This window comes from Coregonus clupeaformis, unplaced genomic scaffold (assembly GCF_020615455.1).
Source record: "Coregonus clupeaformis isolate EN_2021a unplaced genomic scaffold, ASM2061545v1 scaf0543, whole genome shotgun sequence".
Taxonomy (NCBI): domain Eukaryota; kingdom Metazoa; phylum Chordata; class Actinopteri; order Salmoniformes; family Salmonidae; genus Coregonus; species Coregonus clupeaformis.
In genome coordinates this window covers 1,640-289,997 of record NW_025533998.1, presented here as the reverse complement: position 1 = coordinate 289,997, position 288,358 = coordinate 1,640, and the positions used below count along the sequence as shown (strand labels likewise).

General features: G+C 43.6%; 2 protein-coding genes and 1 non-coding gene across 8 annotated transcripts in view; 2 read left to right on the top strand and 1 right to left on the bottom strand.

Moving 5' to 3' along the window:
* Positions 1 to 277, bottom strand: part of LOC123485033 (soluble guanylate cyclase 88E-like) — a 7,809-nt gene extending 7,532 nt beyond the window's left edge. For both annotated transcript variants that reach the window (XM_045215874.1, XM_045215876.1), the window contains exon 1: positions 194 to 277. The gene's annotated coding sequence lies outside the window, so the exon portion shown is untranslated. The remainder of the gene's footprint in view (positions 1 to 193) is intronic.
* Positions 278 to 120,246: 119,969 nt separating this feature from the next.
* trnaa-cgc lies at positions 120,247 to 120,322 on the top strand. The gene has a single exon. It is a non-coding gene; the product is annotated as a tRNA-Ala (tRNA).
* Positions 120,323 to 122,872: 2,550 nt separating this feature from the next.
* LOC121543135 (semaphorin-6D) lies at positions 122,873 to 259,785 on the top strand. Of its 5 annotated transcripts, none has more exons than XM_045215880.1 (21): positions 122,873 to 123,071; positions 141,697 to 141,801; positions 184,873 to 185,081; positions 212,178 to 212,386; positions 214,211 to 214,325; positions 214,685 to 214,742; positions 218,627 to 218,683; positions 219,094 to 219,195; positions 221,687 to 221,777; positions 222,042 to 222,164; positions 222,461 to 222,549; positions 225,983 to 226,200; positions 226,539 to 226,670; positions 226,867 to 227,022; positions 227,880 to 228,053; positions 228,398 to 228,535; positions 230,529 to 230,606; positions 233,381 to 233,439; positions 233,836 to 233,886; positions 236,504 to 236,584; positions 255,956 to 259,785. In XM_045215880.1, the coding sequence occupies exons 4-21, from the start codon at positions 212,239 to 212,241 to the stop codon at positions 257,320 to 257,322; spliced, it is 3,237 nt and encodes a 1,078-aa protein (XP_045071815.1). In that variant the 5' UTR covers positions 122,873 to 123,071; positions 141,697 to 141,801; positions 184,873 to 185,081; positions 212,178 to 212,238; the 3' UTR covers positions 257,323 to 259,785. The 5 variants fall into 5 exon arrangements, with proteins under 5 accessions (XP_045071815.1, XP_045071812.1, XP_045071816.1 ...); XM_045215877.1 differs by having other exon boundaries at positions 236,504 to 236,668; XM_045215878.1 differs by lacking the exon at positions 122,873 to 123,071 and adding an exon at positions 123,158 to 123,233 and having other exon boundaries at positions 236,504 to 236,668.
* Positions 259,786 to 288,358: the final 28,573 nt, after the last annotated feature.

The following is a 288,358-nucleotide window of genomic DNA, read 5'->3' as shown; positions in this document are numbered from 1 at the left end:
TTAAAGACTAATCTTTAAATAAGACACTACACTGCACAGTATTGCCTCTAGTCTATGGCACCTCAGACCTAGAATTGTCCAGAATCTAGGTTTCACAGCATTTAGCCTGCTAACACAAATGTTTCCCCATAGTATAGCAAAGGTTTTCCAAATGAAAAAGCAGAAGAAGAGGGTGAAAATATGGGTCCATTACCTGCAGTCCCTCAGTGGTGGTATGTAATTCGCTGGTCCAACTGCGGGAGCGAATGCCAAAATGCTGCTCCCTGCTCTGACTGGCCAAACAGCTGCTCATGACACTGACCCTCTTCAGACACTTCTCTGTCAGATCAATGGGTGGCAGGGCCTAAAATAAGAGCGCCAAGGCATGTTTCTGGCAGGTACCAAAGAAAAGGGAATAGTGGTGACTTTATAACTCGCTGAAGACATAACAGGTAATGTGTGTGTGTACTGTGCTGTAAATCTGGGTTTGGATCTTGGTTATGAATGCCAAAAGGAAATGTGTGTGAGCTTATTGAGGGGAATCTCTCAAGAGGGCATGTCCCCCCTGTGATATAAGTCTAAATGTTTTTATAAATCAATATACTGTCTAGTTGTACATATAGGGCTGTGGACTAGGTCCATTGTCACAAATATATATGTTTTTTTAATCAGTAGGCTCTATTACATACCACTGAGGGACTGTTTATCCCATATGTAACTCTTTGTTGTTGTTGTTTTTATCACACTGCTTTGCTTTATCTTGGCCATGTCGCAGTTGTAAATGAGAACTTGTTCTCAACTGGCTTACCTGGTTAAATAAAGGTGAAATAAAATAAAAATAAATAAAATAGGCCAAAGTCATGGATTCAATTGATTTTTGGGGGGTTTGATTTGTTCATCAAAATCAACTTGCAGGCAGGACAAATGGAAGATATTTAAATATATAAATATATATCTACCAGGTTTTAGAAGTTCAAGTGTAACCTGTAGTCGTTTTTTAATCCAAAATAATGAAATGACAGAATCCCCTGGAAAATGTATTTTGGTTAATGAGATCTCTCATGTTGCAAGTAGATTGAGAAAGCCCTGTGAGTGTGAACATTGTCTTGATGATGATAGTATGCTTGCCTTTAATACGTTTCTATAGCCCTCAGGTAATCAGTGGAATGGTATCAAATGCATCAATCACATGGTTTCCAGGTGTTTGATGCCATTCCATTTGCGCCGTTCCGGACATTATTATGAGCCGTTCTCCCCTCAGCAGCCTCCTGTGATAGGCATAAAATACGTGGGTCTGTAACACAACAACACACAGACAGAATAGGCTGGACCGACAACTGAGTGAATTTTCATGCGCTCATCTACTTTTCTCTAAATATTCGCTAGGGGGCACTGTTACAACGCTCTCCCTTCAAATGAGAACATCAATGAACATCACCAGAGAGAGAAACTACACTACCGCAACTGATGGGCATTCCGAGTATTGTCGGTGAGCCGGCTCATTTGGCTCCGTTCACGTAAAAGAGTCGGCTCATTTGGTTCCCAAATGGCTCTTTGTTCAAAATGCTTAAAAATCGACCTATAACCATGAAACAAATAGCAAATATCCAATATAAAGAACAAAAGGTAGGCTACCATTATGTCAGATCGTGAAATGCGCGTTCAAATACATTTTTACCTGGCCAAATTATTATATGGCTTGCAAAAAAAATGAAGCATGGACAAGATTGACACGCTCTCCCACTATTTGTTTCTGCAGTGTGGAGTCACACTCTTTAGAGAATAACTTACAGTATCTGCAGAAAAACGTTGTTTTGCGCTCAAAAAGCAGTGCAGTATGCAAATCAGGGAGCCAAATGATTTTCCATAGTAGCTGCACCTAAGTACTTCACATCCTTCATCCTCCTGTCTATGATAATCTTAGGCCAACTTGTTTGATCACAGAAGTTCTGTCTGCTCTGCCAACCATTCTCATCATAACCTACAGCTCTTCTAGGCCTACCTGTTATTACAAAGAGGAAACTCAAAGACAAACGCATTTTAATTAGGGATCTTAAGTATTATTCACGCACTGTAACCAAATGTAGGCTAACAAATTGTTTACTGAATCAATGAGGGAAATTAGCCCTTATAATGCCAGCCAGGTCCTCCGGTACATGGTGATACTTCTTCAACAAGATTACTTCACTTATTCCAACCACAAATGGCCCCTCCTCTCCCACTCTCTACAACAATATGACAGGTGTGTGTTGAACCAGAGGTAGTTACTTTATTTTGTGTGATAATAAGCATCCTCTACCACATTTCCTGCCAGAGCTTGATTTCCCCCCTTTCTTTCTCTCTCTCTCTCTCTCTCTCTCTCTCTCTCGCTGCCTCTCCCTTTCTTCCAGGTGTTACTGTCTTATTTAATGGCCTCTGTGCAACTGTGCAGGAGCGACCCAGGAGGTCTGTTGCTGTCTCTAAGCTGGGAAATGGAGGAATATAACAATGTGCTGTTGGCGCCAAGAAGGATCTCTCCACACAGATGCCTAAGGCAATTATTTTAAAGGGGAAATGACTCATGTGATTTTGCTTTGATTTCAGCTATATTACATCAGGTAGTACTTGTGTATAGGGACTATAGTTTCTGAAAAGCAGCCCAGTCCATTGAAATTATATCTGAAATGGTAGTGTGCAACACCACACGCTGATCCTGTCATCTGCACTCAATGCTTGTTATCGTAGAAGGAGTTATCAGCCTCAGCCAACTTAACTGGAGGATGATTTGATCGCGAGGGTGCCAGGTGGAGACCATGCATAGTGAATACCTGATTCAGCACACCCAACTTGGCTGCATAAATGGTCTGCTCCATTGAAATAGTGACCATATATCAACATTTGATGCCACTATTGTAATTTGCATGCAGATAAAAACACATAGGCTAAAGGTGGGGGTCTTATTAAAACATTTCCACTGTGTTAAACTTGAACTTATCAGATGCCACATCACGACAGTAACAGTACAGCCTTACACTCCGTTTCCATACTGCCACTGCCACTGGCCCCTGATGAAATTGTAAATCCTGTAGTATAACTGGGCTGTGACTGCACAATAGCTGTATGGATGATTCACAGTATGGGGCAAATGGAAATCTCAGCTACAGTGCTGTATGTGCTGTAACTATTGTGCCCTGTAGTTGAAAACTTAATAAGAGTCTATCCGGCTCCCATCTCTCAATCTCCTCCGTCATCACTTTCTCAGCACAACAATGTGCCATATTTCTCTCCCTCAATCCCATGATACCAGCCTCTTATTGGTTTGACTGTATACACAGCGGCAGCGGTAGCAGCTACTCTAGCTGAATGTTAACAACAATGGGGATGGGGCGACTTGTGTGGCTTTATCTTCCTTGGGCCTCCCACTATCTCTCCCTCTCACTCTATCACTCTCTCCCCTTCTCTCCACCCTCCTTCTTTAAGTTCTGAGTTTTCTCTCTCTCTCTTCTTTCTTACATCTGTCTGTCCCTCTTTCTCTCTTCTCTCGCCTTGTCCCTACTTTCTACACTATTTTTTCACTCACTCATCTGTCCCAGCCTCCATACATTCATTCATTCTCTCTCTCTCTCTCTCTCTCTCTCTCTCTCTCTCTCTCTCTCTCTCTCTCTCTCTCTCTCTCTCTCTCTCTCTCTCTCTCTCTCTCTCTCTCTCTCTCTCTCTCTCTCTCTCTCTCTCTCTCTCTCTCTCTCTCTCTCTCTCTCTCTCTATTTCTTCTCCCCCATCCCTGCAGTGATGCTGTACTCTAGCTAGCTGTATTATTGATGGTTGCATTAATACCTAATACCCTTATCTTCCCTCCCTCTCTGCATTAGCTTATTGAATCTTCCTGCACAGTTTAGAAAGCATGGTGTGGGGCGGTCCGTTATTCCTTTGCATTGATTTCTATGTGAGTCGGTGTGGTGAGAAGCTAATAGTCCCTGACAAATCACAGCTCCCATTTCCGCGCTCTCTACTAGGACTTTTCAACAGCTGCCAATGGAACCACAGTCCTCTTGGAGGTGCAGAAATGGTGTCAAAGCCTAACAAAGGCAGAGGTAAAACGAAGGAAAAAACAGACTGCTGAGAAAAAGAAAGAAAGATCCTGGAGTCTGCATATAAATATTCCATTAACTTTACCCGTCTCTATAACAGTGTGTTTATGCGTTCAGTGCCCTGAATTTGAAATGAAATTATTGCAAGGGGGAGAAAAAAAGTAGCTGTTTCCTTCTTCCAATTTTTCCCTCTTCCTTTTTTTGCCCTTCTCCTTATCAAGGGTGACACTAATCCAATTTCGGCTTGGCTTGTGACAGCTCTAGCATGGTTTTGTATACTGATTCCCCCTCCCTGTTCATTCTGTTCATTCACACACACACACACACACACACACACACACACACACACACACACACACACACACACACACACACACACACACACACACACACACACACACACAGCATTGTTAGCATTACGAGTTCCCCATCACCCTATCTGAATGACTGAATGAATGAATGACATTTTATTTTCGTGTCAAATCGCCAGTTGGCAAACCATCCCTTATGGGATTAATTGACACATAAACATTACAATAATTCTCAGTGATAATTCTTCCGGTGTTCTCTGCAGTGTGCACCGCATACATGTACAGATAAATAAATACAGAAAAATGAAACGGAAATCATTTGAACCCAGTCTGGCACAAAGAGAAGATTCAAGTAATCAATATTATTTCATAAAAAGACTTGAAGATAGGTGACTTTCAAAGTGCATTTTCAAAAGACAATATCATTTCTTGCACAAGTAGTAATCTTTTTGCCAGTCTTACTTCAGCAAATGCTGAACTGGGCAGTTCTTGTGCTATTACAGCTAGTACTTTTAATGATTCATCCATAATACAAAGACTGGAAAAACAGTCCAAACAGTGCAAAGCGGATAATGCCCCTTCCTCACTCTCACCACTTTCCACAGCAGTGAACCATAATCTCCCATTCGTATTCCTTTACATCCGATGGGAATCATTTCCCCATGTTCCAATCCCTTCCCTGTCGGGTAACGCCTGTGGGTTAGCGTCAGAGAGTGGAAGCAGCTAAATAGAGACAAGGTCAGCTAGTCTTTGTTAGGATACTCCAGAGAATAGGGTGCACAGAGAGGACACATTAGAATGATGGCAGACACAGATCACTGGGAAACAAAAGGGAACACATAATCCCCATTGTATGGGAGATAATTGCATCAGAAAGCAGTAATCTGAGAAGAGGTAGTGGCGAAGAGACAGGCAGGGTGTGTTTGTGAGTTTGTGAGGTGTTTGATCAGCTCGGTCTTTCTCACTTGAGAGGCTTATCTCTGTGTGAAGGCATGCAAAGGAATGGTGTCGCTGTGTGTGTGTGTATGTTTGATTGAGGATGTGAGGTAAAAGCCCACTACTGCTGAATCCGCTTTATCAGCATTGAGTGTGTGCAAAAGAGAATGCGTCTGCTGCATGTCTGTCGCTTTGCTTGCAGCATGTGTGCCTGTGACTGTGTGTGTCTGTCATAAATCATTCACACAATAACACCATTACCATGTCTTTAAGATAAAGTGTGAAATGTGATGTATGCACTGTGTGTGGTTGTTTTCAGTCTCTCTCATAGTGACTCACTCGTATGAAACCACCTTCTTGCTCCTACTCATATTCAACACTCCTTCCCTTAGAAAACCAAAAACAATCCCTGAATTCATTGTTCATTACATTTACATTACATTTTCGTCATTTAGCAGACGCTCTTATCCAGAGTGACTTACAAATTGGTGCATTCACCTTATGATAGCCAGTGGGACAACCACTTTACAATTTTTTAAATAATTTTTTTTGGGGTGGGGTAAGGGGGGTAGAAGGTCATTTTTCATTAAATCCAAAGACACCAAAAGAAGCTATTATGTCATTACCATTTTAACATTTGATCTAATATAGATAGTGGATTGTAAAACCAAGCATAATGTTTTTTTCTCAATGATCGACAGTAGTATTGAACTTTGGCCCCAGTTAATCACTGCAACTCTTCTGCTCCCTCTCAGCTGTCAGCCTCAGCCCAGCAGCACTTCTGTCTGTGGTGAGTTAATGATGCCCCTCTGCTGGAGACTATTGCACCATTATGTCCTTCTGAAGGGTCTGGATGAGCCCAATGTCCCTCTAATCCCATTTAAAGTCCTTCCTCTCGATTGGCGCCTCAGCTAAGCACTGGACAGACCTTCAAAATGTTTATACTGTCTTGGCTCTGGCAGCCATTTTGAATGCAAGGAATTAATTTAGAAGTATTTATAAAATGTTCTGTTCTGTTTTCTATGAGCTTGCAGGAGACTCGTGGAGGGTTTATTGTAATGCCTCCTTATGGTCATGGCTGTAAATATCAATAGCCTTTATGTCTGTCACAATATAAGTAGTAGTTTGAATCAGAGGAACAATAATGTATTCTGGATCACCTCTTTTTAGATTATGTTGTCTGGCTGTGTGTGTGTGTGTGTGTGTGTGTGTGTGTGTGTGTGTGTGTGTGTGTGTGTGTGTGTGTGTGTGTGTGTGTGTGTGTGTGTGTGTGTGTGTGTGAGTGTGTGTGCCTCTGCTTGCATGTGTGTGTGTGTTTTAATTGTGGATCTCTAGACATGTCTCAATGTGGCTAAGCTTTGGCTGCTTTAATTAATTATGGGGACTTTGCAGGATCTCCACACAATATGGGTACACAGTGGTGTGCAGACAGTGAGCCCCAGTAATGAGTTGTGTTGCGGTAGGAACAACACAGATCCAGGGGAGGATGAGGTGGCTCTGTGTGTAGAACAGGATCACACACTGGCTTCAGAACATTTACAGGAGAATCTAGAACAGTCACACTGATACCATCCTATTCTCTGTTGCTTTTCTATTCTGGTAGATATGTTGTGCTATAAAATAGGCCTACATATCTGTGGTTGTTATAAAGATTTAGCATGGCCCAGTTAAGGATAGCTGTCAATTGACTGGGAACACTGGTTATCTCTTCATTCTGGATTGGATTTGGTTGTCTATTTCTAAATTCAGCCTTTTTCCTTAAAATAAAATAAACAGTCATTAACTTTCTGCTTCAACATCTTGCCGATACCGACAACTACTCAAAACTAAAGAGATCAATAGAAAAGCTCAGTAAGTTGAATATCACTTACTTCAAAATTAACATTGTTTATTTTTCGCCATTTTCGTAATGTAATCAAAACCTATTCTTGAGTTTGCTGTAATCCTTGGTTCTGGGCTTCAGGCTGCATCCAGGCTTCTCTCCTCCATCATCCTCTAGGCAGCCATGTTATTTGTCTGTTACACAATCACCATCATTATTCCTGAGAAGAACACTAAGCTTAAAACCAATTACATAATCACATAGAGATTGCAGTCTGACAACTATATTTGGGAAGTGATTGTTAGCCAGAGAAGGTGGGAAGTCAATCGATTCATTCAAGTGTGCTTTAGTTTAGTGAGAGCTGTGCTGCCACAGGAACCGGCCTGTCAGTTAGTCAGTAAAACCTCTCATTTGTTTAGTGAAAGACGCTCTCTTCTCTTCCCAGCGACCACCCAGCCCAGAGTAAATCTGTCAACCACAGAATGAGATTACCATAAAACCCTAACCCTCCCTCCCCATGCACGTCCGAAACCAACACCCCAGCAGGGGAGGGCGGGGAGGCGGAAACTGCATTTCCACAGCTATTGTCTTCCTGAATGCTGGGTGGTGAGATAAACCAACTCTGGCGGGGTGTGCTTTCCTCCATGCCACCCGTGCCAGATGCTGCAGCATGCCAAGGCAGCCACGTGTCACCCTGCCAGTGCCAGCTTGAAACAACCATCTGTGTGTGGACTCAGCAGTCTCTTTTCCAGTCCATTTACATTCATATCTAACCCTATTCCACCCTCAGGGAGAGAGTCAATGTGTTTAGGGTCCAAGAGCCCGCCTAAGGAATGCTGTAAAGGAGATTGCTGCTCAGCATTTTGTAATTCCCACTCTTCTCCACCCATCGTTCTGTATTCTGTTAACATTGCTTAAGCATCTCATCAGCCTGGGAGGAAATTGGCAGAAAGGAGGTGGGCAAATCTCCCTGGCTGCATTGTCATCGCCACACACAGACAGCAGAAAGGAAAGAGTTGGGAGTGAACACTGTTCAGGATGCTCAGCAGAACGTCTAGGGCTTTACCTGTTATCAGTGTGCTATCAGAATCACCTGAAGCCAAGGCAGGCTACAGTTCTCCACCGCCAAGCTAGATTACATTTCTGAAAGCACTATAAATGGACCTATTGCATTCCGACCATAGAGAAAATGTATCTGTATAACAGCAGACTTTTCTTATTTTCTCTCGCTCTCTCTCTTTCTCTAGAGAGTGAGGTACATTTGAACAAGCCTGGTGACAATAGAAGATAAAAAAATAGAATGACCTTGGGTCAGAAGACTGTCTCTGAGATAGATGGCTGCAGCGGTAAAGGATAGTCTAGACTGGGGATTCTTCAAGACTTGGACAGCCTGGAAGTAAACCCCAATACTCATAAATGGTAGGCCTACATAACAGACAGTCCATTGTCTTTCATTTCAAATGAAGGTCAAATGAAGCATCTATGAAGAGTTTATGAATGGTTTATGTAGCCTTCATAAAATATACTATATGTTTAAAATGTGACAGAAATAGGCAGTCCACTCCGTTTAAAAGTTTGCAGGTGATATGTCTATATTGGTCATTGTCTTTTTAGTGTATCTATGTTTAGGCCCATTCATTCTAGCTAATGCAATACTTGCATTCATTCCAATGCATCAGGAATACAGTCCAATACACATAATGCAAACCTATGCACCACAATGCAATCCAATTATTTTGCTCTCTCCCTCTTTCTTAAAGCAATTAACTTCACTTAAAATGTTTTTTATTAACAATCACATAGCTAGTGTGCCCTGGAGGCCTCTGTTTAATATTTCATCCACAGCTGTGAAAGTCATTAGATGAGATTTCTCTCATATTATTTCAAGCTTTTATCTGACCCTGAATGGAATAACGTATCGAAAATGAATATTTATGGTGACATTTCTATGACACACTGATATTATAGATACATGTAATGTTATTTCCCCTCGACACTCACATGAAAACTGACAGGTGAAATGATGAACTAAGATGGTTTGATATATCAACGGTGCAGATATTTGAATAACCCAGGAGTAATACACTGTGATTGATATATAATGCAATAGCAATACGGTATTGTGAATAAATCCTTTATTTCATTCTCCTTCTTATTCCTTTGTCTTGTTTTCCCACTTTGGAAACAGAGGCTGTTGCCTGTTACATGGTAAAAGTGATCCTAAATTAAATCACAGAGACTTTAGACAGTAACCTTGTGTAATGTTCCAACATCTCTCTCTCTCTCTCTCTCTCTCTCTCTCTCTCTCTCTCTCTCTCTCTCTCTCTCTCTCTCTCTCTCTCTCTCTCTCTCTCTCTCTCTCTCTCTCTCTCTCTCTCTCACATTTCTCACGTTTCTCACGTTTCTCACCATTTAGAGTTGTAGTGTCGATTCCCATATGAACAGAACGAGGCCCTTTTTCCCATGGTGCAGTTTAAACTTAACTCAGAAATCAATAAATCGATACACTCCGATGAGGCTGCTCGCAGAAACACTCCCCAAATTGATATCCAATGTAGGCTAAATGAACAGGCATTAACCCTACCTTTCTCTCTCTCTCTCGCTCTCCTGAGATTCATCTCTTATACTAAGAACCAGACTTCAGTGAATGCATCTGCGTGGGCATCCTCCAGTTTTTTTTATTCTTGTTTGTTTGGGTTCATATAGACTTTCAGTTCAAATTATTTCACGATATTGCCGCTCTTTGTCCTGGAGATATTTTCAGCCCAGATATACCATCGAACTCATCTGGTGCATATTTGAAGCAAGTGAACCGCTTTATATAACCAGTGAGCTTTGGGGTATTGCTCTGCAATTCTGATGCTTATCTAGATTAGGTTTTAGGCCCAGTCTCATTCTGCATTAAATAGATGGATTGTATGCATTATTCACAGTCTGATATCTATTGTCACCTTACTTATGGAGTTCTCCTCCCTGAAAATACATGCATACTTTATTGTTTTGATCAATGGCAATACAGGCTTTATACAAATAAGCTAAGAAGAAAGTGTACAATACTTCCTCACTGACCTTTGTCAGTTTTGGAAAAATACTCTTTCATTTGCCTCCAGTTTTCACATTGAAAGGATATCAGCTGCAGAAAGATACCATCAAAGCTCTCTCTTACCACCATGGAGCACAGTACCACAGTATAGAAAAGGGAAGTTGCTGCTGACAACAGCAAAGACAGATTCCCTCTTTGAGGTATGCATGTCCAGTGGCCTTGTAGCCTGACCTAGGAGGCTCCATAAAGGGAGAGGAAACAGTATCTAGCTGGCCTGACCACCATCTATTGTTAACCACAAGATCAAGGCTGCAGGAGGGTAGGGGTCTGTGGGGCTTTGCAGAGCCTTAGGGGGATGCATAGTTCACTGAACTGTGTTGGAGGTATACCATATAGTGTGAAGGAAGGAATAATTGTACGTTCGCATACTACAAGGTTGTGTGACTCACATGATCTTTGGAATGTATGGTAGTTTGTTGTTACTTTCTACTTTGTGACCTCTTAGCTAGGTCAAAAGAGCAGCAGACTGAGGCAATTCTTTAAGCCGTGGAGGTGTGTTGGCTGCAACAATATACCTTTATTCGCTGTGTCTTAAGCTAAGAGGAAGATAACATTCTCTTATTTTGTGCATTGATTAGTTTTCTCTGTAAAAGAGGACCTGCACATTTAAGCAGGATAATTTGTGCTTCACAATATTTGGTATTCAGATTTTAGTCAAGTCCTTACACCCACCCTAAGAAGCCGGGGCTCTGTGCTACGGAGAAGGCCGGGGCCTTGAACTGTATAGGATTAAGTTGTTACATAAATACAACAACAAAGAAAGACACCCGCTCTGCTCCTGAGGGTAAAGCATTGGCGGAGAGAGCACTACAAACTAACCTATTTAAAAAGCCACAGGCAACGGCTTGAGGTTTGGCTTATTTGCATTCCATTTTGAATACCAGATTTGTGGTCTAATCCACACGTGTGGCACGGAAACAGCAGGTCATTGTATGGAAATGATTCCAGGGATGAGACTTAGCAGTAAGAGGATAGAGCAGTAGCAACCAAAATGTTTAGGTTGAAAATGAATAATGATCACTTTCTCCATCAGTTCATTATGTAAACGTTTGGCAATACGTAATGTGGCAGCATTTTACATGCAAATGAACATCTGGCCAACATCTGTCATTACCTTTGTCTTAAACAGCCTGTCGTCTGTGACTCACAGATTCATTCACATTTTGATATTTGTCTTCATCATTGTTTATATCACCCTTCCAACAGGCAAATATTTCCGTTTTGGGAGGGGTTTGAGCAATGCACCTTTTTAGAATATTAGCCTGAGGAAGACTGCCAAATCCTTATAGAGGACACTGGCCTCGTGTTTATAAACATGTTTAATAGCAAAATATTTGTTTTGGCTGCTAAGAAAGCCAGTCATTATAATATCCTGGACCTAGCCATACAGGTATTGAGGCAACGCCAAAGATGGCCTGCTTGACTATAACCTTTAAGCTCCCCTTGATGTCGTCACTGGATCGATAAAGTAATGGCAACACTAGAAACACAAGGGCAAAGAGTCATCGACTACCTGACTGTGACCTTTCGAAGAAATCCTGAAGAATGTCTGGGTTTGAAAAGACGGCATATTCACTTCTATACAATGGTATACTTTAGCTTTCACCTGTTTCCTACACTAGACAGAGGTAACACTAGAAGAAGTTTGGCTTGAAGTACATGGCCTCTTATGACAGTTCCTTTTCTAAACGGTCTTGTTTATCTGCAGGGGGTCTTGCTGGGTAGTCTGGTGTTATTAATATTGGATGGAGCATGATGGCGGTAACCTTTAAGACATCCCACAGCTATAATACTCCTTGGTGACCTTTCTACAGACACCTGGACACACTCACTGCTTCAGTGGCTTATCTGTCCTCCTGCTCAACAAAGTAGTAGCCTATAGAAACTTATTCATAAGAATGAAAGACATATGCAGTCATTCACTCCATCAATCGAACCTTCTTCAAAAAGCATCTCACCAGTTGATGACTCTTTGAATTGGACTGTCCAGATCCCATCCCATGTTTCTGCTTCTTTCTCATTCAGCAGCCATTCCCACTATCCAAGAAAGCCAGTTTATGTTGTGATTGTGCTGATATTTCTCATTTCTCAATACATTACGAACAAAAACATGATTTCTAATTGGCTTTGTCCTTCGCCAAACCCATGAATTTCCTCCATCTATGCAGTATTGGGAGAAAAACAAGAATACAGGCCCCGGACAGCCATGGAGGAGGGTGGTTAATGATTTTATATCACCATTTGCCCCTGCTGCCGATATACTGGGGATTGGCGGGATTGTTTGTTGGGGTGTTAGAGAACGGATGTGTTTGTGGTCACTGGCCACTCAGCCATCGATCTTGGGCATCAGATAAGGAAGCCCAATGACAGGCTTTTAACCTCAAACTGTTGGAGAATGAATTCCTTTCATCTCATCCCATTCCCTCCGCTGCTCTGCTCCCTCCCAGGCAGCCTAACCAACCCCTGCAAGGACGAGGGAGGTTAGATACCGCTAGATGCACATTCATCCTTCCTACCCTGTGCCCCTTCCCATGATTTGTAACAGCGAGAGGTGTGTGGTAGCTTAAGTTGTTGCTGATACCCATCATGCTGTTTCATATTTTCCCTGTTGTGATGATAAACTATATCTCTATAGTCGGGTAATGCATTCGAGGTGGGGGGAGTGCTCCAATGTGTACTATTAGGGTCAAACGGTATTGGAGAGTATGCTTGTGGATACTGATGTATTTTTGTTGTTAGACTGAATTGTTAAGGAAATCCTTTAAATAAAGGTTTCTTTGGAACATTTAAATGAAAATTGAGTTATTTTAAATGATATATCCTCCAATGGGACTAACAACTGAATTGCAGCTTGATTGGCTACATCAAGGGATCTCCATGTCTATTCTGACAGCACCACTGCCGCTGTCTATTCTGCTCCCAGAATGCTCTTGGGTCACTACAGCTATAATGGCTTTGCAAGACTTCCAAGACCGATAACTAACCCCCACAGTATACAAAGACTGGTCAAATTGATGTCGCCCAGGAATATGGATTTTGATTTGCATTCAACTTTTAAACGTTGTTGTATGTGAAAGGAAATGCTTCCAAAACTGCAAAATGTATAGATTAAGTAATTGTACCATTATCTCTGCAAGGTTTAATGAGTAGGATTGGAAAATGCTTTCCAACCTTTGAAGAAATGATTGAATTATGAGTACAAACTGTGCATCAATGAAGTCTGTGGAATTTTATTTTCTGTTGTGCATGCACACTGTGACAAATAATGCATTGTATTTATCATATTTTCCTGCACTGCATGGAATTATGTTGTTCTTTGTATTTTTCAGTAAGACGTATGAAAGCGTGAGGAACCAATCAGAACATTCAAATGAGAAGGTTTACTGTTCATGGTTAATGGCTTAAAACAGCTTACAAAAAGGCTGTTTTTAGCCTGGTTCTCTATGCTCTTAGTCAGATGCGAAGTCTTGACAGCCACACTGCAATTATCTACACTAAAGCATTAATGTAGCTACATTCTCCATAATCATCTTGGTTCAAATGATATTTTTTGCCCTGAATAAACCAGCCTTTGCAAAACATATACAGTATAGACAGTATGGTGTAAACAGTTGTAAACCACATAGTTAGGATATAGAAGCAACAGTCTTTTCATCTGATGGAGGCTGGGTAGACAGCCAAACATGATATTTAATTCAACCAAGCATCATGTTGTTATTTTCATTATGAGTTGGTATTGCTCTGCCTTGCCTTCAGACCTGATTCAAGGCAGCAAGTTTACAGCGTTACTTATTATTTTCTGGACAGTAAGGCTGGGATAGCATGGCTGTTTGAGTTGTATCCATTTTGACCTGCTCTGACATCTAGCTGCACCAGTGTGATGTGTGCCCACCCACACAGCAAATTGTCCAGTGTTGATTTTTTGTAACATTTCTAGTCTTGATTCAGGAGTTAAATTTGCTCTGTAAGTGGTGTACAGAGCAAATTGTCGTCTTGAGTGGCGCAGTGGTCTAAGGCACTGCATCGCAGTGCTAACTGTGCCACTAGAGATCCTGGTTCGAATCCAGGCTCTGTCGCAGCCGTACTAACTGTAAGTCGCTCTGGATAAGAGCGTCTGCTAAATGACTAAAATGTAAAATGTGTAAAAGAGTGTTGGTGTTAATAACCAGAGTTATTGTTTTACACTGTGGAGAGTGAAACAGTCCCATCAAAACCACACCCACTCATATTTCCCAGCACACTCTACTGCAGGTAGATTTTTTTAGGATTGTTTTAAATATCTGTGTTTTTGCATGTACATTGATTGGTTGATTAATCTTATGCTACATGAAGATAAATAACACCCTTTACTGAAATGGTTGTTACAGTTTAAATGGTTTAGGTAATCTTTGTTATCAAGTTTCCTAACCCTGGATGTCATTCTGAATGCGGTGAATAAAAATTCAAACTGTTGGATGGCCTAACTCTGGCTGGATTCCAATAGGAATTACACATCACTTTGCAAGCCATCATAATGTGACTTGCAGGCCTGATGTGGCCTGTAAACCAGGAGTTTCCTAACACCATTGTGTTAGGATACACTAGGCCATCAAAGTAAGGCCTCATGATATACACTGAGTGTACAAAACATTAGGAACACCTGCTCTTTCCTTGACATAGACTAACCATGTGAATCCAGGTGAATGCTATGATCCCTTATTGATGTGGGGAGGAGACAGGTCAAATAAGGATTTTTATGCCTTGAGACAATTGAGACATGGATTGTGTATGTGTGCCATTCAGATGGTGAATTGGCAAGACAAAATATTTACATTTAACATTTACATATTTAAGTGCCTTTGAATGTGGTATGGTAGTAGGTGCCAGGCAGGTGCACCAGTTTGATTGTGTCAAGAACTGCAACGCTGCAGGGTTTTTCACGCTCAACAGTTTCCTGTGTGGATCAAGAATAGTCCACCACCCAAAGGACATCCAGCCAACTTGACACAACTGTGGGAAGCATTGGAGTCAACAAGGCCAGCATCCGTGTGCAACGCTTTCGGCACCTTGTAGAGTCCATGCCCCGACGAATTGAGGCTGTTCTGAGGACAAAAGGGGGTGCAACTCATGTTCCTAATGTTTTGTACACTCAGTGTCTGTAATGTATTGTCATTAGTGATGGGTCATTCTCGAACAAAGGGCTCTTTTTGAATGGATCTTTTTGGTGAACTTTGGGAACTGAATCGCAAGAGCCGTTAATTTGGCTCCCTGATTTGCATACTGCTACTACTGCTTTTTGAGCAGATAAATTACAAAATAATTCTGTAACGAGGGTGAATCTTCACTGCAGAAACAATGAATAGTGGGGAGAGTGCGTCAATCTGGTCCACGCAGATATTTTCAGTGCGTTAAAAAAACATTATTTATTTTGCAGGCCATCTAATAATTGGCCAGGTAAAAATGTATTTGAACGTGCTTTTCACGATCTGACATAATGGTAGCCTTTCTTTAGGGCTTTACATTGGAGATTTGCAATTTTGTCATGGTTCTAGGTAGATTTTTAAGCATTTTGAACGAAGAGTCCTTTGGGAGCCGGCTCTTTTACGTGAACGGAGCCAAGTGATCCAGCTCACTGAAAAGACTTGAAATGCCCATCACATTTGAATGATAACATTCGCCTAGCAACTCATTTGGTGAAAGCCACAGGCCTTTAAAAGGAAATAATTCAACAACCATGTCACTGTTACTAACAAATACAGTCATAGGTGGTAACTTTACAATTCACTCAAAGAAAAGGCACCATGGGAAATATGCAAATTAGGCTACACCATATAGTTTTAAAGGTAGACTCAGCGATATGACATAGATGCAGAAAGTAAACAGTATACTGAGTCAATTTCTGCAACAACTAAGATCGTTGAAGCACAAGGCTCAACTTCTCCGCTGTTTTGATGCCCTGGCGAAGTCTTGCATCTTGCTCATCTCAATATCTGCGGTGTTGCTCATGGCAATGTCATTTCGTTGAGTCTACCTTTAAAACAACACCCAAAACACCCTTACTGTAACAGTGTTATTGTTTAACGCTAATATGAGTTAACTCTATTAACACTAGTGTTGAATAGAAATAACACTGTGAGCGTTAATTACCCCATAGTGTTATATTTGTGTAACACTGGCAAGTGTAATTCAGTGGTCATTTTTTACACTACGGAGTGTTACATTAATACTCAAAATGTAACACTATAATCAGAGTACTTTTTACACTCTGTAGAGTGGGACCATATGTACTCTGAGATAGTGTTAAACATTCTTTAAGAGTTGATTTAGAACTGCGAAATGTACTGTGCACCTAGCCATGACGGTATGGGTGTTGGAGCCTAATGCAGTTTGACCCATGGCTAATGATACCCTGACTCTTGTTGTGTGTAGTTCGGTCTGGTAGCGCCGTGGCTGGATGACTGGGTGTTTAATTGAGAGTGACAGGACAACACCTGTAGATGGCTAGGGTATTTATGGGCCCAGGGTTTAATAGTGGATGAAATTAAATGAAACCTCCATCCCACTGTCATTAACCTGGCTGCTACAGGTTACATTGGGAGGTTGCAGAGTGTGAATGTCTGATTTAAATAATGCTATTTTTGCCACACCGTCTGGAAATATGATTTGGTTTGCTTAATTTTGTGTTTTTGTTTTCCCTGTGACAAGTGGTCAGTCAGTCATGGCTGCAGCTGGTCTGTCTAACCCCAGGGAGCAGAGAATCTGGAACAAAATGTTCCCTTCCTCACCCCATCAGCTAGCTGACAAAATAAACCAAACAGCATGTTATCTTCAAACATCATCATATCTCTTCATTATAAAAGCATATTTATGCTTTGTTTGAATCTTAAGTGCATGATAGCATCCAAAGCACAAGCTGTCACGATCGTCTGAAGAAGCGGACCAATACGCAGCGCGTGGAGTGAACATGATGACTTTATTATTTAAAGCAACCACGAAAAAACAACAAACAAATGACGATAGTGAAGTCCTCTGTAACACTGACAGAAACATGGAACAAAAACCCACCATACCCACGAGAAAACACACAGTATAAATATGGCTCCCAATCAGAGATAACGAGCCGACAGCTGACACTCGTTACCTCCGATTGGGAGTCATTGACCAAACATAGAAAAAACAACCTAGACTAACCAACATAGAAATACACCCAAGTGAAATGAACAACCCTGGCTCAAAATCAAAGTCCATAGAGCCAGAGTGTCACAGTACCCCCCCCTAAAGGTGCGAACTCCGGGCGCACCAGCAAACAGTCTAGGGGAGGGTCTGGGTGGGCGTCTGTCTATGGTGGCGGCTCAGGCACTGGTCGTGGTCCCCACCCCACCATAGTCACTACCTGCTTACGTAGCCTCCTCCAAATGACCACCCTCCAATATAACCCCACTGGATTAAGGGGCAGCACCGGACTAAGAGGCAGCACCGGACTAAGGGGCAACACCGGACTAAGGGACAGCACCAGGAGAAGGGGCAGCACCAGGATAAGGGGCAGCACCAGACTAAGGGGCAGCACCGGACTAAGGGGCAGCACCGGGATAAGGGGCAGCACCGGGATAAGGGGCAGCACCGGGATAAGGGGCAGCACCGGACTAAGGGGCAGCACCGGGCTAAGGGACAGTACCTGACTAAGGGGCAGCACCGGACTGAGGGGCAGCTCCGGACTGAATGGCGGATCCGGGCTGGACGGCTCTGACGGATCCTGGCTGGACGGCTCTGGCGGATCCTTGCTGGACGGCTCTGGCGGATCCTGGCTGGACGGCTCTGGCGGATCCTGGCTGGACGGCTCATGGCTGGCTGACGGATCTGGCTGCTCATGGCTGGCTAACGGATCTGGCTGCTCATGGCTGGCTGACGGATCTGGCTGATCCTGTCTGGCGGAAGGCTCTGGCTGATCCCGTCTGGCGGAAGGCTCTGGCTGATCCTGTCTGGCGGAAGGCTCTGGCTGATCCTGTCTGGCGGAAGGCTCTGGCTGATCCTGTCTGGCGGAAGGCTCTGGCTGATCCTGTCTGGCGGAAGGCTCTAGCGGCTCCTGTCTGGCGGAAGGCTCTAGCGGCTCCGGTCTGGCGGACGGCTCTGAAGGCTCATGGCAGACGGGCGGCTTTGCAGGTTCAGTACAGACGGGCGGCTTTAGCGCCGTTGGGCAGACGGGCAGTTCAAGCGCCGTTGGGCAGACGGGCAGTTCAGGCGCCGTTGGGCAGACGGGCAGTCCAGGCGCCGTTGGGCAGACGCACACCACTGGCCTTAACTGGGGATCAGGAACGGGCCGGACCGGACTGGTAACACACATCAGTCTCTCACGCCGTGCCACAACAACTTCCCTCCCTCTACTCGCCAATGGCTCCCGTAATCCGATCGCCTTCTCTCCACATCTCCCTGTGGCAGCCTCCTGCTGCCCAGCCGCCCAAGCCATGTGCCCCCCCCAAAAAACTTTTTGGGGTTGCCTCTCGTCCTTCCAACGATGATGGCCCTGCTGACGCCGTTGCTCCTCTCTCGCCAGGGCCTTGATCTTCCCCCAAGGTCCCTTGCCCCCGAGCATGTCCTCCCAGGACCACGATTTGCCCACCTGGGCCATCGCCAGCCTCTCGATCTCCTTACCAGGCGCTTCCTCCCATGTCCAGCTGTCTTGCTCCTGGACACGCTGCTTGGTCCTTTTATGGTGGGTTTTTCTGTCACGATCGTCTGAAGAAGCGGACCAATACGCAGCGCGTGGAGTGAACATGATGACTTTATTATTTAAAGCAACCACGAAAAAACAACAAACAAATGACGATAGTGAAGTCCTCTGTAACACTGACAGAAACATGGAACAAAAACCCACCATACCCACGAGAAAACATACAGTATAAATATGGCTCCCAATCAGAGATAACGAGCCGACAGCTGACACTCGTTACCTCCGATTGGGAGTCATTGACCAAACATAGAAAAAACAACCTAGACTAACCAACATAGAAATACACCCAAGTGAAATGAACAACCCTGGCTCAAAATCAAAGTCCATAGAGCCAGAGTGTCACAACAAGCCCTCAAAAGAGAATTATGTCGAAGAAATGTATCAAGATTTCGGAATTAGATTTTGAGGCAAAGTATATTTATTTTTCTTTTGAAATGTGTAAAGATTTTATGATAGGGGATGCCCCCTGTACAATTGCAGTTTTAATTTGTATGGGAAGTGTGGTGATTTAGCACAGGGTAGTTGAGGGAAAGGGGGCCATGGAGTTGAGAACAAAAGCGGATGAAGACAGAGTGGACAGAGAGAGGAGAGGTTGATGAAAGACCAAATCTGTATGAGGAAATGAAGTAGCTAGCTAGACACGCAAAATTATGGGCAGGAAAGAACGTTTCTTCAGTCAGATAAGAGGAATGAAACGATAGAGGGCTGAAATACATTTGTCGTTAGAGGATGATGTTAGCACATCTAACCCTCTCTATTTCTGGAGTCCTGCCTCATCTCTCCGGAGCTCGAACTAGTGCCACTTCCATAAAGAATTCAATTTCTTCCCCTTTATTGTGCCTGGCCAGGCTTCTCAAGGAGCTGAAGGGGGGAAGGAGAGGAAAGGGGGGAAGGAGAGGAAAAAGGCCCATCCTTTTTCTTAGCCTCATTAAGAGCGAGCAAAGATCCTCTTTCTTGGACCTCCTGCCTGCCTTTGTCTATGAAATATGTCTCCTTACCGAGCAGCGGGCACACAGGGCAGTGATGGAACTCCTGCCATGTGCTGTGTGATCTTCACCAGAGATATTGATGCTCAACAAAAGGTGCTATAGCAAGAGCAGTGAGGTGGGAAAATGACATATTATTTTCTTGCTCGCGGGTATATTATATGACTTCTTGATATTTATAGTGGAAGCCATCTTGGTTGGGTCTGAACTAAATATTTAAAGTGTCATTGTGCTGATGTGCATCTAAAGCTTACATCAGGAAGTATCTTTAGGACACGATGCTTACTGCTTTGAATTCATCCCAACGTTTGTCTTTTTTCTTTTGTGGTATAAAAAGTGTTGATGGTTATGAAATTAATCTCATGAGACATTTCATTGAATCGTTACCATTCAGCTTGTGGACATGTGATTAACTCGATGCACCACAACTGATATGCCCCAAGGCAGAGAGTTAGTTATAATTTGCCCGCAAGGACAGAAGCGTAACATGAACTGTCGAAGTCAATGTTATAGATTAGTCTATGGAGATAATTGAATTTAGCATTGCAGACAGGGTGTGTGTCTGTGTGTATGCTTGTGCGTGTGTGTGTGGTGTGTGTGTGCATGCGTGTTTTACGTGCATGCAAGTGTGTGTGAGTGTATCATTCTTCATTGAAGACCATGGTGTGTATATAGTGCCCTTCCATCCTTTCAAGAAAGCAGAATAACTAAGAGTGACATTCAATTACTCTATGCACATTTTTGTGTTTTTTTAGTTGGGTTTCACTATTCATTTAGTTAATTAACTGTTTGGACGCGAGCTATCATAAGCAGATTGCAATTCTATTTAATAATGGGCATAATGGAGTATATTATTAGTAATAAAGTTAATGGAATAAGTGAAGCGAGACTCCTCATCAAAATGTGATGGATGATAGATTAAGGAGAAAATACAACAATGAGAGACATGAGCTCAACAAAATGGCAGCTGTAAATTATTGTTTAAAGGTTTCTTTATGATGGACCTTTTCATTGTTGATCTTAATTCATTATCGACCTTGTGTCATCCGCCTGTCATTGGCTGAGCCTCTTGCCCTTGCTGTTATTGCAAATGGCACCTTGTTCCCAATTAAAATGCAATTAAGGATTTAATTAACGCTGGCTAGACATTAACGAGAACAAAATAACTCACCGGCAATTAAGGTAATTGAAAATATTTTGGTCGGACTGTAGAGTACATGTCATTGGCAATCGTTATGGTAGGACTTCAGGACCTTAAGTTCAGGGCTGTGATAGTACTCTTCTTACAGCAACAACACAAGCTCCAGTATCTCTCTGATTAGAGTGTGCTGTTGAGTCATTCTGGAGTGTATCACAAGTTGCAATGCCATCGTGATCGGAAGAATGCTGAGTAGCCTACCGGCAGTACACTCTGTCCCCCGCTGGCTCCGTTTCTCTGTCTTACACCTTCACAAGGTTGTAAAACTCATCTCCTGTTCCACTAATTGGATTAAAAAATACCATACAGAAGGAATGACAGGGCTTGTGACCGCTGTTGCTAAATTGATCAGATAGACAAACGTTCCTTGATGCCAAGGTCCTGCATAGCCGTGTATACCACACAGCCATGTCAACCTGGTAGCATTGTTACAAAACCAGAGTGAGTTAGAAGTGACACCTGGGTCCAGTTTTTCAAAAATGATCTATCTGTATTTCGTCTATCGGATAGGATTAAATACATAGAAATATAATGAATAGAACGGGAGTCCCCATTCAAGTCAATGATTTGTTTGTTCTATCATTCTATTTGTATGCATTTAATCCTATCCGATAACTTTTGAAAAACTGACCCTGAGCTCCAAGCCTAAGGTTACAGCCCTTTATTAAATTGGTGTGTTATTAGGACCAAGATGGAGTAAAAATATGCTCTTCTGCAAGGTGGACATTTTAACTTATTCATGTTGATATTCACGTCCTCCTGAGTGGTGCAGTGGTATAAGGCACTGCATCACAGTGCTAGCTGTGCCACTAGAGATCCTGGTTCGAATCAAGGCTCTGTCGTAGCCGGCCGTGACCGGGAGACCCATGGGGCGGCGCACAATTGGCCCAGGGTAAGGGAGGGAATGGCCGGCAGGGATGTAGCTCAGTTGGTAGAGCATGGCATTTGCAACGCCAGGGTTGTGGGTTCAATTCCAGTATGAAAAAAATTATAATAACAACAACATGTAAGTCGCTCTGGATAAGAGCGTCTGCTAAATGACTAAAATGTAAATTACTGTTTTATATCTTTACTGTTTTATATAATTATCTTAGTCCTCTTAGTATGAATAGATTGTTTTTAAATCCTTAAAGATAGAAAGTAGTGTTAGGTTCAAGCTCTTTGTGTATTTGAAGAGTGTAATTATATAGTGGACTGCAGTGGACTGTAGGAATGTGTACTTCCAATAACTCAAGGCCTCCTGACTAGGGCTGTGGCAGCCAGTTATTGTCATGCAAAAGTATGTCTAACGGTAATTGGCCATTAATTAACACTTAGCATCGCCAGGCCTCCACACATTCACATTAAAAAAGTCCAATAAATCAATGAAATATACACCATCACAATAAATCCATTATTTATTTTAGGCAGGTCTAAAGAAACATTATGATATGAAGAAAATGTATTTCAGAAGAACAGAATATGAGTTGGCCTACTGTATGTTATCTGGCTATGCGCCCATGCCATAGGCTGTAGGCATCTTCATTTAGCAGACAAGATATGCTTATAAGTCCCGTGCCCTTATTTTATATTATACTGTATGATTTTATGTTAAGAAAAATATAATTGAACTTAAAAGGAAGGATATTTTTTGCTACTCCGGTTATTTCACTCCACACATTAACCACTGTTTGAGGAGCATGCAGCCTCTCGCTGCACAACATGTGATATTCCGCCCAAACTCTGTGTGCCATGGGCTCTCCAACCCTGTTCCTGCAGCTACCCAGTGCTTAATTTGGGAAACCAAGTTAAATCTGTTTGGGAACATCAATAGTAACATGTTTTCACAACAAAACGTATTTCAATAAACTGTTGACAGCCCCTCTCTCTATGTGCTCGAGAAAGGAATGAAGGAGAGTGGGGAGGAGATGGAAATGCATGGAGGTGAGATATTCTGTAGCTAATGTAATGTGTCAGCCTATTAGTTATGAAAATATAAAACAATTCCCTATTACTAGGCTATTCAAAATCAAATACAAATTCACTATAATTGTAGGCTAACTCTGAATTTGTTTAATTTTGGAGTATAGGCTAGACCAATTATGTACCAAAGACATCTTAATAAAAAACATTTAAACAATTGGCATGTATAATATGCGGTAGGCTATATATTGTATAATGGAACAATCATTATTTGAAATCAATTTTTTGGGGGGGCTTGGGCTAATATATAGGCCTATGAGTATGCATAAGTTTTAATATATATATGGGTGTTTTGAATTAATCATCACCTTAGAAAGCGCTGTCCATTTCGTTGTGTTAGGCTTTGAAACAACATCTACAGCGACCATGTCTTCCACTCAGTTTCAACCTGTTGTTGAACTTCTTTCTTCAAATAGGGCGGCAGGTAGCTTAGTGGTTAAGAGCGTTGTGCCAGTAACCGAAAGGTCGCTGGTTCTAATCCCTGAGCCGACTGAAAAATCTGTCAATGTGCCCTTGAGCAAGGCACTTAACCCTAATTGCTCCTGTAAGTCACTCTGGATAAGAGCATCTGCTAAATGACTACAAAAAAAATATATAGATCAATCACAGTGAGGTGAGTTTTAAAAGCGCAATACTGTTTTGATGATAAGTGCTGGATGTAATTTTCGATTTCATTTGCATTGATGTCAGAGTGGTTAGAGGGACAATAGAGCCCTGAGTACCAGGCCATTGGCGACCTGATGATCATTAGCAAGTTGGGTACTACCAAAGCATGAGAGGAGATTACCTTGACTCAACGGTCACATGGAATTTTACAGCGGTCATGACTCATGACTGCCGGTGTGGCGGTAATTAGGTCACCACAACAGCCCTACTCCTGACTGATGAGAAGTCCTGTGATATGCATGGAGGAGCACGGAGATATCCTGGGTGATGGAAAAGTACTGAAGTACATCTTTGTGGAAGGGAGGGGGCGAGAGCTAAGGGTATAAGAGGACACTGCACTATATTGAATGGATATATTCAGCTGGACATCTTCGCTGAGTAAACATTTTAAACTTCACTCGGAGTTTGGCCTCTTTTGTATGATAAATATGTTTATTGTATATTGAGATATTGGTCTTCTTATCAATGTAGTACATGGGCTTATTAAGTGTAGATACTGTTTTACTGAGTGCTGTTTGGTTTGATGTGAACAACACAATAGCCACTTTGCAATTGTCTGTGGGCTGTGCCTCTACATTTGAGAGATGATCTAAAAAGAAAAGTCCTCCCTGACTTTGAACCACCTGGCTCCCAGCACATGGAGAACTGCATTAGAGCCAGAGAGGGAGGCTTCTTTTGTTAAAGATTCCCATTAAACGACAGGAGAAGGTGACTTTCCCTTTCAGCCTGGTGACACATGCAGACACACGAAGAGCCTCCCCTGTCAGGTCAGGAGAGACGGGGGGTGGGGGGCGGAGGTGGAGGTGGTTAGTTGGATAGAAAAGGAGATATTGATTGACTGAACCAGTACCGCACCGCCTTCTCTCCTCCCTCCCGTGGTCAATCACCTCCATTCCTTCTCCTCCACATTCCTTTCTTCTGCCCAGCGGTGATCCCCCCCTCCACGTCTCTCCACGGAGCTGCTGCCCTCATTTAACTTCATTACTGCCGGCTGACAGCCAGCAAGGGAACAAACAACGCCCCCGACCCCGTACCATCTCCTGCACATCCCTCCTCCCCTCCCCTCCATCCATCCGTCCTTACCTTCAGCCCTGCCTTTCCCTCTGATTCTAGTTATTCTGTCACTGTCTCTCGTTTCCCTGCTCACCCCCCTCCCACCGTCAGAGCTCAATCCTATTGATAACAGTCTGAAAGACCACAGCGGGCCGAGGCCTGGCATCAATCCCCCCCACGCACCCCCAAACGCCCCGTTCCCTTCTCATCAAGGTCACCTCTCCACCACCGACAGACAGCTCCTCCCTCCCACTGGCACAGGAGAGACACAAAACGTTGGGATGTGACAGGGTTTCTTCAAACTGTTCCTTGTCCCTTTTCTTCTCAGACGTTTGTTTGTCTGACCCAGAGGGTGGTTCTGGATGTACGGTTCACAGGATAAGGTGCAGGCATGTATGCTTCCTAGTCCTTGAACAACCAAAATGTCACAATCCATTCTAGTATAATAAAGGCTTGGCGCCGACGAGGATGGCGGCCTCGCGACTAGCTCTTAGGAAACGTTGCAGTATTTTGTTTTTTATGTATTATTTTTTACATTATTAGCTCAGAAGGTGTTTTGTATCATTACATACTGCCGGGAAAAACTATTGGATATTGGAGCGGCGGTAACTCACCAGCATTACTACCAGGAATACGACTTTCCCGAAGCAGATCCTTTGTTTGCTCCCCAGGGCAATTGAACTGATTCCAGCGGCTGACCCAAAACATCGCCGGCGGAGGAGAGGCACTCGGAGCGGCCTGCTGGTTCGACTTAGGAGGCGCGCACACCACCCACCGCTTCCAAGTATACTACTCGCTAATGTTCAGTCTCTGGTTAACAAGCTCGACGAGCTCCGGGCAAGGATTTCTTTCCAGAGAGACATCAAGGCCTGTAACATACATTGTTTCACGGAAACATGGCTCTCTGGGGATATTCTGTCGAAATCGGTCCAGCCAGATGGGTTCTCAGTTCATCGCGCAGACAGGAATAAATATCTCTCAGGGAAGCAGAAGGGCGGAGGTGTGTGTTTCATGATTAACGACTGATGGTGTAATTGTAGTAACATACAGGAACTCAAGTCCTTCTGTTCACCCGACCTAGAATACCTCACAATCAAATACCGACCGTATTATCTCCCAAGATAATTTTCTTCGATAATTTTCTTCTATAGTCATGGCCGTGTATATCCCTCCTCAAGCCGATACCACGACGGCCCTCAAAGAACATCACTGGACTTTATGCATACTGGAAACCACATATCCTGAGGCTGCATTTATTGTAGCAGGGGATTTTAACAAAGCAAATTTGAGGACTAGGCTGCCGAAGTTCTATCAACATATCGACTGTTGTACTCGCGCTGCTAAAATCCTCGACCATTGCTATTCGAACTTCCGGTATGGTTATAAGGCCTTCCCCTCCTTTTGGCAAATCTGACCACGAATCCATTTTGCTCCTCCCTTCCTATAGGCAGAAACTCAAACAGGAAGTACCCGTGCTAAGGACTATTCAACGCTGGTCTGACCAATCAGAATCCACACTTCAAGATTGTTTTGATCACTCGGACTGGGATATGTTCCGGGTAGCTTGCAAAGATAATTTAGACGAATACACTGAAACGGTGACTGAGTTTATCAGGAAGTGTATTGGTGATGTTGTGCCAACTGTGACTATTAAAACCTACCCTAACCAGAAACCGTGGATAGATGGCAGCATTCGCGCAAAACTGAAAGCGCGAACCACCGCATTTAACCATGGCAAGGTGACTGGGAATATGGCAGAATACAAATAGTGTAGCTACTCACTCCACAAGTTGCAATTAAATGGCTCAGACACGAGACGTATGTGGCAGGGTCTACAAAGGTAACTGAACTAAATGACTATCGCCCGTAGCACTCACCTCTGTCATCATGAAGTGCTTTGAGAGATTAGTCAAGGATCATATCACATCTACCTTACCTGTCACCCTAGACCCACTTCAATTTGCTTACTGCCCCAATAGATCCACAGACGATGCAATCGCCATCACACTGCACACTGCCCTATTCCATCTGGACAAGAGGAATACCTATGTAAGAATGCTGTTCATTGACTATAGCTCAGCATTCAACACCATAGTACCCTCCAAGCTCATCATTAAGCTCGAGTTCCTGGGTCTGAACCCCGCCCTGTGCAACTGGGTCCTGGACTTCCTGACGGGCCGCCCCCAGGTGGTGAAGGTAGGAGACAACATCTCCACTTTGCTGATCCTCAACACTGGGGCCCCACAAGGGTACGTGCTCAGCCCCCTCCTGTAATCCCTGTTCACCCATGACTGCGTGGCCAAGCACGCCTCCAACTCAATCATCAGGTTTGCAGACGACACAACAGTAGTAGGCTTGATTACCAACAATGACGAGACCGCCTACAGGGAGGAGGTGAGGGCTCTGGGAGTGTGGTGCCAGGAAAATAACCTCTCACTCAATGTCAACAAAACAAAGGAGATAATCGTGGACTTCAGGAAACAGCAGAGGGTGCACCCCCCTATCCACATCGACGGGACCGCAGTGGAGAAGGTGGAAAGCTTAAAGTTCCTTGTCGTACACATCACTGACAAACTGAAATGGCGCTTGTAACACCAGGGTAGTGGGTTCGATCCCCGGGATCACCCATACGTAAAAATGTATGCGCACATGACTGTAAGTCGCTTTGGATAAAAGCGTCTGCTAAATGGCATTTTTTATTTATTTTTTAAGTGAGGGTTTGATATTATCCCTGTCCCCATGAACTTTGACAGTGTCCGTAGTTGTTATTGTTGTTTTCTTATTGCCGTCTTGCAGCTCTCTTGTGTCAGCACTATCGACATAGTTAGAAGCAAACCACTCCGTCTGGCGCCTTAGCTTTAAATGGAATGCTAACACAGCACATTGCAAACGTGCAATTGCCGTCTACTCCACATCTGTGCACGGCACTCCACACAACGGCCTCTCTGAAGTAACTGGCTGCCAAGAGAATATAGTCCATTAGTGAGAAATCAGCACACATACTGTAACAGTAGTACAAACACTTGTTTTTGAATACTGAAATTGAGCTAAATCCCAAATTCAAGGTAATGGTTATAAATGGTATTGCTAAAATGTATTCTACTAACAGCAGGTGATTGACTGCATATGACCGGTGCTAATGGGATGAAATTATACAGGAATGGGTGACAGTGACTGAGATGGAAATTAAATATTTTTGGGAATGACCTCAATATGTAGTTGAGGGATGTCATTACTCTTTTTTTCTCTCTCACCCCCCCTTCTCCTTTTCTCTCTATCTCCCTCTCTCATTGGATGACTCATCAGCATGTGGAAGTTACAGTTTTCACAACAGCACCTTTGTTGAGACGGGTGTATGGTGTAGAGCAGGGATGTCAAACATATGGTGGTCCTCTGTAGCTCAGCTGGTAGAGCACGGCGCTTGTAACGCCAGGGTAGTGGGTTCGATCCCCGGGGACCATCCATACACAAAAATGTATGCACGCATGACTGTAAGTCGCTTTGGATAAAAGCGTCTGCTAAATGGCATATTATTATTATATTATATGCAAGGGGGTCCAATCACTCCCGGGGGTGATTTGAGTAAAAAAAGATATATACAAATGTTTTTTGGGGTGAAACTAACTCAATATACTTTAAAATGACTAAAACAAAATTGAAACTGTGTAAAAATGATAATGGACCTACATTCATAATGTTTCTTGACTGTCTCCAGCTCGCTAATAATCACTGAAATGAAAGCTAAAGAGTCAGAGAGCATCGGAAATTCCAAAAACAATGTATAGATTACCATTTTTAGCTAATTTTAACAGCGAGGAAATATAACCAATTTTCTGTGCGGCCCTCCGGACCTCATTGAAGCCAGAATGCAGCCCCCAGGGCAAAATGAGTTTGACACCCCTGTTGTAGAGTCATTGGCCCATAATATACATTACCATATTGATGTAAATATATACCTGTACCTAAGGCAAACTCACCTTTGTAAAGATACCATAATAGATTCCTCTGGTCCTGGAATTTCCACTTACAAACCAAATTCACCCCAAACTCTCTTCGAAGCTTCATCAGTCACTTGATTATGATGCCGTATCTTGTTTTCCCTGAGGTGGATAAAGCATTTTAGGATAAACAAACCAAACCGTAGAAATGTCAGAGGACTATGTGGACTCCCTTTGAACTATGCTCATGCCAGAGGGAGTGGCGTGCTGGCATTAGGCCTAAGCAGCGTTTCATATAGCATTATACAGATGTAGGATCTTCATTTCATCACCCTGTTGCAGGAGAACTTTCCTGCAATGCAGGACATTTTTAACTTGTGTATTTGTGGTTTCCAAAGGCTTCTGAAGTTTGTAATTTCCACAAAAAAATCTCAGACTTGATCTTCCTTAATCCACATAATAATGCACATTTCCTGTTGCAAACTGGCTCAAATTAAGATCCTACATCAACAGTGTTCCTAAATGCCACCCTCAAAGGTGGGCTCCCAAGCATGTCATATTTATATTGTCCTTATACACACAACCTGGCTCGAAGTAGAGTAACAGAAAACACAAGAAAGACCTAGCCCAATGACATCATTTCATATTTTTTTCATATATGTTATTAGCTCGTGATTTTAAATATGTGAGACACAGGCCTATGTCGTAGACTAGGTTGTTGTAAGCCGCTTTGACTTCAGTCTAAGTAGGCCTCTTATGATAGCACTGTATTTTGACTGTGTGGTGCAGGAAAATATAAGGAAATTACTTTTTTCCCTATAACTCTTTCACTCTTTTCATATAGGCACAGATTACGAATGTATTTGTATTTTTCATCCTTTAAGATATATTATCAGCAATTGAGTGAGGGTGTGTGACGGGGGGTAGCTAAGTAGAACACAATTATTCTAGGGGGTTTTGAGTTGATGTTTAAGTAGGACATTTCACTTGTCTGAGCATTATGGAAATTCAATCAAATGAAATTAAATGGTTGACAGATTTTCATATGCCAAATGCCTAAGCATATAACCTTAGCAAAGTCCCCGGTTTACCCGTCAGAAAATACATGGCCTAGATCTGCTTTCTCTCATTTAAGAGAGATTGTTCACAGCATTGTCTATCTCTGTGATTGTATAAGCATATAACATTTTAATTGGAATTACTTGCCTGAAAATACTAAGCCTAAGCCTACTCATTATTTACAAACATTTAAAGTTTCCACAAAGAGAGTTGTCATATCCCTGCATCGGTCTATCCAAGCACACAAATTAAACTAAATTTAAATTATTGTACCGAACAGATCTGAATTCTAAATGAAGATGCATACATGGCCGGTCAAACTGAACGCTGTTTAGACTAAATCATTATTTAATTTCAAATATGCAACTGTTTTACTTTTGCTGTCCATTCCTTCTAAACAGCAGTGAACTTCTGAATTAGCACCAGAGTGTTTATCAGACTATATATTGCTGCTCTTGATGTGGGTCCATTTCCCGCTACCATCTAAAGTAAGACACAGCTAGGGGTCGAACTGGATTCATCTGAGGTCATACGGCCTCCATCCCAGAGAGGCTCAGTCGCGCTGAGCAAAAAGCTGCCCTGTGGTTTTTATTAGAGACGGCTCTACCTACTCAACCCATTCTAAGAGGGGTATAATTAGACCGGTGGTGTGGAGAAACAAACCACGGCTCCCTGAAAAACCACCGTCCTCCAGCAGCAACAATGAATATCATCAGAGAGAAGAGAAGGAGAAAAACAGAGAGAGAGAAAAAAAACAGAGAAAGCGACTGAATACACTTCCCATGTGAGGGACCTGGAGCTAGAGCCTCAGTTGAACTGGAAATAGGCAAAGAAAGTAAATAATTTCTTTCAACTTTTCTTAACGTAAAAACATTTGTGGGTTTTAAGCTACAGGAAGGTTACTCAGTGCTTTATCATGCTGGGCTCTTTCACAGTGGTAGAAAAAGACACCAGGCTATCATCACAATACCCAGTGCTTTGTCAATACTTTAGTTTATGGGGTTGATATGCTGGTTTTGGCACACCAAGGGCATACTGTACAGCCCAAATAGATGTCAAGGTTTTCCCCACATCAGTTTGGTGACCCCGACGTGATAACAAAATCATCATTAGCCCTATAAGGGTCATCATTATAAATTAGATAAGTGGGACCTCTAATCCTTATCAGGACAATCAAAGCTAATATGAATCCACAATTTTGTCACGTCTCCTCCCGTTGCTCCCCTCCGGCGCTCTGATTCGCCGGTCTACTGAGCCACCGGTCTGAGCGCACCACCTCGGCAACACCGGAATGGAAACCCAACGCACCCTAATCACCTCCAGCGCACCTGCACCACATCTCATCACCATCCCTATATATTCCAGCGCACCATCCCTACTGTTCAGTGTTGTGTTGTGTGTTTGTTAGTGTCTTGTTGTGTACTCGCTCTTTGTTGTTCTCTTGCTCAGTGTTAAGTAAACCATTACATTGTTGATTCCTGCGTCTGCGTCCTGCCTCTTCGTATCCTCAGTACTCATCACAAATTTAGAGCTGGACCAATATGTTTATAGCATATGGAGTCTTGTTGTTTGTCTTCTCCATTAGTTAATTAATAGAAAAATAGCTTTGAGTGAGGGTACAAAATTGTGTGAAGTGGCTTCTGAAAACAGCGCTGGCGGCCATATTGAAATCACCTACCTCTCATTTTGTTTTTATCAGTCAGAGATTGCACTGCGGGGGGATCGATGTCGGAGGTGGGCTGCAGGGAAATAGATTAAACCAGAGAGTGACTTGCATCTAATTGAAGGCTCTGTGATGGCAAACACACTGCAAATAAACGTTGCCTCATATCTAGGGAAATCATGTCCTTCGTATCGCTCTACTATACCTGAGGTTTACTACACAGAACCATACTCCCCCAGAAGCCTCTAGTCCTCACCACCCCCTGATTCTCCTCTCTACATATTCATCATATTTACACTTGTGTTGTCAGGGTCCCTAGGGGTTCTGCTTGTGTGCTCATGTTGAGGCTGCAGTGACTTTCATATAATAGCTCAGGAGCTTCAGTCTTTAAGGCCTGCAGTGTCGGCTGGTTTTCAGTTGATATTGTTGACTGATTTAAGGATTTTGTGGGTTTTGGATAGTCTCTGGCATTGGCTAGACTATTGATAACATCAATTTATGAATAAGTACTCTTGGCAATACTGTTCTCTGTATGACCATCTGTTACAAGTGTGTTTCTTACAAGTACCACCACTATCAGTAAACTATAGTTTCCAAAGCAAATCCATTATGTATGGCTTTTGTTTACTTGTTTGAAAAATAACCTCTATAGATAGTCCTCTTACAAAGCTACCACACTTTGGTTGTGTTCTATGATAAAGTATTCCATTCTTGAACGCTACCCAGCTTCTAAATGGCCAGCCTGGTCGAGTGCATCATGGCTGTGTCAAGGAACAAACAAATAAGATGAAGTGCTCTCTCAAAGTCAGGGGAAAGGACGCCACACTGGCTCCCAACAAACAATGATAGATGAGCAATACATGATGGTGTGGGGGGAGCGGGGGGAGTATTCAATTAGTACAAGGAGAAATGGCACTTTACCGCAGGGAGAGAGAACCTGGCAGCCACTAAGAGACGGCAAATTGAAAAGGCATTCATCTCAGGTCCCTGACATGCTCATACCCTTGTCCAAATTGGTCAAACATGTATAGTTTTCCATAATTGTTCACATTCTGGCATCCCATATTTCACCCCTTGTAAATGAATGAGAAAAAATACATTAGGTTGTTTGTGGAATGCTAAAGAAGTGGGTCAGGTGCCTAACATATTATTTTGTGCATTATTCCTCATGTCAAAAACGTATTTCTTCACCACCTAACAACTTGCTGACTTCTGGCCAGGATTTGTGGCAGGTCTGAGGTCTGTTCCATTGTGAAGAGTTACACCTCCAGAAGCACTTGGAGCACGACTCATGCATATTTATACACTGATTACGAGCTCTGATTTATCGGCGACAAAAGAGAATGATGGGCCTTTAGGAGCAGAGTCACACTAGATGTATGGCTCCCTTGAAATGTAGTGCAGACCTGAAATATACTGTATAATGGGCCATCCATTTGGATATATAAGGACCACATTATGCATTCCATACTGTGCCTGATCATGTGAAAGCACTTGTGTATTTTTTATATTTGTCGATCTCGATACATTTGAAATACAACGTCTGTAGTTCATACTTATCCATACCTATCCATGGTTGCACTGTAGTGTTGTTGTTGTTCATATGATACCTGTCCCATTAAGGCTTACATTTGATCAGACCAATCAAGAGTATACTGTAGTAGCTTAGACCACCACTGAAGTAGTGAAAAAATGTTGGTCCTGCAAGACTGCAGTGAATCCACAAACTGTCTTTTAAGATGTTTCATCAAAAAGCACTCTTGCTAGTGTCCACACCGGCCACCATTTTGTGCTCCATTCTTGTCAGTATTCCTGCCAAGTCTCTTGAGTGGCAGGTGAGATTAAGCACCTTTTGAACTCCACCTCGTTATTGGAGGAGCGGTCTAAATTGAAACAGTGTTATTTCATACGGTCTTGCCGAGTCAGGGGAAAGTCGGAGCATGGGGCTGGTTCTGGACTGAATTAATAAAGAGCTTTTCAGAGGCAGGAAGTGATGAGACTGATCTCAAATGCGTTATTCACCAATAATGAGAACTGTAAAGGAAGAGAGAGAAAAAAAGTGATTAAATGTGCTTTGACCAGAGCTGTGATTTTCATTTAATCTTTGATAAAAAATTATGACCCAGAGATGTATTTTGCTTTGGAATTGGACAGAATAAGCATAAAATGTGCAGACTCTAATTTTAAAACACTTTTCAGTTCATTCATAGACCTTGTCAAAGGAGAAAGCCCCAGTATGGTCACTATCAAACTGGGTTAGTCTCATGTGTCTACCAGTCAGTAGCTGTGCGTGGGTAAAATCACTGGGGAAACCAATACAGAAAAAAAAGCCATATTACAACTTATGTGTTGTGATAATTGTGTTGTTTACACTATAACCTGTTTGTTAATATGCCTTGACACCGTAATATATAGGCCTAAGGCCGAGACAATAAGAAGACACAGTGGCAGAATACATTTGACCACACATTTGTTTCATTACAAAACCGTAGAGCAACATCTGTCCGGTGAAGTCCACAAAACATATTGCATGTAACAAACAGTTACATGACCTACAGCATGGTCAAGCAAGGTAATGTTTCCGATATTTCCGGACTACTAAACAACTATTGATTTAGAACCACAGAATTACCGGAAGTTGCAAAGAAAACAGGAGCTGCCTCCACTCTTCCAGCACCATTTCAACTTCAACATTTCAACATCATCTAATCACCTATGCTTAGTCTAATACAGTGACAACTAAAACATACCAACAACTATTTAGTCCAATCAACGTAAGCTAAATATGATGTGGCTGTCCATGGTGCTGATTTATGTGTGTGTGTGTGCATGCATCTGTGCAAGTAGAAAAAACATGTTGACTCACCATACTCGTGGAGAAACGTCAATGCCGTCCTCCTCATTCATGTTGCCTAAACGGTCTATGACTGTCACACAGTACACATTTTTTTGTTTTTGTTGTCCTAGGCTAAAATACTTGCTTGCTGGCCTAACTTCCTTTCATGGGCAACGATGCGCCAGTCCAGCTAGTTAACATTAGCCTACTACATGTTGAACCACATGTTGAACTTCCATCCTCTTAGGCCAGGGGCACAATGTATGAATTTATGGTTGGATCAGAATCACCGTTATAATCATTGGCCAGTACAGAGAATTAAGTAAAACCACAAGTCCAAATCCATGGCTAATTTACTGTAGGAAAGGGCAGATTTTAGCTAGCTAGCTAGCCGCTGGAGGACAACAACACAACTAAATGCACCAATTCAAGTTTTTTTTCTGTCAATAATGACGTTTGGCTTGAGATGTGATTGGTCTGAAGCCAAATCCAAACTGGCTTCCCTTGACACATTTTTTGGGTGAGCCAGGATCATTCACAGTTGAGCTCACTCAGTTTAGCTCAACACTGATTGGCTTTTATTTTTAATTTTTTTATTATCAAGGGAGGCCAAATGCTCTGTGGCTTCCCTTGCATTCAGTGCTACAGGCCGCAACAATGTCATATTCTTTCTGACCAGACAGCATCAGATAGATATGCTACACATACTGAGACAGAGGGGTGCTGTTTCGTCCGCTCAGATGCTTTCTCCGGTGAGATACATTCAGCCTCTTGCGAATTGAAGGAAATGTATGTTTTTTTGTCAATTTTTGTCAATTCTTAGGAGAGCCTGTCTTCCCTTGGCATCCATGAATAAACGCTACTGCTACCGGTTCACTTGATATCAAAACTATTGTGAAATGTTGATTAGTCTGCTCCTTTTATTAAACTACAAGGCCAAATTTCAACCCAGTTTGATGAAATAACACTCCTTAATTATCACAATAACTCATTACAACTTTACTGTCCATACAGTAGATGTCTTGTATCTGTGTTTCATCTGTCCATTTACCCAATTTACAATATCATTGTCACGCTCGTTGAAGGACGGGTCAGACCAAGGCGCAGCGTGAAATGCATACATGTTTATTTAAACAACAAAACAACGTAACGTGAAGTCCTCAGGCTGAACACAATACAAGCCTCTACACGGAATAAGATCCCACAACTAATGATTGCCAATAGGCTGCCTAAGTATGATCCCCAATCAGAGACAACGAGCGACAGCTGTCTCTGATTGGGAATCACACCCGGCCAAACATAGAAATACAACACCTAGAACGTAAACATAGAAATAACAACCTAGAACTCCACACCCTGACTCAACATACTAGAGTCCCATAAGTCAGGGCGTGACATTCATTGGGCAACTTTCTTTCTCATTCTTGAGATTATAGTTGGGCTTAGGAGAGTAGAAATCGCACAAGCACAATATTGACATATGTGTCTGTCAGAGTGTGTTAAGCTGATTCTCAGGGAACGCAGATGTTATTAGAAATAGATGTCACAGCATTCCTGGATAAATTGGTTAAGGCTGCAACAATCTGCTGACTTCCATCCATCACTGGCCTATGGAGATGGGCTATGGATGGATGGGCTCTATGTGGCAGTGTGCTCCAGTTCATTCCTCCATACGTATGGATAAATAGATGCACAGAGGGATGTAAGCCTGGTGTGAGGCGACGGGGACTGATAGTGAGGGAGCCTTGGTGAGAAATGATACTAATGCTAATGAATTCAAACTAGCGGCTCTCAGTAGGTTTCAAAGCATTTCATATTGTATGGCTGTCACTAACCCATCAGAGTAAGAGTTATAATGATTACCTTCCTTCTTTTTGCTTCCCTCTAAGTTGGACCTCATTTGATGATGTGGTCAAAGGCTCAGAAAAGCATTAAATTACTGTATACTTTTGAGTAAGTAAATAGAAACATTTTCATCGCAATAGAGCAGCAACAGGAATGTTGTTTCCTCAATTCCCAGCCTCCTCTCTGAGTCCATAAAGATCTGTTGCTCCCCGAAGTCCAATTGACCTTAGTGACAGAAGACAAATAACATGGTGAACTTGGCTTGTTTGGAACAAACTGCAGAGCAGCACAGCATACACTGAAAGGGATGATTGGTTCATCGATGGATGGTGAAGACAGCCTTGTTCTAACCTAGCATTATTCTCCTGCATCCTCCTCTGAAACATCAACATCATCTGATGAATCAGTGAACTTCCCACCCAGGAACGTCCTTGAAAAGTTATATTATTTCTACTTCAAAGAACATGCACTACTTCAATACCAATTTCCAGGTATAGTCTTTGAACTCACCTGTGTCCAAAAAGACACAACACGTGTTCTTTAGTTATAAACACATGGGCAAGGAATAACATTATTCCACTGTTACCCAGAATTATGTCTATCTTAGGAGGGTGAACATAGTGAATGAGTGCAGCAGCCTTTGGCCTGAGGGTGTTGCTGTCCAGGGATAATTAAAAAGCAAATGAGAGCAGTGGGTGTGATTCCAAAGCCATCTGGATGCTGAGTGAGACTTCCTCTTAACCACTGTGTTTTTAACTAGATTACATTTTGACAATGCAGCACTGTTATCAAAATAAGCTGTCTCTCTTCAATTAGTCGTACCAGCATTTAGGTTTTGTGGTTGTATTGTGTGCATACATTTTCGCCGGCCTCTATGGATGATTGAACAATTTGGGATTTAGGAGTATTATGGTATCTTGGAAATAGTGTCACTTTTTGTGTTGTCAAAATGGGGCACTTAGACTTTAGCCTTAGACTATTGTGGGAAAAAGTGACTGTGTCCTGGCAGTAATTGAGCAATTTAAAAAAACAGATATTTATCTGATTGTTTTGAGAACCATTAGGCCTATGTGTCATATATGTTACCTGGCAATATGCCAAAAGCTTCATAGGACACCATCTTATACCTGTCAGACTGGTGTAGGTGGATGATAGGAATCAGGCGCAGGAAACCAGGAGGACGTCAACAGAACTTTACTAAGTCCAAACACAAGTATAAGTCGCCAACCCAACCGGGTGGCGCGAACAAATTACGCACGAAATACACAGTGCGGAAAAACAAGAAAAAGCGCACACAGTGCGAGCTCTCGTAAAATACAACACAACGAGAGAACAAACTCGAAGAGGCAGGCTGACATAAACAATCACGCATAACACCTGACCCAAACAAACAAACTAAATAAGGGGAACAATCAAGACACAAATAAGGGACAGGTGTTATGAACAGACAAAACCAAAAGAACAAGAAACATCGAACGGTGGCAGCTAGTACTCCGGAGACGACGACCGCCGAAGTCCGCCCGAACAAGGAAGAGGAGCAGCCTCGGCCGAAACCGTGACAGTACCCCCCCTTGACGCCGCGGCTCCAGCCGTGCGCCGACCCGAGCTCGAGGACGACCCGGACGACGCTGGAGCAGGGCGCGCAGGATGACCCCGATGGAAATCGGTCAGTAGGGACTGGTCTAACACGTCCCTCCTTGGCACCCAGCACCGCTCCTCCGGACCGTACCCCTCCCACTCCACGAGATATTGAAGACCCCCATCCGGCGTCTAGAATCCAGGATGGACCTCACGGTGTGACGCCGGAGCCCCCTCGATGTCCAACGGGGCGGAGGAGTCTCCTCAATCTCAAAGTCCTGGAGTGGACCAGCTACCACCGGCCTGAGGAGAGACACATGGAACGAGGGGTTAATATTTTTGTAGTCAACAGGTAGTTCTAACCTATAACTCACCTCGTTCAATCTCCTCAGGACTTTAAACGGCCCCACAAACCGCCGACCCAGCTTCCGGCAGGGCAGGCGGAGGGGCAGGTTTCTGGTTGAGAGCCAGACTCGATCTCCAGGTGCGTACACTGGCCCCTCACTGCGATGTAGGTCGGCGCTCGTCTTCTGTCGACGTATGGCACGCTGCAGATGGACGTGTGCAGCGTCCCACGTCTCCTCCGAGCGCCTTACCCACTCATCCACAGCGGGGGCCTCGATCTGGCTCTCATGCCATGGTGCCAGCACCGGCTGGTACCCTAACACACACTGAAACGGGGTTAGTTGGGTGGAGGAGTGGCGAAGAGAGTTCTGTGCCATCTCGGCCCAGGGCACATATCTCGCCCACTCCTCCGGCCGGCCCTGACAGTATGACCTCAGAAACCTACCCACATCCTGGTTGACACGTTCAACCTGCCCATTACTCTCCGGGTGGTAACCCGAGGTAAGGCTTACCGACACCCCCAACCGTTCCATAAATGCCCTCCACACTCTAGAGGTGAACTGGGGGCCTCGGTCAGACACTATATCCTCGGGTACCCCGTAATGCCGGAAGACATGGGTGAACAGAGCCTCAGCGGTCTGTAGGGCAGTGGGTAGACCCGGCATGGGAAGGAGACGACAGGCCTTCGAGAACCTATCCACAACGACCAGGATGGTAGTATTCCCCTGTGAGGGGGAAGGTCGGTAACAAAATCCACCGAGAGGTGGGACCAGGGTCGTTGTGGAATAGGCAGGGGTTGTAACTTACCCCTGGGCAAATGTCTGGGCGCCTTACACTGGGCACACACCGAACAGGAGGAGACATAAATCCTCACATCCCTAGCTAACGTTGGCCACCAGTACTTCGTGCTAAGGCAGTGCACCGTCCGGCCGATACCCGGATGGCCAGAGGAGGGGACGTATGAGCCCAACAAATGAGGCGATCGCGTATCTCGAGCGGAACGTACGTCCGACCCACAGGACACTGAGGAGGACTCGGGTCGGTGCGTAACGCCCGCTCGATCTCACCATCAACCTCCCACACCACCGGAGCAACCAGACAAGACTCCGGTAGTATGGGCGTGGACTCAACTGACCTCTCCTCTGCGTCATACCGCCGGGACAGAGCATCTGCCTTCCCGTTCTGGGACCCAGGGATGTATGTGATCTTAAACACAAACCGGGCCAGGAACATAGTCCAACGAGCCTGGCGAGGATTCAGTCTCCTAGCTGCCCGGATGTACTCCAGGTTACGATGGTCAGTTTGAATGAGGAAAGGGTGTTGAGCCCCCTCGAGCCAATGCCGCCACACCTTTAGGGCCTGTACCACGGCTAACAGCTCCCTGTCTCCTACGTCATAATTCCGCTCCGCCGGACTGAGCTTCTTTGAGTAGAACGCACAGGGACGGAGTTTAGGTGGAGTACCAGAACGCTGGGAAAGAACGGCCCCTATCCCGGCCTCTGACGCGTCCACCTCTACTTGGAACGGTAAAGAGGGATCCGGATGCGCCAACACCGGCGCCGAGGTAAACAGGTCCTTCAGTCTCCCAAATGCCCTGTCCGCCTCAGCTGACCACCGCAAGCGCACCGGACCCCCTTTAACAGAGACGTTATGGGAGCTGCCACCTGTCCAAAACCCCGGATAAACCTCCGGTAGTAATTCGCAAAACCCAAGAACCGTTGCACCTCCTTCACAGTGGTTGGGGTCTGCCAATTACGCACAGCTGACACCCGGTCTACCTCCATCTTCACCCCTGACGCAGATAACTGGTAACCCAGAAAGGAGACCGACTTCTGAAAAAACAGACATTTCTCTGCCTTGACATATAGGTCATGCTCCAACAGCCTCCGCAATACTCGGCGCACCAGGGCTACATGCTCAGCACGGGTAGGACTATACACCAGAATGTCGTCGATGTACACAACCACTCCCTGTCCCTGCATGTCCCGGAAAATCTCATCAACGAAGGATTGGAAGACTGAGGGAGCATTCATCAACCCATATGGCATGACTAGATACTCGTAGTGCCCGGAAGTCGTGCTAAACGCTGTCTTCCATTCGTCGCCCTTTCGGATGCGCACCAAGTTATATGCGCTCCTAAGATCCAATTTTGTAAAGAACTGCGCACCGTGCAGTGACTCCGTCATAGTCGCAATCAGAGGAAGTGGATAGCTGTACTTCACTGTGATCTGATTGAGACCGCGGTAATCAATACACGGCCGCAGACCTCCATCCTTCTTCTTCACAAAAAAGAAACTTGAGGAAACGGGTGAAACGGATGGCCGTATGTATCCCTGTCTAAGAGACTCAGAGATGTATGTCTCCATAGATTTTTTCTCCTCTTGAGACAAGGGATACACATGGCTCCGCGGGAGAGCTGCGCCTGACTGGAGATCTATCGCACAATCCCCCCGTCTATGAGGCGGCAGCTGCGCAGCCCTAGTCTTACTGAACGCCAGTGCCAAATCCTCATACTCGGGGGGAATCTGCAGTGCTGGCATTAGATTCGGACTCTCCACCGAGGTCGCCCCTATGGAAACACCCAGACACCGCCCCCTCACATTGAGCAGACCACCCTTTAAGAGCTTTCTCTCGCCACCCAATAATAGGGTCATGAGTCATCAACCAGGGAAGACCCAGCACCACCGGATACGCAGGAGAGTCAATCAGATAAAGCTGAATTCTCTCCTCATGACCCTCCTGCGCCATCATCTGAAGTGGTGCTGTGACCTCCCTAATCAACCCAGACCCTAACGGACGGCTATCTAGGGCATGGACGGGAAAAGGCTTATCCACTGGAAGGAGGGGAATCCCTAACTCTACACAGAACTGGCGATCTATAAAATTCCCAGCTGCGCCTGAATCTACCAGCGCCTTATGCTGGGAACGAGGTGCAACCTGTGGGAAACAAACAGGCAAGGTTAGGTGCACGACAGAAAGCTCTGGGTAAGCAGGACGCCTACTCACCTGGGGGGGACCCCCCAATGCTAGACCTGCCATCTCCTCCCCTGGAGGACCCGCCCCAGCACCTAGCCGCAGTGTGCCCTCCACGACCACAGTTGGTGCAAGGGCCAGGTCCCCGTGGGCTCCTCCTCCTCCGTTCCCCAGCGCCAGCACCCCCGAGCTCCATAGGACTCGGCTCGGAGGCGCTGGAGAGTGGAATGGGCGAACCCCCCCCCTCCGGGACGCCCACGGGTGGCGAGCAGGGTATCCAGCCGGATGGCCATGTCGACCAGTTGGTCGAAAGTTAACGACGTGTCCCTGCACGCCAACTCTCGCTGGACGTCCTCTCGGAGGCTGCAGCGGAAATGGTCAATAAGGGCCCGCTCATTCCACCCTGCATCAGCCGCTAGGGTCCGGAACTCTAAGGCAAAGTCCTGTGCGCTCCTCATCCCCTGTCGGAGGTAGAACAGACGTTCCCCGCCGCCTTCCCTTCTGGTGGATGGTCGAATACAGCACGGAAGCGGCGGGAGAACTCCGCATAGTTCGTAGTTGCGGCGTCCATTCTCCTCCACTCGGCGTTGGCCCACTCCAACGCCTTGCCGGTGAGACAGGAGATGAGGGCTGAGACGCTCGTGTCCCGAGGGCGCCGGGTGTACGGTGGCGAGGTAGAGCTCCACCTGCAGCAGGAACCCTTGACACCCGGCGGTGGAGCCGTCGTACGCCCTCGGGAGCGAGAGCCGAATCCCACTGGGTTCCGGAGATGAAACCGGAGGGCTGACCGCTGGAGCTGGGTCGGTGGTTGGAGGTGTGGGCACCCCGCTGGTCTCCAATCGGTGTAGAGTGTTCATCACCCTCTCCAGGGCGTGACAGACTTGGTTCATTCGGTCCTCCTGACCACGAAGACGTTCGTCCATATCGGCGGTCGGCGCGGTCGCTCCTGCTGATTCCATTGCGATGCGTGATTCTGTCAGACTGGTGTAGGTGGATGATAGGAATCAGGCGCAGGAAACCAGGAGGACGTCAACAGAACTTTACTAAGTCCAAACACAAGTATAAGTCGCCAACCCAACCGGGTGGCGCGAACAAATTACGCACGAAATACACAGTGCGGAAAAACAAGAAAAAGCGCACACAGTGCGAGCTCTCGTAAAATACAACACAACGAGAGAACAAACTCGAAGAGGCAGGCTGACATAAACAATCACGCATAACACCTGACCCAAACAAACAAACTAAATAAGGGGAACAATCAAGACACAAATAAGGGACAGGTGTTATGAACAGACAAAACCAAAAGAACAAGAAACATCGAACGGTGGCAGCTAGTACTCCGGAGACGACGACCGCCGAAGTCCGCCCGAACAAGGAAGAGGAGCAGCCTCGGCCGAAACCGTGACAATACCATCAGAATGGAAAAGTCTTTGGACAATGAAGCCTTGCACAATTGGCTCAGACCAGTGACCTTTGTATTTATTTCATTCAGAAAATACCAGCTGCGACCATCTTATTAGCTTGTTCCTTAGTAGAGAGCTTGGTGATGCCCCCTTCCATTTCCCTGTTCTGTCTTGTGCAATAACAGTAACCTTTTACTCAAATATCATCATGGCAAGATAGTATTTCTTTCTCTGCACTTCTCTCCTGAGAGCCCTGATGGAAATGGCAGCATCTAATCATTATTAATGGGCTGGTGTTAGTGAATGGAGCAGATCTAGGTGAAAGGGGTTCATCTGGCCCAAACAGGGGAATTAATAGTGTAAAATGAATTAAATGAAATGACTGGGTTTGCTACTTGTCTGATTGAGGCGTTTTCGTGTTTTGTCATTTGTATTCTTGGTAAGCCTGTGGGTTTTAGAGCCAATCCAATACTGTATCTTAGTAGAGGACCAAACAATCAATGTCCTTTAACAGTGTTAATACTAATGCCCACCTCTCAGAAACTGAAGAATATTGCCTGGAACTGAAATGCAACCATTACTGCTATTACTGCTAATGAGAGAGAAAAATACCAGATAAAAATAACCATGTCATGAACATGAGTCTAGTCAAATTAATTCACTCAAGAACATAGAAAGCTATAAAAACAGGAAAAATAAGTAAACAAGCTTTTTGTAAAAAAATAAATAATCATTTTATAGTGAAGTTTTATGCTGTTCCACCAAGGTTGGGCCTGGATGCAAATAACTGTCTGTGTGTTTGGCTAAGGAGGAGGTCTAGACTTATTTCACTATAACACTGTTACTGTTGTTTCCCCATGAGGAGATGTGCGACCTTGAGAAAGACACAAGATAAAAAATAGCTTTTATGTTGCAAACAATGAGCACACTGACAGTCAGCATTGTAAATATTCTCATCTTTATGGACTTTGTGGAGGCGTAGCTAGTGCCTCAGGTATTTTGTCCTTTTATGGATTATAGAGTGTAGTATACATAATCCCTTCTAGTTGATATCAGACTCTGAGCATGTGCTTTATCTTTGACCAGGGGCGAATTCAAACAATAAACTCTAAATTAACCAGTGTACCTGCATTCACCACCATCTTGCTCTGACCACTGCTACAGCACAAATCCCAACATGTCACTGGACATCACCACTGAACTACTGATCTCTTTTTTCTTTTCTTTTTTTTCTTTTTCTTTTCACCTTTATTTAACCAGGTAAGCCAGTTGAGGACAAGTTCTCATTTACAACTGCGACCTGGCCAAGATAAAGCAAACCAGTGCGATTAAAACAACAACACAGAGTTACATATGGGGTAAAACAAAACATAAAGTAAAAAATACCACAGAAAATATATATACAGTGTGTGCAAATGTAGCAAGTTATGGAGGTAAGGCAATAAATAGGCCATAGTGCAAAATAATTACAATTAGTATTAACACTGGAATGATAGATGTGCAAGAGATGATGTGCAAATAGAGATACTGGGGTGCAAATGAGCAAAATAAAGAACAATATGGGGATGAGGTAGTGAGGCTGGGTACAGGTGCAGTGATCGGTACGGTGCTCTGACAACTGATGCTTAAAGTTAGTGAGGGAGATAAGAGTCTCCAGCTTCAGAGATTTTTGCAGTTCGTTCCAGTCATTGGCAGCAGAGAACTGGAAGGAATGGCGGCCAAAGGAGGTGTTGGCTTTGGGGATGACCAGTGAGATATGCCTGCTGGAGCGCATACTACGGGTGGATGTTGCTATGGTGACCAATGAGCTAAGATAAGGCAGAGATTTGCCTAGCAGTGATTTATAGATGGCCTGGAGCCAGTAGGTTTGGCGACGAATATGTAGTGAGGACCAGCCAACAAGAGCGTACAGGTCACAGTTGTGGGTAATATATGGGGCTTTGGTGACAAAACGGATGGCACTGTGATAGACTACGTCCAATTTGCTGAGTAGAGTGTTGGAGGCTATTTTGTAAATGACATCGCCGAAGTCAAGGATCGGTAGGATAGTCAGTTTTACGAAGGCATGTTTGGCAGCATGAGTGAAGGAGGCTTTGTTGCGAAATAGAAAGCCGATTCTAGATTTCACTTTGGATTGGAGATGCTTATTGTGAGTCTGGAAGGAGAGTTTACGGTCTAACCAGACACCTAGGTATTTGTAGTTGTCCACATACTCTAGGTCAGACCCGTCGAGAGTAGTGATTCTAGTCGGATGGGCGGGTGCCAGCAGCGTTCGATTGAAGAGCATGCATTTAGTTTTACTAGTGTTTAAGAGCAGTTGGAGGCTACGGAAGGAGTGTTGTGTGGCATTGAAGCTCGTTTGGAGGTTTGTTAACACAGTGTCCAATGAAGGGCCAGATGTGTACAAAATGGTGTCGTCAGCGTAGAGATGGATCTGAGAGTCACCAGCAGCAAGAGCGACATCATTGATATACACAGAGAAAAGAGTCGGCCCAAGAATTGAACCCTGTGGCACCCCCATAGAGACTGCCATAGGTCCAGACAACAGGCCCTCCGATTTGACACATTGAACTCTATCTTAGAAGTAGTTGGTGAACCAGGAGAGGCAGTCATTTGAGAAACCAAGGCTATTTAGTCTGCCAATAAGAATGCGGTGGTTGACAGAGTCGAAAGCCTTGGCCAGGTCGATGAAGACGGCTGCACAGTACTGTCTATTATCGTTTAGGACCTTGAGCGTGGCTGAGGTGCACCCATGACCAGCTCGGAAACCGGATTGCATAGCGGAGAAGGTACGGTGGGATTCGAAATGGTCGGTGATCTGTTTGTTAACTTGGCTTTCAAAAACTTTCGAAAGGCAGGGCAGGATGGATATACTGTAGGTCTGTAACAGTTTGGATCTAGAGTGTCACCCCCTTTGAAGAGGGGGATGACCGCGGCAGCTTTCCGATCTCTGGGGATCTCAGACGTTATGAAAGAGAGGTTGAACAGGCTAGTAATAGGGGTTGCGACATTTTCGGCGGCTATTTTTTAGAAAGAAAGGGTCCAGATTGTCTAGCCCAGATGATTTGTAGGGGTCCAGATTTTGCAGCTCTTTCAGAACATCAGCTGTCTGAATTTGTGTGAAGGAAAAGCGGTGGGGCATGGGCAAGTTGCAGCGGAGGGTGCAGAGCTGGTGGCCGGGGTAGTGGTAGCCAGGTGGAAAGCATGGCCAGCCGTAGCAAAATGCTTGTTGAAATTCTAAATTATTGTAGATTTATCGGTGGTGATAGTGTTTCCTAGCAGCTGGGAGGAGGTGCTCTTATTCTCCATGGACTTTACAGTGTCCCAAAACGTTTTGGAGTTAGTCGCTAACCTTTCCTTTCCTAACTGCTTATGTATATTGGTTCCTAACTTCCCTGAAAAGCTACATATCGCAGGGGCTATTCGATGCTAATACTGTATGCCACAGGATTCTTTTGTGCTGGTCAAGGGCAGTCAAGTCTGAGGAAAACCAGGGGCTATATCTGTTCTTAGTTCTGAATTTTTTGAATGGGGCATGCTTATTTAAGATTGAGAGGAAAGCACTTTTAAAGAACAACCAGGCATCCTCTACTGACGGAATGAGATCGATATCCATCCAGGATACCTGGGCCAGGTCAATTAGGAAGGCCTGCTCGCCGTGTTTTAGGGAGCGTTTGACTGTGATGAGGGGTGGTCGTTTGACCGCGGACCCGTTACGGACGCAGACAATAAGGCAGTGATCGCTGAGATCCTGGTTGAAGACAGTGGAGGTGTATGTAGAGGGTAAGTTAGTCAGGATGATATCTATGAGGGTGCCCATGTTTACGGATTTAGGGTTGTACCTGGTAGGTTCCTTGATAATTTGTGTGAGATTTAGGGCATCTAGTTTGGATTGTAGGATGGCCGGGGTGTTAAGCATATCCCAGTTTAGGTCACCAAGCAGACAAACTCTGAGGATAGATAGGGGGCAATCAATTCACATATGGTGTCCAGGGCACAGCTGGGGGCTGAGGGGGCTCTGTAGCAAGCGGCAACAGTGAGAGACTTATTTCTGGAAAGGTGGATTTTTTGAAGTAGGAGCTCAAACTGTTTGGGCACAGACCTGGATAGTATGATAGAGCTCTGCAGGCTCTATCATACCAGGTACAACCCTAAATCTACAGTAGATTGCAACTCCACCCCCTCTGGCAGTTCTATCTAGACGGAAAATGTTGTAGTTGGGGATGGACATTTCTGAATTTTTGGTGGCCTTCCTAAGCCAGGATTCAGACACTGCTAGAACATCAGGGTTGGCGGAGTGTGCTAACGCAGTGAATAACTCAAACTTAGGAAGGAGGCTTCTGATGTTAACGTGCAGAAAACGAAGGCTTTTACGGTTACAGAAGTCAACAAATGATAACTCCTGGGGAGTAGGAGTGATACTGGGGGCTGCAGGGCCTGGGTTAGCCTCTACATAACCAGAGGAACAGAGGAGGACTAGAATAAGGATATGGCTAAAGGCTTTAAGAACTGGTCTTCTAGTGCGTTGGGTACAGAGAATAAAGGGGGCAGATTTCCGGGCGTTGTAGAATAGATTCAGGGCATTATGTACAGACAATGATATGGAAGGATATGAGTACAGTGGAGGTAAACCTAAGCGTTGGGTAACAATGAAAGAAATAGCATCACTGGAGGCACCGATTGAGCCGGTCTCGGCGTGTATGGGGAGTGGAACAAAGGAGCTATTTGCGGCAGTTTGAGAATGACTTGGGGTTCTATATTGAAATTGTATAATAAGAACTAACTGGAACAGCAATAGGCAAGGCATATTGACATGGGAGAGAGGAATAAAGCAATCACAGGTGTTATTAGAGAGAGCTAAGACAACAACTGGTAATGGCGTTGAAAGTTTGGGCTGAGGCTAAACAGATAAACAGGACAGGGTACCGTGTAAAGGAACAGTCCAGCAGGCATCAGCTGTGCAGCTGAGTGATCATAAGGTCCAGTGAACAGCAATATGTGAGTCCGAGAGCAGTTCGAATTGGTGCTAAAGCCCAGCGAGCAGGAAGCACGGCTGTTGTTTGCGCGTGCTAGCGGGCCAGGGCTAGCAGATGGATCTTCGTGGTTGTCACAACGGGAAGCCTGTTGAAACCACAGACGATTACGTCGGCAGACCAGTCGTTATGGATCGGCGGGGCTCCGTGTCGACTCTAGGAGGTCCCGTCCGGTTGACAGAGAGGTAGATAGCCGGGAGATGTGCCTAACTCGAGGCTAGCTCAAGGCTGATTAGCCAACAACAACATCCATTTGGTTGCAGCTAGCTAGATGTGATGATCAGGTGTTAAAGATCCAGTGATTTAGTGATTCCGGCAGAAAATCCGATATGTTCTGGGTCGATAACGTGCTGTGCAGACAGTGCAGACTGGCCGATAATAGTCCAGGCTAGAGTTGGCTGGTAGGTAGTGCAGGCCATGGACAATGGTGAAAAACCTCTAACGGTGGCTAATAGCAAGTAGCTAGTTAGCTGGCTACTCCCGTCCGGTAGACAAAGAGGTAGATAGCTGGGATATGGGCTCAAGGCTAACTGGTGCTTGCTTCGGGGGCAGTGGTGATTAGCCTACAGCAACATCCATTCGGTTGCGGCTAGCTAGTTGCGATCCGGTGTTAGGGTCCAGTGATTCAGTTATTCCGGCAGAAAATCCGTTGTTCTGGGTGAAAACCGCTAACGGTGGCTAATAGCAAGTAGCTAGTTAGCTGGCTAGCTAGTTTCAACTGGAGATTCTAGATAAAGGTGAGTAAATAATATAATCCGTTCCACATTGAGTGAGGCGGGTTGCAGGAAAGTATATTTAGTAGAAGGATGAAAAGTGTGACTGGGAAATATGTACGAAGAATACAAAAAAATACAAAAAACAGGCTATTTACACGGACGCACAACAAAGAACACGACCGCACTGCTACGCCATCTTGAATCTCTCCCTTTGCTAACTCCTTTTTTCCCAGTCTTATTTTTTATTCTGCTGTGTCCAGGCATCTTTATGCAATATATGGGCTGTCTTGTACTGTGTGTATGCCTTTGACATATGACCCCTGAGAAAGAGAGGGAGAGAGAGAAGGTACACTGGAAAAGGGTGGTTATTTATCTCCTCTGGAAGAGGGCGATGCAGTGTAGGCTTGGGCGGTATCCAGATTGTCATGCCATCATGCGGACCTTGTGCATTACCGGGATATTGGATAATACTGGCACTGAACCCAAGGGGCGCTATTTCCAAACCTTAATACGAAGGTTAGCAATGCTAACAAGTACAGTACATGTAACATCCCATAGAGAATGCTAACTAAATGCTAACGAGCGCATTGCTAACATTTTATAAAGACTCTGACCTCAACTATTTGCAGGACAGACTTCCCAGCTATGAAATGTAAGTCAAAACGTAGTTTTCTTTGCCTTATGTCATTATAAATTACATAGAATTAATAATTTGATTGTTCTCTACAATATTACAGTATAACCTTAAGAACGTTAATTTGCTGTGACCGTTGGTAGTTTAGACTGTGCCGCTCTTAGTTGTATCTCTTTAAAATTGGTGTTGTGAGGTGGTACCATTTTGAGTTGTTTCCGCTGGTTGGACCAATCAACTTGATACCTTCATCCAATGAGCGGGGGCTGTGGGGCTTACAAGACCCGAATTTCATATAATTTTCAAGCCATCAATGTAGCAGTAGAACTACTATCACAATATCGGAATATAACTTCAAATAAAATAAATCAATGTAGGCTACATGTCATGACTTCCTCCGAGCCTGCCTCCTCTCCTTGTTCGGGCAGGCTTCGGCGTTCGTCGTCACCGGCCTTCTAGCCACTGCCACTCCTCATCTCATCATTCCATTTGTTTTGTCTTGTTTATTACACACACCTGGTTCATATCCCCTCATCAGTACCTGTATACGTGTTCCCTCTGCCCCCTTTGTGTGTGATTGTCTATTGTGAGATTAGTGAAGCTCGGTGGAGCATGTAGTATCTGAGGAATGATGACTTTGCTAACGTTTTCAAAATGGTATCTGAGAGGATGTTTATTCAGCTTGGAGGGAGCATCTGGGGAGCAGTTTTGTGGGGACACCCCATAGAACAGAGGAAGTCTGTTGTGTGGAGACAGGTGATTGGTCTGTATGGGAAACCACCCACAGCACGGTAAAGATTATAAATACTTGGTTGAGACAAAGGAGAGCAGAACAGACATATTATTTTGGGCCGCTGTTCTCCAGATGCTGCAGACGTCTGTAAACTTATGCTGAAATCTTGTGATATAAATAAAACGTATAATCAAAGTACAGTATAAGCGGACTCCTTGGTTTCACAGCATAATTAGCAACGTTTTCTCGACACAACAAAATGGCGACGAGGATGGGATCCTTTTTTCAGCAGTTTTTTCTTCTGTATCTTCAGCTTCTTGAGTTGTTCTTCCAGTTCTTTTACTTCTTCTAAATTATTCGCTTTATCCAGGTATGATACGCATCGGTCTATATCTCGTTCTATTTCTTCTGTGCTAGTCATTGTAGGATAAAATCCTCTTGAATATGAAGCACCTTTAATCTCCAAATCTTTATCGCTGTCTCCATCTTTACTTTCATCAGAACTCGAATCTCTTGTATTCTTCTTCTTCAAACATCCATCACCCCTTCTTTCCGCTCTGGCCAACCTCCGTCTGATCACAGGGTCATATCCATGATCTCTTCTGAATCACTCTGATCATCATCATCATCATCATCATCATCATCATCATCTTCAAGTTCCATCCTCCTGAACCTCATTCTACCCTTAGTTTCCAGACATCTCGGTTTTTTCTTACTTCTGGAGTTTGGATTCATTTTTATGGTCGTTTCTGCTTGTCCTCTCTCTATTATTCGTTCATCTTCATCTCTGATGCAATAATCACCCTCCTGAATGATCACTGGAAGCTGAGGATAGACGTCCTTAAACTCTACTTCTTTCTCATAAGGTGGGGGTCTTTTTGCTGAATCCGTATGTGAGAAAGGTGTACTGACTTCTGTCATTAGTTTTTCTGTCACCTTCACTGCATTTTCAATTTTCTCTATACCTTTGTTTCTTTTATCGTTGGTATCTTTTATCCGTTTTTTTCCTTCATTTTCAAACAACTTAAGAACACCCAGCTCTCTTTTCTTTACGTTGTTCCCTTTTTTCCCTTTCTTTTGATCTACTTTATGAATTGACAGAAGCACTTTCATTATGTTGATGATATAATAATTTGCTCACAAAATAAAGAAACATGTCATAGAGACAATTAAATTGCTACAGGTATTGGCAGAAAAGGGGCATAAAGTTTCACAGAAAAAGTTGCAGTATTGCCAGGAGAGGGTTGTTTATTTGGGTCAGAAAATAACGCATGGACACAGAAGCATTTCGGAAAGTCAATTGGAAGATATTCGTAAGGCTCCGAAGCCTAGAACTGTCAGAGAGATGATGACATTTCTTGGTATTGCTGGTTATTCCTCATCTTGGGTGGAGAGATATACTAGTTTGATGGGACCTTTGAGAGCTATGGTTAAGGATACTGGAAGTGGACAACTCCATAGCAATCTTTCCTGGACACAGGAAGGCCATGTGGCATTTGAAACGATCAAACAGAGGTTGCAGGAGGCACCTGCACTTACACTACCAGACTACTCTAAGAACTTTTTTCTATATGTGTCTACTTCTACTGGATGTAGATATGCATGTGCAGTTCTTTGTCAGCCGACAGGCACAGGGACGAATCCTCAGCCTATTTCCAACTACTCTACTGCCTATTCAGAAGTAGAACTAGGGCTACCACTGTGCTACAGAGCAATGGTGGGAGTATATTTAATGTATGACAAAGCATAATCGGTTACGATGGGTTACCCAGTAACAATTCTTACCCATCATAGTCTCAGAAATCTTCTGAACTATGGGAAATATACATTGACTATGCCTAGGCTCAGAGACTATCATAGGCTCTTAGAGCAGGAAGATGTCACCCTAGTGAGGTGTGATACGGTAAATCCAGCTGAGAATTTGCCAACTTCAGAGGATGGTGAGTCACATGATTGTGTCCAAGAAGCAGAGAAATACTCAAGGCTTAGATCAGATTTGCAAGCCTTTCCATTACGTGAGGCAGACCTGGAGTATTGGACTGATGGGTCTTGTTATCGTGTGGGAGATAAATTGTGTGCTGGCTATGCAGTAGTTAAAGCCCAAGGAACTGGATTTGTTGTTGAAAAGGCTGAAGTAATACCACAGCCTGTGTCTTCACAACTTGCTGAACTTGTGGGGCTAACAGAAGCATGTTTGTTAGCAGAAGGAAAGCGAGTGACGATATACACTGATTCAGCATATGCACATAGTGTATGTCATTTGTTTGGGGCAGTATGGAAAGGTCGAGGGTTTAAGAAAGCGGATGGTTCTCCGATACAACATCATGGGCAAATAATGGAACTGTTGCATGCTATTATGAAGCCTAAAGAGATAGCGATAGCTAAGTGCGCAGCTCATAAAACAGATGTGTCAAAAGTCACCCAAGGGAACAAAGCTGCTGATGAAGCTGCAAAAGCCGTCACAGGAGCGGACAAATTGGGCAAGGTTTTTCTGGTCACTCATGGAGTGGACTTGGAAGACAAAATTACGCTTAAGGATGTGATTTTGATGCAGGAAGCTGCTTCTATGATTGACAAACAGCTGTGGCTAGACCGAGGGGCGGTCAAAGATGCTACTGGTCTTTGGAGAAACCATGAGGGGTTAATAGTAGCGCCTCTAGACCTCTTAGGTCTGATGATTCAGGAGGCACATGGGTTAGCTCATGTTGCAAGGGGGGAGGTTAGGAGAAAGATCACAAAGGAGTATGGTTTTTGGGCACCATATTTGCTTGAACAGATTGACTATATGATAGGAAGGTGCACAATCTGTCTGAAAAATAATGTTCGCAGGGGTGTGACTGTTCTTCCTGGTTACATTCCTACACCGAGAGGTCCTATGCGTGAGTTGGTTATTGACTTTGTTGATATGATAAAACCAGTTGATGGGAAAAGATACATGTTGGTGGTTGTAGATAGATTTTCACGATGGCCGGAGGCCTGTCCAACCAAGCGAAAGGATGCTCAGTCGGTTGCCAACTTCTTGTGTAAAGAAGTCATAAGCAGGTGGGGATTACCCGATCGAATATCCTCAGATAATGGGAAGGAATTTGTGGATAAATCAGTGAAATTGATGTTGCAAAAATTGGGAATTAAGCAACGTCTTGGAGCAGTTTATCACCCACAAAGTCAAGGGATTTGTGAAAAAATGAACAGTGTCTTGAAAAATCGCATTGTCAAAATTTGTCAGCATACGGGTCTAAACTGGATAGCGGCGCTTCCTTTAGCATTAATGGTGTGTCGCTCAAGTGAGTTGCGTGATCTACGTATGACACCCCATGAATTGGTAACAGGAAGAAGGATGCCTACGCCTTGTTTGCGAACAAGTGGAAAGGGTCCAAGCTTGGCTCTTTTGGAAGATGAAATGAGAGCGTGCGTTACATATATGGCCAATTTTCATAAAAAGTTGTCCACATATGTTTCTGACAGGCAAAGAAAAGAAGAGGTGGAGGAGGAGCTTGATGAGAAAAAAAGGAGCACAGTGCAACCTGGGGACAAGGTGTTCGTGAAGGTATTTAGAAGGAAGTGGTATAACGAACGTCGTGAAGGACCATTTGAAGTTGTTCGTAGTACTGGAACAGCTGTCCAGGTTAAAGGATCTCCAACGTGGTATCATTTGTCACATTGTGTTAAAGTGCCTGGAGAAGAGGTGCCACGCGCAGAGAGAGAGGATGTTGAAGGCTCAAGAGAGCAGGAGGGAGATAGGGGAGAACAGGAAGAAGGAGAGATTGTCAATGTTATGGATAGCATGGATGATAATGTTTACACTTCTGATGATGCCAGAGATGACTCTGCAATGGAGGGAAAGGAAAGGAGATTTTGGGAAATTGATTTTCAATACGTCCCAGAAACAAGAGGGAATATTTCAGTGGAATGTGAAGCAGCGGAGATCACCCAGGGCAACTCTGTTACAAGAGAAGCTGGTGATTCGGTTAGACAAAGTAGGCCAAGACCAGTTAGGAGAAAAGTCAGACCAAAACGTTACGAAAACTAGGGTTGAAGTAACTCTGGGACAGTCAGCTCAGCTCCCATGTAAGTGCACGAGAGAGAACAGTGGTGAAGGGAAATTTAGAGTTCAGTGGGAAGATAGATATGGCAGGAGTTTAGATCTGTTAGGAGCAGTTGCATTGAGAAAGTATGCGTTGCTGAATGATGAGAGAAGAATGAAGATTGAGGGTGATTGCAGTATCTATATTTACAATTCCCAGCAGGAAGATGAAGGTGATTATAAGTGTATTTTTTATAATCAACAGTTTGAAAGTGAGGGATTAGAGTTAGGACTGAGAGTTAATGTAGTGACACTAGTGGTGATAGATGGAAATACAAGTCAAGAGTTCCAAGCCTTAGGGAGAATGGGTGAATTAACAACAATGACATCAACACTTCAGCCTATTATAAACAACAGTGAGAAGCAATTTAACTCCTTCAACATTGACAGTTATTAAAGCTATAAATATATCACATTTGATTACAAGGGAGCCAATCGCTCCAGCACCAATTTTAGAGGAAAATACTGTTATTAGGGTTAGGATGGGTGATACAGCTCATCTTCCTTGTAGATATGAGAGATGGAGTGGGGGTGGTGACGTTCCTCCCACATGGAGAGATAATTACGGAGAAGAAGTGTTGTTATCAGGACCAGAAGTAGAAGCTGTGCCCCCTAGTCAAAGGAAGTATATTTTGAACAACGATTTGAAGAGGAAGAGGGTTATGAGTGATTGCTCACTTATTTTGCGTAATGTTACATGGAAAGATCAGGGAGAATATATGTGTACTTATTTAGTGCAAGCATTAAAGTTTGTTCCGGCTAATAATTATTGGTTAAAAGGCTATGTAACTCGTAAGGTGACTCTTATGATGGAAGATTTGAAGTCTGTTGAAGCTTCCACAGTCACCAAAGGAGTTCAGGAGAAGTATATTACAGTAGCCACTCCAACAGTAAATACTACACAGAGGATATCTGTAACTTTCCCACTTGAAATAGTTAAGAGTGTTAATACATCAACTACAGCAACTATTTTAATAGTAACTTTGAAAGAGATTAATGGTACAACGGCAATAACAAATGTAGGAAGTATGACACAGACACCAACAACAACTTTTCTGAAACTAAAGGATGTAGCAAGAGTGACTCAGGAGTTTATGATACGGATGGAGAGTGCTGTCAATGGTAGTAAGGATATTGTTGAGATAGGAGAGGAGATGGTAGTAGAGAATGATGCAGATTCATCGGAAATAGTGCAGGATACTATCATGGAGGTACAGGATGAGTTCTTTGATTTTAATGAAAGACAATAAGATATATTTGATAATCCCGCTCGTTAGGGAAGAGAGAAACTAAATGGAAGGCATATGGATTTGACTCTTCTGTTTTGCAAATTAAAGATGGATGGGCAGGTAGGAATCTTTGGTTCCAGCAGTTAACTAATTCTGTAAGATCAGTGAGGAATCTTGAGGGTCCATGTCTGTTGAGAATTCCAGCACCAGGCACATGGGGTTCTATTTTAGAGACGGTCGCTAAACCTTTATCAAGTACGTGTCAATCTTATGCTTTATCATGGCTGTTGTATCAGCAACAATCATTAACGGATACAATAATGTCGTTGTCGAAACATTTGTTTAGGCCTAGGTTTAAGTGTTCTTGGTTAAATGAAATACCCTATGTGAATTTGTTAGATGGGAAGGAAAATCAGCTAACAGCGACTCCTGAAGCGTTGGAGGTGAAACCAGTGAGGGCTAAAAGCTGTTTTTGTTCTAATAAAACATATGATGGAAAGGGTATGTTTATGGGAATATCAGATTGTGATGATTATATGATGACTTTAGGTAAGCTTGAACATAAGGTTAGTAATGAGAAATATAATGTAACTTTTTATGTTCCAGTTAGTAAGAAGAGCAGGACTTTAATGGTGAAAGATCAGCTTTTGCCTGGCAATGTGACTATTGGGAATTTTAGAGATATTTGGTGGGTTTGTGGTGATAAAGCGTATATATTCTTACCCTATGGATGGACAGGATGTTGTTACATGTCGACGTTGAAGCTTCCATATGAGGTTTTTACCATTGAAAGAGGGGAAGCACCGGAAACAGATATATCTGAGTCTAGGTTTGGAAATAGGGTGAAAAGGGACATTTCGGAATTTCATAGTCTGGAAGCCTACCATTGGAGGATAAGTCTAGGAGAGAAGTGGGGACTGGGACTTTTTCCATGGTATGGTGTAACATTTTTGGCAGGTCATATTGATAATATTACCTATACTTTGCAGGGTTTTGCAAATGAAACGATAAGAGGGTTTAACCTTCTGTCGAATACTCAAAGAAGTCACAGACTGACGCTGTTGAAACATGACATGGCTCTTGACTATATTTTAGCAAAACAGGGTGGCTTATGTTTGGCTATGAATTTGACGGGGGATGATTGTTATACTTTGATCCCAGATAGTTCCGATAATATCACTAGTGTTGTAGATGCATTGAAGAATATAAGGGATGCGTTTGGTAGATCTGAAGGAGCTGGATGGTCAGCGAAGGCTTGGTTGCAAGATCAGTTAGGCCCAGTGGGAGCAGTGATGGTTCAGATTTTAGTAGCAGCTCTGATAGCGCTGTGTGTGATGTTTTGCTTTTGTACTTTGTTACTGACCTTTGCGAAGGCTATGATATTGAGATGGGTTGGAGTTGTGATGCCTGGAGATAACACTCAGATGCCGTTGTTAACTGTTACTGATCTAGATGAAGATGAACAAGTGGGACTGGATGGAGTATTGATGGATAAATATCAATTTTGATTATCCGATCTTTTTTTTCAAATGTTTTTCAATATTAGTGTGATTTTAGTATTTTGTTATGAATCAAAGGGGGGAAATAGAATGTGATTCATTTTATATATCATTTTTATATTCTTAGTTGATATTGATGTTTTAATTTGAATGTGTTGTTTTGCAAAAGATACTGTTTGGTCTTTTCTTTTCTTCCAGAAGCATATGGGGGAATATGTAGAGGGGATTCAAATGCTCAAACAAGGACAATATGAAAGGACAATATGAATGGACTGGAGGAGGTGGAACAAGGAAGGTGTGGAAATGTTCCGATTCCATCATCGACGATGCATTGGAAGTCGACACTGCTGAGGAGATGAAGTGTAGTGGACTACATTCCAGTGTCTGCAATGATATATAGACATATTTGCATGTGTAATACATAATTTGTGTCATATTCTTTCTGTATTAATTTTTGTAGAATGATATTTGCTGTTATTGGGTACATGTGGGGATCTCAGATGTTTTTGTTTATTTCGTGGATGCTTAGGGATATTGGGTCTAGGCAGGGATAGAGAGAATCCACAGGAGGGTTCGATGGGTCAACCAGCCTGAATGTGGACATTTTTGATAGTATTTTGTTTGCTGGGGCTTTCATGTGTATTCAAATTGCATCATAGTTTCAAATGAATTGATAAAGATGTATGAATTGATCTGGAGTACTTAGGTGGTTGCCTGGGGCAGAGGGGCCGTGAGAGAATGTTACTGTCTTGATTGATGGATGGATATTTGGAAAGAAGGCTGCCAGACAGGTTTTTCGCTCTCACACTCCGTAGAGATTTGTTCATATTTCATAGAAATGTATTCACACTTCATAAAGATTTGCTCATATTTCATAGAAATATATTTACACTCCATAGAAAAATGTGTTTTTGGTTTATTGTTAAAGATACTCAATAAGAGAAATTGTTACTTGCCATAATCCTATTCTTTTTGTTTTCGAGACTTAATTTGTCTCGAAGGGGGGAATATGTAGTATCTGAGGAATAATGACTTTGCTAACGTTTTCAAAATGGTATCTGAGAGGATGTTTATTCAGCTTGGTTGGAGCATCTGGGGAGCAGTTTTGTGGGGACACCCCATAGAACAGAGGAAGTATGTTGTGTGGAGACAGGTGATTGGTCTGTATGGGAAACCACCCACAGCAGGGTAAAGATTATAAATACTTGGTTGAGACAAAGGAGAGCAGAACAGACATATTATTTTGGGCCACTGTTCTCCAGATGTTGCAGACGTCTGTAAACTTATGCTGAAATTTTGTGATATAAATAAAACTTATAATCAAAGTACAGTATAAGCGGACTCCTTGGTTTCACAGCATAATTAGCAACGTTTTCTCGACACAACAAGCTCCTTGTATTTTGTATCACTGGGTTATTTTCCCCGTGTGCCTTCTTGGTTTCAGTGCGCCTGTTTTGCGAACTGGACTGTTTTGACGTTTTATTGCGTAACTCTGTATTCCGGAATAAATCCTGTTATTATGTGATTTACCCTCCTGCGCCTGACTCCTTCAAATCACCACATAACAGAACCACACACCCGCCATGGAGTCAGCAGGAGAGGAGCACATGCCTGGAGTCGTGGCACGGGTCCGGGAGCATTTGACGATGCTAGCCAGCTTGGGAGAAGCGATGGATCAGGTTCTCCAGGTTGTCCAACGCCTGGAGAGGAGTGGACCCAATGTGTTGGGACCAGCTGGACTACCGGATCCAGCCACCCAGAGGGATCCATATCTCCCGACTATGGGATTTAGACGGGGCAGCTGCTCTCTGCCAGGGATTCCTCCTACAACTGGAGCTATATTATTCAAACATCAGCCCGGCTCCATCGGAGCGGGAGAAGGTGGCCGCCCTCGTCTCCTGTCTCTCGAGGAAAGCCCTGGAGTGGGCCAACGCGGTTTGGAGTGAAGGAGGAGCCGCGTTGGACAACTATGGGGAGTTCGCTTGCCTCTTCCGGGCAGTCTTCGACCACCCGCCCAAGGGTAGAGTGGCGGGCGAGCGGCTGGTCCACCTGAGAAAGGGGACGAGGACTGCGCAGGACTTCACCCTGGAGTTTCGGACTCTAGCGGCTGGGTCTGGGTGGAACGAGCGGGCCCTCATCGACCCCTTCCGGTGCCATCTGCAAGAGGACGTCCGAAGGGAGCTAGCCTGCCGGGACACCATGTTGCCCTTCAACCAACTGGTGGACATGGCCATCCGGTTGGACAACCTGCTGGCTGCTAGAGGATGTCCTGGAAGGGTCCTGCCCGTTCCACCCCCCCAACCCGGATCACGAGACGATGGAGCGGCGATCCGGGAGAGCAGAGAACGACAGCGCCAGTGTCACTCTCGTGGCGCGAGAGGACATTCTCCTTCACAATGTCTTCAGCATTCTTTTGGGTCTGGAGGCGGCAGGCAGGGCACTCTCGCGTCACCCCAGGTATCGAGCACCCACACTCGTTCAGAGCTCTCTGCTGCGCACTGTACCCTACCCATCCACTTTCCTGATTACATTGTAGTTCCCCAGTGTAAGGCGCTGGTCAATTCAGGCGCAGCTGGGAACTTTATGGACAGGTCATTTTCACATAGTCTAGGCATTACATTGGTTCCCCTATCCATTCCACTCCCCATTAGAGCACTTGACAGTCGACCATTAGGGTCAGGGTTCGTTAGGGAAGTTACAGCACCAGTCACTATGGTTACACACGAGACTCATCGAAAGCAAGTCACCTTTTTTATTATTGAGTCTCCTGATTTCCCTGTTGTGTTAGGTCTTCCCTGGTTAGCACTACACAACCCCACCTTTTCATGGCTGCAGAGGGTTCTCACGGGTGGTCGCGAGAGTGTCAGGGTAGGTGTCTATTTGTTTCCGTTGGTCCAACCACGATGGAAAGTCCAGACAGTACCTCCACCGTGCGCATTCCCCCCGAATACCTCGATTTGGCGCACACGTTTTCCAAAATGTAGGCAAACAAATTACCACCTCATCGGGCGGGGGATTAAGCGATAAACCTCCGGGTAGACGCTGTGCCTCCCAGGAGTCATGTGTAGCCCATGTCACAGGCTGAAACGGAGGCTATAGAGACACACGTCTCCGAGTCCCTGCACCAGGGGTTCATACGTCCCTCCACTTCACCCGCCTCCTCGAGTTTCTTTTTTGTGAAGAAGAAAGACGGAGGTCTGCGTCCTTGCATTGATTACCGAGCACTGAACAAGGGAACGATGCGTTATAGTTATCCTCTACCCATCATTCCATCTGTGATCGAGTCAATGCATGGTGCACACTTCTTCACAAAGTTAGATCTCCGGAGTGCGTACAACCTGGTACGTGTCCGAGAGGGCGACGAGTGGAAAACAGCATTCAGCTCCACCACGGGGCGTTACAAATACCTGGTGATGCCTTACGGTTTGATGAATGCTCCATCCGTCTTCCAGTCTTTTGTGAATGAGGTGTTTCGGGACATGCTTGGTCGCGGTGTAGTGGTCTACATCGATTACATTTTGGTGTATTCCGCCAAGTGCGCCGAGCATGTGCCCTGGTTCGCAAAGTGCTGGCCCGACTGTTGGAACATGACCTTTATGCCAAGGCAGAAAAGTGTCTGTTTTTCCAACAGTCCGTCTCCTTCCTCGGATACCGCATTACCACCTCAGGTGTGGAGATGGAGGGAGATTGCATTTCAGCCATGCATAATTGGCCGACTCCAACCACGGTAAAAGAGGTGCAGCGCTTTATTGGCTTTGCCAACTACTATTGGAGGTTTACCGGGGCTTTGGCAAGGTCGCAGCTCCCATCACATCACAGTTGAAGGGTGGGCCGTCCCGGCTCCGCTGGCCTGCTGAGGCTGACAGGGCCTTCAGTAACCTGAGGGTTCTGTTTACCTCAGCCCCGGTACTGGCCCATCCCGATCCATCACTACCGTTCATAGTGGAAGTGGATGTGTCCGAGGTAGGGATAGGCACTGTCCTATCTCAATGCTCGGGCACGCCACCCAAGCTCCGCCCCTGTGCCTTCTTCTCCAAGAAGCTCAGCCCGGCGGAGCAGAACTACGAAGTTGGTGATCGGGAGCTGTTGGCTGTTGTCCGAGCCCTGACCGTGTGGAGGCACTGGCTCAAGGGGGCGAAACACCCTGAACCCTCACCAGGCCAGTTGGGCCCTATTCTTCACCCGGTTTGACTTTACACTATCTTACATCCCGGGTACGAAGAACGTGAAGGCACACGCACTGTCACGGCTGTACGGCCCAGAGGAGAGGCCCATAGACAACACCCCTATACTCCCGGCCTCCTGCATTGTGGCGCCGGTAGTATGGTCGATGGACACAGACATAGAGTGGGCGTTACGCACAGAGCCATCTCCACCTCAGTTTCCAGCTGGGCTGCAGTACATGCCTTCTCTTGTTCGAGACCGTCTGATCTATTGGGCACACACGTCCCCCTCCTCTGGTCACCCAGGTATCGGTCGTACAGTGCGCTGCCTGACCAGAAAGTACTGGTGGCCTACCTTGGCTAAGGACGTGAGGGTGTATGTCTCCTCCTGCTCAGTGTGCGCCCAGAGTAAGGCACCTAGGCACCTTCCAGCGGGTAAGTTACATCCCTTACAAATTCCACAATGGCCATGCTCCCACTTGTGTATTGACTTCCTTACTGATTTTCCCCTCTGTCAAGGTAACACCACCATCCTGGTCGTTGTGGACCACTTTTCCAAAGCCTGCCGCCTCCTTCCTCTGCCCGGTCTCCCCACGGCCCTGCAGACTGCGGAGGCGCTGTTTACACACGTCTTCCGGCACTACAGGGTGCCAGAGGACATAGTGTCTGACCGGGGTCCCCAGTTCACATCCAGGGTCTGGAAGGCGTTCATGGAAAGTTTTCACCCCGAGTCTAATGGGCAGGTAGAACGGGTGAATCAGGATGTGGGTAGGTTCCTGCAGTCCTACTGCCAGGACCGGCCGGGGGAGTGGTCGGTGTTCTTGCCATGGGCCGAATATGCCCAGAACTCTTTCCGCCACTCCTCCACTAACCTCACGCCATTTCAATGTGTTTTAGGTTATCAGCCACCGTGGCATCAGAGCCAGACCGAGGCTCCTGCGGTGGATGACCAACAGATACCATCTGTATTCCCAGTCATGTGAAATCCATAGATCAGGGCCTAATTAATTTTTAATTATAATTAATTGACTGATTTCCTCATATGAACTGTAACTCAGTAAAATCTTTGAAATTGTTGCATGTTGCGTTTATATTTTTGTTCAGTATGTAACCTGGGTGTCCTCTTTAGCCTTGTCTACAAGGCTTGCTGCCAACAAATGCGCCTATGTTCGGGCATGTTCAAAAACCTTTGTTGTTGTTTTTTACGTCCGAGGCAGAGGATGTTAACTTACTGTACATTCCACCCACTCTTTTGTTAGTTTAATCCCTCAAGTCATTGCTAGACCCAAGTTCCCTACCTTTTTGTATTTTGTACAGCCCAACTTTGAATTCTGCATGACAAGCCAGGGCTTATACGTTTGCTTGTTCTTGAACTGCAAATTGCACCTGTTCCGAGCACTTCGTCGGTGGATGCACTGTCCCCCCCCTAGCTCCCCATCTCCCTATCCCGCTGAGTCTGACTCGCTAGTAGGCCTACTAGCTAGTGGAGGTGCCGGTGGTGATGCTGAACTGGCGGGATTAGCAGTGCTGCTAGCTAAGGCATCGCCATCAGGAACAGTTTGCCCCTCACTCGTCTCCTCCGGCACTGACCGTTCTCTGGCTCATTCTGGGTTTGATTCACCATCTTTCTCTGGATTTTTGGACTTGAAACATTTCATCAAACTCAATTGTCTTTTCTTGTAAAAAATTTATTTGGCTTTCCCACGTTTCAAATTCCGTAGGGAGACAACTAGCCTAGGCTACGTGACATGATTACGTAGGGACCTCTTCACTAGCTGACCACCACTACCAAGACCTGATCAGTTACTTACCCCACCGGCCCTCCCCATAACCTATATGTACAAATAAGAGAGCAGGTCTGGAATCAGTGTGGCAGGATAGGATGATTACACAGAAGGATCACGCGCTTTTACATCATGGTCTTTCTGGGGGCGGGAGAAATAACGAAGAGAAACTTGATTTAACACTGATCGCTTTTATTAGAATGTTTACAGTGCGAACAGTGAAACAATTAATAAATCAGGCCGCGAGAGGTTCCGGATCCGGGCAAATAGGTGCCGGAACTAATAAAGTCAAATCTGAGAGGTGCCGGAGCCTTCATAATTTATACCTCCAGATCCTTGGCTTTCATTGCCTTTATTGGCAATCAATCTATGTTCAGAGGGGCTGTTTCTATGGCAATTTAAAGGGAAAGATTCAGAAATACACAATGAAAACAGGAACAGATTGTCTTTGCGGAGGCAGCTGTCAGCAGTGTTGTAGAGGACAGGTGATTCCTTTACTTTACCTTATCTCTCTCTCTCTCTGGGAGCCAGGAGAGGCAATCAGTATGCAGCACTGTGGTGGGAAACAACAGAAAGGTTCTATGAGAGATGACACAATGACAGTAGCCAAGCCTAACAGGCCACATTAGTCTATCAGTGTGAGTTGTCTGTTCCAAGACCCCCTCCATCCCAGCACCTCCTCCTTGGTCTTCAAACCTAGGTCACAGAGAAGCGTCATTTAATTGTGCCCCCCTATGCAAAACAGGACACACACAGCTGCTATGGCAGTATCTTTCAATTAATTTCACATTCACAAATTATTAATGAAACCCAATTCTTTCACATCGCTGTAAAAGCAAATAAATGGCAAATCATTATAATGCTAATTGAACATTGCAGTAATAAGGGAATAGTCATTAGTGCTCATATTTTATGTATGCATGAAATTCCGTTCTCGAGACCTTGAAGCTCTGATATCTGTTCTAATGTGAGACAGAAGGCTAACGATATTGTGACTGTGACTGTGTGTTTGTGGCAGTTCCAAGTGTGTGGCGCGTGCTACCGTGGCCGACGCTACTGTGATTCAGTATGGATATGGACTCTGTGAACCTAGGAGTGCTCAGCATACTAATTCATTCAGTGGGAACAAATTATATGAATGGTTGTTTGTGTTTCATATCATGTATTGATTATGCATAGTGGCAGTGGGAAGTCAGGGTAAGTCTGTATGTGTCACACATTGTCAGACTGACATTGGACTGGCAGCCTACATGTTTGCTGCATTATATAGTATCCAGGCCACTGGCCCTACAATAAGAGCAACATGAGAATACAGAGGTGATTTGGGTTAATTCCAATATGTTCACTCTATAATAATACACAACAAAACAAGTATATCCAGAACAATAAAGGTTTGCTTTCATTTATATACAGGTGGGGAGTAACAAGAGCATATCAATGTTGTTTAGCAACCTAATAGCCTGAGAAACTGTTGCACATACACTGCCTGTCTGTTCGTCTGGGATTGTTGCAGATTGAGAGCAGCAGAGAGGGGACTCAACTGTCTCCCATCACAATCTCTCCCCAATTCCCAATGTATATTTACAGACATGTGCAGCCGCACTCCCATTTCAGAAGGACTTTCTCAGCTTCCAGTGTGTGTTTGTGTTCTAGGTAGACGGTAGGGGCTGTACATCTAATGTTGACTCTCAGATTAGCAAGATGGAGACAGGGGAGGTGTGTGGTGGGGAGGGTTGGGGAGGAGGGATGGACACAAGGAACATCTGACCTTCAGGAAGAGAGTGTGGAAGACAACGACAAGGTGGCGTTAGGGATGGGAATATAGCACTCAAAATAGGTCCAAACCCAGCATAGATTTACACTGATCGTTTTGTTTGATCGTTTTTCCTGTCTACAGTAGAAGTGCACAATAAATTAGCTTGTCATTTATTTCGGCACTTATTCATTTGTTACTGACCTCAATGGTTTCAGTTGATTTATCCTCGTGGTACCTTTTCCGTAGACAATTTCCTGGAACAATTTAAGTGTATTCTTTACTGCCATACACAGTCACAGCCATGTGTTAAAGCACATTTAATTGTAATATCACTGATCAAACCCATCCCCTGTTGTCATTGGTCTCCTTCCTATCTTAAAGGGGATGGGAGACAAAAGCTTTAAATACGGCTACAAATAACCATTCATTTCCTGCTGTCAGACATGGAGTGATGTATAGCCTGTGGCTTCACTTGATTCATCAAAACACAAAACAACGCACAACAACGGACAGTGAATAAAGAACAGGAAAAGGCTTTTGAGAATCTGCTGAATGGATCCTTTTGGCCTCATTTGCATAATGTGTTGTTTCTCTGAAAATGATGAATAAACCAAAACACATGCATGAGAAACAACTAGCTTTAAGTGTGGTGGCATTCGCCACCGATGGAGCATGAAGGTAATGTCCGCGTCTTACTGCGACGCTAATGAGATTGCAATGCAAAGCAGAATGCATGCATACATCTTTATGATAATGCATTTAGGGTACGTTGCGGGGCATGTGGCACATAACAGATTACTTAAATTGTTCAATCGTATACCTTTCTAACTTTACCAACTTGGCCAAGTTGTATATAGTTGTTTTCGTATACTTTCCTCAACTCAACAAATATACAATGAGACCTGTGCAACTTTATGAACTGCTAGTACAGCTTTAATTGAATCCTAAATGCAGCTGCCACTGTATTGAAGCCATTGGACGCAGTTTATCATAGCGCTTTGCGCTTTATTATGGGCGATAGGCTCAGTGCGCATCATTCTGTATCAAGAATATGCTGGCCCTCTTTGAAATCTTATAGATCGATGCATTGCACTCTTTCGTTTAGCCCTCCTGCATAAACTTCCTCTGTACCTTACTTCACTGTTAACTTATAGACAGACGTACAAGATAGCAGAGCCGGTCTCAGGGATGGCTAATTTCGCTACACCCGCAATATGTGTATGTGACCAATAAAATGTGATTTGATTTGACTTGGAGATCCCTTCAATCTCCACTGATTTAGGTGAATCTGAACCTAACTTGTGGAATAATCTCCAAGGATCTCTAAAATTTGATTTATTGGTGCCTTTAGAGCAATTCAAAAGGCTGATTGATGAATATGTTTATTTTCTATGATTGTGTTTTACATTTAATTTTAAATGTTAGTAATTTAGCAGACACTCTTGTCCTGTCACGAACGTTGAGAGACGGGTCAGACCAAGGTGCAGCGTGAAAAGCGTACATGTTTATACACCCAATAAACATACAAACCAAAACAAGAAACAACGTAACGTGAAGTCCTCAGGCTATACACACAAGCCTACACGGAACAAGATCCCACAACTAAGGTATGCAAACAGGCTACTTAAGTATGATCCCCAATTAGAGACAACGAGCGACAGCTGTCTCTGATTGGGAATCACACCCGGCCAAACATAGACACACAACCTAGAACTGAAACATAGAAATAGACTAGCTAGAACGTAAACATTGAATATATAACATAGAAACTCACGCCCTGACCAAACCAACTAAAGACAACAGGCCTCTCAAGGCCAGGGCGTGACATATCCAGAGCGACTTATAGTGCATTCATCTTAAGAAAGCTAGGTGGGACAATTTTCTGTTGTTGCTTTTGTATTAATGTGAATATTGATGTGTATATTAATGTATATTAGTGATGTGTATAGTGTATATTGATCTGTTTTTTATGTATATTGATGTGTATATATGGCTCATTTGAGAAAGAGACCTTGGTCTCAGCATGACTCCCTGTTGAAATAAAGGTTAAATATATGTCATTTTTTAAAATAACATGTAAAGAACTTCATAAAATACATATAACACAGTAGGCTAATAATACAAGCTAGTGGGGAAAACCATACAAAAAGGGGTAAGAAAGGGTTAACATATACTTGGACTTGCTTGAGAACAAAGGGAGAGCTGACAAAGTCCTATTCAGTACTTTCCATCTCAGTAAGATGTGTCACAAAGGCAATGACGTTGTTTGTCACCTTGTTCTGCCGTTGTGTCTCTGCCTGACACCCACTCATCAATTCAAGTAAAACATGGAAGGCTGGAAGAGGTTTGATATGCTTCCTATCTTTATGATTTAGATATCAGTCATAGATCCTTTGACGACAAACTGGACATGGCCAGTGATGACCTGTTACATCATGAAGGCACTTTCATGATATAAAGACAGAGACAGAGTGGATTACAAGGGCAAAGGCATTGTTCCACATTTCAGAAAGTATGATTAACATATGTTTACCTCTTTTATGCTATCGGTAAGTCTACTCTTGTTTTTGTCCAATCAGACCTATAATCAGTTGGAGTGCAGGCCCAATCACAACCATCAGCATGATTGATTAAATTAATGGCTCTGGTCTGATTAGCATATCTCAAAGAGTAGACCAATTAAAGTTACCAATACTGGCTTGAGGCAGCACCAACACTTCAGATATTTGGAGGTGAAATTAGGACATGCTTTATTATTAATGCTACTGTGCCAGACTAGTTGGTATGCTGTCGTTTTGAAAGCAGTAAGTTGAAACGCCACGAAGAGGATGACAATGTTGAAATATCCTGAGCTTTTCCATCAATTGTGAGAACTTTTGGGGGAACTTTATTCTGTACAATAGGAGTATCTGGCTGAGGATCAACCCTTTCCTTTCTGTCACTATCCAACAAAGCCATGAGCCCCTGTAAAAATTATAATTTACCACAGATGTTAGGGGCAGAGACGTGGACATCCATCAAGCTCATTGTCACAGAGCTTCTCATCCCTTTTTCTGACAAAACGTTCCCAAAACAAACCTGGGAACAATAGTTCTGGTTTCTCAGTGACCGACTATAGCGGGTCAATGGCTTGTCTCTTAGCCTCCGGCCCCCACAAAATGCCTCGTTGTCCCTTGCAGAGGAGAGTGACACGCCCCTTCCATCCCTCTACTCCCAACCCACATGAGTGCTTTCTCTCCTCTTCCTGCCTCATTGGAGCAGTCCGGTCCATTCAAGCAGGTTCAGGGGGGTGTTAGTGAAGCGATGTTGGCTCTGTCCTAGGGAGCAGGGGTGTTTTGGGAAACGCACAATTTTATATGCTATGTCTCGCACAGACATTCATGTGGCTCACATGCACAAACACATTCACACATAATCAGTAATTTGTCACGAGGACAGAGAGTCTGCTTGACATGATTTTACAGGATTGCAGTGTATCAAGGGAAAACGATGAGCAATGTGGTGGAAGGCACCATTTTACAGAAATCACTGACTCACTCCACTGTAATGTAAACAGTGGGACACAGATGAAAGGTCCAATACTGTATATTTCTAAGTAATTCTAAGTAATGTACATGTGGTCTGAAATGATTGGCACCCTTAAAAAAGATGAACAAAAATTACTGTATAAAATAAATTATTCAAATATTGTGTGTGTGCAGCGGTCTAAGACACTGCATCTCAGTGCTAGAGGCGTCACTACAGACCCTAGTTCGATTCCAGGCTGTATCACCACCCGGCTGTGATTGGGAGTCCCATAGGGCGGCGCACAATTGGCCCAGTGTCGTCCGGTTTGGCCAGGGTAGGACGTCATTGTAAACAAGAATTTGTTCTTAACTGACTTGCCTAGTTAAATAAAGGTTAAATAAAAATTAAATAAATAAAATATAATCAGATGATTATATATTTCTTCCTCTTATGCATCGACACTAAACCCACCGCTGGTGTGCACGGCCAAAGAGCTCTATTTTCCTGTAATCTATCTGACCACAGCACCGGTTTCAATCCAAGTGCCAATTCCATTTAGCAAACTCCAGGCGTTTACATTTCTTGGATGACATGAAAATAGAGCTCAGTGGTGGGTTTGGCTTTGAAATTAGAGTGCATAAGCAGATAAATAACCCGTACCTACTGTAAAATATGGTGGTGGATCTTTGATGGTATGGGGCTATTTTGCTTCCACTGGTCCTAGGGCCCTTGTTAAGGTCAACGGCATCATGAACTTTAACCAGTACCAGGACATTTTAGCCAAAAACCTGGTTGTCTCTACCAGGAGGCTGAAACTTGGCCGCAAGTGGATCTTCCAGCAAGATAATAACCCCAAGCACACAGCAAAATCCACAAAGAAATGGTTAATTGACCACAAAATCAACATTTGCAATGGCCATGTCAGTCTCCGGACCATTGAAAACCTGTGGTTTGAATTGAAGGGGGCAGTCCATAAGACGAAAAATATCAAGGATCTGTAAAGATTCTGTATTGGGGAATGGTCTAAGATCCCTCCCAATGTTTTCTCCAACTCATTAAATATTTTAAGTCTCAGTGCCGTTATCCTCGCAAGGTGAGGTATTGAAAGGTATTGAAAACAGGGGTGTCATAAATTTTGACCCCTATCTTTTTGAGAAGAAAATTGTACTTGTTAAACAAAATCTATTTTTCTGAGCAATTGTATTTGTATAACACAATATATTTTCCAATTTTTTTTGCATACAGTATAGCTTAGTATTTTAATTATTTATTTGATACAGTCATTTTTGCTAATCTTTATCAAGGGTGCCAATAATTTCAGACCCCACTGTATATTCCTCCTCATTATCCTTCAGAGCACAGTTCACCCATTCACATAATGATTAGTATTAATGACACACACACACACACACACACACACAAACACAAACAAACACACACACACACACACATCCTTGGGGGTCACTGTATCAGAGTCTTTGAGAGTAGCAATTTCCCATTCTTGTCATTATTAGATTAGTGCTTGTATCATCTGTAGATTAAACTGGCAGAGATTGCATTGAACGCCAACAATGGGGGTAATACACATCCTTTTTCTTAATGGTTATGAAATACAGAGCGACTAGGCCTTAAGGAGCACAGTCCTCAGATGTTATCGCCATTAGATTTCTATGGTGGTGTGTTGCCTTAAGCCCTGTAGACTCCACTAGAATACTGGGGGATTTGTTTTGGATTTAGAAGATAAGACAAATAGTGGAAGTGAACTCTTGTGTTTAAAAAGTAACTCGCTTTGATGCTGGTTAACTTAAAGGAAGATCAAGTGTGATGTAGTCACATGTAATAATCACAATTTACTAGTTCTTCACAAACTTCTGAGGCCGGGACCAAAAACTGAGGACAATATCAGCCATTTGTGAGTTGCTATTCCAAGCCTGTGAAATAGCTCTCCTTTTTCACAGCATCGAGCCTGACATCCACTAATAATAAATAGCCCGATTTAGGATAGAAGTGGCCAAAACAGAACAAATGAAAGCAGGAGACCACCATTAAACCACCTGAATCCATCACTTCCTGAGCGAGGGTCACATGGGATTCAGCGGTATTCGAAGCTCCATTAGCAAGCTATACAGCTTTGGGGAATGAGTTTATTGCACTTAAATGCTTCCCTCATTTTCGAAATAAGCCTTGCCGGCGTTGCCTGATTGACTTTGCCCGTGAAGGGTAATTGATTGGTGGGGATTATCCAGCCAGGCCAGCCACTGATGGAGGAACACGACTGAGGCAGAATAGAGTTGGCGCTGAAGCCCCCCCAAACATTCCCATAAGGTAAAGTTCCTATTATGTTCCATCAGTTGCAGTACAAACTTCAGTCAGGACATAAATCACTGTTCTTCACTCTTGCTGCTCTGAAAACATTACCTTCTAACAGCTCTAACACCTGCATTGAGGAAGTTTCCTTTATCTTACTTAAAACATTTTCAAACGTTCTGGGAATGTTCTGATGCCCTTAAATCAATATTAAGTTGGGCACCCTTTACACCAGTGTCACGGTTTCGGCCGAGACTGCTCCTCCTCCTAGTTCGGGCAGGCTTCGGCGTTCGCCGTCCCCGGAGTACTAGCTGCCACCGCTCTATGTTTCGTTATTTGATTGCTTTTGTCTGTCTGTTACACCTGTGTCCATTTGTGTGTTGATTACGTGTCTTATAAGTTCCTTGTTTTGCACTAGTATGATTGTGTGTTGTTATGACTGCCACTGTGTCGGAGCTACGTGTTTGCACCCTGCTTGTTTTGTGTTTAGTGTTTACGCGTGTGCGTAATTTTCCCTCGCCTCTTGGTGTATTTTGAGGTCGGGGTTTTTTCTCGTATACATTAGACTATTAAAGTCTGTTGGACTTAACCTCTGTGTCCTGCGCCTGACTCCTCACCACATCCACATCGGTTCTAGTGACAGAACAACACACCACCATGGAGTCAGCAGGAACAGCGGCGGCACCCGAATCCCTGGAAGACCGGATCAACTACCAGGACACCATGATCCGGCAACTCGGGGCCGCCATGGACGAGGTGTCCAACACTCTGCGCCGATTGGTGAATCGAGAGGTGCCCACGCACTCTTACAACATCCCATCACCAACGGCCAGTCCTCCTCTCTCAGCACCGGAACCCAGTGGCATTCGGCTCTCGCTCCCGAGGGCATATGACGGTTCTGCAGCCGGGTGTCAGGGATTCCTCCTGCAGGTGGAACTTTACCTTGCCACCATACACCCGGCGCCCTCGGGATATGAGAGCGTCTCCGCCCTCATCTCCTGTCTATCCGGCAAGGCGTTGGAGTGGGCCAACGCCGAATGGAGGGGAATAGACGCCGCAACCATCACCTACGCAGAGTTCTCCCGCCGCTTCAGGGCTGTCTTCGATCATCCAACTGAGGGGAAAGCGGCAGGAGAGCGTCTATTCCACCTCCGACAGGGGAAGAGGAGCGCACAGGAGTTCGCACTGGAGTTCCGGACACTAGCGGCGGATGCGGGGTGGAATGAGAGGGCCCTCATCGACCACTACCGGTGTAGCCTACGAGAGGACCTTCGTCGTGAGCTGGCCTGCAGGGACACCAACCTGTCGTTCGACCAGTTGGTGGACATTTCCATCCGTCTAGACACCCTGCTGGCTACCCGTGGACGTCCCGAGTGGGGGTCGTCCATTCCACCCTCCAGCACCTCCGAGCCGATTCCCATGGAGCTCGGGGGTGCTGGCGCTAGAGAGAGGAGGAGAGGGAACCCGAGGGGGGCCATCCCCTGCACCACCTGTGGTCGTGGAGGACACACCGCGGCCAGGTGCTGGGGAGGGTCTCCTGGGAGAGGTGACAACAGGCCACGCACTGGGGAGTCATTTCAGGTGAGTAGGCGCCCACTTACCCAGAGCTTTCTGTTGGTCACATGAGTATTCCTGTGAGATTTCCACAGGTGGCACCTCATTCCCAGCATAAGGCGCTAGTAGATTCAGGCGCAGCTGGGAACTTTATTGATCGGGCATTTTGTTGTAGGTTAGGAATTCCCTTCGGCCGGTAGAAGCTCCATTTCCTGTCCACGCATTAGACAGCCGGCCGTTGGGGTCGGGCCTGATCAGGGAGGTCACAGCACCACTGACGATGACGACGCTGGGGGTCATGAGGAGATCATTCAGTTTTATCTGATTGACTCTCCTGCGTACCCCGTGGTGTTGGGCCTTCCCTGGTTAAGCACCCATGATCCTACCATAGCGTGGCAACAGAGGGCTCTTATGGAGTGGTCTGCCCAGTGTGTAGGGAGATGTCTAGGTGTTTCCGTAGGGGCGACCTCGGTAGAGAGTCCGAACCAAGTGCCCGCACTGCGCATTCCCCCTGAGTATGAGGATTTAGCACTCGTGGTTCAGCAAATCGAGGGCAACACGGCTACCTCCTCATAGACAAGGGGACTGTGCGATAAATCTCCAGACAGGAGCGGCTCTTCCACGGAGTCGTGTGTATCCCCTGTCTCAAGAGGAAACAGCGGCTATGGAGACTTACATAGCCGAGTCCTTGGCACAGGGATACATACGGTCCCTCCACTTCCCCGGTCTCCTCGAGTTTCTTCTTTGTGAAGAAGAAGGACGGGGATTGCGCCGTATTGATTACCGTAGTCTCAATCAGATCACAGTTAAATACAGTTACCCACTTCCACTGATTGCGACGATGACGGAATCATTACACGGAGCGGTTCTTCACAAAGTTGGATCTCAGGAGCGCGTACAATCTGGTGCGCATTAGGGAGGGGGGATGAATGGAAAACAGCATTTAGCACCACCTCGGGTCATTACGAGTATCTCGTCATGCCATACGGGTTAATGAATGCTCCTTCAGTCTTCCAATCCTTTGTTGACGAGATTTTCCGGGACATGCATGGGCAGGGTGTAGTAGTTTACATCGACGACATCCTAGTGTATTCTTCTACACGAGCCGAGCATGTAGCCCAGGTGCGCCGAGTGTTGAGAAGACTGTTGGAGCATGACTTGTATGTCAAGGCAGAGAAATGCCTGTTCTTCCAGGAGTCCGTCTCCTTTTTGGGTTATCGGTTGTCCGCGTCTGGTGTGGAGATAGAGGTAGACCGGGTATCGGCCGTGCGTAATTGGCAAACTCCAACCACTGTAAAAGAGGTGCAGCAGTTCTTGGGTTTTGCTAATTACTACCGGAGGTTTATTCGGGGTTTTGGACAGGTTGCAGCTCCCATTACGTCCCTGCTAAAGGGGGGTCCGGGTTCGTTGCAGTGGTCGGCTGAGGCGGACAGGGCATTTGTCAAACTAAAGAACCTGTTCACCTCGGCTCCTGTGCTGGCGCATCCGGATCCCTCTTTACCATTCCAAGTAGAGGTAGACGCGTCCGAGACCGGTATTGGGGCAGTTCTGTCACAACGGTCCGGCACGCCACCTAAACTCCGCCCCTGTGCGTTCTACTCCAAGAAGCTCAGCTCGGCGGAGCGCAACTATGATGTTGGGGACAGGGAGCTGTTAGCCGTAGTCCAGGCCCTAAAGGTGTGGATGCATTGGCTTGAGGGGGCTCAACACCCTTTCCTCATTCTGACTGATCACCGTAACCTGGAGTACATCCGGGCAGCTAGGAGATTGAACCCTCGTCAGGCTAGGTGGAACATGTTCCTAACCCGGTTTGTTTTTAAGGTCACATACATCCCTGGGTCCCAGAATGGTAAGGCAGACGCCCTGTCCCGGCGGTATGACACAGAGGAGAGGTCCAACGAGCCTACTTCCATATTGCCGGAGTCTTGTTTGGTGGCTCCGTGGTATGGGAGGTCGATGCGGAAATCGAGCGGGCACTGCGCACCGACCCTACTCCCCCGAGTGTCCTGTGGGGCGGACGTACGCTCCGGCCGAGATTCGTGATCATCTTATTTATTGGGCTCATACATCACCCTCCTCTGGACATCCAGGTATTGGCCGGACCGCACTGTCTTAGCATGAAATACTGGTGGCCAACGTTAGCTAGGGATGTGAGGGTTTATGTCTCCTCCTGCTCGGTGTGTGCCCAGTGTAAGGCGCCTAGACATTTGCCCAGGGGTAAGCTACATCCCCTGCCCGTTCCACAATGACCATGGTCCCACCTATTGGTGGATTTCGTAGAATCGACCTACCCCCTCCCAGGGGAATACCACCATTTTGGTCATTGTGGATCGGTTTTCCAAGGCCTGTCTTCTCCTTCCCATGCCGGGTCTCCCTACTGCCCTACAAACCGCTGAGGCCCTATTTACCCATGTGTTCCGGCACTATGGGGTCCCCGAGGATATAGTGTCTGACCGAGGTCCCCAGTTCACCTCCAGAGTTTGGGGGCGTTCATGGAACGGTTGGGGGGTCTCGGTAAGCCTTACCTCGGGGTATCACCCAGAGAGCAATGGGCAGGTGGAACGTGTCAACCAGGATGTGGGTAGGTTTTTGAGGTCCTATTGCCGGGACCGGCCGGAGGAGTGGTCTAGGTTCATCCCCTGGGCAGAGATGGCCCAGAACTCTCTCCGCCACTCCTCCACCAATTTAACACCTTTCCAGTGTGTTTTAGGTTATCAGCCGGTCCTGGCACCATGGCACGAGCCAGATCGAGGCCCCTGCGGTGGACGAGTGGATTCGGCGCTCTGAGGAGACGTGGGACGCTGCCCATGTCCATCTGCAGCGTGCCATCCGTCAACAAAAGGCGAGCGCCGATCGCCACCGCAGTGAGGGACCGGTGTACGCACCGGGAGATCGAGTCTGGCTCTCGACTCGAAACCTGCCCCTCCGCCTGCCCTGCCGGAAGCTGGGTCGGCGGTTTGTGGGGCCCTTCAAAGTCCTGAGAAGATTGAACGAGGTGTGTTACAGGTTACAACTGACTATAGAGTATAAAAATATTAACCCCTCGTTCCATGTGTCTCTTCTCAGGCCGGTGGTAGCTGGCCCACTCCAAGAAGATGAGATAGGAGAGACCCCTCCGCCCCCTTTGGACATCGAGGGGGCCCCGCGTACAGGGTCCGGACCATCTTGGACTCGAGGCGCCGGATGAGTGGTCTCCAGTATCTCGTGGAGTGGGAGGGGTACGGTCCGGAGGAACGGTGCTGGGTGCCCAGGAGGGACATACTCGATCCATCCCTCCTGACTGAGTTTCACCGTGGGCATCCCACGCGCCCGGGTCCGCGTCCTCCTGGCCGTCCCCGAGGCCGGGGTCGGCGCACGGCTGGAGCCGCGTCAAGGGGGGGGTTACTGTCACGGTTTCGGCCGAGACTGCTCCTCCTCCTAGTTCGGGCAGGCTTCGGCGTTCGCCGTCCCCGGAGTACTAGCTGCCACCGCTCTATGTTTCGTTATTTGATTGCTTTTGTCTGTCTGTTACACCTGTGTCCATTTGTGTGTTGATTACGTGTCTTATAAGTTCCTTGTTTTGCACTAGTATGATTGTGTGTTGTTATGACTGCCACTGTGTCGGAGCTACGTGTTTGCACCCTGTTTGTTTTGTGTTTAGTGTTTACGCGTGTGCGTAATTTTCCCTCGCCTCTTGGTGTATTTTGAGGTCGGGGTTTTTTCTCGTATACATTAGACTATTCAAGTCTGTTGGACTTAACCTCTGTGTCCTGCGCCTGACTCCTCACCACATCCACATCGGTTCTAGTGACAACCAGCCCTCTGAGTGCAGTAGCCAAGCCTCTCTAGTCTGTCTGTCGCCCTCCCTGCTTGGCTTCATCATTAGACAACCTACAGCTACATAACCTTCCCGACGGGATTTGTAACACATGAACACCTTTGCCGTCACCATTAGGCAATTAAACACCACCCCACTTCATTTTGTCCTCCACTTCAATCAGACGGAAGTTTCTCTCTCCTCAGAAAGCAGCATGTTTTTTTCGCCAAGCTGGACTGTGTAGGTAGCTGCTGAGTCAAACTGGGATAAACATTTAGTGTATCCGAGCAACCAAATTGTTTTTTAATGTGGTCGACTGCAGAGATTCAGATAGGCAGGGGGGTTAGACCATTAACAGGGAGCCATGATCACATTTCCCTCCCAATTCAGGACCCAGGAAATATCTTTCAATATCTCCAAATATTATATACCGCCCCCACACCGCTCAAAATGGTCGCTCTGAGGAAGACATAATGATCGTTGTGCAGAAGATGAAAACATCCAACATATTTTAAACAGCAGAGATATGGTAGTTGTTCAATCTGACTCCATTGTGAAATCTTGACTCCTTGTACGGTAACTGAAATGCTGCCTTAAATATTTATAAAGAGGTAGACAATGCTATTGTGATAACCAACTATCCCTGCACTTTTCCTCTGAATCCCTTCCCAGTAATTGGATTGTCAACCTCCTTGGAACACAGAATTAGATCAAGGCCCCATATAGATGACACATAGAAAATCCCCTTGCATGTAATGGTTTGGATCCCGCTGTTCTGCAATGGCATCTATTCAATTCAACAGGGCCATTCTGCCACAGAGGATCTGGTTTATCCTGTTCTAATGCACTGTCATCGCTAGCTATGGAGACCTCGTGTCATTCATGCTCTGTTTACTGCTGAAAGATTATGACAGATTCTGTGAAAGCGCAACTCAGGCTTCTCACTGTCATAAAAGTGGTGAATTCTGGGAAACCGAATGAGGGGCTGATATGGATAGAACTTATAATATAAATAATAATAATATGCCATTTTGCAGACGCTTTTATCCAAAGCGACTTACAGTCATGCGTGCATACATTTTTGTGTATGGGTGGTCCCGGGGATCGAACCCACTACCTTGGCGTTACAAGCGCCGTGCTCTACCAGCTGAGCTACAGAGGACCACAACTTCTTCCAGTAAGTTCCCTGTCGTGTTTTGTGGACATCGGGCGGGATGCCAGACTTTTTAAATCATTTTGTGAATCATGTTCCTTAATCAAAGGGATTTATTGGAGACATTATTAAGTGACATGAAACAATTTCAGCCCGATACTGGTCTGGAGTCTGTGCTTAAAACAGACGATGAAAAGGTGTCTTTTGTGTGTGAATTATTTGTGATTTGGCTTAGTGGCTATTACATAATTTGATTGATTGTGTAATGCCTCATTTCTTGTTTAATATCTAAATGTTAGATGTTGAGAACAATCTATTAATTATCACTACATGAAGTTACCATCACCCTCCACCGGATAAACAACTATTTTCTTATGAGGGTCATATATCAGAGAAGACAAAATCCAAAAGCAATTTGGTGGGCCTAGTATGACTAAAGATGAGAAAAGAGATTTAATAACAGATTTCTTACACAAGAAAGGCATGTAAAAACTTTGGTTTGGCTTTTGGCCTGCTCTTCTAAGAAACAGATAAAATAGTTGCAAATCCCTAAGACATTAATGTAGACATAATTACTATAGATTTATGCTTAAACAAAGTCTAAATATTTGAATAAGCTGCACTTATAATTTGTTAATTTCGTGTCACATGAATGGATGGGGATTCAGATCTAGTGAAATCCTTCTAATTTGCTGTACAAGTTGTTTGTTTGATGTTCACCAGAGAAGCACAATATTCTAGTAAGAAAATTATAATCACTGTCCTTTGTTCCATTGCCTTTGCTTTGATTGGAAAATTACAGACAGCGGGTGTGTCTCATGGGTCATCAATGACATCATAGCCACTGAGTCGTGTAAGGAGCTCTTGTAAAGGCACAGGCTAAGTGATCGCATTCACAAATCACGCAGACCAAAGCAAAGCATGCCGCAAATGAGCCTGACTATTCTCTTAAGTTCTCTGAAGGAACTGTAATGACGTTATCTTACAGCAGACTTGTGTCTGATCGGTAACGATGAACCTGGCACCTTGAGGTTTTGTGACTCATTCCTAACATTGGCACTTTTAGCTTGAGCTCTACAATTGTCAACGAACAAAGCACATCTGTCAAACCACACACTGAAGGGACACATTTGTAAATTTTCGAGTATGGTCACAGTTGCCTGGCACCCACCTCCATAGTGACTAATATGGAGTGGTGATTTATTGAGAAAACAGCCTCTGGGCTTAACGACAACACTGCTCAAAGACAAATAGGCTTTTATCTGTGGATGGAGTAGGGTCCACATCGTCCAGCTCCGTACTACATTATTAACTCAAATTAAGACGTGCTCGCCAGACTTGCGGTAAGTGCTTGACCCTGTCTTGCTGGAGGCGGCCATCTCGTTGTGCTGCATTAGGGAGCCCAATTGATCCTGTCTGCTGCTTAAATAAGGCCATCTCTGGACTAATGCACAGCCGCGATGTTAGCATGGTGGAGTTGAGTCTCTTTGCTGTGACCCTCAATAACGCTCCCCTAACACCCTTAACACTGATGAGCTTCTCTCTCATTCTCCCTCACTCTCTAGACCTCGTTGACACTTTTTAAAGCTAACTTCCTGTCTCACCCTCTCTCTATTTATATCTTCTTCTTGTTGTTGTTCTTCTTCCTTCTTCCTTCTTTCTTCCTCCTTATTCCTCATCCTCTTTCTTCTTCTTCTCAATCCCCCCACTCTCTCTATCATAGTCTATTTCAGAGCGTAGTCAGTGCCATTAGAACCATTGAAACTGACAGCGAGCAACCCTTATTGAGCCTTTTCTACTTTATCAAATAGACTGACCAGTCTCCTTTGTTTGGTGGTGTCTATACGGCTCATGGGTTGTTTGTGCTTGTTGCTATGGGCAGTTATTTAAAAGAGTCTCTCCATGCTAAGCATAGGCCAAATGCAAATTTGGTCAAATTCATCAATATTACGTATTTACTTCCAACTCTAACGGCAACTATATACCCATAATCATAAGTGGACCTAACCAACCTCTGCTAGCTGTTGAATCAGGTGTAGGGGAAAGTGCTCCTAACTACCTCCAGTATGACCTCCAGTAGTTAGACCATACTCCTACTTCTGGAAGAGAACATTGTACACCAACACACTCACATAACTCCTAAAATTGATCTTCTGTTCCACATATCTACAGTACATCTTGCATTGGGAATGTGCTTGTCAATAGCCTTGTTTTCTTACATTTTCTGCCCGTGGAATCTACCACTAGCGTCAGTAATTGCTGCCTTGAGCCAATGATTGGATTGATTGCTTGTGGCCGACATAATTTAGTCAATCAATTGCGGTAAATATGGTTGAAAAAGATTATCGTGACCATTTGCTGTCACTTTCTAAACCCAGAGTCAATAGAGATTATTGATTTAGTCCTTTGCATATAAAGCACAGCATAACCCTCAGTAAACAGTATACAGTCAGTGGGGTAAAAGACAATTGTGTAATGATTCAACCTGGTATTGTAGGGTAACTCAAAATTACCTTATATTATTAGCATGTATATCAAGACATGCTAATTATTTGCTCTATCCCTTGGTCCTGTTGTATTGGGCTCTTTCGGTAGCAAACTAATTGGAATAAATTGGAATGGTGCCAGACATCAAAAGATTATCCGGCAAGCAATAAACCTTATCTATTCAATACAAACTGGATTACAAAGCCCAGAAAATACCTCAGTGTAGCTTATCATGCAAACATTGTGCAGATCTCAGCAATTGATTTGAATAGCATGTCGATTGAGGAGGCCCATCCAGACTGAGGCAGATGTCAACAGCTGAGAGGGGGAAGTAATTAAAATGGGTAATCCCTGATGAGATGGCATAATGATTCCTGCCCACCGCCTGTGTCAAGACTCCACTACAGAGTGCTCTATGATTACGCCAGTCGAAGGCAAAACCTTATTATATACAAGGGGTGCAGAGAGCTAGCTCTCGCTTGAAATGTTCTGTAGTAATGTTTTTATTGGATTCATATACCTCTCCATCTTGTATTGGGATTTTTTTTGTATTGATTCATTGTCTGGGAGAAGAGGCACTGTGGCAGGATTGTCAGGAGGGTTTCAGTTTTGATTTGGACAAGTTGATATCAATGTTCAGCACAGTAATAGGTCTATAGTATGGCGCTGTGGTTTCCATGGTGAGACTAGTTTATTAAATGGAGGCGATCCAGCAGAAGTGTTGTAAGTGCTCTCTCAGCTTAGCAAGAGCCTCTTAACAGCAGTCTCAAGACTACTTTCCTTGTTGAAGCGCCTAAAGTTAAATGCTAGACATATCTGGGTCATTTTATTTGGTTGTTTATTAGAAAAGAGATGGCGAGAACTGGCTGCCACAAAGTTGGCTGCACAGATGGTAAGTACCATTGAATCACTGTAGAACAGGTGACAAATTGATTGTCTGCAAGTACATCTGGTAAAGACCTTGCAGCATTGACAATAAAACATACCTTAAACAGCAAGGCTATATATGATAACAATTCCATTATTCCTAATGTACATGCAACATATTAAAATATTTGTGTAATAATTCAGTACTTCCAGATAACTGTGGCAATTCTAGAAGTAAGGATGCCATTAGCATTCATTGGCATGTCAACAAATGTAATGGTACAGTTTATGATCAGTAACTGATCACCTTGAGTTGCTGTTACCAGACATGCTCTTCTGTCCTTCTGGAGGGTGAAATACTTCACCGCTAATTGTGTCATTGGAGGATTTGTCAGATTTTGTATTCCCTACGGTAATTACCTAGAGAGTGATGTGTAGGAGGAAAAGCTGAGGTACATTAAACCAGCAATGAGGTATGCAATGCATTGTGGTTAATGAGATCAAACATTCAAGTGTGACTTCACATTGTTTTGGTGTGAAGAAATGACCTTCTTAACAGCCGTTAGGTTTTGGAAGGCTGCCTTATTTCCATGGCAACTCTGCCGGTCCAAGCCATTGACCGTTAGTACTGGAGATAAAACTCTGCTCCAGATCGGTTTGACCTCTGTGGAGGTCACATGATTTTCAGTCACAGGATTTATGTCACAGGATTTATGTTGAAAGTCCGCTTTCAAATATCCACAGAATAGTACTCAGAATATGGCACATTAACTGGAATTTCTATCATGTGATAAATTACATCACAATATCGTGACAGGTGCAGTGGTGAGAAAGCTAAACCATGGATATTTTGATGGCAATTGACATCTTGTGCCAAGTGCTGGATGAGTTGAATCCTTGTCTTTGTTGAGTGAAAAATCAGTGCGAGTTATTGGGCTGTGTCACGACTTCCTCTGAAGCTGCCTCCTCTCCTTGTTTGGGCAGGCTTCGGCGTTCATCGTCACTGGCCTTCTAGCCACTGCCGCTCCTCATCTCATCAGTCCATTTGTTTTGTCTTGTTTATTACACACACCTAGTTCATATCCCCTCATCAGTACCTGTATAAGTGTTCCCTCCGCCCCCTTGTCTTTGTGTGTGATTGTTTATTCTGGAGGTTAGAGAAGCTCGGTGGAGCTCCTTGTATTTTGTATCGCCGGGATATTTCCCCGTGTGCCTTGTTGTTTCCAGTGCGCCTGTTTTGCGCACTGGAGTGTTTGACGCATTACTGCGTAACTCTGTGTTTTCGAAATAAATCCTGTTATTCTGTGATTTACCCTCCTGCGCCTGACTCCTTCGAAATCACTCATCACAGGCTGACAATGCATTTGAGTTGAGCATGATGTTTTGTTGAGACAGCAGTCCGCACAAAACACTGAGCACTGTCCCATAACACTAGTTCGAGGGAGAGAGAGAGAGAGAGAGAGAGAGAGAGAGAGAGAGAGAGAGAGAGAGAGAGAGACCAACCCATAGGGGATTCAAAGACCTTATTATAACTTAATTTATCAGTTCCAATCCCTGGACTGGATATGCTCCAGAACTTTAAAATCCCTCTCCCTTTTATGATCCGTCAGCTTATTATTTATATGGAGGGATGTGGTTGCAGGATGTAAGCCAAACTTCACTTACACTTTGCACCTCACTTGTGCGACAGTCATTTCTGTCCCCAATCCCAAAATAACTTTGATGTGGGATATTCCCATTAATATGAAATGCTTAATATCCAAGGAAAGCTCTAAGATTCTTTTTTGAAATATGAACGATATAATAAGCTCACCGAGCCAGAGCCTTATCAGCACATTTTGTAATGGTCACATAGGAAGAATAGGAAGAAAAGGGACATGACCACAACACATGAAAGAAACCCGAGTCTAAATTACTCCAAACACTTCTGTCCGTGAAGGGTAGAATTCCTAATATGATTAATCTTTAGCTCATATTCATTCAGATTTAGCACTTTATATTTGAGTTAAAAAAATATATATAAAGGAACTGTTTATTCAGTTCAGATACTCCTCTCTTATTGCTATGAAACCCTTTTAACATCACTTCAAAGATGTTGTCACGAAAGTGATTCGCAATGACAAATTTCACTTTCAGTGTCACTTCAGTATGAAGGAACTCAACAACGTATTAGGGCGCTTGTGTGTGTGTGTGCGCGCACGTCCGTGACTGAAGTTACTCTCTTATTAAACCATTCATCAAAAGTCCTGTATTGATTAGAGGGATGTAATTAAATTGTGAGTGTAAAAAATGATGCTCCAGGCACCGCACCCATGGCGTGCTGCGCTAAACACCCATAATTCACCTGTGCGCCTTGTCATCATAATAAAGTAGTCATTTCTCAGCTGCTTAGCATTGCTAAATGGTCCCATATTTGTCAATGTATTATAAACGCATACAGTGTTGATCCTCACATCTCTACCAGGCTCTATTAGGTACCTCTGGCGCAGATGGCCAATGACTTCTCCTTCATTATCTCTCACAGAAAAATAAATAAAAAAGTTACACAATTACAGAGAAAGCAATTAGTGCCACGCTGTCAATGTTACGGAACTGAGGTGTGTAATTACCAAGATGAGGTTTTTGATGGCTGTGACTGTGTTGCGCTCTGCGGCGACGCCACCCTCCATACCTGTTTTTTTAATTAGTGTCTCTCGGTTTGGGTGAGGCGGTAAGGGGTTCTGATGGTGTTCACGGGGTGCACAGGAGAGAGAAGGGTTCCATTATGCAATAGGATAGCTACGAGACCGACCAATTGTGACCGACTGGCTCAATTCGGTCTTATGTAGCAAAATGTATTGGCTACATAAACATGAGTCATTCTCCAATATTAGGTTATTACCCCATCTTAGAAACATACTGTATCTAAACTATAAATTCCATTTTATCATATACAACGTTTCTTTAGTAAACATCACATAAAGCTAGGCTGTATCTAATACCATCACATCTCTCCCCTCTCATGTCTATGTGCTGCCCCCTGTGACATGAAGAGTCTACACCACATATGAGATCTGGAGAGATCCTGACCTTTCAGAGGGAAACAGCTCCCTGCAGCCACCTGTCATCAGCCCAGCGAGATGAAACCCTCACTTACGGGGAACAATATGGATGACTACACTTCATGTCCTCTGCACTAGTGGAGCGGGTCGAGAGTTTCAAGTTCCTTGGTGTCCACATCACCAACAAACTATCATGGTCAAACACACCAAGACAGTCATGAAGAGGGCACGACAACACCTTTTCCCCCTCAGGAGACTGAAAAGATTTGGCATGGGTCCCCAGATCGTCAAAAAGTTCTACAGCTGCACCATCGAGAGCATCCTGAACGGTTGCATCACAGCCTGGTATGGCAACTGCTTGGCATCCGACTGTAAGGCGCTACAGAGGGTAGTGCGTACAGCCCAATACATCACTTGGGCCAAGCTTCCTGCCATCCAGGACCTATATACTAGGCGGTGTCAGAGGAAGGCCCCAAAAATTGTCAAAGACTCCAGTCACCCAAGTCATAGACTGTTCTCTCTGCTACCACACGGCAAGCAGTACTAGAGCGCCAAATCTTGGTCCAAAAGGCTCCTTAACAACTTCTACCCCCAAGCTGAACAATTAATAAAATGGCAATTAATACAATTACTTTAGTTTATTTAGTAAATATTTTCTTAACTCTATTTCTTGAACTGCATTGTTGGTTAAGGACTTGTAAGTAAGCGTTTCACGGTAAGGTCTACACCTGTTGTATTCGGCGCATGTGACAAATACAATTTGCTTTGATTTGATTTAATTTGACTTCAATGGCAGCAGGGTAGCTTCTGTATCAAGTATTCTTCTGTCATGGTGCACCTTTGTAATGAGTCACACTGTAGCAGTATGGAGTACTGATATAATTTGTGCATGATTATTCGCAAGAATATACATCTGTTAATTCAACAACAGCAAAGCAAAAGCCTGACTGCATAATATAGGGTAGATTTGTATATTGTGACTGTGAGTGTACTGTAGTAACATAGTATCTTTAGGTGCTTTTTCTTTGAAAGAAAAACAGCCAGATTTATACTCTTACAAAGTATTGTAAGGACTACCACTCCATAACAGTGATAGCCAAGTTCTCCTCATATTAAGTAGTGTATAGCTTTAGTCCGGTACGTTAAGCCGATGATCCAGGTTTTATGGCTCCATTCCTCTGTATCATGGTCCAAAACGTCTCTGTTGAATGCACCAGAGCCCCATTATATCATTATGGAGCCTCAGCACCAGCTTGGAGTGATGTCCTGACTTTATACACAGATCCAGTCAACCACAACTGGGCTTCAAATCTCCAATGTGTCACCATAAGCCTGGTGATACTTGCTTTTTTACGGGTGGTTGGATGGCCACCATTACGGGCTTCAGACTGGAGTCTGATACTGGGTGTATACTGCCTCAGCTCAGTGGTGAAAGCAGGCCAGCGTTGATGGAATTGTGGGTTCAGTTTAGATGGCTGTCAGTTTTACATGCATGCAGTGTTTGTTAATGTTGGTTTTGAACGGCATTCCAGTGCTTTGAGCCTAAAATTGCCAGTAATTTGTCTTGACTGTCGCCTATACCGTATGAGGGAATATCGGAGCTGAATAGAAACCAATACCCAACATGTATTTTACATTACTGTGTCATTCCACGAAATGAGTACCCCTTTAATATTTTAAGTAGAAATTGTGCACCAATATTGCATTTAAAAAGCCTGTTATAGTCAATGAAGTAAAATAAACCACATGGAGAATTCAATAAATCAAATATTATATTTGAATAAAGACTTGCTAAACTCACAAAATTCGGTTGAACGTGCTCTTTATGACAGAATTAAAGAAATTGGTGAAATCAGACTGGGTTTTTTCACCAAATTACACATCTCAGAAGGCACCGATTTGGAGGAATGACCCTAGTATGTTTAAAGTTAAGTGGTTGCTGGTCTTTAGGAACATTATTTGCCAAAACACACATTCAGAGAGAGGAGGAAATTACATTTTCCTCATATTCTTGTTAATGTGATACGTACCACGATCACCGTTGTTAAATTATTTTACAAGAATACGTGTGCCAATCCTCTCTCCTTATTGCTCTAATTTTCACCTTCATTTTACCTTACTCCTTCCCTCCCTCCCTCCATCCCTCATTCCCTTCCCTCCCCTCTTTCCATAGACACAATCAACGTTTCACCCTTTGACTTGGGTTAAGTGTCTGCAGTAAGAAAATGGCCGTATTGTGACTGTTTCTCTGTCTGCAGCAGGAACCCTAAGAGAGCTCTCAAAGACTGTCTGTCCTTTGGCTGTCTCATATCGCTGGAACAAATTCAGAAAACAGGGCCAGTCATAAGAAAAATGAATGGAGAATGAGGAGACAGATATGGAAATGTCCAGATGGTTATAATTTTATCCCTGACTGTCGGTCTGGGTGCTTATTAGAATATGCTTGTAACTCTGAGGCTGCTCTGAGGCCTTGAGGATGTCTTAGGTATTAGACATACTCATTTATTCAGCCTTTATATAGCACTGATGGATTGTGAACGTGGCAGTGTTTGGCTGAATGTTTCAGAGACAGTTTATCAGTGTGGTGACAACTAGTAGTGCATCTGTTTTAGAACTGGCCAACCCTACTGGGATTCATTTAGACAGGATCACAAAGCAATAGGCATTTTAACATTTCCCCCATGTTTACGCGTGGTCCCATGGTTATTTGACTTAGTTCTCTGAAATACACTGCTCAAAAAAATAAAGGGAACACTTAAACAACACAATGTAACTCCAAGTCAATCACACTTCTGTGAAATCAAACTGTCCACTTAGGAAGCAACACTGATTGACAATAAATGTCACATGCTGTTGTGCAAATGGAATAGACAACAGGTGGAAATTATAGGCAATTAGCAAGACACCCCCAATAAAGGACTGGTTTTGCAGGTGGTGACCACAGACCACTTCTCAGTTCCTATGCTTCCTGGCTGATGTTTTGGTCACTTTTGAATGCTGGCGGTGCTTTCACTCTAGTGTCTAGTAGTCTACAACCCACACAAGTGGCTCAGGTAGTGCAGCTCATCCAGGATGGCACATCAATGCGAGCTGTGGCAAGAAGGTTTGCTGTGTCTGTCAGCGTAGTGTCCAGAGCATGGAGGCGCTACCAGGAGACAGGCCAGTACATCAGGAGACGTGGAGGAGGCCGTAGGAGGGCAACAACCCAGCAGCAGGACTGCTACCTCCGCCTTTGTGCAAGGAGGAGCAGGAGGAGCACTGCAAGAGCCCTGCAAAATGACCTCCAGCAGGCCACAAATGTGCATGTGTCTGCTCAAACGGTCAGAAACAGACTCCATGAGGGTGGTATGAGGGCCCGACGTCCACAGGTGGGGGTTGTGCTTACAGCCCAACACCGTGCAGGACGTTTGGCATTTGCCAGAGAACACCAGGATTGGCAAATTCGCCACTGGCGCCCTGTGCTCTTCACAGATGAAAGCAGGTTCACACTGAGCACATGTGACAGACGTGACAGAGTCTGGAGACGCCGTGGAGAACGTTCTGCTGCCTGCAACATCCTCCAGCATGACCGGTTTGGCGGTGGGTCAGTCATGGTGTGGGGTGGCATTTCTTTGGGGGGCCGCACAGCCCTCCATGTGCTCGCCAGAGGTAGCCTGACTGCCATTAGGTACCGAGATGAGATCCTCAGACCCCTTGTGAGACCATATGCTGGTGCGGTTGGCCCTGGGTTCCTCCTAATGCAAGACAATGCTAGACCTCATGTGGCTGGAGTGTGTCAGCAGTTCCTGCAAGAGGAAGGAATTGATGCTATGGACTGGCCCGCCCGTTCCCCAGACCTGAATCCAATTGAGCACATCTGGGACATCATGTCTCGCTCCATCCACCAACGCCACTTTGCACCACAGACTGTCCAGGAGTTGGCGGATGCTTTAGTCCAGGTCTGGGAGGAGATCCCTCAGGAGACCATCCGCCACCTCATCAGGAGCATGCCCAGGCGTTGTAGGGAGGTCATACAGGCACGTGGAGGCCACACACACTACTGAGCCTCATTTTGACTTGTTTTAAGGACATTACATCAAAGTTGGATCAGCCTGTAGTGTGGTTTTCAAATTTAATTTTGAGGGTGACTCCAAATCCAGACCTCCATGGGTTGATAAATTTGATTTCCATTGATAATTTTTGTGTGATTTTGTTGTCAGCACATTCAACTATGTAAAGAAAAAAGTATTTAATAAGATTATTTAATTCATTCAGATCTAGGATGTGTTTTTTTAGTGTTCCCTTTATTTTTTTGAGCAGTGTATATTCAAGATCACCTGAGTGTGCAATCTTCAGTATCATGATGGATTAGAAAATATGAATCGATTTATTAAAAGTCATTGTCTCTCCCATCCTAATCCTCTGGTTGGTATTCCGGAGATGCTACAGTGATTTCAAGTGACATAGTGTGTCGCTTTGGGAGTCCAGAATTATCATACAGATAATACAAGTCCCTGTTATAGTCTGTGGGTTTAGTTCAGCTTAATGGAGCGATTTGAAAGTGCTTTTACAGTTGAGTAAAAAAGAGAGCAACAGCTGAGCAAAGGAGGAATAACATCCCATAATGTTACATTGGAACAATGATGTGCAAGGGCCAGGGCTAAAACTCCTGCTGTTACTGGGGCAACATCTAATCTAATGCATTGCACACACCTCTCTCACACACACACACACACAGGAAACTCTTGTTTTCCAAAAATGCTAATCCAATTTCAACCAGACAGGAGAAAATACACACCTAGCGTTGCCAGGCACAGGGATTCATATCCTGCCATCTAATCGATTGGTATTGTACGATGAAGCTAACAGCTGTTCAATTGTCAACACCCATCCACTGGGGCACATTTAGCTTCCTGCTTTGCGTCACATTCTGCATGGTTTTTAATGAACAGCTTCCTGCCTGCATGCCAGAGAATCTCTCCCATTCTGACGAGGCAGCTACACTCCTCTATTTAGACACAGACAACCCAAGCCTTTATCAGCTTGTCACGATCGTTGAGAGACGGGTCAGACCAAGGTGCAGCGTGGTATGCGAACATGTTTATTTAACTAAATAAACATACAACAAAACAATAAACAACTTAACGTGAAGTCCTCAGGCTATACACATACAAGCCTAACACGGAACAAGATCCCACAACTAAGGTAGGCAAACAGGCTACTTAAGTATGATCCCCAATCAGAGACAACGAGCGACAGCTGTCTCTGATTGGGAATCACACCCGGCCAAACATAGAAATACACTACCTAGAACATAAACATAGAATTACATTGTCGTATATGATGAATGGTGGCAATTATTGCTGTCAACACAGAGTCCATTATGCTGCATCGTGTAAGAGGCTTTTATTAAGATCACGAGTTTACAGCATAGGTACAGACTCGCGATGTCCGGAGAACGGCTCCCCAGATTGCTATGGCCGTTCTGCCGTCTTCCTCGCCTCACCCCCTTATTTATAAACAATGAAACTGACCTCTTCTGACCAATCCCCAGTCTCCAAGACACTTCCTGTCTGTCATATGTGACGTCACGCTAAAACCTTCCCTCTTAATACCAAAAATCAACATTCTTTCAGTTCCATATAAAAACATTTAACACCATCATATTGTCAATACACTACAACATCACATAGATTTCCACACCCTGACTCAACAAACAAGAGTTCCATACGTCAGGGCGTGACACAGCTGTGGAGAGAATGAGAGTGCTGCAATTGTGTTATCTATCCTCGGGCCAGCTATTTCCCTGATACGTCTGCTCTCTCAGTACCTACTCTTCTCATAACATCATAGCTACACCCATTTCAAGGCATCCAGCAATTAATTGGGACCCCAAGTGGTTTACAGCCAAAGGGCAGAAGAACCCGAAGAGTCTTTTAGATTGCAGCATTTTGTTTAAATACCTCTAATAGCTACTTATGTCACCTAACTCATTCCCTCATGGTAACAACAGCCCCATTCATGAACATTACTTTGCAGTGAGCGGTAACTTGCGGTTCAAGAGCATATTGATTTTATACAGCTAAATGCTTCAGAGATATAACAGTGGAACACCACTGAATTTCCTGGAGCATATATTGTGTCAACCTGGACTAGGGGTAGACGTAACATAGTAAACGCAAATTAGTACGATATGTTACGTTTAGTATCGAATGTGTTAATTTGTGGATGTGCATCATTCATTTCCTAGGATATGTTGCGAATTACAATTTGTATGATATGTTAGGAATGACAATTTGTATGATATGTTCCGAATTGTAATTCATACAGTATGTTATGAATTTATAATACGTGTGATATGTTACGAATTCCAATTTGTTTTGGCTAACTTTAGCTAGGTGGCTAACACTAACGTTAGCTAGGTGGCTAATGTTAGCTAGGTTAAGGGTTAAGGTTAGGGTTAGGAGTTAGGTTATAAGTTAGGGTTAGCATTAGGGGAAGGGTTAACTAAAATGCTAAGTAGCTGCAAAGTAGCTCAAAAGTAGTAAGTAGCTAATTAGCTAAAATGCTCAAGTTGTCCGTGATGAGATTCGAACACGCAACCTTTGGGTTGCTAGATGTTCGCGTTATACACCTACCCATCTACCCAGACCAACCACCCTCCTTTTGTTTTTGCCTTAAGTAACCTTCTGTCTTATGTTACGTTTGATATGGTTTTATATTATACTAATTTGAGTGTCCCGGATTTTTGTTCACTATGTTACGTCTAGTCTATGATACCAGGTTCCTTGTGTTTACACTGTAGCTGACATTTTATCAATGTAACATGCAAACTAAGGAAAGATGTAAAAGAGCACAATAAAATCTATCATGACACTAACTGATACGGTTTCTCTGTGCTTACTCTCCCATACTGTACGTAAATCTGGTGCTGCAGGTCATCAGGGAGGCTCTGAGACAGAGTGTAGTGAGGTGTTGTATGTCTGTATCATCAGACAGACTTTGAAGGGCGTTTTACTTACACACTCTCCCTCCAGCTCGGGCTCTGTCCCTTGGGACTGCCATGCAGGCTGGTGACAGTCTGGGGCATGCCCCTGTCACTGGCATCACCCAGCCCAGCCATACTGTCTGACACACCATGCCCTGCCAACCATACGACTCAGGGGAGAAATGAGCTCAGAAGTTAGTGGAGAGTTATTGTGCTATGTCAGTGAGTAAGTGATGGATTGAGTGAGTTAGTAATGGATTGACTGACTGACTGACATATTTTTTTCTCACTTTAATGTTTATATAATGGAAAAGCACAGTGTAGATGCATTTCAGAAGTTTGAAGTCCATGGATTGCAATTTAATAATGTGACTTATTCACAGTCAAATGCAGGGACTGTTTCACTAACACAAACACTATAGAACAATTTGCTTTTAGGGTTTCCTGGACACAGATTAAGCCTAGTCCTGCACTAGAAAGCATGTTTAATAGAGATTCTCCATTGAATGTGCTTCTATGTCCAGGAAACCATTGGTATTAGTGGTAGCCTAGCACTATGATTTAAGTACATACTATTTTCACTGTAATGAAAAGTTACTATGTTCTAATCCTTCCTTCTCAATGTACTGATGGAGCTTCCATGGAAAAGTCAAAAGTTTATTCATAATCTTAAAAAGTTTGGAAGTTCCATGGCATATTTCACAGTTAAATAATCATAGTGGACTGCATAGCTGACAATTTCATGAATAGGCCAATTATTATACTGTAAGCTACATTAGCCTTAAATTACAGTCCTTAGAAACGCTGTACATTTTTCCTGACTGTAAGCAGAGGATTATGACTTGACATACCTTTTTAACAGCTGTCCATTGTTTTCCCCATGGTCAAAACGGGTATTGTCTGCATTCACATGCGCACAGCTACAGTGGCATGTCCTTCCTCTTCCGGTCCTTTGTCAGTTTCAAGAATTAATCATATCGTATTTTCTTTGATAAGGGGCTAGCTATGCTTGGTCATGTGTCAGGCTTTTCAAATGGAAAAGTCACTGACTACGTCTCCCATCCCTTTTCTAAGGCCCCCTGTCAGATAGTGGTAGAGTAATACAATGTGGTGTGGAGCTATACTGAAGAGCTTGATGTGGTTATGAAGGTGGTGAGTGGGCCATGTGCAGCCAGCAAGTCAATATCACCTCTATATACATTTTACATTTTGTAGTATGGTTAGTCTCTTTTCTGAACCAGCATTTCAGTGAAAGGGTCTTCACAGTCTTTAAATTATATTTATGTGATTTGTAATTCAATTATTTAATGTCTGTTGTTTCTGATACCGTTTCCTTCCAGAATTCTATGTAGAAGTAATGTAGAAAATCGCTGTTTTATCCACACCACTTTTCTCTGTAAGCCTTTAGGTGTTTCCTTTCAATCTAGCCCATGGCCTATAACCCATAAGCACAGAGATATCTGTGGATCGAAGTTTGGAGCACCTGTTGAGGCTAGATTGATACAGCATTGGGATTTCTTCTGAAACATTAGTATTCTCACCCTCTCAGCAGGTACTTTAATTAATCCATCTTCCCTAATTACTAAATGATTAGCGGCATATCATAATTTTGTTGTTCTGAAGGTTTCTTTTGTCTATTCATTTGGGGGCAAAATGGATATGAGTTTTGGATGCAATTAGTCATCATTAAAGATTTGGTTGTTGTTGTTGACAGTTCTAAAGATTTGCTCAGGAGACAGATTAGTGGGGAATATGTTTTGTAGAAAACCAAGACGATGCCTCTTATATTGAAATAGGGAGGGGGCGGAATGTTAATGACCTATACTGTATTTAGCAGCACCGTCCCCTAGGAATAGTAGAACCCGGGTTACCTTCTGGGGCTTTAAATAGAAGTTTAGGAAGAGTGTGCATGTGAGTGTGCGTGTATTAGGCATGTGTGTATAAGTGCACATTTATCTAGATTATTGTTCCTGCTTCTGCTGATAATGAGTAACTTATCTCGATCATTTAGAGCTCAGTACAACTCAGCAGTTTGAAATTATGTGCAACTTTACAAATGCAGCCAGATAATTTCATAATGCCCTATAGACATTGCGTCGTGTAGTAATTATTCTCTCTGTTATGTCAGTAGGGAAATGCACAGGAGTAAAATTATGGAGCCACTATGGAGAACAGGAGCTAAAAATATGTAATTTTGTTCTCTGTGGGATATCTAAATAGCTAGCCTGGCCTTGATTCTCTGTCAACATAAAAGCAGCTCAAAAATATTATTTTAGGAGGATGTTGAGCACAGATATTACTGCTTACACAAACCTGTGATCACATTATTTATGACCAAACAGATGCAGATATTTGAGGACCCAACCTTGAGAAGGAGATATTGCCCATGTTCCAGAGAAGTGATTCCCTATATCAATCAATCAAATGCATTGATAAAGCCCTTTTTACATCAGCAGATGTCACAAAGTGCTTATACAGAAACCCAGACTAAAACCCCAACGAGCAAGCAATGCAGATGTATACAAATTTGCTCTCCAATGTCTCCTAGAGTTTTGACAAGAAATCCTTTGCTTGGCAGATGTGACCCCAGTGAAATCATATCCGATGGCTTGAAATGCTTACTTGAAGAAAAAACGCCATGGATAACAAATATTGATAGAGCAGCCAAGCAATCGATAAGCCGTGATTAGGAAATGAAATAGTCAGGTGAAACACAGATAGGCTTGTCCCCAAATTCCCCAGTGACTTGCCGCAAACAAACATATTTATAAAAGCACGCACGCACACACACAAACATTCCCCCTTGCCCCATACAAACAGAACTTCACAAACACTGCCATGTTCTATCCTTCACACTGGCAAGATTACCTGGTAAATTCCAAATAAATTGATAAAACAAAGAAACAAGTAAATTGTCCAGGCTGAGGATGAAGGATTATGCTTTCATTGCCACCAATAAAATGAAATAGCTGAAAATGTTTATTAGCCAGGACAAACAATTGAATTAGGACCATTGAAGGACGTTTGCCACTGAAACGATTCACGTTCTCTGTTTTCTAACATTGTCGACAATAATATTTTGTCCAAGGCCTGAGCAGACCAACTGTAGCGGGTGTGAGAAAGCGAGTGCTATCGTAAATAGATGTTTTGTAGAGTGCGATTGTGGTGCTGCAAACTTGCCTTACAGTATGTTCCCTAACACAGATTGATTGGTATATTTTTGTTTTTAAAGTGGTGTTGAGAAGTGCTTGATGTATTGCATGCTCACCCCATCTTTGGTGCATGAATCATTGCTAATTTACTGGTTCTGGACACTGGTCAAGACTACCTCCAGCAACAACCTGGTGCCAGTCATTTCAATTCAAGTCGATCACAGCCAGAAGCACACATACTGTATAGTAAAGGAAATAACCCTGTGTCACGGACGTTGAAGGACGGGTCAGACCAAGGCTCAGCGTGAAATGCATCCATGTTTATTAAATCGTATGAACATACAAAAACAACAAAAGTCAACGAAACGACAGACTTCTATACACACACAAGCCAAACTCACCAAAACACAAACAAGATCCCACAACACAGGCAGGAAAACTGGCTGCCTAAGTATGATCCCCAATCAGAGACAACGAGCGACAGCTGCCTCTGATTGGGAATCACACCCGGCCAAACATAGAAATAGAAACATAGAATCCCCACATAGAAAACCCCCCACATATATTCACACCCTGACCAAACTAACTAGAGTCTATAGGTCAGGGCGTGACAGTACCCCCAAAGGTGCGGACTCCGGCCGCACAAACCTGACTTAACAGGGGAGGGTCCGGGTGGGCTTCTAGCCTCGGTGGCGGCTCCGGCTCCGGGCGTGACATCTCCTCCCTTACTGACTCCGCATTGCACCCCTGGACCTCAACGCGGAGCTTCCCCTCTCAGTCCTCCCACAATGCACCGATCCCTGTCTGGACCCTGGTGTGGGAGACTCCGAACCTAGAGAGGGGATGACGTCTGGACCCGGAGTGGAGCAGCTGACCTGAGCTGGACTGGACCCCGATGGAGCGGAATGCTCTGGCTCCGGAGTGGAGCAGCTGACCGGAGCTGGACTGGACCCCGATGGAGCGGAATGCTCTGGCTCCGGAGTGGAGCAACCGACCGGAGCTGGATCAGGCACCGGTGGAGCGGACTGCTCTGGCTCCGGAGTGGAACCGTTGACCGGAGCTGGACTAGGCACCGGTGGAGCGGACTGCTCTGGCTCCGGAGTGGAGCAACCGACCGGAGCTGGACCCACCCGACCCCGGTGGAGCAGACTGCTCAGGCTCCGGAGTGGAGCAGCTGACCAGTGCTGGACCAGGCGCCGGTGGAACGAGCACGGGCCGTGCTGGACTGGAAACACGCACCCCTGGTCTGGTGCGAGGAGCAGGCACGGGCCGGCCCGGACTGGGAACACGCACCACTGGTCTGGTGCGAGGAGCAGGCACGGGCCGGACTGGGAACACGCACCACTGGTCTGGTGCGAGGAGCAGGAATGGGCCGGGCCGGACTGGGAACACGCACCACTGGTCTGGTGCGAGGAGCAGAGACGGGCCGTACTGGACTGGGAACACGCACCACTGGCTTGGTGCGAGGAGCAGGCATGGGCCATACCGGACTGGGAACACGCACCACAGGTCTGGTGTGAGGAGCAGGTACAGGCCGGGCCGGACTGGGAACTGACGTTAGAGATCTCCGACTGTACCAGTCTTTCACTCTCCGCGCCCAGTCCTCCTCCCGTGAGGACTCCTCCCTGAGCCCCCACGAGTGCAGTGGTCGGGGCTCTTCTCTGTCGCTCCCCGACCACCCTTTTAGCCCCCCAACATTTTTTCTCTTGGGGCTGTCTCTCGGGCTTCCTCCTCGGCCGGCGCCTTCTGTGTTGCCATTGCTCCTCTCCTGCCTGGGCTTCCTCCTTTGCCCAGGGTCCTCCACCAGCCAATATCTCCTCCCAAAATGACTTCCCCACCTGTCCAGGATGTCTGCTCCTGGGCACGCTGCTTGGTCCATTTTTGGTGGGATCTTCTGTCACAGACGTTGAAGGACGGGTCAGACCAAGGCACAGCGTGAAATGCATCCATGTTGATTAAACTGTATAAACATACAAAAGTCAACAAAACGTGACGACGGACTGCTATACACACAAGCCAAACTCACCGAAACACAAACAAGATCCCACAACACCGGCAGGAAAACTGGCTGCCTAAGTATGATCCCCAATCAGAGACAACGAGCGACAGCTGCCTCTGATTGGGAATCACACCCGGCCAAACATAGAAATAGAAACATAGAATCCCCACATAGAAAACCCCCCACATATATTCACACCCTGACCAAACTAACTAGAGTCTATAGGTCAGGGCGTGACACCCTGCTACTTGTCAAGCCACCACAGGCTGTAATTAGTATAATTTCAGACCCTGTTTACTGTTCAAATGATGTTCTTTGAGTGGCATCATAGTATCATTATTGTGTTGGTGAAATTGCTGCAATTAGTACCCTGGTCACTATGCATTTGACACAACCTACAGTATTTGCATATTATGGATATGGTTTCTAAAAGCACCCCAGCAACAACAACATTTTCCCCACTAGGTAGGTTTAAAAAAAGAAGTCACCCACACACAGCACCCTAGCCATTAGATGTTGACAGGCATCTGTGATTGCCAGTTGTTGGAATTGCAGCATTTGTAGCAGCTCTTTAGGGTTGTGGAATGGGTGAGAAAGTAGCCCATTTAGGTTCATCCATTTCCCCTTGTAATGAGCCAACCTAGCGGGAATCTATCTAATAACCAATTACATGCGTCCTCCCACTCCCTGTCCAAGTATGGGGAGTTTGGAGTGAGTGGGTTTCTAAATGGTTGAGTAGCATTGTGGGGGCTTTGTTCGGGGAAATGTTCCTAGACACCATTTTAGGAGGGGGAGATGAGTGTCTCTCTCTGTTTGTTCAATGTAGCAAAGATGTTATTTTTTACAAATATATAGATATATATTTTTTATCAACATTTATGTTACATTCAGTCATCTAGCAGACACACTCCCATCCAGAGCGACCCACAGGAGCAACCAGGGTCAAGCGTCCCGCCCAAGGGCACATTGACAGATCTCCCACCAAGTCAAATCGGGGACCCAAACTAGCGACCTCTCGGCCACCGGCCCAAGCTCCCAACCATCCAAGATCCATCCACAATTCCCCCGAGAGCTGCCCCTCAACCATCTGAAATGCCCCCACAGCCCCGAAAAACCTGTAACAATACAGAATAAAACAATTAATAAAAGTCCCATGATGGTAGTGACTGCCCATTACTGCTTATCACTTCTTAACCCTCATTTATTCACATTACTTTACTTTAAGAATATATTTCCGTTGTTGTGTATATTATTTGATGACTTTATTATTTCATTCCTAGTAATCATCTCATATATATAGAGCTGCTGCCTATGCTGTCTGATAAAATCAAGAAAAAATAATTATAGTTCTTCAACGTAAATAAGGCACACTTTTATGCAGGTTGACGTTTATTACCATGAGTCTTGTCCTGGAGGCAGAACTGAGCGATTTCTCCTTATATAGGCCAGCCGCAAAGTCAAAATTGGCTATATTGAAAAAAAAAGTAGCGGTGTGGTTAAGGTTAGGGTTAGGGTTAGGGTTAGGTTTAAAATCTGATTTTATGACTTTGTAGCTGTGCCAGCTAGTGACCACTTTGCAGAGATGCCTCCAGAACAAGATTCATGATGAAAAACACTAACCTGCTACTTTTATAACTGCTGAATATCAACTATCAATCGCTTAGATCAGGGCTGCCCAACCCTCTTCCTGGAGATCTACCATCCTGTGGGTTTTCAGTCCAACCCTAATTTAACACACCTGGTTCTACATATTAGCTGCTCAACAAGACCTTAACTAGTTGACTCAGATATGCTAAATTAGGGTTGGACTGAAAACCTACAGGACAGCGGATCTCCAGGAAGAGGGTTGGGCTGCCCTGGCTTAGATCATGTACAGTGCCTTCAGAATGTATTCACACCCCTTGAATTTTTCCACATTTTGTTGTCTTACAAAGTGGGATTAAAATGGATTTAATTGTATTTTTTTTGTCAACAATCTACACAAAATACTCTAATGTCAGTGGAAGAAAAACTATTTTTTTGGTAAAAAACAACAAAAAGTATGACAAATAAAACACTAATATATCTTGATTAGATAATTATTCAACCCCCTGAGGTTGAACAATACATGTTAGAATCACCTTTGGCAGTGATTACAGCTGTGAGTCTTTCTGGGTAAGTCTCTAAGAGCTTTGCACATCGGGATTGTACAATATTTGCACCTTATTATTTTTAACATTCTTCAAGCTTTGTCAAGTTGGTTGTTGATCATTGCTAGGCAGTCATTTTCAAGTCTTGCCATAGATTTTCAAGCCGATTTAAGTAAAAACTGTAACTAGTCCACTCGAGAACATTCAATGTCATCTTGGTAAGCAACTCCAGTGTATATTTGGCCTTGTGTTTTAGACTATTGTCCTGCTGAAAGGTGAATTTGTCTCCCAGTGTCTGTTGGAAAACAGACTAAACCAGGTTTTCCTCTAGGATTTTGCCTGTGCTTAGCTCTTGCCGATGACAAGCATACCCATAACATGATGCAGCCACAACCATGCTTGAAAATATGAAGAATGGTACTCTGTGATGTGTTGTGTTGGACTTGCCCCAGAAATAACGCTTTGTATTCAGGGCATAAAATGTGTTTCTTTTCCACATTTTTTTGCAGTTTTACTTTAGTGCCTTATTGTAAAAAAAATAATATTGGTGAAATCCCTGGCGGTTTCCTTCCTCTCCGGCAACTGAGTTAGGAAGGACGACTGTTTCTTTTTAGTGACTGGGTGTATTGATACACCATTTAAAGTGTAAGTAATAACTTCACCATGCTCAAAGGGATATTCAATGTCTGCTTTTTTTTTTACCCATCTACCAATAGATGCCCATTGCGAGGCATTGGAAAACCTCCCTGGTCTTTGTGGTTGAATCTGTGTTGGAAATTCACTGCTCGACTGAGGGACCTTACACATAATTATATGTGTGAGGTACAGAGATGAGGTAGTCATTCAAAACTCATGTTAAACACTATTATTGCACACAGAGTGAGTCCATGCAACTTATGTGACTTGTTGAGCAAATTTTTACTCCTCAACTTATTTAGCCTGTATTTTCAGTAGAGATACGAAGCAACTGCTCTCTATCTCTCCATCGCACGTTTTTCTCATTTTTCTCTCTTCTCTCAGTCTCCGTGTCTGCCCCACCGGACAAATTAGCGCAATGGATCATGGTCATTGTAGTGAATTACCACGTTTTCTGCAATAAACTATGTAGAATATTGGCCTGTTGAAAACCACAATTCCCTACTACATCGCACAGTTCGGGCATGATCTGATTTATCTCTAGAGAAACCGTGCATTGAGCTCACAGAAAATTTGTTGTTTAGAAACCAACAAAAAACATTATTCTTTTTTTATTATTTTTTTTGGGGGGGTAATCTCTCAGTGCTAGGGTCTTCTCACAAAAACGTCTATGGAGTCCGAATGGTTTGAGCTACAAAGCTGAGACTCTCACAAACACATACATGTAATCTGTTTGGCTCCATGAAGCTCACAAGCTACACGAGTAGTTAGAAGGTAAGGAGTTCTTCTACATAGAAGATCACAGGAAATCCCAGAACATAATGTCTATAATAATGTAACAAGCTCACATAGTTGCTGTCACAAACTCCAAACAGTTGTCACTAATTAGTTGGATTTTCATTTCCTACTGAGGAAACAATTTCTGTACCTACAGCATTCATTTTCACTGGAAAAACTGTGCGGAAAAACAATATACAATTAAATATAATAATACATTAATATCCAGCCATGCCACAAAATGGAACAATTACATGTTAAAAAGTATAATGCGTAAGACAGTCAGTAATGACAAAGAGTTTAAATTGGGAGAGATTAACAGTAATGCTCGTTAAAATCGGACCTTATTTTTTATAAATGTTTTATTTGTCAATAAAACTAATTAATGCAACTGTTTATGTCAGATTGTCCAATTTTTTTGTGTTTTAATGTAGGCCTGGTTGTCTTGAAAACAAAATATTTTGCTGTGCGACCTGGAATTTTTCTTTAGGAGCACCACAAATTATTACCTCAAATATTTAGCATTGTGCTCCTAAATGTCTTTGTGTGCGCCTGCATTTTACAACTTAGGCACACACATGCTCCTTGTAAAAAATGTCAGTGTAGAGCCCTGAAACACTCCAACTGTTTATCTCAAATAGTTTTGTGTTGTACTTGTAGCCCTGGTTGTCCTGAAAATAAAATTGTAAAACAACTGTTTATGTCAAATTGTTTTGTTTCCTACTTGTAGCCCTGGTTGTCCTGAAAATACTATTGTAAAACACTTAATTGTGATGCTAAATATAAATGCTGGACATGCAGATAAATGAAAGTAGTGAAAAAAACGCAGATATTTGCTGGGGTCCTTGGGCCTGATGAGGTTAATGGTTGGGCATGGGTAAAAGGTCACCACCATTTTGTTTCTTCCTTCCTCTCTTTATTTCCCAGTCATCATCACTCCTGAAGTCTGCCTCCATTTTCTGTCCTTCCGACTCTGTCACCCTCATCTTCACTCTTTCCTTTCTTCTCCTGTCAGCCTCTGTTCTTCCTCCCTTCCTTCTCTCTTTCTCCTGCTGTCTCTCTTGCTTCCTCATCCCCTTAATCTCTCTCTCCCTCTCTATCCTGCTCTTTGTTCCTGTCACCCTCTCTATGTTAGTAATGGCCTCTGTCATTGAAGGGGATGTGGTAGGAGATGGAGGGTGGTGGATTGGCTTTCTACAACTATGTTAAAGTTGTCTCACACACACACATCCGCGCGCAAATGCGCGCAATCACGCACACACACACACTCACACAAATATACTATCCAACCACAACCACATTCACAAACACATGTTTTGACATTGACACCGTACATTCACAGCATGGAAATGTTCACTTCCTGAGATCTCCTTTTAGATTATCAAGAGTGAAGAGGATGGTTCCTACCTGCACTGCAATCATACCATCTCTTGAGCATTATAGTGAGATAATCAAACACATTTCAAAGGCTGAAGGACCCCATTGAAAGAGTCAAGGACCCTTATTTAGGAAATATTTCTGACAGATAGAAACTTGCCACTTCATCTTGTGTGTGTTGCGAAGAGAGGGAGCGTAGAAAGGAGAAAGAGAACGAAGAGTACAGGAAGGACAACCTTGGAGACCAGGCATAAACAGACAAAACAGTGGCTTGCAAAAGTATTCACCCCCCTTGGCATTTTTCCTATTTTGTTGCCTTACAACCTGGAAATAAAATGTTTTGGGGTTTGTATCGTTTGATTTACACAACATGCCTACCACTTTGAAGATGCAAAATATTTGTTCTTGTGAAACAAACAAGAAATAAGACAAATAAACAAAAAACTTGAGCGTGCATAACTATTCACCCCCCCGCAAAGTCAATACTTTGTAGAGCCACCTTTTGCAGCAATTACAGCTGCAAGTCTCTTGGGGTATGTCTCTATAAGATAGGCACATCTAGCCACTGGGATTTCTGCTCATTCTTCAAGGCAAAACTGCTCCAGCTCCTTCAAGTTGGATGGGTTCCGCTGGTGTACAGCAATCTTTAAGTCATACCACAGATTCTCAATTGGATTGAGGTCTGGGCTTTGACTAGGCCTTTCCAAGACATTTAAATGTTTCCCTTAAACCACTCGAGTGTTGCTTTAGCAGTATGCTTAGGGTCATTGTCCTGCTGGAAGGTGAACCTCCGTCCCAGTCTCAAATCTCTGGAAGACTGAAACAAGAATTTCCCTGTATTTAGCGCCATCCATCATTCCTTCAATTCTGACCAGTTTCCCAGTCCCTGCCGATGAAAAACATCCCCACAGCATGATGCTGCCACCACCATGCTTCACTGTGGGGATGGTGTTCTCAGGGTGATGAGAGGTGTTGGGTTTGCGCCAGACATAGCGTTTTCCTTGATGGCCAAAAAGTTCAATTTGACCAGAGTACCTTCTTCCACATGTTTGGGGAGTCTCCCACATGCCTTTTGGCAAACACCAAATGTGTTTACTTATTTTTTCTTTAAGCAATGTTTTTTTTCTGGCCACTCCTCCGTAATGCCCAGCTCTGTGGAGTTACCGGCTTAAAGTGGTCCTATGGACAGATACTCCAATCACCGCCATGGAGCTTTGCAGCTCCTTCAGGGTTATCTTTGGTGTCTTTGTTGCCTCTCTGATTAATGCCCTCCTTGCCTGGTCCGTGAGTTTTGGTGGGCGGCCCTCTCTTGGCAGGTTTGTTGTGGTGCCATATTCTTGACATTGTTTAATAATGGATTTAATGGTGGGACGTTCAAAGTTTTTGATATTTTTTTTATAACCCAACCCTGATCTGTACTTCTCCACAACTTTGTCCCTGACCTGTTTGGAGAGCTCCTTGGTCTTCATGATGCCGCTTGCTTGGTGGTGGTGTTGCAGACTCTGGGGCCTTTCAGAACAGGTGTATATATACTGAGATCATGTGACAGATCATATGACACTTACAGTGGGGGAAAAAAGTATTTAGTCAGCCACCAATTGTGCAAGTTCTCCCACTTAAAAAGATGAGAGAGGCCTGTAATTTTCATCATAGGTACACGTCAACTATGACAGACAAAATGAGAAAAATAATTCCAGAAAATCACATTGTAGGATTTTTAATGAATTTATTTGCAAATTATGGTGGAAAATAAGTATTTGGTCAATAACAAAAGTTTCTCAATACTTTGTTATATACCCTTTGTTGGCAATGACACAGGTCAAACGTTTTTTGTAAGTCTTCACAAGGTTTTCACACACTGTTGCTGGTATTTTGGCCCATTCCTCCATGCAGATCTCCTCTAGAGCAGTGATGTTTTGGGGCTGTCGCTGGGCAACATGGACTTTCAACTCCCTCCAAAGACTTTCTATGGGGTTGAGATCTGGAGACTGGCTAGGCCACTCCAGGACCTTGAAATGCTTCTTACGAAGCCACTCCTTCGTTGCCCGGGCAGTGTGTTTGGGATCATTGTCATGCTGAAAGACCCAGCCACGTTTCATCTTCAATGCCCTTGCTGATGGAAGGAGGTTTTCACTCAAAATCTCACGATACATGGCCCCATTCATTCTTTCCTTTACACGGATCAGTCGTCCTGGTCCCTTTGCAGAAAAAACAGCCCCAAAGCATGATGTTTCCACCCCCATGCTTCACAGTAGGTATGGTGTTCTTTGGATGCAACTCAGCATTCTTTGTCCTCCAAACACGATGAGTTGAGTTTTTACCAAAAAGTTATATTTTGGTTTCATCTGACCATATGACATTCTCCCAATCCTCTTCTGGATCATCCAAATGCACTCTAGCAAACTTCAGACGGGCCTGGACATGTACTGGCTTAAGCAGGGGGACACGTCTTGCACTGCAGGATTTGAGTCCCTGGCGGCGTAGTGTGTTACTGATGGTAGGCTTTGTTACTTTGGTCCCAGCTCTCTGCAGGTCATTCACTAGGTCCCCCCGTGTGGTTCTGGGATTTTTTCTCACCGTTCTTGTGATAATTTTGACCCCACGGGGTGAGAACTTGCGTGGAGCCCCAGATCGAGGGAGATTATCAGTGGTCTTGTATGTCTTCCATTTCCTAATAATTGCTCCCACAGTTGATTTCTTCAAACCAAGCTGCTTACCTATTGCAGATTCAGTCTTCCCAGCCTGGTGCAGGTCTACAATTTTGTTTCTGGTGTCCTTTGACAGCTCTTTGGTCTTGGCCATAGTGGAGTTTGGAGTGTGACTGTTTGAGGTTGTGGACAGGTGTCTTTTATACTGATAACAAGTTCAAACAGGTGCCATTAATACAGGTAACAAGTGGAGGACAGAGGAGCCTCTTAAAGAAGAAGTTACAGGTCTGTGAGAGCCAGAAATCTTGCTTGTTTGTAGGTGACCAAATACTTATTTTCCACCATAATTTGCAAATAAATTCATTAAAAATCCTACAATGTGATTTTCTGGAATTTTCTTTCTCAATTTGTCTGTCATAGTTGATGTGTACCTATGATGAAAATTACAGGACTCTCTCATCTTTTTAAGTGGGAGAACTTGCACAATTGGTGGCTGACTAAATACTTTTTTTCCCCACTGTAGATTGCACACAGGTGGACTTTATTGAACTAATTATGTGACTTCTGAAGGTAATTGGTTGCACCAGATCTTATTTAGGAGCTTCATAGCAAAGGGGGTAAATACATATGCACGCACCACTTTTCCGTTATTTATTTGTTTATTTTTTTCATTCCACTTCACCAATTTGGACTATTCTGTGTATGTCCATTACATGAAATCCAAATAAACATCAATTTAAATTACAGGTTATAATGCAACAAAATAGGAAAAACGCCAAGGGGGATGAATGCTTTTGCAAGGCACTGTACCCCTTTCAGACCAATGTCCACATTAATTTGTCTTTTCAGAGCAAATTGAAAAATACCCACCTTCTTTTTCCAGGAATGAAATGGAAACTCTCGGTACAGCAATTTCGGAAGCAAGATTTAATAATTACTGTAAATTGGTCACAACGTTTTAAAGGCAAAAACACTTAGCTTAATAATAGCTTGGAAATTATGAGTCTCCAGGAAATGATCAAGAACAGGCAGGAATCCTGAAACCTTCTAGCAGGTCATGAAAGGGAAATACACTACCGGTCAAAAGATTTAGAACACTTACTCATTCAAGGGTTTTTCTTTATTTTTACTATTTTATACATTGTAGAATAATAGTGAAGACATCAAAACTATGAAATAACACATATGGAATCATGTAGTAACCCAAAAGGAGTTAAACAAATCAAAACATATTTTATATTTGAGATTCTTCAAAGTAGCCACCCTTTGCCTTGATGACAGCTTTGCACACTCTTGGCATTCTCTCAACCAGCTTCACCTGGAATGCTTTTCCAACAGTCTTGAAGGAGTTCCCACATATGCTGAGCACTTGTTGGCTGCTTTTCCTTCACTCTGTGGTCCGACTCATCCCAAACCATCTCAATTTGGTTGAGGTCGGGGGATTGTGGTGGCCAGGTCATCTGATGCAGCACTCCATCACTCTCCATCTTGGTAAAATAGCCCTTACACAGCCTGGAGATTTGTTGGGTCATTGTCCTGTTGAAAAACAAATGATAGTCCCACTAAGCCCAAATCAGATGGGATGGTGTATCGCTGCAGAATGCTGTGGTAGCCATGCTGGTTAACCTCTTAAGGATCGGACACTTTTTTTCAATTTTCAACCTAAAATGACATACCCAAATATAACTGCCTGTAGCTCAGGACCTGAAGCAAGGATATGCATATTCTTGATACAATTTGAAAGGAAACACTTTGAAGTTTGTGGAAATGTGAAATGAATGTAGGACAATATAACACATTAGATCTGGTAAAAGATAATACAAACAAAAAAACATGCGTTTTCTATTAATTTTTTTGTTCCATCATCTTTGAAATGCAGGAGAAAGGCCACAATATAATATTGCAGTTTAGGCGCAATTTAGATTATGGCCACTAGATGGCAGCAGTGTGTGTGCAAAGTTTCAGATTGATCCAGTGAAGCATTGCAATACTGGACTATTTTGTATCAAGTCTGCCCAGATGTGCCGTATTGGTCAATTGATACATTTTCAAGTACGTAACTATAGAGAACATACAAAAATGATATGGTAATACAAAATGTATGTTTACACACTCCCAGGAATGTCATATATGATGGATCATTAGCTTATACGCTAACTTTCACACATCTAGATGGCTGGGCGGGGTGGGTGTGGAGCCAGAGACAGCAGGGGTTCAAACTGTAGCACCCAGTTCCTACATTTGAATATAAAAATTGATTTTATCAAACAAAACTATGCTACATTTTATCTCTGGGACCCTTAGGATGACAAATCAGAGCAAGATTACTGAATGTAAGTACATTATTTACCTTCAGAGGTGAATGTATCAAACCAGTTGCCGTGATAAGTTTTTTGTTGTTGTGCACTCTCCTCAAACAATAGCATGGTCATTTTTCACTGTAATAGCTACTGTAAATTGGACAGTGCAGTTAGATTAACAATAATTTAAGCTTTCTGCCCATATAAGACATGTCTATGTCCTGGAAAGTTTGCTGTTACTTACAACAGTCATGCTAATCACATTAGCGCACGTTAGCTCCCGTATATGGGACACCGATCCCATAGAGGTTAAGTGTGCTTTGAATTCTAAATAAATCACAGACAGTGTCACCAGCAAAGCACCCCCACACCGTAACACCTCCTCCTACATGCTTTAAGGTGGGAAATACTCATGCGGAGATCATCCATTCACCCACACCGCATCTCACAAAGACACGGCGGTTGGAACCAAAAATCTCCAATTTGGACTCCAGACCAAAGGACAAATTTCAACCGGTCTAATGTCCATTGCTCTGGTTTCTTGGCACAAGCAAGTCTCTTCTTATTATGGTGTCCTTTAGTAATGGTTTCTTTGCAGCAATTCGACCATGAAGGCCTGATTAACACAGTCTCCTCTGAACAGTTGATGTTGAGATGGGCCTCTTACTTGAACTCTATGAAGCATTTATTTGGGCGGCAATTTCTGAGGCTGGTAACTCTAATGAACTTATCCTCTGCAGCAGAGGTAACTGAGTCTTCCATTCTTGTGGTGGTCCTCATGAGAGCCAATTTCATCATACCGCTTAATGGTTTTTGTGACTGCACTTAAAGAAACTTTCAAAGTTCTTGAAATGTTCCGTATTGATTGACCTTCATGTCTTAAAGTAATGATGGACTGTCATTTCTCTTTGCTTATTTGAGCTGTTCTTGCCATAATATGGACTTGGTCTTTTACCAAATAGGGCTATCTTCTGTATACCACCCCTACCTTGTCACAACACAACTGATGGGCTCAAGCGCATTAAGAAGGAAAGGAATTCCACAAATTAACTTTTAACAAGGCACACCTGTTAACTGAAATGCATTCCAGGTGACTACCTCATGAAGCTGGTTGAGAGAATGCCAAGCATGTGCAAAGCTGTCATCAAAGAAAAGGGTGGCTATTTGAAGAATCTCAAATCTCAAGTATATTTTGATTTGTTTAACACTTTTTTGGTTACTACATGATTCCATATGTGTTATTTTATAGTTTTGATGTCTTCACTATCATTCTACAATGTAGAAAATGGTAAAAATAAAGAAAAACCCTTGAATGAGTAGATGTTCTAAAACTTTTGACCGGTAGTGTAGATAATTGTGACATTTAAAGGATAGCTGTAATGAGTTGTGTGTGAAATAGTATTTTGATGGTTTCTACCATACAGATGAATGACTGACCAGGTTAACCTTTGTCATTGTAATGTTTGGCTGTTCAGTCACATGTAACAGGATTCTCAACTAAAGTCTAACTTAGTGTTAGAGTACAGAAGTTGAGAATTATGATGCCTGTCACTTGACCTTGGAGATGTGGTGTGTGGACACCTTGAATAAAGTCACGTTTTGTTGTAATGTGTGCTGACCCTATTCTTGAGTTTTAGTTTTATTTACTTGGTGTTTCATCGCCTGAAACCAGGCAGCGGCCGTTGTTTCATTCACAATTTACAAGTTTGGATATTTTGCTCAAGCTTTGATTTCCTTTGAATGAGAAAGTTAATCTTCAATTGCAGTGCATTCAGCTCATGGCTCAATGTGTTACCACATGAGTCTCTCCCTCTCCTATACTGCTGCTACTGCTGTCATGCAGGCTAAGTAGCCAACAGAGGGTAAGACTGTTTACATTCTGCCGACAGACTCCTGCGTTTCGCTAGGACACTAATCCTGTCATGTTCCCTCAGTGACGCAACTATGAAACCACACACAGCCTCTGCAAGGTCAGGACAATCTCATTGAATTCCCTCCGAATCACGTTGCCAGCCCCGGGTTCGGTGACAACCATTGTTTGAACATTTGTCATGACAGGTAGGTGTCACTTCCTTCCTGGTGTGATTTTTTAAAAATCAGCAAAACTTCATTATACACCAGTGGACCAATTGACAGCCTGGCACGGTCGCCACCCACAACCATCTAATGTCTCCCTATCTATCCCAGGGTGCTCTCTGATTCATGCACTCTTTCTCTTTCTGAGGCAGCCTCTCCCTCAGCTCAGCTAGTCACCCCTATTCATTGCTCTCTCTCCCTAGAAGCTCTGAGAAATGACTCTTTATCGCTCCCAGTCTGACATGAGCACAAAAGTGGCTTATTGTGTATGCATTGGAAATGGCCCTGGGTGTGATAGAGCAGCAAAAAGACCAGCGGATGGGGCATTCTTTCTTTTTTTTGGGGGGGGGGGGGGGTTGGATCTGATTAAGCTGTCAGGGGATCAGTGAGACAGAGTGACATCGCCCATTCATTCAGATTTCGGGTAACTGAAGTAGAAGTTTACAAGTATACTTGTGGTTTCTTGTACATCTCCTTAGAACTTTAGACCAATAGCAGAGATATTATAATTGGTTGCTTTTCAAAGAACTTGATGAACTTGGCTGGTATATAATGGTCTATTGATTAGTTTGCATTCAGGACTATGTAAAGTCAGTTATTAGAGCTATCGTTACCATAATGTGCAAGAGAGCTTATTTGAGTTAAGTGTTTCCCCTGAAGCAGTATTGTATTGCTGAATAATATTGAATAAAATACTGAGCTGGATAGTCGGGGTTGATAAACCTGTAGGCAGAGCGTCTGGTGTCTGGCTCAGTCCCCAGTCCCAAGCTGAGCAGAGAAGTCATCACAGTTTACATTTCATGCAGAGATGGAGCCCCTCTGAGAGATACATCCCCGCTGGCATGAAGATATTAGCACTGAATTGTGGTGTGACTTTGACGAAGCAAGCATTACTGTCCATCTCTTCCAATTTAAACTATTTTTAATTACTGACTGTCTTAGGAATTTTTAACATATACTTGTTCCTTTTTGTGGAATGCCTGGATATTAATGTATTATTATATTTAATCGTTGTTTTTCCGCACAGTTTTTCCAGTGAAAATGTCTTCACAGATGTTCTATGTCTACTATCAAATTATGATGAATGATGATGACCATGTACATACAGTATATTGTTGTGGTCCGGTAATTGTTTCAAGATCCTTCATTTTTTCTTGAACATAGCAGGCAACTTTCGATTCAATAAAATTGGACCCATGAGACCACATTGAATTTCTACACTTCATTGCAGATTGCATGCAATGAAGCTTCCCATCTTAAATATTTTCTGGGAACTACCTCCAACTAATGTTTTACAGGGGAAACATACATTTAGATAAAGTATCATGTGTATTGAATAAATGTGTAGAATACATTGATGTAGAATACACTATAGATAGACATTCATAGCAACACACACACACAGCTTTTAGAATAATTAGCACATACACGTCTATGTTGAACAAGAGGCACATTTTTCTCTCCCCATGACCCGCCTCTCAGTGTGTCAACACTTATGAGCTATAATCCCTCACCCTGCACTCCCACGATATCCCCAAATCTATATAATCACCCCCTGGGTGCTCCCCACCTCCCCTAACCCTCACACCAAGCTTATTTCCCCAAATGAACTACCAAGTCCCACTCTTTCCGTGCCGTCCCCCTCCTACCCCCTAAACCAACATTTGGTCTTCATTTAGAAATGTACTGGTGGGCCTGGGGCTGTATAGATACACAAGCCCCACTGCTAATGGGACTTGACTGTGGGAGAGTAAGGCAGGAAAAGTGTGTGGTAGGGTTATAGGAGGGGGTTGTGGAGAGAAATGCCCTGCTTCTATAAATCAAACCCAGTTTCGAGAAGAGGGGCACCAGAGAGGGGTTTAGAGGGGGTAGAGTTTTAAAGCTTTCATAGTTTACAGCCAATGGCAGTAGCCTCCTGTTAAAACCAAGCACCACTGGCTTTTATTTACTTACTTTAGCAATTTAACCTTTAGGGCCCCGTGTAGCTCAGTTGGTAGAGCATGGCGTTTGCAACGCCAGGGTTGTGGGTTCGATTCCCACGGGGGGCCAGTATGAAAAATGTATGCACTCTAACTGTACGTCGCTCTGGATAAGAGTGTCTGCTAAATGACAAAAAATATATATATATATTTCACCAGGAAGTCTCCGCAGGGACTTGGAGGGGTGACAAGTCAGACTAAGTGTTTTTAAGATGTTCACTTTTGGCCTTAATCACCCTCGTGTTCGTGCACTTAGCCCAGAAGTTGCAGGATCAGCTCAAATTCTTGATTAAAGACATGTCATCTTCAAATTGTTGCCTCTCATCAATAATGATCATCATCAACATTAGCAGCAGCTGTAGAAGTGACAGCATTAGTATTAATTATCCTAGCAATTTACTCATATAGGTTACGTGATAAAGAGACTGGTTCATTGCTTTGGTATGGTCTGCTGACCTTTCAACACCACATTACTTTTCTGCCTGAAAATGCACCCTCCTCGTTTTGACTAGGACTATAGCCTATTTTATGTGCAACAAGACTTGTCAAGGCTGGGAACAGGACCTGAACGTTCTTTGCAGGACAGGGTCCTCATCACTTCCCTGGGTGATTCAAGGTTTCCTTCAGACCAGACTGATGAGTAACCTCTACTGACCTTTACTCACCCTCCAACACCATTTTCAGCAGCAACCTCATTTTCCCAGGTGGTCTACCATTCAACTGTTGGCTTGGTCTAACCTTGCTAAGCTTCAGATGAAAGCCAGCGGAGGGATACAGGGTGATGTGGCCTATAGCAGAAAAAAAAGATTTTAATATCTGCATTCAGACATTTTGACTTTTAATCTCAGTTTGTCCTCTCAGGCAGAGAAGACTGTTCCAATTCTAATTATTTTCTTTCCTTAGGAATGTTGTCTCATACACGCACAGATGTGCTCAAATCTGTTTCTACAGGTTTGTGTTATTGAGTGCATATTATCCAAGGGAGATAAACATCAAAGCTGATGCCCAGGTATTGAAAGGTGAACAGAGTCTGGTGACAATCCAACATTACACCATAATGCCTGCAGTGGTTTCCTAAGCACAGTTTTGGTCATGTCAGGGAATAGACTAACAGCATCGTTCCAGCCTAGCTGTCTCCAGACAGGAACCCTCTAGGACAGCTTGTATGGTGACAGTAATGAGCAGAGTGTGGGTGCCACTGCCACGTGAGCCTGGCACCATGCCCGCGGGGGCTCCATACCATGCCATGCAGCGCCAGCCTGATTTATGTTCTCTCTAATAGGAACCAGCGGCGTCTCCGGGAAAGATTTAAGCTAATGCCACCTTCAGCTCATTCACATGCAACGGTGGTCAACCATGGGAGAGCGAGACAGAGAGGAGTGAGAGAGAGATGCAGACAGATAGAGATATATGGAGGGAGAAGGAGATAATGGGAGTTGAACTGGGGCTTGTGTGTAAGAATCAGTGTGTATAATAGGTACATTCTAGTTACCAGTTTAGAGAGTCCACTGTATCATTCTTCTATTATAAAATATCCCTTGGCTTTTTTTGGCCATTGAAACAATCACTTCCTCCACTTCTATTTCCCAAAGTAATACCATCCATTCTATATCAACATTTGACCACGAAATGAAATGTGACCTCGCAAAATCAAATAAAACAGTCTATGTATAATAAATGATGGCTTCACTCTTCAAACCTCAAACTCATTCAAAGGTTGAAATAAAAAAGGTAGAGAAGACCTCTCTCTCTCTCTCTCTCTCTCTCTCTCTCTCAATAGATCAGTTGCTATTTCTGAACATCAAAGGCTGTATCCTGCCATTTAAAAGAATGTTACTTGTTCTTTTATAAATGGAGACCATTTAACATAGAGATGAGAACCTGCAGGTTAGAAACATAAACAGCGGCGCTCACTAAGCACATTAGCTGGGAGAAACAGCCTTTGCGTGGGCGGAAAAGGTTAGCGCATCCATACGGCATAAACAGAAACAGCATTAACATATTTCACTGCCTCACCAACAAATGAATGTCTGTTGTTGTTGAAGTGTTACTTTTATTGCCTACAGTGACATTGAAAGGGAAAGAATAAGGTCAAACCATTGGATTATTCATCACAAAAAGCTCCGATATGACCGTGAGACACAGTGGTTTATGTAGGTAACTTTTTATTAGCTCGGTATGATATAATATGCACATCCCATTATTTCATCAACTCTGATTTTCTCCAAACAGTGACTTATTGATGAAACAGAGAAGAGATTCACATAACGGTAAAGTTCTCTAAAGGCAAGATCGTTTTTTTTTTTTACTTCAAAGTTGATCTCAGGTCTCCAAATCATCAGTCTCGACACCTACAGTACTAGGATGTGGAATACAACCAAGGAGTACTAAGTAAGCCCAATATTTGATTATTTAATGTCCTTCAAGTACTATATCAATTGAAAGTATAAAAGTTCACTGTACCAATGTACATGTAGTATTCCAACTCTCTGGATAGTTTTTTAAATGATTCCACCCCTATAACCTTGGTTGGAGTGGGTGATATGAATTCATTGTTCTGAGCAAACCACATGCGAGGCTCTTGTTAACCTCACACCCTGAGTGTGTTTCTGGGTTTGTGAATTAGATATGAGCCCTCTTCTCTTCTCATGTCTTCAGTTCAAATCCTCTTTGAAGCCAGTAATATTTGAGTGGGTCTAGTTGGGGTTAGCAGATTCACATATGATGTTGTCTGATCACTTCCACATTTGGGGAGTTGAAAAGCTTCAGATTCTGACAGAAGGTTAAATTAGGGAATTTTTTCCAGTATTGTTGCCCAAGGCCAGTACACCATTTAACATGATATTCGACCTTCCGGTGTACCCTTGAAGTTGGGGAGAGCTTTTCTGCCAACTCTCATTGATGTGTCTGTCAGGAAACGGTCCTCAGGTTAAAGTTAAGTAACCGTAAAGTGTCACTAAGTTTACCATGACTCAGACTCAGTCACAGCCTAAAGCTTAAATACTTAAAGGGGCAATCTGCACTTGCTACATCCGTTTTTGGACATATAAATTAACAATATGCACCCATTCATTCTTGAAGAAAAATAGAAATGCCTCATGAGCTTAGTTCAACTGTCATACCCCATCAGAACCCAAAATATAAGATGGTTTTACTCCAATGTTTGTAAACAACGTAAATGTAAACAAACAAAACATTTAAATATTATTTTGATATCATGTAAATGGTTAAATATCTCCAGCCCCATCCCTCAGCTTTTTAACAAAACAGTGGCAGGGAGTATGCTTTGTTATTGTTTCAACAGCTGATTGTCCCTTTAAAGCCAATCAAGAAGGGATGATTTCCTCTTCCACTGCCTTCTTCCTCTTCCAGTATATTCCTCTTAATTAAGGCCATATACATGGGGCCCTGTTCGTAATTACTAATCAGACTTTTATCACAGTTAAGGTGAAGCGGGTGTCTGGACATTGAAAGATGGGAAGGGGGCGGGGTGGTGGTTTGTCATATGCTCGAAGTTCAGAGCCAAAGGCACTGTTGGTTGAACATGAGAAGAGACAAAATGTCCGACTGTCATCACTATGGATGCAATAAATCAAACCATTCCCATTTACTACCTTTCAGAATCACTAATTACAGGAAGGTGAATAGTCAAACAAATATCTAACAGCTTCACTGTGGCTTACTATCCTAGCCACAGAGGATCACTGGATTGCGTTTGAATCATAGGATATTCATCTAAACACACACCAATACAATACAGCCGTTCCAAATGAGCACTTCAATGAACGTTCAGGTGGAGACATTGTTTAGTGATCACTGACAGCCAGGTGAGTGGCCCAGACAGAGACTAACAGAGAGTTTTGCTCTCTACTCGCTGCGCCTCCTCAGGGCAGCACAGTGTCGTTTGAAGACTAAACGCATCCTCATACATCTGTCAGCTTCCCACATACAAATGTAGATCAATGGAAAACAGGTGATGGTTGAACGCCTTTATGAATATGGATATTGGAAATGTGTTGAACGTTGCCAGTCTGGCTACAGTCTCCTACTCTGCTCTGGGATCCTCATTGCTCTACACAGGAGCAGTAGGCTTAAAGGTCAGACAAAAGCCCATAATCCTTTGCACCAGCATCGTTTCCCTCTGTTAGATTTCCTACATGACCAGGAAGTTAAATGGGAGCTGACTTCTGTAAAGAAACATTTCAGGAACGTTAGCTGATTGCTGTCACGGAACTGTCCAGGGCCCGGTTTCCCAATAGCGCTGGGAACTTAGGCTTATGTTTGTTTTAATTATGCATCTTTCCTACAGCGGCCGAAGATGTAACATGCATTTCCCAAAACACCACGCAGAGAGAACGTTTGCTAAGTGTGTCGTTGAGGCATGTGTCGATACTGATAGGATCGAAAGAAAGGAAGCACTGCTCTTGGATCAGCGTTCTCCCTTTCCAATCTTACTTTTAACATTATAATTATTCCATAATACTGATGACGGATCAGCTCCTAGAGATATATTATCACCTATGGCTGCAAATATTGAGGTGGCTTATTCGAATGCTTACGCTATAATAATGCACTAAAATCAAGATTTGGCACATCATTGTGCACGTGTTACACATCAACATATATTGAGACAAAAACGACAGACAGTAGCGTACAAATAGCTGAATAAAACTCAATTGAATTATCATGAATTTGACTTCAATATCATTCAAGTATATAGGGTCTATGTAGCCTATAATGTATTTATCTTTTAATACAGTCATCTCGGTTTTCATTGGAAGAGTCTTTATATCCTTCGCTTGTTATGCAAAGAAATGGGCAGCTTTGTATTTGTAGTCACTGTCACATTCGTTCTGAAGTTATCGGGGTCACAGAAAGACAGATAAACATCTTGATATTGTGTTTAGCGGATATCTTCTGTGTCTAAAGTGACACAGAACGGGAAAAAAGCATCTAACGACGCACTTAGCTGTTCTACGAGTGGTCTGAGGCAGTTGTTAAATAACAAGCGTTTTCAAGAGCAACTTTAGTAACAATGGTTTTGGGAAACGATGCTCCTACAAAGGCTTTAACGATGAACGTAGCCTTAATATGTCACGATCGTCATAATGAGTGGACCAAGGCGCAGCATGATATGAGTACATACTTGAATAGGTACTTTTCAAACAGCAACAAAAACAACAAAACGATACGTGAAGTCCTCGGTCAATAACACAAACCTACACGGAACAAGATCCCACAAAACACAAGTGCACAACAGGCTGCCTAAGTATGGTTCCCAATCAGAGACAACAAGCAACAGCTGATTCACGTTGCCTCTGATTGAGAACCACCCCGGCCAACATAGAAACACATAACCTAGAACAGAACATAGAAAACGAAACATAGACACTACACAAAGAAACTAACACCCTGGCTCAACATACAGTCCCCAGAGCCAGGGCGTGACATAATATGCTTTTGGGAAACCGGGCCCAAGAACGTTAGCTGTTTGCTGTCACAGAACCTTACAGGAACGTTAGCTGTTTGCTGGGTTACTCCGGTTAGATACACCATTAATAGAAAGGTGAATATAGCAATATAGGGTTTTATCTAAGGTTTACCTATGCAGACAGGTCTAAGTCCTGTCTTTAAATCTCACTGCAGAATCCCCCCTTATTATTTAGGATAAGACTAGCAGGTCATTATCTCTCCCCCTGGGTGCCTTTAGAGGCTCCTGGATAAAATGGTCATTGTTGCCATCTTCCTCTATCCATATTTCTACATACACCTAGCAGGTCATTACCTGACCTGGGTCTTACCGGCCAAAGCAGGGTACCAGAGGGAGGCGAAGGTGAGGGGATCATGGCTCAACTTGCTGTCTTCCTGGATCTAGCAAGTTGGTGGAGGTGGAAGTAGTGTTATGGTTAAACCTGCTTTACCTGACCTGATTTCTGTTCTGGTGGATGATGTATCTCCTACCTTCCCCACCTCATTCCCTCAGGAAAGTTGAAAGGAAAGCTGTGAGCAGAGGGACTTCACCTTCACTAGTGAAATGTCACCATTTTGACACTCCTCTTCCCTTTCCTCCTCATCATGTCGGAAATATTCAAATGCCAGCGGCGCTGGGATATTGCGAGAGTCTGATTTGATCAAACGCAGACATCTGGCTGGCCCTCTGTAATTCTCCAGAGAGCAAAACTGGAAGTGACAGAGTGCAATCACCATCTCTCATCTCCCAATGAGGAGAATGGGCAGCAGGGGATTGAGTGGCCGACCGGCCGTAGCATGTCGCTGTGTCGATATTATTGAATTATGCCTCGACAGGAAGCTACATGCTCTCAGTCATCAAGCGCTTTAGATAGTATGAGTGTGAATGCTGGGTGAGGTCTTACTGTTGTTTTGCGTTGAAACCTTGCATCTTAGGATGTAATATTACAGTTAAAGGACGTGGTAGGATTGCATTGATTATCATTACAATGATGGAGCCTGCTGAGATGAACAGTAGGCCTGCCCTATTTCTTTCTCCATCCCTCCTCTCTCCCTCTCTCCTCTCTAACCTTTATTTTATCTACACGTGTTAGACTCATGCAACGGCCCCGCTTTCACCCAAGGTAATTGTTACAAGGACGACAATTATGGAAAAGCAGCGAACTCGCTAGATGAATCAGGTCAGGGATCTGATGGAAATTACACAGCAATATAACAGCCCCCATATTGTTATGCAGATATATAGGATACACAGGGCACCCGCTGTAATACAGTCACTGAGGTATTATACGAGACGAGAGGTACAACAGGGTGGAAAGATATGTGCGGCGCCTCTCAATGGAGCACTGAGAGGAGATCAGTAGCATAGGGCACCAGTCAAGATACTGTACACTAGTGGATGTGAGAGCCGTTTTCATCTGCCAACCTTTTTTAGATGATGAGATTACATTTATCTTTTAGTATGTTATAATTAGAATCCAATTATTTCAGTTTGTCTGAATATGCTGCCGTTAGACTATTTGTCAGATTTTATGATAGCTGTTTTAACAGTGTGGATTTATGTTAGATTTACTGTATGGTCATTCATAATCATTTGGCAGGCTACACTAATTTCAGATCATTTGTCAGATTGCACAGATTTTCTGTCTGTGGGGTGTTGGCACCTAGAACGCCTCATTCCCAGTCTCCCTCTTTATTGTTGTTGTTGTTGTTATTGTTGTTTTACACTACGGGCGACAGAACAGACTTGGGGTACAGTGAGGTGTCAGTGTGCCTGTCACCTCCAGGAGGGAGGCTGCTATCACAGCCACATTCAGAACCAAATTAATTGCTGTCACTTCACTGGGGGGAGGAGGGGGGTGGGGTATAGCCCCCCTCTTGTCCCTCTGACAGTCTAATTAGTCTTATTTAGGACAGGCTCTGAGCGGTAAACACCCAGACGTGTGTGTGTGTGTGTGTGCGTACACACATATACAGTCTTAGAATGGGGTGGGTAGTGGGAAATGCCCTCCTGAGTTATGGGTCATCAACGCCCTGCCTCTTACTAATCACCCTCCGTCCCTCCCTAACTCCCCCCCCCCCCTCTTTCCCCCTGCTCCCATACTGCCACCTTGGTTTGATTAACACCATGTCACCAGCCGCTCCCAGCCCAAGCCACTGTTGCTCTAACGATGCCATCTACAGCCCTCTCTCTCATTCCACACCAACTGCTGTTTGTTTCCTGCTGTCTGCTCCCTGTAAACATCCTACTGTTTAGCTGCTGCCGGTAGAGAAAAGTGTCATGTTGTAGTGTAGTAGGGTATGAGGCATTTATCTTTTGTAAAATCCCATGGAGTCCTCTAAATTATTAAACGATGTTCTCTTGACATAAAAAAAGAAGCACTTTCCCCTGCTCATCTGCAAGGACTTCTCTTAGTTCTATACAAATAGGAGCTTTTAGCTAACCTTTCCAAGACAAACAGACAATGAAGGTTGGAGGAATTAGGCTTTAATATCATGGCCAATAACTGACTCAGGATATCTCAGGAGGACATCTCAGGAGGACATCTGCAGCGCAAAAAGCCATCAACATTGTAAGCCATTAAACTATGCTGAGTAAAAGCAGGATTTTATTTAATTTCTCTGAACTAAACCAGTCCCCATTCCTGAGTCGTGGCAGATGGACCCAGTAAAACATGTAATCACCGATCTTTAAAAGGCCCAGATTTATTCACCGAATACCACAGAGGGCCGTGATGGTGTGATCTGATCTGTTTAAAATACCGCCCTTCATCCACCCAGGGCCAAGGGGTCTCAGGCTAGTGTTGTAATATGACTCAGCGTTTAACTGCCCACCAGTGAAAGAGCAGAGGAGCCAACAGACAGGCGAAGGTCAGCCCAAAGTTAGCAGCGGAGCCTGGCCAGTAGTACCCCAGGGCAGGGAATCCAGGGTGCTCACCCAGCCACGACCCTCGCCCACACGGCACGGCTCAGCAGCCCAACTGATCTGACCTAACCTCTCACCAACCTCCAAAAAAATCCCCCCTAGTTGTTATTCACATGCCCTATGGAGACGGCTCCATCGTCCTCTGTGCCAGGCCAGCCTCTGCCAGCCTCTGTCTCTGAGCCAGCTACCATCATGGTGGTGAGCAGAGCGGGTGGGTGGTTTAACAAATATGAATAGGTCATTTTCTCTAAAGGCGCCAACAACTTTTGCCCACTTTCGATTGTAACTTTCTAAATGGTCCCAAAATAAATGGCAGTAGAGTGAAGTCACATGAATCTCAACTATTAGAGACATAATAATAGACAGGTCCCTACTGAGCTGGTTACTCATTCTCCCCTCCTCCCTCCTCTCCTCTCTCCTCAGTGGCCTGACTCTTCCTACATCTCCAGGTAATTGTGCTGTGTGGAGGGTGGTCTTGGCTATTCTGCCACAAAAAGGCTTGATGCTGGGTTTATAATCCCTGTTCTACCTCTAGCCGTAAATTGGCTCTTGGCTGCAAAGTGAATGTTTTTCTGAAGCATTGACATTTCAGAGATCATCCCATATCCTCAGTTTGTATCCATCTATTCTATTCTATCAATAATGGCATAATTGGCATTATACTTTTTACTAAGATTATTGTCAAATTCTCTCATTGTGCTTTTCTCCCCAAAATAACATTTTTGGTTGCTTTCCTCTAATTTGCTTTTTCAGCAAATTAATTGGACATTAGGATGGGACCACAATTTTCCAGAGATGTTTACTCAGCGAAATAATCAGTGAGAGAACATGTGATGATAACCCAGTTATATGAGTGTAACATGACAAGCTATGTGCTTCCAATCCAAATAGTTTTCTATTGTTGTCCAATGCTGGATCATTGTGATTGTTCACAGCTATCACATCGGTTTTTGAGCAGGCAAAATGATATCCAAAGACCTCAATACGTACGTCATTCTGTCAGTGGTGGAAAAAGTACCCAATTGTCATACTTGAGTAAAAGTAAAGATACCTTAATAGAAAATGACACTAGTAAAACTGAAAGTCACTTTTACTTGAGTAAAAGTCTAAAAGTATTTGGTTTTAAATATACTTTATAAGTTAAGCATATTTTAGCAATTACGTTAAGTATCAAAAGTAAAAGTATAAATCATTTCAAATTCCTTATTTTTAAGCTACGATATGTAACTTGGGCGGCTGACCAAATTCACATAGAAATGTGAGTTATAGATCTTTCATTCTCATTGAAAGCATGTCTAAGAAGCGGTAGATATATTCTATGTGTGCTATTTCTATGCTTCCCGTATCCATTCATACATTTTTTGTTTTTGCATATTTTACTTTCAGTTTTGTACACCAGATTCAAACAGCTGAAAATACAATATTTCACAGCGGTTTAGATGGTACAATGATTCTCTACATGATGACTGCTTGTTTTGTCAGATAAAATGAAATTTGTGCAACCAGGAAATGGCAGAGCGATTTCTGCATGTGCAGACAAAGACAGTACAGTATGAAGATAGTCTAAAACTGCTTCTCCAATAGAAATTCCCGATCACACGTGTAGGTGATGTCATGGTGACGTTGGCTAGCTAAGCTCATGTGTAGAAACAAGTCATTGGGTCTAACAGTCGTCTCGCACCGAGCTGCGCATGTGCAGGCCGTAAAATCAAAGGCACTCCTTCGATATAAAGTTGGTTTTGACCTGTCAGTTTGTCACTTTCATGAGGTTGGAGTAATAACATGACAGTTAAGACGTTGTTTCGAATCTAGGTTGTGCCTTTAGATTTCGAGAAAATTAACAGCCAAGGAATAATTTTTCACTTCTCTCATTGACTTCTAAAACCCCAAACCCCGGCCTGGGCCCAGGGCACAGATTCACAAAACCTTCTTAAGAAGAAATGTATTCTTAACTGCCATTTTGTCCTTAACTAAAGACTTATGAAGAAAGTTAAGCAAAGTTGCTATTCCTCAAAAAGGTTATTGGAAATGTTCTTGCGCTATTTCTTATGTTTCTCCTTAAGCAAATAGTTAAGAAGAAATTAGATTATTGAAAATAAACTTTTGGGATTTGTTCTTAATTCCAAGATAGCTAAACCCTTGCCCCAAACAATCGGAAAGGGTATTCATCAGAGAAAATGACTTTACCCCAGTCCTCAGCAGTCCAATCCCTGTACCTTTTGCAGAATATCAGTCTGTCCCTGATGTTTTTCCTGGAGAGAAGTGGCTTCCTCGCTGCCCTTCTTGACACCAGGCCATCCTCCAAAAGTCTTTGCCTGTGAAGCCCTTTTTGTGCAAAGCAATGATGATGGCACGTTTTTCCTTGCAGGAAACCATGGTTAACAGAGGAAGAACAATGATTTCAAGCACCACCCTCCTTTTCAAGCTTCCAGTCTGTTATTCTAACTCAATCAGCATGACAGAGTGATCTCCAGCCTTGTCCTCGTCAACACTCTCACCTGTGTTAACGAGAGAATCACTGACATGATGTCAGCTGGTCCTTTTGTGGCAGGGCTGAAATGCAGTGGAAATGTTTTTTGGGGATTAAGTTCATTTTCATGGCAAAGAGGGACTTTGCAATTAATTGCAATTCATCTGATCACTCTTCATAACATTCTGGAGTATATGCAAATTGACATCATAAAAACTGAGGCAGCAGACTTTGTGAAAATTAATATTTGTGTCATTCTCAAAACTTTTGACCACGACTGTATGGAGTAAAAGTACATTATTTTCCTTAGGAATGTAGTGAAGTAAAAGTAGTCAAAATATAAATATTAAGTACAGATACCCCTAAAAACTACTTAAGTAGGACTTTTACGTAAGTACTTTACACCACTGCATTCTGTAGGTAAACACTCAAAATAGTGAGTTTGTGAAGATGTTTGGCCTTATACTACATTCATTTAGCTCATGTTCACTTGAAAAATCTGGAGAAAATAATTATATTTGTGACAGACACTATAAGTTTTGGCTCTTTTCTGATGATTGGACACAAACGAGGTCCCGTGTAGCTCAGATGGTAGAGCATGGCGTTCGCAACGCCAGGGTTGTGGGTTCGTTTCCCACGGGGGACCAGTATGAAAAAAGAAAAATGCATGCACTTACTAACTGTAAGTCGCTCTGGATAAGAGCGTCTGCTAAATGACTAAAATGTGAAAATGTAAACGAGGAAAGATAAGAGTCTTTTCCCCTTGTTTTCACTCCCTACTCTGACAACAATGTCCCTTGCTGTTTACTGCAACCAGGCTCCTGGAAGGGTGAGCACATGATGCACAGGAGAAGATGATGACACTCACACAGCAAGGCATGACGTCCACAGAAGGATTGATTGGAGTGTGTGTGCGTGTGTATGTTCCTGTCATGTGTTACAAACAGGGTATATCCTGTGTTAACAGGATGTGTTATATATACTCCGTATGTGTGTGCCGGCATGCATGAGCATATTTTCCTATGTATAAATTAAAAACATACATGTTCACGTGTATTAGTTCATGAGTCTATTTGTTTCAGTGTGTGTAAACAGTGTGGAGAGGATGTCTTGTGACAGACCCAGACCAGCAGTAAGCTGTCTGAGGCCAGGCGCTGGAGGTGTAGAGAGAGAGAGAGAGAGAGAGAGAGAGAGAGAGAGAATCCAAGTCCATTTGCACTGCTCTCATATGCTCTGGACAGTATAAGCTAGCTGGCATAACACCCATTTCCTGTTAACGACAGAGTTGACACTCAAATGGCATTGTTCCTTGGCAGATCTGAAGACCCTTAGGTGTTCAGTCCTCACAGCATGCAAACACAGTGTCCTTTCGGAGTATCATTATCAGCATTATACAAGATGCTTTACCTTTTACTTTTACTTCTGACCTCTAGTCATTCCCATGGACTAACAAGTCTAGATGAATTAAGCTATTGTGCTGATGGGCTCACATGCTTTCTCCTCATTTAGCACCCATTGGCTCACTGCAATGCAATTGTGAGAAAAAAAATAGTAAATATGTTGCTGGACCAGTTTTAGAATGCTTGTCTTTTTGACAACAGCCAGTGCTTCTTGGCATTTAGTTTATTTTCTTTTGCTTGTTGGCATAGGAGAAATACAGTGTGTCAGTTTTCTGCAAGCCCATGGTGTGGCAAGATAGCATGGTATCATTGATTGAATCTCTTTAACCCACCCACACACTCTTATGAAACTCAGCTGGTGCCCTATTGAACTTAAAAATGAGAAAACGAAGTGGAATAGTTCTTTTATTTCAGACTGCCAAAACCAGGAAACCCCTACTGGCAAAGCTGACACTGAACACACGCCTACTGAGATTTAGTGTGTCCACTCAGATTGTGGACTTTGGAGCTTGTCCTCTCCTTACTCCTGAAGGCACCTTACCACAATGGCCGGGCTCACACTCTATTTCACTGGCTGGGCTCACAGACTCTATTTCACTGGCTGGGCTCACAGACTCTATTTCACTGGCTGGGCTCACAGACTCTATTTCACTGGCTGGGCTCACAGACTCTATTTCACTGGCTGGGCTCACAGACTCTATTTCACTGCCAAGAGAAATTACTGGAGTAAATCTATCAGCATTGACCCTAAACTCACCTAAAATGATTGGCAAGCTATAAAATATAATTAACAGCTGACATCTGTGGTAGATAACAAATTACAGATAACTAGCTATTTAATCAGTAGTATATCCATGTCTATCTACATGATTACTATCTCCACTAGACAGTGATTTGCAGTTGGAACATTTATAATGATCAGCAAGGCTCTCCTATGCAGATATCTCATTAGAATCCCCCAGTAAGGGAGCAATAGCTTCATACAGTATAACTACCTTCACCAATTAACTCTACGGTTCCCTCATTATGCTCTGTCTTCCTCCGGCATAATTCCCTGCCTGTCAACATAGATAGGACAAATCTACTTAGCACCTTGACATACTGTACGCTGGGCTGCATACATTTTGAACCTAAAAGGCCTACTGAAAACATCCATGAAATGCATAGGCTATTGGCTCTGGGAAGCCTACACTAAGTGCTCAGCTTGTTTTTGTTGATAATCTGAAGAAGAAAAGTTTCATTGTTTAACCATTATTACAATACAAAGGACACTATTACAAACATATTTAATGTGAAAACTGAAAATGCTATTATAATGGCATGATGCATGTAATTAAAGGGATGTATAAGCAAAACATGGAGTAAGTTAGGTCCATGTAATTTAATATTTGGACCACAATATTAATAACTGAAGGCAACAGAGAACCTTGTTGACAGAATGAAAGTATTTTGTTCAGTGATCTTATATTTGGAGCAAAGTAACCCCCTTCAGAAAGAAGCTCAATCATATCTCAATTGAAATGCCCTTGTCTGAAATCTCATTGGCCGAGAGACTGGCTGCAGGCTCGGGTTGCAAGGATCCAGATATGTAGGCACCAGATGTGTAGGCATCCAACAACTGGACAAAGGTGAGATGTGGAGGGAGGAGTCAAACGAAAAGGTTTGAACAAAACACGTCTCAAACAAGGTTAAAAAAAACAAAACAAAAAACGTCTCAAACAAGGTCTGGTACTATCCCTCACCTGCCATTGGACCGACTGCCTGCCAATTCAACACATTAGGGCGTGTATTCTCCGCTTCTGCTCTTCGCTGGGTGAAGTCTGTTGTGATTGCAGTCCAGCTCGAGCGTGAGTGGGTCTCTGTCATGACGAGGGACGCTCTTTCGCGCTCTGGGAATACAAGCCTTTTTGGAAAAAATAACTAATCTTGTCTCAACGCTTCTGTAACACTGGCCTCTGTCCTGCAAGAATCCAATTGTTGTCAACGAAAGAAAAAGGTAAGAATTCTACTACGACACTTTCTCCTTCAGTAGCCGACTGCCTCGGTTGCTGCACCAACATTTAACTTGCGCATTTGGAGAAGTTTGCCCCAGGATCTACATAGTACATAGAGGACATTGGGCTATTCAAAACAAAACGATGTCGTCTTCTAGTTCTAAGTAGGTAACGTTTCTTATAGGAAGGCCTACCACTCATAACATGTTTGGCAAGTTTAGACCACCTACCTCCAGCCCCCCTGTTTTGATTTTTGACCTAGTATTACACAGCGGATTCAAATAATCAACGCTTGAAAAAGAGTTGGTTATTTGAATCAGCTGTGTAGTGCTAGGGCAAAAACCAAAACGTGTACCAGGGTTAACCCTTTCCTAAACCATCGGCTACAGCTCGATCGTCTTTTCAGCTAAATGCATGGGGTAAGAGCATTTGTCAGCAAAGAAATATGAAAAAATTGTATACTAGGAATATTCCATCCGTTTTTGGATAGGCGATATGACTGTGTTTTGTCGTTGTGCAGACGGACGTCTGTGTGTATTTTTGTGTAGGCTATAGTTTACAGAAATTAAAATGAGACTTGAATAGGCTATATAATAGACCTGCAACCATACATGTCTTTCAAACGCTGTCATAGAATCTCACTGGGCCATTTGAACAGTGTGAATACAAGATCGCGTTTGTAGAAAATTGTTGCCAGTTAAAGAGTCAGTTGAAATGCATAGCTGCGTCCGCCTAGATGTATAAAGTTGGGTGATTTCACAGAATCGAATGCGCGCAGTCCTTTGTGTGGTGTGACAAAAACTTGTTGTAGGCCTAGATTTACCTTATTTGGTTCACCAGCTTTACATTATATAGCAATTTCTTGTCATTTTGACAGCTGCTTAATTAAAATGCGCATTGGGTGATTTTAGTTGTGGATAACTTTGAATTTGCAGCCCGTGTCCTGCTGGTTATCTGTCCTAATGCAATGAAACAAATGATGATGCCTTTGATTGTATGTTTAGGCTGATAAACTTGATTCTTAAATTGTTTTATGGTTTTTGAGTTTGTGCACTGATGCTATATTTATAGTCTGAAAAGACAGCTAGAGGCTATCAATAAAAGTGATTCTCGCTACATGTTGATATTCGTTTTTTCATGCAGTTTTTATGCGTTTTGATAAACTCTAGCCAAAATATAATAGCCAATATTGTGTGGAAGTAGCGAGAATAGGTCCGGATGGGAGCACATTGAAGGTACAGGTCTGGGTGACAGTCTGTGTGTAGCCTACAGACTTGGATGGAGACAAAAATAGGCTATATTTTTATGGTCTTTAGAACCACTCTCAGCTATGCCCAACAGAGAGAACCTTTTAGTAGGCTTATGGTGAGGGAAAAAAGTATTTGATCCCCTGCTGATTTTGTACGTTTGCCCACTGACAAAGACATGATCAGTCTATCATTTTAATGGTAGGTTTATTTGAACAGTGAGACACAGAATAACAACAACAAAAATCCAGAAAAACACATGTCAAAATGTTTATGAATTGATTTGCATTTTAATGAGGGAAATAAGTATTTGACCCCTCTGCAAAACATGACTTAGTACTTGGTGGCAAAACCCTTGTTAGCAATCAGAGGTCAGACGTTTCTTGTAGTTGGCCACCAGGTTTGCACACATCTCAGGAGGGATTTTGTCCCACTCCTCTTTGCAGATCTTCTTCAAGTCATTAAGGTTTTGAGGCTGACGTTTGGCAACTCGAACCTTCAGCTCCCTCCACAGATTTTCTATGGGATTAAGGACTGGAGACTGGCTAGGCCACTCCAGGACCTTAATGTGCTTCTTCTTGAGACACTCCTTTGTTGCCTTGGCCGTGTGTTTTGGGTCATTGTCATGCTGGAATACCCATCCACGACCCATTTTCAATGCCCTGGCTGAGGGAAGGAGGTTCTCACCCAAGATTTGATGGTACATGGCCCCGTCATTCGTCCCTTTGATGCAGTGAAGTTGTCCTGTCCCCTTAGCAGAAAAACACCCCCAAAGCATAATGTTTCCACCTCCATGTTTGACGGTGGGGATGGTGTTCTTGGGGTCATAGGCAACATTCCTCCTCCTCCAAACACGGCGAGTTGAGTTGATGCCAAAGAGCTCGATTTTGGTCTCATGTGACCACAACACTTTTCACCCAGTTCCCCTCTGAATCATTCAGATGTTCATTGGCAAACTTCAGACAGGCCTATATATGTGCTTTCTTGAGCAGGGGGACCTTGCAGGCGCTGCAGGATTTCAGTCCATCACGGCGTAGTGTGTAACCAATTGTTTTCTTGGTGACTATGGTCCCAGCTGCCTTGAGATCATTGACAAGATCCTCCCGTGTAGTTCTGGGCTGATTCCTCACCGTTCTCATGATCATTGCAACTCCACGAGGTGAGATCTTGCATGGAGCCCCAGGCCAAGGGAGATTGACAGTCCTTTTGTGTCTCTTCCATTTGCGAATAATCGCACCAACTGTTGTCACCTTCTCACCAAGCTGCTTGGCGATGGTCTTGTAGCCCATTCCAGCCTTGTGTAGGTCTACAATCTTGTCCCTGACATCCTTGGAGAGCTCTTTGGTCTTGGCCATGGTGGAGAGTTTGGGATCTGATTGATCTGAGATTAGGAGCACTCCCTTTAAGAGTGTGCTCCTAATCTCAGCTTGTTACCTGTATAAAAGACACCTGGGAGCCAGAAATATTTCTGATTGAGAGGGGGTCAAATACTTATTTCCATCATTTAAAATGCAAATCAATTTATAACATTTTTGACATGCGTTTTTCTGGATTTTCTTGTTGTTATTCTGTCTCTCACTGTTCAAATAAACCTACCATTTAAAATTATAGACTGATAATTTCTTTGTCAGTGGGCAAACGTACAAAATCAGCATGGGCTCAAATACTTTTTTCCCTCACTGTATATCTGCAAGTCAAATATCTTGATGAAAGTATGGCATGAAGTATGTGTGTAGAAAGGGAGGGAGGGACGGGGGGGATTTAAGCATACCCCTTGAGCTGTCAGTATCCTCCTGACAGGTGGTTCTTAAAAAAATAAAAAATGCATCTCTGCTCAAATCAGGGTAAAGGATTGAAAGGAATGTAAGTCTTATTCAGTACATTTAGTAATTGCTTGCTTTTCTAAAGTCTAGCAACCTTGCCAGCAGGCAGGTTAGACAAGCTAATCTAACTTGATTGATAGCCTGAAATGGCTTGGTAGCTAGTTATGAGGGTGGGAGATTGGGAATCTATCTAGCTGGCTAGCTAAAGACAACTTCATAAAATTACTAGGTGGCTAGTATTACAGACAAACAACATAAATGTTTTGTTTTATTTATTCATGAAGAAGAAATCAATAGGCTACATAGCTTGATCACATTCATTTCCAAACATACCTCCTGCCCAGCACCGGCAGCTAAAATCAAATAAAACGCTGTGTGTCACTCTACACTCTCTCCTCCACTGACGATACTACACGCACCAGAGTATAGTGTCCTGCCTAGGCATCTCTTTGCTCCGTGCTCCTTGGAAGCAACCACTTGCTGGGGGGCACGTGCCTTTGTGCCCTCTATGGGCATGACGCCACTGGCAGCATGCACAACTAACATAAAGACAAATCTTTATTGCCACTGTGTTTCCCCTCCACAATAATGTCGGTGATGTTGATGTGTGATTACTGTGTCTATATTCCAAAGTTTAGATGGAATTTAAATATTCATGTTAATTTGGTGCAAAACTCACCAGCTCCAGGGTATGATTATCTTACAGTACAAGCAAGGTTGTTTTTCTCCTTTTTAAATGTTTCTTGCCGCAGGTATTTTATGAAAAACAATATTCACCCCCAACTTTTACATATTAAAAAGGAAATCAAAGTTGCAGTTGGTATCATATTTGTTCACTGGTGCTTTGTCCTCAGGGTTAGGTGCTTCGTCCTCAGGTTATAGGTGGTTTAGATGTCATGGCCTAATCAACAAGTGGTGATATTGCTTCCCTTCAACAGAGTTGGAATATCCCACTGGTTTGTTGCTTTTTCTGGATTTATCATTTTTGAATAATATGTTTATCATATTATTTGTAACTCCTAACCAACCAGTATGCCCCCTCTGAACTCTCTTTTTATCGCTCTCGCTCTCTTCTCTCTCTCTCTCCTCTCTCATTTCCTACCCACATAAACACACACCTCCGCTTTCTTATTACCCAACCCCATTCAATAAGTAACTCAGGTCTTGCCGGCTGGTGGATGACTGGAGCTGAGAGAGGCGAGTGTCGGCGGCCCATTCCCTCTCCGTCGGCTCCCAAATTGCATGCTGTCCGGTTCTCATTTCAGCCCTGAAAGAGCCGGCGCTCGGTTAGCATGGCTAATGGTGCATTTAGACCAGGGTGTAATTTTATTTCCAATTTCCGATGGCGCTGTAGTTTTTGTATTAAATGACGGGAGGTCTGCTGCAGGGCTGTGCTGGGCTGTGACATGTGGATGGCTGTGCCTCCCTAATGGTCCGCGGGGTAATGAGGGCAGAAATAGGCTCCGTCCCAGGGGCCCAGGACTCTGGTCCTGTGGGACGTACAGTACAGCCTATACCTCCCAGCCCACGGTCACCCTGTGATGCAGATATTCCCTCATCCAACTCTCCTGTGTCTCCAACTGTTCCAACACACTTCAGAACTGGCCCAGACTCAAGTTACTGTACTGTTTAGAGAAGCAACTGTCTTAGGAGGCAACTGTCTTCCGCAGAAGACTGTGGTACCATAATACTATCCATTATACTATATTGAATGGTTTCGGTTGGGAAACTGAGAGGCCAGACGCCCTGGCACATATCAATTGCAGTGGCTAAATTACTGCAATCCGTCCCTTCTGTGTTAACTTCCATTTTGAGATCAATATGACTATTATAGTATCTTTTTTAAAGCATTGTAAGTGTGGAGCATTGACAGTAACCATCTGTCTGAGGTGACTCTGAAGTACTACCTACGGCTCTGGAGGGCTGCTGGAGTTTAGAAAATGGGCAGTGTGACTGTGTTTGGCTTGAAGAAGCAACAGTTAATCTTCGCCTCCCACCCCCAGCATATGGGACTTTGTTTGGCCCTGCACCTGAGAGAAGCACTGGACTGTGGCACCTCATATTTCATATTGATGGTAGTTTGTTACCCATGGTAACTGGGCAGCCAATGGGAAACCCACATCTGACTTAGGTGGGGAGGTGGGGGGAGTGGGAAGTGGGGAAAGTAAGGAAAGGAGGGGGTTGCAAGGCCGCGTACTCTTCCACCCACCCTCCCTGCCTGCCTGCCTCTGTTCAGCGACGGGTCCCGGAACCCTGGGGAGTGAATTATTACCTGTCAGCTCCAGAGCCTCCCCATCATCCATAACCCAAGGCTGACACGGGACAGGCTTGTTCCAGTTATCTGCTGAGACCACCAGGCCTTGGCCTTTAGGTCTGGCCCCACCAACGGACAGTGGGAGAAAATCACATTAACATGTTGCATCAAGCATTACAAATGGAGGGTTGAGGAAAGTGAGAATTTCTGCCTCGTGGCTTTGGCATGGCAGCTGAAGGGGGTCGTCAATCATTGTCTGGGACCAGTAGGGGGAATGTACTGTACTGTATTTCAGCTGTTTGCTCTTCACAATGCAGAAGCTTGTTTTACTGAGTCCTCATCACAATACTAAGTTTCACTGTATTTGGTCATCATAGATTGCGCATGATTTAATGCAAAATCTATGATTGGTTTGAATATTACATCTTTTCAAAACGTCTTTTATTTTTTTTACTGTGTTCATTTCAGCACTCACACCAGGACCTGGATGCCCAAAATAAATGTCTGATTTAATTGACTGTGTTCAATATTGACACTGTTTTATCCTATTAGCCACATCAGTAGCAGTCATTTAAAGAGAGTCCTTGACAGGGCAGTAATTAGCTCTGATTCTAAAAACAGGCGAGCGATGGCTGCCCTCCTGTCACACCGCCGCGGTTAGCACATTATGGGTAATTATACCAGAGCTGATGAGTGTGTAAATTTGGGAGGAAAAAGAGCTGAGTTCAACCAAAGGGTAGAATGAAAAAAAGGTTGCAGACCACACTCTGGACAAGTGACAGGCCTCGGTCCTCCTTTCCAGTCTGGCTGTCTTCCTGTGGTTTTATAAAGCGTTTTTCAGCAGTTTTAACCCCTTGTCAAACATGGTCTTAGGCTGCTCAGCTAACCCGCAGCAGCCACGGGCCGAGAATGCTGGGTAACTGTCTGGTTAAGCTCCATGAACTGAAGTGGAAGGGTTCCAGCAATTACAGGGGAATATAACCTGTAAACCCCTGTGTCAGCAGAGAGTATCATATTTATGTATTCGGGTCAGTAAAGGTTTCCCAACCCTTAAAATAGTCTTTGTATGTGAAAAATGTTTATTAATCCTACTTTATTTGTGTTCTATTAGTATGTCAATCATGCTGTCAGAGTGGCTTGTCTATGTTTGTTTGTAATTCTGTGATTTGGGAAGGTGCTTCAATCTGCATTTGAGTAATCCTTGTAGATTCCACTACCTTTTGTCTTCCTCCAAAGAGATTGGCCACACACACACAGCTGTTTGATTAGTGTGACGGGAAGATTTTGCTCGGTACCCTCAGGGCTGGTAAGGGAGAAGAGTTTTGGAGAAGAAATACATTGTGTTGAGATGAAACTTCTTCCCCTTTCATGCATATTTCATCTGAGGAGGTAGCTACTTCCTCATTTACATATTGAGTCTCCTCATCACTGAGATTACTGAGCGATGACTAAGACCATTGCCTTTTTTAAACTCTAATTTAACGACGATACCCACAATCCCCCAGAGCCCCCAATGTACCATAACAAACTCAAGGGCCTATATGGCAATATTCAGGCATTGAGATACTATTATATGAATACAGTACCAATAGGTATCAGTAAATTTGAATCAAAACACTTTCTCATTGGTTACTTAATGCAGGAAGCAACATTTTGCCACAATTTTGTAACTACATTGCTCATCTTCTCATAGAATACAAGTTAACGAAACAAGCCCTCTCGTAAATTGCTGCTGGCCATACATACACATTATTGATTGGTGCAGTCTTAGTGGGGCTAAAGGTGCAGTGGTTTGTGTTCCAAATTATCGCTTAATCACTTCATAATGAGGGCAGCCCCCCTACATCCTGTCTCATTGATTAGCTGCTCATGCTGAAACTGAAGCAATGCGTCCCTTCACTTCGCTGAATGTTTACTTTGGATTCGCTGGTGTTTGGGCTTAGCTCTGTCCACAATCCTTATTGGGTTTAAGTTGATTTTGTTTCTGGTGGCGCATTCATACCGTTTTTGTATAGTCTATTTTTGTGATCATGGAAAGGATTTGACTATAGCTGAAAACCACCTAGTTTCTGTATGATTTCAAAATATGTATTTGTTATTTATTTTTAGGCTAAAATTAAAGTACAAAACCGAATCTGCTAGAAAAATTATCTACTAACCATGTTCCAGGAATTTAAATGTGGGAGCATGCTGGAATGTGTTGTTCTTGGAAATCGACCCACAATTACTTAGCATGCAGGAAAGACATGTTCTGCAGAGAGAAAATGTGTGAGAGGAGGACGTTAGTAAAAGAGGGAGAGAGCGAGAGAGATTGGGAAATAGGCAGAGGAAGTAGGAGAATAACATCAACAAAAATGTAATTTGATCATCTTAAAATCCATCATTCATGCCACATAATACATGTAATCCTTATGCATTTAGGGCCCGATTCAGACTTAGGAAATGTACGCCTTTCTTACGCATGCATTTCCTAGGCACTTCTCAGTAGTTGGTATTCAGACTTACCTTATGCAGGTGCGTAACGGGCTTAGCAGCTGTGGTTCCCTTGCAGGCGCTGAATAAATCAAATTAAATCTCTGAAAACCCTCCCACTTGCTGGCCAACAGATTTTCTTGTGGAGTTTTCATTCAATAACGTTTTCAGTACATTTACCTAAAGCCATCCCTTTAAATAGTGTTCCTTTAATTATAATTTTCTCGACAGAGTGTACAAAACATTGGCCTCCTGTAGCTCAGTTGGTAGAGCATGGCGCTTGCAACGCCAGGGTTGTGGGTTCGTTTCCCACGGGGGGCCAGTATGAAAAATGTATGCACTCACTAACTGTAAGTCGCTCTGGATAAGAGCGTCTGCTAAATGACTAAAATGTAAATATACACTCAGTGTACATGCTCTTTCCATGACATAGACTGTCCAGTGAAAGCTATGATCCTTTATTGATGTAATCTGTTAAATACACTTCAATCAGTGTAGATAAAGGGGAGGAGACAGATTACAGAAGGATTTTTAAGCCTTGAGACAATTGAGACATGGATTGTGTATCTGTGCCATTCAGTGGGTGAATGGGCAAGACACAAGATCTAAGTGCCTTTGAACGGGGTATGGTAGTAGGTGCCAGGCGTACCAGTTTGAGTGTGTCAAGAACTGCAACTGCTGGGTTTTTCATGCTCAACAGTTTCCCGTGTGCATCCAGAATGGTCCCCCACTCAAAGGACATCCAGTCAACGGCAGGCCAGTGGTCGAAAAATGGGTAATTGATGAAAGAGGACAAAGGCGGCTGACACAAAATTTGCAGAGCGACAGACGGGCTACAGTTAGTCAACTATAACAGTCCAGTACAACATTGGTGCCCAAAGACCAATAAAAGACTGCACAACTCATCGTACCTTGACACGAATGTGGTATGGCAGCCGACGATCTTACAGAGTTCCACTTCTTCCAGCAAAAAACAAGAAACTGCGGTGGGCTAAGTAGAGAAAATACTGAACACTGGGAAATTGGAAAAACATCGCCTGGTCTGATGAATCCCGGTTCCTGCTGTTTAATGCTGATGGGAGGACTAGGGCATGGAAGAAAAAAAAAACGAGTACATGCATCCATCATGCCGCGTGTCAACATTGTAGGCTGGTTGTGATGGTGTGGAGTGTGTTTTCATGGCACATATTGTGCCCCTTGATAAAGTGGAGCAACATTTGAATGTCACAGGATATCTGAACATCATTGCCAATCAGGTGCATCCCTTCAATTTTTTCAGCAGGATAAAGCCTCATGCCACAAGGCTAGGATTGTCCAGGAATGGTTCCAAGAGCATGACGGTCAATTCCGTTTACTGCAGTGGCCTGCCCAGTCACCAGATCTCAATCCAATTGAGCATCTGTGGGATGAGATGGAATGAGCTATTCAGAGTAGAGATCCACTACCAGCCAACTTGACACAAACTGTGGGAAGCATTGGAGTCAACAGCGGTTTGATTCATCATGAAAGTTTCATGAAAGTTTCCATATTCAATTGTTGAATCGATGAAATATTGGAAGGTGAGAAATGGGTACAATAGGGGTTGAACAGTAGTCCTATAAATCGACCCTAATAATCCTCACTAATCCCGGAACTGTGATGACAATGATGACATGAACCGTGCGCAAGGCTCCAGGTTTAAACTGCTATGTATGGTCTGGGTTCCATAATGATTCAAATAGGCTACATGTCCCAAATGATTGCACAACTTGTAATATGTTAGCCTAATGTAAAACACTACTGCTAGTGACCCTCAGGAACAACCACACGAACTTGACAGAGGAAAGAAAGGTAAACTAACAATGTAAGGGAAGAATGCAAAATGTGTCATATTTGTAAAAAATGTATAAAAAATAAAACACTAATATATCTTGATTTAGAGAACTATTCAACCCCCTGAGTCAATACATGTTAGAATCACCTTTCGCAGCGATTACAGCTGTGAGTCTTTCTGGGTAAGTTTCAAAGAGCTTTGCACACCTGGATTGTACAATATTTGCGTTCTTGTAAAAGTTCTTCAAGCTCTCTCAAGTTGGTTGTTGATCATTGCTAGACAGCCATTTTCAAGTCTTGCCATAGATTTTCAAGCCAATTTAAGTCAAAACTGTAACTAGGCCACATAGGAACAATCAATGTTGTCTTGGTAAGCAACTCCAGTATATATGTGTCCTTGTGTTATAGGTTATTGTCCTGCTGAAAGGTGAATGTGTCTCCCAATGTCTGTTGGAAAGCAGACTGAACCAGGTTTTCCTCTAGGATTTTGCCTGCTTGGCTCTATTCAGTTTCTTTTTATCCTAAAAAAACTCCTTAGTCCTTGTCAATGACAAGCATACCCATAACATGATGCAGCCACCACCATGCTTGAATATATGAGGAGTGATACTCACTGACGTGTTGTGTTGGATTTGCCCCAAACATAACGCTTTGTATTCAGGAAATGTTTTACAGTTCTACTTTAGTGCCTTATTGCAAACAGGATACATGTTTTGGAATGTTTGTATTCTATACAGGCTTCCTTCTTTTCACTCTGTCATTTAGGTTAGTATTGTGGAGTAACTACAATGTTGTTGATCCATCCTCAGTTTTCTCCTATCACAGCCATTTAAACTCTGTAACTGTTTTAAAGTCAGCATTGGCCTGATGGTGAAATCCCTGAGCGGTTTCCTTCCTCTCCGGCAAATGAGTTAGGAAGGACGCCTGTATCTTTTTAGTGACTGGGTGTGTTGATACACCATCCAAAGTGTAATTAATAACTTCACCATGCTCAAAGGGATATTCAGCGTCTGCTTTTTACATTTTTTACCCATCTAACCAATAGCTCCCGTTCTTTGCGAAGCACTGGAAAACCTCCCTGGTCTTTGTGGTTGAACCTGTTTTTGAAATTCACTGCTTGACTGAGTGACCTTACAGATAATTGTATATGTGGTGTACAGAGATGAGGTTGTCGTTAAAAAATCATCTTAAACACTTATTATTATTATTATTATTGCACATAGTGAGTCCGTGCAACTTATGTGACTTGTTAAGCACATTTCTACTCCTGAACTTATTTAGGCTTACCATAACAAAGGGTTTGAATACTTATTGACTCAAGACTTTTGTTTAACATTTTTTAATACATTTCTAAAAACGTTGATATTATGGGGTATTGTGTGTGTGTGTGTGTGTGTAGAGGCCAGTGACACATGATCTCAATTTAATCCATTTTAAAATTCAGGATGTAACACAACAACATTTAGAAAAAGTCAAGGGGTGTGAATACTTTCTGAAGGCACAGCAGGCCTATTTATGTGGATATTACTGATGGTGGCTACTGATATATACGGAGAAGTCCGGCCATATCATTAAATCATTCTGGAGTGCATACATCAACTCGGTAGGTTCGCCGCTACTGTCAGTGCGCACAGGTTTCCATAGGCTACAGCCTCGGCTTGGGTCTCCAAATTTCATCCCCACAAATTATGAAGCCATAGGCCTACAATTTAGAATACTGAATAACGGCACAGCAATTTATTTATTTATTTTTATTGTATTTATTTCACCTTTATTTAACCAGGTAAGCCAGTTGAGAACAAGTTCTCATTTACAACTGCGACCTGGCCAAGATAAAGCAAAGCAGTGTGATTAAAAACAACAACAGAGTTACATATGGGGTAAACAAAACAAAGTCAAAAATACAACAGAAAATATATATACAGTGTGTGCGAATGTAGTAAATTATGAAGGTAAGGTTTAAATATTTAAACTTCACTTTGGAAAAGAGCCCGAAATACCTGTCATGTTGACATGCTTTTCAGTTTGCTGAAATATGACTGGTTTCACATTTCTCTCCAGCGATCATAAGATAAAATAGATCTAAAACAATTGTAATTTATATGTACAATTCCCTTATCCAAACAGATTACTCAAATAGCTCTGTAAATGTGTAAATTTCAGTGCTTGGAGAATGGTGTTATTTCTATCGGGGGGAAAAATAAAGATATTGTTCCACTTGGAACTGACAGGTTGCTCGACCTTATTCATCATTTCATTGCGCGTAAAGGTGTTGGAATTATGACGGAATTAAGTCAAGGTCAGAATACACTGTGGACACCTCCGCCACACCTTCATTTCTTCGATCTCTACCCCAAACGAATAGTGGCTGAATAGCATGATATTCTCATGCGTAACGTCAGAATACGCGTAGAGAGAAAAGTGCATAAAAAGGAAATTACGTTCCGTTTACGCACACGCGTAACTTTGGTCGGAATTTACCCCTATTAGTCTTTGTTCTTCATATCTGTGGCACAGTTATTGTCTTATCACAGATATAGCCTATACCGTAAAGCAATAACTGCATGTGCAAAAAAATCTATTTAGAGTTTAGCTACTGCAGAATTTATTCTGAGTTATGATCATGTCTCAAAGTAGCTTATTGCAATTTTTGGAAATTAGGATTTTTATGGGCCCGAAACGTGAAATGAAGCAGGAAATTAAAAACCTAAGATAAGATTGTTTTCCCCCCTTAAAGCCGTTGCTTCATGCAGTAATGCCTCATCATACCCAATTCAGGCTCTGCACGCACTCAAAAGGTGACTGGTATTCATTTACACAAAGTGTTTTGATTAAACCGCTTATTAATTTTTTTGGAATGGTATCATGCGACTATTGAAAAATAAATATGCTAGTCTGTCACACGTTGGTGTAATATGACATGCATACTGCCAATTGGGTTTTTATTAGCTTGTTCAAAACCCTGCATCCAATTTCCCAACTATCCATAAATAGCAGTCTTGTTCGACCTTGTTACTGGAAACTTAGCCGGAGTCGATCAAGACTTGTAGCATGTACTGTACATGTATGGGTGACAATGGATCGCATTCAAGTCTCTGCTAGTCTTCGCTTTGTTTAACTTCGATGTGTATGTGTGCATGTGTGAGTGTGGGTGTATGTGCTGGTTTTTACAGTATAGGTCTACATCTCTGGGTGGTGATAATGATATCAGTCGTTTGGTTTGGACGAGGTGCAAGATTAGTTCAGTAACAGACTACTAGCACGGTTATTTTCCTGGGTTTCTCAGAACTCCAGACCCTTTCGGCTGAATCAGTTATTTTTAAACTGGTCTGTGGGGGGGGAGAGGTCCAGGGGGTTAGTGTCATATAATTCTACCCTGGGCACCCGGCCAGGGTGTGTACAATTGCCTCCCCCCCCTTCTCACTGCTATCGTCCCATTCCACGGGTCTGTGTCAGTTAACCATGTGGTGACTCATCCACGCAGGTGTGCGTGCGTGCGTGTGCGTGCTTGCGTGTGCGTGGTGGGTGTTTTGTGTGTTATAACGGCTGTTACAATGTTTACCATGTGTTTCGTCTTTTACACAGATACAGTAAACATATTTGTGTTGACATACACATACACACTCCCACAGGTTGTCTTTCTCCTGTCCAGTGCATCCTAGGCGGCTTCATTTGATCCTCCTTTATTCCTTTCCCACATTATCGCTCTGCCTCGACACTCTCCCTGAAAAACAACTCAAGGTAAACAAGTCTCCAACTGCAGAGCCTGATATTGCTTTAATACCTCATGATTGAGAGAGAGCAAGCACAGTAAACAGGGTATATCGTTAGTCACCTAATTTGAAAGGACCCAAATAGCCACTACAGTGGAAATGACCCCTACCCCCCCCACTGTCACACACTAAACATGGTTCCCATACCTACTACTATAATCACAGTCAGTGTCTGTGACTATTAGATGGTCACCAAAATGTTCTAACAAAAAGAATCTCAAGACGTTTGTCTGATTTGAAGAAGTGATAAGAAAAGTTATTTGAGATGAGGGAGTTCGATGTGCCATTACCTGACCAGGCTAATGGAAATCATGTCTCATCTAACTAGCCAGGCCCCCCACTTCTCCCGTAGTTTGTCCAATTTCGTCTTTCCCTCTTCTCAGTAGGAACACTTCTGAGGTGCTAATGGAGTCGGTAATGGAGAGAGACTGACTGAGCTCTGAGGAACATGTATCGGACACTCGGGTCAGCGATTGCATTGAGGCGACCATTCACACAGAAGACCTTTTTAATTATGTTCTTTTAATTAACCAGCTAGCATTATGTCTATGTCCATTTGTCTACCCGCTCGCCTTGGCAGACTAGGCTGAATGCGCAGGCATTGTGTTCACTTGGCTTCCGAGGTCCCTGCCTCCTACTATATTTTCCATTCAGTCAAATGTATTTTTTTCTCTTTTGGATTAGCATGATAATACCCCACGGGGGGAAGGATGGTGAGGTGTCAGCACAGGGTTGCTAATCAGATTCACTGTGTTCACGGCCTGGTTATTATTATACTAAATTCACCATCAGTTAAACTAACAGTCTGAATTCCGGCATTATTCTCCAATACCAATAGGTTAAGAAAGGGGGAAGGAGAACAATGGCAAATTGTGGGCTATGTCTTGCTCCCTGGTGTCCACAATATTGTTCCATGGATCTTTCCCCAGTGTAATTATGCTATGCTAATAACCTCCCACTGGTCCCCAGTTATACCAGCAGCAGGGTTGTTCAGACTTCCAGATTAGACTATGCTATGTCACATTGTTGTAGATAGAGTGAAACTAGAGCAAAGATAATTTAAATAAATGAAAAGTCATCCAGTGCCACCCCTGAAACATGAGCATATTCTGGACTGTTTCTCAGACGCTCTCTGTGGCGGTGGGGGTTTGACTGGAAAATCATTGGCTGAGGTTGTCGCCATGGTTTCAGGTCAGGTGTGGGTCAGACCACCTTGAACTCCTCCGCTGGAGTGATTGTGTTGGCCTTGACAGGGTTAGACCGCTGCTCCTCCCCTTCACACAAGGACTTTGTTAAAGCCTGAAACAGGCAGCACAGACAAACCCCTGTCATGGTCTGAGGAGAGCCGGGTGAGGTCAGGGGTCAGGAGTTAAGGTGGAGTTGTGGCTTGACCTGAATACGGATTGATTTTCTTTGTGGCTGTCTGGGGAAGGGGGCCATGTGAGGGGGGTCAAGTCTTTTACCCCTACCCACTGTTAAGATGTAGCGTATGGGAATGTGGTGAAGGAATGGCGAGAGACGAGTGGTCACAACATGCCTCTCCCTTCTGCTGGACTGTGTGTGTGCTCCTTGTGCTTTCGATCTCACTGACCCACAGCACTACACTGACCCACAGTACTACACTGAGGGGGGGTTGGACAGTGGGCACCACCCGCAGTGACATGGTGGTCCACAGCTGTAGATGATCCCAATATCTTAATGCCAAGCCCTGGTCCTGATCCTGCACCCAGGGGCTTCATCCGGGATAATGAGCAGCTAAGTCTTCCCGCCTTAGTCTCTGTGATTAATCAAACTGCTGCAAGGTCAGTGGAGAGGACACAGGGTTTAGAAGAAATCTGTCCTCTACTAACCTCCAACCCTATCCTTCATCTCTCCCTCCACTTGGCGAGATCTGAGATCTGTGGTTGTTGTCATTTGTGTTATTTTGCTTAATGGAGATTTTCTGGTTTCTTTGGAGATGATGTGGTATCTCACTGTTGAAGATCCATATTCAGAATCGATGCAGAATTGCACATGCGCATGTCAACACATGTTAACATGCAAGTGTGTGAGCTGCTTGTTTGTCCTTCCAACCATATATTGAAGCTTCTGAAAAGAGTAGAATAAAGTTGCAAACAAAAATCCTGTAAAATGTTTCAGCGGCCAGAGTTGTACTTGATTAACTACCAAGTTGTGATTACGAGCAGTGGATTGTGTAATGGTGTTTATATGTTAACTCAGAGTTTAGAGGAAGCCCAGGCTGGCCAGTTTTGTTGCCTTAGCTCTGGTGGTGGAATCATTCCCCTCTACTCACGTTACCCAATCAGAAGAGATTATGCTGGCACCGTTATCTCAAAGCCCTCTCAGATATTTTTTCCTTCCAATTTACATTTCTGTTTTTCCTTTTTTAGGTGTTTTTAGGTCTTATGCTACTCTTATGCTGCCTTGGCTTGGGTATCATACTTTTAGAGTGAGGCAAGTTTCTTATTTTTTAAGGAAAATAAGATTGTTCTCCACATTCAATATGTTAAGAGCCTTGGAAGCTTACTGAACCAGGCAGATGCTTGCCTTTTCCCTTACTCCAGCCAAATATCTTTTGAAATTGCATTGACGAGTTGATCGCAGTGCACCAATCAGATAGTACGAGCATGATCCTAACAGGTGGCTTATTGATCTGTGGTGTTGATTAAACTGTGCAACCTTCCCCTCTTTCCTGAAGGAAAATAAAACACATAGCCCTACCCTCATAAATGAATCTACTGGGCATTTGGGAGCATTTTGAAGTTTGGGACCTTTTAGTGCCTTGGTAATAATGTTTTTCTGTTGAACTTGAAATGGAATTTGGTTTCCACTGCACACAAGCGTTGAATAAGTTAGTATTTTGTGTTGTTCTTCCCCAGGCTGTGCTTTGAATTCTGAACTGATCTATTACAGCTCTTACAGATGGCAAGTACCAGCATTCATCGATCAACATTTTGCTACAGACCAAAAAATTGCAAAACAATAGTATATTGGCCAGAAGCCCACGCATATCACGCAATCCACAAATAGGCTGTTATTGATACGCTACAGTTTAGATTTTCTCTCTTTGTGCTCTTGGCCTTTTTCACTCATACTGGGGGCAGAGTGAAAATAGAACAAAGTACAAATAAACAGAGCTATTATAGAATTTGAGACAATGGAGAAGAAATAAGATGGAGAGTCTGTTCGCCTTAACCTTAACTGAACCAGCGTTCGCATGTGGCTGCCAGCAGGTCATTTTTTATTTATTTTTATCCAGGGGCTTCTTTTTTTAACAAGTCTTTACAGGTTGAACTACCTGCTGGGTTTTTGGAGAACTAGGTCACATACCCGACCTTGACCATTTGTCACAATTAGCTTTGTCTAGAATAGATAAGGACCTAGTGTTGGATCTAGGTCAATGGTCTCTAATCATGGCCCCAAAAACGTTCAATCATAGATGATTTTGACCGACCAAGTTCAGTCTAACTATAAATAGCTGCTGCATTAGGGGGGGGGGATGCACTTTCTTGAGGCTCTGCTGAATCGACTGGCAGAAGGAATTTTCCAGAACAATGACCAGGTTAGAGTGTTTCCAAAATGTTAATTGTGATTGATGGCCCTCATGTTAAGCAAGGCCTTGTCGTGATTTGGGATTTCTGTAGTGTACATTTTTGTGGCCAAGGACTTGGATAACCCTCATAATATGCTATAAATTCACAACATGAAGCATCATTTAAAAAATTGGACCTAAATCTAGGTGTCAGGCTATCCAGAGGAACAAAATCACTTACGAAACCCACAGATTGTTCTTTTTCATTGTTTGAAAGATCTCTGCCATATTGTCAGAGTGGAGAATTCAAAGAAGCTTTCTCAAACCACTCTGTGCTGAAAGGGGAACTGGCAAAGTGAAGCCTAATTCTCTTGAAGCAGATTGCCAGAACAGATTGTGTTCTGAGATGCCCTGTGATTTGGCCAGCTCCAACTCTCTAGGATTTGTCAACAGATTTTCTTCATAATCTGCCCATTATCAATGTAAACTAAGTGCACTTTTGTTAACTTCCTTTCTCTGAATAGAGAAGAACCTGCAAAGAAACTTGTCCTCTTCTGCTTCGTTAGTAAATGGAATTTCTTCTTTAAGCACAGGACATTTTAAATGTCTTGCTTTTTTTTTACTGACCAGAGTTGACTACTTCAATAGTCCATTGCTGCTCTTGTTATTTCCAGAGTACATTGCCATTTTATTGGTTGTTTAGGTCTTTCTTTGGCTATAGTATAGAGCAGGGGTATCAAACATACGAATCCAGCCCGCGGATGGTTTGAGTAAAAAAATATTATTTTATAATATATTTTTTTTTTGGGGGGGGGCAAACTCAATATACTTTAAAATGACTTAAACCAACTGTGTAGAAATGATAATAGCCCTTCATTCATACAGTTTCTTGACTGTCCAGCTCGCTAATAATCACCGAAACAAAATGTAGTCAGTCAGGGAGCATAGAAAATTCCCTAAACTATTTATAGAGGACAATGTTTTTGCAATTTTGACGGCGAGGAAAAAGTTCACAGACACATTTACATTTTAGTCATTTAGCAGACGCTCTTATCCAGAGCGACTTACAGTTAGTGAGTGCATACATTTTTATTTGTTATACTGGAATCGAACCCACAACCCTTGCGTTGCAAATGCCATGCTCTACCAACTGAGCTACATCCCTGCCGGCCATTCCCTCCCCTACCCTGGACGACACTGGGCCAATTGTGCGCCGCCCATGGGTCTCCCCGTCGCGGCCGGCTACGACAGAGCCTGGATTCGAACCAGGATCTCATGGGCACAGTTAGCACTGCGATGCAGTGCCTTAGACCACTGCGCCACTCGGGAGATTAGATACATAATTATTATGCAGGGTTGGTACATATCGCCTTCTCATATTATTGACCTGCTGCATCTTGTTTTTAAGAAATAGTCCACTCGTTAATATAATTGTCTGTGTTCTAAAGGAACTTTATGTACTAGATGGGAACCCTGCTTCACAATATATTAATTGCTGCATGACAGCGGCAGAGGGATTTGAATGATGTGACATGCGGGACCTCCGAGGTGTGAAGATCTTAATTTGCCCTAAAAGCCCGATTTTGATTTAAATGACCACATAGAGCAGAGGTTATTTTTCTTGGCTAGACCATTACATATTTTGAATGTCTAACTGTACGTCACTCTTGAATTTGTCCCTGTTTAAATAATTCGTATTTTTGTTTTTGTTTAGATTGTGGATGTCTTCACTCGGGGTGGCGATCCTAACCAGCTAGTGCCAATAATCTATCCGTGTCAGCAGGCTGAATCTCTGCAGTCAAATTTGTCGAAAGTTAAGGTAAGAATGCAGTGAATATTAATTGCAGTGAGATGAATGTTGATTGGGAGTTGTAGCTCTGGCTATGAACTTTCTTCTTATTGTTTAATCTTTAATAATTATGAATAAGAGTGGTTTGATAGGATAGGGGCAAGGTCGGGTGGCTGGAGGCACCCAGTGACAGATTGATAAATGGAAGCCGTGTGAAAGGTTATGTAGCCACTTTTTTAATTCCTGTATTGACCTATATTATTCATTGATTAAAATATTTTATAAAATCTAATCTACAGAGCTGAGTAATTTTCATGAGCATAACTTTGAATTATCCTCGCATTTTGTTTTTGTAGAAGTAGATTCGACTTTTATATTATCATGTTATACATTTATTAGCATGACAATAGCATATTGACGTGTAGGCCGTGGTGGAAAGTGGCTCAGATTGCATTATGGCCATCCCGCCAGTCATTGAAAAAACAACTGCATAGATTCCCCTAGTGACCGTAGCCTAGATGAAGAGGCATCCTGTCTGGTCTGACAGTCCCTGGCCACCATGACCATGGACAGTAGAGGACAGGGCCAAGGTGTGCTGGTGACAGGCCATCTCACGGGATTGGTCTAAACAGATGGTTGGCCAGATGCAATCTAGCTGTGACCTTGGACCAATCTGAGGGTAGAACCAGTGCAAATGTCTTAAAAAACATGTCCATAATATCAGTCGAAGACCCATTTTACAGTACTTTGTTATTGTTTGGTGTCTGTTAGTGAGTGATTTACATTATTTTGCATTTTGAGGACATACAGAGGCATCATTATAGCAATTTCTGCAAATATGCAGTCTTTTGGGAGTGTGTCCCTCTATCGCTTAAACAGCAGTTTGTCTCTTCTCAATAATTTGCATCTCACCTGCCACTTGACCATCCAGGGCTCTCAGAGAAGATGCCCCAACCCTGACCCAATTCAAACAGCCAGATCCAGAAAACAGGAGGAGCCTGGGGAATGACTGCCACCATCAGCCCAACACTCACCAGCCCTGCAGAGTGATTTAAGAGCAGTGAAGGGAGGGGCATGACAAGAGCTGGATGTGGGATTGGGGACCGGGGGTGAGGTTAGAGGTGTCAGGCATATAATTGGGGTGAGGAGATCTCGGGGTAGATAGAGAGAAGCTTTATTAAGTCAGTTGAACTCGGATGTGGCCCGTCCACCTCGCTTTCCCACACACCCACACATACAGGCCAATCTTCCATTTCCACAAGAGACTCTGTTCAACAAAGGCGTAGAGGGCAAACTCCTCAGGCTCCTTTCAATCAGAGATAAGACAAAGACCTAATTAATCTACAAATGCTAGTGGGAAGGCTATCTATGGTCCTGTGTCCAAATGGTTGTCTGCTCCTCTGACAGTTCCAGTTGAAAACATATGCTACTGTCTAGTTCTGTTTAAGGACCGATTAGTTAAATGCAAGTGTGTTCAGTAGTTTCAGGGCTTTTTTATTTGTTTCAAAGCCAGTTTGACGCGACCCTTTTTTAAGTGATGGGGTTCTGCACTACCTTGATGTAGTGCAGAAATGTGTTTTTCATTTTCTCACACAGTAAATGCTAAATTGTTAATACTCGGTCATTGAAGTCCCCCCTTCGCTCAGGCTCTTATTCTGCGGTGCCCTGTAGAGGCTTGTTTTCAAAGCCACTGTGAAGGAGAGGGACACTGACAGCCTGGACACAGCTCTCTTTTCCTGAGAAAATAGTTTAGACTCTGAGCAGCAAAACAAGAGAAAGTTGATGCAGAGAGGTCACGGGCAGAATTAGCTGCCTCCCTCAGTTTCTCCCACCACAAATTGGTTTCCGAGGAACTCAAGAAAGAGGCTGGCTCCTTGTGTTCTCTGCTTCCTTAGTAGCTTGTTAATCCCCAGCTCTGGCCGGAGGGGAAATGCTTGCGCACACACTACCCCGAAAAAACGACCCCCTGTCCTCCTACCCAATCCTACAGGGGCTTGCTAATCCTGTGCCTGGTCATGGTGGGGAGATTGCTGGAATTTTCAAAGCCCGTCTCTGGCCAGACTTCAAAGTCACAGTGATACAAGGCTTGAGAAAGTGGGCTGGGTGAATGAGGTCCGCTGTGAGGAAACCCGCTCCGAGGGTCACCTCAAACGTTACCTATGCACTTTCCCCAAGGCAACACAGAGACGTTCAGTCTCGAGGGGATGGTTTTGTTGATTGGGGTACTGGGTAGGGGATAGCTGGTTTGGCAGATGTGTGTGGAGGCTCTCTCTGGCCATAACCTGTGAAACCTGACAGAAGGATGGCGGGCCTGTGAAGCTATTTTTCCCAATTTGAAGAGCTGCTGCCAAATTGAAAGGTACCATTTTATGTGAATTGCAGGGGAAAAAATAAATTGAAAACCCCTCCCTCCCTTCCTTTTTAAGTCTTTTTAATTATTGAACTGACAAACTCCTAATTCTGAATATGTTAAGTTTTGATTGTTCCTCATAATTTATAGTAATGATGATACCTTTGCCTTGTGCCAATCCTGTCAGATCATGTTCATCGAACTGTCATAACAAGTCTATCTATGTACAGGCTGTATCGTGAGTCAGGATTTTGGCTCTGGGTGTGTTAATTGTGAGACATCTCACTGTTTATAATTCTACAGAATACTGCTGCTCCTTTGCCAAGAATCACTCCAATTACTACCATGTACATTCTTTTTGGGTCCTCATACCCAGTTAGATTCTCAGATAACAATTTGCTTGATTGGAGCAGCAAGGATTCATGCCAGCTGAGTAGGATTTTCAGGATCATTGCACTTACTATTTTTTGTGATCAACAATAGTTTACTGTCTTAACAAGCCTGTGATAGTAATTTTTTAAGTATTTCATAGTTTTATATTCAGCATCTGTCGCTCTTTCTTAGAAATGATTTAACACAATAACATACTGGTTATTCCAATTGGCATGACTAATCTTGTGGGCTTCAAATTCAAAGCATTTAAGTACAAATGTTTGTGCCCATGTGCTTGTTAGTTTGACCAAGTGGAAATCAAGCTATCTAAAATATTTGTCCTTGTTTTGTGTCTTCCTCTTGAGTTATTTGTCTCGTTATTTAAATTTAATCAGAAGTCTTTGTTGCTTGGACGGTTCAGAGGGCTCACTCAATTTAAACCCTTGATTAGAATAAAGGAATAATTACAGTGAAGGACTCCTTACTCCTGATGATAACTTGCCTGCTCGCTTGTTTAATGAATGCAGCATGTCCGTGCAACCTGGTAATTAGCTTAAGTGGACTCCCTGGGCTCCAGATTATGCTTTTTGCCTTCCTTGACCAGGAAAGTGCTGGGATATGTGGCGAGTGGGATTCAGCCATAATGCTCTCTGCCATTTGCTGAACCCAGCTAAACATGTCACTGAGACAGCTTTGCCCTGGGCTAACCCTGCATAAGAGGTCAGCAAGGTTTAGTAGAATAATGAGGATTTTCTGTTACCTACGGATACATTAGTAGATGTGATGTTGCAATTCATTGAGCTTATTCAATTAGCAAACCCTAGCCTATTCTTTATACAGGGGGTACCGGTACCGAGTCAATGTGCCAGGGTACAGGTTAGTTAATAATAATATATGCCATTTAGCAGACGCTTTAGTTGAGGTAATTTAGGTAATATGTACATGAAGGTAGGGGTAAAGTGACTATGCATAGATAATATACAGCGAGTATAGTTACTATGGTGTATTCTGTATCAGGGCTCTAAGCTTACCTTTTTTACAAGGAGCATGTGTGTGCCTAGGTTGAAAAATCTAGGAGCACACAAAGAAATTTAGGAGCACAATGAAAAATATTTGAAGTAACAATATTTTCTTTGTAGTAATGGTGCAATCAAGACTGTCATGAATCTGCGCTCTGTGTATTCTCAGTGGCACTCAGGGGCTGCGGTACAGTGAAGTAATCATTGCAACAATTATCATCTGGATGATTTTTATTCTAGGCGCACTGGTGCTCCTAAATAGAAATTCCAGGTCGCACAGCAAAATATTTAGGCGCATATGCAAGTTAAATGGTCGCACTCTAGAGTCCTGTGTTTTGGAGTGTATTCTGTCCAGCGTCCACAAAAACAGTGCCTACCCTTTGCAGGGAGCTGGAGAGACAGATTGTATTGATCTGGCCATGAGACGGATGGTTTATGTGAAAGATTGGTACTGTAAGCAGCCATGGACTTTGAGTTGTCTGCATAATGTGGAAGAACCAGTCTGATCAGCGATATTGACAGTGGAGCAGGGCTTGGAGATTTACAGTGGCATGTTGTTTTCCACTGAGCTGGGTTGTTTTTCCTCCTCCTTCATCCCTTCTTTATCTGTCAAGGGACTTCTGGGTTATTACAATGTGGAGACTGTTAGTATTTTTGTAGTAGAACACAAAACCCCCAATCAGAATTTCTCTTGCTTTCGCTTGGAAATTATATGGTGGAGTTGGATGGTTTTGTCCAGTGAAGCATTTGTTAGCGTTGAGGGGGATGTTTGCTGGTAGTGGTATCATGCTGTGACTGCTGCAGCACGCTACAAGTTCTATCTCATTGACTCTCCTATTTCATATAATTGATGTTTACAAATTCTCTAGCTACAGCATTACAGGGATTGCTGTATTAATTGCCAACGTATGTCTTCTGAATAGGTAATTGCAAGCAGTTTGCTGGAATATAAATGCACTCTGCTTGTGTTTAATGGAGTTTATTTATATGGAAGTACTACAGGCCCATTTCATTAATAAATACAGACACTAAAATAGTTGCTTTCCCTTACTTGACCTCTCCACATTTATTTGACTCCTCCCATTCATTTCCATTAGTACATGGCTGTGCATTTCAAGGACATTTCCCAGGACATTTCACATTTCCTATTTCCGTGTTTATAATGTATGTGATTCTTACCTTTTCTCCCGAACAGTGACCGTGCATTTTTGCAGCCAATTGAGTTTGTAGTGCAATCCGGCGCTTCACAGATTTAACCCCCCTTTCTTATTACAAACCTTCCGTTCCCCACTGCCGTTTGTCTGTCCCATGATGAATGACCTCTCTATGGATGCCGACACCGGTGGATTGGACATGGTCACTAAACCTCTTGGTCCTGAGTCCCCTCCCCATACTCAATATTATCGGCTTGCTCCCTGCATAGTTCATCTTCATTCATCTTCCACCAGGGCCTTCGTCCCTTCCTCCATTCAATATCCAATTTCTCCCAGATTATGTACAGTGCCTATAGAAAGTCTACACCCCCTTGAATTGTAATGTTTTGCCATTGATCTACACAATACTCCATAATGTCAGTGAAAAGACAATTCATTTTTTAAAACTATTTAATAAACATTCAATAACTAAAATATAGTCGTCATGTAAGTATTCACCCCCTTTGTTTAGGCAAGCCTAAATGAGTTCAGAAGTCAAATGTGGCTTAACAAATCACATAGTAAGTTATATGGACTCACTCTGTGTAAAATAATAGGGGTTGATATGATTTTTGAATGACTACCCCCTTCCTCTGTCCCCCATACATACAATATCTAAGGTACCTCAGTCAGGTATTGAATTTCAAGCACAGATTCAACTACAAAGACCAGGGAGCTTTCTGAAAGCCTCATAGAGAAGGGCAGTGATTGGTAGATGGGTAATTGTAACAAATAAAACATTTAATATATATTTAAGCATGGTCAAGTTAATAATTATGCTGGGGATGATGTCTGGGTGGTGTCAAAGATGCAGTTGTCCTTCTGAACTGAGCTACAGGACAGGAAGGAAACTGCTTAGGGATGTCACCATGAGGCCATTGGTGATTTTAAAACAGCTACAGAGTTCAATGGCTGTGATTGGAGAAAACTGAGTATGGATCAGCAACATTGTAGTGACACCACAATAATGACCTAAATGAGAGGGTGAAAAGAAGAATAAAAATATACAGAATGCACTTTTTGGCCTAAATGCAAAGCCTAATGTTTGGGTCAAATCCAACACAACACATCACTGAGTAACTGCCTGGTGGTGGCTGCATTATGGGATGGGTATGCTTGACATCAGCAAAGACTGGGGAGTTTTTCTGGATGAAAATAAACGGGATGAGGCTAAGCACAGGCAAAATCCGAGAGGAAAGCCTGCACCAGACACTGGGAGAGGAATTCACCTTTCAGCAGGACAATAACCTAAAACACAAATCCAAGAGTTGCTGACCAAGAAGACCGTGAATGTTCCTGAGTTGCCAAGTTACAGTTTTGACTTAAATCTGCTTGAAAATCTATGGCAAGACTTGAAAATTGCTGTCTAGCCATGATCCCCAACACCTTGACAGAGCTTGAAGAATTTTGAAAATAATAATGGCCAAATATTGCACAATACAGGTGTGCAAAGCTCTTGTGAGACTTACCCAAGAACGCTCACAGCTGTAATTGCTGAAAAGGTGTTTCTAACATGTATTGACTCAGGGGTGAATGCTTATCTAATCGAGGCAAATTAGTGTTTTATTTTTCATAAATCTAAAAACTTTGACATTAGAGTCTTGTGTAGATCGTTGACAAAAAAATGTCAATTACATTTATTTTAATCCCACTTTGTAACACAAAATGTGAAGAAATCCAAGGGGGGTGTAGACTTTCTATAGGCACACTGTGTACCTACCGCTGCTACCATGCTCCACCGGCACCCTCCTTCCATATCTGCCAGGTCAAGCCTGAGAGAGGGGTTAAGCGCCCTCCTTACGAGCACCTGTATGACACAGAGAGAGGCGGATGAGAGCAGACTGATGAGACGAGGACAAGGAGGGCAGATGTGGAGGGAAAAGGAGATTACTTAGGGCAGACCAGGGGGGTGAGGGAGGTGATATATTCCATGTACTTTGTGATGGGTATTAGGATGGAGCAACCTGCAACCCCCTCCACACACACACACACTTGCTCTCCATCAGCCTATCTCTATCAATCTGTTCATCCTGTTGGTGGTTATTTTCAATCACCTGCTTCCATGGCTATGCTAGCCCTCTCATCCACTCCATTATTTATTCCCATCTTCTCTTCCTTTCTTTTCCTCCTTCCTTATCTTCACTCTCTCCAGATTTTTCAATATGCCGGTGATTGGTTCACTGATGCGGTGTGCTCTCCAATCTCATCCCTATTCATAGTCTTCTGAACACATCTCTTTCCCCTGCCTCCCTCCCTCTGCATCCCTCCAACACACTTGCCACTTTCCACTTCTTATGTCTTTCTTTAAGACATTTTGTTTGGCTTTATAGTCACTTTTACTTATTCGATTGACCTCCCTCCAGTAGCTCGTTGACATTGCATCACAAGCGAAATGCTTTGTGAGCTCTTTAGCACCAGCCACAGTGTACCATTCACTTTCCATAATTACTGCTGAAACAAGCAGCTCGGGGAAGTTACGCTGCCTACTGACAATCTCCCAGCCTTTATCACCCACCGCTAAGGCTTTCTCTCACTGTGTGGCTGCCATGATTACCTTGCAGATCAGAGTATGCAAGTGAGGTACAGTATGTAAGCAGGGTTTTTCACACTTCTGAAGGAAATCGCTTCCATAATGGCACCATACCTAAGGTCCTCCAAACAAAAGGGTTTCAATTGCAGAAAGCTCAAAACTGCCAAGCCACCATCTGGGTTTCCATGGTGATTCTGCACTCTCCGTGCTCTAAGTGGACAACTTAAATTCTATTACTCTCAGATTGCCCTGTCAAGCACACTTTTGCAGAGGTTTTGTTCTGTCTTTGACACCTGGCCTACTCCAGCGCATGGGGCTATAGAACATGGGATCAAGCTGTCAAGAGTTGGCCATTGGGCAGAGCAGGTAGACAGGGGACACTTTCTCCAAGGTTAGGTGATTCCCTGTAATGATTGCCTGCCTTTTTTTCAGAGAAATGTCTCTTGTGCTTATTCAATAGAATGGGTAATGGCATTTATTTACTGTATGTGAGAAATGTCACATTCTTCCATTGCAGCCGTACCCAGAACTGCATCCCAAGGGATTAGAACCATATGCAGTAAGGGAAAAACAGGCAAAGTTGTTTAGCTTAGACCATTGAAATAATTAGCCACAGCCATTACTCAGTCTATATGGCTTTGTGGCCACTGTTTGTGCTTAAGTGTGCCGTGAAATAGCTGTTCTAGATCGGTCAGTGTGTATATGTGTGTGTGTGGGTGCCTGCATCTGGCTGTTGAATGGGTGGAACTCATTCAACAACTAAAAAGAAAAGCGGGTGGTACTCCTGGTGGAGAACGCCCAACAAAAACAAGTGGAAACAGGTGTCACGACCTGCTTGCAGTCACCTGCCCTGGGGTGGAGGAGACCAACCAGTTCTCAGAAAAACTAGCTAAACGATGACACCAACACAAAGATGTGTGACTCTGAGTTCCCTCCTCTCATCGTTTCGCCCTTCCCAGTGTCTCTTAGAGAGGGTGAAGAGGTAGAGAAATCCATAACACTCGTCTACTGCGGATGCAGGACTCTTTACACCTCCATCTCAAAACACTTCCCACCAACCCTGGCTACAATGCAGTGGTGAACGGTGTAAAGATTGGATTGGGAGAACAGAACAGAGCTCAGCTAACAGTGCCATTTCAACCAGGCAATGAATGTTTGAGAGCCAGTTTAAGTGGTTCAGCTACAGATCTCTGAATTTGCCCTCCATCATTTCCAGTCAAATGTTTGAATGCACCTTTTCACATGCGAGTTCCAAATATCTCTTAACGGTTGCCCCAGCGTGAGTTTTTTTTATGTGCGTGATGTCAGAATGCACTCACTGTTCCAAAATGTGATTGTTACGCAACAGGACAGTTAACCTGCGCTGCCCTCAAACCAAGGCACGCTGCCTGCTAATTATCTATGGGCTATGTTTCAACTTGTCAATTTCAAATTATTTTCTAACTGCTTTTATTTTTTAATAATAGTTTGAATTGAGGTGTGTTCCACCTCATTAATTCACATAGAAGTAGCCCATTTCACTGTTGCGTACAATTGAGGCATTACTGAGCCGGACAAACTTCTCTTTTCAACAAGAGCCCATGCACATCCCAGTGTTTCCCCAGATCAAGTATGCAGACATTTGCGAATCTCCAGTCAAAACAGAAAATGTTTCCCCCTGGTGCCCGCGTGGCCTTCATTGTTGTTTTCCTTACTAATAATAACTTTGGACATGTGTGCGTTCCTATCAAAGTACAGTTGAAGTCGGAAGTTTACATACTCTGTAGCTCAGCTGGTAGAGCACGGCGCTTATAACGCCAAGGTAGTGGGTTCGATCCCCGGGACCACCCATACACAAAAAAAATGTATGCACGCATGACTGTAAGTCGCTTTGGATAAAAGCGTCTGCTAAATGGCATATTATTATTATACACTTAGGTTGGAGTCATTAAAACTCGTTTTTCAACCACTCCACAAATGTATTGTTAACAAACTATAGTTTTGGAAGTCGGTTAGGACATCTACTTTGTGCATGACACAAGTAATTTTTCCAACAATTGTTTACAGACAGATTATTTCACTTATAATTCACTGTATCACAATTCCAGTAGGTCAGAAGTTTACATACACTAAGTTCACTGTGCCTTTAAACAGCTTGGAAAATTCCAGAAAATGATGTCATGGCTTTAGAAGCTTCTGATAGGCTAATTGACATCATTTGAGTCAATTGAGCTGTACCTGTGGATGTATTTCAAGGCCTACCTTCAAACTCACTGCCTCTTTGCTTGACATCATGGGAAAATCTAAAGAAATCAGCCAAGACCTCAGAATTTTCATTTAGACCTCCACAATTCTGGTTCATTCTTGGGAGCAATCACAAAATGCCTGAAGGTACCACGTTCATCTGTATAAACAATAGTACGCAAGTATAAACACCATGGGACCACGCAGCCGTCATACCGCTCAGGAAGGAGACGCGTTCTGTCTCCTAGAGATGAACGTACTTTGGTGCGAAAAGTGCAAATCAATCCCAGAACAACAGCAATGCACCTTGTGAAGATGCTGTAGGAAACGGGTACAAAAGTATCTATATCCACAGTAAAACGAGTCCTATATCGACATAACCTGAAAGGCAGCTCAGCGAGGAAGAAGCCACTGCTCCAAAACCGCCATAAAAAAGCCAGACTATGGTTTGCATCTGCACATGGGGACAAAGATCGTACTTTTTGGAGAAATGTCCTCTTGTCTGATTAAACTAAAATAGAACTGTTTGGCCATAATGACCATCGTTATGTTTGGAGGAAAAAGGGGAAAGCTTGCAAGCCGAAGAACACCATCCCAACCGTGAAGCACGGGGGTGGCAGCATCATGCTTTGCTGCAGGAGGGACAGGTGCACTTAACCAAATAGATGGCATCATGAGGAAGGAAAATTATGTGGATATATTGAAGCAACATCTCAAGACATCAGTCAGGAAGTTAAAGCTTGGTCGCAAATGTGTCTTCCAAATGGACAATGACCCCAAGCATACTTCCAAAGTTGTGGCAAAATGGCTTAAGGACAACATAGTCAAGGTATTGGAGTGGCCATCACAAAGCCCTGACCACAATCCTATAGAAAATGTGTGGGCAGAACTGAAAAAGCATGTGCGAGCAAGGAGGCCTACAAACCTGACCCAGTTACACCAGCTCTGTCAGCGGGAATGAGCCAAAATTCACCCAACTTATTGTGGGAAGCTTGTGGAAGGCTACTTGAAACGTTTGACACAAGTTAAACAATTTCAAGGCAATGCTACCAAATACTAATTGAGCGTATGTAAACTTCTGACCCACTGGGAATGTGATGAAAGAAATAAAAGCTGAAAGAAATCAGTCTCTCTACTATTATTCTGACATTTCACATTCTTAAAATAAAGTGGTGATCCTAACTGATCTAAGACAGGGAATTTTTACTAGGATTAAATGTCAGAAATTGTGAAAAACTGAGTTTAAATGTATTTGGCTAAGGTGTATGTAAACTTCCGACTTCAACTGTAAGTGCCTTATTACGTTATCGTTATATTTCTGTATATTGTGTTGTAGTTTCTACTGTAGCACACCGTATTTATGTATGGAGCATAATGCATTTACTGTTTTATTCACGTTTTCAATTACTGGTAACAAATCATGCATTTCGATTCTTGCATTCTTGCATACTTTTTTGAAGGTTGCACTGATTATGATGAGATAATGCTAAGCTAATTGCCAGCTATGTGTGGCGCCATATTTGTTGACATCATACAATGCATGATGTACGTAACAAAGGGTTAAAACCGGATCTTTGAAACGCACACAAGGTACAGTAAAAAAAATGTCAGATTGCACTGGGCTTGTATTCTATAGGTTCCCAGAAGTCAGTGGGATGAAGAACACTGTTTCTCCCTCTCCCCTCACTCTTTTCTCCGTCTCTCTTTCTCTCTTATTATGTCATTTTCTTTCTCTCCTGGTGTTCCTCTCCTCCCTTTCAAATGGTAATGCTGCGGGAACATGTTGGAGCGCCCTGGCCGTGACTTGACTCTACTCCTAAAAGCTTTCCTTTATGGACGCTCACGCAGGGTTTCCAAGGCATTGGCCGCCATTTGCCGAGAATCTGGTCTCTGCTGAATCATTCGAGCAATGGCCCCAGCTTTTCACCACAGCACCCAGGGTTTATGATTATTGTTATTGCGGTGATGAAGTGAAGGCTGAATAAAAACATGTGCACAGTGTTGTCCTCTCTATGCACTCACCCCCATTTAGGAGAATCCAGATAAGCCATGAATCTTATTCAGCTGATGCATATGCAGCTTTCTGCTGGTATTGCCTTGACTAATGCCCAAACCATGACAAATTAAGCTGATGCAATTTTCTGTGGAGTAATATAAACAGCTCGAATCCATGGATTACTCTTCCTTGTGGGTTGAGGATGGACTTTGTCAATAGCCAGCCATTTTGAGCTCCATCAAGTCTGATCCCCTGAGGTAATTGGGTGGTGGCTTAAAATGTGCGCACACACAAAAACAGAGTGGAGGGAATAACTCATTTGCATGTAAATACACTCCCATGTCATATACACACCCACACTACTAAGAGAAGCAAAGAATAATCCCAGCATTACAAGAAAACAATCACACACTAATGTGGAGGGAGGACAGCTTTTGAGGCTTGCTCTATTTTGTGATTCATGCCCATTGAGTGTGTTTCATTCTCTATTAACCACACACACAGATGAGGCAATGGCCATTGGCGCTGTTGGCGAGAGTACAGTTGAAACTGCTGGCTGTCTGGCCCATGCACTGTCAGTGACCCTAACTGATATCCTGTAGACTTTTTCTTCAGATAACACTGGTCTGAATTCCCAGACCTTTCCAGGCCTCAGATCTTGGGAAAAATGCTCAGAGTAAACATTTCACCCTGTGGTTGTTTTCACTGGGAGACGAGTGAGTGTGCGTGCGTGCGTGCCGGAGTCCTGCTGGGGTTGCGTGCTTCAGTTGATTGCCCTGTGTGGACCATGTATGTGTGTATGCGGTCTAGGATTCTGCCATATATCTTGAGTAACAAGCAAATTAAATGCGTTTAAAGACCAGGCCCTTACTTTCTCTTGCTATTCAATCTCTTGTGTTTTTCTACGCTTTCCTGAAATATTCCTCCACTCCATGAACTGTTTAAAAGGCAGCCAAACACTTCAAAAGATATCCACTTGAAGCATGTCAGCCCCAGGTTGGCAGCTCTCTAAAATGATCTCCTCTTGTCCTAACCCTCTCATTACCCTCTTAAAATACCCCTCCGCTTGAGAGCCTTGTGTGTATCACTAATTTCAGCCATATTTCAATAATTAATGCGATGGGTTAAGCAGCACTACTGCCGCATATTCATTTATATGTATTTATTTTCCGGTGGGGCAGTTCATGGGGACCCAGGCTGGTTTGTCATGAAAGGGGCTCTATGTAACGGCTGATTTGTGCCACATATGTTGTTAAACCTCAGCCTGCTCTCCCATGGCGGCGGGGCTCCTGCGACGGTGTCTCACCACTACTGTATTTAAACACCGCTCCCCTGCGGGCTCCAGACTTGTGATCAACAAGCCCAGCACGGCCCCATGCCTGAGCTTTCCCCCCTCCCCTCCCCTCTCCTCTCCCTCTCCCTCTCTCCATCCCTTCCTTTTTTATATTCAACAGTCATTACGGGTGCATAAATAAGTAATGCAGGATCAATAGAAGGAACTTGGCCTGGAGGGAAGCTCAGGGACTATATCATGGAGTTATTTGAATAAGGGGGCTTTGTTTTATGGGGGCCTAATCAGAAAAGGGCCCGCTTGTCCCACAATGGATCGGGTTCTTAATTGAATGCCTCCTAATGCAAATTGGTCATAATTTATGGATGGTTTGTGAAGGGACTGACAGAAATAATTTTCTGCTGTAAAATGTGCCTTCAGTCTGACTCCAGAATTCAAGAGCCTGTGTTTATCTGACTCATTCACTGCTGCGCTCTCCGTCGCTCCCTCAGCGGCTGTATCTGTCTCTTGGTTTTTCTTCTCTCCGACTCACTCCTCCAGCCCTTTTCTCTTTATCTCTCTCCTGTTTTCTTTCTCTTCTCCCTCTATCCTCACCTTGGCAGCGGCCCGTTCCCAGCCTCTGAAGCGCTAATTGACTTTTCTTCGGTGTGTGCTGTAATTGAGTTTTAATCACTGTTTTACATCATGTTTTGATATTTAAATCAGCCATGTCAGCGAAGAGAAGGGGCTCTTCACCATGCTGTCATTCACAGAGTTTGATGCTTAAAGCACATTTGACGTGTGATTGCATGTTCAACATTAGCTCCTGGTTCTTGAGTGAGCCAAAACACCTGCAGACACTGTTTTTACAGGACCAGCCTAAATAATAGGATCCAGCTGAATGCCACCAAGAGCTGATTTGATATTTATCTGAGATAGGGATAACTTTGCAACAGTCATTGGTTCTTGCTCTTATACCAGCGTGGGCTAGGCAATGCAAGATTAATGTAAGCCAATTCGATTCAAAATTAGAATAAGTAAAATTGCAACCATGAAGGGAAGGGAACATCCACTATCAAAATAAAAATTTCTGTGGACTCGCCGATTCAGAAGAACATCGTCTAGCATATAGAGTGGTTTTTAGCACCTGTGGGATCCGTTCGGATAGAGCGAAAGACGAGACAACTTGTAGAGTCAAAAGATTCTGCTTCTGAACCGTCAGCTCTCTGGCAGCCGGCCATGGCAGACATGCAGATGCGTGGTTGAAGCACTGGTTGATAATTCCGGGTCATTCTACCAGCTCCACTGAACATTTGGAAATAATTTCCCACGCTCCTCACTGCTGGTGGAGGTGAGATGGCGATAAGCAGGGTTTAGACTGAATCAATCTAAAGAAACCAAACCAGGCCTCCACAACAACACAAACCCCTCATCGACTACCTACAACAACAAAGTGAACATTAGGAGAGTTCTATAAACACTTGTCTTCTGTATTCTTGTTATTTTTGTGTGCCTGGCTGGAATGGAAAACGGGTCCAATCCCTCAACATCTCCCAGCTTTGAAACCTGAACTCTACAGTCTTCTCAGATTATACTGCAAGCACCACAGGAGGCACGGATTAGGATGCATGAGCCTCTCTCTGTGTCTCTCTGTCTATCTGCCTCTCTCCTTCTCTACCCCTCTCTTGTTCTCTCTCTTTCTCCCTCCCTGGTGGCTGAAAGATCGTGAGTGACGTTTAGTAACTCTGCAGCCGTTGGGAAGGCTTTCAGAGAGAGCCCTCTCTTTTTAGCATGTCCGTGACTCTCTCCAAACAAATTGTGACACTAAGACGAAACGCGAGCTGGCAGCCAGCATTTTCTTCCTCATAAGACTCATTCCCTATCTTTTCAGATTCTCTCTATGACATTTAGTTGAGAATGTTAAAGCATTGTTTTCGGTGTGTGTGTGTAAATTGCTGAGCTCCCTCTGTTGGGAGGGTAGGAGGGTTGGGAACATACTCCCGAGTCATTGCTTTGACAGGCTTTTTACCTTTGCTCCACTCCTGTAATCACTTAATGAAAAGCCATTGCATACAATCTGGAATCTCACCTCTGGGATGAATTTGCCTCTTCAAAGTTAGTCCAAAATAATGGTTTCCCCACCCAAGCATTAACCATTATGACAGCTAAATTGCCCCCAGACCATTGCTATGAGTCAGTCATACTCTTTTCACCTCTGCTAAGGAATGGTACATTTTTCAATCTTTTTGGTGCCTGTTTGATTAATTTGGTTGGAATTGAGAGGGAGGCAATTATTATTTCAAGTAATTTTTTTGCATCGCTTAATTATTCAATGATGACCCCAAGCTACTCTTTTGATACTGTATCACTTTAGACATTACTCAAGAAAAGTAGAGCCATTACAAAGCAATGTCAAGGACAGAACCAGGAAATGAACGCAAATAGCCTACATATCCATGGACTGTGTGGTATTTTGTCAGGCATCCTCCACGACATTGCGAGTTTGGCAAGTTCAAGTCGCTGCATGTCAGCCCTTAGTGTTCCCCATCCATTAACGATGGTCCCTTTATCTTTGTCTCTGCCCTTCTGACGGTATGAAACCAGCCCGGTAACGAGGCCTGCCATTTAAAAGGCCGCTGCCGGCTGCATTCTTCAAGTGTCGCCTCTCATTTCAAACCACTCTGATATTTGTTTCTTCTCTCCTCCTACCTTCTTCCATGGTCTCAGTTGTAAGCACTGTCTGGTCTGCAGGACATCTTATCAGAAGCTCCACTTTTAAAATCAATCTTGTTTCCGCACAATTGCATAGATTGTAATCTCATTCTGGCAAAAAAGCCCAATTTGAAATGAGGCCATACATCCGAGTAAACAGTGGAACTGAAAGACAGAGGGAGTGAGAGAGAGAGAGCTGAAAGAGCGAGCTGAAAGAGTGAGGTGGAGGGAGAGGCGGGGATGGGGAGCATGAATTGCCAAGGGAAAGGTAAATAAACACTGGCATCAATCAGTTCACAGAAGTCAATCTAACTCACTGCCGTCCCCGTTCTCCTCACCAGGATGTGACATTTAAGAGAGCGATGTCCTGTTTTTCAAGGCCTAATTAAACATTCCACGTTGTGCCAACAGACAGAGGCACCCAGCCTGCAAGTCCTTCCCCTGTAGTTGTCCATTTCCCCTAAAAGAGCATTCAGGCAACTTCCTGAAAGTACTAACCTTAACTGGCATTCCCTGAATGGCATTAGAAGGGCGATTTTGGTCCCCTCTGGCTTTTTGTGTGTGAAGACCCTTACCGTGTTTGGCAGTGCCCTCCCGCGTGCCCCATTGTGGTCAGTCTATTTGCCATCAGCGTCAAGCAGTGGTAACTATGGTGACGGTGCTCTGAAGAGCTAGAGGTGTAAGCTCAGTGGTCCTCCCTGGGGGCTCTATCTGAATCTGGGCGCCTAGCAGCCCTTGTTTCCTTGCAAGGACTTTTTTAAAGGGTCGTAGAGATGTAAGAAAAAGGATCTACTGACGTCAATAGAAAATACATTTTCATCTCATAGTTGCTAGTCCAGACAAAGAATGAGGTACCAGCACACTGTCTGCACTGACAAAAGCGCACAATACAGGGCAAATTAGCAGTGCGATAGCACGTTTATCCTTCTGTGCTATGCTAATTGTGTTTGCCTGTGTTTTCAACAGTGACAGAAGTGAGAGTGCATGCATATCTCACCTGCTCACTGTCCAAGGGACACTATAATTATACCTACAATGAGATGACCAATAGGTTAAACGAAATGAACATTTTTAAGATGCTCTACTCTCTCCCAACTGTCCTATATCCCTTTGCCATGAGATTTGCAATATCACGGGGGGATATGGGACGCTTTAGCCTGAGAGGTCACTCACGCAGGGTTTGAAATCTGGGCCGTATCAAAGAAAAGCCATATTCCCTGTCCTCGGGGCTTGAATCAAAATGCTCGACTTGGGTTATATGGAACAAATAGGAGTCCTCCCTGTGACTGCATATGTTTAATTCTGCCTCGACTAGTACCTGTCTGCTTATCAGTGATGCAGGCAGGTATTGAGCTTCTGCAGATGACAGAATTGCCGGGCTCCATCTCTGAGCCTTGAACAAAAGAATGAGACTGGCGGTGAGGGAGGGGGGGGTGTAATTTCTGTGAAAGATGGATGTCACACAGAGGCTGAAACTAGGACAGCTCTCAGAAGGACAGTGGAGCGACAGCGCCAGAGCAGGGATGATAACTAATGGCAGCCAGTTCTTTCTTAATTCGTTGGGAATATTGACCTGAGAACACCTGCACAGAGATGTTTATTCATCAGTCTCCTGCGCTCTGGGGTGTTACGTCTGCAATGTTGTTCTGTTTTGATAAATAATTAGTAGAAGTGTTTCTGATGTGGTGCACCTTGAGTAAACATCTCATCCCTCAAGTTCAGCTGTGCATCCACTTCAAATACAACCTTTCCTCTTGATTAGCAGATCCTGAAACCATTGTTTTCGTATCTATAACCGTGGATGAACTCCTATATATAGCGTCTCTGTCTGCTCAGATCTCTGTGGACAGTCTCTACTGATCAATTCCTCAGCCCATCTGTCTGCCAAGCTTACTCACAGGGCAGCACAGTCGGGAGACGGACCCTCACGGCAGGAGACTTCATTAAACCAATCCCTCCCTCCACCTCATCCTCCAACTCTCCCCAGGCCTGGCCAAAGTTAATGAGAAGATTCGATCCCCTTGAAACCCTCCCCCTCACCCCCACCCCCTTATCACCGCCACTGCTTTTCTCTCACAGCTGCTTGACTCATGGCTGTAGGAGTAGTGGCTGGTTAGCCACCTCCCAGCCCTCTTTAGCTTCGCCTCATTCCTGCTGTTTACTCTGAAGGAGTGGTAAGGAGTGGTAACTGGCTGCAGGGGGTTGTGTGGGGAGAGAGCGGTGTGGATTGGTTGTTTTCTCCCAGAGAAATGGATTTGCAGTGATGGATTGCATCAGTTGAGCCCTACAGGACGCTGCCTGTAGCTGAATCATGGCTTTAAACAAATTACGTGGGCATAGCGAAGCCGTTGTGCTCCGTGCCCAAACTCAAGACCCGGCTCGTCTAGTGCACTGCCAGGGCATGCATGCCAATTACCCCTGCTGACTTGCCAAGGAGAATGAAAGAGAGAAAGAAAAAACATAGAGCTATTTGCTCACTTGCTGAGGCAAACAGATTTCTAAAGCACCATTTCTATTCACTACATGAGTCACAAGAAACAGTCACGCAATGTAATGATGTTTCAAATGACCTTGTTTTTTCATGGTAGATTATGGACTGCATGCATAGTTTTTGTTTCTTTCACATGTGGCTTGGCCTAACTGCATAAGGCTGGCAGTTTATGGTCCGTGCTATCTGGGATCCTTGGGACGTCCCTACCCCATTGAAGTTAAAATGGGTAGGGTTTAGGGTAAGGACGTCCCAAGGATTCTTGATGGCGCTGACCGGCAGTTTGCCGTCAGAGTTAGAGAGATGAGACGTTCCTCTTTTCGGGCTGGTAGGGTTTTTCTTTCCTCACCCTGGATAGCAGGACTCACTGTAGTGTGTAATCACACCGTATTACCCTCTATCTGCCGGTGAGTATTTGGATCAGGATTCACTTGCAATTGTGGCAGTTTATTTGGTGAGTGTGACATTTCTGTGTATAGTGTGGTGGTGGTAAAAAGTGGGGGAGTTATGGGCAGATGTTCCTTGCAGTCTGGGTGGTCCTGAGTAATGAATAGGCCTCAATTACAATGACCCCTCATCACGACCCTTGGATGGTGTAGGCCTATCTTCATATATATTGGAGGGACTGCTATAGGAATACATAGAAAGCACAGGATCTGAGTAGTAATGTGTTGTTTGTATTGTCTCTTCTTTTACTGGACCCAGAAAAATGCATACACTCTTTGAGCTGTCTTAAGGGAGGCTGAGTGGCAGTAAATAACAAGGTTAAACTCCTTTGATAGCCCCGCCAACCCCTCCCCAACGCGAGCAGGGAGGTTGACGCAGGGCTGCACAACCGGGGCCCTTGCTTTTAGGTCTGGCGTGAATTAAGACGAATGGAGCCATCTGACTGTCAGATGATGAATTGCAGTCTGCGGGAGAGCCTCTCCTTTATGTAAAAGAGGCACTCGCAGACATGACACTTTCATCAATCAGATGGGGCCCACTGTAATTTCATTACAATGGCAGAAAGAGGAGCCAGAGTGCCGATGCAGCAGACAGACTCCTAGACAGACCGCTGTTTTCCTTTTGCTGTTTGGGGACTTAACCCTCTCTGGGACTATGGCTGTGACTGGGGATGAGACACTTTCAGTTTATTTGGAGGCAAAAGCTATTCGCCCCACTATCTCGGTAAGGTTATACATTGTTGTAAAGTTAAAATGTCCACCCACAATTCAGTTGTATTGCTCCTACAGCGATATCTCAGTCTCAATTAAAGTGATACCTGGGTCTCACATTCACACCTTCCACAAAGCCCAGTACAGGTCCCCGACAGCGGCCCCACACTGCTTAGTCAACACTTCACAGGCTCCGGAGATGGGTTTGGCACAGAGTGCTGCCCCAAATGGAATTCCTGTGCGTTCCGCATGTGTTACATTGGGAGCGGGCTGACTATATTGAAATGCCAGCAGAGGACGTGGAACGAGCCGAGAGTGAACGGCGGAACAAGGCTAGTGTAATCTCCAGGTGAGGGAGCGCAAAAAGTAGAGAGAAAGTGTGATTCCTCCCACCTAGTTTTTCTCTCCCTCTACCACTCTTCCAATTTCCTCTTTTTATACTGTTTCCCACTCTCTCTCTTTCTTTCCCACTCTCTCGCTCTCTCTCTCTCTCTGCATGGGGTCGTTCAGTCGCGGCGGCGCTCACAGCTGGAGATGCGGAGCACTCCAGCTGTTTTGGCAGATAAGCCGCTCCCTGCCCGCCCGGCTTCCTGCCGCTCGTCAGTCGAACGGGACTTGCACTGTCACCGTTATTCACGCGGGACAGGCAGGTTTCTACTGCGAAGGAGCCCCCATCACCAACCATCGCCTAATCCCCTGTCCCAGAGAAAGATGGCGAGAGTCCAAATCAACAGAGCAGCTCCTCCTCCAGCTACACAGACAGTGACGATAATGGAAATAATGAACAGAAAAGATAAAACCCTTGTCCACATGGCTGAAGATCCTATGCATCACAGCAATAGTATGTTCAAGGTAGCTTGTGTTGCTAAGATAGCAGTGGCGGCTCCTGAAAAAATTCTCAGGGGGGGCAATTTTTCTGATGATTTAGGTGACCTACACACATTTAAAAAAAGATATGTCCAGCAACAACATGAAGACAGGGGCAGCATATAAGTCAATACTGATATACACATTACTTGCTTCAAAAAGGCCTCATGGTTGAATTGGAAATATGTGCACCTGAGCATAATTCACAACAAGCAAGCAGGAGCTTTTGATAGAGGCTACTGAAAACATTGATGCAAGTTATTGGTAATAAGACATTTTTATAGACTTCCATATTCTGCCCTCTTGTATAGATTTGTGAAAATGAACAGTGATAGACATTTTGCCTGAAAACAGAATTTGAAAATAATTTATAGAAAAGGTAAACACAGCTATCTGTATGGCTTTGTAAAAATGAACAACCATATTCTGGCCAATTGTATAGATTTGTAAATATGATGATGTCTCCTTTCATGCATACATTTTCAAATAAAGCTCTGCTTTGAGAAAGATCGAATGATATTGTTTAATCTTACCTTATGGCCTGCACACTGCTTGTGAAGCTGTCGAGGGCACGTTTGATGAAGACAGCATCGATGTCCTTCTTCTGTAGCTTCTGGTACAGAATGTCGACGTGGGGCATGATTTTGTGAAAAAGCCCCAGGAAAAAAATTAATATTCTTGCTATCTATGTACCTCAGCACAAGCACCAGCTGTGTCTGTGTAGAAACGTCCGTGGTCTCGTCAGCTTGGATAGCTACGAAGTTCGCCGACTTCACCTCCTCCACAATATGTTCCCTCATGACCGCTAGCATACACTCCAGTAGCTCGTTTTGAATGGTCTTTGATGTGCCCTTGAAAATTTTAGCATTTTTAAGATGGTCATCAAACACCTCATCTAATTGTGCCACAAAGTTGACAAGTCCAAGAAAAATACCAGGGTTGGTGGAGCCCTCAGTGTCATCTTTGCCTCGCAAAGCTAACTCAAACACTCCGCAAAACTTCACACACTGGATTAGCCGGCTGAGGATGTGGCGGTTCTTGCTAACCTCATCGTTGTGGCGGCGGACAGCTAGCCTGTATCCCTCATCCAGTTGAGTGGCAATGTTCACTCTCCCCAAAGCAGACAATCTCAAACAGCTATCCATGTGGGTCTTTGACAGCTCATGTTTCTTAATCTTTTCTGAAAGATGGTGCATGTCCGTTACACCAGTCGCTGTCCAAGCGGTGCTGTCTGCCGTGCCGCCTTCAGGGTGAAAGAGTAAGCAGGGGTAGCAGAAGACTGCATTAGCTACATCGCAGCCTGCTAGCCAGGTTTTTCGTTCGTACCAATTTTTGGAAAATCCTCGGGTGTAGGACTTTCCCCCTTTAGTAGAAACCTGTTAAATTATTACATTTGGTCTGGGAGGTCCTAATTGTTTAGTTGCCAATTTATCTTGATTTGTTAGCCGACAAAAATGAACTTCTTTCAAAGAGACAATCGAGTTGCACTGAACGCTAGCCATTTTGACAGTAGTACGTGAATTGATTGACGCTGCTACCCGCTCTTTTCTTAGTTATGTTCATGGTTATGTTACGTATGACGAAAGCGCGTAAGTGCAAGCCCTCCCGGAACCCATAGAGATTGTATTGAAAGCTCTGATATTTGAAAAAAAAAAAGATTTTACATGAGAGTCTGAGAGACTTCTGGGGCGATTTTCAACCTGACTGAAATCGCCCCAAAACGGGCGGGGCCATTTGAAGCACGACTTTAGCCTGATTGGACATTTAGTGGCAGATCAGACGTCTAGATTAGAACACTAAAAACTACTGTTGCCGTGATATAATTGATTAGAAAAAAAATCCCTTCCTTTTCCCGTTTGGCAGTGCGTCGCCCATATCGCCCTAATGAACACACCGCCCCTGTAAGATAGTCTTTAAACAATAGGACAGAACTTTCTGAATGATAATAATTCAGTCATTTATTTGGACTTGCTTGTACAAGTGTTGCTGTCAACTGTCAAACCAAAAGCATGTTGTCAAAACTTTGCCAAAAGTTTGACGCAGAGAAGGGCAGATGCTGAAACGCTGTAGTTCTATAGTTAGGAAAATTCTGTCCTATTGTATTTTTTTTTGATGGTATGTTTTTATAAGGATTCAGTATCCCGTAGACCAGAAAGTAGCTTGCAATTTCACAATATGTCATAATATGCAATGTTAACATTCACCCCATAAATTAATTATGTGTGTTCCTATCAAAGGGACATGATATGAGTACTCAAACAGTGTGCACTGGATTCACAAACATTGTCTCTCAGACCCCCTTGTGTATGGAGGCTTTCAGCTCCATTATTACAGTTAATTGATTTGTTATTCTTCTAATTATTGCGATATGATATCTCGTTTTCACCCATGATGATTTGATCAACTCTGAAAGGAGTGACAGCTGGCAGTAGTGAGACACATAGTCCCATAGGCGCTCGAAGCCACACGTCCCTGACGTACCTACCCTGATGTGAATGGAGAAGCAGGGTTAGCAGCTCCATCCAACTGGAAGGTGGCGAGTTTACAGCCGAGGGCAGAGGGCCTAGATTATATTTCTGTACCTGGAGCAGGGAACTGATTGCCTGATGAAAGCCCATGCAAAAGGTCAATAAACAGCGGGCCAGTTATTGTGTGGCAGATTGAAAAGGAAATTGTTTTGCTGTGCTGGGAGGTGTGGTCTGTGTGTGCAGCCTGGTGCCTGGCTCTTTTCGCTTTGGGTTTCTCTTGGCAGCGAGTCTTCCAGCTGACCTGTCAGTGTTAGTCAGTCTGTGGGACTGTGAAAAGGCCCACCACAGGGCACGCTCGGGGCCCCACTACCTCATTAGCTTTCTCCTTTTATTTCTCTTTAGCTTGCTCCCTCTCTTGCACTCTTGTTTCTCTGTCTCCCTTTTTCTTCACGGGAGGTTTAGTGTTTCCAGTTTGGATCCCGTTTCCCTGGCTTGAATACGAATCAGTCGAAAGAGAGAGACCCATTTTTCATAAAGCGCTGGGAACACGCCAAGAATCGGAACAGGCCATCTCAACAGACCATCTTGCTTTCAGTTTTTTTTGGCTGTGTCTGCTGTTGAAGTATCAGGTATGGGGTGAGTTTGCCAAGTTGCCTTTGTCTTTGTATGTGGGTTAGTTTGTGTTTGAGTACAGTTCTGCTGCAAATCCATGTGCAATACATCTACACCACCTTTTGTGTACAGTATGCCATGTCTATGCGTGTGTATTCATATGTTTGATCATTATGAGTGGGTGTGTGTTTGTACAGTGCTGGCCAGTGGGAGTGCAGTATTTTTCCTCTGGTGGAGCGATGGAAAGAGGCTGGTCCTTCTGGCACTCACATCAGTGGGGCCGACATTGGCAGCCCCAAACCCTGAGGCCCATTAGTAGACCAGAGTAGTACTGTAGCGGGCCTGCCTGGCAGACCATGTCCCACTGGTTTCCATGAGTCTCCTTCCAAACACTGGCTCGTGCCAGGCCACGACATGTCAGTGTATATGGGCACCCCCCTGCCCCCTGGCCCTCACTACATCCATTCATCCAAACAGCATGTTGACATACAGTAGGGCTGAACGATTAATTGCATTCGCGATAATATCGCGATTTGACTGAACGCGATTTTCTAATCGCAACGTGCGCGATTTGAGGTGGTCACGTGACGCGACTTTTCATGCTGTCCAGCGCAATGGCCTCTTGCTCGACGGAACAGTCAGAAACTGACACAGCTGATACTTTAATATCGAAGAGGAACAGCACGTCGGTGGTGTGGAACTATTTTGGTTTTAAAAAAGAAGATGCTGAGCAGCATCAGGTGTTGTGCAGAGCATGCCGTGCTCCGATTGCTACTTCACGGGGTAACACTACAAACCTGTTTCAGCACTTAAAAAAATACCACAAATCAATGCATGACAGTTGTATGACCAAAATGCCGAGCATCAGTGCGCGAGACAAGCCAAATACCTCAAGACAGGGATCACTGACAGAAATGTTCGAAAGTGTCACTCCGTATGAACGTAATTCAAAACGGCACGGAGAAATCACTCGGACAATAACCGAAGTTCATAGCCAAAGATATGATGCCTCTCAGCACGGTGACCAAGCCTGGGTTCATGGCATTAATACATACGCTTGATAAACGTTACAGTATACCCTCCCGCACATACTTCAGTCAGACTGCCATACCGGAGCTGTACAAAAAGTGCAAAGAGAAAGTCGCCGTGGAACTTAAAACGGTGGAGTTTTTTGCTAGCACTACTGATATGTGGTCAAGCCGCACAGCTGAGCCGTACCAGAGTCTTACAGTCCATTTTATTGATGAAGATTTCAACCTCCGAGCTCGCTGCCTACAAACTACCTACTTCCCAGACGATCACACAGGGGAAAATATTGCAGCCGGCCTGAGAGAAGGGCTTGTCAGCTGGGATCTCCACGAGGAGAATCACGTCTGCATCACGACGGACAACGCGTCCGAATATGGTGCTTGCTGCGCGGCTTAATGAATGGACGAGGCTCCAATGTTTTGGCCACAGATTACATCTTGCCATTGGTAAGTTATCGTGTGTGTGTGTGTGTGTGTGTGTGTGTGTGTGTGTGTGTGTGTGTGTGTGTGTGTGTGTGTGTGTGTGTGTGTGTGTGTGTGCGCGCGAGTGCGAGAGAGAGAGATGCGTCGATTAGTAAAGCTGAATATACAAATATATATAAATTATATTATATAAATCGGATGGGATTAAATAAATTCATACTTCCACTCCTTTTCTAATATGTAAATTCATTTTACTTGCTTATATCATATGTCTGTCTGTGGTGGAATGCCCACCTGCATTTTTTTCTTTTCTTGTTTTTGTTTTTTACATGTTTTTTTAGTGTTTATGAGAGAGAGAGAGAGAGAAAGAGAATTGACATGCAAATAAAGACCCTTTGAATTGAGAGAGAGAGAGAGGGATGTGTTGTGGATGTGTGTATTTCAGAATTACAGCTAATTTGAGTGTGTAATAGTGAGAGCCTTGTATCAAAACTCAAATTGTGTGTAATACACTACTTTTATTTCTTTTAGAAAATGCACTCAAAGATGACAGAGTGTCAAGGGCAACAGCACTGTGCAGGAAGCTGGTGGGGCACTTTTCCCACAGTTGGAAGAAGAAAGCAGCCCTGACGGAGGCACAGAGAGAGCTCAAACTCCCTGAGCACAACCTCATAACGGAGTGCCCAACAAGATGGGGTTCTAAAGAAATGATGATTGCCAGAGTGCTTGAACAGGCCAAAGCCATTTCTCAGGTATTGTCTGGAGATCGATATGCACGCTCCCTTATCCCAACCTGGCAGGATATTGACGTGTTGGAGTCGATTCACAAGGCACTGCATCCTCTACTGGAGTTTACTGATGCTCTTTCTGGAGAGGAGTATGTAAGCATCTCCTACCTCAAGCCAGTTCTCCACCTTTTGCCACATCAGTCCTGGCTGAAGATGCTGAGGACACTGACCTGACTAAATCAATAAAAACCAAAGTCCTAGCATACCTCAATAACAAATATGGAGACCCAAACATCCAGGGAGCTTTTGGATGTTGCCTGTTTCCTGGACCCTAGGTTCAAAATACAGTACATCAGTACAGACAACATCCCTGCTATCAAGACTCGTCTGAAGACAGAGATAGTAGACTTGGCACAACGTACATATCATTGGGTAAATAATTATGTATTTCACAAAAACAAAAATTTTCTGTAAAATCTAACTGGAAAACTAATGGCTGTTGTTTTCATCTAATAGGAGAAGAGGTCTCGTACTGAAACTGTTCAGATGCCTCAAAGTGCACAGTCCTTGGGGGAAAAGACGAAGAGGTCTCTTGGCAGTTTTTTCAAGACCAGTTCAGCCTCTCCTTCTTTGCCTGTAAATCTTGAAGATGTCGCAGAGGCAGAGATAAACAATTACCTGATGACTCCTACCATTGATGGAGAAGATGATCCATTGGCTTGGTGGAGGGTGCACAAGATCAGCTACCCACAGTTGTGCACCATGGCACGCAAGTATCTTTGTGTACCTGCTACAAGCGCTCCCTCAGAGCGTCTTTTTTTAGCACAGGAGGGAATATTGTGACTTGCACTCGCTCATCCTTGAAGCCAGAAAAAGTCAATATTCTGGTTTTCTTAGCAAAAAACCTGTGAGCCACTGAGAACAGAACTGTTGGATAAGTATGGCTGGCAGTGCCATACTCGTAGTGAACTTTAGTCTGTGTGGTGTGTTATTGTTGTGTACTTGAGATAAGTGAGGCTCATCTATTTTATATTATAATATTCAAATCGTTTATAAAAAATAGTTTGTCTAAATTAAAAGTGCATTTCTCATTTTTTTATTTATAACTTTATTTACTTTGATTTTACAAAATATTTTCAAAGCAAATTCCTTGTTTCAAGTTGTGTGAAATGTTACTGACTTGGGAGCAGTAAGATACATACAATTTAAAATTATTTTTTTTCTTAAGACTGTACCTTTTGCACACAGTGTTTACAAAGTTCATGCCTTTGTTTAAATTATTTAAATGCACAGTGGCAAAGCCACAGATGTTTCTGTAATGAGCAGTTCAATAAAAATGTCATTTATTTCAAGTCATACATGTTTGAATTTAATTCTAACAAATAGACCCAGCCTATGGGAAAGAACATTTCACACTAAATGTATATACTATTGTGTTGGTCATATTTAAATCATTCATTATGTTTTGTAGGGGAAAAAGGATAAATAAATTAAATCGCATATTAAATCGCAATCGCAATATTGGGGGCAAAAAATCGCAATTAGATTATTTTCCAAAATCGTTCAGCCTTAACATACAGTAGTGTGGTCATTAATGTGCACCCTCCAATGGTTCAAGAACATGAGGGTCAGAGTTTATTTAGTATTTTCTGAACCATTTCTTGAGTAATGGTTCATAGTAACTCAGTGGCTGTCAAATGAATTTATTTAATCTATGTTATCTAGTTTTTAAAAAATCTATCTATGTTTTGCTCAGCTATTGAAACACGAGGCATCTCCATATCCAAGGCTGGGGAAATTTTATTTCTGAGAAATCTCAGAGCGTTTTAGTGTCATCCCAACCCCCACATGTCCTACATTGGAAACATGCTCCTTTTCCAACTGGATGTCTACCAATTTGTGTTGATTTGATTTTGAGTAGGAATTTCACTGCTCAGCAAGTCCTCTCTTTTAACTGTTTCTCTACTGGGTGAGAGGTTAGCTTGCCTGCATTAGTTAACCAAGCTCTGTAAAGAGACATTTTGTTATTCTGAATGTCAGCATGTGTTTTTCCTCATTGTTTGAGCAGCTGCTTTTGTTGAGGGAAAAATATCACTTTTTTTGTTCAAATATAAATAATGAGTCAGTTATAGGGAGAGAAACATGAGCAAATTCAAACCTGCTGCCAGAACTGGAAGTCTTTCTCTGCTACAGTAACTGTTAAATTAGCTGTACATTAAGCACCAATGGATGTTTGAAGGGATGAAGAGTATGAAGTAGTCTAATAACGTTTTGGGACTGTAGATGAAGTTACACCCTTGGGTTTAGTAGAACTTCCCTTTCTAAAAGTATTTTAAAAGACAAATAGGTTGAGTAAATATTGAGAAAGTCCATACTAGTTATTCCTGTTTGACCTTTTTAAAGTCATGTTTTATTCACAAGGTGAAGGCAGTTTAGAAGTAAGAATCACTTAACCAATGAATATATGAAAAGCTAGTCTGAAAAATTGTCTGTCATGCATATGAAATACTTAAGAGAAGCTGAGTTAAAAAGTAGACCGTTAACCTGAGGAATGAGGACGTTTTGTGTTACCTAGAGGTTGAGGATGCTGAAAAACTCAACCTGTAAATTTTTCTCTGAACTGTAATACCGACACATCAAACGCATTTGATTCTACATATAATTCAAGGCATTTGTTTAGTCATGGCAGACTGCCTACATCATGAGGAAACACAACTTTTTTCAGTTTGTCTGAATTTGAAGTTTTGTTTTGGAGTGTGGTTGACACCATGTTGTTACATGGGCAAGGAGCAGAATACTCCCCCACAGGAAATGTCATAGTATACTGTGTCTTCTCAAGTCATGTAGTAGAGTGATGAACCTAAGAGGGCTTGAAGCAAAACCAGAAAGTCAACCACTTCTCCTAACCAGAAACCAACCTACATAATTACAAGCCAATGCTCTCTTCCCTTTGATGTATGACTTTAGGAGAAGTTTGTTGGATACCCTATAGCGATAATTGTGCGGTGAGCTTACTGGTGTAAACTGGCTGTAATGAGTCACCCAATTGGGCACGAGATCATTTTTGTCGCTCGGGTTGAGTTCGTTCCACCCAATATAAAGGGCTATTAAATCCTCCGATATAAAACACCCCATCTATCATCATTGTTATTACCAGGTTGATGGCTTTGAGATCTGAGGCAAAGCGTGACCTTTTCCTTGAGGAGCATTTTACATTATCCCCTTAAAATCATCACCTGTGTGGAAGTAATCTACACGCGTAGTTATGGAGCCAGGAGATGCATGGTCCATTCCTGGATTCCAATCAGAGATTGAGGGATTTCAGACAATATGAAATCTCATCTGCCTCCTGGATCCCCATGATTACGAAAGAGCCTGGTGGGGAGGGAATGGGCGAACGGGAGCTTAGAGCACGGCGATAGAAAGGACAGCGTTGACAAGGCAACTAGAGCTCATTATTTCTCCATCTATGCAAGGGCACGGCGCTCTGTTGATGGGCACCAGAGGAGAGGATGGAAGGGTGGATGAGGTTACACCCACGTCTAAAGGTCATCCAGGATCCACGACTGGACTGTAATCCAGGAATACCTGTCCGATTCTGTCGTCTGTGTCTACGATCCACGTCAGCAGAGATCACGACACCGGCCCAGACTTTGACTCACTGTGTGAGTGTTTGTCTCTGTGATATGGCTCTGCAACATCTGCACAGCAGCGGTAGTTGGTTGTGATTTGCCCACCAAACCCAGCCTGCACAGTGCCCAGGTTTCCACAGTGGGTCTGGGAGGATGTGTGGTATTGACACAGGTTAGGGGGCTGCTGTCTGTGTGTCTGCTGGCAGAGAGACGGGGGGTGTCTGGTTCTGAAACACGTCAGGGTGTGATAAAGATCTACACTGCAGCTCTGTGTGTGAGAGAGGTCCTCTGAGACTTGTCTCTTGTGGTTCAGAACTACAGGTCACATTACACTGGAATGGATTACAAGACAACCTCAAGAACAGCCCTGACTCGTGTCTTTATAGAATCCACTTCCTCAACGGTGTATTGCTACAGAATAACAACTTCCATTTAAATATCAGGTCTTCAGTAATGTCTTTCCACAGTAAGGCTCAGTTTGGAGGTTATGTTTAAAGAGGAGCACTTAATGTGTGCACACAGATTGGGGAAAAAAGGGTATTTGGGAGTTCTCTCCTTTCGAAATGTGCACTATTTTGGTTGAGAGTACTGAGGCAGGCAGCGAATGCTGATTCTTTTTTATTTGGTTGGTGCATACATCGCTCAGTGAGTTTAAGCAGTCAACGGCTTTGCCTCTAAAATTAGACACTGACTAATAGACTTCTCTACCAAAGTTTGTTCAACTCAAAATGTAACTTTGTCAGCTTGAGTAACTTTGTCAGCTTGTACTCAGTGAGGGGTTGGTAAAGGTACCGTAAGCTTTATTTGCCCCAATGAGCGATGGATCTAGTGTCTTGACAAAGATTCAGTGAGTCTACAGTAAAGTATGTCTGTGAACTTTAAAGAGAGAACTTTCATAGATAGAAAGAGCACAGAATAGCTGTGAACTTGTTACCAAAATCATTGTCTCCTTCTCAAAATGTGAATGTTTTTATAATAGGCCTACTGGTCTTTCAGGTTCGATAAGCTAGACATGTGGGTTGGGATGGCTTATAATTGCCAGTTCATTTAGTTTGATAATGTCCCAGGGCCAATGTTCTCTCTTCATTTTGGCTGTACTATGTTGTAATTTCTCTGTGTGACTGTGCTATAATTATCTGAAAAAATGAAACGAGAGAGCCTAAGATGTCTTTCTTAGACCGTACATTGCTACTCTTTGTCAGAAGGCATGTTGACGTTGACATTTTCCAATGAAGTTGTCAAAATGACTGAAAGGAAACAAATGCATGCATGGACCCACGCAGGCAGGCAACCAGGACGACACCAAACCACATACTGTGTGCATTTCTACACATACAAAAACACACATGCACTGAAATGTGCTTCTTAACTACAGCCATCACTCTAGCATTCATCACCCTCCCCTCTCAGTCCGCGGGTCATACATTTACACGGCATGTATGGCACCTGTGTGCGTTTGTGTGTGTTAACGTTCTTATGTGTGTGTACTGGATGTATGCTTTTCCAATGGAGGAGGTTTGGAGGGAGAAGAGGGGGTCTCCCCTCTATAATGTAGTCTTTAATAAAGACACAGGTTGCCAGATTGGAAGTGTCAGTGTGTTGCAGCATGCAGTCTCTCAGGGTGATTTATGGCTGTGCTGTTAGGCTATTAGATTATGGGCTCCAGCTCTGCTCTGTGTGGGTGATAAGAACAGCCCACCACCATGGGAAAACTCCCTGTTCACGTGCCTCATTTCATGGGGACATGGCTGGGATTTTCAGAAGGTACCATATGAAGGACATCTAATCTAAGCACATTGCCTGTGTTGTGGGTGTATCAGCGTTCCAATTAATGTTTTAACCTTTAAAAGTTTGGGGAGTCTCGCTAAGAAAGGGGAAGTAATGAATTATCATCATCAGCACTCATCTCATTTTCACCTCTTGGCTTGCTGGCTCCAGTAAGTGGACCATAATCAAAATGACTTAATCCACTTATGTGCAATTGTCTAATTTTGACAAACCATTCTTACCTTAGAAACAGAAGAAGAACAACAACCAAATCTGCAACTCTGCAGTTTCTCCATTTCACCATGGGCCTGAACAGGGGATGTGGGGGGGAGAGGGGTTAGATTGAGAGGACAGAGCGCTAGGGTCAGAGTTCGCGCTGCAGCGCGCCGTGGCTGAAAGGCCAGTTGTCAACCGCCGGTGAAAGAAAACAATGGGGCATCGGCTGGAGCGCCTGGGGAAAAGGACGAGTCAGGGTCGCTTTCAATTAGCGCAGCGTGCCATCACTGCAGCTAGCCACAGGGGCCGGGAGGAGGTGGCGGGGGCAGCTGAGGGGTGAGGAGAGGAGTGGGTGGAGAGGATGGGGGAGCAGGTGCAGCACAGCGCGAGAGAGAGAAAGACAGAGAGCGAGAGAGAGAGAGTCGTGCTTGTCCCCGACTGCCCAAGGAAGAACGCTTTTGCATGCCTGGAAGCAAAGGGTGTGTGTGTGTGTGTGTGTGTGTGTGTGTGCGCTTCGAGAGTGAAATGTAGAGATGGATGTTTAGATAGGCTTACTGTTCGAAACCAGGATGGAATCCTGAAAACACCTCGTTACTGTCAAAAATCCTGATAAGGGATGAGGGTCTTCTAATGATTCATAAGACAGAGAGGAGAAGAGGAAGGATCAGACAGAGGTCGACCTCTATAAATCCCATTACAGTAGTGTATCACTCTGACATTCTGTACTGGGGAAAGGATGAGGCAGTGTGGCTGTACTGTATTCAGGAATAATGAGTTGCCTTTGTGATTCCTGGATTGGCCAATAAATCGTATTTTCCCTTCAAAATAACCTGATGAGTTTGGAAGTAGGACACTGCATTATATGTTGTTTCACACACTGTATACACACTCCTGAGGTTTCTGTGCCCCAGCTGGCAGGATATGATTTGCTATGCTTTAATGTGGACGCGCGCGCACACACACACAATGATGTGTGTCGGGGCAGAAATTGATTAGTTTCTATTGTGGGTGTTGGTGTGTCGTAATAAGTTTGGTCATACCAGCCAAAACATACAGTATACACACACACACACACACACTCCCAGTGTGTGCGCACACAAATACACACACTAGTTATTCCACTCATGATCTATGCCTGACCACCAGTTACCAAGGGCAACACGTAGGGCTGACGCATACAAACACATATAAGCACAGCATTGGACGCATTAATATGCACATACATGCAAACAGTGCACCGCAAGGCTCTCCAGAGGGTGATACGGTCAGCCCAACGCATCATCATTGGCACACTGCCTACAGCAACCGGTGTCACAGGAAGGCCAAGAAGATCATCAAGGTCCTTAGCCGCCCAAACCTCGCCCTGTTCACCCCGCTACCATCTAGAAGGCGGAGACAGTACAGGTGCATCAAAGCTGGGACCGAGAGACTGATATAAGCTGTTTATCTACAGGCCATCAGACTGTTAAACAGTCACTACTAGCCGGCCTCTGCCCAGTACCTTGCCCTGAACCTTAGACACTGTCACTAGCCGGCTACCACCCGGTTCTCTACACTGCCCAGTGTCGACCGGGTTAGGGGAGGGTTTGGCCGGGGTAGGCCGTCATTGTAAATAAGAATTAGTTCTTAACTGACTTGCCTAGTTAAATAAAGGTTAAATAAAAAAAGTACAAAAAGAGACTGGTCACTTTAATAATGTTAACATATTGTTTTACCCACTTTCTATGTACAGTGTATATACTCTATTCTAGTCATGGCTCATCCTATATAACTACTGCTATACACACTTTTTCTATTCACATACTGTCCATACTGTCTATACACACCATTCACATACACTGCTCAAAAAAATAAAGGGAACACTAAAATAACACATCCTAGATCTGAATGAATAAAATAATCTTATTAAATACTTTTTTCTTTACATAGTTGAATGTGCTGACAACAAAATCACACAAAAATTATCAATGGAAATCAAATTTATCAACCCATGGAGGTCTGGATTTGGAGTCACCCTCAAAATTAAAGTGGAAAACCACACTACAGGCTGATCCAACTTTGATGTAATGTCCTTAAAACAAGTCAAAATGAGGCTCAGTAGTGTGTGTGGCCTCGACGTGCCTGTATTACCTCCCTACAAAGCCTGGGCATGCTCCTGATGAGGTGGTGGATGGTCTCCTGAGGGATCTCCTCCCAGACCTGGACTAAAGCATCCGCCAACTCCTGGACAGTCTGTGGTGCAACGTGGCGTTGGTGGATGGAGCGAGACATGATGTCCCAGATGTGCTCAATTGGATTCAGGTCTGGGGAACCAGTCCATAGCATCAATGCCTCTTGCAGGAACTGCTGACACACACCAGCCACATGAGGTCTAGCATTGTCTTGCATTAGGAGGAACCCAGGGCCAACCGCACCAGCATATGGTCTCACAAGGGGTCTGAGGATCTCATCTCGGTACCTAATGGCAGTCAGGCTACCTCTGGCGAGCACATGGAGGGCTGTGCGGCCCCCCAAAGAAATGCCACCCCACACCATGACTGACCCACCGCCAAACCGGTCATGCTGGAGGATGTTGCAGGCAGCAGAACGTTCTCCACGGCGTCTCCAGACTCTGTCACGTCTGTCACATGTGCTCAGTGTGAACCTGCTTTCATCTGTGAAGAGCACAGGGGCGCCAGTGGCGAATTTGCCAATCTTGGTGTTCTCTGGCAAATGCCAAACGTCCTGCACGGTGTTGGGCTGTAAGCACAACCCCCCACCTGTGGACGTCGGGCCCTCAAACCACCCTCATGGAGTCTGTTTCTGACCGTTTGAGCAGACACATGCACATTTGTGGCCTGCTGGAGGTCATTTTGCAGGGCTCTGGCAGTGCTCCTCCTGCTCCTCCTTGCACAAAGGCGGAGGTAGCAGTCCTGCTGCTGGGTTGTTGCCCTCCACGGCCTCCTCCACGTCTCCTGATGTACTGGCCTGTCTCCTGGTAGCGCCACCATGCTCTGGACACTACGCTGACAGACACAGCAAACCTTCTTGCCACAGCTCGCATTGATGTGCCATCCTGGATGAGCTGCACTACCTGAGCTACTTGTGTGGGTTGTAGACTCCGTCTCATGCTACCACTAGAGTGAAAGCACCGCCAGCATTCAAAAGTGACCAAAACATCAGCCAGGAAGCATAGGTACTGAGAAGTGGTCTGTGGTCACCACCTGCAGAACCTCTTCTTTATTGGGGGTGTCTTGCTAATTGCCTATAATTTCCACCTGTTGTCTATTCCATTTGCACAACAGCATGTGAAATGTATTGTCAATCAGTGTTGCTTCCTAAGTGGACAGTTTGATTTCACAGAAGTGTGATTTACTTGGAGTTACATTGTGTTGTTTAAGTGTTCTCTTTATTTTTTTGAGCAGTGTACATACACTCAGTGGGAAGTTTATTAGGTACACCCATCCCATTCATGAAAATTGTTCTCTCCTACAGAGAGTGAGTCACATAGCCGTGGCTTGCTATATAAAGCAGGCAGACTTGCATCTAGGCATTCAATTACTGTTTCGATTGAACGTTAGAATGGGCAAAACTAGTGACCTAAGAGACTTTGAGCATGGTATGGTCATCGGTGCGAGGTGTGCCGTTTCCAGTATCTCAAAAACGGCCGGCATCCTGGGATTTTCACCCACGACAGTGTCTAGGGTTTGCCGAGAATGGCGCGACAAACAAAAAATATCCAGTCAGCGGCAGTCCTGTGGGCAAAAACAGCTCATTGATGAGAGGTGGAAGGAGAATGGCAAGAATGGTGCAAGCTAACAGGCGGTTCACAAACAGGCAAATAACAGTGCAGAACGGCATCTCGGGACGCACAACTCGTTGGTCCTTGTCACGGATGGGCTATTGCAGCAGACGACCACACAGGGTTCCACTCCTATCAGCTAAAAACAAAAAGCAGCTCCAGTGGGCACGCAATCACCAACACTGGACAATTGAGGAGTGGAAAGACATTGCTTGGTCCGACGAATCCCAGTTCCTGTTGCGTCATGCTAATGGCAGAGTCAGGATTTGGCATAAGCAGCATGAGTCCATGGCCCCATCCTTCCTGGTGTAAACGGTACAGGCTGTTCGCGGTGATATAATGCGGTGGAGAATGTGTTCCTGGCACACGTTAGGTCGCTTGATACCAATTGAGCAACGTTTCCATGCCCGAAGAATTCAGGCTGTTCTGGAGGCAAAGCGGGGTCAGACCCAGTACTAGATGAGTGTACCTAATATCTGGACACTGAGTGTATATATTTATATCTCCAGAATCTTGTCCAGAAGCTAATTTTCTGCAATTCTATCCATTTTGCCATGGGGTTTTGTACTGTGTTTTAAATACTGTATTCTCAACATGGTTCATTTTAACATTTCTACTACTGTACATTGCATTGTAGTTACACGGTTTATACACATAGCATATATATTTATATACTGGATTATTAACACTGCTGTACATATCATTCTTAGCATATATTGTGTAAATTCATCCGGTATACACCGAGTATACCAAACATTAGGAACACCTTCCTAATATTGAGTTGCACCCCCCCCATTTAGCCCACAGTTGTGTCAAGTTGGCTGGATGTCCTCTGGGTGGTGGACCATTCTTGATACACACAATAAACTATTATTTGTGTACTTGTTTGACATTTCACTGCATTGTTAGGAGCTAGTAAATTAAGCATTTCGCTGCACCCGCTATAACATCTGCTAAACTGTGTATGCGACAAATAAACGTTGATTTGTACGTCTGCGGTCTGTGTGATGGATAGGTCAACAATTAGAATCCTATATGGAAAGTCATTGACATGACTGCATGTTTTGTTCTTTGCCAATGCGGTGAATCGGCCCTTATGGAGAATACGTTTTTTTTCTGAGGCTCAGATCTCAGTGTGCCATGGCTGTGATGTGGTTTATTAACTTTATCTCACAGGATGGTTAGAAGATTACAGAATGTTTCTGATGAACAACGCTATCATTACACATATTATACCAAATCTACATCTGTCTTATCAAAGTGTGTTGCCAGATGTCGATGGCTAACAAGATACCTCCAAAGGAAATAGGAGGAGGAAATAGCTAGCAAATGAAAGTAACGATATCATCAAGATGGATGATTTGGTAAACAGTGTGTCGATTCCATTTAGGTTAATTTTGTTCAGCAGACACACACTGAAATAATGGACAAAGCCTCTATTGAGAAGCCTCTTGATAAATTCATCGTTTCTATCAAGTGCATGTTGCACAAATGTTACGGTATCTCAAATGACATACTCTCTCAACCCTGGCGTCAACCAAAGAAACTGAACAGGCAACCCCAGTCTACCAGACCCCCTCACAGTTTACGCTACCCGTTTCAGCATTCGGTATCCCTATCTCTGAATTCCAGCATGCCAAATGCACTCCACTCTCAGTCGCCAGCTAGGCCTCCAGACTATTACATTCTCCTCCCCTAAAAGATGGCAATTAATCCAATTAGTAATCAATCAGCCGTCCAGGCCCCATGTCTCCCCCACGCTAATGGAGGATATGACAGCCGGGCCCTGCATTATTAATACCTCCATTTCAGGAGCCCCGAGGCGCCACGGCCAGGGGCCATTGATCACCTCTACAGCAGAGCGAACCAGCGCACTGCGCAATGCCTGCTGGGAGATATCTGGAGGGAAGAATGATCTGAGAGATGGAGGGAGGGTGTGGAGGAGGAAAAGAGGGTTTGCAAAGACTTTTAAGGAGGACACCGGAGGGGTTTTTTGGAAGGTGGAGGAATTGCACATAAATGGTAGGAGGTGAAGGTTGGAAGTGGTAGAGAGAGGGCTAATACTTAAAAATAGAGAAAGGGGGCGAGAGGTGAGGAGCCTGCAAGGGAAGGAAAAGGAGGGATTTGAGGGCAGAGATGAACTGGGCACGGGGGGAGGGTAGTGCCTTTTTTCCCGGGTTTACATTCGCCCTTTTGCAGGTTTTACTATTATAATTTCTTCCATCCTAGCCAAATTTCCTCATCTGCTTGCATGCGCCTCCCCTATATCAAGGTGTTTTGGTACTTCCCGCGCTAACTATACCACACAGGTCAATAGTCTACCAGTCTGTCTATCCTGCCCTCTATCCACCATTCATAGTGACAATCTTGGTAGGTGGATAGTTTGTCCAGATCTGCAATATGCAAACTAGCAATCATACCACACACAAAATCATTAAAAGCTGCACTAATTTTCTATATAAGCGGAAAGAACAGTGAAGACATGAGACACGCAGCTCCCTTATTGATCTTGTTTAGGGACAATATAATTATCCTACCTAGACTAGCCTACAACACCACATTACAATTAATAATTGCTTTGTTGTTTTCAATTGAGTACAAAATTCTACTGTAGGCTGTAAACTGCAGTGAAAATGTCATTTGAATAACGGCGCCCTGTGATTTGAATATTTCATTCCATTTGGATCAGGGCTCTACTCAACACTTTAAAAGGTATAGAAAGGAACAGTAGCAGGCCAGTCTGGCTGTATTTTAAGTTCTGATACTGAGATGCGCTGTCTGTTATGAATCATCATTCTCTCAAGTCGTCCTATAATAATGTGGCCACATATGCTCCCAGCAGGCCCAGTTATTCAGGAAAGCTTAACGCGCGCTCTGTCTCCTCTCCGATCTGATATTCCTTACGCACATACAGTGGGGGAAAAAAGTATTTAGTCAGCCACCAATTGTGCAAGTTCTCCCACTTAAAAAGATGAGAGGCCTGTAATTTTCATCATAGGTACACGTCAACTATGACAGACAAATTGAGATTTTTTTTATCCAGAAAATCACATTGTAGGATTTTTAATGAATTTATTTGCAAATTATGGTGGAAAATAAGTATTTGGTCACCTACAAACAAGCAAGATTTCTGGCTCTCACAGACCTGTAACTTCTTCTTTAAGAGGCTCCTCTGTCCTCCACTCGTTACCTGTATTAATGGCACCTGTTTGAACATGTTATCAGTATAAAAGACACCTGTCCACAACCTCAAACAGTCACACTCCAAACTCCACTATGGCCAAGACCAAAGAGCTGTCAAAGGACACCAGAAACAAAATTGTAGACCTGCACCAGGTTGGGAAGACTGAATCTGCAATAGGTAAGCAGCTTGGTTTGAAGAAATCAACTGTGGGAGCAATTATTAGGAAATGGAAGACATACAAGACCACTGATAATCTCCCTCGATCTGGGGCTCCACGCAAGATCTCACCCCGTGGGGTCAAAATGATCAAAAGAACGGTGAGCAAAAATCCCAGAACCACACGGGGGACCTAGTGAATGACCTGCAGAGAGCTGGGACCAAAGTAACAAAGCCTACCATCAGTAACACACTACGCCGCCAGGGACTCAAATCCTGCAGTGCCAGACGTGTCCCCTGCTTAAGCCAGTACATGTCCAGGCCCGTCTGAAGTTTGCTAGAGTGCATTTGGATGATCCAGAAGAGGATTGGGAGAATGTCAAATGGTCAGATGAAACCAAAATATAACTTTTTGGTAAAAACTCAACTTGTCGTGTTTGGAGGACAAAGAATGCTGAGTTGCATCCAAAGAACACCATACCTACTGTGAAGCATGGGGGTGGAAACATCATGCTTTGGGGCTGTTTTTCTGCAAAGGGACCAGGACGACTGATCCGTGTAAAGGAAACAATGAATGGGGCCATGTATCGTGAGATTTTGAGTGAAAACCTCCTTCCATCAGCAAGGGCATTGAAGATTAAACGTGGCTGGGTCTTTCAGCATGACAATGATCCCAAACACACCGCCCGGGCAATGGAGTGGCTTCGTAAGAAGCATTTCAAGGTCCTGGAGTGGCCTAGCCAGTCTCCAGATCTCAACCCCATAGAACATCTTTGGAGGGAGTTGAAAGTCCGTGTTGCCCAACGACAGCCCCAAAACATCACTGCTCTAGAGGAGATCTGCATGGAGGAATGGGCCAAAATACCAGCAACAGTGTGTGAAAACCTTGTGAAGACTTACAGAAAACGTTTGACCTGTGTCATTGCCAACAAAGGGTATATAACAAAGTATTGAGAAACTTTTGTTATTGACCAAATAGTTATTTTCCACCATAATTTGCAAATAAATTCATAAAAAATCCTACAATGTGATTTTCTGGATTTTTTTTTCTCATTTTGTATGTCATAGTTGACGTGTACCTATGATGAAAATTACAGGCCTCATCTTTTTAAGTGGGAGAACTTGCACAATTGGTGGCTGACTAAATACTTTTTTCCCCACTCTAGAACCAATAAAGCTTCAATATACCCTAAATATTAGTCACTTAACTTTTAAAATGTATTACCTTTTATGTGTGGCATAAACACAACCAGTCACAATTAGGGCCGGGACGATACCAGTATCGCGATACTCGTTAGTATCATGGCAAGGAAACAAAACACAAAGTGGATTTAACTTCTTTAGGAAAACTGCCCTAATGTTGGAAACAAACATCCCACTGGGCAAAAACTGGTAGAATCAACGTTGTTTCCACTAGGGATGGGCATGAGTAATCGAGTACGTGAGGACTCAAATGGACGTCAAAGCTCAATCTTTAACCAGAGATAAAAAAAAATGTTATCAAATACTGTAAAACTATTTGATGGAATGTGCTTTGTGGCTGCCCAAAATGGCAAGTGAAATTGTCTTGACTACATTCATTTGCTTTGACTCTAGTGTTACATTTGTATATTTGCAGGGCACAACAAAAACGAAACCAAGCCAAGCATCACAGTTCTTCTCCCTAAATTCCCTTTCCCCCTCCATGTCTTATTCACTCAATTGTGTTCCGACCGCTCCCTAAACACATGCGTGCTGATTGCACACACAAGCTCCCGTTAGGCCTACAGAAATAAATGCCTATAAAAACGTATCTAACTGATGGAATACACAAGCTACATTCCTTGCCAATTTTACTCTAAAACCGTCTTGTTTGCTAAAGTAACAAAGCAAAGCTATACCATCGCGATCATAGGTTTCTACAAGCTAGTGCCACTGCTAAGGTTAGTGCCTTTTTGAAGATTGTTCCACAATATAATTTAACCAGCTGACTCGAGTACACCCCAAAAAATGTTTAGTACTCTAACATGCTTCATAAACAACTGATGTAGCCGAACAGTGAAATGCTTACTTACGGGTCATTTTACAACAATGCAGAGTTAAAAGGGATGCCGTTGAATCAACGTGGAAAACTGATTTGATTTGCAAAAAAGTCAACAACATTTTGTCTTTCTTTTTATACCCAAAATCCAATGACAAGATGATATTTGTTGTTGATTTCACGTTGAATTCACATTAGTTGAAAACTCAACCAAATATAAATCAAAACTAAATGTTCAACTGACGTCTGTGCCCATTGGGATCATTATGTTGTCATCCAGAGTCACATTTATTTATTTTTCAAACTATAGCACACAGTATTTTACATACAGCAGATTTTTAAAGGACCAAAGAGTTTGGGCTGCTTCATGTTTTCATTTTTGCCATGGAAAAAAGAATGCGATACTGGTATCATCACAGCCCTAGTCACAATGTTTTAATCTGATTAATCTACTTAAAAAATCTCCTGTAGGCTACGTCCAAAATATAATTCCAGCCTCCAAACTGTAGATTGTGGTGTTGAAATCGCAAACCATGACATTAAATCGCCAAAAGTAAGCATTCTTTGCTTATTGGTTGCATATATTTTATATGATTTTATAAATATAGCATCGAAATGTTGAAAATCTGATTTCCACCAAGCTGATCATTATCTGCAGCCGGCTATGATCGTAGTGTAGGTGTAATGAGAAAGGTAGGGAAAGTGAGCTCGTCCGTTGTGGTCGGCAAACCCTTAACTTTCTGGCCTGTAGCCCTGCTTGGCATCGACTGTGCCACAAAAGCATGCTGATGTGGCAAAGTCAATATCCACGTTAATAAACACAGGGTCACTACAGTTATTTGTGGTCGTAAACATTATTTTGAGGGTGTGCAACATTTTATTTTACAGTACAAGGGGAGGGTCATGTGAAAATATTCTTAATGTTGGGTAGTTAGGCGATTTTTTATTTTTATTTTCTTCTAATGACACCTCAAGTTAGACAAGCTGTCCCTTAGGCAGGGGAAAGTGAGGCTCAGTGGGGCCAATCCAGGCAAATAAGATTTAGAAATGATTGGACAAAATCAGAATAGTAAAAACGTGATCAATACTTTATATTCTCCCTATTTATACCATATCATGTGTGCACCAAAACGAATTCACTCAACGTCGGTTCCAGGGCATGGTATGGTTTGTTTTTAAGAAAGAAAAAAAGACCACATCTAGAAGTCTTCGTTTTGTGAAATCGATACTGCAAGTCATTCCATGTTGGGCTGGGGAAAACAAGCGTGCAAAAACAACAACCTCTCGCTCATGCCTTCTCATAGCCTCTACTCTGAAAAGACACATTGTGTGCCAACAAAATCAGCTGACCTTAATTTGAGCTATCCTGTGTGCCAGAGGCTGCTAATCTCGCTATCAAGGATGGTTGTTGTTGTCATCTTTCAACACATGTTGACAGGGCCTCTGCGATGGTTTAGTGTATGTGACTCTGTGGTCTTAGGTCTTAAGTATGTGAAAAGGGAAATGAGTGGGAGAGGATATTTGTATTTGAGCCTGGTAGTCTTAAACAAATCTTTAGCACTGACATCAATCCTATACAGAAAACTTCTGTTTCCCATGACTGGGACCCTGTGTCATTTGGCATGTAGACCAAAACGCGTCCACTTACCGACCCACACCGCGTGAGCGAAGGTTCGTGTCCCCCTCTTCACCACATAGGTTTAGTCACTGTGGGTCATTATGCCAAGGAACCTACGCTGGCCTAGTTAATGTGGAGAATGCTGGGGTGGTTCTGGGTTTATAGCCTTATTCATGGGTGCATTAGACCACTGTTGGTTAGCCTCCTGAGTCACTCTCCAGTCTATAGCAACTGCAGTCAGCTGGGTTAATATCCAGGGGGGTCAGAGAGACGGATGTCTTCCATCCGCTGGGCGGTGTGAGTCAGTTCAGTGAGTGGACATACTTTAGTAATCACTGAGGATGTAAGGGATAGCTCCACGGTCACTGCCTGCAATCCGCAGCCATTTGTGTGGGACTGTGCGATTGCGTGTGAATGGATGTGCGGCGGGGGCGTATTTGCGGGCACAAGACGCATCGACCACATGCCATTAGTCAGCGCTGGTCGTTAGCGATGGGCCAGTCAGGGTGCTGACCTTTCTGGAATGGATTGGAGGGAAGTTCATCTGTCACGGGTTCCCATCACTGCGAGGGTGTTTGTTTAGGAGAGATGGTAAAACCTTGACAATACAGTTAGCTGACAAGGCCAGTTATAATTCAAACCCCCAGATGGTTTGGAACCGGTGAGGCTCTGGAGCTCATAAACAAGCTTTAGTGGAATAACCATTTGTAGCATAGTTGTTAGCAGCAACTTTGTATGAAGTACCGTTAGGCTGTTAGCGTTACTTTGTAATAAACAAGCTTAGGTTATTGACGGCTCTTTTTTCATTAGTGGCTATATTACACATCCATAGTAGGCTGTTTGAATAATCAAACTAACTTGGGACTATGGGGGAACAGGCTATTTAAGAAAGGGATAAGTATAGAGAAAAAGTTCTCACACTATACTGCAGCTCCGCAGCTTCTCTGTCGCCTCACCATCTCACCGCCTCTACCCCTGAGGAGCCCCACACATCTGGTTCTATTTCGAGCTCATCTGCTTGTGTTACGCCGCTATGTTATGACAGTAAAGCGACTGAGGAGATTATGCTAAGAGGACGTTTGGCCCCCCGCACTTCTTCCTCAGTCATGGGTCAGCGGCCCGTTGCCGTATCCTGCCGATGCTGTGCGTTGAAAAGGCAGAGGTTATTAGCCTGTGTGTTTGCAGTGCAGCTGTGCTTTGAGAATCTGCCTCCCATTGTTTTACATACTGGGCCATCAACGCTGCAGCGCATCGCTCATGTTGTTCGTCTCTTGTTTTCTTTCTCTCACAGGAAGTTTGCTGAGGATTGCATATTTTTTTGTGGGTAGAAATCTGAGGGGGCTTCCACCCCCTGACCCTCCCCCAACTGCACAACCCCTCCCCATCCGTACTTATCGGATCAGATCCTCTGAATTCTTCACCTCTGTTGGGAGGAACCAAAGATCGACTGGGCCATTTGACGGTGTAACCAATAACCATCCATCTGTACTGATACAGAAAGTGAGTACTGTCACCATTATTATTCTCTCTCCATGTCTTAAGTTTTAGAAACTTGGCTTGAAAACAGGATCCAAGTAGTCTAACCCATGGGTTTAGATGGAGTATGATGTCAAACATGCTGTGTGGGGTGTAATAAATGCTGACTCGTATCTAATGGGTGTTCTATAACAACCCGGAAGCTTGATGATAATCAGGAGTGGTGTGCTATGATGCCTGTAGTAGATGTTTCAATGGCCTTCCGAATAACAACCGTAGCTGATTACTTCTTTTATTTATTTATTTATTATTTATTTAGTCATTTAGCAGACGCTCTTATCCAGAGCGACTTACATTATTTGAGTGCATACATTATTTATTTATATTTTTCATACTGGCCCCCTGTTGGAATCGAACCCACAACCCTGGCGTTGCAAACGCCATGCTCTACCAACTGAGCTACATCCCTGCTGGCCATTCCCTCCCCTACCCTGGACGACGCTGGGCCAATTATGCGCCGCCCCATGGGTCTCCCGGTCGCGGCCTTAGACCACTGCGCCACTCGGGAGGCCATTACGTAAGCCCTCATGTCATGAAGTGATTGTTGTCCACTGTGGAAATGGGCCTTTCAGGACTTTCATTTAAACCTTACCTGTATAGGCCCGTCTTTGACGTGCCTCAATGCTTTATATAACAACAACAACACAGCTGCTATTCTGTCTCTGTCACCCTTTTCACTCCCTGTTGCCCGTATTTTCAGCCTTTTGACGGGACGAGGGTTCACATTGGACACCTCTGCTTTCATACTCCTTTATGCGCATTGGCTTTGTACTGTTATCCCTCTTTTGGCCGGTTATGTATACAAACACCACGGGCAATTGTGTAGCATTGTGCATCAATCAAAGTGAGTGCAAGCCAGCCACTTGCATTGTTGTCAAATATGTTAGCAGGCAAACAATGCATTAGGGTTTGGTGTGCAGGACATGTAGATAGAGTATATAGGTGTTTTGCTCAATTGGTCACTGGCAGAGTAGTTGGGTGTCTACAGCTGGCCCTGATATAGTTAGACATTTTCTGCTTTTCATTATGGCTGCCACAAAGGGTAAAATGGGAAGGAACACCAGTCAGTGGGAGCATAGGCATGAAATGTGATCAGACGGAACACTGAATGGAGGAGTTGTCACAGCAAACAGTGTGTGTATATGAGAGGACTGTGTCTCGCATTGCTTTCATACCTTGTCACCCACTCGCTTCACAATAAAGCACTGTCCCCGTCCCACTGTGTGAAATTCTATTCATATCTTCGATGCATAGCTGCAAAGGTTATTTCACTGGTTTTTCTAGTGAAAGATAGTAAGAAATAAGCTCAGATTTGTAGTGTGTACACTCCTTTAATGCCTTGGTTGTCAGCAGTTTATTGCCCTGTCCCAAACCTCACTACTCTATAACATCTCATATAAGACATTAATCCAACTGTTTCCATTGCCACTGGAGGGTCTTCACTGATCTCTGATAACTCGCAAACACTCATTTCATTCTCAACTGAACCCCCTTTCATCCTCGAGTCAGTTCATCTTACCAAAAACTATAATCCTGGAGCTAATATTGATGTTTTTTTTTTTCATGAGCAAGTCTTCTCAACCTAATTCTACATCTAGCTAAGGTGTTTTGTGGTTGTAGAATCAGTATGAAAATCGAAATGTGCACAAACATTTGCTAGCTAACTAGTAATAATAAATAATAATAATAATATGCCATTTAGCAGACGCTTTTATCCAAAGCGACTTACAGTCGTGCGTGCATACATTTTTGTGTATGGGTGGTCCCGGGGATCGAACCCACTACCTTGGCGTTACAAGCGCCGTGCTCTACCAGCTGAGCTACAGAGAACACAGAACTAGTGACATACTTGCTGGCTGAAGCAGTCTCAAATCAATCCATATGAAATTAAAGGGATGCTAACAAGTTCACACAACTCAATGCTGAATACTCCCGCTAGCTAGTGTAGTGAAATTCTAGCTAATAGCACTAATGTGTTTTCATGATAAGGTTCTGTCGTGATTAGTGCGCCGAGTTCTGCAGCACAGCTGACTGCTCTCTGCGGCGTTATGGCATTGGCCAAATGTTACAAAGTAGCGAGGCACAGTACCAGCTGTCAGAGTCAGACACATGCTGATTCCTTAGAACAGTCCCATAACTTTGGTGCCATACAACTTCATCAGTAAGCTGGCAAACTACCTACCGTAATGGCCATTCAAACAGGGTAGCACTAGTTTGCTCAGCTGATCGAGCATGGTTTGCCTACGGAGAGTGAAGTGATTTTCAGAATTAGGAACTAGTGTTAGGCGGATTAGCAAAATCATGATTCTTAGAGATGAGTTCCACGTTTGTTTAGGCAGATGGCTCCTGGCAACTGTGTGTCACGTTAGAATGATGCCATCTTACGTGAGACAATGCTGGAGGGTGTTCACCTCAATTAGGTCATTATAATTCAGTTGGGTGCAAACTAAGGTCTGACACCAGTCCAAACCAGTAGTACCTGAATAAGTGTGCTGCCAGTGGTTCCCAAAAGATCCCTAGGCAGTTTGCCTTTGCCCACTGTTCTGAACTCCTGTTCCTGTTTCCAGGGCTCAAGCTTAAACCCTCTGCCAATGCTATTTTCTCCTTCCTTCCTTCCTTCCTTCCTTCCTTCCTTCCTTCCTTCCTTCCTTTTTCCCACCGCCATCTTCCTCAATGTTAAAGGAGGGCATCGCCACACATGTGCTGTGACAAATTGGCTTGGGGACAAGGCAGATGGGGACTGGTTGTCACGCCGTTTGCCATGGTGACATGAATTGATCTCGCGGAGCGGCACACTTGCTCCGCTTGTGTAATCCTGACTTGCTACCCCCATACACACTTTCTCACACACCCTCCCTGCCTACTTTCCCTCCCCATTACTATCAATGATGTGTGCAGTGGATGCGCGCGTAAGCTGTCACAGGCTCTCCGCTCCGCTCCCCTGGAAAAGAAGCGAGGGACAAGGAGGGATTTGACAGAGACAAGAGTCAGACTAATGGCAGGCCTAGGAGACTCAGGGGTTTACACCAATATAGGAATATAGGCACTGTACATGTCAGGATGTCAGCAACAAGATGTTCTGTTTACACAGTTGCCATTGTCGACATTTGAGCAACGAGTTTGTGTCTGAATGCCCAAAGTCCCTGTGGACACTATTCAAATAAATTCAGTTTCTATGTTTTAACGCGGGTTGATGCAGGTTGCTTACTTTTGATTTATGCGTCAATATTTTGCTTACAGATGTAGATCTCGTATTTTGTAAATCGACAAACTCCTACCTGAAAGTATTTTTTCTCTGTTCATTGATACGATTTGCATTTGATAATCTCAAACTGTAGCGTTGTGGGTGGGTGGCTGGCTTAGGATAATTGTGGGCTTTGGCTCTTTTCACCTGCAGCGTGATGGGATAACTTTCCCACGATGACTTAATATTCTGTGAACACACTGCGTTAAGCTCTGGATATTGATCCACAGATCATTGCATCCTGTGGGACTTTCCCCTGAGCATCTTTGGGATCTTCTGTGTGGGAAGATGCTAATGCACCCCAACCTCGGGTGGTCCTTAGAGACCATGGGAGGCAGCACCGGCTGGTCCTTAGAGATAATGGGAGGCAGCACCGGCTGGTCCTTAGAGACCATGGGAGGCAGCACCGGCTGGTCCTTAGAGACCATGGGAGGCAGCATGGTGGAGATGAATGAGAAAGAAACGAGAGAGGCTGGAAAACCGTGGACAATATCTCCTCTATGTGTTCTTCCTCTCAAGGAATTAAAGAAAACGTATGACATTTAAAAAACGGTATTGTTTGCATTTTGATTGCATTTTAATTTAGGCCTATAGGGAAGATAGGCCATGTGGAGATGTTCATATTGAAACATATCCTATTTTCTTTAAGTTCCTAACTTTTTTGATGAGATTAGTACAGATTTTCTCAGGGGACCCCACATGGGGCCACGACCCCAAGTTTGGGAACCACTGTACTAACCTCTCTCTCTCTCTGCTTGATTCCTTTCTCTCTCTGTCTCCTCTGCTTCCTCCTGCAAGCATTGCAGCCTGCCTCAGCTTCACCACTGAGCGCCACATCACTGTCTGTCTCAGCCTACTCTCTGTAAAGCAAAGTTATTATGAGAATTTAGTAGCATATTTTTTTATCCTGCTGAGGAATGCTCCGTTTAACGTTAAGTTCTTACTTCATCCTTCTAGCTGGCTAAGTAATACTAGCCAGACCAGAGCCCTTCAACGTTACTTCAATAGAAGTCTCTGCTGGCAGCTAACCACCTGACTGACTGACTGACTGACTTCAGAAGTATTCACACCCCTTGACTTTTTCCACATTTTGTTACAGCCTGAATTTAAAATTGATTAAATTGAGATTTTGAGATCACACAATACCACATAATGTTAAAGTGGAAGTACACTGAACAAAAATATAATCGCAATATGTAAAGTGTTGGTCCCGTGTTTCATGAGCTGAAACAAAAGATCCCAGAAATTTTCCATATGCACAAAAAGCGTATTTCTCTAAAATGTTTGGCACAAATTTGTTTACATCCCTGTTAGTGAGCATTTCTCCTTTGCCAAGATAATCCAGCCATCTGACAGGTGTGGCATATCAAGAAGCTGATTAAATAGCATGATCATTACAGAGGTGCACCTTATGCTGGTGACAATAAAAGGCCACTCTAAAATGTGCAGTTTTGTCACACAACACAATGCCACAGATGTCTCAAGTTTTGAGGGAGCGTGCAAATGTCATGCTGACTACAGGAATGTCCACCATAAGCGTCGTTTTAGAGAATTTGGCAGTACGTCCAACCGGCCTTACAACCGCAGACTACGTGTATGGCGTCGTGTGGGCGAGCGGTTTGCTAATGTCAACGTTGTGAACAGAGTGCCCCATGGTGGTGGTGTGGTTATGGTATTGGCAGGCATAAGCTACGGACAACGAACACAATTGCATTTTATCTATGGCAGTTTGAATGCACAGAGATACCGTGACGAGATCCTGAGGCCCATTGTCGTGCCATTCATCTGCCGCCATCACCTCATGTTTCAGCATGATAATGCACAGCCCCATGTCGCAAGGATCTGTACACAATTCCTGGAAGCTGAAAATGTCCCAGTTCTTCCACGGCCTGCATACTCACCAGACATGTCACCTATTGAGCATGTTTGGGATGCTCTGGATCGACGTGTACGACAGCGTGTTTCAGTTCCCGCCAGTATCCAGCAACTTCGCACAGCCAATGGAGAGGAGTTGGTCAACTTTCCACAGGCCACAATCAACAGCCTGATCAACTCTATGTGAAAGGAAATGTGTTGCACTGCATGAGGCAAATGGTGGTCACAACAGATACTGACTGGTTTTCTGATCCACGCCCCTACCTTTTTTAAAGTATCTGTGACCAACAGATCTGTATTCCCAGTCATGAGAAATCCATAGATTAGGGCCTAATTTATTTATTTCAATTGACTGATTTCCTTATATGAACTGTAACTCATTAAAATCTTTGAAATTGTTGCATGTTTTTGTTCAGGATATGTTTTTCAAAATGTTTACAAATTCAAGTTAAATTAAAAGCTGAAATGTCTTGAGTCAATAAGTATTCAACCCCTTTGTTATGGCAAGCCTAAATACTGTACGTTCAGGAGTAAAAATGTGCTTTTCCAATGCCTCACAAGGAAGGGCACCTATTGGTAAATGAAAATAAATACATAGAAAAAATAACAGGTGAAGTTATTAATTACACTTTGAATGGTGTATCAATACACCCAGTCACTACAAAGATACAGGCGTCCTTACTTACTCAGTTGCCGGAGAGGAAGGAAACCACTCAGGGATTTCACCATGAGGTCAATGGTGACTTTAAACCAGTTACAGAGTTTATTGGCTGTGATCGGAGAAAACCTAATTGACAGAGTGAAAAGAAGGAAGCCTGGACAGAATACACATTTTCCAAAACATGCATCCTGTTGTGGCAGTTAACCCACTGTTCCCCAGGCGCCGATGACGTGGATGTCGATTAAGGCAGCCCCCCCGCACCTCTCTGATTCAGTGTTAAAATGTGAAGACACATTTCAGTTGAATGCATTCAGTTGTACAATTGACAAGGTGTCCCCCTTTCCCCTTTACAACACTAAAGTAATACTGCAAAAAATATGGCAAAGTAATTCACTTTTTGTCCTGAATACAAAGTGTTATATTTGGGGCAAATCCAATACAACACATTACGGAGTACCACTCTCCATATTTTCAAGCATAGTGGTGGCTGCATCATGTTATGGGTATGCTTGTAATCGTTAAGGACGGAGGAGTTTTTCACAAAAAAAAAAAATGGAATGGAGCTAAGCACAGGCAAAATCCTAGAGGAAAACCTGGTTCAGTCTGCTTTCCACTAGACAAGTGGAGATTAATTCATCTTTCAGCGGGACAATAAACAAAAGCACAAGGCCAAATCTACACTGGAGTTGCTTACCAAAAAAGACAATGAATGTTCCTGAGTGGCTGAGTTACAATTTTGACTTAAATCTGCTTGAAAATCTATGGCAAGACCTGAAAATGATTGTCTAGCTCTTAGAGACTTACCCAGAAAGAATTACAGCTGTAATCACTGCCAACGGTGCTTCTACAAAGTATTTACTCAGGGGTGTGAATACTTATGTAAATGAGAGATTTTTGTATTTCATTTTCAATACATTTGCTAAAATTTCTAAAAACATGTTTTAACTTTTTCATTATGGGTATTGTGTGTAGATGGGTAAAAAACAAAACATCTATTTACTCCATTTTTAATTCGGCTGTAACACAACAAAATGTGGAATAAGTCAAATAACTCAGGCCCTCGGCCTGTGCCGCGAGAGGGCGAAGTTAGCCATTTGAGAGTGTGGTGAATATGCTGCTAAAAGGCAAATCCAGGAGACAAATCAGGAGGATGCAGGCGAACATAACGAACAAACCACTGTTCATGATTCTGCTCATTCGCAAAGGCAGGCGAGATTAGAACGGTCAAATAATGAATATAAGCGTTCTGAGCTTTGATCAGAGCTGGGAGCAATATTTAGATGTTGACCCGTAATTGATTTTCTTTATTGTGTACAAAATAGTCTGGCTTTTTTATGGCGGTTTTGGAGCAGTGGCTTCTTCCTTGCTGAGCGGCCTTTCAGGTTATGTCGATATAAGACTCGTTTTACTGTGGATATAGATACTTTTGTACCTGTTTCTTCCAGCATGTTCACAAGGTCCTTTGCTGTTGTTCTGGGATTGATTTGCACCTTTTGCACCAAAGTACCTTAATCTCTAGGAGACAGAACACGTCTCCTTCCTGAGCGGTATGACGGCTGCATGGTCCCATGGTGTTTATACTTGCGTACTATTGTTTGTACAGATGAACGTGGTACCTTCAGGCGTTTGGAAATTGGATGAACCAGATTTGTGGAGGTTTACCATTTTTCTTCTGAGGCCTTGGTTGATTTCTTTAGATTTTCCCATGATGTCAAGCAAAGAGGCACTGAGTTTTTAGGTGGGCCTTGAAATACATCCACAGGTACACTTCCAATTGACTCAAATGATGTCAATTAGCCTATCAGAAGCTTCTAAAGCCATGACATCATTTTCTGGAATTTTCCAAGCTGTTTAAAGGCACAGTGAACTTAGTGTATGTAAACTTCTGACCTACTGGAATTGTGATACAGTGAATTATAAGTGAAATAATCTGTCTGTAAACAATTGTTGGAAAAATGACTTGTGTCATGCACAAAGTAGATGTCCTAACCGACTTGCCAAAACTATAGTTTGTTAACAAGAAATTTGTGGAGTGGTTGAAAAACAAGTTTTAATGATTCCAACCTAAGTGTATGTAAACTTCCGACTTCAACTGTAGTTACGGCCATGCTCTGCTTTTGTACTTTGCTGAGTTCTAAGTAACTTGGCAGCCATTTTCCTTCCACATGGAAAGTTAAAGGGGCCAAATAAGTGATGCAACATCTTCAGCCAGTTAACGTTCCTCTGAAAAATATATGAACTTCACACAGCATGGGATATATTTTATGAGGTGTCCTCTCAGACGCTCCAGGATGTAGGGTTAGATCCAAACCTCGCACACACACACACACACACACACACACACACACACACATACCCTTAAGTACTTAAGCTGTGAGGAGACAAGCAACACTCCCTCTGTGATAACAGCTCTACTGTCAGCACAGACTATCTGCAGACCTTACTCCCCCAAAACCTAGGACTGTCTCACTCCGTAAAATCTAGCCAAATGAAAACTGCAGGCAGAGACAAGTAAAAAAAATCCTCTCACCAAAGTGGAAGAGAAATGCCTCTAAAACCACAGAATGAGTTCTACAATGTCAACAGCAAGGTTGGTTATGTATGGCCTATCTGACCTCCACTACCCTATGTCTTCCTCCTTTCCTCCTCCTCTCCCTCTCCACCTCTCCCTCTCCGCTCCCCACCTTCTGGTCTGGTTGAAGACATCAGTCAGGTAGGAGTTTCAGGTTTCCTGATTGTGTTTTGCTATACCCCACTAAACCACCTCCCAGGGTGATTCTTTGCCAGCCTCTTGGTTTGAGGTCTAAATAAATACTGAAAGTGCTCTCATTTCAGAAGGTGAAGGCTATATGATGCTAGTTGGCTCTGAAAGTAGCAGTCCTGGTTTTGTTGCAGATTTAGAAAGTCCTAAAGCCTTTGCAATGTTTTATGATAAGCTAATGAAAGAAAATTTGGTAGATTAATACATGCGGTGTGACTTTAACTATTTACTGTAAGCTAATGGGATTTGCTTGTTTTTGCCGTTTGACTTAAGACATTTACTGAGTTTTCTTGGAATGTAACTTAATGTATGTAAATGTGTTCAGCTATTGAATAATGTTAACTTTGAGGGGAAAATATAAATTCATTTAATCATCTTAAAGTTCATATTTGCTTATTAAAATTACATCACTTTCACCCTTCAGGTAACTCCTGAACAAATTCAAATTGATTTACTTGGACAGTTGGCTGTCATCCAAAATAGCTACTTTAGTTTTAATAGGAAGTCCTTTTTTAGCTTTTGGCTGTTTGCACTTGTCATCTTGACATTGCCCCTTGTCTGTGCTTTTTCAGTGCAGGGCACCGAGGTGAACCTAGAATGCTTTTAAAATCTACATAATTGGTGGGCACACATGTACGCACACACCTTTTCCCAACACCTTGCACTGTCCTTAAAGTACAGTAAATTCTCAGGGAGTAGGAATTATGATTTTATGTTGTACAGTGGAACATGAGTGTGGGTGAAGTCTTTCATCTGTCATCTGCATTAACATGTCAATGTTGTAGACATTCATCCGCATCAGCATTTTATAAAACTTTACCTTTCCTGATTGACTTGACTACATACCCCCTTGGCTGTGAAGAGCCTAAGAAGCTAGAGCAGGGTTCCCCAACTGGTGGCCCGCAGGCCAAATTTGGCACACAGGTGGTTTTATTTGGCCCCCCAAGTTTTCAAAAAATTAATAAATAATAATATGTAAACACACAGGAAATCAGCTCCAAGTGATTTTAATTTAAGAAATCTGTTACCAAGTATTCCAATGCCTAATAGAGAGAAACGTGATCCTATACAAATGTAAGCAAGGTTTGAAATGATTGTTTTAGTCAAACGTTATACACTATATATACACAAATGTATGTGGACACCCCTTGAAATTAGTGGATTCGGCTATGTATTAAAACGAGCACACAGCCATCTCCATAGACAAACATTGGCAGTAGAATGGCCTCACTGAAGAGCTCAGTGACTTTCAACGTGGCTCTGTCATAGGATGCCTTTTCAACAATTCAGTTCGTCAAATTTCTGCTCTGCTAGAGCTGCCCCGGTCAACTGTAAGTACTGTTATTGTGAAGTGGAAACATCTAGGAGCAACAACGGCTCAGCCGCAAAGTGGTAGGCCAGACAAGCTCACAGAATGGGACTGCCGAGTGCTGGCGCGTGTAGTGTGTAAAAATCGTCTGTCCTCAGTTGCAACACTCACTACCGAGTTCCAAACTGCCTCTGGAAGCAACGTCAGCACAATAACTGTTTGTCGGGAGCTTCATGAAATGGGTTTCCATGGCCGAGCAGCCGCACACAAGCCTAAGATCACCGTGCACAATGCCAAGCGTCAGCTGGAGTGGTATAAAGCTCGCCGCCATTGGACTCTGGAGCAGTGGAAACGCGTTCTCTGGAGTGATGATTCACGCTTCACCATCTGGCAGTCCGACGGACGAATCTGGGTTTAGCGGATGTCAGGAGAACGCTACCTGCCCCAATGCATAGTGCCAACTCTAACATTTGGTGAAGGAGGAAAAATGGTCTGGGGCTGTTTTTCATGGTTCTGGCTAGGCCCCTTAGTTCCAGTGAAGGGAAATCTTAACGCTACAGCATACAATGACATTCTAGACGATTCTGTGTTTCCAACTTTGTGGCAACAGTTTGGGAAAGGCCCTTTTCTGTTTCAGCATGACAATGCCCCTGTGCACATAGTGAAGTCCATACAGAAATGGTTTGTCGAGATCGGTATGGATGAACTTGACTGGCCTGCACAGGGCCCTGACCTCAACCCCATCGAACACCTTTGGGATTAATTGGAAATTCGACTGTGAGGCCTAATCGCCCAACATCAGTGCCTGACCTCACTAATCCTCTTGTGGCTGAATGGAAGCAGGTCCCCGCAGCAATGTTCCAACATCTAGTGGAAAGCCTTCCCAGAAGAGTGGAGGCTGTTATAGCAGCAAATGGGGGACCAACTTCATATTAATGCCCATAATTTTGGAATGAGATGTTTGTCAAGAAGGTGTCCACATACTTTTGGTCATGTAGTGTATCTGTTTGCGATTTTTGTGGTCAATTTGCTGTCTACAAATGATTTGTAATTATGTTCTGGCCCCCTGACCGGGCCGCGGCTGAATCTAGTTGATGATCCCTGGGATAGAGGACTTTCCCTCTATCATTATCTACTGTATATATTCATGTTTGTTAAATGCCAGCCACTAAAATATGTAAATATAATGAGACTCCTATGGGTCAGAGTAACTCACAGTTATTCATTATTGTAAACTTTTTGCTACCCAGGAATGTGTGTAATGAAGCTCAGCACTGGATGCAGGCAGCAACAAGCTCAGAGCACGGCTGTATCAGTCCAGGACTCAAAGCTCTGGGCATAAAGGACATGATGTGCTCCATCACAGAGCGCTGATTAAAAGTGTGCGTGTCACGGACAGGGCAGCGGCGACATATGGCTGTGGAGCTTTAGCCCACAGAAAAGACATCTGCTCCGCCAATCCCAGGAATGAAGAAAAAATAAGAAAGTTTAAAGTGGATCTCTACCCGGGCGAGAGACTAAATCCATGAGCATGGCTAATTTTAGATGGCACAGGGATGTAATGTAATGGAAGGTAGTCGTCACTGTTGCTGCTGCCAGACTTTTTAATTGGCATGGCATTTCAACACAAAGGAAGCTACTTTTGCCTCTTTACTGTATGATTCGTCATTTAATAGGATAGACTCTAATTTAATTGTACCCTCTCCCAAAATAAGTAATATTGCTATAGTTTCTACTCTGGAAGACAATTTGAACATTAGATCATTTGGGCTGTAACTATACGTGGGCCTCGTTAGCGATGCCAGTGTGTTTTGATTGACACTTAACGTCTCGTAGGGTTATGGTGTAGTGTAAGAGACCTGACTTGCAAAGTCAACCTTCGCTTTACAAGGCATCGCTTGCTATTTGGGGATTTTATTAATAACCCTATCGCCCAGGCGTTGCACTGTATGGAATGTTTTGACGGGTCCTTTTAAAAGTATGTATGCACAGTTTCTAGTGGAAGTAGGGGGTGGGGTCCTTGCTCCTTGTTACAATTTACACAAAAATTGTTTTGATTTGGATGAATGCCAGACCACAAATTTGAAAGATTTAAGAGGGGAAAAAAGGAGGTGCAGTCATGGAATGTAAATTTTATTGCGTGTTTACACATTTAGACTTTGTGCTAAGGTAGTCTGTTGGGCAGATTTAAATAAACAAAACTATCAGAAGGAGCTGTTTTATAGCATGCAGGGTTAAGAGTTCGCCTCAGCTTTTCATGCTTCAGTTGTTTTCTAATCATATTTCCCTTGTTTCAAAGTAAAATCGACCATCCTTATAACTAATAGCATGTTATCTTTGTAATTCAATGTAAGACCTGGGTCAGATTGAAAAGTAAACGGTGAAAATGATATTTAGAAAGTTATTTCAAGTACACAATCCATTAAAAGCTATTTTAATGCCGCCTTAATGACAACCTGAAAATATAATATCCTAGCGCACTCCTTTATTTGGAACACCTATTTAGGAAAAGTTCATTTGTACCCGAGTACCATATTGGTTCATTTGAATCCCTAGACATCTGCAATCACCAAGCAGGGACCTGTTTATAGGGTGTTGTCTTATAGCTTTTAAAATATCTCACTCCATTTAGATTTAGCTACCGTATTTTCCGCACTATAAGGCGCACCGGAGTATAAGCCGCAGCAGCTAAATTGAATGATATTGAATGATGTGTACATATATAAGCCGCAGGTGTTTTAATGTTTAATTACCATATGTAAGGGTTCGTGCACAGAGGGGATTGTCGGGAAAGAGACAAACTGTCTCGCTCTCGTAATGTCTGTCTGTCTTGCTCTCGTTCTGTCTCTCGTACCACTCTCGGTTCCACTTTTACTTTTGCGCGCTACCTGTCTCACTCTTTTCCGGCCTCCAGCTTTTCCTGCTGGAGCCCGCCGCTTAAAGGTGGGGGGGCGCGGACCGGTCATAGAGCCCATAGAGTTAAAGTTGTTGGACTGTAACCTGTAAAATCCATAGATTTATGAGGTATTCTAGTGGCCGTTAGCTGTAAAAATCCATAGATTAGCCGCACCGTCATATAAGCCGCAGGGTCGAAAAATTGGAAAAAAGGCGCGGCTTATAGTCCGAAAATTACGGTAGTTTTTTTTTTGTAACGTGATGATTTGAAGAGAAGATACTTAAAACGGCATCTATATTAAAAAGTCTTTAAAACTCTTCTCATATCCTTCTTAGTTGTTATGCGGAAAATAAATACAATTCAAAACATGATGCTATTCAAGGTCAAGATGGCGGTAGAGACGCCACATTTCTCAAGAGGGCGAAAGTCAACTTCTAAGTGACCAAATAAGGTCGGTGATGAGGCGGCGGCCCAGGAATAGTTTGACAAACCCGATCACCAGAGACAAATTAAAAGTGTCACCGACCTGTATGTGGCTGTTCTCACATTTCCTATGATGTTCTATGATAAGCCAGCGCTGATATGAACGACTGCCAACAAAGGGCTGCCTGCCCGTTGAGCAGGGGTGAGAGGAGGCTTAGGGACGACAGGGTAACAAGACACCCGGCCAGACACTATCTCCAAGTATTGATTGGAGCAGAGCAGACGTCCAGACGACTCAGTTACTGACACGGGTCGTTCTGCGGCTGGCTGCTGCTATAGCTGTGGCTGTCTATACCTTGAAGGGAGCATTTGAGAAACCTGACACAACACACAAAGCAAAAACACACGTTCACTTCCTATGTACACTGAGTATACCAAACATTAGAAACACCTTCCTAATATTGAGTTGCACTCCCCACCCCCTTTTGCCCACAGAACAGCCTCAATTCGTTGGGCATGGACTCTACAAGGTGTCGAAAGCTTTCATTTACATTTTACATTTTAGTCATTTAGCAGACGCTCTTATCCAGAGCGACTTACAGTTAGTGAGTGCATACATTTTTCATAGGGATGCTGGCCCATGTTGACTCCAATGCTTCCCACAGTTGTGTCAAGTTGGCTGGAGGTCCTTTGGGTGGTGGAGCATTCTTAAATACACACAGGAAACTGTTCAGCGTGAAAAACCTAGCAGCATTGCCGTTCTTGAGACAAACCGGTGCGCCTGGCACCTACTACCATACCCTGTTCAAAGGCACTTAAATGTTTTGTCTTGCACATTCACCCTCTGAATGGCACACACACACACACAATCTATTTCTCAATTGTCTCAAGGCTTAAAAATCCTCCTTTAACCTGTCTCCTCCCCTTCATCTACACTGATTTTGAAGTGACATCAATAAGTGATCATAGCTTTCACCTGGTCAGTCTGTCATGGAAAGAGCAGGTTTTCTTGTATGCTCAGTGTATGTACACACCTACAGAGCATTTCATCATGACACAGAAGCAGATTATTATCAAACTCTTTTACACACCCACACAGTTGTACATTGCCACACACATGAAACACACATTCCCTTCGTACACACGTACAGTACACAACAAAACACAAACACTAGATACAGAAACACAGACACACACACTCGGCGCGGTGTCACCGCAGCCACAAGAGCAATAGCCTCCAGTTCCCTCCTGCACACAGACTAATGAGAATCTCAAATACGACAAGCAGAGTGCATTTATCACGCACTCACACTTAATGACACCATCGCCCTGGCTTAACAGCACCCATACACCACTATCTAGCCTGTTAACAGCACCCATACACCACTATCTAGCCTGTTAACAGCACCCATACACCACTATCTAGCCTGTTAACAGCACCCATACACCACTATCTAGCCTGTTAACAGCACCCATACACCACTATCTAGCCTGTTAACAGCACCCATACACCACTATCTAGCCTGTTAACAGCACCCATACACCACTATCTAGCCTGTTAACAGCACCCATACACCACTATCTAGCCTGTTAACAGCACCCATACACCACTATCTAGCCTGTTAAAGATGGGCCTGTTTGGCTCCTGTCTTTTCCATTACGGCTGCTGGAGGCTGCTGAGGGAAGAACGGCTCATAATAATGGCTGGAAAGGAGCTAATGGAATGGCGTCAAACACATGGAACACGTGTTTGATGTATTTGATTCCATTCCATTAATTCCGCTCCAGCCATTATCACAAGCCTGTCCTCCCAAATTAAGGTGCCACCAACCTCCTGTGCTTCCCAGGGCTGCTGAGGGAGAGGATGAAGAGAAGGAGAAGTGAGTAGTGGGTGGTGGTAAGTCGGGGGGATGCTGGAAGCAACAGACCGCTTTTGTTTTTCTCCCTCTCTCTCTCTCTCTCTTTTTTTCTGTCCATCTTTCATTCTCGCCCTCGCCCTGTGGATTCGTCTAGTCTCTCTCTGATTCTCTTTGTGCCTGCCGCGTTTCGCTTTTTGACTTCAGGACAACAAATGCAGATGAGTGTTTGTGCATCGACCGAGGAACAGTGGGAGACTTGACAGATAAATACTAAATGCGCCGCTTTGATCCACACTGTGACTGTTGTTTTGTTTGAGAGTGGGCGGCGTTCTTTAAAACGGCTCTCACCTCATTTTACCCTAACGAAATGTCTGTCAAGAATGACCAGGGTGGTTTATTGTTTTCTATACATTTGAAACAAAGGGTTGCTGCAGTGTACAGTATTTAGCTAGCTTGATAACTCATTGATCGTGCTTTGTGAACTACAGTCAGTGTCTCAACAGAATGGTAGAATGGCTGGATACACTAGCTGTATTATACTGTATGTCCATCATAGAGATCGATCTAGAAGGAGGAGAACATTTGGTAACACTTTACTTGACACACAGTGTCATAACACATTATGACATGGTCATAACTATGTCATAACAGCTGACATAACTTGTCATAACCTGTCATAATATGGTCATAACACTGTCATGACCCATATATTTACACCTGTTGTGACACATTGCATTATTTTATGGCAGGTTATGACATCTACATAAGAGTGTCAAAACCCACATTTATTCAAATGTCTTTTTTCCCTGCCAAGAAGGTTCCTTTCATTTGAAAGTTTGTTTCTTAAATCCTTTGTTGTTGTTGTAATGATTTCTTTACAGTCATGTTTTCCATCATATTTTAATTAACTTGTAGAAAATCCACTTTATCATGCTGTCAAGAGACATTATGACCATCATAATCCTATAAACCAGAAAGGCCTATCACGTGCATGCCCTTATGTCAGTCATCAGTCAAAAATAGGATGTCTTGTCCTGCTCCTGAAATCTGCTCCTGCATTCATCCCAGTCATCCGCAACAGAGCATTGGGCTAGGTGCATGTCTGACATCAATGTGTGCGCAATTACAATGATAATTTAATATGGTCAATTTCTGAAAATGGTATATAACATTAACATACTGTTGACAAGTAGGCTATGGTGGAATGGAATGTTTTGCCTTGCTATGTAGGTGTCATAGCCAGCCATAAAATAACGCAATATATGTCACCAGTCCAAAGATGTGTTATGACAGGTTATGTCAGCTATTATGACATGGTTATGGCCGTTTCATAACGTGTTATGATGCTGGGTGTCAAGTAAAGTGTTACAGAAAAATTATTTGAACTCTAATTAGTTGGACTTCTAAGCAGCTCCGGAGCCCCTTAACGACTTTTGGGATTTAGCCGAAAGATAAGAGCTTATCCTCCCTAAGGGCTGCAGGATCTACCGTATCTGTACTGGGATCAGAGACTCACTTTAACAGCTCAGACACACACACACACACACAGAGACACACACACACACACACTCCAACCGTCAGTCTCCATACACATACTTAACCTTGGTCAACAATCTGTAGACTAGAGAGAGCATTGTTGGCACCAACTAGTAGGGCCGGGACGATACCAGTATCGCAATATTTTTTACATGACAAAAATGAAAACACCAAGCAGACCAAACTCTTTGGTCCTTTAAAAACCTGCTGTATGTAAAACGTGTGCTATAGCTTGGGAAATAAATACATGTGACTCTAGATGACAACATAATAATGTTTGTTTTCAACATTAGGGCTGTTTTCCTAAAGAAGTGAAATCCGCTTCATGTTTTGTTTCCTTGCCACGATACTAACGAGTATCCCGATACTGGTATCGTCCCGGCCCTAGCAACTAGTGTTGGCAACATGGCCCCATTCACATACAGAGCACAGCGACCAGTGCCCTGTGAAGCGTCAAGGTCAGGAGGATCACATTGGTCACTCTGTTGACACCTAATGGAGGAGGAATGGGGTCAGAGGGCTCAGTGTGTTTTCATGGAGAAGCCAGTCCTGCTCCTCAATGACTCCTTTGTCTTCCAGTGCACCTCCAGCTCTGGTCTGGTGCACCTCTAGCTCTGGTCTGCTCATAGAGAAATTAGATCCATTGTTTAGTGTAATATATAAAATATTTCCTGAAATAAATATTATAGATTTTGTTCAGCAAGTAGTGTTATTCTATTGTGCTTGTTTTGTTAGCTGGTGTTGTTTTGGCACCTTAATGTCTCAATGTTGTGTGGAGCTGTCAGTAAATCTGCTGGACTGAGATTGAGTGGGAGGATTGATTTCCTGGCTGATTCCAGATCAGTGCACTGCGAGGTCACAGACGTCATCCTCATTTACAGCGACTGGTTCTTTCTCAGCACAACACAGCTAGACTACATGTCACCAGGACATAGTCTAGTCAGACAGGCCTGCGCTACCAACCCCAGCATTTTGATAGTACTTCAGACTGATGCAATGTAGCCTTGAGCACACTGAGAAGAGCCTCACTTCACATTCTGTGTACGAGCAGCCCATGGTCATGGACTTTCTTGAGCTGAGAAAGAAGTGCCACAGCAATAACATGAGATAAATGGAGCAAAAAGCCCCCGGGGACTCAGATGCCTCTCGATGATGTCATCAGTTGTGAGACAGCACTAATGATGTCAGGTTCATCCACTAGGCCATAACCCGAACGTAGGGATGCCCTGATAAACCAGTGCTCTCTCTCGCTCGCTTTCTCTCCTGACTCTCCCTCAGGCAGTGTGTGATGGTGCTGTTAAGTGCGGCAGCCTGGTGGGTCTGAATGGGAAGGTGTTAGATTATGGGATGTATGTTGGGAATGGGGACTGTTTGTAGCCAAGACAATGATAAAGCGTTTAATCTCCACAGGAACAGTGAAGCACGCGGGCATGATAATACCATTACTGCGAGGAGCGTTCTCCAGAACCCCTCCGCTGCTCCTCACCTGATTTATATGTCCCTTCATCAGCATCGACTTCTCAGATTGGAAAATCATTCATTTATTAAAGAGGTCGGCCATTTTGTGCATCGGCTGCTAAAGATGCTGGGAATATACTGCTGTCACCAACCCGTCTTTCCTTTTTAAAATTATATTATTGGGTAATGTGACAAGGATGGATCTGGTGGGTGACGGCAGCGTGATTGCAGACGCTAAACAGGGATAAAAGGCAATGGAAAGATCCTCTCCGCTATTTGTCTTCCTTTGATCAATTCACAACTATTCTGTCTCTAATGTGACGCCTGAGTCCTTGACTAGGTGCTTTCTACATGTTTTCACACATATTATTGTGTGCTTGTCCTGCGTCATAAGGGCTCTATCTATGGCTCTGACGAACATGATACAGGTCTTTCAAACATAATGAAAGAAAGATATTCAATGGGCACGATGCGGCTGAGATGAGTAACTTGAGGGGTTTGACTTATCTTCCTTCACTATCTCTAAAGTTCACTTGCAAATGAAACCTAACTCCGGAACACCGTGACACTCCAAATGCACTATTTTATCAAGGGGGAACAAAAGTTCTGCAACATCGATAATTAATGTGTCTTCCAACTTTCAGAATTGGAATGCGGAGATTGAAGTGCAAACAGTGCACCCATCTAATTGGTGCCTGGGGAGGTTCCATTTGCTGGAAAGCATGGCGAGAGATGGAGATCAAAGAGCTTTTTGTTAATAGAGATGTCGCACTCTCATTGTTCCCCACCTTAAATACAGAGATGGATACAAAGGCGTCATGAGAGCATAATCTCAGCAGTCCTCAGCTCAAGCACCCTTCAGGGCCATAAAGAAAGGTTGCTCTCCACATGTTTTAAAACATTTTATTTACTTAATTGTCCCTGTCTATGGGGTTCAGTCTCAATACCTCTCCTTGTAAGGCCATGGTACAGAAATAATCATATCAAAGAACACGCAGTCTCCTTCATGAATTGCTCCTTTCGTCATGTTAGAACATTGGTTATTAAACCGACTTAACAGTCCAAGGAGGGCCATAACAGTAAACTTTATTATATTTCTCATCGCTCTGCAGTGTGCATAATTACTGTTGTCCTTCAGAATCAGCCTGGCTCTGATGCGCTGATAGACGGGCTTTATTTTGGGCGCTCGCTTTCTGCATTGGCAGCAGAACGAGGACGCGCCAAGCCAGAGAAGCACCGCAGTGCCTAATCAGAGCAGTGTGATGAGGGGAATCAGCACCACACACACACACACACCCTCTCTCTCCCTCTCTCGCTCTCACTCTCAACGAGCCCAAATCTAATCACAGGGAGTCAGACCAGCCGCTTAGCTCGGTCCCCCCGCCCATTAGCTTACATCACCACCCAAGGGGCCCTGACACCAGCAGGAACACACATCTCCACCCCTCTGCTGCACTGTACTGTACCTCCTAGGTTGAACTCAGGGGGTCTTAAGTGATAGGAGGGTCCAGGGCTAGCCCCCCCTCCCCCCCGGTGGTAATAAAGAGCCACTGGAGAATGCTGAGCGATCAGCAGCCTGATGAGCACTGACAGCGCTGCTTATTCACCTCATCCTCTTCTCCTTCGTCTCATCTCTCCCTCTCTCTGTCTATCGGTGCAGCGCGTTTCATCTTTCCCAGCAGGAGTGTGGTGAATATCGTCTTCATCTGGCTGCTCGCTCCTCTCCTCTCCCCTCCGGGCGGTCGGCAGTTCTGTTGAAATAATGATAGGCTATGCTGGTACTATAGTCTACAAAGCGTAGTGGGAGGGAGCACTATCTCTGTTCCTATTGTTTAGCTGTCAGAGGAGAGGACACTGCACGACAGCAGCGTTGAGTTTGCCATATTTCTATATTGTGCATACAAGCGAGGCTTTGAGTACCACTGACTTTGACGTTGAAGATGCGTTTAGGGTGAATACTGTAGTTCCGTTTTTGACAGTTTTGCTATTGTTTAAACTTTAATCTAGCTCTATGAATGCTAAATCTTTTTTTGTTCTACCACCCACTGCAACACTGAAATATTGAAGCTGTTGACATACTGCATGTTATGATACCATTGTATGTCATACTGGTGAGCATGTTATTCTTATGTATGTACTGTGGGAGTTAGACTGTTTCTTTGTGAAATCCAACTCTCATCATTTTAACCTTCTCAAAAGCTGTCACTCCTGCATGCAATGCACCTCTCCTCACCTTTTTGACTTGTGCCAAACAACTGCACGCTCAAGGTTTGAGAAAGTGCACTACTGCAGTTGATAAAGAGCTTCACTGCCCTTCCCAATCTGACTCATCCGCAATCCCGCCACAATCCTTTCTCCATGGTGCTAGATAACCAAACACTTTCTCGCCCACCTTTAAAACATCCCTGAGGGGAATGTTCCGATTCACTCTATGCACGGGATGGCTACTGCTGTGTGCTGTTGGGTCTGGAGGCAGCCGGTTTGGAGTACTGAAATAAATATGCAAAAATAGAAACAAACACATCACACACACACAATGATGCCTCAACAAAAAAACATAAACACAGACTCCTGTTCCCCCGCCTGGGTCTGCAGCAGCAGACTTCGGGTATCCAATTATGATGCCCTTGAGTGAATGACAGTGCTTGAGTTTCTGTCAATAGAGGTTCAGGTAGTGTTTCTCAATAACACTTTGAATTATTGATGATGGGGCGATTGAGAGGAAGAGGTAGATGCCATTCAGTTTTAGTTATGAGGTGGAGGCAAAGGGAGGAGGGTTGAAGAGGGCGCTTGAACGACATCTGCAAATTCCTGCCAGTATGTCTGAGGTGACCCGGGGTTACACTCATCCGAAGATGTCACACTAGAAACAGAAGAAGAAACTTGAGATGGATAGATACGATGGATAGAGAGAGGGATAGACAGAGAGAGGGATTTGCCAGTGAATTACAGGGCTTGTCTGAAGATGAAAATATATAATGAAGGTGAGGCAGACAAATGAATAGGATAACATTAGTGTGTGTCTGATCCCTCTCTCACTGATAGCCTTTGGGGCTTTTTTCATCTCAAGTAGACACAAAGACGATGGATGACGCTCTCAGCGGTTCTCCCGATCGATTGGAGGACCGTCTCAGTGTCTGTGTCTCGCATAGATCCCTCTTTGAAGTCTGGCCAGCTCGCCCACTGTGGCAGGGATGCCTTACAGGTTTAGGCCCAGACTGGAGGCAGAGGCACTTTTCTCAGAGATTGATACCAGTAAAGAGAAAGCAATGGGTGCCAGTTATTTTTTGTTTAAGTTGTCAACATCTCTCGGTCCTTGAACACTGGTGCGATATTTCAAACCGCTGTTTAGATGCTCCTTTTCAGTCTTATTTTTAGAGAGCCCTCAGCCCAGGGTTACTGAACCTGATTTTGCACCGACTTTGAACAGTATCACTACTTCTTACAGTACAGCATTAGTTGACTCTCACTGTCAACTTGATTCAGCCCAACATCATTCCTAGAGAGAGGAGCTGGTGGGGATGAGTTGGGGGCTTGATGGGCTGCCCGTGGCTGACAAACAGGCTTTAATCTGTGGGGACCCTTCCATGTGGAAGGGGTAGAGCACTCTTACGTAGGATGACAATAGATGGCCCATCTCACAGGACGACCCGTCACTTTGTCTGAACCCTATGGGCGAGGAGGGCATCACAGCATCCCTTTGGGGCAAGTTGAGTGGCAGTGATGGCAGGGAGGGTCCTGACCTCCGCTGACAGACACATCTCACCCTGGATGACATGGTGCCCCCCATCTCCCCTCCCCTCCCCCAAACTATTTTCTCCTGCCCATGCAACTGTTCAGATAAAGACTATAAGGAGAGATTCCACGACACTGCCACCATCAGTTTGAAATGCAAATCCCAGAACTAAGGGACTATGGGCGGCAAAAGGAAAGCAGCCAGCCGTTGCTCCCTCTTGACCCGGCATAGTAATAGAGTTTTCAGAATGGTGTCACTGAGGCCCCCCTTTGAGCCGCTCTCATGTTGCTACTGCAGGGCCTCTGAAATTCCCTATCAACTTCAACTGACATGTTATTCAACAGCAAGTTTAAGTTTCTGGCCCTCATCTAGATCAAGTGTTGACTTCATTCACAGAACTTGGCCTGTCAAAGCCTGCCAATATTGCAAATCTGACTCTGACATTGAACATTGTTGCACTCCTGCCCCAACTGAAAGTAGAATTTAGAAGTAACTGATAAAGAATTGTTTAAAACTACTGTGAAAGTAGTTACACCAGCAGAGGCTATAAACGGCCTGAAGCCTGCTGGCCTTGCTGGATGTGGTTGAACTTGTAGAAGTGCTTTCAAAGACTCCAGGCTTAAACTAAGGTAATTTATGAGCAACAGTAGGATGAACTCCTAGCACCACCAGCATGTAGTAGTCGTCTGAAAATCACCCATAGAAATCTCCTCCGTATCCTGCGGGTGCTGTTCCCCAATTATTGCCCAATGCTCCTTGATCCCAATTCCAATTTGCCTCAGTGGCATCTGTGTGGTTAGCCATTGGAAATCTAATTAGCGAAGTTCCTCTGTATGAGGGGGTCATGTAGAGAGTTGAAAAGGCCCCCGGGCAGAAGAGGGGCTTGTTGAGAAGTAGCATCTAACACAAAGTCTACTGAAGGCTAGGAGTTGAGAATTCAGAGTGATAAGAAGAGCATCATACTTCCTGAAAACCTTACGTGAATCATCAGCTGCATACAGTGCTGCCACACTGTGAGGACTCTGTGGGGGAGTGGATGACTCGAGGTAAGAGGAGAGTTATGTGTGACTAGAAAACGGTCTCTGTGCTGCAGCTAATCGTCAGCCTTGTGAGGGGGCATCATGGGACAGTGTTCAGATATCGACAGTCAAATGAACTCTCAGAGAGTAGGGTAAGGACGATGTTGCCCAGGCTTAACAATGGGATCTTTTGTAGCTCCAGGTCACTCACAAGATGCATGTCTCGGGTTAGTTTTCTTCCAATTAAGTTGTTTTTTGCACAGCAGAAAATGTATAAGGTGTTGGTCAAACTTGTTTGTCAGAAAAGAAAACTGAGTGCCAATTCCTGAGGTAACCTCAGTCTTGAATAAACAATGTGCTTCCTCAGCTATGATTTGTGAAGTTATAATTTCATTAATCAGTCAATTGAGTAAATATAATATGAGAAATTATAACTGCATCTGTCTTCTATCCAACTTGTAGATTTTCACACAGGACTGTTATTGATCAATGAATGTGCTGTACGGTGTACTCCATGCACTTGGATGACTTTCTGGCTCTTTATCAAGCAGAACAATGGTCATTTCACAGTAATAATCACTGGATCACTGACCAAAGAAAAGTCACAATAGCTAGGGGAGAAATGGTTAGAGAGCTAAACAGGCATCACAGTGCTCCCCTTCCCAAATGAGGTAGACACACATCCACAAAGGCCTACACACTCCGACCACACACACATTATGTGGCAGATCATCTGGCCCCCTGTCCCTGCTCATCGCCATGGTGATGTGATAGTCCCCAGTCCCCAGCAGAGCCCCGGGTGGGTAATGGTCCGTGGAGAGCAGGGGGTAATGTGCCTAATCGTGTCTGAAATGACAGAGGAGGCCAGGGATATGCACCCTCATTATGTAGGCCCATGTATACTGGGGGTGGGCTCATTCAATTCCTATTTCTCTGGGGCCCTGTGGCGTCCCAAGGCACAGAGGTGAGAGGTGGTCGCTAGCTATTCCCCTGTTATCCAAAACAATGAAGGGATTAGCCTCCACCCCAGTGAAACGGCAGCGGTGTTCAGTTTGTGAGGTCACAGCATATCAGAGGGATAGGTCTGCATTAGTTTGTACGACAGGTGTTGGCAGAAAATAAATGTCCCCGGAGCAGACAGGTGCATAAAGCGGTTGATTTGAGGATACAATTGGCATTTAAGATTTAATTGCATATTTTTATGGAACAGTGGTCCATAGCCAAACTGAAGCTGGGTCATAAAAATTGACTTGTGAAGGTTTATGTATGAATTAAAATGGATCCTTTTTAAAGATGACACCCACTCCTCATAAAGGCTCCCATTTTCTCATCATTATGTGTCCTTTTCACACAATGCTGTGAAAAGCCCTCAAACCGCCAGACTGAGGACATCTCATCAAACCACAGAACCAGCACTGTGGACTAATCCAAATGAATGTCAGATAATCAATGTGCAGCCCCAGCGGCCCTCAATTCCTTACCCTACAAAGAGATCCAACTGCCAGTATCTCCCAGATGGCTTGACAAGTCCAGTTCATTAAAAACAAAATGATCCCACACCTCCCATCCAAAATAGAACACAGAGAGAGAGTGTGGGTCGGGATAAGCAGTGGCTTATTTCCCATCGACAGCTGTCAGCTCATCAGCCTGCCTCTCCATTCGCTCTGTAAAAGGCGATTGATTAGAGAAGAAAATGAAGAGCCACATATTCCTAATGGGTGCTGCATCGTTTATGGGAAGGGTGCGGTGTGTTTGTGACATAGCAAGTTTTGGCGGGCGGCATTCAATGTGGCGGTAGCAGCTGGACCCTGGTATCAGGTTTTCGATCATGCCCCTGTCGCTATGGAAATATCCCATTGAGAAGAAGCTGAAGAATTTACGGGTTGAGGCGATAAACAACATGAACACATTAGATGCACTACATGCAGGGCAATTTGAAGGCAGGCCCTAAATATATTTGTAAAACCACATCTTAAAAGACTGTTAAATTAAGCCATTGCATTGGCTTTATGGGGATTGAGCATAGTGAGCTTCTGACCGCCTGTCCCTTTTTGCAACTTCCAAAGAAGTTCACTTGGTCACTGTGGACTGTCTATAAATGTATTTTAAAGAGGCAGAAGTCAGCCCCTACTCTAGCAGTGATGCTTACCATCACATCTGTCACTCACTCAGCATGAAAGACTGGACGAGCATCCACATACAGTACCCTGGAAGTCTACATGATAGGGTTCTTTCTACCATGTCTGTCATCAAGCCCTGGATAAAGGCTCCTTGCCAAATCCCCACCACCAGCACACGTCTCGAAGGGAACCCCAGGACAACAGTGTATGCCGCAGATCAAAGGGACTTATGCTGGTTTACATTACATTACTGTAGCTAGGACTGAATTGGATTACGTTGGGCACTTCGTCGTAGCATTTTCCACTTCCACAAGCTCCACATCCATCCCCAGCTGTGAGGCTCGTCAACATGTGGAGAACTTCACAAACAGAAACAGCAACTGTTCAGGGTGCTGCTGATAAACACGCCAAGAAGCTCATCCACTCAGTGCCTTTGTGTGGAAATCTGTGGAAGGTCCAGAGGCCTCAGAGGGTCTGTAGGGTCAGTTCATCTGGTGGTCGGTCTTGCATAAGCTCCTGCAGGCACTGTGCTTGTCTTGTTGTGAGTCATCTTTGCATTTTCCTGGCTTTATAGCCATTGGATAAATACTCTGCACTTGTCGATATTTGATCTCTGCCCCGTCTCCATAACCTTTGATTTGAATTTCACACTCTACATGTTTATGATCGTCGGCCTAGTCTATGCATATTCATGAGAGCAGAGAGCCAGTTATGCAAATAATTTCATAGTTTTATTAAGTTTATTTAGCATATTTTTAACTGCAACTTTACCAAGTGTTTACCAAGTGTTTTTTCAAGATCCCTCAAGCATTTACATAAGTAGCATAAATGTGAGCCTACTCTTTAACTTGAAGGCATTGCTCAACCATCAGAGCATGTACAAAGATCTTGGATCTTCAATGATAGATTCAGGTTAGATCGGGTGACAGTGGTGTTTGGGGTACCCGCTGTTTGGCCTGCTCAGGCAGGAAGCCACCGCATCATATCCTGTTTGCTCAAGCTGTCTGCCTCATCTGAGAAGCCGAAAAGCCTGTGAGTTAATCCATCGGGAGTAATGTCCTCATATATCGCCCAGGCAGGACATGCAGGAGGCAGTAATTCATTAAGTAAACAGGAGCAGACACCGCCTCCCCTCGATTTATGACACCGTGATCATCGCTTGATCTCATCGCTAAATGCAACCGTCTCCTCTGAATCAAAATGAGGAGCCCGTTATCAATATTGATGGCGGTTCATATCTGTGTTGACTTTGTTTTCGGCTCCCCATTTTAAAAGCGGTGTGGCAGGATCTCATTGGTACAGTACATCAATCTGGGCTGTGCTGAGTTGAAACCCTTAGAGGACACGCTGCCCTTATTAAGTTGGTGCCAAAACACCGGTCACGGCATTCTGGAGATTTAGTTTAACAAATCCCTGCGCCATCCGCATCCATCTGTCCCGGTCTCTCATCTCAGAAATCAAGCAGATGGGGAAATTAGCATTTTAAGACAATTCAGGTCTGACGCATAGCTTACCTGAGTGATTAATAATGCAGAGAGCAAACTTTGCTCGAACTTGAATCATCTGACCTTACAGGAGTCGCTCGTTTTTCCCATCTAGTCAAACAACTTATAGTTTGTTTTGTATATTAGGTGAAAGTGGGTACCTGTTGCCTCCCCTTGGGCATGGTGTCGTGGTGCAGACAGAGGGAGTCGCGTTCCCCTGTGTGGGCGGTGGTTAATTGTGTGAAGTCACCTGTGAAAGACTGAAGGCTGGGAGTAAATGAGCCAGGTGTCCCAGTCAGGGCCCTTGTGGCCTCACCTCTCTCTCCATTCCTGTCGCTCTCTCTCTCTCTCTCTCTCTCTTTCTCTCTTTCTCTCTTTCTCTCTCTCTCCCTCTCTCTCTCTGTGTTCACAGAATGCCATCACAGTTCAGCTAACACTCAATCACAATGCCGCACCGGCAGTAAGCATCGCATGCTAATGAGAGCTTAGCATCCAAAGTCAGAAAGTTCCAACAGCTACTGTAGAACTTGATAGCAGAATTATAGGGAGCGTTATGAAGCCGATGCTGCTGTTGTTGTCATTCACATTAGCGTATGACTGTTTTAACAGATAGGTAGAGGTACAGCTAACTTTTGTTGTAGCCATGTTAACCTGTGTCTCACTCTCTCGCCTCTTCTAGGTGGTGATGTGCCCGCTGTTGGCCATGCTGTTCTGGTGAGGTGTGGTGAACCCCTGCCAACATGAGGCTGGTGCCCGGGTCGCCTCGGCCCCTCCCCCTTCTGGCGGTGGGCCTGGCTCTAGCCCTCACAGCTCTCTTACCTCACCTGGCCATGGGAGCCACACCCTTCCCCCAGGACCTGGAGCCAATCAGCATTGTGGGAAGAGAACGTGAGTGCAAGCCCGTCATGATGCAATGTTGGTTCTTATTTCAGGGGGGGCTTGAAGTTCTGATATACCGTTAAAGGGCAGCATCTTGTCAGTTGTATGTACACATATTTTGTCAGTCCTCTTACAGATCTATGTCAATAATAGGATGACTTTTTCTAATACATAATTACCACTATCGAAATAAAATAGCTATACACTTGACTTCAGCTATATGACATAATACAGCATCTGATTGGGCCACACGTATAGCCCATCAGTAGCACCTAATCAATAGGAGGTGTGGTGAGGAGGTCCTGGCGGTTAGTCGCCAGCCCCATTAATTTATTTAAGAGGTGACTGAGACCGAGGCCTGGCGCTTTAATTGATCTATCTGGAGGAGTGTAACATGGCCATTAGCATAAATAGCCATGCTAATAGTTCTATATGTGGAGCCCATCTCAGGTGTAATGAGGGCCATTTGTCAGCAGGTCTGTAGGTGACAGGGCGTCAGAACCCCTCACAACTCCCCAGGATGTCCATTATGTATGGTAATACATCCAGTGCCCAGCTCCATCGCCGGAATCATCTCCCTCGCCGAGGCTAATTGGAGGTTAGAGGTTTCCGTGGCAACGCGGCGCCCAAAACTTTAAAGGAAGTGAAAGTGCTGAGGAGTAATAAAAGGGCCGAGCGGTCGCTAGGGGGAACTTATCCCTCTCCCTTTCTGCCCCACAGCGAATCACTGCTCTGCTTGACTCAGCCCAATCGCCCCTGAGTTAAAATCTTTAAACAGTCGAGTCGGACTTGCTTGGTTGGGGGAAAAGATGTTTCCTCCGAGGAGATTGTGATTTCAGATAGTGCCTTATTTTAGAGGTCTGCTAATTCAGCTAGACCTGTCAAGTTGGACGGGAGGGCCAAAGCCAGGGGTATCGAACTCATTTTTTCCAGGGGCCGCATTCGGTCATCATCGAGGTCCGGAGGGCCGCACTGAAAATGTGTTATATTTCCTTTCCGTCAAAATTTGCAAAAACTATCCATAGTTTTTTTTTTTTTTGGGGATGCTCCATGACTGTCTAGTGATTATTACCGAGCTGGACAGACAATAAACTGTATGGATGTAGGTCTATTGATTGCAGTGATTATTAGAGAGCTAGACAGTCAAGAAACTGTATGAATATAGGTCCATTATCATTTGTATACAGTTTGGATTTGTTTTTAGTAATTTCAAAGTATATTGACTTTGTTTCACCCCCAACCCCCCTTCCCCCCAATTCAAACCAACCACGGGCCGGATTGGACCCCCTCCGACCCACGGGCCATATGTTTGATACCCCTGGCCTGAGCAGTTAATGCAGCACTATGGGAGAGACGATGGTCTAGAGGCCAGCCTCGACGGATTGATTTTGTTGCAGTGTTTTTGTTTTGTCTAGCTCTTGTGATAAACTTAGGGTCTAGAGATGCTTCCCGCTCCCCCATCTTAAGTTATACAATTAAGTGTATTATCTCTAGCAGCACAGCATGGAGTCATGGGATAGCCTACAATAACAACCAGCTGACAGTTAGAACAAATTGCAATCTGGGCATCTGCAGCAAATGTGGGGCAAAGGAAAAAACTTTTTTTTAAGAAACTGAGAAAGCATACTGCAATCAGAGGGTTATATCAAGTCAACCATCTATTTTCTCTTTCTCTCTCTCATGTACTCACGCTCTCAAACAATCTCTATTTTTGTGCTTGAATACACCCTATTTTCAGATTCACACACTTGATTTCTTTAGTGCCTGGTTTGTCGTTATGGAGATAGTTTTTCCCGGAACTCAGCTTGCTACTCTTTCCCCCTCCCAATGCAGACTCCTACCTGTACCCCAGCTTCCAGGGCCTCATGTCAGACAACGATACAGTACGACTGGGCCTGGACTTCCAGAGGATGCTCCGGATCAACCACATGCTCTACATTGCAGCCAGGTCAGTCAACATGCCTCTCATTATTATGCACTGGACTGCCTTGCATTAACCCGGTATTGACAACTCTTCCTTGAATCCCTTTGTAGTATTTCTGTCATTGTATCAATCAACCTTATTGCATAGCTCCCCTTACTTTCATATTGTCATACTATAGGTTCATTATGTAAAAGGTTCCTCAGGCTCAGCAAGAAGCCATTCTACATAAATAAGCCTGCGTTAAAGAGCTGTGTGACTGACCCTAATCAATCTAATTTAGGCTAAGAACAGGCAGCTTGGGTGTTAAGTTTGGTGTGGTGGGGTTGGGTTTCAGGCAGAGACGAGAAATCTTCAAATATTTTCTGACCTTTGACCTCTTACAGGGATAATGTGTTTGCTGTCAGTCTCAGCGCCTCCTCTGAGCAGATCGTCCCACAACAGGTAAGCCTTATGTTGTCTCACAAACACATCGTTTACATGAGTCAGGAACTCATGGGTCATAGACTATTATAAACTGGGTGGTTCGAGCCCTGAATGCTGATTGGCTGACAGCCAATTGGCTTCATCAATAAGTGCATTGATGTCATCGTCCCCACAGTAACTGTACGTACCCTAACCAGAAGCCATGGATTACAGGCAACATCCGCACTGAGCTAAAGGGTAGAGCTGCCGCTTTCAAGGAGCGGGACTCTTACCTGGAAGCTCATAAGAAATCCTGCTAAGCCCTCCGACGAACCATCAAACAGGCAAAGTGTCAATACCAGGACTAAGATCGAATCATACTACACCGGCTCTGACGCTCGTCGGATGTGGCAGGGCTTGCAAACTATTACAGACTATAAAGGGAAGCACAGCTGCGAGCTGCCCAGTGACACAAGCCTACCAGACGAGCTAAATTACTTCTATACTCGCTTCGAGGCAAGTAACACTGAAACATGCATGAGAGCATCAGCTGTTCCGGACGGCTGTGTGATCACGCTCTCCGTAGCCGATGTGAGTAAGACCTTTAAACAGGTCAACATTCACAAGGCCGCAGGGCCAGACGGATTACCAGGACGTGTACACCGAGCATGCACTGACCAACTGGCAAGTGTCTTCACTGACATTTTCAACCTCTCCCTGTCTGAGTCTGTAATACCAACATGTTTCAAGCAGACCACCATAGTCCTTGTGCCCAAGAACACTAAGGTAACCTGCCTAAATGACTACCGACCCGTAGGACTCACATCTGTAGCCATGAAGTGCTTTGAAAGGCTGGTCATGGCTCACATCAACACCATTATCCCAGAAACTCTAGATCCACTCCCAAACAGATCCACAGATGATGCAATCTCTATTGCGCTCCACACTGCCCTTTCACACCTGGACAAAAGGAACACCTATGTGAGAATGCTATTCATTGACTACAGCTCAGTGTTCAACACCATAGTGCCCTCAAAGCTCATCACTAAGCTAAGGACCCTGGGACTAATCACCTCCCTCTGCAACTGGATCATGGACTTCCTGACGGGCCGCCCCCAGGTGGTAAGGGTAGGTAACAACACATCCGCCACGCTGATCCTCAACACGGGGGCCCCTCAGGGGTGCGTGCTCAGTCCCCACCTGTACTCCCTGTTCACTCATGACTGCATGGCCAGGCACGACTCCAACACCATCATTACATTTGCCAATGACACAACAGTGGTAGGCCTGATCACCGACAACGACGAGACAGCCTATAGGGAGGAGGTCAGAGACCTGGCCATGTGGTGCCAGGACAACAACCTCTCCCTCAACGTGATCAACACAAAGGAGATGATTGTGGACTACAAGAAAAATAAGAGGACCGAGCACGCCCCCATTCTCATCGACGAGGGCTGTAGTGGAGCTGGTTGAGAGCGTCAAGTTCCTTGGTGTCCACATCACCAACAAACTAACATGGTCCAAGCACACCAAGACAGTCGTGAAGAGGGCACGACAAAACCTATTCCCCCTAAGGAGACTGAAAAGATTTGGCATGGGTCCTCAGATCCTCAAAAGGTTCTACTGCTGCACCATCGAGAGCATCCTGACTGGTTGCATCACTGCCTGGTATGGCAACTGCTCGGCCTCCGACCGCAAGGCACTACAGAGGGTAGTGCATACGGCCCAGTACATCACTGGGACCAAGCTTCCTGCCATCCAGGACCTCTATACCAGGCGGTGTCAGAGGAAGGCCCTAAAAATTGTCAGACTCCAGCCACCCTAGTCATAGACTGTTCTCTCTGCTACCGCATGGAAAGCGGTATCGGAGCGCCAAGTATAGGTCCAAGAGGCTTCTAAACAGCTTCTACCCCCAAGCCATAAGACTCATCTAATCAAATGGCTACACAGACTATTTGCATTGTCCCCCCCCACACACACACATACACTGCTGCTACTCTCTGTTTATTATCTATGCATAGTAACTTTAATAACTCTACCTACATGTATATATTACCTCAATTACCTTGACTAACCGGTGCCCCCGCACATTGACTCGGTACCGGTAACCCCTGTATAAAGCCTCGCTATTGTTATTTTTACTGCTGCTCCTTAATTATTTTTTACCTTTATTTCGTATTATTTTATATTGTATTTTTTTGTGTGCTTTTTTTTTGTGGGGGGGGGCGGTATTATTTCTTAAAACTGCATTGTTGGTTACGGGCATGTAAGTAAGCATTTCACTGTAAGGTCTACACCTGTTGTATTCGGCGCATGTGACAAATACAATTTGATTTGATATCAGACCGTATACCATGGGTATGACAAAACATTAATTTTTACTGCTCTAATTACGTTGGTAACCAGTTTATAATAGCAATAAGGCACCTCGGGGGTTTGGGATATATGGCCAATATACAACGGGTAAGGGCTGTGTCCAGGCACTCCGCGTTGTGTCGTGCGTAAGAACAGCCCTTAGCCGTGGCATATTGGTTAAGTGTATCATTGCAGCTGGCTGGACCTAAGAGCATTACTGTTGTTGTTTTCTTCTTACTCAGCCGGTCTCTTCACTCATGCAGATACGAAGCCATTTCACTTCAAACAGATATCCAATAGAAGTTATGTTGTGCACTCCTGGTTTTGAAGTGCTGTGCTCTCTCTCTCTCATCTGAATCCCATTTGTCAAACTCGATTGCACTTAAATAAAAAGCACTTTAAGGCCTGTGTTTGTGTTTGCTTGTCCCTATCGTATTTAGATTAATTTACAGCATGAGTCATTCCCATATGGGACCCACTCAACATCAATGTAATCTAACGTTATTGACTTGGATTTGATTGCAGTGGAAATACATGAGAAGAATGATGTGTAGTGCAGAGAATTGTCGGAAGAGAAAGTCTGTATTTTCAAAAAAACTTGAAGTTAGGAGAACTAAGAATATCTGCATTGCATAGTACATAGTGCATTGATCAGCCATAATACCAACCTGGCTTTCTCACTTTCCCATGCTTCTTATCTGTCTCAGTGAGATCATTAGTGTGCGCCTGAGTCATAATCAAAAACCTAGGGTCTGCTTCATCATGGATCTATTCCTTTTCTCTGGCCCAGTTTCAGTTCTAATCCCCAGTCTCCTCACCAGGCCCATCATGATCCCCCACTCAGAGATACTGTATATCAAAGTCCTGGATTTCACTCCACTTTAAGGCTCAGAAGGGTAACGGTTGAGTCTTGAGCCAAAAGAGGGATTTCGCCTTAGTCTCTGGAGAAATCTTATTTCCCAGCATGCCCCATGGTGTTGAGTTTGGTGCTCCTGCAGGGTGGACAGCGGAGTCAGTAAATCACCCTCCCAGTCAGTCGGTAGTGGAACAGTGGATCTGCACTGGTGGGCAGTGCATTAAACCTTCAACCAGGCAACCTTGTTAACAAATTGATGGATCTCTTCCTATTCACTACACTAGCGGAGGCCCACTGGGGGGCCAATGCTAGGAGATAAGGACATTGAGGATGACCAGGAGGACCATAGATAGCTAGTATCAGGCCAATCCACTTCCCATAGGAATGCATTGCAGATTCCTTTCTGATTCCTTGATCTTCTTGTTGGTCTAATTAACCATAGAGATGTATTATTGTTAAGAAGTACAGGTGGATTGTGATGAATTGCAATAATTGTATGGGAGATGGATTGTAGAGGAACAACAGTCTTTAGTTGCACGCTGACAGAGTTAGACACAGCTCCTCAGGTGTTTCAGATGTTTGTTTGTTTGTCAGAAGCTTTATTGAACGTGATGAGATTTTCATCACAGCTGTCTGCTAATAGCACTTGAATGGCTGGGCACTTGAATGGCTTTCTTGCTCTGACAGTTGGTTGTCTGTCTGTGTGTTGCAGAAATTGACTTGGAAGACAAAGGACGTGGACAAATGCACAGTGAGGGGGAAGAACAGTGTGAGTATCTCTCTCCCTTTCTCTCTCTCTCTGTTTCTCTCCCACTCTCCCAATGTCTGTTCTGCGATGTGGGAGGGTAGCACTAACAATAGCACAGATTGCTTATCAAAATCAGCACCACAGCTATCTGTAGTTCCAGAACCAGTCTCTGGCACAGGCAGCGTCAGCCTCCCAGAGCTCTAGTGAAACCATAGAGATCAGCACAGGGATTATGGTAATGATGAGAATAGAACCAGAAGTATGACTGAGAGAGGGTGTGTGTGTGTGTGTGTGTGTGTGTGTGTGCGCCCTTAGCAAAATGCAATTCAGTGCATAATAAGCTGTGCAATGACACTGCAGGTGGGGTGATAACGCCAGCAGCCAGGAGTCACATTGCCGTCCCCTGAAACCCAGCTGTTTCCCTTTGACAGGATGAGTGCTACAACTACATCAAAGTTCTGGTCCCACGCAACGATGAGACGCTATTTGCCTGCGGTACCAACGCCTTTAACCCGACCTGCCGCAACTACAAGGTAGGACACTACACCTCAGTCACCTTTTCATCTAAAGCCCCCAGCCCCATACCCAGCACTGTTCTGAAACAAATGGGGTAAATAAGCTTAGTTTAAAAAAGTGTTGGACCAATGTCAAAGTGTTATTTTCCGCAGCCTGGGGCGGTTTAGCGGTTAAGGGTGGTGCCTTCAGAGCATATGCCTACAGGTGTTGGTGTGGGCGTCCTGACTTTCTCTTAACTTTTTTTGGGGGGGAAAAGTGTCCTCTCTTTATTTACAGTATAAAATCATAAAGTTGACATTGATGTGCACAGATGGACCGCTATAGGACTCCAGATTGCAGAACCACTTCAAAGGAGTGCTGCTATACTGGATGTTGATGGAGAAACATGTTGACTCGAGATTGGCAGCGGTCTGTTGACTGAACACAGATCCAGCATGAGAATAAGTCTTTATTCACACATCTGAGGAATAAACTGCAACCGCAGATGATTTGAGATCATGTCATCCTCCGAGGGACAGAGTGGGGGAAAGAGAGTGGGGGAGGGGAGAGTGAGAACAAAACATGCCAGAACACTACAGTCAGAATCCCAGGGGAGCCACTACTTTAGTTCCATAAAGGAACTCACGCCACCTACTCTCCATGGCTTTCTGACTGCTCAAGTGATTAACAACCCAAAGTGTGCTAGAGAGAGCTGTCGGCTAAGTGGAAACATACAATAGGAAAGTAGCGATACGTTAATCGTGACAACGGTGCGCAGATAGACTCACACACTCCAGGATGTCTACCAGTACAAAAGAAGTCCGATTGAGCTGAGGAGAGATGACATCACGGTTCTGGGCAATGATTCACAGTGTGCTTTTTGGATAAGGGGACGTAACGTCTACCGTCTGAGAAGTCCAACGGGGAGCTGGCTAAATCCATACAGACCACGGCAGAGGCTTTACCTTTTCCGCCATAGACTCCCAATGGAAGACGTTGATTTACACTTTATCCAGAACAAATTCCTCTCCCTGTCCCGTTCCCTCCCGGCTCTGAAAAACCGGGAGCGATGACTGCCCGGAGAACTGGGAAGAGTGTGCTGAAGTGTAAATCATATCATGCAATCTGTCAGCATCATTCCTTGGAAATACTGAGGAGGGCAGTGGGGTCAGGAGAGGGTGTTAGGGTGAAGGGGATTGGATTGTGGGTGTGGACGGGTGGAAGGTGTTTGCACATTTTCCATGTAAATTGATCACCACAAAACACTCTGCCCAATGAGCCAGCTGATCAAAGACAGAGGTTGTGTGACCAGGTGGTAGCTAGACCAGGAGGTGAAAACCTGTAACCTCTAGTCTAAATCACACTGTACTGTAGTATTGAAGCCCCAGAACCATGGTTTAGCAGACAGATGAAATATGTAACGGTAACAATGGTGGATTTCTCACTTAGAGAGTGTACCCATAGGGAACAATGAGCAGTGACACAGCATTAAATATAAACACACATGTTGACGGGCTATCAAATCAAATCAAATCAAATCAAATTTTATTGGTCACATGCCTGCAACATTATGTGCTTATTCCTTAACCAACAGTGCATTTATTGTAAGAATAAAACAACAACAAAAAGTGTTGAAAAAATAATAATACAGTAGGACAAATACTGAATAATACAGTAGGAGGCTATTATACAGGGGGTACCGTTGCATAGTCAATTCGGGGCACGCTAGTTGATTTGAGGTGTGTGCCTGGTGTGTTTGTGAAGGCAGCTGTGTGCTGGAGGTGCTGAGCATGACCTCTCCTCTGGGTCGCATTCTGCCCCCACCCCGGCGGGATTCACACATATTGTCTGAGCCGAGGTTTTACGACCTTGATAACGGTGGGGCAGGAATAGCTGCTAAAGATCTGTGGTTGGGAGATACTGTATCCTCACAGTGTAGCAGCCATACCACAGGCTGACAGGAGTGTTACTCCTGACCGTTTGACCTCACTGTTGTTACAATGCAATGTAAAACGTATAAAATAAAAGGTATCTTTATGACAAGTGTTCCTATTTATTCAACAGGATTGACTAGAGGCACATTCTGTCCATGGCTTTAAGGGGTCGACTTTATATGTGGTCCTCTGTAGCTCAGCTGGTAGAGCACGGCGCTTGTAACGCCAAGGTAGTGGGTTCAATCCCCGGGACCACCCATACACAAAAATGTATGCACGCATGACTGTAAGTCGCTTTGGATAAAAGCGTCTGCTAAATGGCATATTAATTAATTAATTAATATTAATTAACTTGGCAGTTAGCAGTAAAGCTAACCTGATATAAAACGGAACAATACTCAAATTTGGACTGAAATCGATTTTTCAGTAAGGGGAAAATAGTAAACTTAACAACTGCAAACACTGACCTAGTTATTTTAGTTGAGGTTTTTCAATATAAGCTCCATGGAGTTTGAATTGCATTTGAGTTACACTCCTATAAATAGCTTTATTAAGGACCCCCTTCCCTCTCTTCTTTCTTCCCTCTCTCTCCCAGATGTCCACACTGGAACAGGATGGTGAGGAGGTGGTGGGTCAGGCCCGCTGTCCCTTTGAGTCTCGCCAATCCAACGTCGGCCTCTTCGCTGGTGAGTTGCTTTGGACAGAGACAGAGCGAAATGTCAGCTGTGGGCAGCAACTTGATCACTAAACCTGCCCTTAATCTTGCCAATTTGCCAGTGACATTTAGACGTAGTTCACAGAGTGTTATTGAGATCAGCACAGCCCCTACATCAAGTGTAGCCATGAGATAAAAATACACATTGGGAGGCATCGGTTCCTAATCTTCATTCCAATTGTGTTCATTTGAAAAAAACACGCCTTTCTTAAATTAGTTATTTTGTTCCTCTCAGGTGGCGATTTCTACTCGGCCACCATGACAGACTTCCTGGCGAGTGATGCAGTGATTTACCGTAGTCTGGGAGAGAGCAGCCCGGTGCTTCGTACCGTGAAGTACGACTCCAAATGGCTACGAGGTGAGCCCCTGGCCTTTGCCTCAGGTCTTAATTTGAACCAACTTGTGAATGTACCTTTTGAATCTTCCTCAGAATCTTCCTTCTGAAATCTTCTCACTTTTGCATTGCCAAATATCATTATCTATTTGTATGCAGTACGTTACATATTAGAGAGGTATCTCATTCTAAATCGGTGTGTGGTACCTACTTGAGTGATGTTTCCTACCAAAACACTGACTGCCTAATGCATTATTGTTGTGAATACCAAATAGTACAGTCAGTGTTACTGTTTCATATTTCACCCTTTGTCTCCTCAGAGCCTCATTTCCTCCATGCCATTGAGTACGGGAACTACGTGTACTTCTTCTTCAGTGAGATTGCTGTGGAGTACACCACACTTGGCAAGGTAAGAGAGTTGTAATTCAATATCACAGAATGGGGCGGTAGGTAGCTCAGCGGCTAAGGACCTGTAGCCGAAAGGTGGCCGGTTCGTTAGCCGAGGGCTGGAAAATAGGGCAGAATTGATCTGGCAACTGGAGGGCTGCTGGGTTCACATACTCAAGGCAATCCCCTACCGTTGGGCCCTTGAGCAAGGCCCTTAATCCCCTAGAGTCGATTTCCATGGCCCCGCTGAAATCTAATTAGCATAATTTAAAAATATCCATCCAAATCCGTCAGTTTAAGCTAGAGATATGTTTTTTTGCATTTTGTGCGTCTCAATCCACTGTATCCGCTAATGTCGCACTTCCGCATCTGCAGTGAAAGGTGGCAGAGCTAGTGCGGTGTTTGTCTTGATTCGGTCTTATGTAGCAAAATTTGAAATTGTGTTTTTTACATTGGATAAAAGCAGAGACACTGAGCTACAAAATGGTATATCATACACTGCATTTGAGGAACAATGGGAAAGTAAATCTGCTTTGAAAGTTGATAAACTTGTAATCTCACTTTTGAGAAAATGGCCTTTGAATGTTTTGGTACCTACTTTGTCTACACCCATTCAGCATCGTTCACACCCTCTTAAGCTTTAGACCCATCCATCTCGTTTTGCTCTCAGAGCATTCAGAGGTCACACTGGACGCTCTGGCCGATGAGTAGGGTTGATCGGAGCGTTCTGACCTCACAACGGCAGTCAAGCACCCAAGCTAACTAGCTAACATTGGCTAGCTTACTTCCAGACACAAATGAGAGAACACCCCACTGACCATTTTACTCGCCCTAGCAGAGCTAGTTAGGCTGTTTTCATGTTATCCAGAGCGTTGGTGACCGTAACTGTGCTGCTGGCAACAATTGAATTATGCTTTTTTGCCGACGTTTACTGACACCGGTATATTCAACAGGTGTTGAGTGTTCGTAAATTCATCAGTTATTCTGCGCTCTGGCATACGAACACACCCGAAATGGTTACTTGCATAGTGGAGTCTTTTGTTAAGACATGTAGCTACGTAAACAATTAACCATAATCCCAACTCATGATGTTACTACCCTGCATAAAAGCCGCGTTAGACAGGATTACCTACTCATACTGACCAGCTCAAATAGACAGAAGCGTGCTATATGGCAGACCAATCCGAACTCCTCTCTCGGCATGTCCAGCCCACTCATTATCTCAGCCAATCATGGCTAGTGGGAAGGTTGCTGTCTACTAGGCTCGTAATTTAACCATTTTATTCGTATTTACAGATGGTATACAAGTTTGTTATAAAAGCACATAGAGTTCACATGTTCCAGAAGGCATTTCTGAAAAAAAACGCATTTTGATAAAAATAAAAGTTTACGTTCAAATGGCTCTCCTGTGAAGTAGTGACCCGTGACATATGCCAAGTCTGTGGAAAGGTGAGTCTCTCACAAACACGTACGTTGGTTGTTTTGCTCTAGGATGCCCACAAGCCTCACAAGACTCGTCTGAAGGTACCCCGATACCAGTTTAAAAAATGAATGGAAGTATATGTGGAGATAGTTTAGTGCCAAAAGAAGGGGTCAAATACATGTTATAAATATATATACAGTGGGGGAAAAAAGTATTTAGTCAGCCACCAATTGTGCAAGTTCTCCCACTTAAAAAGATGAGAGGCCTGTAATTTTCATCATAGGTACACGTCAACTATGACAGACAAACTGAGGAAAAAAAATCCAGAAAAACACATTGTAGGATTCTTTATGAATTTATTTGCAAATTATGGTGGAAAATAAGTATTTGGTCACCTACAAACAAGCAAGATTTCTGGCTCTCACAGACCTGTAATTTCTTCTTTAAGAGGCTCCTCTGTCCTCCACTCGTTACCTGTATTAATGGCACCTGTTTGAACTTGTTATCAGTATAAAAGACACCTGTCCACAACCTCAAACAGTCACACTCCAAACTCCACTATGGCCAAGACCAAACAGCTGTCAAAGGACACCAGAAACAAAATTGTAGACCTGCACCAGGCTGGGAAGACTGAATCTGCAATAGGTAAGCAGCTTGGTTTGAAGAAATCAACTGTGGGAGCAATTATTAGGAAATGGAAGACATACAAGACCACTGATAATCTCCCTCGATCTGGGGCTCCACGCAAGATCTCACCCCGTGGTGTCAAAATTATCACAAGAACGGTGAGCAAAAATCCCAGAACCACACGGGGGGACCTAGTGAATGACCTGCAGAGAGCTGGGACCAAAGTAACAAAGCCTACCATCAGTAACACACTACGCCGCCAGGGACTCAAATCATGCATTGCCAGACGTGTCCCCCCTGCTTAAGCCAGTACATGTCCAGGCCCGTCTGAAGTTTGCTAGAGTGCATTTGGATGCGGAGATTGGGAGAATGTCATATGGTCAGATGAAACCAAAATATAACTTTTTGGTAAAAACTCAACTTGTCGTGTTTGGAGGACAAAGAATGCTGAGTTGCATCCAAAGAACACCATACCTACTGTGAAGCATGGGGGTGGAAACATCATGCTTTGGGGCTGTTTTTCTGCAAAGGGACCAGGACGACTGATCCGTGTAAAGGAAAGAATGAATGGGGCCATGTATCGTGAGATTTTGAGTGAAAACCTCCTTCCATCAGCAAGGGCATTGAAGATGAAATGTGGCTGGGTCTTTCAGCATGACAATGATCCCAAACACACCGCCCGGGCAACGAAGGAGTGGCTTCGTAAGAAGCATTTCAAGGTCCTGGAGTGGCCTAGCCAGTCTCCAGATCTCAACCCCATAGAAAATCTTTGGAGGGGAGTTGAAAGTCCGTGTTGCCCAGCGACAGCCCCAAAACATCACTGCTCTAGAGGAGCTCTGCATGGAGGAATGGGCCAAAATACCAGCAACAGTGTGTGAAAACCTTGTGAAGACTTACAGAAAACCTTTGACCTGTGTCATTGCCAACAAAGGGTATATAACAAAGTATTGAGAAACTTTTGTTATTGACCAAATACTTATTTTCCACCATAATTTGCAAATAAATTCATTAGAAATCCTACAATGTGATTTTCTGGAGAAAAAAAATCTCATTTTTTTCTGTCATAGTTGACGTGTACCTATGATGAAAATGACAGGCCTCTCTCATCTTTTTAAGTGGGAGAACTTGCACAATTGGTGGCTGACTAAATCCTTTTTCCCCCACTGTATATATATGGTTTCCTGATCTTTCTTATCCCTCTCAGATATAGGACAGACACTTCAGAACAAACTTTATTTTGCAATTTCTTTGGGACTATCTGTTGTTCCATGTAGTGAATCTGTTATTCAATGTGTTTGTATGGGCTAATAGCAGTAAGGCCAAATTCAATTTTTCATCAAATAATTAGTTTGAAAATCCTATAAATCTTCCTCTTACCTTTCCCCATTCTCTCTCTCCCCCTCAGGTTGTGTTCTCCAGAGTGGCTCGTGTATGTAAGAATGACAACGGAGGTTCTCCCAGGGTTCTGGAGCGTTACTGGACGTCGTTCCTCAAAGCGCGGCTCAACTGCTCGGTGCCGGGCGATTCCTTCTTCTACTTTGACGTTCTGCAGTCGCTGACCAACGTGCTGCAGATCAATCACAGACCAGCCGTGCTGGGGGTCTTCACTACACAGGCCAACAGGTCAGTCACAGTACCAGGCGGCAACGTTACAGACGGCCATACAGATATACAGTACATACTCATACAATGAGTATAATGAGATTTTACTGTACCTCTTTTTATAGAAAATATAAAGAAAAAAACAGCCAAAAGCTTTTACAGAAGATAATGCTCACATTTGCAAATCATACCCCTTGATATTATATATTTTTAAAAGCCTATTTTATAAGATTGTTGTTTAATGTCTTTTACAACCTTGGGCAGCAGTCTTGAATGCTTTTATAGCTATACATTCCATTATAACCTGGGCTAATAATGGCCTTTCCCATGACAGATGTCTCTGTTGTTTTCCTAATCAGTATCACAGGCTCAGCAGTGTGTGCATTCTACATGGATGACATTGAGAAGGCCTTCAACGGGAAGTTCAAGGAGCAGAGGAACAGTGAGTCAGCCTGGACGCCTGTGCCTGAGGAGCAAGTGCCCAAGCCCAGGTAAGACCGACACATATGAGTGGGACCTTTGACAGCCTCAGTCCAGACATATTTACTTTATTCCAGTGTCAACACTGTCAACAAAAGTTTGCATCTACAATATTATATTCCCTCAGCGTGAATGCTTAGCAAATCTATCCCACTGACTTTTTGAAACTCCACTGACTAACGTCTGCCCCTCCTCTCGGTCTCACAGACCAGGCTGCTGTGCCGGCGACGGCTCTGCCGCTGCCTACAAGTCGTCCACGACCTTCCCCGATGACACCCTGACTTTCATCAAGAACCACCCCCTGATGGACGAGGCAGTTCCCTCCGTCAACCACCGGCCCTACTTCACACGCACAACCAGCAGGTAGCTACAGCAACAGGGTGGATGGAGGGATGAAAAGATGGATAGATAATAGGGGAAATTGATGGGTGGAAAACTATTTCATCGATCTCCTTGGGGAAATGGATAACAGTTGGTCCCTTGTCTCAACATGAAAAGCCCATTAAATATAAAAGTTAGACGCAGTCAGGATGGGGTCTTCCAAAACACCACATCAAAGATAGACCCAAGCAGGATAGGGCCTCCCCAAATTATAGATCTAACCGGAAAGGGGTCTGTGAAAAGCTGAAAAGCACATCAATTTAAGTCCGGAAGGGGTCCACCAGACTAACACAGGCAATAGCGCCAGCGGCTCATTTAGAAGCCCAGCCATGTAGTGGTGCTGAATGTAGAGAAGGTGTCAGAGGGCCATCAGACAGCCCCCTAGCTTGGACCCCTGCTGTGATTTACATGGTGAAGTCGAGCCAGTCTGACAGACAACCTGGCGTCTTCACACAGCGGAGGGAGGGTACGCGGTCTGTCTCACATCTGCCTCCAAACGTCACATCTGCTTCAGAACTCTCCCGAGACGAGCTGAACGGAACTCTAACGATGAATACATCACGTTGTTGAGTCATTTAGCTAGTGTAGTGCCAGTCAGTGTGATGTTTTGAGTAAACAACAACATGTCGCCAACTTGTGTGGGACTGAAGGAAAGTTGAGAGCAGCTGTACAATGGTTTTACTACAATGGTGTCCTGCATAATCTTACACAGTGTTGTCACATTGCAGTGCATGCACACACTCTGATAATAATTCACATCTTTAATTGCAGATGCTTTGTCTCTTCGGAGATATCATCATGTTAACCCGAACCACAACCCTGTTGTTGTGTCCATCCAGGTTCAAGTTGACCCAGCTAGCAGTGGATACGTCAGCTGGGCCCTATAAGAACCACACGGTGCTGTTCCTGGGGAGCGAGGACGGCAGGGTACTGAAGATCCTGGCCAGCACCCAGCCCAACGCCTCCTTCAGCACACAGCTACTGGAGGACATCAATGTCTACAACCCCACCAAGTCAGCCTCCCTTTCTCAATTCTCTTTCAGCTATATGATACAAACGATCTGTTTTATAATACAGCGCACTCCTCTCATAACATTCACATCTATTGGTTCAGCAACAAAAAAAAGTCCCTAATGTTTTTACCACTGTAAGAGGATGATTATTGTATGTGATGCTTCCAATCCGAGTCCGCTGTAGTAAGACAGAGATATGTGTTGTGGTGCTGTTAGCATGTGTCCTGCACAGCTTTTCAACTCCACTCATTTGCATACAGTCTCCCAGGATGCTGTTGTTGTCACCACCCATCAGCATCATTTTTGGAAATAATGAGTCGTGCTTGTTGTTTCCCCTTTCCTAGATGTAACGTCCGCGGAGAGGACAGACGGGTTCTGGGATTGGAGCTGGACAGGGAACATCACGCCCTGTTTGTGGCCTTCTCCAGCTGTGTGATCCGAGTACCTCTGAGCCGCTGCAGCGACTATGGCTCCTGCAAGAAGTAAGTGACACCCCGTCTATTATATAAAGCTATTACTGCACTGTTAACAGTTGCCAAGTGTGTGTTAATATTGCAGTGGAATTCTGTGTTTGCTGCTATATAGGCTTCCTTCCCCCAGTGCTACTATGGTGATGTGTAGTTACAATGTGACTTACAATCAATCATGTTGTTGCTATCGTTTATGTCAAATTGTAAATATACTGTATGCAACAGACTATTTTCAAAATATGAATCACCAAGAATTTAGAAGCTGACGTTGTTGTTATGAGGGCAGTGAAAAGAGCTTCCTTGTAGTCAGAGCTACTGCTGGAGTTGATATGTTTTTGTCCGAGCTAGTGTACTCTACAATTGTGTCCTATTTTGGGATTGTGGAGGAAAGTCCCCTCCCCCACCCCAACACGAAGAAAAACATGTTGTATTAAATTTGAACAGGGACGTGTATCCCCCATAGCATGCTAAACCCTCATTGCGAGCCTTAGAGAAGTGCTCAACAGCATTTATGCACAAATTGGAACCAGCTGATTGGCGGTAGGCCAACCCACGGCCAGGGTTTCAACGCGGCGAGGAGAAAGTGGATAGGGCCTGTCTCACTTTAGCCCCTCCATCGCTGGATCCCTCTGAAACAGCCCAGCGCACCTCAACCAGGGATTAGGGGCCCCTTAAGCTCCATGATGCTTTGCAGGAGTCAGGTGTCAGGCCCATATCCTCCTCTCCACACTCTCCCCATCTGTCTGCCTCCAAATGAGGTTTGGTTGGTTTGGTCTCTATCTCCCCCCTTACTGTAGCCTCTATCTTGCACAAAGCAAAACCCGTTTTCTATCGCTATCTCTCGCTGCCGCTGCTGTTTCTATTAGGTTTCAGAAATTGATATGGTTCAGACAGCAGAAACACATTGAATGAAATATATAGAGATAATATATTTTGTGAAAAAGATGGCGAAGAGAGATATCAAAAGTTGTGTGAAATTCTCAACCCTCTGACCCACACAAAATGTTCATAACATTTTTATTTCCCCCTCTTTTTAGTTATTAAAGCACAAAGGTTTCAAAAAGTTGTCACATTTGCATCTGTTTTGCCTCAGTGCTGGGTTAATGAGAACCCCCATACCAGGGGTGATATTCTCAGTAAAGAACAGTAAGTCAGCAAAACTGACAAGCCACAGGTGGGGAGGAGACATCATGAATTTACACCACAGAAAGAGGAGATATTAGACATGGTGGACCTTTCTTCCATGCAGACAGTTTCTAATGAATGGTTCCATACCCATATATATATACACAGCTCTGGTGGTCCCATGGTGAGAGGAACACCTGTGTCTTCATCGTGTCCTGACAGGCACAGAGAAAAGGAGCCAGCGGGGATGCTTCAAGTCTCCCCTGCAGATGGGGGTCATTACCTTTAACTCTGACATGTTGTCAATGCTGGTCTGGTGGAGACCCCTCCGCCCTCCCACTCTACACGGCCCTCTGTATTGTAAACCATGCTGAGCATGACTGACCTAACGTATTGTAAGCATGACTGACCTAACTCTCTGTCCTCCTCTCTGGCTCCCTACATCTCTTCTACGCACTGGCCTGTTAGTTGGGCTGTGTCACTGAGTCTCTGTCCAAGACTGCCTCTGGCTACCAGACACCCTGGGGGCTCTCAACAAACACTGCTGTCTGTAGCCTAACAGACCGACAGCCAGTCACACTACATTGACCATCTCTCATTTTCATCTCTGCCTCTTTCTGAGCTCCTAGATAGGAGAGTTACAAGCTAGGCTCACCTGGCAGTTGAGGTTTTTTCTGTTAGGTAAAATGACAGTCTGGTGTGACTGTGGCCTGCGATGTTAATGAGACACTCCAGAATATGGGGGTGTTGATAGGTGAATAGATATCACATATCACTTTAGGTCATGCCTCACGAAAGAGTCGTCATTAAAAATATGTATTTGGTCTCTACTACTTTTTGATAGTGTTCACACACCGAACTCTGACTGTCTGTCTCGCAGGAGCTGTCTGTCCTCGAGGGACCCTTACTGCGTGTGGCAGAGGACGGGGAGCTGTGCCACGGTGGTGCCCGGATTCAGGTGAGTCACAGATGTCGCATACGGACCACCCCACCACGCAGCCAATCATAAGAGAGCAGGTTTAGAGGCCAAGGACCAAACCATCCCTAGCCCCTACTCCTTGGTCCTTGTTTTGTTGAGTACTATGTGTCAAATATTACTGTTGAGTCTTCAATCAGAAAAATACAATTGTACTGACAATTTATCAACATCAAATTTCTATAGACATGACCTTGCATGAAACATACACTAAATGAATGAAGTAGCAGTAGCTTCATAGTACTCTGCAAACCACTTCCTTGTATGCTTTCAATAATCGATACCTAATCTGGAGTTTGACTTGCCCAGATTGTCAACGTGAAGAATAAAAACATTGGTCTGTCGGCTCCATTTCACATATAGGATGAGCATCCATCTTGTTTATTTCTAAGTGGCGGACATACATCACGTATGCAATCACTTGGAAATTAAACCCCAGATACCCGCTTGGAGGGGTCGTGGGTCATTCTGGGGTAGAACTGAGAGGCATCGATCAAAATGACCTCGTGTAATTGACTGATCCATTCTGATGAACTGGAAGGAAGCCATTTGACACTTAGAGCTATCGACTGGCTCAGCATCAGCGCCAAGCAGGGTGTGTGTGTGCAAGCAAAAGGCCAATCAATTCCACTGTCTGAGACTCCTCCCCCCTGACCCACTGTCTTTCTCTTTCTGCACTGTTGCATGGAATCGAAAGTAATGTTCAGCTGGGTGGATTTCAATCATGTCGTATGTACCTCACTGTCTGCCGAACGGAGGGAGTGAGGGAGGGAAAGAGAGAGGTAGAAGAGGAGAAGCAGTAGAAGGTACTATTTCACCTCCTATGTTGCCTCCTGACACTCAGGGACTGGGCTGTCGCTGTTCCACTGATTTTCAGTGTGGCCTTAAATCACCTGCTGTAGGTATTTCCTTCTGCAAACATGGGCTGTAAACTTAGTGTGGATGGGTGAACAGACATCACAGTAAAGGCAGCTGCCACTGTCCTGATAGTCATATGGACTGCTTCAAATTGATTATTCTGCGGGGGGTTGACTTATTGCATATCCTGTGGTTGGCCACCCATGGGTTATATTTGCCATAGGTTAATGGAATATTCCAAAAGTGTGTGTGTGCGTGTGGCGGTGCATACGTGCTGGGCAAGTAATCAGAATTGGACTGAGGCTTGATTTATCACGTTTTTAACCAGTGGGACAGTGCCATGCAGCAAGCCAATGGAGTGGAACCGAAGAGATTGGCAAATATTATACATGCAGTCAGTAGAGCTATTACACTGTGCCTGCTCTGTCCACGTCAGAGAGAGAGAGAGAGGTGATATGGTGTGAAATAGGCAGAACCCGAGCATGGCCATGCCTCCAGAACAGATGCAACAGCTCATAAAGGCTGTGATGGGGCTGGACCAGAGAGCAACAGGGGACACATCCACCTCTACTCTCTCCTCCCTTACTCTCTCGCTGCAGGGGTGGCATAAATTCTGCCGGCTGCTTTGGGGGGGTTGAGCCAGAGGTGAAGTGTTTCCATGGTTTCCTGTCTCTCTCCCATCACTGTCAGCGCTTGGGGACATGGCGTGCCAAAGAGGCCAGTCTAAGACGCTCTCCTTGGCTCTTTCTCTCTCACACTCTAAGAAGAAATACATACGTTTATATAACAGACAGAAAGGAAATGGAGGCATATGGTAATACTGGTTACTAGTTGTGGTCCACACACACGGACACACAATCACACAAAATCCCCCAGGCCGACCTATTCACTCACAAACAAACCCACTCTGCTGTGGTAATATAACTAATGCTATTGGCTGTCAGTGGGCCCACTGACGAGCATAGAAAGATAAGTGAAGATATGATTTCTTTGAGTTTATTATTTCTCCCCTCTGAATTCCCTGTTTTATTTTTTCACTCTTGATTTGCTCACTGGGTCTGTATTCACTCATCTAGGCCTGCTTTTCATTTAGATGTAATTTGTTTTTGGCTGCGCCTGGAAAGTCTGTGTGTAGATGTGTGTGTTTGATTGCCAGTGCGTGACTGCTATACGTCTGTGTGTGTGTGTGTGTGTGTGTGTGTGTGTGTGTGTGTGTGTGTGCGTGCGTGCGTGCGCATGTGTGTTTGCATATGTGTGTGTGAATGTTCATGAGTATTTATATCTGTTCTTTTCTTTGATTGCCTGCACAGTCGATACTGCATCGTAGAAGATTCAGTGTCATTGATGTTATGTTCTGCTTGACTAAGGGGCCACTCGCTCCACTGTGCATCAACGCAATCACATTGCTCACCAGGGGGAATGTATGATTTCTGAATGTGTACAAGCCTTTGATTCATAGAAGAAAGATGACGTGTCCAATGCACTGGAGCACAACCAAATGTAAATAAATATGTTTAATACTAGAGGTACTAAATGTCTTACAAGAATGCAGTGTTTCTTTTGCTGTATAACAGAAAAAGTGGAGAACCAGAGAATGGAGTATCAGCATGGATGCAACTGGTGGTGAAACATTATGCTAGCTAGGTGATAGCACCTCGAAACATCCACTCCGGTGCATTAACAAAACAGTCAGCCTGACCTTGCAGAGACAAAACCAATTAAATGGTTTTCTTTTGCAGCACCATTTATTTAAGTCTTTGTCATCAACAGAACCATTTTGGAAAGCTTGACAATGTACCCAATTAATGAAAGCGGAGGTTGTGTTTATATGGTGAAAGAGGAATGACGCATACACGCTGACAGGCCGTTTTGTCCTCTTCTGTTTTGCTTTTCCTCAGGGGCGGATTTGAGCAGGATGTGGAGAACGGCTACCCTCACTACCCAGATAGCTGCCACGGTAAGGTGGAACAATCATCTGTCCTTAATGGCTCTCCACTAGATGCACAGAGCCATCATAAAAGCTCTTTCATAACAAGCAAAGCTTATCAAGTGCTTTTAATTGTCCCAAATGATACAGAAAAAGTGATTGCCATACTTGGGGAATGATAGTACATTGAAATTAATTCATTTCATAAACTGTGTCAGCAACTCAATACAAGTTGAAGTAGCCTGTAATTTCCTAGCTGAAGAGAGTACCCCAATGGGAATTTTGCTCCCAATTTTCCCTTGCACATGGGCACATGTTAAACAAGCAGTCAATTATACTTTTAACTAAGCACAGTTTAAGTATTTAACCACTACTCAGACTTACTGTTCTGTCAATATGTCTGTTGCTTTCCCTTTTCTTCTCTAGACGTCCTGGCGACCACACGCAAGCAAAACACTCTTGCTGATTCAGCATATGGTCAGTTGACATTTCTTTATCCTCTATTTCTAAAGCTTGTCCGAACTGTCTGAGGTTGTTAGCGAACAGGCTAACGCTAGCAAAGCCTGGTAAGCAACATCTCTATTCCCCATTTTTTAGCTTGTTTTGCAACATGAGCAGTTCGGGAGTGTTTGTTGCGGAGAACAGTAACACCACCTCTCTCACACAAACAGCTAGCTTTAACATTGGAGCTATTGTCCAAAGCTAGTTGCCTCAGCAGCACCAGCATGGCTATTTGACAGGCTAGCAGCTCCAGTGGCCAAGCTGCCTACTTCCCTTTATCAAGGAGGATCATCATCCCTGTAACATTCCATTACTCCCCACAGCCTGCCCATAGAGCACGGTGGCTACAGAGCTCAGTGGCTGGCAGCAGGTGCTAAAGCGCAGTGCTAGCGCTAGCTCTCAGCTGAGATGTAGCCTAACGTAGCATTACTAGATAATTACTGTATAATTATTTCAGAATTATGGTAATGTCACTCATGAATTATGGTAATGAAACCATGAATTATGGTAATGAAACCACGAATTATGGTAATGTCATCCATGGGCCGTGTCTTAACGATAGTTTTTTGCCAGAGAGCAGAATTGTTTACTGCTCTTATTGACGTAGCTCAATGGTTTTCAGTTAGCTGGCTAGTTAGTTAGCTAGTCAGGGAGTTGGTGATAAGAGGTTTTACAATTTGTGAACTCATTCAGGGTCACTCCTCTCAAACTTACTTGTCGAGTTTAATTCAATGGGAATCCACAATTTTCCTCAAAAGGAGTTGCTGGTAAAAAAAAATATATATATATATATATATCCCTTTGTCACCTTACAAATTATCCATGGGTACTGATGGTGGCTGCTTATCCCTGGAAGTGATAAGCACAGCATTGAGACCATCTTAGTGAGAGTTGCTGGCCATTATATCTCAACAATACCATCCATCCAGTGTCCAGCCCTTCCATCTACTTCAGAACACAAGCAATACTGTCTGCACGGTGGCTTAGCCTCAGACTAGATGAGCAACCCCACTGGCTAATTCCGCCAGGCGGTTACTCCATCCATGCCTCTGTACTCTGTTTGAAGTACTTCACTCCAGACTCAAACTTGCAGAATGACAAAAGCCTTTGAGTCCAAACTGAAGATCAAGGTTTCCCTACAATAAAACACCCCATAATGTTGAATAATGCTATTCTCGCTGGTGTGCATTGGTTCCTAAGTCCTCTTTCTTACTAATCCCCAGCAGTGAACAATCCCGTCCCATAGAGAGAGCAGCGAGAGACAAACACCCAGCAGTGTGGACAATCAAACCATTTCTATTTGCACATTGTGCTTTTCTCCTTTTGTTTTTCACTGTAAAGGAGAAAACAGTGCACAGGCACACACACACAATGTTGATAAACTGAACAAATAATGCAGCCCTGGAGCTGTTGTCTGTCATGCCAAGGCTGAACTCCCCCGGTGTGCCGTTTTAATTTGCCTGGCGCAGATGGTGCTCTGACAGGGCACCTTATTCGGAGTGAAAACTATCAATTGGCATCGAGAGCGGGCCTTTCGCTTTCAATCTGGGCTGGCACCCTCCAGTATGCTAACATTATGGCCGGCTTATTAGCGAAATGTCCACGTCAATAGCAGCGTGCTGTACACAAGGCCTCAAGGACATCCACTGTCAGAGAATTAGGAAGACACTTATGATGGTTGTTGTGAAGATGATAGTGCTTTCATCTGCCAGGTCTCTCACAGTACAGATCCAGACTCAGACCCCACATACCTCCCCAGTACCAGTACAGATCCTAATTGGATATGTTGCCATTGTCACATTTTCCATAAACATTGTCACATTTTCCATAGACCATTCCCTATGTAGGTTAGACGGTAACTACCTGTAAAACAGTTTAGTGACGCAGAGAACCGAAAGTGGCTGTAAATCATGACCTACCATTACCTCAGCTACTGGTATCTATTTCAACTCATCTGTCAAACCACTTAGCAAAGAAGATCAGATGTGGAAGGTAACTGTATAACAGAGTTTGTATGTGCTGGAAGAGTCATTCATGCACCAGCTGGTCGCGTCCACAACAGCAGGGTTTTGCTGTGTAGAACGTGCTGCAGTGCCGGGGGTAAGAGATTCCTTACAGGTTTGGTAACAAAGGCAGCAGGTTTGGAAATCTAAGGCCGGCACTGCAGCCAAATCATGACCATATTGGGCCTGAGCGTATTTCTCCAATGACTCGTAATTGCTGAAACTCCTGAATGTTTTATCTATTAAGGGCATTAAACAGTGGGAAAAAATTGCAGCTATGGAGGAGTGCTTTACTTGTTGTAACATATAGGCTACCTACTTTATTTATTGCAGTCATGGGTTAAGTTGAATTCTCTTCAATGCACTCTTTATGTTAATGTCCTCACTGTCATCAAGAATTTATGCACAACAGCTTAACAATAATTATGACAGTAATCTTTTTTTCATGCAGGATTTAGGTATTTTTTTCTCCAAGGTACTAAGAATCCTTCCCTTGTCATAAAACAACATATTTAGGTATTTTTGTGTGCTGCATTTCCATTTCACTAACGGGTCAATTTGTTACCCCTCCCCCACCTGCACAACAACAGGGAAGACCACACCCACAACAACCGCCAGCACAACCAATCAGGTGGCCCCATTCCCAAAGGTGGCAGGTGACTCTGAAAGAGGTACAGGTCCTGATGGCGGTCCTCCAGTCCCAGTTGGGGACCAGGGGTCACCTGACTCGGAACCAATCAGTGTGGAGATGGAGGGTAAGGGGGTGGGATGTCTGTGTCTGCTGAACTTTGACCTGCACTGGATTGCATTTATGGGCCCTGCAGCTTCACTGTACACTGCTAATCAGGCTGAGGACTAACACTCTAATCTCTGTGTAGGACACTGAACATTTAACCATATATCCACTCACTTAATGAAGCAACCACGAGTTAGAGAGGCTTAATCACTTAAATAGATACTACATTGGATCCAATTAACTCTTCAATTAACTCTTCAAATCAATATCCAAACAAAATGACTCCTGCATGTCTCCTTTCATCTCTTATTTAGTCCATCTACTAGGGTAACTTCCTCTCCGCTCTCCAGTGGGACACACTTTAACAATCACACACGACCAAGCACGTCTTCTCTTCTCACACTGTCTACAGCGCTGCTTCCTAAATGTCATTCCCAGATTACTCCCAATAGGAAACCAACCGGAGCTCTTAATATTCAGCAGGATGGGAAGACTGTTCGTTGATGCTATTTCCTTTAGCCCAGGCTCTCCTTGCTGCGCTCCTCTGGCGCCTTGTCAGGAGTCCATAAATCCTTGGTAGTGATGGGTTCCATTCAGGCCGACAGAGTCTCCGGCTGCAATGATGAGCCACTCAGGCTCAAATGAGAAAAGCCTGTAACAAATAAATAACCAGCAGCCAGCGCACGGACAAGGGGAAACCGTAATAGAAACTTGGGCGACGCAATCTATTTCAGCCTGGGCTAGTGTCGCCTGGCTGCCGGTTCAATCAAAAGCACGGGGGACCTGGCTGATAAGGCGAGAGAGGAACTGTTCTGGAAGTAACAGTGTGGCAGTTCCAGGAAGGCCTCTCTCTCTCTCTCTGATGCACCCACACACTGTACTAGCTATATTTTTATTTAATGCTATTGGTTTCAGTTAAGGAACATCATAGAAACTTTAGATGAGATACAGTATAGGTAGAACAGGGGTCAAGAAACTCTGGTCCTGGAGGGCAGCGGTGGGTGCAGGATTTTGTTCTAGCTCAGCACCAACACAACTGATAATGTACTTCTGTAAACTGAGGTTAATTTGAGAAGAGATAGCTCTGATGTAAGTTTAAGGCTAGCCTTGAGGCAGGTTTGAAACATCTTTGACACAATAAACAAAAACAATTTACTGCAAGCTACAGTAATAGCAATTCTGAAGCCCTCTAGAATTGCGTCCCAAATGCTTTTGTTTATATTTTATGTAAGGCCTACACACATACAAATACAAGGTGACATGATTCATCCAGCTACGGATAGAAGCAATATATTATATAAAGACTAGGACCGACCAAAATACAAGTACAAGCACCCCTTTTGAGACCTCGCTGTTATGAACATTTCCAGCAATCATTCAGCTGTGGTTAGACCCTGTGTTTCCATCAAGGATACCTCCCTATACTGTCAGTATGCTTCAACCTACGCATTTGCAAAAGCACGTTATTTAGACCTAGCTTTTAGACCTCACTGTTTATTTTTCCAGTGTTATTTCCTGCTTAGCTTTGTTTTAAACAGACCTCCTCCGGGGTCGTCCGCATATTCAAATGAACCTGTGTGGGTACGGCGAAAAAACCCTCGCTAGCAGCTAATTTAGCAGACAAGTACAGGGAGACAACTCGATAATAGAGGCAAGCAAGCAGGGCTCTGAAACTCATTAAAGCACTAGGAGAATAGCAGAGAGTGAACTCAGGCTGAACTTCTCTTTGCTGCTGAAGAGGGGTTGGTGTCCTGGGGGGGGGGATGGTGCCAGTTCCTTACTCTTATTTATAGACACCAGGTTACATCACTTCCCGTCTAGCCATGAATACAACTACACTCTCATATCACCTCTCTTCTTGATTACGACATCATTTGTCATCCTATGTCGCTAAGTTCGTTTTAAGTTGTGCATTATAAACTCAAAGAACTTGGATAATTTAGGCATATACATTTAGGCATACCAAGAATCCCATGCAGCACCCTCCTCAAGCTGCGTGTGTACATTAAGCTGTTCATCATAACTAGGAAAATGATGCCCACCTCACTAAATTGCCTCACTCACAGCTGTTACAGCCAATTTAGTGTCACTACTTAGTCATGTCGTAATGACACTTAATAAAGGCCACTTTAACTAGATCACTTTTTCCTTTAATTCCTCTGCCCGAATCACTCGCTCTTTATGACAGCTATGAATGACATCAGGTTTTACTATGAAAACACACACTGTAGGGCTCTGTACTGTACACCTCCCCACGGGTCATATACAGTACGTGCACAATACTACATCTTTCCATATGCAACAAAGAACAGACCCAACTATAACATTCACTATAATAATGCTGTTCACAACATATCCTTGCCTGTCTGTCAACGTTAGGGGCTGGTTTCCCATACTCAGATTAACCCTAGTACTGGACAAAAAAGCTAATGGTGATTCTCCATTGAGCATGCTTTTTAATCGAGTACTAGGCTTAATCTGTGTCTGGGAAACTGTTCCTATATGTTTACTGTCACCATCGGGTTCAGAGTGCTTAGTGCCACCATGACATTCTTATTATCATGTTAACACCATGGAGACCAGAGTGTTAGTCAACATCAGAGTGTTGAGTGTCCCAGTGACGTTTGGGCCCACAGTGTACAGATCCACACACGCAGTTGTCCTGACTCCAAACCCCAACACCTTAACCCTTTCTGTCTCCTCGACCCCTGACCCCATGGGGAATAATTCTCTATTAACCTGCCTGTTTTTCGGTTGGACTGACTAACCCTTATCTGCCTCCTTTGTTGAACCCTCCTCTGCTTCTCTTCCCCTTTTCTCCCTATGACCTCTCTACCCAGTTTCAAAGCCTATGACTGAAACTGTGCTTTGTGTGTTTTTGTTGCCTACAATCAGTTGTTTTTCTATGGATTTAGGCCTGCTTTCAGGCCACTGTTTGGTAAAGCTATGGTTCTTCCAGAGCTGCTTTTCTATCCACACGGTTAATCTATTTGTTTAAGGAGTTAAGTTATGGATTGGCTCTGGAATAAAGTAGCTTTACCAGGTGCTGATTGGTGAATGCCCTCTTTATTCTCTTTATTTTATTTCTGATGCAACTGCATGTAAAATGTGTCCCACAATGCATGTAGTGCCATGCTTGATTTGATGGTGTATGATGAGGTAATCAGACACTACTTGAACTATGTCTGTTCCAAAGCTGTTTGAAATGGAAAATCTGTCTTTGTACTGTATTACCGCTAATGGTTTGACAAATAATATATTGGTTTTCAAAGTCAGGGTTGAGTGATATATTGTACTGAGATATTATGGAAAATTGGTCTCTACTTGCCAGGTTCTAAGGGATTGTACGTTATTTATAATGAGGGATACCTGGAGAAAATTGGATCTCTGAAATTAAAATGGATGGTCTTCCCTTAAGTAAAATATATTTTTTCCGACCCTCCCTGAACGCTTAAAAAAAAGTGAAATCAGTTGAGTTGTCCCTTTAGGTTTCGTACATTTACATTTACATTTTAGTCATTTAGCAGACACTCTTATCCAGAGCGACTTACAGTTAGTTAGATGTTGTTTCCTCCCAGACGCGTCCCACAGTGGAGGTCTGTTACAGGCGGTTCCTCGTCCTTTATTATCACGGCCGGAGAGGTTCACAAACTCAATCCAATCTTGATGAAAACTCTGAAAAGGGTGTTCCCTTTCAGTCCTTATATACTGCTACACAAACAAGTCATAGAAGCATGATTTACATTATTCATTATTTATTATTAACGTTGGTTCCTGCATGTGACTGACTGATACCTCACGAGGCTTCTTCTCTCAAAGCTGGGACCTTGAAACTGAGATACTCCTTTTGGTTCCCAGAGCAATGTTCTGGGCGTACTGCCAATTTGTCTGAGGAAGAGGTCACAGTCACCTGCACGAACCAAGACAGTGAGAGGAGATGCTGTGTACAATTCAAGGCTATGTCTTCAGACAATAAAAATGTCCCTCGCACTCCTCTATACCCAAAATAATAATTAAAACATAAAGTGGATAGCAGAGAACATGCCTACTGTTTACCCTCACTCCTAGGACAGACAGGAGCCTTAGCTATGCAGTTTTAGAAACTGTTCTTCATTTTGTAAGCATTACATCACAGACCACCGCGGACAAGGGGGGGTGAAAAGATATCAATTATAATAAAAGCACTGCATGAAACTATCATCTTATTTGCGGTCCGAGAAAAAAGTGCCTTTTATAAACACATTTCTACGCAATTCTACGTCATTTCTACGTCATTGTCTCCAGTCATGTAAAATCTTTTTTTAATACCACAACAGAGCATGACAAGGAATGAGTGCATGCTGCAGCACCAGAGACATTTTGTTTTCTATACAGGCTACTGTTAAAAAATAGGATAGTTTGGAACACTGCTAAAGTAGTCTATCAACTGTAAAAATGTAGTGCAACAGAACCAGTTACAACTGAAGTATCTTACCATCAGTGAATTCGGCATGCTAAGCTAAATAAAATAAAAACTAGGCATGCATAGCTCAAAGCATGATCCTCAAACCAAAGACTGGCCAAAGTCGTGTAATAAGGCATTTTTCCTTTAATTATTATGTAATTCTAAGTCATATTTTTCTTTTATTTCATTTAATATAGCCTAAACGCTAAATTCATAGGCATGTTGTTGAAGTGCTGTTGTTGGTGTGTTGTTGAAATGACGAGCGCTCCTGCCAGCCTGTAGCATGTCACAAATGCTTCACAATTGATTTCTTCAATGGCAGGCTATAGCCTTGAAATGATAACAATATAGCCTAAATAATTCATTTTAATTCCTTCTCAGGCTACCTGGCTTGGTCCTGACTGATTTCGAGGTAGTATGTTGTTTAATAGCCTGTTGCAGTGCTCCCTCACTTTTTTCACATTGAGAATACACCAAGCTGCATGGTAAAATTATTTCTGGAAAATTAATTAGGATACATTCTAAATCAATTATATTTAGGCCTAATTACCACTTAAATTCCATGAAAACGATAGAATGACAAACTACACTGAACGAAAATATAAACGCAACATGCAACAATTTTCTACGATTTTACTGCGTTACAGTTCATTATAAGGAAATCAGTCAATTGAAATAAATAAATTAGGCCCTAATCTATGGATTTCACATGACTGGGACTACAGATATGCATCTGTTGGTCACAGATACCTTTAAAAAAAGGTAGGGCCGTGGATCAGAAAACCAGTCAGTATCTGGTGTGACCACCATTTGCCTCATGCAGCGCGACACGTCTCCTTCGCGAGAGTTGATCAAGCTGTTGATTGTGGCCTGTGGAATGTTGTCCCACTCCTCTTCAATGGCTGTGCGAAGTTGCGGGAACTGGAACACGCTGTCGTGCACGTCGATCCAGAGCATTCCAAACATGCTCAACGAGTGACATGTCTGGTGAACTGGGACATTTTCATCTTCCAGGAATTGTGTACAGATCCTTTCGATATGGGGCCGTGTATTTTCATGCTGAAACATGAGGTAATGGCGGCGGATGAATGGCACAACAATGGGCCTCAGGATCTCGTCACGGTATCTCTATGAATTCAAATTGTCATTGATAAAATGCAATTGTGTTTGTTGTCCGTAGCTTATGCCTGCCCATACCATAACCCCACCGCCACCATGGGGCACTCTTTTCACAAAGTTGACATCCACAAACTGCTTGCCCACACACCGTCTGCCATCTGCCCAGTATAGTTGAAACCGGGATTCATGAAGAGCACTCTTCTCCAGCGTGCCAGTGGCCATAGAAGGTGAGCATTTGCCCTCTGAAGTCGGTTACGACGCCAAACTGCAGTCTGGTGAGGACGACGAGCACACAGATGAGCGTCCCCGAGACGGTTTCTGACAGTTTGTGCAGAAATTATTCTATTGTGCAAACCCACAGTTTAATCAGCTGACCGGGTGGCTGGTCTCAGACGATGCCGCAGGTGAAGTAGCCGGATGTTGAGGTACTGGGCTGGCGTGGTTACACGTGGTCTGTGGTTGTGAGGCCGGTTGGACGTACTGTCAAATTCTCTAAAACAACGTTGGAGGCAGCTTATGGTAGAGAAATGAACATACTAAATTCTCTGGCAACAGCTCTGGTGGACATTCCTGTAGTCAGCATGCCAATTGCACACTCCCTCAAAACTTGAGACATCTCTGGCATTGTGTTTTTTGACAAAACTGCACATTTTAGTGTCCTTTTATTGTCCCCAGCACAAGGTGCACCTGTGTTATGATCATGCTGTTTAATCAGCTTCTTGATATGCTACACCTGTCAGGTGGATGGATTATCTTGGCAAAGGAGAAATGCTCACTAACAGGGATGTAAACACATTTGTGCACAAAATATGAACATTTCTGGGATCTTTTATTTCAGCTCATGAAACATGGGACAAACACTTTACATGTTGTGTTTATATTTTTGTTCAGTATAATGGCATATACAGTTGAAGTCGGAGGTTTACATACACCTTAGCCAAATACATTTAAACTCAGTTTTTCACAATTCCTGACATTTAATACTAGTAAAAATTCCCTGTCTTAGGTCAGTTAGGATCACCACTTTATTTTAAGAATGTGAAATGTCAGGATAATAATAGAGAGAATGATTTCTTTCAGCTTTTATTTCTTTTATCACATTCCCAATGGTTCAGAAGTTTACATACACTCAATTTGTATTTGGTAGCATTACCTTTAAATTGTTTAACTTGAGTCAAACGTTTCAGGTAGCCTTCCACAAGCTTCCCACAGTAAGTTGGGTGAATTCTGGCCCATTCCTTCTGACAGTGCTGGTGTAAGCTGGAGTCAGGTTTGTAGGGTCGCACACGCTTTTTCAGTTCTGCCCACAAATGTTCTATAGGATTGAGGTCAGGGCTTTGTAATGGCCACTCCAATACCTTGACTTTGTTTTCCTTAAACCATTTTGCCACAACTTTGGAAGTATGCTTGGGATCATTGTCCATTTGGAAGACACATTTGCGACCAAGCTTTAACTTCCTGACTGATGTCTTGAGATGTTGCTTCAATATACAGTGGGGGGAAAAAGTATTTAGTCAGCCACCAATTGTGCAAGTTCTCCCACTTAAAAAGATGAGAGAGGCCTGTAATTTTCATCATAGGTACACGTCAACTATGACAGACAAAATTTGATTTTTTTTCTCCAGAAAATCACATTGTAGGATTTCTAATTAATTTATTTGCAAATTATGGTGGAAAATAAGTATTTGGTCATTAACAAAAGTTTCTCAATACTTTGTTATATACCCTTTGTTGGCAATGACACAGGTCAAACGTTTTCTGTAAGTCTTCACAAGGTTTTCACACACTGTTGCTGGTATTTTGGCCCATTCCTCCATGCAGATCTCCTCTAGAGCAGTGATGTTTTGGGGCTGTCGCTGGGCAACACGGACTTTCAACTCCCTCCAAAGATTTTCTATGGGGTTGAGATCTGGAGACTGGCTAGGCCACTCCAGGACCTTGAAATGCTTCTTACGAAGCCACTCCTTCGTTGCCCGGGCGGTGTGTTTGGGATCATTGTCATGCTGAAAGACCCAGCCACGTTTCATCTTCAATGCCCTTGCTGATGGAAGGAGGTTTTCACTCAAAATCTCACGATACATGGCCCCATTCATTCTTTCCTTTACACGGATCAGTCGTCCTGGTCCCTTTGCAGAAAAACAGCCCCAAAGCATGATGTTTCCACCCCCATGCTTCACAGTAGGTATGGTGTTCTTTGGATGCAACTCAGCATTCTTTGTCCTCAAAACACGATGAGTTGAGTTTTTACCAAAAAGTTATATTTTGGTTTCATCTGACCATATGACATTCTCCCAATCCTCTTCTGGATCATCCAAATGCACTCTAGCAAACTTCAGACGGGCCTGGACATGTACTGGCTTAAGCAGGGGGACACGTCTGGCACTGCAGGATTTGAGTCCCTGGCGGCATAGTGTGTTACTGATGGTAGGCTTTGTTATTTTTTTCTCAATGTGTCTGTCATAGTTGACGTGTACCTATGATGAAAATTACAGGCCTCTCATCTTTTTAAGTGGGAGAACATGCACAATTGGTGGCTGACTAAATACTTTTTCCCCCCACTGTATCCACATAATTTTCCTTCCTCATGATGCCATCTATTTTGTGAAGTGCACCAGTCCCTCCTGCAGCAAAGCACCCCCACAGCATGATGCTGCCACCCCCGTGCTTCAGGGTTGGGATGGTGTTCTTCGGCTTGCAAGCCTTCCCCTTTTTCTTCCAAACATAACAATGGTCATTATGGCCAAACAGTTATATTTCTGTTTCATCAGACCAGAAGACATTTCTGTAAAAAGTACAATCTTTGTCCCCATGTGCAGTTGCAAACCGTATTCTGGCATTTTTATGCCATTTTTTATTTCTGATGTCTTGGCTGATTTTCTTTAGATTTTCCCATGATGTCAAGCAAAGAGGCACTGAGTTTGAAGGTAGGCCTTGAAATACATCCACAGGTACACCTCCAATTGACTCAATTGATGTCAATTATCCTATCAGAAGCTTCTAAAGCCATTATATAATTTTCTGGAATTTTCTAAGCTGTTTAAAGGCACTGTCAACTTAGTGTATGTATGTAAACTTCTGACCCACTGGAATTGTGATACAGTGAATTAGAAATGAAATAATCTGTCTGTAAACATATGTGTCATACACAAAGTAGATGTCCTAACCAACTTGCCAAAACTATATAGTTTGTTAACAAGGAATTTGTGGAGTGGTTGAAAAACGAGTTTTAATGACTCCAACCTAAGTGTATGTAAACTTTCGATTTCAACTGTAAGCCTACTGTAGCATAGTAGGCCTATAATATGTTACACCAAAAACACCTAAGTCATTTCTTATCTGAATGATATTTTCCTCATGTGGCCAAAACTCAACAGCCTACGCACTGCAGGCTTTGATTTTATACTAATAGTTTATTAACGCCGTCTGCTTTAATTCGCTCGCAAAAAAGTTATTCAAGAAGAGTTAAATGCATCTTCCCATGAAACTGATTGAGATCAAATGATTGGCATGCGGTGGTAAAATGTGTAGAATTGTCATTCACGATGGACAGTGAGAATGGCCTACTTTGAAATTAGATATGCCTAACTTGGTGTTTGAGGGTATTAAAAATAGAAAATGTTCTTGAGGCAAGATGTGTGGGCATATAGGCAGACGTTGCAATTGGAGGATGCATTTTCTGCACCTCTTCTATAATGATATTCAATCTATCGGTACAAACTCATTGAGAAATGATGTCATTTAAATCTTATTTCTGCGCTCCCTCACCTAAAAAAAATAGCACTACACCACTGCTCCTCGGCTATAGAAGGTTGTAGTGCAGCCTCTGAATGTCAGAGACAAACCAAAGATATCCCATATGCAACGGAGTCACGTCTTTCCCCAGCATTTTACAGCTTGTTTCTAGCATAAAGCATTGCGGACTAAATCGTTTTATATAATTGGGTTCATTTAATTTGTATTAAAATCAATTATATCAGTAGCAAGCTTTGGACCCCAGGAAGAGTAGCTGCTGCCTTGGCAGCAGCTAATGGGTATCCGGAATAATTTTTTTTCTAAGTACCTCGACATCAGTAGGCGCACAGATATTGAATTTTGGGGACAAATTGACTCGCCTCCTGAAGTGCCACCGTACACAGCACAGTCATTGGTTAGGTAGCACAAAAGGGTTTATTTATATCAGTAAAAGCAGGGCAGGCCATGATTGGGATAGCCTAGCCATTGCAGTGTGTAATGCAGTGTAGCCTAGTTTTATATACCATCCCAGCAGCACAAACACTTGGGAAGGCAGTACATTTTCTTATAAATATAACTTTGCTCTGTGCTTCTCCGAGCATGCACTTCGTATAGCCTAGGCCTATAGCTTGTGTCAAACTCATTACACGGAGGGCTGAGTTTCTGCAGGTTTTCGCTCCTCCCTTGTACTTGATTGATTAATTAAGGTCACTAATTAGTAAGGAACTCCCCACACCTGGTTGTCTTGGGCTTCATTGAAGGAAAAACCAAAAACTTGCGGACACTAGGCCCTCCATCGCACTCAACTCTTACCCTACGAGGTCCGGAGCCTGCTGGTTTTCTGTTCTACCTGATCATTAATTGCACACACCTGGTGTCCCAGGTCTAAATCTGATTAGAGGGGAACAATTAAAAAATGCAGTGGAACTGGCTTCGAGGTCCAGAGTTGAGTTTGAGGGGTATAGGCTATGAATCCATTTTATTGAGACCACACTAGGCACACTTGATATTGCGCACCCAGTAGAGAATCAGGGATGAGGGGCATCATCGGGCACAAATGAGATACTATAATAAGCAACAAATTCTCAAACCCTGAGCAATATGACATTTAATTTATTACAAATTACATGACCCTCTCCTGGAATAAATTTGTAAAATACTAAACCCTCCTCCTGACTGAAATTGAAAAAGCATGAACCTCCCCCATTTTCCTCCAGGTAACTATTGTGTACATTTCGATCGCCTCCTAAATTACTAGAAAACATTTTTTTCAACCCAAGTCTCAGTGATACCTCTTGATGCTCTACAATCTAAACTCAGCAAAAAAAGAAATGTCCTCTCACTGTCAACTGCGTTTATTTTCAACAAACTTAACATGTGTAAATATTTGTATGACCATAACAAGATTCAACAACTGAGACATAAACTGAACAAGTTCCACAGACGTGACTAACAGAAATTGAATAATGTGTCCCTGAACAAAAGTAACAGTCAGTATCTGGTGTGGCCACCAGCTGCATTTAAGTACTGCAGTGCATCCCCTCCTCATGGACTGCACCAAATTTGCCAGTTCTCGCTGTGAGATGTTACCCCACTCTTCCACCAAAGTACCTGCAAGTTCCCAGACATTTCTGGGGGAATGGCCCTAGCCCTTACCCTCCGATCCAACAGGTCCCAGACGTGCTCAATGGGATTGAGATCCAGGCTCTTTGCTGGCCATAGCAGAACACTGACATTCCTGTCTTGCAGGAAATCACGCACAGAACGAGCAGTATGTCAGGATGAGCCTGCAGGAAGGGTACCACATGAGGGAGGAGGATGTCTTCCCTGTAACGCACAGCGTTGAGATTGCCTGCAATGACAACAAGCTCAGTCCGATGATGCTGTGACACACTGCCCCAGACCATGACGGACCCTCCACCTCCAAATCAATCCCGCTCCAGAGTACAGGCCTTGGTGTGTACGCTCATTCCTTCGACAATAAACACGAATCCGACCATCACCCCTGGTGTGACAAAACTGCGACTCGTCAGTGAAGAGCATTTTTGCCAGTTCTGTCTGGTCCAGCGACGGTGGGTTTGTGCCCATAGGCGACGTTGTTGCCGGTGACGTCTGGTGAAGACCTGCCTTACAACAGGCCTACAAGCCCTCAGTCCAGCCTCTCTCAGCCTATTGCGGACAGTCTGAGCACTGATGGAGGGATTGTGCGTTCCTGGTGTAACTCGGGCAGTTGTTGTTGCCATCCTGTACCTGTCCCGCAGGTGTGATGTTCGGATGTACCGATCCTGTGCAGGTGTTGTTACACGTCGATCCTGTGCAGGTGTTGTTACACGTGGTCTGCCACTGCGAGGACGATCAGCTGTCCGTACTGTCTCCCTGTAGCGCTGTCTTGGGCGTCTCACAGTACGGACATTACAATTTATTGCCCTGGCCACTTCTGCAGTCCTCATGCCTCCTTGCAGCATGCCTAAGGCACATTCACGCAGATCAGCAGGGACCCTGGGCATCTTTCTTTTGGTGTTTTTCAGTCAGTAGAAAGGCCTCTTTAGTGTCCTAAGTTTTCATAACTGTGACCTTAATTGCCTACCGTCTGTAAGCTGTTAGTGTCTTAACGACCGTTCCACAGGTGCATGTTCATTAATTGTTTATGGTTAATTGAACAAGCATGGGAAACAGTGTTTAAACCCTTTACAATGAAGATCTGTGAAGTTATTTGGAATTTTACGAATTACTTTTGAAAGACAGGGTCCTGAAAAAGGGACGTTTCTTTTTTTGCTGAGTTTACATGCATCAGTACACTTCTAATAAAATGCCATGTTCATTAGCACTATTTTTCAATTGGAGTGAACCAGTTACATTACAGCGTATCATATTACCTCGTGGGCATAAATCAAGCTGCATCCAATTGGTTGGGCACTGATGTGTAATATTATGCATATTCTTAATAATGAGAGTACATGATTGAATTCATTCACACACACACCCAGACCCCCTCTCGCACACACTCAAACACCACACACACGAACACAGAGAGTGAACTGTGTTCATCATTACCCATCCATCAGCTATTTCAACTGTCAAAGTACTCCGAATTTTAGTTAGCAGACTCCTCTTCGTGCTTAATTTAGAAAAAAAATGAAATATTTTAGTTCATTATTTAATCTCTCACAGTGCTTGGAGTGTTGCTGTCAATAATCTGTTGTTGTGTTTTCCACGGCAGAAAATACATCTCTGGCATTAGTTGGGGGTGATAGTAGCCTGCTAAGCCTGGGGCCATTTTGACTCATTGCGGCACTATGGAATGAAGTTCCCTTCAATGGAACTATTACATTCTCCCCTCAGCTGTAGAGAACAGAAACTAATTAGGCTATTTTGGAACGTCTTTACTTGATGCAAATAGAACTCAGGAGTAATCTCCAGTGTTTAGCTACAGTGCCTTCAGAAAGTATTCATACCCCTTGACTTATTCCAAATGTTGTTGTGTTACAGCCTGAATTTTCTAATGGATTAAATTGAGATTTTTTGTCACTGGCCTACACACAATACCCCATAATGTCAAAGTGGAATGATGTTTTTCGAAATTGACAAATTAATAAAAAATTAAAAGCTTTTAATCGTTAAGGACTAGGGAGTTTTTCAGGATATAAAATAAACTAAATGGAGCTAAGCACTGGCAAAACCCTAGAAGAAAACATGGTTCAGTCTGCTTTCCACCAGACACTGAGAGATGAATTCACCTTTCAGCTGGACAATAACCTAAAACACAAGGCCAAATCTACACTGGAGTTGCTTACCAAGAAGCCAGTGAATGTTCCTGAGTGGCCACTTTACAGTTTTGACTTAAATCTACTTGAAAATCTATGGCAAGACCTGAAGATTGTTGTCTAGCAATGATCAACAATCAATTTGACAGAGCTTGAAGAATTATGAAAAATATTATGGGCAAATGTTGCACAATCCAAGTGTGGAAAGCTCTTAGAGATTTAATCAAATCAAATGTTATTTGTCATATGCGCCAAATACAACAGGTGTAGACCTTACTGTGAAATGCTTACTTGCAAGCCCTTAATAGAGTTAAGAAAATATTTACTAAATATACTAAAGTAAAAATCTAATTAAAAAGTAACACGATAAAATAACAATAACGAGGCTATATACTGGGGGTACCGGTACCAAGTCAATGTGCAGGGATACAGGTTAGTTGAGGTGATTTGTACATGTAGATAGGGGTAAAGTGACTGCATAGATAATAAACAGCGAGTAGCAGCAGTGTAAAAACAAAAGGTGGGGGGGGGGTCAATGTAAATAGTCTGGGTGGCCATTTTATTAATTGTTCAACAGTCTTATGGCTTGGTGGTAGAAGCTGTTAAGGAGCCTTTTGGACCTAGACTTGGTGCTCCGGTACCGCTTGCCGTGCGGTAGCAGAGAGAACAGTCTATGACCTGGGTCTTTGACAATTTTTTAGGCCTTCCTCTGACACCGCATAGTATATAGGTCCTGGATGGCAGGAAGCTTGGCCCCAGTGATGTACTGGGCCATACGCACTACTCTCTGTAGAGCCTTACGGTCGGATGCCGAGCAGTTGCCATACACAGGTGGTGATGCAGCCGGTCAGGATGCTCTTGATTGTGCAGCTGTATAACTTTTTGAGGATCTGGGGACCCATGCCAAATATTTTCAGTCTCCTGAGGGGGGAAAGGTGTTGTCGTGCCCCCTTCACAACTATCTTGGTGGGTTTAGACCATGATAGTTTGTTGGTTATGTGGACACCAAGGAACTTGAAACTCTCGACCCGCTCCACTACAGCCCCGTCGATGTTAATGGGGACCAGTTCGGCCCTCCTTTTCCTGTAGTCCACGATCAGCTTCTTTGTCTTGCTCACATGGTGGGAGAGGTTGTTGTCCTGGCACCACACTGCCAGGTCTTTGACCTCTTCCCTATAGGCTGTCTCATCGTTGTCGGTGATCAGGCCTACCACTGTTGTGTCATCAGCAAACGTAATGATGGTGTTGGAGTCATGCTTGGCCACGCAGTCGTGGGTGAACAGGGAGTACAGGATGGGACTAAGCACGCACCCCTGAGGGGCCCCTGTGTTGAGGATCAGCGTGGCAGATGTGTTGTTGCCTCCCCTTACCACCTGGGGGCGGCCCGTCAGGAAGTCCAGGATCCAGTTGCAGAGGGAGGTGTTTAGTCCCAGGGTCATTAGCTTAGTGATGAGCTTTGTGGGCACTATGGTGTTGGACGCTGAGCTGATGGTGTTGAACTTACCCAGAAAGACTGTAATTGCTGCCAAAGGTGTTTCTACAAAGTATTGACTCAGGGGTGTGAATACTTAAGTAATTTTAGATATTTCTGTATTTCATTTTCAATGCATTTGCAAAAATTTCTAAAAACATGTTTCCACTTTGTCTTTATGGGGTATTGTGTGTAGATGGGTAAGAAAAAGTCAATTTAATCCATTTTGAATTCAGGCTATAACAATAAGTCAAGGGGTATGAATACTTTCTGAAGGCACTGTAAGTGCGATCTTGAGCAGTGTACTGACACACAATGGAAAAGTGATCTCTTTAAAGGGATAGTTCACTCTGAAAACAACATTTGCATACTGTACCTTGGAATTGTCCCAAAGTCGAGCTGTGTCTATATTTCACCATTCCACAACATCGTTAGCCATCAGCAATCAGGATTACCAAAAGCACCGTAGTATCCCAGCTCAATAATCAGTTGATGTCTAGCTTATCCTACATCCCTGATTCTCAAGACCATCCATTTGGCCATCAACACTGCAGATGGCTAGCTGATTCTATGGTGGACATGCAGTAGAATATAAAAACTCTGATATAAAGACTCTGATACACTTCTAAGGTATGTACTGTAGTAGTTCAGTTGGGCGTTTATGGAGCTAATTGAATCTGTATGTTTCATTAACTATCGGTTTTAAGCATCTCAGAGAAGGGTTAGACGTGAGTCAAAGGTGAAAACCTCTGCTTGCGTTGTTTGTGTTTCACTGCTTTTGTTTTTATTTGTTTTGGAGCCATTTTATCACCTGCCGTAATAGCACTTCACACTCCAGAAACGACACTTTCTCAACTTTGGCTCCTCGCGCAACCCATCCCCAATTAGAGAAACGCAGAACAGACTCCAGGTTACGTATAGCTTTAGCTTGGTTACATAATGCACAGCCTTTATGGATATAATCGCTCAGTGTTTCTCTCATGCAGTGCTATGAAAGCGTCAAGCGGGGGTCTTCTACGTACCAAAACATAGCTGCTTCTGAGAGCGAGGTTTCAAAACCCACCAGGCTGACAATCTGTCACTCACTTTGACACATCTCTCTCGCCATCATCTTCCCCCAGCCTCCCCCTTACAATCTGCTCCCTACACATTCTTTCTCACACTCTATTTCTGTCACTTTTTGTCCCCAGCTTTCTGCCACATTCTATTTCATTTTATTTTCTCTAGTTCTCTTGCTCGTCTCTTTTCTGTCCTATTCCTCTCGCTCTCTCTTTCCCATTGCCTGGCAGTTTCTTACTGAAGTTATATTTTCTCTCCCTACTGTATCTCTCTCTCCCATTGCCTGGCAGTTTCTTACTGAAGTTATATTTTCTCTCTCTTTGTCTCTCTCTCCCTCTCGAGCATGAATACTTCCAGCTGTCCCCCCCCTCTCCCTCTCCTCCTTTCCTCCTGTCCTCTCTCAACCATATGTGTGTTTACCTTTTAGAAGACCTGAGAGTCCTTGTGTGTGTGTGTGTGTGTGTGTGTGTGTGTGTGTGTGTGTGTGTGTGTGTGTGTGTGTGTGTGTGTGTGTGTGTGTGTGTGTGTGTGTGTGTGTGTGTGTGTGTGTGTGTGTGTTCCTGTTCGTCACACATTAGTTATATTATGCCTCTGTTCAGCAGAGACCATTCTGAACCCACACTTTGGCTAAAGATAGTGTGACAACAGAGAAAAACATGGACCAACACTTATTAACATGATATAAACATTGAGATGAGGTTATTGTTGTTGCTTTGAGTAGCTTCAATTATCCTGCAGCACCACATATCTTTATATAACACACCTATATTTTACTAACATATTTAATGTAACTCTACCACTACACAGGTGCGGACAACTCCAATTAATGGTCACATGTTACATTAAAGCAAAGCTCTCAAACATTTTTGTCTCACCTCTTTATCAGAGGTGTCATACGACATTGGATCATAAAATAATTCATTTGACCCTTTTTAAATGTATTTTCTTTCAACACTGTTGAGGCAATGCATTAGCCTCAACTGGCAGTATACTGTTTGCCTGCATGCTCTGCCTCCTGTGCGCCATCTAGCAGCACACCAGTCTCCCCCATGCCATGATTCAGTGGGTATTAATTTCACTGTGACCATGCCACAATATGTCACGCATACGGCCCAATTGAGTCATCCACCCCAGCCCCAAACGTGTTGTGACAGGTTGTGCGTGGGGTTGGAGATCTGTGTACCTCCGCTGTGCATTTCCCCACTGTGGCGCTTGACTCATAGCTCCTCGGCCATGTGGAACCCTTCAATAGTCATAGGGGCCCCCAAGGGTCCTGGTCAGAGGGCCCAGATGAGTCACAGGACTGGGAGCTGGGAGCCACAGGGAGGCTGGGGGAAGCCACACAGAGACATGGGCATCCTGACCTGTATTATTCATAAAACCCCATGCTGCCACACTGCCTCGGCTCACTCTGACACACTGGCCTAGGACAGATGGGATAAACGAAGGACAGCCATACCAACGCCATAGAATACAATGGATATAGCACTTGAATGGATAGAACTCGCGATTTCAAAGCAGCACGTCTAACTTATTCTGTGAATTTAACATTATCGACAGGAGAATGTGATAGTACAGTATATTGCATCTCTCTATAGCGGAATGGCACCCAGTATTCTACTCATGATGTAGAGCAAATGGCCCAATGGATAGTTTATTACATTTACATTTTAGTCATTTAGCAGACGCTCTTATCCAGAGCGACTTACAGGAGCAATTAGGGTTAAGTGCCTTGCTCAAGGGCACATCAACAGATTTTTCACCTAGTCGGCTCGGGGATTAGAACCAGCGACCTTTCGGTTACTGGCACTACGCTCTTAACCACTAAGCTACCTAGTTTATAGAGAGCTTTGCAGTGCTCGAAAACCCTTTACTTCCTGATAGCGCTGGGAGAGAGACAGGGAGCAGACACTTCTCCGGTAACTTTGTGACCTACATATAACTTTCCATCAACGCCAGGCAAAGAGACACTCGTGTCGGCAGCTCCTTCAAGACCAAAGAACCGAGCCTTGTTTGATGCTAATTCTGCCCCATCTTCTCTCTGTTTGTATTAAGGCTGTCAAAGAAAAACGGTAATGGTTACAAGTACCCTTTAGAGTTACTAGCAAAGTGGCAGGAGCTTCAAGGCTGATGCCTGTGCTCCTCTATTGACACATCGAGATTTTCCCGTTTGTGCTTTTGTTACTTTTATAGATTCATGATGAGTTTGTGCTTGAAGCTGCATTGGAGCTTTGCTACTCATTTCTTCAGCCTACAGTGTGTGTGTGCACTGCATACCTGTTCTCCACATATATACCTAAAGACACACACACACACACACTTGACCTAAGAGCATTTTTTAAAAATGTATCCAAGGTCATTCTGTGCTGTGTTCTGCATGTACTGTAGATTAATGTGAGTTATTATTCACATCTCCCTTTCCCTTATAAATTAATTAATATCCTTCTTTCAGATAGTATTGGTATGCTGCCTGCATTTACCCTCACAGACTCCAGTTTTCGTCCCAGCAATGTTTTTCTTATTCAGACAGAATAATGTATTGGCGACCTGTTTGAACAAAACCCATTTAAAAAAGTTATGAAGTGTAAGACACTGCTGTCATTGAAAATGTTGTATGAGATGTTTGATTCCGCTAAACGCCTAATTGTAAATTCCCTCAGTGAAATTCCCTTCTATTCAAGTGCCCTCACTCTGTTAAAGCTGAAGCATGTGGCAGCTCTTTGTAATTTCATCGAAAGGGAAAAAGCCTTGACAAGTCTCTCTTAGGCCCAATCATTTCAATCCCCCCCCCCCATCCTCCTCCTCCTCATCATCATCTTCAACATCCCATCACCACCATTACGTCTAATCTGGCAGGCACTATCATTGCCCATTACTGCCTAACCTGAGCTCTCATTACGGGATGAAATTAGCCTGTTTGGAACACCTGCATTTCCCCTCCGAGTGCGGGCCAATTCCCCTCCCCAGACTTATCAATTTCACAGAGACTATCATTAAGGTTGGAGAAAGGCCTGACACCACAGATGGCAGCAGCCTTTGTAATTGAGCTCTGATTGCGAGAGAGGTGGCAAGTATCACTCCTCCTGTCGAATCTCAGATGCCATTAGGCAAATATAGTGGCAGGGTCACACCATCCAAGGGCGTTTTCATAGTGTTTTGTCACAACAACCTTGAGATTTTGAGGTGCTTAGTTGTGGCAGTTCAGATGTTTTCCCAAACAACCATTTGAATCAAAGTCAGACTCTCGTTCAATTAAAGAGTGATGTATTCTACGAGCTGGTTGGTCGAGTTGGTTATTTTTGGTTAAGTTTATCGCAGGTGCACTCACCCTGATCCATGCATTTGAAAGCACAGCCAGTGTTAATGACATCAGACCTCTGCCAGTGCACCCATCAATATTTAAAGCCCAAACTCATTTTGGAGTTGATTTCTCACTGACTGGGGAGCTCTTGCCCTCTGCCACTCTTTGCAGTTGGAGACGAAAGCTGAGGTCTTGGCAATAATACTTTATTGATTCATTAACAGAGAGGGAGGCAAGCCAAGAGGCTAGTTCCAACACCTCTGCAATGCTGCTTCCTACATAGTAGAGCTTCTGTAAACACAACCAGTCTTTTCCAGCTGCTGCCTGCTTGACCTTATAGAAATTATAGTCTCTTCTAGGTCTCTGGTTTCATTACACTAAATACCATTTTGTTCTCTCTCTCTTATTCTGTGAAGGTGTCCGACGGCCTCCCGAGATGGAGAAGACCAACCACAGTGTCCACTACACCCTGCTGATCGCCTGTGTGCTGGTGGCCTTTGTCCTTGGAGCCTTCCTCTCAGGCTTTCTGGTCTCCTGCTACTGCAACCACACCGGCCACAAGACCAAGAGGCTGGCCAAGGACCCGGAGGCCCCCATCCCTCACGCCCTGTCCCTACGCAGCTTGGCCAAGCTCAATGGCCTGCTGGACAGCCAGAACAAGGAGGATAAGATGGAGGTGTCCTCGCCCAAGCTCTACAACTCCTTCTTCCAGAACGGGAAGGAGCATCATCAAGGAGCACCCAGACGGACCGGTGGTCACCACCCAGGGATGACCATGGGAGACCTGGTCCACCCCCATCACCTACACCACTCTTCGGAGCTCTCGGGTCTGCCCACCCCAGACTCCACCCCTGAACTGCCCATCAAGAACATGAAGGCTTTCAAGAACCAGTGGGAGAAGAACCAGAACTGCAACAATGCCAAGGAGCCCAAGTCCCACAACATTGGACAAGGCTCCAGGCCCAGCTCAGGCCTGCTCCACCAGCAGATCTACCCCTACTCTCACAGCTTCTCCAATGGGCAAGCTCTGGCTAATGGGCATGCCCTGGTTGGTGGACCCCAGCTCCTGGAGGAACGCAAGATCCACAATGCAGAGCGCATGTTTGTCCAGCAGCCTTACCCCTGCTACCCGCAGAAGGTGATGGAGGTCACGTCGCTGGACGAGCTGCTCAAACACATCCACGAGGCCAACACCAGCAAGAACGCCCAGGTCATGACCTCATCCGGCCTGTCAGCCAGTGGCGGGTGCCACGGGGGTCAACTAGCTTTTTCCAACCGTGTCCAGCCGCACATCCCCGAGACGGAGTCAGCACCTTACTACAGCTCATCCACCCTGCCCCGAGACAGCCTGACCCGCCGCATGGATGTACCTCCGGACATGCCCCCTCACCACCAGTCCACCCTGGAGCGGAGGCACTCTTCCCAGAGACACTCACTGATTACCGCTGCCACTAAGATTGCCAACGGAGGGGGTGGTGGAGGGATGGTCCACCGGCAGCAAAGCTTCAGCCAGCGTAACGGCCACCAGCACCAACCGCCCCCTATGCTGGCTCGAATGAACTCCACCGGCAGCGCCTGCGAGATCCACTACCCGCTCATCCCCAATGGGTACCTGACGCGCCAGCAGAGCTACAACGGAGAGCAGCAGGAGGATACCGGAGGATACCTCCACCGGGGGGCCATAGTCCGCCGGACCACTTCCCTCAAACCCGACGTCCCTCCCAAACCCCTCTTCATCCCCGCCTCCTCTCCCGTCAACCAACAGGGAAACTTCAACTACTGAGGAGAAAGAGGAGAGGAGGAGAACAGGACAAGAGTGCCTCGTCCTCTCCTCTCAATGAGTGAAAAGTGAAAGACCTTCATGAAAAGACGTGCCCTGGAATATGCGGCAGCCGTGTTGCTGTCGACAAACCTCAAACAAACTTGTCATTTCCCTCTTTTTGTCCAATGAATATCTTTGTACCATATTGGTATTGCTCAGCTACTTGCTTATAGAAGGTGAGGAACTGGGGTTGGTGAAACGTGACCCCGTTATATTATGCTGCCAATGTCCTCAGTGTGGATTTACAATGCAACTTAGTTATGGAAGGGTTTGGCATCGGACATTTTAAGATTGAATCTAGAGCTTCTTGCGATGCCTATGAAACTTGCTTTTGCTTACCTTTTCTTATGTAGTGTTGATAAACAGTCCTGATCCCCCTAACGTGTTTATATATATGCATGTGTGTGTATATATATGAGTGTTTATATTTACACCGTATATGTATACATATACATATGCAGTATATGTATCCTGTGGAGTGACCTCAACAAAACTCCTTTAAAGGTAGCTCTGTCTTTTTGCCTTACTTTGAAACTGAACCCATTCTGTTGAAATACATTACTGGTTGGTGTTTGGCATCTCAAAAAGAAGTTCCCCAAATGAGGCAAGGACCTGCCTGCCCCTGTTTCAGCATGGTTAGTATGTGGACTGGGTGAATACAGAATCATTTACCATATTAACACGTTCATGGTGAATTTACTACTCACATTCAAAAAGAGAACCAAGCTGGTGGATACTGACAAGCAAAGGAAACTACTCAAAGCAACTATGCTAGGCGTTTCTCTTTTTTGGAAAATGGAGACCCTACTATCCTGCCAAGTCCTGAGAAACAGATGAAAGGCATTAATACAGCTGGTCTATGAACTAGGGTCTACAACAATTCCTAAATAATGTTTTTATCACATTGGTGCTTAGTTGATCCTCATGAATTATAATACAATTATCATATATCATACCCAAAGAGGACCAGACACTCAACCCCCAAAGAATCAGGATAGAAATCAGACAATGCCACCCCCCCCCCAAAAAAAACACTCTTAACATGGTACTTACTGCAGTTATTATAATTATTAACTTTGTGGCTATTGGTTGTAAATAAAGGAATAATACTAGCCAAATGTTAATTGTATGTGTAAATGTGTGCCTTATTTAATATAGTATGTGGTATGGGGTGTAGGGGTAAATGCAAGGCGCCAAGATGCTATATAATAGGTGTTTTTTTTCATGGTCGTCGGTATGTGTCATATCTATTGTAGATTTGTATTTCTAACTAGGGTTTTTAATATCCCTGAACTGTGAGCCTGCCAGCACTGGCAAAGTGACTACCACAGCTTCAGGCTGCATATTTTCATGTGTATTCACTGGGTTTGCTTTTTCCCTGATTGCTAACTTTACCTTTTGATTGTTTGATGCATAGCAGGCTACTCAATAGATTAAAAGGGGGGGGGGACATCAGTCCCTCAGTTGTTAAGATTATTCTGGCTCTCTGATACTCCCAACATATCACTTGGTCTCAACCTCAACACCACAGGTAGCGGAAAAGATCCTAAGGGTGGGATTTTGTGGGCTTTTTGTCTGGTCAGAAGATGTGGTAATTGATTTAGGTAGAAATGGAATGGACGCCCTGATCCGATGAGCATAGACTGGAAGGGATCGGAAGCTTCGGCGCCGGCCGTGTCCTTGGATCAACGCTCTCGGAGCATTGGGAAGAATCGCCCGGGGTGCCAGTGTTCCCCGGAGCGTCCGCTGGGCGTTCTCCTCAGGGAGAGCGAGGGAAAGCAGTCAGATCGGCCTCAGAAATACAACTCCCTCTGGAACTCTCTGCTGATGCACTTTCTGGTCTACTTCATGGGTTGCTGGATTCATGGTCAATTCTTTGAGAGAGAAAAAACACTATTACTGTATCTGAAAATAGTATTTATGCCCTAGATTCCTGAAGCTGGTCTGACCTCAAGTTTACCATTCCCACTTGAATTCACCTTGGGCTGACCGATGGATACATGAGCCTGAACTACAACATTCTTGCGTTTTAGGCAAACTAGTTGTTTGGATGCAACACACGCATAAGTAGAATCCTCACAGACCATATGGATCACTCCCATTACACATGAAACCAGTATTTGATTTTGAATGTGACCATATCATAACAGGAAAAAGGCAGCTACGGTACTTATTGGTGAGTTGAAGTGAAGTTTATTTGAGTTTGCATTGAGATTGTATGGGAAAGGGAATGGTCTATTTTACTTCTAATAGCTATCAGTATTGCACAGAGTGTAAATACATTATCTTGGGGGGGGGGCTCTCGTTGATTCAGTATGTTTTCTTTCTCTGGGCTGAAGCTCTTGGGCTCTTATGAATTTGGTCTCACAGAATACCATTGTATGTCTCTATTGATAGAAATAAATGAAAATACATTGCAAGTGTGTTATTGACTCTGGTGTGTCACATTATTCTTACATAGAAGTTACCTGTGTTTTATTACACAAGTATTTAACAACTTTATAAACCATTGTCAAGAGTAGGGTTGAATAGCAGGAACAGGGTTCCCGAGATTTCCCGCCTAAACCCACTCCCTTTTCCCCGGGATATATAAATGCGAGAAACCAGTAAATTATAATACATTATTTCTATGAACACCATGACGTGAAATGGAACAGTTAAATTATATCTGGCTAAATTTGGCTTCTCTACGGCCTTGTCTCTGCTATCTGCATAATCAATCATCAACGCTCAGGGTGGGGACAGAGTGCATCTCAGTAGGCTATGGAGCGCAGTCTACAATGCATTATCTTATCATGGTAACTTTTTTTCTTGTGATAGGTAGGTCTACATTTGCTGCAGCATAGCCTATGCTACAATAGGATAATATAAGGACTGAATGCGCGTCTAATTTACAAATCTCCATCTTTCGGTGTTCACCTTACTTCTTCATTGTAAAGATTATTATAAAAAAAATTTGCAGCTGCAGAGTTTTTAAACAGCCTATCACTCAAATATAATTACTTTAAATCAGTGGATACTTGAGCACTCCGTGTTTCTCGCCCTCCATCAATTTCATTCAAATTGCATCCCAAATAGATCATCCTGTTCAAGATTTATATATACTGAACAAAAATATAAACGCAACATGCAACAATTTCAAAGATTTTACTGAGGAATAAGGAAATCAGTCAATGGAAATAAATAAATTAAGCCCTAATCTATGGATTTTACATGACTGGGAATACAGATATGCATCTGTTGGTCGCAGATACCTTTAAAAAAAAGTATGGGTGTGGATCAGAAAACCAGTCAGTATCTGGTGTGACCACCATTTGCAGCGTGACACATCTCCTTCGTATAGAGTTGATCAGGCTGTTGATTGTGGCCTGTGGAATGTTGTCCCACTCCTCTTCAATGGCTGTGCGAAGTTGCTGGATATTGGCTGGAACTGGAACATGCTGTCGTACACGTCGATCCAGAGCATCCCAAACATGCTCAATAGGTGACATGTCTGGTGAGTATGCAGGCCGTGGAAGAACTGGGACATTTTCAGCTTCCAGGAATTGTGTACAGATCCTTGAGACATTGGGGCTGTGTATTATCATGCTGAAACATGAGGTGATGGCGGCGGATGAATGGCACAACAATGGGCCTCAGGATCTCGTCACGGTATCTCTGTGCATTCATATTGCCATCGATAAAATGCAATTGTGTTTGTTGTCCATAGCTTATGCCTGCCCGTACAATAACTCCACCGCCACCATGGGGCACTCTGTTCACAACGTTGACATCAGCAAACCGCTCGCCCACACAATGCCATACACGTGGTCTGTGGTTGTGATGCCGGTTGGACGTACTGACAAATTCTCTAAAACAACGTTGGAGGTGGCTTATGGTAGAGAAATTAACATTAAATTCTCTGGCAACAGCTCTGGTGGACATTCCTGCAGTCAGCATGCCATTTGCACACTCCCGCAAAGCTTGAGACATCTGTGGCATTGTGTTGTGTGACAAAACTGCACATTTTAGAGTGGCCTTTTATTGTCCTCAGCACAAGGTGCTCACTAATGGGGATGTAAACAAATTTGTGCCGAACATTGTTGAGAAATACGCTTTTGTGTTTATGGAAAATTTCTGGGATCTTTCACTTCAGCTCATGAAACATGGGACCAACACTTTACATGTTGCGTTTATATTTTTGTTCAGTGTATATTATAGATAGATGGATAGATATATAGATAGATAGATGTCCTAGCCTACCCTTTTCAGGTAATAAATTACATGCAGTATAGCCTTTTAGCTATTGAATAAATGATGGGTTATGCATATGTTTCTAATTTATAGCCTCTTGCTCAATACGCACCTGCGCTCCGCTGGCCTCTATCCTTAAAAAACACTCCTTAGCTCTTGGAGTCCCAGGAAAAGCTAGACTAGAATAGCTTGATGGAAGAATGCAAGCTCTTGTTTGCTGAATGTTAAATGCAGCAGCCAATAGAAAGAAAAGAAGAGAGAACGTGTGATGGTGGTAGGCTATAGCAGTTATTTATTCACTATTCAATCTGGAAGAGAAGTGAAAGAACGCCATCTGCATCCTATTCTAGTCCTATATTATTCAAGCATGTCATTAAAATGATGACGATAAGGACAAATAAACTTATTTCATTTAACTGTTGAAAGCAATGAAGCAACAATAGAGAGAAAGAGGAGGTAGGCTAACACACACGTTGCGTCAGCCTACTAATTATAAAAATGTAAAATAGGCCCTATTATATTTCAAAATTAAAATCAAACTCGCTAGCCTATAATTGTAACTTTGTAGGCCGCATGTACTGCACCAGCATCGCATGTTCTCTCCAATCTTCATGGTTTGAACAAGGTGCGTAATTCCAGTCCGTATAATACAATACAATACAGTAATACAGTCCACACACAAAGAGTAGCCTACTGGAGCGTGTTTCATTTATTTACCCAAGACAGAATAGCTACATCTATGGGCTTTTATGTTTTTCTGTCGTTCATAATGTGAGGTAACCTATATATTTTATTTTACCTTTATTTAACCAGGGAGTCACCATAGGTTATGTATTGGATGACTGCACAATCACTTGGGCTTCTTTGGGCTTGGGCTCATGAAATGTATTTAATGTAGGGCTCATAAAATGTCCCTAGTGTATGGTTCATCAGGCTTGAATTTTCATGCCGATCAAAGCTCGAATCAAATCCAGACATACAGTATTTGTATGCTTTAGAACAGGACTGCCCAACCCTGTTCCTGGAGAGCTACCGTCCTGTAGGTTTTTGCTCCAACCCTAATCTAGCACACCTGATTCTAATAGCAGGTTGATAAGATTAATCAGGCTAGTAACACCTGGGGTTGGAGCGAAAACCTACAGGAGGGTAGCTCTCCAGGAACAGGGTTGGGCAACCCTGCTTTAGAATGACACTTCCTGTTTGGCGGAAAAATATCAGGTTACCCAGGAGAAAAGTTATTTATTCTAGGGATGGAACATTGTAAAATATTGGGAAAATATTCAACCCTAGTCAAGAGGACTGTTTACATGTGTTGATGTGACCTGGGATTGACCTCTTGGCTGTAACCTTCTCCATGTTGTTGATGAGGTACAATAAGGTTGTGCTGAAATTGCTTGACTTTGGCTCCTCCTGACAAGCCTGTATTGATTAGCATATATAATTATCCTCAGTGCCTATTGGGTAATCATGACTGCATTAGCGTGGGGGGAGTGAGGTGGGGGTACGGAGTCAAAAGTCCCCACTCACACAGAGGTGAGGCGTTTATTTATTTAATAGGAGTCTACTGCTGTGGTCAAATAAGTAGACGGCCCTTGAAATAACTTATGATGGCTTTTTGTCTTATCAGAGACGTATCACTTAAACCACTTTGCACCTTAATGAAAGAGCAGTCCTTTCAAATGTATAAACATTTTGGTGCTTTTAACTGCAAAGATTTTACTTTGGGAAACTAAAGAGTATATTCAATTGCAGTTTATTACGCAGAAAGCTAGTTTATCTGACACAAAGCAGGCCTACACCTGTGTGACTTGAATTCATATGGGAAGACAGTTTTTTTGTGTGTCTAGTCTTTGAATTGAGGTGTATGAGAAAGCCCTCTGGCCTCAAATAAAGGCATTTCATCCCTGGAAGTTTATGTGAAACAAATTCGATCAGAACACCACCTACACTTTTTCTCCTGATCAGAAAAATCTAATTCCCTGAAATAAGTCACTGTCTGGCAAATTTCAGAACTAGATTGGTCCTTCAGCTTTCTACACCGAAGAAAAACTAATAGAATACTGATGTAAGAAAACACCACATATGATTGACAGAAAAATACATTTTCCAATTACATTGCATGGTCCCACACCTCCCTTAATCCGCCTGACTGTTGACTTCACAAACCATGTATTTTTCTCCTTCTAAATAGGTCTATATGCTGTCAGCTATTCCACCGTGACCTACCTGCACCCCCCCCACCAACCCATCCCCTCCCCTAAGAAATGCAGCTCCAGTGGAATCATGAGACTCGCCTTAAAATGACTTCCTATTCCCGTCGTGTCCACCCTAGCGACAGCACACTGACAGCTGGCATCAGAATTCATTAAATGTCTCCCAATGGAACGTCTGAAAGGCTGGGCAGACGCAGTCACCATTTTGTTACCAGCGATGACCTGTCAGTGAAATAATCACTGTCGCTGAAAAGTTGACTGGGTTTTGCCTGCAAAAAAAGGCGATGCTGAGAACATTGATCCAGGTTTCAGGACACGTGTAATGCTGCTTGTCCCTTCCTTGTATTCATACTTTTCCCTCCATCAACCTTTCTTGTGTTTTTCTGTGGCCCTTTCATATAGTCCCATTCATCACTGTCACTGGCCTTAAACAAAGAAGGTGACCTCACTGCACCTGGCTGTCACTATACAGAACACAGCATTGCTGTTTGACAGTCCATAGAACAAATATGACCACAGAATAAAGAAATACAGTTTAGTCTTTTCTTGCTGGACACTCAACGTCTAGTTTTACATTTGATTGAGTTGTCAACTAATGTGAATGTAGGCTTTACAATATTAACACAGTTTATTTGATTGCACATTATTTGATGAATGATAAATACTGTAAAAGCGCTAACCTCAACGCTGTGCTTTTTCTAGAGAGTAGAATGCAAAGACTTCATTTATGAATACCCCCAAGACTCGATGGAAACGATCTAAGGAAGCTCCTCATTAAACTGGATATTAATTTGAGCTTGTTTTATACCCCACCACCAAGGCTTTCATCTCATTTGGCGTCAGAAACATCTTGCTGAAGTTGACAGTAAAGAAGTTTTCCCTTAAAAGTCAGCGGCGTACTATCTTCTGTCAGTATGTTACACAAGGGGATGAGGAAACCAAGGTTACATTTTTTTCAAGTCTGTTTTGAATTAACTTTGCAGGGCATTAGTAGTATGTGTCTACATCTGATCAGATAGGGGGGTTATTGAAATGACTACTTTGGTCCAGTACCCTATAATGCTTGTTATTATAGGTTGGTCTTCGATGCAAAATGTTCCTCTTTGTGCATTTAGTAAAGATAGCTTAAACTACATAATAATGTTCCTCTTTGATAAGAAAATTATTTTTTATTTGCTTGAGAAGAAGAGGGACACATCCTCAAATATCTTGTTTTGGTCTTGTGCTTGAGTATGTGCAATAGATCATCTCAGAATTATTTCCTTCAGAAAAATCGAAACATTTATTGACCAGATCATTGCTAAGCTCTGTAGAAGCTATACTCAGGCAAGTACAAATGGATGCCAGAACGATGGAAGCGCTTACAGACATATAAGCCAAAAACTCTCTCTCCACAAAACTAGTGTCCATAACTCAGACTCCTCACTATACAGTATTTGTTTTTACACTAGGCCCAGTTTGGCCTCGCTCCCAGAGAGGAGTTGGGAAGGACTAGTAGGCCACAAACCACACCGCATTTGGAGCCTTTTAAATGGCCCATAAATACTGGTGGAGAAACACAAAGCTTCAACAGCACATAGAGACAAGCAGCCTCTAGTCTCACTCCTACTAGGGTGAAAACCATTTCCTTTTACTGAAAATTGCAGTATGAAAAATATTACATTTCTCTTTCATGCTCTCCTTCTTCCTTTATTTCCTTTTCATGAAAGACCCTTTCATGCTGAAAAGAATGTGGGGGGGAAATTGCTGTAATAGTATTTAGTCTACACCACATAGATACTGTATAGGATCCATTCTCTGTTCAAAATTCATTATCACCAACACAAATGTGTCGTGCAAAGGTAATTGACAGGCATACCTATAATGGATTATGGGTGAAATCAGCTAGGCTATAGGTCTCATGGGGTGAGGCTTTTTAAAGAGCTAATACTAACCATATAGTGGCCTCTTATGGCCCTTGTTCAGCATTGATCTGACTCTGGACTCATGCAGGTCTTACAGTAGCTTGCCCAACACAATCACACTAACCTTGTCCTCTCTTAACCTCTGTCCTCCTACCACTGCAAAGCAGTCAACCACGTACCATCAAGTCTCCCTCTGAAATGTATTGGTTTACCAGACCGTTTCTCTGTTTCTGTTTCTGCATGTTTTGTGATTGATTGGATAATTCTCTTCAGGGTTTTCTAAATTGTTTTCCTTTTTTTCTGCCCACAAATCTGACCTCAAGGGCTATTTCAACATTTTCAACTATTGCCTAAAACAAGATCATATTTCCTGGACCTAGAACATACAGTATAATACTGTAAAGACACATTTTAAATGGTCTTGGATAAAATGAGTTTACAGGAAAGTGATTATGTTTAGCTAAGTTCACTGGCTTATTCATTAATCCTTTGTTAGCTAGCCATTGAGAAAGCCACAGACTGTGTGTATGTTGTTCCATGGGGAATGTGAAGCATATGCCCATATCCACAGCGCTACACTCTCTGTTCCAGCTTCGTAGCCCATACACTGTGGGGTGAGGAGGCTTGACGCGCTGGGCTCAGCCACAATAAGGGCTTAGGTCAGTAAAGAGCTATGCGGTATGCTTGGCATGCCTGGCACGTCCGGCGCTCGTAGCCCGCAGCACACCCCCAATGCTACAGTTGGCAGAGGGCGGAGAGGACTGGTGCCGGTTCAATCCGGACCGTTACGGCACAGTAGAGGTCTCAACTCAGCACTTCTGACACTTTCACCCGGAGACAAGGAGCCACCTGTGCTTGTCCGTTTCCGATGAGTCTCCTCTGCCCCTCCCCTCCTTCACAACCCACCCCTCGCCCTTCGTGCCCCCTCCCATTTGTTCCCATGTTCCCTGCCTGTCTCAACCTGTTCACCCTGCACCTGTCCAGACCAGGACATCCCGCCCCAGTTACAACCCCCAACACACACCACTTGCTGGCCTCAGACCTGCCAGAGTATTGTCAGCCAACTGGAAGTCCCCCAGCACAACCAGTCTAAACAGCCTTCATCCAGTCCAGTCCACACTGATACCTCAAACAAAAACACACTCATAACATATAACCCCAACCACAGCTGCCCCAGAGGCTACTCCTATATTTAGACTGTGTCCTCAGACAAACCCAAGGCTTTCTGTTGCAGGCGAGAGCGGACCAAAATCGATGATCCCGACACCAATCCCACGACATCAACTATCGATGTCTTTAGGGAAAATATGTTGAGCGTCTTGCCTTGCGATGTGGTGAACAACTCCGGGTTTTGACACCTGACAGCGTGATTATTGTATGTTTGGTTGGTTCTGTGGTGCCCCATGAAAGCCTCTGTGCTGTGAGGGGCCGGGGAGTGTAAACAGAGAGGTGATCAGAGCCAGAGGAAACAGGAAGTGACAGGTTGAGTGTTCTCATCATGGGCCGTTCGAGTGGTGGTCACAGCGCGCCCCGTTAGCCTAGTGCTAAACAGAGCCCATTCTCAACTTGGCTCTGAAGATGATAGGTGCAATAAAACAGGCTCTCCCTGTGCACTGAAATGCTGAATGCAGAGATATACGTCCTGCCCAGTTGTGGATGATGAAATTGGTTTCCACTTCCAGCTCAGTGGGTAGCTTGTCTAGCAGCTATGTGGTTATAGCTCTTGAGGAATACCACACCGTCTGAATTCTTGACATAAAAAAGAAGTGTGTATGTAAAGTTCACATGTATGTAAAGTTCACGTGTATGTAAAGTTCACGTGTATGTAAAGTTCACGTGTATGTAAAGTTCACTGAGTCATGTAAATGGTTTATGTGACTTGCAGGATGTAAAGCAAGGGAATTATATCATTATTATCCTAAAAGTTAAGATCTACAACTAACAAAGTTGAAAGCTCCTCCACCCATGTGTGGTGATTCTGCGAGACTCGAGGCTGCAAGGAGTGAAGAAAGATGATCAGATCCTGATAAAGCGTTCAACCACTGTTCACTTTGTTCCAGTGTCTGAGAAAGGCGGTGTGACCTGGAGTCATTGTTGAAATGAACAAGATCAAACAGAACAGGGAGTGTACTGTGACAATAGACAATTTTTCCACCTCCTTACACATCTTCAGGTGTTTGTACATTCTAATTAAATTGCTTAACTCAGCAGTACGTGTCCCTAACCTCACTTAACATGCCATACACTCCCTCACTCTGCCTTTCATGACCTCTTTTGCCGCCCACAGCTCATCAGCTGAATCGTCTCAATGTCGCCCCTATTAAACTGCAGTGATTACTTCTGCCTGGAAGTGGGGCTTCATTTTCCTAGCTTTACAGCCACCCACCTGGTAATGCTGACGCCGGCGCTTTGAGGCCGACCCAACGATGGCTCACCCGGACACTCAATTAGTCCTCTAACAGCGGCATTTCCACAGAGCTAATGATTCGGAACCTCTTCCCATCCTTCCCTGAGACATCATTCTTTCTTTGTCTTTTTTTCCCCAAACACATTATTTCCTTAAATTGCAGAGCCTAAGGATCATTACTGTCTTTGGGAGATTGAGGAGATGACAGTTTGGAGAAATGCTGATTTTCTTTTCAGGCAGTAACATTTTAGTCTTTGTGATTTTAAATGAGTTGGGCTATTTCCGGATTCTCTACAGTTCCATCAGGTAAAAAGCCAGAGAATGAGAAAGGGGAAAGTGAAGACCAGAAGCACGCCTAAGAATTGATCATGAAACCTTAGCTCATAGATTTTTCAACTTGTTTTTGTGAAGAATGAATGTACATTGTCCATCGTGCATAGTGCAAGGCTACTGATAACAAAGAGGTGTGTATCGTGTTATTAATAATTTCTCACTTTCACAAAGAAATTCAAACAAAGAAATACGTCACTCATCTGCCAATGGATATTACATAAAGTAGATTGCCCCCAAAGTACAAGAACACAAAATAAAGATGGGCCACAGAACAAAGGAATCTTTGTGTGATGAAGAATCCTCACCAATAGTGATTCTGCAGTCTGAGCGGCAGCTAGTTCCTGTCATATTTCATGTCTGTTTTCACACCAAATGTATCTGCGCTCTGCCTTGTTAATTCAAATGATGTGATGCATCATAGAATCCTGTTGTGGCAATCGAAAGGTTGATTACTCGTGGTAATTAACAGCAAAATATATGTTTTAAAAGCGCTTGTGATCCCCTTAATTTACATTGTAAACTGAGCAGGATCAAGTCAAAAGCATCCAGACATTACGAGCTCCACATCACCACTCAAATGGAAGAGCAGCCGACATGCAGTAATAACTCAGAGAGAGAGAGTGCAAGCGATTGGGACTTTGATATTTTTAGTGGTCTACTCTACAGTTGTATACAGTGAGCCTGCTCTGCTGCAGAGCTACCATGAGCATAGGGGCCACAACTCTCCCAGACAGTCACTTCAAGAAATTAAACACTTGTCAAACTTCCTGTACAGTAATTGCCGGGATATTTTCCAGGCACAAAAGCCACTTTCAGGGCTGCTGTTGTGAATGAATCAACCTTACAGAGCAGCAAAATCCATGTCCGACAGTATCTAGGCAATGGTCAATAAACATTTCGTTTATTTACTGTTTTAAACATGAATGGCGTCTGACTAAATGCTGAAGTTTTTTTTTTTATTCTGTACATGAGATGTATTACATTATACTGCCCTCTTGTGGATAAAAACGTAGCAACCAGTAATCCAGTTGTGACGTCCTTCCATGCCTTTATATGAGCTCTTTGATGGACAACTTAATCTTAACTGCTGCATGAACTGTCAGTAATGAATTATCTTTATTTTGACATTCGTGTTCAACATTCAAGGGTTTACTTCACTTTTCTTCAGTACACATTCAATAGACCACATGTTTACTGACAGATCAACACCATCCAACAACATAGCATATTACTACAATACACACACGTTAAATCAGTCAGACTACTGAGACGTGGAGTTAGGTATGTTTCCGAATAGAATTTGTTTGTCACACCTAGTCCATTCAGCCCCCAAAGCCACTAAACGTTATTCTAATAAATAGACCTTTCATGAATACATGTAAATGTTATGGGAAACATTGCTCCTTGTCAAACTTGAAAATATTTCTCGAGAGTGTTGTTAAGTGGGACACGCACATTGTAGGTATTATTCTTGGTTCAAAGTCAAACTAATACTTAATCATGTCTGAGCAGCCCCTGACGATTACACTCCTCTCCAAATTAGATTATTGAGGTTGTTCCTGCCGGCAATTAGTCTAAGAAATACAGGGAATAGATTTGTTGAAGTGAGTACAAAGCTATTAATTAATTAAAGCTGGGGAGAACACACAGATGAGTCTACATGGAATGGAGAGGAACTATTGGTGTCAGACAAAGTATGTCTTAGCTGGAAATGACTCAAGAAAAGGCATGATTGATTTCATTATTATAGTGTCACATCTTCAGGATGCCCAGCCCACATGGGCTTATAAGACACTGCATCTGCAGTAGCAAAGAAAATAATCATATACTGTATATGCAAGCATACATACCAGTGGAGGCTCCTCGGAGGAGGAAGGGGAGGGCCATCCTCCTCAGTGAATTTCATAAAAATTAAAATGGTAAAACATTGAAAAAGTTATCCTTTTTAGATAAAACAATACTAAATATATTCACGTCACCAAATAATTGATTAAAACACACTGTTTTGCAATTAAGGTCTACAGTAGCCTCAACAGCACTCTGTAGGGTATCACCATGGTGTAGCTGGAGGACAGCTATCTTCCTTCCTCCTCTTGGTACATTGACTTCAATACAAAACCTAGGAGGCTCTTGGTTATCACCCCATTCCATAGACTTACACAGTAATTATGACAGCTTCAGGAGGACTTTCTCCAACCTATCAGAGCTCTTGCATCATTAACTGACATGTTGTCCACCCACTCAAAGGATCAGAGAATGAATCTAGTACTGAAAGCATAAGCTACAGCTAGCTAGCACTACAGTGCATAAAATGTGGTGAGTAGTTGACTCAGAGAGAGAGAGAGAGAGAGAGAGAGACAATAGTTTAACAGTTTTCAACAAATTAATTTCTTCAAAAATGAAGGAGAAGCAAGAGAGAGAGAGAGAGAGAGAGAGAGAGAGAGAGAGATTTCGTCTTTATTTTCACTTTCAGTTTCACTTACTTAGCTAGCAAATGCAGCTGGCTAGTTTAGTTACTTAAACAGAGGGATGCTATGTTAGCTAGCTGGCTATGACTATCCAACACAACACTGGAACTCTTCCAAGACAAGGTAAGCTTTTGGTTTTATTAATTTATTGCCACCGGGGCCCGCCGGTGTAACAGCTTCTGACTATACACTGTAAAGTTACTGCATGATTGTAGCGGGTTTACTAACGCATTAGTTCTATTAGCTATGCTGACTAGGACATTAATTTGAGCTAATATGGGAAAAACTATGTAGGCTGTGTGTAGCGATTATGACATGGTTTGGGTTGGGAAGGTTTTTTCGCCTGGTCACATAGCCTGGTCACGTGTTGTTCATTGAAGTCCACAAATGAAGAGAAAAGGTGAGAGGAGGAGAGTGCATAGAGGCGAGAAGGAATGCAACGTTGCTGCTATGAAAGTTAACTGTGTTTATGCGTGATCAGGGGTGTATTCATTCCGCCGATTCTGTTGAAAAACGTTTCTTAAACGGAAGCAAACAAAACGGGGATAAAAAATAACTGCATTTGTCCAATAGAAACTCTCGTTTGCAACTGTTGGACTTTGTGGCAAGAGTTTGGGGAAGGCCCTTTGCTGTTTCAGCATGACAATGCCCCTGTGCACAAAGCGAGGTCCATACAGAAATGGTTTGTCGAGATCGGTGTGGAAGAACTTGACTGGCCTGCACAGAGCCCTGACCTCAACCCCATCGAACTCTTTTGGGATGAATTGGAAAGCCGACTGCGAGCCAGGCCTAATCGCCCAACATCAGTGCCCGACCTCACTAATGCTCTTGTGGCTGAATTCCCCGCAGCAATGTTCCAACATCTAGTGGAAAGCCTTCCCAGAAGAGTGGAGACTGTTATAGCCGCGAAGAGGGGATCAACTCCATATTAATGCACATGATCTTGGAATGAGTTGTTGGACGAGCAGGTGTCCATATACTTTTGGTCATGTAGTGTACGTACATTTATACAAAAATAATGAAAGGAAATCAATTTCAGCCCACTAGTTATTTATATATATATTTTACTTTTAATGGTTATTCCTTTGAGGCTGTGCCTGAGGAATAGTTTAGGAAAGTCGTGTTTTTGTCGAGTAGGCATTTGTGTGTGTGTGTGTGTGTGTGTGTGTGTGTGTGTCACAGGAGGTTGGTGGCACCTTACAGTTTTGATTTTTGCGCTTTGGTACTATTTTCACTAGTATGTGGTGAATTTTCTAAATTCCATACTGGTAACACTTGTTACGCAGCCAGTCTTACATTCAAAACCTTTCATTGTGCATCCATTTTGTTTGTAAACATCTTTCACCACACAACCATTGATCTACAATATAAGTTTACTGTGAAACATAGTGAGTACATTGGTTTAATCACCAAAACAAAACATAATGATATCTTCTCAATTTAGTTTTTTTTGTTAATTACAGTACATTACAGTTTTCACATTAGGCAATACACTTGCACTACCCATTAAAATTGACTGAACATCACATTTCCATAATTTCTATCCCATGTGTGATCAAAGGTGTGATCATTCAAGACATCTTTCACAATCAAGTGAAATAAATTAAAGAAACATAATGTTTAGCAGGCACTGTTGCATCAAGCCTGTCTTGAGCATTTGGCCATAGGTTGTCATCGACATCACAGTAAATGTCCTCATTGTTCATGTACCTGGGGAAAAACCTTTTGGCATGGTGAATCCAAGCCTGACTGGTCTGAATTTAAATCATTGCATACCTCATCATCCATGGCCTGAAGGAGAGTGGTACGCTCATGGGGATGGAAGTCATACATCTTCCACATGAACAAGCTAAACACCTTCCACATGAACAAGCTAAACACCTTCACCTTCTTCGCCCGCTTCGAGGATAACACAGTGCCACTGACGAGGCCCACTACCAAGGACTGTGGCCTCTCCTTCTCCATGGCCGACGTGATTAAGACATTTAAGCATGTTAACCCTCGCAAGGCTGCCGGCCCAGACGGCATCCCTAGCCGCGTCCTCAGAGCATGCGCAGACCAGCTGGCTGGTGTGTTTATGGACATATTCAATCTCTCCCTTTCCCAGTCTGCTGTTCCCACATGCTTCAAGATGGCCACCATTGTTCCTGTACCCAAGAAAGCAAAGGTAACTGAACTAAATGACTATTGCCCTGTAGCACTCACCTCTGTCATCATGAAGTGCTTTGAGAGACTAGTCAATGATCATATCACCTCTACCTTACCTGTCACCCTAGACCCACTTCAATTTGCTTACCGCCCCAATAGATCCACAGACGATGCAATTGCCATCACACTGCACACTGCCCTATCCCATCTGGACAAGAGGATTACCTATGTAAGAATGCTGTTCATTGACTATAGCTCAGCATTCAACACCATAGTACCCTCCAAGCTCATCATTAAGCTTGAGTTCCTGGGTCTGAACCCCGCCCTGTGCAACTGGGTCCTGGACTTCCTGACGGGCCGCCCCCAGGTGGTGAAGGTTGGAAACAACATCTCCACTTCGCTGATCCTCAACACTGGGGCCCCACAAGGGTGCGTGCTCAGCCCCCTCCTGTACTCCCTGTTCACCCATGACTGCGTGGCCAAGCACGCCTCCAACTCAATCATCAAGTTTGCAGACGACACAACAGTAGTAGGCTTGATTACCAACAATGACGAGACCACCTACAGGGAGGAGGTGAGGGCTCTGGGAGTGTCGTGCCAGGAAAATAACCTCTCACTCAACGTCAACAAAACAAAGGAGATGATCGTGGACTTCAGGAAACAGCGGAGGGTGCACCCCCCTATCCACGTCGACGGGACCGCAGTGGAGAAGGTGGAAAGCTTCAAATTCCTTGGCGTACACATCACCGACAAACTGAAATGGTCCACGCACGCAGACAGTGTGGTGAAGAAGGCGCAACAGTGCCTCTTCAACCTCAGGAGGCTGAAGAAATTCGGCATAGCACCTAAAACCCTCACAAACTTTTACAGATGCACAATTGAGAGCATCCTGTCGGGCTGTATCATCGCCTGGTACGGCAACTGCACCGCCCGTAACAGCAGGGCTCTCCAGAGGGTGGTGCCGTCTGCCGAACGCATTACCGGGGGCAAACTACCCGCCCTCCAAGACAAATACAGCACCCGATGTCACAGGAAGGCCAAAAAGATCATCAAGGACATCAACCACCCGAGCCACTGCCTGTTCACCCCGCTATCATCCAGGAGGCGAGGTCAGTACAGGTGCATCAAAGCTGGGACCGAGAGAATGAAAAACAGCTTCTATCTCAAGGCCATCAGACTATTAAAGTGACTAGTGTTCCATTTCTTAAAGTGGCCAGTGATTTCAATAGGCAGCAGCAGCCTCTAATGTGCTAGTGATGGCTATTTAACAATGTTTACATATCTTGCACTACTCATCTCATATGTATATACTGTATTCTATTCTATAATATGCCACTGTATCTTAGTCCATGCCGCTCTGTCAACACTGATTATGTTTGGTGAAAAAGTGACTGTATGATTTATTGTGTTGTTGTTCAATCAGATCTGCTTCAGCCAACATCCGCATGTCGGAGGTGAACTGCGTTAGAGCTGTCAAATCCAAAAGCTGCTCCTGGCATTATACCTAAAGTGGGCATTGCCATTGGCAGCACGGAGTCGCATTATGAGAAATTGCATGCAGCCTTGTTTACAATTTCGAACACTGGAATTTGAGATGTAATCTAAACCTCAATTAGGCTGATAGAAATCCTCATTATTTTGTTTAATGAGTTTCATTTTGAGCATCATTAATTATATTGGCCTATAGCCTACACTTTCTGATTCTGAACTTTGTGACAATGATCAAGAGCAGTTGCTCACAGATTTTGACAGCTCCAACGCAGTTACACCTCCGACACAGCCAAAACATCAGCTATGACACAGCCATATGCTATGCGGGTGTCGGCTATCGCCAGTTAACGCTTGATCTGATCAAATCTAGGCCTTAGTCAATTGAAAATGTGCTTAAGAGTTTTGAAACAACTGCCTTCTTGATGATCTGTTTTGAGTTTTGTACAAAGAGTTGTGAAAATGTACCACATACTTGTGAAAATTGCACCAAAGCGATTAAAAAAATACAATGTAATTGGGGAGGATGGGCTCATAGTAATGGCTGGAACGGAATAAATGGAATGGTATCAGATTCATCAAAAACATGGTTTCTATGTTCCATGTGTATGATACCATTCCATTCACTCCATTCCAGCCAATATGAGCTGTCCTCCCCTCAGCAGCCTCCTGTGGTTTGTGTGTGTGTGTGTGCGCGCACGCGAGTGTGTGTGGGTGCTTCACATGAGAGGGTGTGTGTGCACATGTGCCCACTCATTTCTCAGTAGAAATTTGACTTAAAAGCTCTGTAAGCTATGTAGTCAACATGAAAAGCATCTCTCAAGGGATGGCGTGAGTGCATGTTTGAAAATTGTTTAATCTGTTCTGCAACCACATACACAACTATATTTTTTATGCTCCTCTTTCAAATGCAAATTCAAATGGGTTTGTTTTTGGTGTGTGAACTAAAGTGTTATGGTCAAATGTAGCCTACCCAGCTTATTTAGTAAATAGCTTCTTGAATGAACTATGCAAATGGTGTTTGATATGAATGGTGTTCATTTCAATTCATTTCCATAAAAGAACATGGAGTGAGAATGTCTACTAATTAGGAGGGTAGCTAATCAAACACTGTGTTTTCAGTTCTCTATTGGAAAGAAAGCAAGAAACAGTCAGCGGCTACAGATCCCCAAAGTGTTAACAGTGGAACTTCCATAGGAATCAACAAATGAGTAAATCTTTGATTCTTACTTACACATAAAAAACTATTGTTTGCCTGTACGTGTATTGTTTTTGAATAATAATAGCCTGCATGCAGTGAGGGTGTAGATTTATGGAGATTCAGCTTCCCTTTGAGTCAATGACAGCACTGGTATAGGCCCATCCCTGTCCGGTAACTAAACGCCTGAGGCTCAATACCAGTATATTCTTATACACTGAGTGAACAAAACATTAGGAACACCTTCCTAATATTGAGTTGCACCCCCTTTTGCCCTCAGAACAGCCTCAATTCGTTGGGGCATGGACTCTACCAAGTGTTGAAAGCATTCCACAGGGATGTTGGCCCATGTTGACTCCAATGCTTCCCACAGTTGTGTGAAGTTGGCTGGATGTCCTTTGGATGGTGGACCATTCTTGATACAGACAGGAAACTGTTGAGCATGAAAAATCCAGCAGCGTTGCAGTTCTTGACACACTCCTTCTGGTGCGCCTGGCACCTACTACCGTACCCAGTTCAAAGGCACTTAAATATTTTGTCTTGCCCATTCACCCTCTGAATGGCACACATACACAATCCATGTCTCAATTGTCTCAAGGCTTTAAAATCCTTCTTTAACCTGTCTCCTTCCCTGATTGAAGTGGATTTTATAGGTGACATCAATAGGAGATCATAGCTTTCACCTGGATTCACCTGGTCAGTCTATGTAATGGAAAGAGCAAGGGTTCCTAATGTTTTATACATTCAGCGTCTGTCTCCATTGTGTGATTTGAACTGCAATGCATAAAATAACCACCAGAGAGCTCTGTGGGGCTTTGTAAAACAGGTCCATCAGTGAGTTTTCGATTATTGAACAACTTCATTGGGGATTTGGTTTTCTTAAATGTGGAGGACTAACTGCTTGATGTCTGGCTCAGAGCAAATCATGCTCATCGAACACTGAGGTCAAATAACCCACTCTATGTGACCCAAAACAGTATTGGTCTGCTTATATTATGAATCAAGTAATTCAATCACATCTTACCACTGAAGTGTGTCTAATATAGGCTATTACTCACAGACCATTAAGAAACTGACTTGCATGGTCATCATTGTTTTTTAATGAAAAATAATTAGGATATTAGGCAATAGTTTGGTAGCCTGGACTATCGGTGGGACTCAGGGAATGGGATATGAGTCAAAACCAAGATACTTGTCTGTGCAAGGTTTCTCTACATGTTTCTTCCAGAGAAGTACAGCCAACAAAAAAAGATGAAAGGCCAGAATTAATTTATTTTCTATGTGTTATCCCTCTATTTATTGAGATATTCTGCACATTTTGCAATAATTATCTAACAATGAGGTTGTGGAAGAACCAGTTATTCCTATATGTCTCAAACAGAAGCTTATCAATTTGCTATGTCATGAAACACACAGACAGAACCACACCTTGCTTTCTCTCGTGCACTTACACTTGTACGGATGGATTACTATGGCAACAGGTTGCCACTGGCGACGAGATAGCCTACTACATCGCTTTGGTGGGAGTGAGTGAGGGGGACGACAAAAGCTCTGGGTGGATGAGCAGGCAGAAATATTAACAGCTTGAAAGAAAGAGAATGAAAATGGAGAACATGGTATGGTTGGATAAAATGCTTGCTATTGTTTTTCTCACATAAAACTGAAAAATATTAGGCTATTCATAAATGTATTGCCTTTGGTGCGCGCGCTGACGGAATTTCCCACGCTCTTCTGATACAACAGGTAAGTGTCACGCCATCTTCTCACTAGTCTAAAGTAGGCCTAATACATTAATAATTTGGAATAATGTTTTGATAATTTATTTTAGCATTTAAATGCAATGCTGCTCATTGAGTGACATCAAAGAGACAAACTTGCCTATTTTTGTGTATTGTCATTTTTGGCACATCCGCACAGGCGAGAGAATGCCTTGAATTTTTCTTTTAATTTCCCAATGTGGCACTGATACAATAACAATCGATATCAGAAAATAATTCTAATAGTCTATAAACTCTTACAAAACATCTGAAAATAAACATTTATTTAAGGGTGTGTCCTGTTTTCTAAAAAATACCTGTTTTCTATTATCAAAATGGTGTGGCTTGTTACATTATTTCAGAGGTCAGTAGATCCCAGGCAAGTATATGTTTGTTATGAGATAATAGCCGACAATATGCATTCTCGACACTGTAGAATCAACAACATAACGTATGGAACCCCTCATATAATAGTATTATTCTCTCCAGTTTGACTAATAAAAACATATATTTAATTAATGCTGTACAAACATAAATCATAAATCAAACCAAAACTCATTCTCTTGCCACTTTGATAGTCAACTCTGTCCATGTCTACACAGCCATGAACAATCATATTCTGTAATGTGTCAACTGTCTCCCTGATTTTTTTTGTAACTGAGGCTTCCATAATGCAATGACAATGCAAGTAAATGTGAGGAGACTTGATTTTATATTGCCTAACAACAATCAGCAGAGTAAAGTGCGTTGCTAGACTTAATTGCTCAACAATAGTACCTTGAAGGGACAGAATTAAAGAACCGAAGAAGGTAGCCTATATCAAAAGCACTGCTTAAACGTTTTTTTTTTGTTGTTGTCTAAATTATTAATTTCATCATGGTAAGAAATTGATATTAGCTTACATTCATCAACAAGTACATCAGACTGACAAAAAATGACTGTAAACCAGACAAAATTCATTTGGTTCCTTTTCCTTCAGCTGTGCTTACTGCCACATCACCTGTCACTTTCCTCTGGCAACACAATAAGTCAGCAGGGTGAAATATCATTCTTGAGCCCTAAGTGTGATGGATTACAGGATGTTTAGTCCTCTGCCTGTCACAGAGAAGCAGGGTTGAAGGCTTCTCTCCCGAGAGTCACTGGCAGAGATATGTCTAGAACAAATGGCTCTTTCGTCTGCCTACTCACCATAAGCCTTCACATAACACCAGCGGCTCTGCCTGTCATCCCCTCCCAGGTGACATTGTCAAATTTCTGTGACAACGCTTACAGAACCATGAGGCCTAAATCCAGCCCAAAAGAGCCTCTTAAAGCTCACAATCGAGAGAGCAAAACACTCTTACACAATGCTGCTGCTTGGAGCCTGAACAATTCAAAGAGTGTTACCACACACTCTACTGGCATTGTGTTTGCTTGGCTTGTCCTTTTACATGGCCATGTTGCAGTGTTCTGATGTAGGCAAGCCAGTGGTTAGAATACTTTTTACCCTTGCAAGTGTTTACTATTCTTGCCTAGCCTCTACATTAGGGGCTCCTGAGTGGCGCAGCGGTCTAAGGCACTGCATCTCAGTGCTTGAGGCGTCACTACAGACCCCCCTGGTTCGATTCCAGGCTGTATCACAACCGGCCGTGATTGGGAGTCCCATAGGGCGGTGCACAATTGGCCCAGCGTCGTCCGGGTTTGGCCGGTGTAGGCCGTCATTGTAAATAAGAATTTGTTCTTAACTGACTTGCCTAATTAAATAAAGGTAAAATGTAAAAAATAAAAATTAGTAGACCAAGAAAGAATCTAAAATACACATTTTTATTTCCACTGTAAAGCATTATATACAATGCATTTACTCATATTTGATTGGTTTGGCTTTCACTACAGGAGCCACCAGTGCTCCAGTATCTTCCCACATCTGTGAATGATTGTCTGAGGAGGTCAGGAGGAGCAGTGACGAGATGGATGAGGGGTCCAGGATGGCTGAGGGGAAGGCTGCCTTTGTCTTCGTCCTCCTCCTCTTCATCGCCTTGGCCTTGCTCATCGTGCGCTGCTTCCGCATCCTGCTGGACCCATACCGCAGCATGCCCTCCTCCAACTGGACAGACCACACGGAGAAGGACACGTTTGACTACCGCATTGTCTAAGGAGGACCTAAGGAGCTCCCTCGACACTGTATTGCAGTTGAAGCACTGTCAACTATTGCAATGCTCAAGGAGCAACTTTTTGAAATCCATTTTGCCCAAGGACCACATGCTGGATGACTGCCGGTGCCAAACCACCTTTGTATTAGATGCAGCCTTCGAGCATGCATCACCTAAGGCCTTTCTTTGTCTGCGCTATTGTAACATGTTATATCAATTCCTTCACCAATTACTGCAGTCATGAGCAGTAATTGCCAGCCCTTATTTCCCTAATGACAACACATAAGAGTGATTCCATAATAAACTAGGACAAAAAAAAGGCCATGATTTTGGGGATTTTTTAAAGATTTCATCCATAGAATGGTCCATTGGAAGAAGAATTGTTGACATGTATTTGACATTTGTTTCTAAAAGCATAATTGAGAAATAATTAATCAAAGTACCCAGGCCTCCTTAAATACGCCATAATGTTATTGAAAAAACATTTTAGATTTGGCAATTTTTTAAATATATTGTTGAACATAATACTCTACGGCATATGTGTCAAACTCATCCCACGGAGAGCCGAGTGTCTGCGGGTTTTCGCTCCACCCTTGTACTTGATTGATGGTCCTCTGTAGCTCAATTGGTAGAGCATGGTGCTTGTAACACCAGGGTAGTGGGTTCAATCCCCGGGACCATCCATACGTAAAAATGTATGCACACATGACTGTAAGTCGCTTTGGATAAAAGCGTCTGCTAAATGGCATATTATTATTATTATGAATTAAGGTCACTAATTTGTAAGGAACTCCCTTAATTGAAAGGAAAAACCAAAAACCCGCAGACACTAGGCCCTGCGTGGAATGAGTTTGACACCCCTGCTCTACGGGCATATGAAAGTTCCAGAGTGGGATCTATGCTACTTTTATAGCTATTGATCCAGTTTGTTAGCGTCCAAAATGGTCGCCCTCTGCTGGTGATTTGCATGATGTGCAATGACGCAAGTAAAAGGAGGGCTGTGATTGGTTATATTGCCTACTGTGCCAATTTCTCTATGTAAAATGCACCATAACATTAAAACTAGCAGAGATCCCACTCTGGAACTTTGATATGCCCCAATATTATGTTCAACAATATATTGAAACATTTGCCTAATACATATATTATTTTCAATATTGATATATATATTTTTCAAAATTCATAAATGAATGTACAAAAATGTTATTGAAATCATAATACTACTTATATTACAGAGCAAGCGGTAAAGTTTCATATGACACCAATTTTTACTTTGTAGCATCTACAGATTAAACATTATGGAGTCTTACAGGAGGACTGGGTAAGGCAAAAATGCCATAATATGCCAACTTTGATTCAGTATTTCTCAGTTATGCTTTTAGCTACAAATGTCAAATAAATGTCAACAATCCTTCCTCCAAAGGACCATTCTATGGATTAAATGTTGTGAAAATCCCAAAATCATGATATTTTGTTTGCCCTGATTTCGTATGAATCACTAATAAGGAACATCTACTACCAAATGGCCTAACACCATAAGCATCACTTAAGGTACCCGCTGTAACACCTATCAAATCTATCTCCTGAAGACACAAATCTATCTCCGTTGCCACTACTATCGCATCATTTCACCACCCTATCCCCTTAACTTTTAACTGCAGTGGCCTAAATCAGGGTCACACAGAGTGTTTCTTGGTAGTCTTAAACAAATATACTTTGAAAAAAAAGTATACACCTCACACACATGGTTATGGGCTTTAAAAAAATAAGACACCTTTACAATGTCAGATATAGAGTTGAAATGTATTCAATTTTGAGTTTGCATCCCAACATTACACTTGATATACTTCACAGAAGACTGAAATATAACACAACCATTTGACATAGAAACACTGGATGTTTATTAATTATGTAACTATGAAAAATATTAATAACATTCCACCCATGAGACCACTTTTGGTCATTCAACTGCAGGAAAGGACTACAGGTGCTCTATGCAACAGTTCCTCCTGCAAATAGGCCTACATTTCAATTGTGTACCTGTAGTAGTAAAGGAATAAAACTCCATGTGAGAACAAGAAAAACATGTGAATGCCATTTGAAGCTATAAAGTTGCTTGTTTGCTGCATGGTGTATACACAGTGTATCCTGTGGAATTTTTTACTTTTTACTTTTTACTTTGGCCAAGGCACAAAATGCACAAACAATCAATCAACCATCGCTCAAACACAAATTCACTTACACAGAAAAAACTAATGTAGTTACATTTATGCCAACCAGTGCCCTGCACACTCACAAAGTCCCTCACCCTCATTGAGCTGGTCAATACTTTTTGAAATTGGAAGACAGATATCACCTTTAACATCAGCCAGCCTATAACATACCATTGATATCCAGATCCATATCTTTGTCACCCGAGTTATTTGTATTCTTGCCATCATGGAAAGAGAGGTAGACAATGTTTCAAAGTATCCTTTAAAGAGACGTCATTGTTTTTGGGTGGCTTTAATGGGCCTTAGATGTTTGATGTCAGCAATAGCATAAGTGTTAACTATTCAATGTCTGCAATCCAAAAAATGACAAATAGACAACTTTGTCACTTTTAATGGAAAGGATCCAGAGTCATAAATGTGAATGACCAAATTAGGTTTATTAAAATGTTTACTGTGCCGTAACTTGTGCCTAATTATGAACATCTAGATTAGCATTTTAGGGAAATGAGTCAAAGATTCATACCGGTAGTTCTATCGTAGATAGCATCTTGGTATAGTTCTATATAATATTATTTTCATATCTGAAATAAAGCATATCACTGCCCACAGATGGCATGTTAGCAGTGTGCTACATCTGAACATATTATGCATTTTCACACCTTGGACTATCCCTTTATTGACAATGTCTGTGGCTCTTTATTTGGGCAACTCCTTAACTGTATGCCTTATAGAGTAGCATGTTTACAGATAGTGAATAGTTGGCAGAAAGATATGTTATGCACTTCAAGCAGATGTCATACACCTACCAAATGAGTGTACTTTCACACTTTGACATGTGACGTTCTTGTGATATACTGTGGCCTTTTCCTATCACAATGTATCAGTTTAGTGGTACCTTTCTGTGCACAAGTGTTTTTGCATGTTTTTGCAACATTTCCCCTCCAAGCATGTTGAGTGCTTTACACATGTTGATGCTGCTGTTATTCAGTTGCTACAGTACAGTATTCACTGTCAACGTTTGAGCCTTCTTTTGTATTATGCTTGCCTTGAGCCTCTTTCCTTTCATAATAAAAGTAATTACGATGCATTACCTTTTTTCTGTTTTGTTTTAAGACATCAAACATCAGACAAAAAGTGAAGGGGAAAAAACAGTACAGAAAATCTTTATTTTTAATGATGCCCTTTCCAAGCTCATGATACGGGTAAAAAGGTGACACTTTCTCTTTAACACATTATCAGCTTGTGGCAGGAGTGGCTTGCAGCCGTCTGTATCATTTGTGTGAACCCAGACGCTTTGTCTGGCTCTCATCAGGCCAATAGACACACCTGCTATTGCTCCAGCCGCAGGCAAGGGCTGCGCTTTCGAGCAAGACGGATCCAATACCATGCAGAATAACAATCCACTGTGACACACAAATGGTGTGCCTTGATATATATAATTATCTTATAGACAGACAGTGATGGGGAACCTATTTAATATTACATCTAAAAACATTTATGTACAATCATTTTGTGAAATATTAAAATGCTTGTGTAAAGCAATGAGCAATTGTTATTATGCCATTTAGTACAATGCTGTTACATATCTTTCAAAAAAGCTGTAGAGGTCTTCAGTAATTCATATTATCTACCTCCAAAATTTGCCCAAAGATATTTTTGATATTGGCAACACTTCTCTTTATCTGTTTTTTAAAGATACACATACACTAACATTGGAACATGGAATAGAAAGCCTTTGTGTCTCTTCCTGCTAGAAGCAGGCATTCCATTCCCATATCCACACACTCTACTACAGTAATTTGGAGTTCTCTGCTCATGGTAACGACATGAACCTGTGGGGATCAATAACTATCAATCTGATTGATATTGACCAATGTAAAGGAAATGCACCCATTAATTACATTACTATTTTAAATGCACAGTGCAGTCAAAAACGTGATTTTGCTGTGTTTTATATACAGTGGGGTCCGATATTATTGACACCCTTGATAAAGATGAGCAAAAATGACTATTAAAATTTAAAAAACTGTCTCCGGACTTGAAACCCATTGAAAATCTGTGGTTTGAATTGAAGAGGGCAGTCCAGAAGCGCAGACAAAGGATATCAATGATCTGGAAGGATTCTGTATGGAGGAATGGTCTAAGATCCCTCCCAATTTGTTCTCCAACTCATTAAATATTTTATAAAAAGGCTCAGTGCCGTTATAAAAAGGCTCAGTACCGTTATCCTCGCAAGGTGAGGTATTGAAAGGTATTGAAAACAGGGGTGTCAATAATTTTCACCCCTACCTTTTTGAGAAAAAATATATTACTTGTTAAACACAATCTCTTTCTCTGAGCAATTTTATTAATATAAAATAATATAATTTCCCTTTTTTTTTGCATACAATATAGCTCAGTGTTTGAATTAATTATTTTATGCATTCATTTTTGCTCATCTTTATCAAGGGTGTCAATAATTTCGGGCCCCACTGTATATTTCCCCACTATAAGGTTGTGAAAATTATGTTAATGGCCTTTTAGTGTAAGAGCTGTTTGAAAGATGCCTGAAATGTCAGCATGTCAGTGGGATGGGGTTTTGGCCTTCCATGGTGACATCACCATGTGGTAAATTAGTTAATAGATCAATATGAAAGAGAGTTCCAAACCTCTCTGCCAATAGCAGCTCATTTTCAGTTTCCCCCTCCCCACACAGACCACTCCCAGAAAGTCCTAGCAAAATTATTGAGAATTTCTAGAAATTGCTCTTTGCTAAGAAGCTTTTGGTTTTGGGGACAATTTTAATTTAAAACAATCACAGTAAGGTACTTAATTGTTACCCTGAAATGATTTGATATTTAGATTAAAAACCGCTCTATTGGACCTTTAAAGAGCGACTGCCTTTAAAAAGCAATGAATCCCTTCGAAAACGGACTATGTCGCATCAATATGAGTCAGAAACAGTTATTCTACTGTCAAAATGGACTACAGTGTAAATAGGATAATATTGGTCATAAAGTCAGTTTGGAACATCCGTGCATCATAATGGGTAAATTAAGGTTGGGTTTTGATTTGATGATTTCCATATGCCCACTATAACTTGGGGTAAAAGCAGGGATGATTGCTCTCAATCCAATAGCATAGACATTGAGACAGACCTGCCCAGGAGCTCCGACTGTTTACATAAGACAACACATCACACATTTTTTTTAACTTGAAAAATACTGCACCAAACACTTTAGTTAGATGTAAAATTGCTCAACTAAAACATCCTCGGCAAAAACTTCAAAATTAATTACAGATTTCTTGACTTATCTTAGATTCATTCTGGGGATTTTGAGGAAGTGAAATAAGCTACAGTGTCTCATGGGTTGACAGACATCATTAACCAAAAGCAGAATAGGTCAGGAAACACACCTCCAAGACTGAAATCTCATTTTTCGATTGAGCAACAGAAAAACATACATGCCAATCAGTGTGTTCAGTGGCTCTTTAAGGTCTACTACACACACTCAGCCACCTTACTTAATTTCATTCCCAAACGGGCTGTTTTAGTTTTTCTGCTGCAATCTATTCAAGTTTATTTAACCTCTATGGGATCGGTGTCCCATATACGGGACGGTTGAGCTAACGTGCACTAATGTGATTAGCGTGACTGTTGTAAGTAACATCAGACTTTTCAGGACATAGACATGTCTTATATGGGCAGAAAGCTGAAATTCTTGTTAATCTAACTGCACTGTCCAATTTACAGCAGCTATTATAGAGAAAAAATTACCATGCTATTGTTGCCCGCTTTACCCTATCCCCTCCTCTCTTCTCCAGACCATTTCCGGAGACCTTCTCCCTTACCTCACCTCGCTCATCAACTCATCCTTGACCGCTGCCTATGTCCCTTCCGTCTTCAAGAGGGCAAGAGTTGCACCCCTCCTCAAAAAACCTACACTCGGTCCCTCCGATATCAACAACTACAGACCAGTATCCCTTCTTTCTTTTCTCTCCAAAACTCTTGAGCGTGCCGTCTCTAGCCAACTCTCCTGCTATCTCTCTCAGAATGACCTTCTTGATCCTAACCAGTCAGGTTTCAAGACTGGTCATTCAACTGAGACTGCTCTTCTCTGTGTCACGGAGGCTCTCTGCACTGCCAAAGCTAACTCTCTCTCCTCTGCTCTTATCCTTCTAGACCTATCTGCTGCCTTTGATACTGTGAACCATCAGATCCTCCTCTCCACCATCTCCGAGTTGGGCATCTCCGGCGCTGCTCACCCTTGGATTGCGTCCTACCTGACAGGTCGCTCCTACCAGGTGGCGTGGCGAGAATCTGTCTCCGCACCACGTGCTCTCACCACTGGTGTCCCCCAGGGCTCAGTTCTAGGCCCTCTCCTATTCTCTCTATACACCAAGTCACTTGGCTCTGTCATATCCTCAAATGGTCTTTCCTATCATTGCTATGCAGATGACACACAATTCATTTTCTCCTTTCCCCCTTCTGATAACCAGGTGGCGAATCGCATCTCTGCATGTCTGGCAGACATATCAGTGTGGATGTCGGATCACCACCTCAAGCTGAACCTCGGCAAGACGGAGCTGCTCTTCCTCCCGGGGAAGGACTGCCCGCTCCATGATCTCACCATCATGGTTGACAACTCCATTGTGTCCTCCTCCCAGAGTGCAAAGAACCTTGGCGTGACCCTGGACAACACCCTGTCGTTCTCTGCTAACATCAAAGCTGTGACCCGTTCCTGCAGGTTCATGCTCTACAACATTCGCAGAGTACGACCCTACCTTACACAGAAAGCGGCACAGGTCCTAATCCAGGCATTTGTCATCTCCCGTCTGGATTACTGCAACTCGCTGTTGGCTGGGCTCCCTGCCTGTGCCATTAAACCCCTGCAACTTATCCAGAACGCTGCAGCCCGTCTTGTGTTCAACCTTCCCAAGTTCTCTCACGTCACCCTGCTCCTCCGCACACTCCACAGGCTTCCAGTTGAAGCTCGCATCTACTACAAAACCATGGTGCTTGCCTACGGAGCTGTGAGGGGAACGGCACCTCCTTACCTTCAGGCTCTGATCAGACCCTACACCCAAACGAGGCACTACATTCATCCACCTCTGGCCTGCTAGCCCCCTACCTCTACGGAAGCTTCAGTTCCCGCTCAGCCCAGTCAAAGCTATTCGCTGCTCTGGCACCCCAATGGTGGAACAAGCTCCCCCACGACGCCAGGACAGCGGAGTCACTGACCACCTTCCGGAGACACTTGAAACCCTACCTCTTTAAGGAATACCTGGAATAGTATAATAGTAATCCTTCTACCACCCCTTTACTACCACTGTCTTTTGTCTAAACTAACACCTGACTTATTTCACCTGCTAGCACTGACTTGTTTAAAGAAATTTACTTATTGTGATCGAGATGTAGTTGTCCCTGATTGCACTGACTTTGCTCACAGCTGCTTGTTTGAAGAAATGTACTTATTGTGATCAAGATGTGGTTGTCCCACTGGCTATCCTAAGTTGAATGCACCAATTTGTAAGTCGCTCTGGATAAGAGTGTCTGCTAAATGACTTAAATGTAAATGTAAATGTAATTGTTTGAGGAGAGTGCACAACAACAAAAAAATTATCACGGCAACTGGTTTGATACATTCACCTCTGAAGGTAAATAATGTACTTACATTCAGTAATCTTGCTCTGATTTGTCATCCTAAGAGATAAAATGTAGCATAGTTATGTTTGATAAAATCCATTTTAATATTCAAATGTAGGAACTGGGTTCTACAGTTTGAACCCCTGCTGTCTCTGGCTCCACACCCACCCCGCCCGGCCATCTAGATGTGTGAAAGTTAGTGTATAAGCTAATGATCCATCATGTATGACATTCCTGGGAGTGTGTAAACTTACATTTTGTATTACCATATCATTATTATGTACTTGAAAATGTATCAATTGACCAATTCGGCTTGATACAAAATAGTCCAGTATTGCAATGCTTCACTGGATCAATCTGAAACTTTACACACACACTGCTGCCATCTAGTGGCCATAATCGAAATTGCGCCTAAACTACAATATTATATTGTGGCCTTTCTCTTGCATTCAAACATGATTTAAAAAATGTTAATTGTTTGTATTATCTTTTACCAGATCTAATGTGTTATATTCTCCTACATTAATTTCACATTTCCACAAACTTCAAAGTGTTTCCTTTCAAATGGTATCAAGAATATGCATAACCTTGCTTCAGGTCCTGAGCTACAGGCAGTTAGATTTGGGTATGTCATTTTAGGCGAAAATTGAAAAAAAGGGTCAGATCCTTAACAGGTTAATGGTCTGTGAACAGGTTTCTTGGGAATGTTCCCCTGTGAGTGTGAATGGCCATGAGCAGGACTTAAAAGAGGATATTGAAATTGCAAAATTGATTTTGGGACGCAACATTTAGCATACCTCCATTTACTGACAAGAGGAAGAAATGGGTGTAGAGAAAACTAGCTACAGGATACATGTCCAGTAGGTAAAAAGGGAAAATG

Coding starts and splice junctions, on each gene's coding strand:
- LOC121543135 (XM_045215877.1), top strand. CDS start 212,239: ATGAGGCTGGTGCCCGGGTCGCCTCGGCCCCTCCCCCTTCTGGCGGTG. Junction 212,387..214,210: donor CAGCATTGTGGGAAGAGAAC/GTGAGTGCAAGC, acceptor CTCCCAATGCAG/ACTCCTACCTGTACCCCAGC. Junction 233,887..236,503: donor TCTTGCTGATTCAGCATATG/GTCAGTTGACAT, acceptor GCACAACAACAG/GGAAGACCACACCCACAACA.